At 51.9% G+C, this 281,548-nt stretch overlaps 4 protein-coding genes across 16 annotated transcripts; all 4 read left to right on the forward strand.

The window, feature by feature from the left end:
* The first annotated feature begins 1,349 nt into the window (after positions 1-1,349).
* AGPAT3 (1-acylglycerol-3-phosphate O-acyltransferase 3) lies at positions 1,350-89,449 on the forward strand. 3 transcript variants are annotated; one of them, XM_082626217.1, is made up of 10 exons: positions 1,350-1,447; positions 26,410-26,475; positions 66,341-66,567; positions 75,222-75,391; positions 75,982-76,143; positions 77,061-77,214; positions 77,681-77,783; positions 82,474-82,549; positions 88,355-88,553; positions 89,188-89,449. In XM_082626217.1, the coding sequence occupies exons 3-10, from the start codon at positions 66,390-66,392 to the stop codon at positions 89,274-89,276; spliced, it is 1,131 nt and encodes a 376-aa protein (XP_082482343.1). In that variant the 5' UTR covers positions 1,350-1,447; positions 26,410-26,475; positions 66,341-66,389; the 3' UTR covers positions 89,277-89,449. The 3 variants fall into 3 exon arrangements, with proteins under 3 accessions (XP_082482343.1, XP_082482345.1, XP_082482344.1); XM_082626218.1 differs by lacking the exon at positions 1,350-1,447 and adding an exon at positions 26,007-26,095; XM_082626219.1 differs by lacking the exon at positions 26,410-26,475.
* Positions 89,450-119,855: 30,406 nt separating this feature from the next.
* Positions 119,856-211,415, forward strand: TRAPPC10 (trafficking protein particle complex subunit 10). Of its 7 annotated transcripts, XM_082624497.1 has the most exons (24): positions 119,856-120,064; positions 149,719-149,800; positions 153,433-153,568; positions 161,741-161,937; positions 164,237-164,428; positions 166,093-166,288; positions 168,461-168,572; positions 171,035-171,282; positions 179,139-179,285; positions 179,882-179,996; positions 180,980-181,056; positions 181,832-181,923; positions 184,239-184,379; positions 184,679-184,791; positions 187,269-187,783; positions 188,610-188,751; positions 190,194-190,352; positions 191,171-191,400; positions 198,716-198,816; positions 200,240-200,366; positions 201,424-201,594; positions 205,120-205,297; positions 207,974-208,168; positions 208,464-211,415. In XM_082624497.1, exons 1-24 carry the CDS (start codon positions 119,998-120,000, stop codon positions 208,700-208,702), a joined length of 3,972 nt encoding a protein of 1,323 aa, XP_082480623.1. In that variant the 5' UTR covers positions 119,856-119,997; the 3' UTR covers positions 208,703-211,415. The 7 variants fall into 7 exon arrangements, with proteins under 7 accessions (XP_082480623.1, XP_082480617.1, XP_082480620.1 ...); XM_082624491.1 differs by lacking the exon at positions 164,237-164,428; XM_082624494.1 differs by lacking the exon at positions 164,237-164,428 and having other exon boundaries at positions 191,294-191,400.
* A 738-nt stretch (positions 211,416-212,153) lies between these two features.
* PWP2 (PWP2 small subunit processome component) lies at positions 212,154-227,909 on the forward strand. 2 transcript variants are annotated; one of them, XR_014294355.1, is made up of 22 exons: positions 212,154-212,492; positions 214,019-214,131; positions 215,230-215,324; positions 215,595-215,694; positions 216,528-216,671; positions 217,557-217,692; positions 217,877-218,094; positions 218,395-218,538; positions 219,142-219,212; positions 219,563-219,699; positions 220,046-220,194; positions 220,352-220,499; positions 220,747-220,897; positions 221,534-221,714; positions 222,746-222,893; positions 223,468-223,576; positions 224,118-224,183; positions 224,683-224,901; positions 225,055-225,205; positions 225,336-225,410; positions 225,572-226,226; positions 227,153-227,909. XR_014294355.1 is itself a non-coding variant. In XM_082624669.1 (21 exons), the coding sequence occupies exons 1-21, from the start codon at positions 212,187-212,189 to the stop codon at positions 225,747-225,749; spliced, it is 3,039 nt and encodes a 1,012-aa protein (XP_082480795.1). In that variant the 5' UTR covers positions 212,154-212,186; the 3' UTR covers positions 225,750-227,132. The 2 variants fall into 2 exon arrangements, 1 of the variants encoding a protein (XP_082480795.1); XM_082624669.1 differs by lacking the exon at positions 227,153-227,909 and having other exon boundaries at positions 225,572-227,132.
* A 1,740-nt stretch (positions 227,910-229,649) lies between these two features.
* Positions 229,650-239,796, forward strand: GATD3 (glutamine amidotransferase class 1 domain containing 3). Of its 4 annotated transcripts, none has more exons than XR_014294370.1 (7): positions 229,650-229,919; positions 230,130-230,182; positions 231,586-231,699; positions 232,609-232,728; positions 233,994-234,558; positions 234,666-234,814; positions 235,281-235,373. XR_014294370.1 is itself a non-coding variant. In XM_082625078.1 (7 exons), the coding sequence occupies exons 1-7, from the start codon at positions 229,746-229,748 to the stop codon at positions 239,400-239,402; spliced, it is 840 nt and encodes a 279-aa protein (XP_082481204.1). In that variant the 5' UTR covers positions 229,674-229,745; the 3' UTR covers positions 239,403-239,796. The 4 variants fall into 4 exon arrangements, 1 of the variants encoding a protein (XP_082481204.1); XM_082625078.1 differs by lacking the exons at positions 233,994-234,558; positions 234,666-234,814 and adding exons at positions 237,981-238,136; positions 239,273-239,796 and having other exon boundaries at positions 229,674-229,919; XR_014294369.1 differs by having other exon boundaries at positions 233,994-234,814.
* Positions 239,797-281,548: the final 41,752 nt, after the last annotated feature.

Below are 281,548 nucleotides of genomic sequence, written 5' to 3' on the forward strand. Positions count from 1 at the left end.
TTAAATTTGCATGAACATTGCCAACCATACTTTCTTTTTCAAGGATAAGGGGATTGTGAGTAGAACAGGTGCGGGTATGTTTATTTTAGTAGGGGTGTTTTCTGAAATAATTCGAGGTGGCTTAAAATAAGGCACAGCAGACGGCAACAGCACCTGGTATTGTAAATAGTTTTCGAAGGAAGCTCCTCCAAGCTCAGGAGGTCCACCTTGGACCTGAGGACCCGAACAGGGGGCAGGCCACACGGAAATACGGAGTAGGGAAGCAGACTGGAGGTGACCCTCTACCCTTGTGTACAGCCCAGCGCCGGACAGCCCTGCCTGGATGCTCCCTCAGGCCCGGTGCCTGGCAGGGGACACAGGCAGCCCTTCTTCCAGGAGAGGACAGCGTCAGGGACCGCGGGCGACGGGTGGGGCTAGCGAGGCCGGTTCAGGGCAACCGCCTCCCCCCACCCCAATTCGGGGAGGCTTCCTCCAGGGTCAAATACGGATACAACGTTGCCAGCCGAGGGCCAACTGTAAAGAAGTCAAAGGGCGCTTTACTTGGGTCTGAAACACGACCTCGTGCGGACCAGCGGCTCCCAGGACGTTCCCCACGGCGACCCCCCTCCCTGCCCCACGGCGGTAACCGTGGCCTGGGGGGAGTCTCGTGCCTGGAAACACCCCCAGTACGCGCAGCGGGGCCCCTAGGGAGATGGGGGCAGTCCACGAGGTCCGCACTGTCCGTGGTGCTGCCTGCCCCACCCCCACCCCCCCTCCACCGCCACGTATGCCGGCCCACCATATGCAGTTCCCCTATAGCCCTGGGTCCAGCCTCTAGGCGGTCTGTGCCCCCGACGGATCCCCTCCCTCCACCCCCAATCCGGCCCCCCACCGACCTCGCTGTCCCGCCCCCCAAGTGTCCCGCCGGCCCCAAGCCCGCCGGGTGCTCCAGCGGCGTCCGTTACTGGACACGGGCCCGTCCCTTCCCAGCCGGCGCCCCGCCAGGCCGCCCACCCCGGTGTCCCCTGTCTCCCCCCGTGTCCCGTGTTCCCCCCGCTGTCCCCCTGTACCTCCCTGTCCTCTTGGCTTATCCCCCCTTGTGTCCCCCCCTTGTGTCCCCCCCGACCCGTATTCCCTCCCCACTGTTCCCCTGTACTCCCGTGTCCCCGGCATGTCTCCCCGCTGTGTCCCCCCCGCACGTCCCGTGTCCCCTCCCCGCGTGTCCCCGCCGCCCCGCGCGCCGGCGGAACTGTGGGATCGCCGCGCACAGGAAGTGGCGGGGCGGCGCGGCCGAGGGCGGAGGGCGGCGGGCCGGGCGGGGCGGGATGGGGGCCGGGGGCGGCGGGCGCCGCACTAGCTGAGGCCCGACGCAGGGCCGGGCGCGCCCAGGGCCGGAGCGCAGCGGCCGGAACGGCCCGGAGGCGACGCCGGGGCCGAGCGCGCGACGAGCAGGTGGCGGCGGCTGCAGGTGAGCGGCGCTGCCCCCAGGTCGGCCCCCCGCCCGGCCCGCCGCCCGAGGTCGGGGCTGCCTCCACCGCCGCCCCAGGTCGCCCCCGACCCGGGCCCCGCGCCGCAGTGGGCCGGCAGCGCTCCGCCCGGCGCGGGGCCTGCGGGAGGACCGGGACTGGGGCCCGCGGGCCCCGGGTCCCCTCCCGGCCTCCCCGGGGCCTCGTCCGGCCAGGCCCAGGCCCCGTCCCCCTCCCCGTCCCTGCAGGCCCGCCTGCGGCGCTGCAGCCGGGCGCGCCGGTCCGGGCTGGCGCGCGGCCAGGGCCGGGGCACCCCAGGAGGGGAGGGCGAGCCGGCTGGGCGAGGGCACGACACCCCCGCCCCTCTCCCCGCGGGGTTTCTCGGGCCCCTCTGCTCCCCGCGGACGCGACGTGCCCCCCCTCCCCGCGGTTTCTGGGCGCTGGGGCCCCGGGCCCCGAGCGCTCCCCCGACCCTGCGCTCTATCTACGGCCAGGGGTTAGTTTCACTTTTTGCTCGGCCAGGAGGGAGGGCTGCAGGTGGGAATGCGCAGCAGTGGTGGGTGCTGAGTGTTCAGATTTGACTTTGGCGCTTGGACCAAAGGCCGACTGTGAATTTCCATGGTTCCAGTCAGGTGATGGGGTCGGTCAGTAATCCAGGAGCCATTTGGGAGGAAAACCACCGCCACCCCAGGGCCGCCCAGAGCACCCAGGTCGGTTGATCCTGCCCGAGGGTCTCAGGGAGGATGACTAGCAGTTGAGGCTACCTTGAAAATATTGTGCAGGTTCTCTCTTTCTTTCTTCCAACTTTTTTTTTTTTTTTTTTTGGCTGTGTTGGGTCTTCGTTGCAGTGCACGGCCTTCTCACTGCGGTGGCCTCTCTTGTTGCGGAGCACCGGCTCTAGGTGCGGGCTTCAGTAGTTGTGGCTCGTGGGCTCAGTAGTTGTGGCTCACGGGCTCTAGATCGCAGGCTCAGTAGTTGTGGCGCTCGGGCTTGGTTGCTCTGTGGCATGTGGGATCTTCCCGGACCAGGGCTCGAACCCATATCCCTTGAATTGGCGGGGGATTCTTAACCACTGCACCACCAGGGAACCCTCCCCCCCAGACTATATACAGTCTCCTCTAAGAGAATACTAGAGCAGTTAGGTTCCTTTTCATAGGAAATATGATCTCATGAGAAGGAAAAATGAGGTGGGCCGTTGGCCTTGAGATAGACTGGAATGAGAACTGCCACCCATATTAAAGGTGGAAACCACCCAGAGATCCCAAGGCCCGAGTGGTGTGTGGTGGCCTGGCGATGGCTGTGTGCTGAGGGGCCCAGTGATGTTGGACTAAGCCAGCGGGGATCCCCTACAGGTTCTAAATTACAGCTCTGCAGGCTGACTGTACTCATTTAGGGACTGCTAATCAACGTTTTCTCCGTTTAAAAGCTTCATAAGGGATCTCAGTGAGGTTCTGAACATTCTCTAATTTGATCGTTTCCTTACTGCTTTCCCTTCCCCTTTTCTGGATCATCCTGACTCCACCCTCCTCTCCCTCAAAGTTGCAGAGTTGGCCTGTTACAACTCACTTCTGTATCCCTTTCTCAGCCACTCTGAGGCAATCTTCGTGATTACATTGTTTACAAAAAGGTGCTACATGTGATTGACATTCACACACACACGTGATTGATATTCAGAATGCCCACACACGTGGCTGAGATTCAGGGCCTCCTCCTGGCCTTGCAAGGCTCAGGCCTTGATGTTCTGAGCCACACTTCATGGGCACGCAGACTAGCTGTGTTGGCCGGAGCATGCTGCTTGCCCCACCTGCGTGGGTCCTGCGGGGGCATGTCTGCCAAGAGGGCTGAGGCTGAGCAGTAGCCTGGAGAAGGTGCGGTAGCAGGGTTAAAGCCCCTGTCGTAGGAGGTGAAGGGAGGTGCAGGAGGGACACTTGCATTGCCAGGGTGTGGACTCTAGAAGCCGCCTCCTGGGGGGATGCTGCTACTCCTGGGCCGGCAGGCTGATGTTCCATGTGCCTGTCCCACGTCTAGGTGCCAGGGCCAGTGAAGCACACTGAAAGCAGTTGTTTATTTTGGAAGTTAGAAAAAGTGCATCCACCGAAGTGATCTGGGCTGTAAGTTTTTACTCCAGCGTCCCACATTAACTAGCGTGGGTCCTGATACACAGGGTTAGCCCTTTACATGTGACAACTCTGATGGCACTTCCACCTCGGAAAAGAGTGGTCTGAGAAAGCCCAGAGGTTTGGTTGCCCCATGAAGGTTGGGTCGCAAATCAGCATGGCCAGAATTTAAACTGAGATCCATGGACTCCCACCTTCTCAGCCCCATCTGTCTGCTAAAAGTCTGGAAACACTTTTATCTCTGGTCAAATCAGAGGTAGGAGGGAAATGTTGAAATCAATATAAACAAGGAAAATGAGAAACAGAAATTGTGTTTGAGAAGAGCCAATTTACTGGGTTTTCCGGGGCGGGGTGGAGGGGACGTGTGGTCAACGTGTCCAATTGCATTGGACCCCCAAAACACACATCTTCCCCTGGCTTTCAGCCTGACCTAGCGTGGGAGACACGAGAGGGGGCTTCAGTGGAGATCAGTGGCGGTCCCTCGCTGTTAGCAGTTAGCCCTTGACCCCATCAAAGTCCACCTGGGGCAAAAGCAGTGGCTTCTGCTTCCATCTTTTTCTTCCCTCTCTTGGGCCTCATCAGAAACTCTAATATTTTACTGTTACAAGTTGTGGCCGATTGATATTTATAGAGCAAAGCATTGGATACAATTGGCTACATTTGCCTGTTCCTTTCTTAATGATTTGCCTATATGACATAAGATGTTTAGTTACTCAGTCTTCTCATTGAGAAATGTATGTTACAGTCAGATTGGACTGAATTTTGTAAAACAATTGCTTGGAAATTTCATGGATTTTACTTTTGGTTAACCAAGGAATGCTTGAGGTTTTAAATGAGTTGATTCACATTGTAAAGCGAAATGACTCTGACTTAATCTGTTGTTTCTAAAACCAGTTCGTAATAATCTTTAATCCTAAATTACTAATTTCAAAATGCTGGATTTTAGGCAAACACATGAGTGGTTCAGCCTGGGACAGTCTCTCATTTAGTTATTTAGAAGAATTCACCGTGTCCTGATTATCTTTGTGGAGCAAAGTGCTAGAAACCGAAACATGGATCATCTGGGGGCGGCATCTGTGTTTCTCTTTGGAGGCGGAGGAGCAGATGCCCTGGGAAAGTTGGCCCAAGTTCCCGCTGCAGGGCTGGAGCCTTTGGCCCTGGACGCTGTGCTTTAATTCGCCGTGTCTTTCCGCAAGTGCAGCCAGAAGGTCACAGATAGGATACATTTTAAATATTAGTGTTGAAAGAAACTGTATCCTTCAGTATGTGACAGGCAGAAGTCTTCTTCAGGCAGGAGTGCTTCGCGTCACGCAGGACTAAAAACCGAAGCTGAAGCTGGGCGCTCCTGCCAGGAGCTGCCTGCCAGCAGCCGAGAGGCCTGTCCTCAGGTGGCCCCAGGAGGCCATGCATCATTGAGGTGGCTCTTCTCAGTTCCCTCTGAAAGTGGGTGGGGAATGAAGGCAGCGATAAGAAGGGTGGTACTGAGTTCTACCCTGAGCAGCCGTGAGAAGATGCAGCGAGGAACACCTTTACCCGATCTGCTCTCACGGGGCCTGTGAGCCCCGTGGGCTGCATCCCTGGGGGCGGGCGTGGGCTGGGGGACTGAATTCCACAGCTCCAGCAACGGGGGCTGTTTTTCTCCTCATCACTCACTTTGCTGACCTGAAAACTGACGTTCAGTGTGTCCCTGCTTTGCGTCTAGTCTGATGACAACAGCTCCAGTTATTACATCTCCATGAGGCATCTTATGGGCTCATTATGTTGTTTCTGTGAGGACAGGGTATTGCCCCATTACACAGTTGGAGGGACTGGGTGGGAGAGCTTGGCCACAGTCCCTCGGCTGGCAAGGGAAGCATCTAGATTTCCAACAAGGTCTCATTCAATCCAAACCAACGCAGTGCTCAGAAAACTCAGTCTATGAAAATCTGCATTTTTGAAGCAGAAACTCAGTGACTGGCTTCACAGAAGTATTCATTTAAAAAAAACCTTTTCGCTTGTAGGAGGCGAGACTTGGTGGACTGGGGCCCGGAAACCCCCATTGAAGATGATAGAAACAGGTACACGCTAGAAATGATGTTGCCTGGGGAAGAAAGAAATTCCATTTATGCAGATTCATCTGTGCTCAGCTTTTCATTTTCCACTCAGTAGCAGTTAAGTAAAGAGCTGCCTGTTGACTCTCAACGTAAAGAATGTGCTGGTGATTGGGTTATGCTTTTCATACATTGATTTCTAAGTAGACCATCGTCCCAGGCTAATTGCAATGACTAATTGAATGGATGAATGAAGATACACATCATCCTTATGTTCAGAGAGAAATTAATCAATTGGTGTACCTTCCAAAATATGGCTTTTTGCTAGGAGTGATTTTTGCCAAAATAAGACAAGTCAGATTGTTAGATGAAGCCGTCACCTGTTTGGGCTCCATGTGAGGAGGACGCCAGGATGGGACGTGCAGGAGGTTCGCGGGGGGAACGCTGTGGGGGCTGAAGGGAGGGGCTGGAGGGGGCGATCCGACCCCTGAGTGAGGGCACAGGGGGCGGGGAGGCCTGGGAGGATGTGGCTCTGAGAAAGTCAGCCTGGGGGCCTCGGGCCCCGTCCTTCGGGCAGCCAGGTACTGGCAGGCACCCCCAACCCCCGGCGGCAGGTTCTCTCCTGAGGGGAGTCTGAGTGTCAAAGCACCCTGACAGCCTCAGAGACAAAGTTTAGTGACTTGGAATCCACCAAAGTAGAAATAAATAATCGCAACAGTAAAAATAATCCCAAACCGTGAATAGTCCCTTGGCCCCCGGCAGTGTTTTGGTTTAGTTTTAGGCAAAGCCCTGCAGTCTGGCAGGTCCCCTTTGAGCTGTTATTTGGTCTCCTTTGCTATAACTAGTGGTGAGCTGGTACACAAAAGTGAGTGTCCAGCGATGAAAGGAAGCAGAGTGCTTCTAGACGGGTGATACAGGTCAGAGCACACGCGTGTTAGTGCACGACAGCTATTTTCAGCTTCCTAAATCGAGGCACTAACTACCGTAACTTCAGTTCTAGAACTTTTGTTAGAAAATGCTCTGGTGGCCTGTGGTCCACTTCTAGCTCCAAGCCAACAGGGTGTTTTCCTGGAGTCCCAACTGCTTTGTACCTGGTACTTCTTTAAATTTTAATGAGTTGTTGGGTATAAATGTTTCTACTATTTTGGTAAACAAAGCTATATGTGAAAGCTGTAGACACAGATCTAACAAGTGCCAGGCAGGGGTGGCTGTGCCGATGAGTGATGACTGTACGTCTCTTCTCTCGGATGTGCCTTGCCTGACCCCCAGCCTCTGACCCCTCGGACCCCCAGCCTCGGACCCCCAGCCACGGACCCCTAGCAGACATGCCAGGCAGGTACGGGACCAAAGTCACTAGCTCTTTGATCTGCTGAGACAAGACAAAAATCTAGATCTTTCTATGCAATTATTTATTTTTAACAAGCTGCAGGCAAACGAAAAAATGTTCCTGCCTGAATTTAGCCTCTGGGCCACTATTTTTACAACCTCTGGTCTACAATATTTGTTTAATTTTCAAAATAAAGTAAGTGAGCCAATTAAATGAGGGCTAAATGGGCACTTTCAAAATGCATGCAAGAGAAGCAAAACAAGAATAACAGAGGCCCAACACTTTATGTACAGATGAGAACCAAAAGATTTGTCTTTCTTATCTCAACCATGGCTGCTGGAAACAGGATGGGGTTACGTGATGCTGGGTAGAGGAAAAGAGAAGATGGTACCCAGAGAGGTGTCAGTCTGGGAACAGAGGAACTCCGTGTGTCTCCAAGTGCGTGCAGGAGGCCCTCCTGAGGTCCATGGAAAGATGAAGTAATGTTTACAAAACACATCGGGACTTTTACCAGAAGGCATTCCTCATCTTGCTCTGTTTTGATGGCATGTTCTGTGTCCACGCCTCTTGTTACACGTGTAGAATGGGACCACTGGGCGGGGAAGTCCAGGCAGGTTAAAATTTACACAGTGATGTTTACACTGGGCTGTTTCCCAGAGTGATGGGAAAGACTCAGACTAAGGGTGTAAGTGGACCCACATACTCCATAGCACGTGGTATTGTCATTAAGTTCTGCAAATAGATTGGATGCAAAATGTTCCTGTCTGATTGTGGCCTGATTTGTGTTTCCTGGTAGATGGAGTTGATACTCTCCTTGTATTTACTGGTAGACGTGTTTCCTCCCCTGTGAATTCCTTCACCCATTTTCCTGTTAGGTGATAACTTGTTCGTGCATATTCCTTACATATAATTCTATACGATATGTTTCCTTATGTATTCAGGATAGTGATCCTTTGTGTAATGTGTTCGTCAGGTACCTTTCCTAGCCGTGTCTTGTCTTTTTACTTTATTTTGATGAATAGAAATTCTTAATTTAATGTGGAGTTTATCCATCTTTTCTTTCGTGGCCTTTCGAGTGTTGCTGAGAAGTCTTTCCCAGCCCTGGGGTCACTCGTGTGTTCTCCTGTGTTTTCTCGTAGAAGTTGTAACGTTTGCTTTCCACGCCGAAGCCCTTAGTCCCTCGGGAGTGGACTCTGTGGTGGCGAGTAGGGAGCTCTGTCCCCACGTGGAGAACAGTTGTCCTGACACCAGCCTCAGCCGGTCGGTCCTCTTTCCCTGCTGACCTGTTGTGCCACTGCGGCCGTGTGTCCAGTCCCCTCGGTTGGCTTCTCTGTCCTGCCGGTCCGTGTGTCTGCGTGAGTGGCACCTGCCCCCGTTGCTGTCTAGACATCCTCCCCTCTACCGCCCCCCTGCCACCTGGGTTCTCTAGAGCGCCTGGCTATTCTTGCTCTTTGTTTTTCTGTGTTAAAATCAGCTTGTCAAGTTTCATGAAAAACTTTGTCAGGATTTAGATAGAAATTGCACCAATTCCATAGATCAGTTGAGGGGAATTTCTATTTTATAGTATTAAGACTTCCTGCTGTAAACGTGGTGTGTCTCAACTAATGTAGATCTTCTTAAATGGCTTTTAATAAGGCCCTGTATATACTATAAGTATACTCTCTTAGACTCTGTGGTTAAATTTATTCCCAGGTGTCCTTATTATTTTTGTCACTTTCATAAGTGGTTTTTTTTTTTTTTTTTTTTTTGCGGTACGCGGACCTCTCACTGCCGTGGCCTCTCCCGTTGCGGAGCACAGGCTCCGGACGCGCAGGCTCAGCGGCCATGGCTCACGGGCCCAGCCGCTCCGCGGCACGTGGGATCTTCCCGGACCAGGGCATGAACCTGTGTCCCCTACATCGGCAGGCGGACTCTCAACCACTGCGCCACCAGGGAAGCCCCATAAGTGGTATTTTTAAATTTTATTTTTTTATTTAAAATATTTCTAACTCTTGTTGGTGTTGAACAGAAATGCAATTGACTTTGGATATTGATTTTATATCCAGTCACCTCGCCAATCTCTATTTCTTATAATTTACCTGTAGATTTCGGGGATTTTCTGTGTAGACAGGGAATGGTGATGGCTTCCTTTCTTCCTTATGCCTTTACTATTTTTCCACCCTGTTTTACTGCCTGGGCCAGGGCCGTCAGGACCATTTTGAATGGAAGTGTGATGGGGCGTTTTTATCCTATTCCTGATTTTCAGGAAATGCTGCTCAGTTTGGTACAAACATGGAGGCTGCTTAGTTCAGAATCTTCCTATGGCTCCTCCTGGGAACAAAGGAGCAAACAGATGGAAGGAAATAAGAGAAGAGATTCAAGACTTACCTTCATGGGTCATCAGGGAGACGCAAAAATAAAAGCACAGTGAGATGCCGGCCTACCGCACCGGGGGAGCCAGAATGTAGAGTGCCTGAGCCAGGTGTGGGCACAGACGTGAGTCAACAGAGCGCAGGTGTGGGTGTGGACTGGTGGGCCGTGTCTGCACAGGGGGCTTTCACCTCTAGGTGCACCTGGCACATGGTCCCCGGGACGTCTGGGCGCCCCCAGTATGGGCAAGGTGTCCCCAGCAGCACTGCTTCCTAACGGCCCCGGGGACACTGCGGGGGGAGAGGCCGGGGTTAGGGCTAAGCGTAAGTCATGCGGGGGCGGTAAGAACGCCTTTTCAAATTTCTTGTATTGAAGTGACGACCTACTGGGAGGAGACTCAAGACTTCATATAAGGGGTGGGAGGGTGCAGCGGGGCGGGGCCACAGCGTGTTACTTATCTCCTTTGATTATGTTTATCTGTTTACAATAATGAAATTATTAAAAAAAAAAGAGAGAGAGAGAGAATGCTTATTTTTCTTTAGATGCCCCCTTTCCGGTTAAGAAAGTTGTCTTGTTTATACAAATATTTGACTGAAAATGTTTTATCAAAGACTTTTTCTGCATGTATTAAGCTGATTGTATAAGATTTTCTCCTTTGATAGGTTGATTTGGTGAAGTACATGAGTAGATTTTCTGGAAATGTCCCATCTCGGCCATGATATATTATTTTGTATTGCATTACCACCTTCGGTTTGTTAATATTTTGTTTAGAATGTGTTGCACCTTTGTTTAGAAGTGCGCATGGCTTGTAATTGTCCTTTATTATACAGTCCCCATCTTGTCTGGGTTTGGTGCTGGCTTATACTGGTCTCATCATATGAGTGGAGACAGTATTGCCTCCTTTTCTGTGGTATAAAAGAGCTTATGTGAGACTGAGGTTATGCGTTTCTTACGTAATTTCTTGGTCTGGGCCTGGCTTTCGTGCAGACAGATTTTTACATCCTGGTCGATTACTTTAATAGTACAGATCTGTTCAACTTTTCCAGCCTTTTAAAAATAAGATTTGGTATTATTTTCTAGGGAGTGATCTGCGTTAGCTATCTGTTGCTATATAACAAATGACCCCAACACTTAACTGGCTGTTGACAACACTTCCCATCTCACCGTTTCTGTGGTCCAGGAATCCAGGCTCAGCTTAGCTGGGTCCTCAGGCCCGGGGTCCCTCACAGGCGGTGACCAAGGTGTCACCTGGGGCTGCAGTCTTATCTGAAGGCGCCACGGGGCAAGGATCCCTCTTCAGGTTCATTCATGTTTCTGTCAGGATTCAGGTCCTTGCCAGTTGTTCTGAGGGCTCCCTGACCTGGCAACTTGTCCATCAGAGTGAGAATGAGAGGGGGAGAGGGAGGGAGAGAGCGCACCAGCTAGACTCAGTCTCAGTGTTGTAAGCCATATCTCGCATGCCACCTTCCACTCCTTTTCTTGTCCACTTTTTGTTGGAAGCCAGTCACTAGGTCCAGCCCACCCTCAAGGGTGCGGGTTACACAAGGGTGTGAACCATGGGGGTCATCTTAGACCTGTCTACCCCAGTATCCATGTCAGTTACGTTGTCAGTTTCTTGGTACAAAAGTCATAATCTTTTCTTAAGTTTTAAATCTGTACTGTATCTGACATTAAGCTCCCCCTTTCATTCCTAAAATGTTTTTGCTTTTCTTTTTTCTTGATTCATCTTAGCAGAGGCTTCTCTGTTTCATTGCCATTCGCAAAGAGCCGACTTTCAGTTTTATAGATCTCGTCCAACACATGTTTGGTTCCTGTGTCATTAATTTATCCTTTCATTGTAATCGTATCTTTGTACACTCCCTGGGTTTTTTTTTTTCTTTCCTGGTGTTCCATTTACAGGTTATTTAGTTGACAGCTTAACTTCTTTTTTTATTTTGTCTAAGCATAGTTTCTTAATTTTCACACTTTATTTCTATCATAAGCATTTAAGACTATAACCTTCCTTCCTGGTTCTGTGTTCTGTGTCCTGTATATTTTGGTGTGCAGTTAATGTCATTGCTCAGTATTTGAGTTTTTGAGCATTTAAAAATCCTTTATTATTCTTCTATGACCCATGAGTGATACAGAGGTACTTTTATTTTCTAAATGCACTGGGATTTTAGGTTATATATTTATTACTGACTTCACCTCAGAAGCCTTGTGGGCAGAGGACATGGTCTGTGTGGCACTGACTGGCATTCTCTGAGACGTGGCTTACACCCTGTCACCTCCTCCTGGCTCAGGGACCCGCTGTCAGTTCCGCTGTCCTTCCTGCATCAGTAATGTTTCCTCTCTGCTGTGTTTGTGGTCCCTTTTACATCCAGTATTCTTCAATTTTTTTTTTTTTTTTTTTTTTTTTTTGCCGTACGCGGGCCTCTCACTGTTGTGGCCTCTCCCGTTGCGGAGCACAGGCTCCGGACGCGCAGGCTCAGCGGCCATGGCTCATGGGCCCAGCCGCTCCGCGGCATGTGAGATCTTCCCAGACCGGGGCATGAACCCGTGTCCCCTGCATCAGCAAGCAGACTCTCAACCACTGCACCACCAGGGAAGCCCCAGTATTCTTCAATTTCATGGTGGCATCTCTGGAGTGGATTTCTTCTTATTTTCCTGCTTTGGAGTCAGTATGCTTCCTGAGGATAAAGTTTTGTGTCTCTCAGTAATTCTGGAAAAATTTCAGCCATTCTTTTGTTGAATTTTGTTTCTACCTTATGCTTGACTTTCTCACACCATCTTCCAAGCCTCTCCAACTCTTGTTCATGTCTGTCTTTTAGTCTTTTTTTTTTTTTTTTTTTTTTTGCCACATTCTGGGTAATTTCCTCAGCTTTCCTTTCCAGTTTTCCAGCTCCATCTTCATCTCTGTCTAATCTGCTGCTTAACCTGCTCATTAAACTGTTCATTTCGGTGATTATAGTTTTCATTCTCGAACGTTCTCTGTGGTTCTTTCCAAACCATGCCTCTTCTCTTGCATGGTGTTCTTTTCTTTGCACATATTTCAATTTCCTTTTTTATCTCTAAGCATATTATTCTATATGCTACAAAGAGTAATGCCAAAGTAATAATAGCGCCCCAAATAATACCGAAGTCTACATGTCTTGGGGGTTGAATTCCACTGTTTGTCATGCTGCCTGAAGCTAGTCAACTCCCTGAAGCTAGTTTCTCGTGTGCCTTGTAACTTGGACTGTGATCTTGTATTCAGGAGGACTTTGTCTGCGGATTCCCTGGAGCACATCTCCCTGGACAGGTTCTGCCTTCAGGAGTTCTGCCTGCTTCTGCCAGGAGCCCAGGAGTGGGACTGATCTGGAACCATTATAGGTTAATTTTCTGGACTCATAAAAGGGAACTTCTGAAGACATCATTGACAAAGAAGGAAAATGATCCCAAAACAAAACTCTGAGCTTGAAGAGATTGCTAAGGTGAATCGATACAAATCCTGATGAACAAACAATGATGAAAGTTAAGGAATGCCGTAGGTTCAAGTATACCTAAGTCACTAAGCTAACTTGGGGTAAATTTTATCCTGGCCTACAACTGCCTGGTGGAAGACAACTGTGGTGTCCGGGGAGCTTAAAGCCGGGGGTCCCTCCCTCCCAGTGCACATCTTTATCAAGCGCTTTAACCAGTTTGGGACACAACTGCAAAACCTGTCTCAGGTTTTGTCTTCAATGAACTTAACTTCCCGTCAACTTCTCTGTCATCTGTACAACTGAGGTGATGTCTGCTTTTTTAGAACTGGAGACTAAGCCACCTTCCAAACAGTTTTCTTCAAATGACGTTTTTGGTAGCTGGAAAACTACCATACATATGCAGTGTGCAGTATATGCCAGTAAAAGTGAAAGGGCGTGTTTTTTAAGATGGTTAATACATTTTAGCATGTCTGATTTCAAAACTGGAAAATAAATGTCGGGACTTCCCTGGTGGTCCAGTGGGTAAAACTCTGCGCTCCCAGTGCAGGGAGCCTGGGTTCGATCCCTGGTTGGGGAACTGATCCCCGCATGGAGGCCACAACCAAGGAGTCTGCACGCAGCAACTAAAGATCCCGTGTGCCGCAATGAAGATCCCGCGTGCCACAACTAAGACCCGGTGCAACCAAAATAAATAAAATAAATAAATAAATATTTTAAAAAAGGAAACTAAATGTGAAGGGAAAGACCATTAAGCATCTGGAATGGTGTTATTTGGGGGGTTCTGCCTGAGGTCGTGTCTGCCAGGGGCCTCCCGTTGCCCCTTGTTATTTTAATTACCTGTGAGGCCGTGACCCCAGCTCGCTGTCCTCTCAGCTCCGAGCCCTAAACCCCAGGCCCACAGGCTCCCCCGCAGGCTGTGTGTCCTCAGCCCAGGCGCCCGATCTCAGCAGGCCTCCCCTGTCCACCCGCAGATGTGAAACACCCCTACCCTCTCCCCGTCTCCTGCGGTGAGGTCACTGACTGCGCTGGGGTCCAAGCCAGGCCCCTGCCCCGCCGTGACCCCTTCCTCCGTGTCTCTCCCCCAAACCCCCACTGTCCCTCGTGGAACCTCACTGATTCCCCCCGAGACAGGCCACACACGGGCTGCTCCAGTGCCCCCAAAGGTCCCCAGGCCTCCAGTTCTGCTCCCACCAGATTCCCTCCCTAGGGCGCATCGAGGTTCTGTTTCAGTAGCCCCAGTACTGTCCCTGTCACTCCCTGGCTCCAGCCCCCGTGGTGACGCCCCACCGATGCTTCCTCCTCTTCCTGGTCCTCGATGTCCCCCAGCCTGGTCCCGGCTTCTCCCCCGAGGCGTGCTGCACCTTGGACCTCTCACTTCACCAGGAGGCCTTCCCCATCCCGAGTCTGAGTCGGAATGCACACGCACGCACGCCTGTGCTCACACGTGCACACACATATGCTCACGTATACCCACATGTGGACCACGTCGTACAGGCTGTCTTTGCGGCCCGCTTTCCTTGGTTCACGTCACACTGCTGAGCTTTGCCATCTGCCCCCGTCCCTGGGTGAAGACCGCGAGGGCCGTGCTCGGCTCCGTTGTGTGAATAGCAACGCCTGCAGCCAGCCCTGCTGGCGGCACCAAAGCTGTTTCTGTTTCCCTGTCGGAAGTCCAGTGGGCACCCTGCACGGCTCTTCCCTGGTCGGCTTCCTGAGGGCAAGACCTCCCGGGGATCGCTGAGCCAGGGTCCTCACGGCCAGAGCCTTCCGACCCCTGTGGCCGACTTACCCCCCAAGAGACCACGCCTGTTTCCACTCACACCAGTAATACTTGAAAGAATAACACCTTTCTAGGCGCCTAATAGTTTTCTCATTTCCACTTTATTTTCCAGTTTTGAAATCCAGCCTGCTCAGGCTTTGCCCCTGCGTTTCACTGTGCACTGCGGCCGTAGGCAGTAGCGTAACCGACGCTGCCCCCTGTGTGTTAAGGGCCGCAGTGCAAATACATGGCAGGTGACTGGCCTTCCCCCGTGGGAGCTGCGGGTTGGGCCCCGGCTCGAGTGGCTCCCGGGAGGTGACTTCATGCCTCTCGGTGGTGGCCCTCTGCACCTCATCGCTCCCCCAGGGGCTGGTGAGGATTAGAAAACATCACGTTTGCAGGTACTTTGTAGAGCGGTGTCACACACGAGGCGCCGCACGCGTGTCGGAGCAGCGATGCCGCGCGTGGGGGTGAGTGGCGGGTCCCGGCAGGGCTGCCCGGGGACAGCAGCACGTGGACAAGCGACCCGAGGCCGTGAGCGCCTCAGGGAGGGCAGGGATGGACGTGGCTGAGCTCTGCACAGGCTCGTTCCCCAAACGGCCACCGTGTCCTTAGGCAGCTGACAAGGGTCCCGGCTGCCTCTCGTCTGGTGCCCCTCAGGTGCAGAGCAAGAGAATGGTGGGTTTTGTCGGTCCGCGTTGCCCTCCGTTTTTGCAGAAGCATGTGGCAGAGGGCTTAGGCTGCGTCCTGCTGTGTCCGGCGCGTTTCTGGAACACGGGAGAGGCCGCTGTCCACCAGCCTGCGCCCAGACTGAGCGCTTGTCTAACATCGCAGAAGTGCTGGCTTTCTGTGCCAACTTGACATGTCCCTCGGTGCTGAATCACTTCATGGCTCAGCACATCTGAGTGGAGCTTCTCTTCCCTCTAAAGCATCCCTGAGGGTAGCAGGGACGCTGGCCGCCGAGCCTCGGGGGCCACCTGCCCTCTGTGTGGCAGGAGCGGGCAGGGCACCTCGTCCGTCTGTCTCTGTGTGGCTCTGAGGTTGCTCCTCGGGGGTGCGAGGCTGTGTTTGTGAATCACTGGGAGAAAATCAAGCCGGAACTTTGCATGGAGTCTTGATTGCTTAATGCTGCGCGTTCAGTTTCAGGCTTTTGGTGGAGTGGGCCTAAATGAGCCTGTCCCGCTTTGTCCTCAGGGACTCTGATGGGCTCAGAGAGGATAAGCTCCCTTTCTCAGCAGTTTTCTTGCCATTTGTGTGTGTGTGTGTGTGTGTGTGTGTGTCACATACACACCTGTGGCCCTTTGAAAATAAATGTCAAAATGTGCAATCACATGTATGGTAGCACAGTTGTATTTAAAGCAATGACTTTTGCCAGTTATTCTGTTTACTCACACTCACATACATCCACCAAAACCCGAAATAAGCACATAGGTAGAGGGCGGAACCCGACCCCGGTGCGCTGACATGCCGGGAGCAGGCGGTGGTGGCCTGGACGTTTCAGGTGAGCTTTATCAGGCATCGTGTCTAACTTGACACGTGTGACAAGTAGCAGTATGTTAGCTGTGCTCAACGAGAGAGATTTGTTCCAGGCTTGGGGTGTGTTTACAGGGTTGACCCTTCCAAACTGGGTGATGGGGGGATGGGGAGAGAGACACAGAGACAGGACAGAGACAAAGAGAGACAGGGAAGGGGAGAGGGAGAGAGAACATGAATAAGAGGCTTCTTGTAAATAAGACTTTTATAGGAAGAAAAGAAAATTGAAGAGGAAGTGAATTGCTAGGTGTTCGTGCTTTGTCAGGTATAGCGTATTTATTTCCAGAGAGGGATCGGTTTCTTCTTCTCCTTCCAAATTTTATAGAAGGAAAAGAAAATTGGAAATATTTAATAATTTTGTCATAATTGTTATTTGTAACTTGTTGATTATATTGTACTTCCAGGAATGGGTTAGCTTCTTTTTTTCAGATTAAGAAATGCTTTAGTATATGAAACACATAGAATACTGAAGCCCCTGTACCTACCGTCCAGTGGAGGAATTAACCATTGCAGATACATGGGAAGCCAAAGAGTTGGTGGAACTAAAAATTTCTAAAATTCTTAACATGTAAGCAGAAAAGGGAATGAGAGGCAAATAACAGCAAGTATGTTGTGTCTGAACCTGTGAGGCCATGAGCCACAGAGCCACACCTGAGATGTGGCTGGTCTGGAATGAGATGTGCTGTTAGGGAGGAATGCACGCTAGGTTCACAGACTTAGTGTGAAAAAAAAGTAAAATATCTCACTGATTCTTTTAGATTGAATAGACGTCAAAATGATAATATTTTGGATATATTGGGTTAAATAAATGTATTACTAAATTATTTTTGCCTATTTCTCTTTTTTATTGAAGTCTAGTTGATTTACATTATTGTGTTAGTTTCAGGTGTACAGCAAAGTGATTCCATTTTTTATGTGTATGTATACACACACATACACACACACATACACACACACACACGTATACTTTTTCTCAGATTCTTTTCCATTACAGGTAATTACAAGATATTGAGTATAGTCCCCTGTGCTGTACAGTGGGTCCTTGTTGGTTATCTATTTTATATATAGTGTGTGTATCTGTTAATCCCAAACTCCTAATTTATCTCTCCCCCTCTTTCCCCTTGGTAACCATAAGTTTGTTTTCTATGTCTGTGGGTCTATTTCTGTTTTGTATATGAGTTCAGTTGTATCACATTTTAGAGTCCACATGTAAGTGGTATCATATGATATTTGCCTTTCTCTGTCTGACTTACTTCACTTAGTATGATAATCTCTAGGTCCATCCATGTTGCTGCAAATGGCATTATTTCATTCTTTTTTATGGCTGAGTAATATTCCATTGTGTGTGTGTGTGTGTGTATGCATGTAGATTTCAATATATACATATATATATCAATACTATATATGTATTCTTTTTGTGTGTGTGTGTGTGTGTGTGTGGTACACGAGCCTCTCACCGTTGTGGCCTCTCCCGTTGCGGAGCACAGGCTCCGGATGCGCAGGCTCAGTGGTCATGGCTCACGGGCCCAGCTGCTCCGCGGCATGTGAGATCTTCCTGGACCGGGGCACGAACCCGTGTCCCCTGCATCGGCAGGCGGACTCTCAACCACTGCGCTACCAGGGAAGCCCTCTGTATGCTTTTTATTTCATCAATTTCTACTTCTAAGTTATTTCCTTCCTTCCTTTTGATTTACTCTCTGTTTTTCTAGCTTATATTTTAGGTCATTTGTTTTCAGCCTTCTGAAATTTTCTACCACACACTTAAGTATAACCTTTGATCCCTTTCAGAACTTTTAGCTGTAGCCTATAAGTTGTGATATGACACATTTTTGTTACTCTTCCATTCAATAGATTTTCTAGTATCTAATTTATTTTTTGATTGTTGATAACTGTTTTGAATTTCTAAGCATATGAGAATTTTTCCAAATATCTTTTTGTTGCCTTTTTTTTTGTTTTTTTTTGCATCAGCACATTTTGGTCAAAGAATATACTCTGATACTGATGCCTGTCTTATGAAATTTGTTAAGACTTGTTTTATGGCCCAGCATATGGTCAAATTTTGGAAATGCTCTGTGCATCTTTGAACAGACTGTATTCTGCGGTTGGTGAGATTAGTTTTGGTAGGTTTGTTATCATGCTGTTTAAGCTGTCTGTGTTAGGCCTCGGCAAACTGTAGCGCATGGGTCAAATCTGGCTCACCACTTGCTTCTAGAAATAAATTCTTATGAGATCACATCCACACCCATTAGTTTATGTATTGTCTGTGACTGTTTTGCACTGTGACTTGGTTGAGTAGTTTCAATAGAGACCGTTTGGCCTGAAAAATCTGAAATATTTACTATTTGGCCCCTTCCAGAAGACGTTCGCCAGCTCTTGTATCCTCGTTGACTTCTTGTATCTATCTGTTTTATCAAATACAGAGAGAGGTCCGTTAGACTCTCTAGTTATCACTGTGTATTTGCCTATTAATTATTGCATTTCTATCAATTTTAAACTGAATTTTAAAAATTAATTAATTTTCGGCTGCGTTGGGTCTTCATTGCGGTGCGCGGGCTTCTCTTTGTTGCTGAGCATGGGCTCCAGGCACACGGGCTTCAGTAGTCATGGCTCGCAGGCTCTAGAGTGCAGGCTCAGTTGTTGTGGCGCACACACTTAGTTGCTCCGCGGCATGTGGAATCCCACACCAGGGATCGAACCCGTGTGCCCTGCGTTGGCAGGCGGATTCTTAACTACTGCACCACCAAGGAAGTCCATCATTTCTATTAATTTTTACTTTATATGTTTGCGGCTGTGTTATATGAATGACACCAGTTTTAAAATTGTGGTATCTTTTTTATGAATGAAGTATCTGTCATATGAAGTGATTGTCCATCTCTTCTAGTGTTTTTTGCCTGTAAGTCTGCTTTGTCTGAAATTCATGTAGCTGAACCTTTGGGTAGTACTTGCCTTGTATACTCTTTCTATTCTTTTATTTTTAACCTTTTGTGTTTTTATGTCTTCGATGTACCTCATAAACAGCATATAATTAAAGTGGGTTTTTTTTAACTGAAGTTTGATAATCTCTTTAAAATATTCTGACAATTAAAATTTTTTTAAACTGGAGTCTTTATTTGGTTTACTTTAAATGTAATTACAGATAGATTTGAGTTTAAAGCTACCATCTTATATTTTACTGACTGTTTTATCTGTGCTATGTTTATTTTTTCTTTCCTTCTCCTTTCTTGCTTGTTTTTGAATTGATGATTGATCCTTTCTTTTTTTCTTTGTTTCTTTCTTTTTTTTTTTTTTTTGACCGCTACCACTAGGAAGTTATAGACTCTTTCTGTTCCTTTGATGGTTTTCCCAGAAATTACAACATTCTTACTTATTAAACGTCTACAATTAACAAGTACTTTACCTTTCAGGGGGGATCCAAGGACTGAGATCACCCCTACCTTTCCCTTCCAACTCATGTGTTATTGTGTATTGAATGTTTTTAACCTCACAGACCTTTGTTGCTCTATCCTTAGTATTATGTCTGTTTTTGATCCGTAGATATATCTGCCACTTTCTTTGCTCTTTATTCTTTTCTCATCTTTGACTTTCCATCTGAGATCACTTCTTCCTGCTTGAAGTGTACATGCATTAGAAATTCCTTTAGTTCGATTCTGACGGTGGCAAGCCTTCCCCACTTTTGTTTAGTTTTCCCTGCTCCTTCAGAGACGCATTTGCTGGTTGTAGAATCTGGGTTGCCAGTCGGGTCCTTTTATCACGTTGATGACAGCCTGTGCTGGCCATTGACGTCCTTCATATGCGAACAAATCATTGTCAGGGTGTCTCTCCTTTGCAGGTAATCCGCCTTTTTTCTCTGGCTTCTGAGATCAAAATTAAAAGCCTTTGTGCTTCAAGAAAGTGAAAAGACAACCCACAGGATGGGAGAAAATATTTGCAAATCACACATCTGACAAGGGGCTAGTACCAAAATGTAGAAAGAGTTCTGACAAGGCTGAGCGGTCAGTGCCTGAGTGCCAGGATGGAACGTCTCAGGAAGGGGCAACAGTGGGGAAGGCCCTGCCACCTGCCACTGGTTCTGAGCTGCGCCCTCCTGCCTTGTGCTGTTGCCCCCGCCCGGACCCCCTTCCATCTACCCACGTGCAGGAGAGTCGCTGGTCATCTTTCCAGACGTTGCAGGCATCTCCATTCTGTGCAGCTGCAGCTTCTGCTTCTGACGTGCTGATCAGCGCTTCTCAGCTAAGGTGCAGTGGTCACATCCGCTAGCACTGCCCACTATGGATGAGTGAGAAATGGAATGAAAATGCAAGATCCCAACATCCACATCTAGCCATGATGGGATGAAAGGGACCAGACCGCACATCCCACCTTAAACAAAGGAAAACAAACAAAAGTGTGTGAGGCTACCGACTTCACACATGCACAGCAGGAGCACCGGACAGTGACCCCACAAGAGGGTGTGAGTGGGGCACCCCTCTCCCAGCTTATCACGGGCAGCGGCCAGCTGAGCACAGGGAGGGCAGGTGGAGACAGAGGCTGGTGTTCAGGGACTCCGTGAAGGCTGGAATTTGTGGGGATACTGGAGAGGATAGGATTGCATGACTCAGGAGCTCTAGAGAGCTGAGAATGGTACTCCCCGACTCGTTCTTAGACTGTGGTGATCTGCGCATGTGGGTGGGATGCCACCAAGGTCGGGGGAGCCTGGAAAGGAGTAGATAGAACCGTTCCCTCAGTTCACACGGGCTGTGAATGAAGTTGCGTTCTCACCAGCTAGGTGGAAAGACCTCACAGCTCAGAGGATGTCAGGTAGGTACCTCAGAGGCCATCGCCTCCCCCACAGATGCAAGCTTACTCAGGACCCACAGAAACAAAGCTTGGGAAGGTCAAATAACTCTGAGAAAGTTAATGACACTCCCAAAGAAAGCCTGACAATATTTGAGGGACCACAACAAGCTCATCCCCCGACACACCATGTTCACAGTGTCCAGGAACCAAGCAAAAATTACTTGTCATGCAAACAGGTGGGAAAACATAACCCAGAAGTCGAGAAAAATCAACTAGAAACAGATCCAGGTGGATCCACAACTATCCATATGGTAGAATTAGCATAGAAGGATGCTAAAAATGTCTGTTATAAATGTGTTCCATGTGTCCAATGACACAGAGAAAATATGCACAGAATGAGGAGAAAATAGAAGATATAAAAAAGACCCAAATCTTCTAGAGAGGAAAATGCGCTGAGCGGGGTTCACAGTGGGTCAGACACTCAGACCCAATATTTATCTTCAGTATTCTTGAAGACATATCACTAGAAACTTTCTAAAATGAAACACAGGAAAAGGGCAGGGAAAAAAAACAACAGCATCAGTGGAACCATAAAAAGAGGGATAACAAACATGAAATTGAATTCAGAAAAGAGGTGTGTGTGATGGAAAATATTTGAAAAAAGTAATGGCCAAAATTTTGCAAATTTGATGAAAACTGATTTTTAAGAAGATCAATAAATCCCAGGCAGAAGAAACATGAAGAGAACTATACCCATGTACATCAGAATCAAATTTTTGGAAATCTTAAAGTCAGAAGATCTTAAAAGCAGCCAGAGGTAAAAACCTACACTGTACAGAGGAAACAGAGATGCAGTCACAGTGGACTTCTTGTCAGAAGTGGTGCAATTCAGAAGAGGATGGAAGGGCATCTTCAAGATACAGAAAGAAAAAAAGCTTCAGCCTACAATTCTGTAGCTAACAGAGTCTCTTTCCAAAGTGAAAGCCAAATAAAGACTTTTTTAGACATTTAAAAGCTGAAAAAAATTTATTACCAGCTCACTTGAACTCCAGAAAATATAGAGGAAGTCCCTCTGGGGACAAGGAAAGTGACACCAGACAGGAATTTGAATCTGAAGGAATAAAGAGCAGCAGAAATGCAGGAAAATGTAAAAGACGTTTGTCCTCTCATTTAAAAAAGTCCTTTAAAAGATACTTTACTGTTTAAAATAAAAGTACTAACAATGTGTTATAGAGTTTATAAGTAGAAGTAAGAGGTATGGCAGTAATATAGCCGAAAATCTGGAAGTGGGAAAATGGAAACTAGTAAAGTCCTTAAAATACATGTGAAGTCTTATAATATTGTTGGAAAGTAGACAGTGATACACTAAGGATATACATTGTAAATTCTAGGGCAACCATCAAAAAAACAGCGAAGAGGTATAGCTAATCAACTAATAATGGAAATAAAATGGAATCTTAAAAAAATCCCTAATCCAGAAGAAGACAGAAAAAAGGAGAAAATGAAACAAACAAATCCAGATAAGACAGATAGAACAATAACAGATTTAATCCCAACCATATCAATAATCACATCAAATATGGATGGCCTGAAAACTCCAAATAAAAGGCATTTTGTCAGAGTGTCAGAGCAGATGGAAAAGATTAGGTAAAAGTGCTTTCCACATTAAATATGAAGACAGAGATAGGTTAAAAGTAAAGGGTTGGAGAGATAGATACCATGCCAACATGAATCACAAGATAGCCCAAGTGGATATATTAAAATCAGACACGTTATATTTCAGGACAAGAAATATTGCCAGGGAAGAGAATGTCTCCTCATAGTGATAAAAGGGGTCGGTTCATCAAGAGAACATAAAATATTGAATATATGTGCACTTAACAAGAGCTTCAAAATACATACTGCAAAAACTGATAGAACTGAAAGGAGAATTAGACAAATCCACAATTACAGTTGGAGATTTCAACACTCCTCTTTCAATAACTGACAGAACAAATAGACAGAAAATCAGTAAAGATAGAGAAGACTTGAATAACACCATCAATCAGTTTGACTTGACTGGTGTTGATAGAACACCCATCCAACAACAGCAGGGCACATATTCTTTGCAAGTACACATGGAGCTTTCACCAAGGTAGACCAAATTCTGGCCCATGAAAAAAATCTCAGTAGTTGAAAAAGGACTGAAACCATACAAAGTATTTTCTGTGACCAACAAAGAATTAAACTAGAAGTCAGTAATTGAAAGATACCTGGAAAAATCCTCAAATATTTGAAAACTCAATAAAGACACTTTAAATAGCCCATGGTATGATAATATGATAATATGAACTGAGTGAAAGTTAAAACGTAAGGTATCAGAATTTGTGGAATGCAGGTAAAATAGTGCTTAGGTATCTATAGCATTAAATGATCGTATTAGAACATAAAGCAGCTCTCAAATCAATAATTTAAGCTTCAACCTTAAGAAAAAGTAAACAAAGGAAAGAAATAACAAAGAGCAAAAATCAAGGAGATAGAAAACAAACGGTAGAAAAGTATCAATGAAACCGAAAGTTGGTTCTTTGAAAGAATCATTAAAATTGGTAAACCTCTAGTTAGACTGATCAGAAAAAAAAGAGAGAAGAAAAACTACCAAAATCAGAACTGAGAGGGGAAGAGTCACTAGAGATCCTAAGGGAATATTCTGCAATGTTCCATGCCAGGAGATGTGACAACACAGATGAAAGGGACAAATTCCTGGAGCAAAAGAAATCACTAAAACGTATTCAAGTCAAAATAGCTAACCCAGGGCTTCCCTGGTGGCGCAGTGGTTGAGAGTCTGCCTGCCGATGCAGGGGACACGGGTTCGTGCCCCGGTCCGGGAAGATCCCACATGCCGCGGAGCGGCTGGGCCCATGAGCCATGGCTGCTGAGCCTGCGCGTCCAGAGCCTGTGCTCCGCAATGGGAGAGGCCGCGACAGTGAGAGGCTCGCGTACCGCAAAAAAAAAAAAAAACCCAAATAACCCTGAATCTATCAAAAAATTCAATTTGTGTATAAAAACCTTCTAACAAAGAAAACTTTTGGCCCAGATGACATCATTGATGAATTCTATCAAACATTTAAGGAGGAAATAGTACCAATTCGTAGCTCATTTTATGAGGCCAGCATCACCCTGGTACCAAAACCACACAGGCTATGGACCGATATCCATCATGAACAAAATCCTGTCTGAATTAGAAAATTTTAGCAAATCAAACCCAGCAATATGTAAAATGTCTACTGCACCATAACGAAGTGAGATTTACCCCAGGAATGCAAAGTTGGTTTAACATTCAAAATCAGTCATTATAATTCACTTTATTAACAGACAAAAAAGAAAACCATATGACTATCTCAGCAAAAAAAAAAAAAAGCATTTAATACTCATTTGTGGTAAAAAAAAAAAATCTCTCAGCAAACTGAAGTAGATGGCCTCAGTCTAATAAAGGGCATCTATGAAAAACCTACAGCTAACATCCTACATAATGGTGAAAGACTGAAGCTTTCCTTCTATATTGGGAGCAAGGCAAGGACATCTGCTCTTATTCACCACTCTTATTCAACATTATACTAGAAGAATAAGGCAAGAAAAAGAAAGAAAAGACATACAGAAGGGGAAAAAAGAAGTAAAAATATCTATACTCACAGATGCCATGATGGCCTATGTGGAAAATCCTAAGAAATGCACAAAGTTACTAGAACCAGTAGGTGAGCTTGGTGAATTTACAGGACACAAGGTCATTATAACAAAATTAATTTTATTTCTACATGCTAGCACCGACTAGTTAAAAGCTGTCACAAAACACCATTCACAGTAGCATCAAAAATATGAAATTCCTGGGCTTCCCTGGTGGCGCAGTGGTTGAGAGTCCGCCTGCCGATGCAGGGGACACGGGTTCGTGCCCCGGGCCGGGAAGATCCCACATGCCGCGGAGCGGCTAGGCCCGTGAGCCATGGCCGCTGAGCCTGCGCGTCCGGAGCCTGTGCTCCGCAACGGGAGAGGCCACAACAGTGAGAGGCCCGCGTACCGAAAAAAAAAAAAAAAAAAAAAAAGTGAAATTCTTAGGGATAAATATAACAAAATAGTGCCAAGAGAAATTAAAGCAGACCTAAATAAATGGGGAGCTATACTATGTTAATGGACCACAGGACCCAATGTTACTAAAATGTCAATTCTACCAAAACTGTTATATAGATTCAGTGCAATCACAATCAAAATCCTGGCAAGGCTTTTTGTAGAAATTTACAAGCTTATTCTAAAATTTACATTGGAAATGTAAGGACCTAGGAGAGCGCCAATAATTTTGAAGAGGCAAAGAAAAGAGTGCCTGGCTTTAAGACTTCCTCTACTTCTGTGGTAATCTAGATGTTGTGGAACGGCAAAAATGTATACATGCAAATCATTAGAACGGAGTAGATTCCAGAGACTCACCCACACATTTATAGTAAATTGATTTCCAACCAAAGTTTCAACATAATTCAATGGGAAAGTGATAGTATCTTCAACAGCTGGTGCCAGGACTATTGGACAGCTATGTGCAAAAACAGTGAACCTTCGCCCGACTTTGTCCCGTATTAAAAATTAACTCAGAATGGTCTGGTCGCCCAGACCTAAATACGAAAGCTAAAGCTATAAGGTTTATAGAAGAAAAAAAATGTTGTATTTGCATACAGTGTACTATTATTCAGCCTTAAAAGCAAAGTTATGACACATGCTATGACCTGAATGAACCTTGAGGACATTATGTTCAGTGAAATAAGCCAGACACAAAAGGACACATACTGTGTGACTCCATTTATATGAGGTCCTTAGAGTCATCAAGTTCATAGGGACAGACAGCAGGACGGTGGGGGACAGGGCCTGGGGAGGGGATGGGAGTGAGTGTTTCATGGGGACAGAGTTTCAGTTCGGGAAGATGGAAAGTTCTGTGGATGGACAGTGGTGATGGCTCCACATCAATGTGAATGGACTTAACCCCACGGAACTGTACACTGTAAAATGGTTTAAATGGTGATGTGTATGTGTATTTTACCACAATTCAAAACAAACAAACAGAAACAAGGACTAAAATTAGCCAGTGGGCCTGGGTTTGGCTTTATCAATGGCAGACTGGGCTGGCCTGGGGAGAGCCCCTCCCGCAGGGTTAGTGGGTTTGGGAGGGAGGAGAGTACAGGCGAGGTCGGCAGGGAGCCTCAGCGCCCAGAGGGGCCGGGAGGCCTGGAGGCTGTTCTGCTCCTTGTCCATCCATCCAGGAGGTGGCCTACCTTCAGCTGTTCCTGCGAGCCTGCAGGGGAGGTTGAAATTGCTTCGCTGTCCGTCCTGGGGTGTGGTCTCTGCATCTCTCCTGTTCATTTATGGGCCATCTGTTGGGCCTCCTTATCAGGCGGGGGAAAGTAACAGCACTTGGAAAGGCCTGATAGGCTGTGTCCCTGGTGTTTGCTTAAGTTAGTGGACCATTCAGGTCATCGGGACCTGAATCAAGTTCATTCATAACTGTCTGCTTCCCTGATGTGCAGTCTTTTTGATTTTAAAGTAACTGCGTGTAGTTTATTCACTGAGTATTTTTCCAGTCCTGCCTAAGTACATTTGTGTTTGTCTTTAACTCTCAGGCCTTCAAGTTGGAAACCTCTGAGGACGATTGCTCACCCCGCTGACCCTGCTGACCCTGGGCCGCGGTGAGTCAGGAGAGGGAGGCACCTGATGCTTGAGCTGCGTGCGTGTGTGCGTGTGTGTGCACATGTGTGTTTATTCCTGTTCCCTGGAGCAGCCCTGGAGTGGGTCCTGCCCCAGTGGTCTGGACCTGACTCTCTCGGCAGACACGGAAGTCTATCGCCTTGAGAGCCAGGCTCGCTGGTCCAGCTTCAGTGACATTGAAGGGACTGAGCAGGGCACAGCCGGGCCTTAACACATTGTTGGATTTTCTTAAAGGGGTATACACTTTAAAGTTTTCTTACAGCCAAAGGATATTTATTGTAATCAGAATACAAATGAAAAAGTCCCGGTACGGTTCCCCTTCTGTTCGTTCCTGGAGGGATGAGTGAAGGGGCCAAGCTAAAACTGCTGCTGGGTGGAGGGCATCTCGGGAAGTGAAGAATGGGCGGCCCCCTAGCAGAGCTGGACCCGGCTTTTGTTAGCAGACCTGGAAGTCCGTGAGTCTTTGGAGATGGACGTAGCTGTCCAGCTGAGTCGTCCAGGGCTGGACTGTGGCCTGGAGGTCAGGGAGCATGTTTACCATCAGGATGTTCTGCTCCTGTGGGTAGTTCCTCCGGGAAGCTCAGTGGTCGTCGGCAGCTGTGGCAGAGAGCACTGGTCAGGTGGCCTTGGTTCCTCTGGGGCTGAGGACAGAACCTGGCCGCAGAGTGACCGCCAGTGACCCGGCCCTCTCCCGTGCTCCCGTGTCCTGGCTTCGGGCCGTCCAGGTCCTGCCTTTCAGGCTCCACGCTGACCTCACCTTCTGCGCGCAGACGCGTTCTCAGGGATCTGCCGCGTTAGGTGACTGAGTGACAGGTTCCTTTTGTATTAATCCAGCCTTGACCAGAAGGCCTCCCCCTGCCATTTCTTCTTTGGACCCAGGAGACATCTGTCACTTAAAGTGCTTTCTGCAGAGAGCGAGTCCAGCCATTATGTTTGGAAGTTTACAAGTTTCACTGGGATCCCAGCTCCTGGTGGGCAGGCAGTTTCCCCTCGTGTGTAATAGTTACACGGTGTTCTGATAGCGACTAGCCTAGCCGGTTAGGAACAAGCTCTGGGGATGTGAACAGGTTGAACGCAAGCCGGTGTCAGTCGCATACTTTTTATATTTATCGTCATGACTTATTGAAAATAATGTTGCTTAAATGTATGAGTGGAGCACTGCAGTTAAAATTACTCTGTTTAGTGACTCTTTATAATTAAGTATTTTACTATGAGTGCTCATTGGATAGCTGGACATATAAATGTGACTACATGGCAGCTCTCAGCTACCCCGATCGCTGAGTAGGTAGCTCACCTCCCAACATTCTGAATCGACAAAAGTTTATTTGCTTTGTTTGCTCATTATTGATTGAGTACACAGCTTGTGGTTTTAGCTGTTAAATTGTTGCAAGCTTCTCTTCTGTGCAAAAGAAAATCAGACTACATTGTATCCTAAAGTTGAGCTCTCCATGTATTCCTTTCCTTTTGAATATCATCTGGCAGTGGGTGAACTATACTTGGGGCTAAAAGGATTCTCTCCCTCTAACTGCCACTGCCCAGGATGTGGCCTGCGATGGCCACGGGGGCTGTGGGTGGCACCAAGAGCCTTTTGATGTGTGAAGCATGTCACGTCCTACGCGGCAGGCATGTATCGTCAACACTGGTTTGTTTCTGGAGGACAGTGACCGGGGGGCCCTGGTCATCAACCAGACCTCTCCCAGAAAGATGGGGTTGGGGGAGGTTGGAGATGGAAATCAGTTTGCTCTCCCTCAAAGTTCTTTAGCAATTGAGGGCCGGGAAAAGGGACGGGGAGAAGAGTGGCAAGTGGAGACGTGCTTTTCAGCTCCGGGACAGTCAGACTTATAACCAAGCATCCAGCAAGATTAACTCAACATTTACAAAAAGAAATGACTTTTCAGTTACGCATGTACGACTTACCACTTTTTAGAGGCAGGAAAGATATAACCCCCGCCCCTGCCGCCCAAGCTAGTAATCATCAGTATTGAAATTTAAAGCAAATCATTCGTTTGTGACTTGAACTGGCACCTCTCAAAAGATGTCCAAATGTCTAATAAACATCTGAAAAGATGTGCAACTTAATTAGTCATCAGAGAAATGGAAGTTACAAACCCCAGTGTGGTTTGACGAGTGGAAGGATGAGGTGAGTGGACCAGGGTGGGGGGCAGCGGGGCTCATCCATCACGCTTTTTTTTTTTTAACATTTATTTTATTTTTAAAAATTTATTTATTTTACTTTTGGCTGCGTTGGGTCTTCATTGCTGCACGCGGGCTCTCTCTAGTTGTGGTGAGCGGGGGCTACTCTTTGTTGCAGTGCACGGGCTTCTCATTGTGGTGGCTTCTCTTGTTGGGAGCGCAGGCTCTAGGCGCACGGGCTTCAGTGGTTGTGGCGCGTGGGCTCCACAGTTGTGGCTCGTGGGCTCTAGAGCGCAGGCTCAGTAGTTGTGGCTTGCGGGCTTAGTTGTTCCGCGGCATGTGGGATCTTCCCGGACCAGGGCTCTAACCCGTGTCTCCTGCACTGGCAGGCGGATTCTTAACCACTGCGCCACCAGGGACGCCCCTCATCCATCACTCTTATCATTGCTATCACGCATGTCGGCTCTGAGCTGAGCACTTAAACATCCCTCACTGTTCAGTTCTCTTCCCATAGTGCGGAGCGAATGTTACTTGTGTTTTTCTGATGAGGACGCAGGCTCAGGATGAGTCCTTTGCCTGTGCTCACGAGTGGCCCCGTGGGGTTCAGAGCCCTGCCGTGCCCCGAGGGCAGGTGTATGTGGTCCTGTCCCTGGTGGCCCCTGGCGCCCTGGTGGACACTTGTGCTGGTCGTCAGGTCCTGCGCCAGCCGTGCAGGATGTGCGGTTGCTGCCCAGGAGGGAGAGGCTGGGGGAGAAGCCGGGAGAGCGCTAGGACCTCGGCTGTGCGGACCCTTGGGCTCTGGGACCTGAGAACGCCCGCCTCCAACGTGGTCCCAAGGCAGCATGCTTAGCGGCTGGCTCTGTGGCCCCCTCACTGATGAATGGTAGAACAAACAAAACATCTCTCCTACGTAGCTTATTGCAATTTTAGCTCCCACGAGTTTTCCATTAACTTTTCTTACAAGTTTTAAGATGACTGGAAGGTTTCCCTTAGTCTTTCTTAGGTACTGATGCTGAAACAGTGCCTTTCCCTCCCCCGCTGTGGCCCACGTGGACTGCAGACTCAGAACTCAGTCCAGGGGGTGGAGGGAGGGGGGCAGGGGGAGGGGCTGTGAGGGCGGCCGAGGTGGGAGGCCCCCCTGTGCAGCCCCCTGCATGGCCGTGTTTGAGGACGGGTTCTCTTTGCTCTAAAGGCGACACGAGGGGCTGAGCAAAGGGCTCAGACTTCGACGGGCCAAGTTGTGTCTGGAGGAGCCTGGTATCCTGCAGGATAAGCTTTTTCCCTTAAAAAACAGTCTTAACAGTGTTCAGCATAATTGTTTAGACTTCGTAACCGCTGGAGAGACAGAAGGTTGGAGGTTTATAAGCCAGCAGGTAATTTTTTGTTAATATTTAAATCTTAATTAAAGAAGCGATACGTGCTTATAAAAGTTAAACACAGAACCAAACCTAATAAGTAATCAAAATTCCATTCTTTACTCCCTCCCAAATCCCACCCTTCTTCCTGGAGGGAGCCACTGTAAATGGTTTGTGGTTTATCCTTTCAGAGCTTGTCAAAATACACGTAAGAACACACAGGCACAGAGTTTCTAAAAATGTGTTTATGTGTCATGATATCCATCTGTGCAACTTAATTTTAACTTGCTTGGGGGTCTTTTACTACACATAGATCTACCTCATTTAAAAAGAGTTAGCTTCCTCTTTTACGCATGTTCTAAAGGGCATGGCTGTATATACACATACGCACACACGTGCACACGCTTTATAAGGAGTCTGGGTGATGGTTTCAGAGCACAGTTACCTGGTTATCAGTTTCTTAGAGCCAGAGTGTGCTTTCAAGACTTGAGATGTGTTTGTGTGTCTCAGAAAGTGTCATAACTGGCACACTCATTCTTGTATTGAGGGGCTGGGGGGTGTTGGGTAAGCGCAGTGGGGACAGTCCTCTGGGAGGGTGGTGATGGGCCTCGAGGCTCTGCAGTGTCTGAGCGGCCCCGCCCGGCCCAGATGCCTGACCTGCTGGAAGGTGGACTTTGCCCCCTGCCCGTGTGGAGTCTCTGGCTGGTGATGTTTGTAAGTTGGAGGGGTGGGCGTGGGTAGGCTCTACATGGACAGTGGCCTGGGCCGGATTCCCTCTCCACTGAGGAGGGTCTGTTTTCTGGAACATTCCAGGCTGCGTTCCTGTCGTTGGTACACATATAAAGGGCTGTGCGCACACGTGGTTACACGCGCTTTATCGCCTGGTCACCAGCGTTCGGTAGCAAAGCCGGGTCCTTCAAGTATCTAAAGTGCAAGCACAGCAGAAGCAGAAATGGGCCGGGGCCTCCATCTGGCTCTGCTTGGCCACAAGGCCACCGCGTCCCACAGACGCCGTCTGCCTGGCTTCTCCTTATCTCTCGGTGAATAGAACTGAAAGTGGAAGAATCCTCTCAAGCCAAGCGCTGTGCCTGAGCACCAGGACGCTTGCCGCCGGCTGGCCTGGGCCTGGAACAGGACGAGCGGGGATGGGCGTCCGGGGAAGCGCCTTCTGGAACCGCGAGTTCCCGCAGCTGTCTCGCGCACTTGGCTCTGGCCTTGCCTGAAGTTGTTTCACACTGGCTTGTGTGTGAATTGAAATTAGGAAGCGTGTCCATGGAAACATAGAAACCCCAGGACCAAGGTAGGCGAGGGACAGTCCAGCTTGCACAGCCCAGCACAGATGCTGGAGAGAGGCCTGGCCCGTGAGTGCCTGTCGGGTGGCGCACGTGTGGCCCCTTCTCGGGGTTAGGACTGCTGTGCTGTCTTCCTGGTTCCCCCAGCGACGTGAGCTTCTCTCCGGGGAGCTGCTGGCTGGGAGCAGACCCAGGAGGAGGGAGGCCCTGCCCGGCTGCCCACATGCCGGAACCCTCGCTGCCCCCTTGCTATTGCCAATAACCTGTCTCAAGAACTTCCTGGATTTTCTGTGTAGACAGTCATATCACCTACAAGTGACGAAAGCTGGTTTCCTTCTTTTTAACCCTGATTTCTCTTATTTCTTTCCTTGTCTTATCACCGTGGCTGCAGTGAGCTTTCTGGGGAGTAGGGGCCTTGATGCCGGACGTCCTTAGACAGTTATGGGTGTTGCTGGGCATCGTCAGCTGCTTTTCCTGAATCTCATGAAATAATCGTGTTGGTTTTCTTCTTTTGTCTCTGTTGACAATCACTAGACTAATTGATTTTCTATGGTAGACCATTCCTGTGTCCTGGCATAAACCAAATTTGGTCATGATGTTTTGGGGTTTTTTTTTACTATGTGACTGGAATCAGTTTGCTAAGGTATATTTATTGAGAATGTCCAGTCTGTGTTCACGTATCTGATTGGCCTGTTAAGTAACAGGTGTCTTGTCTTTTTCCTGATGTTTGCTGGATGCCTCTTGTGTTTCTCCATCAAGTAAATGCTGATTTGGAGTCTTAGATGTTATCACCTCACGGAGAAGCATAGGGTGAGTCTATCATCTTAGGGGGAAGCATATAATGAGTGTATGTAATCATTTTAAATTGCTCCTACTTTATTGAGTGTTCTTGTCAGGGAGTGAGGTTAGATTTTGTTAAATTATCTGCCCAGAATTCTTTTTAAAGAAATATAATGGATTTTATTAATAGATTTCCTACTATCAAACCATCCTTGCATTCATGGAGCAGACCTCACTTGGTCATGATGCATTATCTTTTTAATGTGCTGTTAGATTCTGTTTGCTAATTTTAGAGGAATTTTTGTACTTATATTCGTAAGTAAAGAGCAGTGGGTCTCAAACTTTTGGTCTCTTTACACTCTTAAAAAATTACTGAGGACCCTAAAAAGCTTTTGTTTTTGTGAGTTACATCTACTGTGGTTCTCAGCTGGGGGTGATCCTTCCCCCACCCAAGGGGACATTTGGCAACATCAGAGATGCTTTTGGTTGACACACTGGCGTGGTGGGGCATCTCTACTGGCATCCAGTGGGTAGAAGTTAGGGATGCTGCCGAATGTCCTACAATGCACAGGACAGTCCCCTGACAGAAGAGTATCTGGTCCCAAATGTCAATAGTGCCGCAGCTGAGAAACCCTGCTCTTGATAGGTAATCGTTGAGAAATCAACACAGAACATTAAAAAATTTTATTTAATAATTCATTTAAAAGAGCAGCAATAAACCCATTACATGTTAACATAAATAGCATTTTTTAATGAAGAAGAACTGTATTTTCCAAAACTGAAAAGAAAATGTAATGAGGAGAGGGCCGTTATTTTATATTTCCACAATGTAATTAATCTCTCAGGCATCTGAGCTAATAGGAGACCCCTGAAATATCTGCTTCTGCATCCAGCCTGTTTTACCGTGTTGCTTGGTGGAGCTATGCGATGAAAATTCTGCTTCACCAAGTATGTGCTGGGAAAACAGACGACTCTCAGACTCCCCCCACCCCACCCCGGGGTCCTCACATCACACTTGAGAACTGTTGATTTAGACAAGTTCCCTTCTTTCTGCTTTCACTCTCACATTGTGGATTCAGCATCACACTTCCTTCATAAAAAGGCATTTGGAAATTTCCTTCCTTCTCTGTGTTCTGGAGAATGTTAAGTTGTGTCAAGATAATCTGTTCTTATAGGATTGGTAGATTTCTCCTCTGAGTCATCTGGGTTTGGTATCTTTCATTAGAGGTAACTCTGACAGACAACTCTTTTAATTCTATAAAACTAGGTCTGGGGCTTCCCTGGTGGCGTAGTGGTTGGGAGTCCGCCTGCCGATGCAGGGGACACAGGTTCATGCCCCAGTCTGGGAGGATCCCACATGCCGCGGAGCGGCTGGGCCTGTGGGCCATGGCCGCTGGGCCTGCGCATCCGGAGCCTGTGCTCCGCAACGGGAGAGGCCACGGCGGTGAGAGGCCCGAGTACCGCCAAAAACAAAAACAAAAACAAAAAAAACCTAGGTCTGTTCAGACTTTCTATCTTTTCTGTGGTCACTGTTTCTGTAAATTTTTTTCTCTTAGAAAATTATCCACGTCATCCAAGTTTTCAAGTTTATTTGCATAGAGATGTACAATTATTTCCGTGATTTTTTAAAAACTTTATTTTTTGATGGTTTTTCTCTCTTTTCTTATTTTATGTATTTTTATTGCTCTAGGGGGTGTATCTGTTTTATTAATTTAAAAAAATTATTTATTTATTTTTGGCTGTGTTGTGTCTTCGTTTCTGTGCCAGGGCTTTCTCTAGTTGTGGCCAGCGGGGGCCACTCTTCATTGCGGTGCGCGGGCCTCTCACTGTTGCAGCCTCTCCCGTTGCGGAGCACAGGCTCCAGATGCGCAGGCTCAGTAGTTGTGGCTCATGGGCTTAGCTGCTCTGCAGCACGTGGGATCTTCCCAGACCAGGGCTCGAACCCGTGTCCCTTGCATTGGCAGGCAGATTCCCAACCACTGCGCCACCAGGGAATTTTTTTGAAAACCAGTTTTTAAAGATTTAACTATTATAATGCTTTTTTTTCTAACTCACTTTTTGCTTTTACCTTATTAATTCCTTCAGTTACTTTTGTAATTCTAACTTTCTGAATTGGAGGCTTAACTCTCTTATTTTCATGCTCTCATTTCTAAAGATTTAAAGTATTTAATGTGATAAATTTTCCTCCAAGCACTGCTTTAGTTTTCATTATGTTTTCTAGAAATTCTGCAGTTTGGGTTTCTACTTCCCCTGGAGAGGAGCGTCTAAGAGGAAAATATTCATATTTGGGGCGGGCGGTGGGGTGGGAAAAAGGCCTTTTCTGTTTCCTGATTTCTAGGCAATATTGTTTGTGGTTTTTTTTTTTTTTTTTTTTTTTTGCAGTACGTGGGCCTCTCACTGCCGTGGCCTCTCCCGTTGCAGAGCACAGGCTCTGGACGCGCAGGCTCACGGGCCCAGCTGCTCCGCGGCATGTGGGATCCCCCCGGACTGGGGCACGAACCCAGGTCCCCTGCACCGGCAGGCGGACTCTCAACCACTGCGCCACCAGGGAAGCCCTGTTTGTGTTTTAATTACTGTTTGGGATTTGTTGAAAATTTCTTTGTTGCTTAATTTATGGGCACTGTTCATGAATGCTTCTATGAGCAATTGAGAGAAAGTGTGTCTTCTCTTATCAAGTGCAGGGTTGGCTACCTGTCCTAAAGATCCACTTCATATGTCTTGCTGCTGCGTCGTCTGTGGTCTCTCTTAGTTCTTGACCACTGTTCTTTCTTGGATTAAAAGAGATGCATAACATCTATTATTAGCATGCTTCGATTTGTTTCTATGGCATCCCTGTAATTTCTGCTTTATGAAAAGTAAAGCTGCATTATTTGGTACATAGATATTAAACATATCTTCCTTGAGAATTTCAGTTTCTAGAATTATAAATAGTCCTGTGTTGTCTCACTAATTTCACGTGCCTGATATTTTATTCTCTGATATCAAGATTTTGAACCCTATTTTTTGGGCATTTCCCAGTATATATTTATTCATTATTTTCGACCCTGATGAATTGTTTTGGTTGAGGTATTCTGTTACACCTAGCAGAGCTGAATTTTTTTTCACAAGCCAGTATGAAAATATATCCCTTTTTGTAGCTGATCTTAGCCCATTTGTATTGACTGATATGATCCATGTGTTTGGATTAGTGCTGTCCCTATTTTGTGTATTTCAAGGGTAAATACAGATAGAATGGTGCCCATACATAAACACACTCACTGATTCTCTATGTGGTGTCTGTTCGTAGCCTTTCTGGTGTTTCGTTTTGTGTTTGGTGGTGCTGACCCGATAGATGGGAAAATGCGTTTGGCCTTAGTGGTCACCTAACACGAGTAGCTTTATGTCAGATCCTGGGTCCCCTCCTTCTGGATAATGTCTATTGTTTCTCTACTAGGAGTGACAGTAAGATGCCCTGAGACCTCCCCTCCCCGCGGCGTTCCCCTGCCTGGCACCTGCTCCCGACGCCCCTGCACGCGGGCTCCCCGTCAGTGTACCTGCTTCTGCCCGCCTGCCCTGCTTGGTTGCCATCCTCTCGGGTCAGCCGTCCCCACCTGGTCTTCTCTCTCCCCTGGAACACTCCAGAGCTCCTTCCGGTGGCCAGGCGGTGTCCTCCAGCCGTGTGGTGGGCACCGGTTCAGAACCACTTGTCCCCGTGTGCCGGCCCCCTTCATGGCTTAGGGCCTCCCTGCTTCAAGTCTGCTTCTCCATCTTACTGTGCCACGCCAGCGTTCTGCCCATGGGTGTTTGTCTGCGTGTCTTTCCTTTGCCTTCAGTGTCTGTCTTTCTGTGACATCGCGTCTTAGCTTGTCTCCTGTACGTCTAGCAGACAGCTGGAATTTTAGACTGCTCTTTTTTTTTTTTTTTTTTTTTTTTGCGGTACGCGGGCCTCTCACTGTTGTGGCCTCTCCCGCTGCGGAGCACAGGCTCCGGATGCGCAGGCTCAGCGGCCATGGCTCACGGGCCCAGCCGCTCCGCGGCATGTGGGATCCTCCCGGACCGGGGCACAAACCCACGTCCCCTGCATCGGCAGGCGGACTCTCAACCACTGCGCCACCAGGGAAGCCCACGGCCTGCCTTTTTATCCTGTTCTTTCTCTATCCCAGACGCCCATACAGTTCTGATTGCAGCAGCCCAGCGGGTGCTGGAGTCCACAACCAGCTGTGACCACCACATTCACCCTCGCCTGCACCCCCAAGCGTGGGGACCCTTCCCAGGGCAGCTTCCCCCACCGGCTCATTCTTCTGTGGGCGTGTGTGTGTCCCCCTGTGGGAGGGTGGGGCTCAGGGCTGCCCGTCCCATCCTGGCTCTCTGATGCCAGGAACTTGGCTTTATCAGGGCTTATCACGGACTTCAGAGCAGCTCCGCTGTTTGGCAGCCACCGACAGCTTGTTTTCAGTTGATGGTTGTGCTTCTGTTAATCAGTAACCAGCCCCTGGCTGTTGGTTCTCTGAGGAGTCTCCAGGGGTCATGCTTGTGACCCCTGATCTCTGGAGTCTGGGGATGGGCCGGTGGGTGTCTGGGGAGGTGGGCGTGTGGTGGAGAACATTCCAGGAGCGCAGGGGGACGTCGCGGGAGACCAGCAGTAGGTCCGAGTGTCAGGATAGTCCTTTATGATTTCTCTGTATCTTGATGCTGTTTTTGTGAAGGTTTAACAAACACTTGATAGATTGTTGAGAGGATGCAGGCTTCTTTATTTGGGGTAAATGCTGTCTAGTGAAAACGATTTCCTCTTTAGTAAAAGAAAATCCTCACACCCCGGATCTGGGTGTGGGGAGCGAAAACTTGAGGAAGGAGGGAGTTTTAGTGGCTGGTGCCAGCAGAACGTGGGGGACGTGGGACATCCATTTGGGTGTTTTTTCTCTGCTCTAGGTACCTCGTGTTGGACGTGCTAGAAAAATATCTCAACCAGCGAGCAACACGTGTTGTCTTTCTCAGAAGCCATGCTGCTCACAAAGGACCTGCCGTTTAATGCTTTGCAGTAAAGACAGGCTCTGATCTGGGGTTTCCGGGGCGGCTGGGAGGGTCTGTTGCTCTTTGGGTTTGGAGGCCTTGGTGTCCACTGTGGTTTGTCAGTGAGGATAGGACCCGGTCACCATGACTGTGCACCTGCCCAGGCCCCTAGGCGGGCCACCCCTGCAGGAGGTCACGTGCCCAGGTGGGGGAGGGAGACGCAGCGCCAAGCCTGCGGCGCGTCCGTCACAGATCGCGTCCAGCAATCGCTAACCGTAGTGGAGGCCACGGGCCACGTGCCGCTTGGGGTCGGGGTGGGCGAACGCCTGCAGGCCTCGCTGCCTGTGGAGGTCCCGGGCCCCGGGGAGGCAGCACGGATCGACATGAGATGCGCGCGAAGCCCCACCTTCGGGCCATCCGTTCTTCGTCGATTTATAGGGCCCTTCTCGGTTCCCAGGGCGACGTTCCAGTGGGCGGTGGCACCGAGGTGGTGCAGACAGACAGACAGACACCAAAATGCCGGGTGACAGGTGCTGCAAGGAACCTAGCTGGGGGTGTGTCAGAGTGACGGTGGGGTGGACGCTGCGGGGGAACAGACAGCCCCTCCTGGGGGGAGGGGCAGGAGGTAAAGGGCCCCAGCAGGAGCGCGCTGGAGCGGGGACAGACGGGCTGAGGGACGGCAGGACGGACACAGCACAGCGGGTGGGGAGCAGTGGAGTACGGACAGCGGGCCCAGCAGCCAGGCTGGGGGTTTGCTCTCGGTTCAGTGGGGCCCCCGGCAGAGGCCCGGCACCGTCATGGTCTCACCGGACAGCGGGGGCCCCGGCTCGCTGCAGACGGCGAGGGGCACGCGTGAAGGTCGGGAGAGGGGCCGGAGGGCAGCCCGGCTTGCGGGGTGGGGTGCGTGCGTGGTGCACACGTGGGCGGGAGGGGTGCCTTGGCCGAGGGCGGGGCGGGGAGCAGGTGTGTGGAGCGTCGGCCCCCACCCCACGTGCGGTGTGGCCACGCCCGGGCGGAGCCAAGTGCCGCCGAGAGACGCTGCTTCTGCCCGTGCTCCGCGCTGGGCCCGCCTGGCAGGACGTCTGTCCAGTGTCTTCCGCCACTTCGCAGGGTAGCCGTTTTCCAGGAGCTGTGAGTATCCTTGACCTTTGGCCTGAATTTGGTGGAAAGCGGTTGGCTTTTCCCCGTTTCTCTGTGCCCCCTTCTCACTGCTGTCCATGCCTTGGCGGCTCTAGGCTGCCGACCTGTACTTGTTCTTTCAGTGTGGGGGGCTGGTCACACCCCAGTTTTCAGTCTCCGAAAAGAGTAAGGAGGAGACGACAGCCACGGTCTCTTCCCAGATGGCCCCCCGCCTCCTCGGGGGCGGGTCCAGCTGGCCGTGGGCAGCAGCTCCCTCTGTCCTGGGCCCTGCAGCGGCTGCCCCAGGCCGCGCTCCTGGCCGCTCCTACCTTCCTGGATCGTAGGGCACAGAGTTTGGGTCACTGGTGAAAAGCGCCCCTCCCTGGACCCAGGCAGGAAGCAGGATCCTCCCTCCCAGCCTCCTTGCAGCTCCTTCCTGGCCAACTGGGCGGGGCTGAGGGCAGGATAAAAGCCACCTCATGGGACTCCGGTGCATACCCTGCTCCCGAGGCACCGAGGCACGGTCCTGCAGGCTGGCGCCCAGAGCCCACAGGTAAGGGCGGGGCCCACAGGTAAGGGCGGGGCTGGTGAGCTGCTCGCCAGCAGAGCCTTCCTCCTTCCCTCTGGTGGGGAGAAAGGATGGGAGTTCAGGGCCGTGCATCTCAGGCCCGCGGTCTCCAAGTCTGCACTCTCTGTGGGCTCCCCTCTTCCTAAGCTCTGGCTGCAGAAGAGTGGGGTTGGGTTAGTTGTTTATCCAGGGACCCCTCCCCACCTTGGCTGGCCTCGAAATTTGAAAATTTGCTCCTTTTCAACGCATGGAAGGTACCGCAGTTTGTCTGTCCTAAGCCTGAGCTTCAGGAGACGGGCAAGGACCGGGGACATTAGAGTTCTTGTTCTGATACGTCGTGTGCCCGACTCCAGTGCTTCACACTCGATGCTGGAATCCGTCAGGCTGTCACAGCAGATTGATTTTTGGGTCTGTAGTGTCTCCCTGGTCATGGTGGTCAAGAGCTTTCTTCTGCCACAAATGTCATGTGAGTAACAGGAGCGACAGAGCCCGACGGTCCAACGTGGGACCCCGCGGCCCACACGCAGGTGCTGAGCCCTCGAAAGCCGAGGGGCCGTGAGAATTAAAAACATACACGGACTTCAAAGACCCAGACCAAGGGGTGATATACAACATCTCATTATTGCCTTTTTAATATTGACTGCATGTTAAAACGATGATATCTTGGCTATATTGGGTTAAATAAAAATACATCATTAAAGTGAATTTCACCTTTCACTTTTTAAACGTGGAACTAGAACATTTAAATTACACGTGGGGCTCACGGTGCCTTCCTTGGCCAGCCCGCTTTGCCTGCACCGGACGCTGAGTCTGCTGAGAGAGGAGGGGGGCCGATCGGCTGGCACTCCTGCTTCCGCCGGCCGAATGGCCATTTCTTCGGCCATTAATGCATCCATACGATGAAATACTCTGCAGCTGACTTTACAAGAATGAAATCGGTGATGCTGATGCTAACACTACTGGGCCCTGGACCGGTCCCTCATCCAGGTACTTTGCACAATTCGCTCATTTCACCTTGTCTTCCCCACTGTACAGATAAGGAAATGGAGGCTCAGAGAGGTGCGTAACTTCCTCAGGGTCACACAGCTCGTTGGTGGCGAGGCCAGGGTTCGAACCCAGGCAGTGCTCTCCGTAGTCTCCACTACTTTGGCAGAAGAGGAGAGGTTTGTACTGACCCGAAAGACTCTCCTGCTATAGTGCTTAGTCCACTCAGGCTGCTATATCACAGACTCCCATAGACTGGGGGCTGATGAGAACAGACCTTTACTTCTCACAGTTCTAGATGCTGGAAGTTCAAGGTCAAGGTGCTGGGACTTCCCTGGTGGCGCAGTGGTTAAGAATCCGCCTGCTCGTGCAGGGGGACACAGTTTCGATCCCTGGTCCGGAAAGATCCCACATGCCACAGCTACTGAGCGTGCGCTCTAGAGCCCGTAAGCCACAACCACTGAGCTCACGAGCCACAACTACTGAAGCCCGCGTGCCTAGAGCCCGTGCTTCGCAACAAGAGAAACCACTGCAGTGAGAAGCCCGCACCCCGCAACGAAGAGTAGCCTCCGCTCGCTGCAACTAGAGAAAGCCAGCGCGCAGCAATGAAGACCCAATAAATAAATAAATAAATAAATAAATAAATAAATAAATAAATAAAGACAGACATAATTTAAAAAAAAAAGATCAAGGTGCTGGCAGATTCAGTGTCTGGTGAGAACCCACTTCCTGGTTCACAGCCGGCCATCTTGGCACTGGGTCCTCCCATGGCAGAAGGGGCAGGGAGCTCTCTGGGGTCCCTTTTATAAGGGGCTCCACCCTCATGACCTAATCACCTCCCAAAGACCCCACCTCAAATGCCACCCCACTGGAAATGACTGGGATTTCAATGATGAATCTGGGGGGAGACGAAACCATTCAGTCCATAGCACAGAGCGTGGAGGGAAAAAGGCAAGTTACAGAGTCTACAGTATCACAAAGTGTGATCATCTGAAATCACCACATTTGAAAACTACAAGCGTCAGAAGAAGAGACACCAGACTCCACAGCTGTCGGCCTGGGGGTGGGACGGGGCCGCGGCAGACACTTCCCTTCTTACTGTGCACTTCTGCATGGTTTCACATTTTTACAGCCCCAAATTTATTACTCCCTGCTCATTTACAGAATCTTGTTAATTTGCAAAATCTTTTAAAAAACAGAGTTCAGAAGTTGGGGTGTTGTCTACTGGAAACATTTCGCTGGAGCTGGAGAGCTGGGCGGGCCGTTCTCCCCCAGGCTGAGAGGTGCAGCCTTGCGTGTCCCGCTGAGTGGAGGGTCCAAGGAGTTCCCCCCGCCCCTCAGTGAAACAAAGCTACTTCTCTAATCTTCCACCCCGCTGTCTTCTCTGCTCCCCGCAGAGACTAGCAGGTTTCTTTGCAGCTGTGAGGCTCAAATGTTCTCAGATCCAGGGGAAATCTGCCTTTCAGTGGATGTGGGGAAAATAGGCATTTCCCGAACGTTTTGGTTGGTTTTTGCTCCTTGCTGTTTAAGACGCGATTCCTACTTCTGGTTTTGCAGTTAGCTGGCGTGGCTCGGACTCCTGACTCTGCTGCATGTTCACTGGGTGACTCTGGGCAAGTTGCCTAACCTCTCTGAACTACAGTTCCCTCATCTGTAAATGAAGCTCCTAGGAGTGCCCGCCTCCCGAGAGAGCTGTGAAGACAGGACCGTGAACTCCAGCTGGTATTAGGGGTGTGGCCTGAAATTCTACAACTCAGGTTCCCCCTCCAGTGAGCTGGGAGGGTGGGGGTGCCCACACTGGCCTGCTGCTTGCGGCAGGGGCGGGCGGGTCTGCCAGTGCATCCAGCTGCCGTCCACTGGTTGGGCCGCTGAGCCACCTGTGGACGCAGCGGGCTCCCATGATAGCCACCCAGCCAGTGGGGGCAGCTGCCCCCGAGGGAGGAATGAAGCCTGTCTGCAGGTGAGGGGGCGCTTTGTGGTTCCATCCTTTCAACTCAGCAGCCTCGAAGGTCCTTCTCTTTGCCACTTCCTGGAGCTCAGAGCAAGTTGGTGGCTGTGCGTCCCATTTCTGGGAGCAGTGCGGGGACGGGGACGGGCACAGGGGAGGGGAGTCCCTCCCCACTGTTGGGGATGTGGGAGGTTGGGGTCCAGCCCAGCTCCCTCCTCCTCTTCCTGCGAGAGGCTGCCCAGCCCCCCACCCAGGGCGGGCATTCTGCCACTAAGAGCAGTACACTGCGGTGCTGTCGTGCGCTCGCTCTCATTCTCCCTGAATACATCCAGGGTTGGATAAACCCTCCCCAGGCTGCTTCAGGGCTTCTGTCTACACGTCATTTGAATGGATGCAAAGTATTAAGTCACTTGGGCACATCCTTGTTATAGACACCTGGCTCGTTTCTGTACCCTGACATCTGTAAGCATTGCGGGAAGAGCCTTGATGCTTGCAGCATTATGACATTGACAGCTTCCCGTGTTTGTTTTCTTGCACCGGGATAGCTTTCACCAGGAGGTTGTGAGGACCAGAGTGAGGGTTATGTACACTCCTGCCTGGGAACGGGGACCCACAGGCTGCGGTGGCCGTATGCCAGTCACTTAGCTGGAGGTTAGATAGAAATGTTAATAGTGATTTTTAGTTGCAATGGTTAGGAACAAAGCAAGCTGATTCATATGAATTTTAAGAATCATGATAATTGTTCAAAGAGATTTCATGACTGAAACTACGTTTTGTTTAAAAATTGCTTTCCCTGTAGGAGTTTTCTTTCTGGGATGAGTTTCAAACGGGTGGTACTAGTTCCTGGAAACTGTGAGTTTCACTAAGAAGGGTGTGCACGTGTGTGTAAACTCCATGCAGAATGCTGGGCTGTTCAACGTTATCTCACAATGAACTGAAATTGTCCGCATGCCAGTTCGCTGGCTTACTGTGCTGTCATTTTGCTTCTTTAAGGGCCACCAGGTAGTTCTTGCAGGTGCGTCCATGCTCCGTGCACGTCTTCCTCACCATCACCTACCACTGAACTGTAAGTGCCTTTGGAAGGCCTACCAACCAGTCCTGACAAAAATAAGTGTGTCCCCATTATCTGAACGCCCGAGGTGGCCGAGGGCCAGAGAGCCTGGTCCTTAGAAGGCTTTGCAGGCGGACCCCCTGACTCAGGGGGAGTTGCTCATCTAGCCCCGCTCCCCACGGAGCAGACTTTTCCCAGGACACCTACTGTGGTTGTCCCTCTGCCTTAGTTCACCCGACCGACCGGCCTGCACAGATGCTGCAGGGTCCCTGCCGCTGCGCGGACGGCGCTGGGGGAGTTCTGAGCTGCTCCGCCGCACTGGAGACCTGGCCTGGCTTTCCTGGGCTCACACCTCAGGCTGTTTACTCGTGTTTGGTTTGCATAGTAACCTGTGTTCTCCAGGGTCCCAGTTTGGTTTGGAAGGGTGTTGTATCAGTGGGTCCCTGAGAGCCCCGGCGGCATCCTTCCTGGGGCCTCTGCCACCACCGGCTTGTTTACCCCAGAGCTTTTCACGCGTGGGGTTTATCTTTGTTATTTACATATTTATTCGTGTATTTAAAACTGTGGGAGGGCAGATCGGGTTGAGTGAAATATAAAACCTCCAGGTGAGAGGGCAGGAGGTCGCCTCCTCCAGGTGCCACGGTGTGTGTGTGTGTGTGTGTGTGTGTGTCCGTCCCAGGCCGGGTCCCAGCAGAATGCATGGACGGGCCCTCCTCTAGGACGTGTGGACGGGCGTGGGTCGGAGCATCTTCTCTGGGAAGTGCTTGGGTTGCAGACGCCGCAGCTGCCTGCTTCCTCCGGGACCAGTGGAGAAAAACCGAGAAACTCACGCCCTTTCCAGTTTCGAGCTGCCTGCAGACACCAGGAGCTCAGTGTCCAAGCGGTCAGCGGGAGGGACGCCCTGGGCATGGGAACGAGGTGCGGGGGGGGGGGGGCGGGGGGGGGGAGGGTGGTGTCCTTGGTGGGAGGGAGCCCAGCAAGGCCTTCAGGGGCCCGGAAGTCATGAGTGAGTGCTTTTGGCAACGTGTCCCCTGGTTGAACGTGAGGGTCCTCCCCCAGCTCTGGTGCTCAGCTAACTGGATAAACAAGCGCTGAGCCGGCCCTCCCAGCCGGCTGGTGGCATCTCGGCAGGAGACGCCGGGAGCGAGAGGCCCGCCGCCTGGGACTGAGCAGAGGAGAATCCGAGCCCTTTCCTCCCCACACCCAAGCCTTGTCGCTGCCCGTCTGCGTGTGCGCGGCCCCATTGTCCTGAGCCAGGTGCCGGGACTGACACAGTGTCTTTGGGGAAACTGGGCCAGAGGGTGACTGACTGCCGTTTAACAAGCGTCTGAGGCGTGGAGACGTGGGGACCAACTCCAGGACACCCCAGCCCCTGGGGACTGCAGGAGACAGGATAAGCCCAGCTCGCTCGTTCCTGGGGCGTCTTGGGTTGGACCGGCTGGCAGGGGGCAGCGATGTGCTCACAGGCCACCTTGACCAAACTGGTTTCAAACCCTGGTAACCTTGGGCAGAATTCTATGTATGGGCAGCAGGACGGTGATCGTTCAGTGAGTAATCCGTGTACAGTACCCGTCAGCGTGACCTTGGTGTGGCCCCCGTGGCCTCCCACCCACGTGTCTCGGCATATGGTCTACTTTCCGCTTAACTCCTGGCTCCTTGTTTCTGGGTCAGGAGCTCGTGGCCTGCAGATACCAGGGAAGGGGTTTGCCTCTCGTTAGGGCTCTACCGCGCCTGCTGCCTTGCGGGCCCTGCTGGCCGGCCTGTGGTCCTTGGTGTCCGCCACCGTGGGCAGGCAGTGTGGGGTAGCCTGCTGGATGAGGGGGGTCAGCGGGGATGACAAAGAGGACTGCTGTTTGAAGCTACACAATAATAACTGCATATTCTTCATATGTGCCCGTGTGTGATGGGCATAGTGATTACTAATAGTTACGCAGGAATAATTAGTTAACACCTTGAGTTCTGCTGAGCTGCGTAAGAAAGGGAACGTGGAAATGTCATGAGAAGAGTCATCTAGTCAAAAGAAAGGTTTCACCAAGTTTTTAAAGCATTCCTTTTGTGTTGCTGCTGTGCAGAAACCGCCAGGAAATTCTAGCAACATTCTCCCTGGTCTTTTAATACTTTGTATAAATCAATAATTTTCAGGTCCAGGGAAATAGAGCCATTATATTCCTGTGTCATTTTCTTGTGTAGTATTTGTTCTCCTTAACTTTAAAGAAGAGACGTGGAGAACAAACCCGAGTAGTTATAGCGAGTGACGCTGGCCTGTGGGCCGCTCTCAGCAGAGGATGGAGAGGACCCTTCCCTCCGTGGGTCCCAGCCACGCACAGCCATGCAAGCACAGACGGGCCCCCCATGGGGAGCCTCCGTTCAGCAGAAACACTGCTTATAGGAGGAGGGTTTTGGCAAAATTCCTATGCCAACCTTTAATTCAAAATAAATAAAACCAAGTTACGGAACGTTCTAGGTTTGGCGTGTTTTACACAAATCACCTAAAGGGCATCATAAAAACCTGCTGCGGTCCCCATGTCCCACGTGGTCAGTACAGCCAAAACCAGGGTTGAGGTTTTGCTTCCCCCCTGCTTCTATCCTGGAGAGACACCTCGGGTATTTCTTTAATCTCTGCTCATCTGTTGCCTCCAAAGGAAACGATTTGGGGACAATGGGGATGTCGTCATAAGAGCTAACCGCTTTTGGCATTTGCCGTGTCAGGCCTTTCTCCGTGGGGACCTTGAGATAGTGGAGTGGCCACTCCCACGTTACAGTGGAGGAGACTGAGGCTCAGCCGGGAAGCGGGAGCGGGGTGCAGGGATCGGAACCCAGTGACATCATGTGTGTGCTGTGCACCTCTCCCTGGGGGCTCTTTCTAGGACGCACTGAGGACCCCAAAGGTCCACAGCCCAAAGGAGAGCAAGGGCCAGCGCCGCATCTGCCAGTGAGCCGCCTTCCCCAAGCCGGGACTTGTCAGGCATGGGACCAGTGGGCTCAGCCTGACTGTTCTGTTCTGTCCCCGACACGTGGCCAGAGAGTCTGGGCCCAAGGGACCATCTAAGGCCCGGGGCCAAGGGCAGGCCCGTCACTGCTCCCCAGGGTCCAGAGTCCAACACAGAACAGAGGAGAAGCAGACACAGCATAGCCCCCGGAGGAGCCCCTGGGGGTGCGGTCTGAGGACAAGGGCTCAGAGGAGTCTGCGTGGGGTGTGCAGGGACCCCACCCCACCCCGGTCACCCACACCGCCTGCCCTCTGAGCTTGGCTCCAGCCCTGAGAATGCAGCAGGAGGCTGGGGACAGGACAGGACTTGGGAGCGTCCCCAAGGCCTGGAATCGAAGGTGACCGTTGGGATGCTGGCAGTGGCAGCAGGGTGGGCCGTGGCCTGATTTCGCTTCAGACGAGCAGTTAGTTCTGGCTGCGCGTGGAGAAGGCCTGGAGAGCCTTTCAGGAGCAGGGCAGAGCCAAGCGGGGCTCAGGAAGCCCTCACAAATAGCTTTTTCTTTTTCTAAATTTATTTATTTATTTTTGGAGGTGTTGGGTCTTCGTTGCAGTGTGTGGGCTTCTCGTTGCGGTGGCTTCTCATGTTGCAGACTACGAGCTATAGGCGCGCGGGCTTCAGTAGTTGTGGCACACAGGCTCTGTAGTTGTGGCTCACGGGCTGTAGAGCACAGGCTCAGTAGTTGTGGTGCATGGGCTTAGTTGCTCCGCGGCATGTGGGATCTTCCTGGACCAGGGCTTGAACCCATGACCCCTGCATTGGCAGACGGATTCTTAACCACTGCACCACCAGGGAAGCCCCACAAATAGCTTTTCAAATGGTAACTGGCCTCAGGGGAAAGGTTGAATCCAGGTGCTGCCAGTCAAGGATCAAGTCAAGGGCGCCTGCCGCCTTCCCAGGAGACCCGAGAGGGACCTCCGCTCAGTGACAGGTCACAACCTCACGGGCAACCTCCTTGCCGCCCCACGAGCAGACGCACCCAAGGCCCCAGGGTCTCAAGGCTGCGTCTGCCCAACTTTGGGGCTTGTTCTGCGGACGTAGATCACTGGGCAGCTCTGGGGGAGGAGGGCTGTGTCATTACTCATTGGGAAGGCAGAGGCATGTCCTCTCCTGGGGCTCCGCGCGTCTTCCAAGAAGCTGGCCTCCCAGCTCAGCAGCTCCTCCATGGCTGTAGGGATTAAGGACTGGAAAGCCTTAGCCAGTGGGACCACGCTGGGCAGTGCTTGGAGCCCCGCCCGTGGGCTCAGTGGACGAGTGATGACTGCCTCCTCCCCTGGTAGCTTCTTGGGCCGGGAGCCAGAGGCTGGAATGGCAGAACTACGCGTCTAGAAGGAGCCTTACAGAGCCTGTCCAGAGGCCCCAGGTCAGCTGCCTCAGGTCACTCGGGGATGTTCACACCCCGCAGACTCACCGTGGATCTCGGGGCCGAAGCAGGCTTCTCCAGCTGTGGGTGCCCCCACCGTGCAGGGCGCAGGGCTGCGAGAGGGCCAGGCAGGCAGCAGCTGGGGCAGCTGCCAGTTTGGAAGACGGTGTTTTGTGCCGAGTGCCGCAAAGGTGGACAGCGTAACGACTGCCGTTCCATCCCCGTGCAGCGTGAAGAACCCTCAGAAAGCGTTCTGCCAGCCCCCACGCGTCTGTGCCCTGGGAATGGGTTTCGCGGGGGCCACCTCTGCCCCTGGGTCACCTCGTGTCACCTTGGCCCCTCGTTGCAGGTTCAGACACTGCAGGCTGGGGAGGCATCAGAGGACAGCAGCCCCCAGTTCGCTTGTTCCCTCATCCAGTTCACTCCACACCCTTTTCCCAAGGGTAAGAGGGGCAACTCCTCCCCACGGTTCTTTGCAGAGACGGTGCCGGAGCGGCCGTGCACCCAGCGCGCAGACTTGGAACTGGGCGGCGCGTGTGGCCTGGCGTCCGGGTAGGGGGCTGGGGAGCCTGTGAGCCTGGACCTAGCCCCGCATAGAGGACCTCTGCCTGTCACCTTTCCAGCCCGGGGGCTGAGCCAGGCCCACCCGTGTAGCTCACTGTGTGACCTGCCCGAGGCCGGGCGGGGTTGGGGGCGTCACACTGTCGGGGTTCCTTGTGTGTGCCCTCCATCCGCAGTCGGGTCGGGAGGTGGGGGGGCCCGCTGACCTGTCTCCTGGCCGAGCCCCGTGACGCCACCTGCTTACGACAGCTCCAGGCTGCAAGCCGCTTACTGGATTAGCGTGTGCCCGCAGAGCCCCCGCCGTGGCCGAGGAGAGGCCCGCATTTTCTGTGTGGCTCCAGAAGTTCCGTTTGCATCTGCACTGGCCGCTGAGACCCGCAGGTCGCTGCTGGGAAGGCGGGACTCAGAAGTGGTGTCCCCTCTCTGCAGGGCAGGTGGTCTGGGTGGCTGAGGCCCGACAGACCCAGGCAGTGTGGGCCTGGCCGTAACCCCTCTTCTCATCCTCGGCTGGAGGCTGACCTGCCCCCGCTGCCAGTCTCCTTTCACTGACTTTCAGAAGGATTCGAAGATGCTGGCCAGCTACTCGGCCTGCCTGTTCTCGGGGGTCTGCACCGCCCTGCTGGCCGTGGCTCTGGCCTATTACTTCTACTGGTGAGCGTGGCCGGCGCCCGGGCCGGGCTGTCCCAGGGGCAGGGGGCGGGCAGGGGAGAACATGCTTGCTTCTGCTTTTGCTGCGGCTCCGCCCCCTCTGCTCTCTGCACTGACAAAGTCCCTTCCGTCGGTGGGGGCCTGGCAGCAAACAAGGGAAGCAGGTCACCAGAGCTAGCTGCGTCTCCGCAAGGCGAGGCTGCCGCGGCTGCTAATATACATAGTGGTCTGTAAATTAAGTGGAAAACAGGTAGTTTCCATTAAAGAGGTGCCACTCGTTGTAGCCGTAAATGACGAGCTGGCTTATGGCGAATCACCCGGACCCTGTGCGCAGCCGTGATGGGAGTGCCCACCAGTTCTTGCCGTGAATGCAGGGAGGTGGCGAGTCAGAGACCTCACCCGCCCGGGCTCCCGATGCCCCTTTCCAGCCTGGCCCCTCGCGAGGCTGGGATCGTAAACGGGGCCTGTGAGCTCCGGGACCCCAGTTTCCGTCTGGAGAGCAAGTCACCGATGTCCTGTCTCTGCAGGTGACAACCTCGTGCAGGGGGCTGATGGTGATGCCGCTGAGTTCAGGGAGCGGCCCACACAGGGCGGCGCCCACCCGATAGTGGCAGCTAGCAGGGCGGCCGTGCGGAAACCCAGACCCCAGGTGCGGGGCTGACTTTATTAGCTAGAGCTTCCTGTGAGGAGACATCTGCTCTTTTGAAGGTTCTGTCCCGGGATTATTTTTGTTTCCTCCCTTTTTGTACTTGTCTGATTGGGAATTCAGTTCTCTGATCTGGAAGCTTTCTGTCCCGTAGATCCGATTAATGCTGGTTCTGTTTCTGATGACGAGGAGGGGCCAGGCCGGCAGGCGGGGGGGGGGGGCAGGGGGGCCCCCGGGCAGGCTTGTCCTTGGCCCCAGGCTCTGCAGCACCACCCCCAGGGTTAATACAATTTACAAATGAGGATTACACAGAACCAAAAGATAAACACATGAGTGTGGGGCGGAGTTAGCCCTAATTCCTAATTAGATTTGTGTCCCTTGTTAAATGGGTTTCTGGCCTCTTTTGAGGGTGAGTAGCAGCCGTTGTTGGCCAGGAGTGGCCCGCATAGGAGGAGTGACCAGTAACTTTACCACAGACTCCGGGACACTCCTGAGGGTGAAGGGCCACGGCACAGGTGTGCAGCACCACTGCCCACAGGTAGCCTCCGCGGGGGGCCGGCCTCGGGCCCCTGGTGTGGGCGGCGGGTGTGTCTGTCACCCCGTCGTCATGTGGATGGCGAGTCAAGGCAGGGACGGGGCAGTCTGTGCGCTCCTGCTGGGCGTGGGGCAGGGGAGGGGCGGCTGGTTTCTAGTCTGGTTGGTCCTCCCACGTTCCCTCCGCCGACGCTCGTCCCAGCCACTCAGTGGTCGCTTGATCCACAAACGGGTAGAGACCCAGCTCAAGGAACATTCTTGAAGCAGCCATGATCCAACCAGAGAGTCTGGCGGCCCCTGTCGGGTCCCCGAGGCTGAGAACTGAGAGGGGGTGGCGAGGTTGTCATTCTCTGGGTCTGCAGATCTGTCCTCCCAGCCAGGGCTGTACTCCAGCGCCGCCTGTTCGTGGCTGTTGTCCCCAGTGACCCCGCGCCCTGCTCCGGGCGGGCACTGGCTCAGTGCTGGCGGAAGGCCCCCTGCGGAGGGGCGACTGGGGGCTCGCAGCTCACTGGACAGACGCAGCCCAGCTCCTAGGCGGAGAGTGCGGGGAGGAGCGTCCTGCTCCACGAGAGGCCGGCGCACGTTCGTGGACGTGTGCACGCTTCAAGGACAGGGTGGCGGCCTCCGTGCTGCAGATCATGTAAATCTCGGCTCCCCCTACTGGGAGCAGCGCGGGAAGTCCAGCGGGAGGGACCTTCCCCTGGCGGGCACCGGGGTGGCTACAGTCACAGCTGCCCGGGACGTCCCAGCACCCAGGACAGAGGCCCACCTCCTCTGGTTCTCTCCGTGGGCAGGGACTCTGGCCAGAGCAGCTCTGTCTGCTGCTGGGTGTGAGCCCGTTGCTCACAAGGGCTCTGGACGCGGCCAGCACGGTCTGGGGGAGAAGGCGCCCTGCCCTGTGAGGGGGGCCCCTTTTGAGGCTTTATGTGGGGGAGTCTGGTCTGGCAGCCCTGCGGGGTCACGGAAGGTGCCACGCGGAACCTCTGACCGGGGGGTGAGGTGGGGGAGAGTCGCCTTGTCTGGGCTGCCGGGCCGGGATGGAGCCCTGCTCTTCTCAGGAAGCCTTGCTAAGTTTGATAAGTTTCCCTCCCTGTTGAATTGTGTTTATCACTCTGGGGTTTTAGGGTGTTTTGGGGGGAGAGAAAAAAAAACTAGTGCTGAAAACCTTGTTTGAAATTATAACCGTAGCTGTTTTTCATGGTAGTTATTTATAACCACGTCCAATAATCAGATTCCAACCACGCCCTTCGAAATGAAATGTGTAGAGAATAATTAAAACCTCGTTAATGTAGAGTGAGGAGGGAAAGTGAGTCTGAATTAGTGAAACTGGCAAACGAGAGACACTAAGAGCTTCACGAGCTCACAGTTTGGGAAGTAACTGCTCAGCCCGTCTCTTCCCTGCCAAGCGTCTCAGAGTGTGTATCCGTTATCTTCAGCATGGAGTGGGGCACCCAGGATTTCCCAAACTAATGTGGCAACAAGACCCTCTTGTATAAGCCGTTTCTTGGGGTTAGCAGCTGAATTATGCGGTTTTACAGACGCTCAAAATGATTCAGATATCCATAATTTGTAGGGAAAATAGCACCTTTGTTTGCTGACCTGGGAACTTGAATGCCCTTTAAAACTTGGCTTACAAAGGCTGTTTCAGACCTCAGCTGTTTATAAAGGAAGGACGGAGGGAGGCTTATTAACCCTTAGAGCCAGCCTGTGCTACTGCATGTAAAGGCTGCCTCACCCCCATCTTCAAACAGATACAGAAATTCAAAAGGATCATGTCACCTGCGGAGGCCACAGACACGGGACAAGAATGCAGTCCTAAGCCCCAGTGCCAACACACTCCCCCTTTTTGGTGGAGAAAACTGTGGCGGGCGGGCGGGACCCTGGGCACTGAGGGTGGACACTGACACGTTGACAGAATTCATCTTCAGAGTCGCCACTGAGAATGAGTGCTCGGGCTCGTTCCACAGAGTTTGCATGTGCCTCTCTCTCTTGACTTAAACTTTATCCAGTTCCCCGACAGATTTTTACTGAGTGTCCACCGTGTCCCAGGCACTGTTCTAGATTTTTGGTTGTCAGTGTGTAGGATGGACCAAACCCCCATCCTCATCAGAGGTACCTGTCCACTCCTCACGCTGAGTCATGAGGGATTTAGTCAACTTACAGGCCTCCCACCTTCTCTCCAATGCTGCCACTAACTTTTGTTACTTATACTATTGTTTTTAGTTATTTTACTGTTCCCTTAAAACTTTAATGTACTCAAATTTCCACTTTTTGTTGGATCAACTTAGACAAAAATCTCTAGACCCCCATTATGTAAAATAATTTGGGTTTATGATGTTCATATTCTGTTGTGTAATTATAATTAAATTCTCCATGCTTCTTTCGTAGGTTGATTGTAAATATTAAAAGTCCAGAAACAGCATTCACAACAAAATTTTAAAAAATTTGTTGCTGCAGACGCTGCAAAGGAAGAACTAGAAATCTAAGCCCTTAAGTCTTTGCTGCTTGAAGGAGGAAGTTTTAAGCACCTTATTAAACCCCCCTGTTAATTTGATTTACATTTGGGTCACAATTTCCTTGCATAGCATTTTTATTACTTGAAAAATCTTATTTGTTTTGTTTTTTATTTTTGAGAAAAGACACATATTCCTTCTTCAATACCAAAAACTTCCAGCTCCTTAGTTATATTCTTTGTTGAACAAATTCTATTTTCTTCTTGAAAGATTTCCTGTTTTAATTTGGACGAGTTTCTTTCCAGGCCATCTATAAAGTTGCTGTCCTGGCATTTCTTTTCATTGCAGAACTGCCTATTTCTTCTTCTTCTTAAATTCCATGTCTTCCTCTTCATTAGATTCCTTCTTGTTTTGCTGGACTACATCCTCAAATAATCTTTTCACAAAGGATGAGTGGAAGTTAAATTTTCTGAAACCTTGCCTATCATGAGGTTGCCATAATTTTTGTCTTCTTCTTTGTGTGAGTCAGCGTCCTGACAGAAAACAAATATGTGAAGGGAGGATTAGTAAAGGGGCTCTTTACAAAGGTGTAGGCAGAGATTAAGAAAGCAAGAAGAAGGTAAAAAAGAACTTGAGTTAACAAGTTCTTGCAGATAGTGTGACTTATTTCAGCACATTTTTTTGTGGGGAAGGAGAGTCCAGGGGAAAGTAGGAGGAGAATCATGGAATTAAATTTTACTGTTCTTGGTTCCAGGGTCCAAATTCTGTGAAATTTGTAAAGTGGCCACATTTTGGATTGTGCCCAAGCATCAAATCCTTGAGGAAAAACCTTCTGTGTTCCACTGCTATTGACCTAAATAAAAGTTTCAACCTGAAAGCACTTAGGAAGCAGATGCTACTGGTAGTGAGATAACCATTTCAATACATTTAATATGAAAATAAAGCGTTTGTAGTACGAATGTATTATTATTTCTTGGTTCAGTCAATAGACCCGTCACTGCTATGTATGTTACAAGTTAGAAAAATCCATAGAATGGGAGTGAGTGAGCTGTGCAGGAGAGAAGAAAGGGCAGCTCAGAGAGGGCGATCATTCCCGGTGCTTTTTCCAAAGGGTACTGGACAGAGTGCGTGACCATTCACGCAGGGGCAGGGGGCGGGGCGGCAAGCGCGCCAGCCGTGTTGGGACCTTCCGTCAGCAGCGCCAAATGTAGAGGACTTGGAGTTTCTATGCTGACTGGAAGGGATTAAAACTTCATAAGCAATTTAACATTTTAAATGTTGCAAAATCATTGCCACCATAACGGGGTATCATTTGGTAGATGAAATTAATCCTAGTGAATCTTTGCCGTTTCATGAATTTAATTTTCTTTTCTTCTGCTCCGTGCATTATTCTATCTTGATACTTGGTCTTTCTGTCAAGTAGAGCATCGCGTCCTGAACTTAGGTGGTGGTCTGTGCCATTATCTCTTAGGACGCAAAAACAGTGGCTGCCCACAGCAGGTGCTTCGTAAGTATTTATTGATAAAGGAGAAAAGTCCAGTGCTAGAAAGAGCTAGAAAGGTCGTCATCTGTCTTCTTGCTCAGGCTTCAGTATTAACTCTCTGTCACAGCTGGACAAGTCTGTAAAGGTCACCAGATTCCCTGGTAACTCTTTCCATGGCTCTATTAACATTAAACTCAGAAAATGTTTTATCTATTGTGCCTTTTAAATATTAACAAATTTTGTTATAACTCGTATCTTTGGAAGTAGATGTGTTACCTTACATAATGGGGCTATCAGTGGGAGATGTATGGCTGGTACGTTCACCTACAGGATTCGTCGTCGATTCCTGTGCTGTTTCTGTTGAGTGCTGGGCGCTGGGTGAGATCGGGGCAGAACGGCAGCCAGCCTGCTTGCTGCAGGTTTGCCCCGACGTTTAGGGAAGGACACTGTGGGGCTAGGTCTGCCCTGGAGGCAGCCGTCCTCCCGCAGCTGCTGACCTGTCCTCCCCGAGCAGGATCATCTGAAAGTGATCACAGCAAGAGGTTGGTTCCCCCCAAAAGAGCAAAAGCAAGGCCTGCTCCTCAGATACAGCCATGCTCTTTCTAGGGCGCCCTGCAGGCCTCTGATTGCGTCACGTCCAGTGGTCTCAGGTCTCCTCCCCGACCCCACCCCCGGATGCGCCCACGTTGCCCGCGACCCAGGCTTTATTTATTTATTTATTTATTCTGCGGTACGCGGGCCTCTCACCACTGTGGCCTCTCCCGTTGCGGAGCACAGGCTCTGGACGCGCAGGCTCAGCGGCCATGGCTCACGGGCCCAGCCACTCCGCGACATGTGGGATCTTCCCAGACTGGGGCACGAACCCGTGTCCCCTGCATCGGCAGGCGGACTCTCAACCACTGTGCCACCAGGGAAGCCCTGTTTATTTTTTATACAGCAGGTTCTTATTAGTTATCTATTTTATACATATTAGTGTATATATGTCAATCCCAACGTCCCAATCCTGCCTTTCTAAAACTCTTATCTTCTTAAGTGTGTGAAACATGATGCCTCTTTAATGACAAATGTGACAACATTTTTTATCTTTGTAAGTGGCCTTGTTCATCCTTTGAGATTTGTGTTCTGCTTTCTCAAAAAGCACTGTCAATTACCTCTAGATTCTAGGGTTTCTGTAGGAGAAGCTTTTCCCAGACTCTCTCGGGCATGCTGGTTGGGAGTCATGGAGAAAAAGCCTGCGGGAGGGGAGACTCCCTCCGCACTGGCAGCTCTGGGACCTCACACCCTCCCCAGCTGCGTGGCCTCCTGTGACTAGCTCCTCCTGGGTCTGTCCCCGGGAACCCAGGGCTCAGTCCCGCCCCCTGCAGGCGCCCACCTCACTCCACATTTTTTGTTAATTGCTTGTCCTGTGACCTCACATCTCTGATGGGGTCAAGAAAAGTCATGAACTTGCAGTTTGTCTGGCTTTATCTTGTTGCAGGCTGGGAGTGACAAGCTCTGTGCATTCCTAAGGGAACACCAGGACCCGATGTAACTTTTTAAATTGTGAAATATATCGTACATGTAGAAAAGTGCATTAACAACCAATTTACTGAATAATTATAAAGCAAACTCCCATCTGTTTCTCTAAGAGTAAAACGTCTTTATTATAAAGGGCAGATGATTGTCACAAAGTTACATCCAAGGCAACTTAGCTGTGCCTGTTTTATGTGTGCACGTGCACACGTGTGAGTGCGCGTGTGCGTACAGGCCAGGCGGCCACCTTGGTGTGAGGGGTGCCCGCTGTGTCCTCAGGCCTAGAGGCTTGTCACAGGCCTACTGTGCAGTCTTCAGGCCTGGGAGCTCTTCACGTTCCTCCCACCCTGCACCGCAAACCTCACCACTGCTCGGGCCAGTAAAACCTTCAGCACAACCTCAGAAAGACGGAGGATCCTGGAGCTCTGGTAGGTGGGGTGGGGGGGCCCGGAGGTCCCTCTCATGCCTTCTCACCGTGGCCGTCTGTCCCTGGGCTTCTGCTCCAGCCCCCCTCCTGGCCCAGCCGCCCCTCCCTTCTTGCGTGGGGCACCGTTTCCACAGTGGAAAGGCCCCTGGGGACATGACAACACTTCCCCACCCTTGTCCTCAGTCTGTAGTTCCCAGGCCCGTCTCCTAGCCTGGCGGGGAGCTTCGGCCTCCTTTAGAGGGGCCGGGGACCTGGGGACCCTTTGATCCATCAGGCTCCTCCAGCAGCCTGCACGCGGTCAGGGCGGTGCTGGCTGCGCGTGACCCCTGCCCTTCAGCCTGGGCAGCCAGCTATCTGTCCGGCCTTCGCTCGCTGCAGCAATGCCCCAGGTGTCTCCCATGGGAGCCGGAAATATGGGCGGTTTCCTTTGTCCTGAGTCTGGAGCCCTCCCCCGCCAGCCTGCACGGCCCCTCTGCAGCCAACGTCACTGGCCCGTCCAGAGTTGGACAGGGTTTCCAGAGTCTCAGATGAGACCGTCAGGTAACGTGCTACATCGGCTCTGCCGTAATGTTGGTCTTTCAGGAAACTTGTCGTTGAGGCAGCTCGTGATGACACGTGAAAGGCACGAGCTTCCGGAGTCACGCTGCTGGTGTCGCACGTGAACGCGGTAAACACGAGGCGTCCCTTTAGCCAGCTTTGCCGGAGCGTCGTGTGTTATGTGCGAGACCTGCGTGCATGATGGTGCCAGCAGCGGTGAGGGTGCGCGGGCGGGGGTCTGGGCCACAGGTAACAGAAGTGGTGGTTGAAATACCCGAGACCTGTGTCCCCTCTGCCTCTTGGCTGTGGCAGCTGCCGGCTGCTCGCCGATGCCACCACCCACAGCGTGGGTCCTTTCTCCCCTTGCTTGTCCCTTCGTGCTCCTGACGTGGCTGCCGTGGACGCCCCTTACTCACTCAAGGAGAGCCAAGAACAGAGGGGCAGCATGGTGTGGGGGGCGGGTGCTGTCTCTGGTCTAGGAAAGCAGACGCCTTCCTGGGAGCCCCTGAAGGCCCCACTGCCTGGAACTGGGCCATCCCTGGAGCAGCCGCTCCAACTGGGGACAGGGTTACCTTTATGGCTTAGATCTGGGGCTGGGGGTCCCCTCCCAGGGCCCAAGGAGGACCGCTGCTGCCTTGGCCGAGCTCTCTCACGAGGGGCGGTTGTCACGGAGGCCTGGAGGGGCCGTTTGGTACATCCTTTCATGATACCTTCCTTACCCCTTGGTTGAGAGATACGGAATGCCAAAAGAGTTTCATGAGCCCAGTGATGGTTTTAAGTTAATTGTATCCTATTTATTTATTTATTTATTTTTAAGATTTTTTTTTTGATGTGGACCATTTTTAACGTCTTTATTGAATTTGTTACAATATTGCTTCTGTTTTATGTTTTGTTTCGTTTTGCATTTTTTTTGTCCGTGTGGCACGTGGGATCTTAGCTCAACCGAACCCGCACCCCCTGCGTCGGAAGGGAAGTCTTAACCGCTGGACTGCCAGGGAAGTGCCAACTGTATCCTACTTATTTATCGTACATACAGTAGAAATGCAAGTCTGCCTAAAGGCAAGTGCGAAGGAAAGCCAGTCATGTGAGACGTGTCCTGTGCCGTCAGTTCAGCCTGCAGCAACACCCAGGCCACACGGCTTCCAAGTCTCCCACCAGCAGCTGCAGGCTTACTGCTCTAGGTGCCCAGGGACTCCAGGAGGCCAGGTCCACACTCTTAATAGCAGAGGCTTCCTTGTACGTGATCGTATCTTGCAGGCTGTTCCCTGGTTCTTTTTCATGATTTCTTGGTTTTCTTTCCTGTTTGTTTCTCCATGTGGACCGCAGAATCAGCATTTCTAGCTCCAGGGCTGAGGGGTGGAGGACCTGTTGGTATTTTAATTAGAGTTCAATTACATTTATAAATTAACTTAGAAAGAATGCCTTGTGTATTATTTATGTATTGCTATCTAAAAAACCACCTCAAAAGGTTGTGATTGAAAACAACCACTGTTTTCTTAGCTCCCAGCTGTGGGTCATCACTTTGGGCTGGGCTCAGCAGGGCAGCTTTCTGCTCATCTCACCTGGGGTCATTTGCAAGGCTGCAGTCAGTCTGCAGCCTGCCTGGGGCCGTGGGTCCATTTCTGCTCCATGTGGGCCCACCTTCCAGCTGGCTGGCCCGAGCTTCCTCCTCTGGTGCCCAGAGGGTGCCCTGGAAGCTGCAAGGGCTCTGAAGGCCCAGGCTCGGGAGTCAGTCATATGATTCAAGGCCCACCCCAGTCTATTTAGGGGTGAGCCCTGTAGCCAGCCTGCATTCTGGGACCGGGAAGCCGACCCCACATCTTGATGGGGAGAACAGTGCTGCTTTACCAGGGCGTGAGCGCAGGGGGCAGTGTTGCCCCTGCTGCACAGTGTTTTCCCATTCGTTTAGTTCTGCTTTTGTCTCTTTCTGGATATTCTAAGGTTTACCCATATAAACCTGTTTATTTCTTCTGAAGTTTGTGATTAGGTATTTTGTCTTTTTTATTGCAAATGTACACAGGGTCTTCTCCACTGTGTCTTCTGTTTTTGTGTGTTCACGTGGAGGTGTGCCCACTGGGCCACACTGTCTGGTGGCCTGGACATACAGCAGGGCTCTGTGTCCTCATCGTTCTGGTCACCAAGGGCTTGGATTGTGAGTTTGCACCCCTCTTGCTTTAGAGGAAATCCCTAGTCCTGGACTTGCCATTTTACCCCTTTGTACCTGCTAGAGAGGAACAATGGAGCAACCCAGGAAGCCACGCATTGAAGATGGCAGGGCTCCTGGCAGCCTGGGCCCCAGGTGACCACGGTGGGCGGAGCTGCTGGGCTGCATCTTCAGTGCATGGCTTCCTAGGTTGCTCCATTGTCCCAAATAACCATCTGGGGCCAGTGACCTGGATCTGTTATGTCAGAAAGAAATAAACGTCTCTATTGTCTCAGTGCCTCCTGATTACTTCAGGTAGACCTAGTTGTTGAACATTATTAGAATGTTGACTTCTGACATTGTACTAATTTCGTCCCTTTCAACATTACTGTAAGCCTTTACTGTTTGTAGTGGTACTTTGGTTACAGTGGACTCTTTTGGGTCTATACAGTACAAACCCACCAGCTGTAAGCAGGGATGACTTTACTCCTCCTTTTCAGTTTTTAGGCTTATGAGGTTGGACCAGCAACACATGATTATTAGCAAAGAAATGTCATATTTTGCAGCCTTATTGAAAGACAAGGTGGTCCCTGTAAGTGAATTTACCCAAGAACTGAAGCCAACCCCTTTAAACCTCAAAAACAGGATTGTGTTGGTCTGATCTAAGATTTTCGTTAGACTCGTTAGATGAAACTCCTTCTCTGCCCCTCGGCATCATCAGTGCCGCGGTGAGTGGCGCAGCCCCCCTGGCGGGGCGCGGTCAGGGCGGACAACAGTTGCTGCATTATGTTCTCATTTGTGATGTCATCATGGGGCCGCTGGGTCTGCGAGCTGCCCCAGCCCCGGATGCCCTCCAGGTGGTGCTGTGTCCGGTCGCGGGCTTGCCTCTGCCCTCGTGCTGCCGTCAGCAGGATGCCTGCCTCCAGCGCCTGCCGCCCCCTCTTTTCTCATCTGGCACTTCGGCTCGGCTGTGGGCCAGGAGACCACCCAGTCCCACAGGTCCCAGCTGTGTTGCCAGCAGGAGTGAGGAGGAGCCCTTCTAGGAGCTGAGGAGTCCCTGTGGGTGACGTGTCTGCGTCCCTGATACCCAGACTGGCTGCACAGAAAGCGATGGGGGTTTATTCCCATTCTTGGCTATGTTCTGAACAGCAGACGTTGCCGCCTAAATTATCTTAAGATACTTTAAAAATATTAGAGATAAGGTTCTCTCTCTACTGTCCTTTGTTTCCAATAGTCAGTCTTGTTCATAGACCTTTTCTCCGGTGTTTCCTGACTTGGAAACAACAGAGCTATTCACACGCAAAACAAAAACCTAGGGCTTGCCCGCAGTTTGCCCCCCCCCCCCCCACCGTGCAGCCAGCCAGCGTGGCCTTTCTGTTCTGCTGCTTCATAGCAGACCACATCTGCTCTGCTTACTGCACATATAGGCACTCAGATATGGGACAGATGGATGGGTGGGTGGGTGGATGGGTAGATGGATGGATGGGTGGGTGGATGGGTGGATGGATGGGTGGGTAGATGGATGGGTGGGTGGATGGATGGGTGGGTGGGTGGATGGGTGGGTGGGTGGGTGGATGGGTGGATGGATGGGTAGATGGATGGGTGGGTGGGTGGGTGGATGGGTGGGTGGGACAAAGGAAGGAAGAAGGGAAGGTAACAGCCTTGGTTCTCCTTCATTATAGACTTTGAATTTGGATCACATATAACTAAACTGTTCTTTTAATCCTATAATCCAGACTTCCTATCTAGAACATCAAAAACGAGGCACTTTTGGGCTTCCCTGGTGGTGCAGTGGTTGAGAGTCTGCCTGCCGATGCAGGGGACGTGGGTTCGTGCCCCGGTCCGGGAGGATCCCACATGCCGCGGAGCAGCTGGGCCCGTGAGCCATGGCCACTGAGCCTGCGTGTCCGGAGCCTGTGCTCTGCAACAGGAGAGGCCACAACAGTGAGAGGCCCACATACCGCAAAAAAAAAAAAAAAACAATGAGGCACTTTTGGCATGTTTAATGTTTTCTCCCTTCACCAGCCACTGTGCTCAAGGTCAGACCCGCTCAGGAGAGGCTGTCCCCATAGGGCAGGGTGAGGCTGCCAGGCTTTGACCTCAGCTCCAAGAGGTAGCTGGCCCAGAGTGGTTGTCAGTGGCGATGCCTTCTCCCTGGATCTCAGGAACAGGGCAGCAGGTCAGCTGAAGTGGCGTCCCCCAGAGCTGGCCAGCTTCTGCCCCAGTGGAGAGCCAGAGCCCTGGATGTTTCAGGCTGGGGGTGCAGTTTCCGATCGGGCGCTGCTCCCCCAGCTGTAAGATTAGACCGAGTTGGCAGAGGCTGGAGGGACGGACGTGGGCCCTGTGTGTAAATGGAATAGCGGTCTTCCACATTCAGAGAGAGCCGTTCACCTTCCCTGCGTGGAGCGAGGAAGCACCCTGACGGGCCCTCGACTACAGCTTTGGTTTCTGTGGAAAGGCTTCGTTGGAAAGGTGGGGGTGTGCCTGGTAAGGAGATCTGAAGACCATACCATCTGACGGGCTAGTTCTTGAGGAAGAGGGACAAAGGGACCAGTGCCGGTCCTATGGGCATCTGGGGGTGGGCCCTGAGGCAGGTGCAGGGGACGTGAGCAGGGTGAGGCTGGGCCAGGGTCCCCAGCAGACCCCGGGCCTCCTGGGCAGCAGGACGTGGGAAGGGGCCTGTGCACGCATAGAATTACAGGATCTGGGAACGAGGCCTGCATACTTCTAAGAGCTGTGTTCCTCTGCTCTGGGGCCCTGACACACACCGCAGGCTGCGGGCTTAAACAACAGACATCAATTCTCCCTGTCCTGGAGGCTGGAAGGCCGAGGCCAGGGTGTCGGAGGCTGTGAAGGAAGCAGCTGTGTGTAGAGACCGCCTCCACCCGTGTCCTCGCGTGGCCATCACTGTGCACGTCTGTGTCCTAATCTCTTCTTATAAGGCTGCCAGTCCGATTGGATTAGGGTGCACCCTAGTGCCCCCGTTTAACTTGATTTCCTTTGTTGAGACTGTATTTCCAAACACAGCCACACGCTGGGGTGCCGGCGGTAGGACCCCAACATACCCTTGTGAGGGGACACAATTCACTCGTAACAAGAGGTGCTGAGGTCGGGGCTGGCAGTGGCGGCGGCAGAGCCCAGCAGTGGGCTGGGCCCCTGGCGGGATAGTGGGGAGGTGGACCAGGCGCTCGTGGCTCCCAGGTCTCCCCTTCACCACCCTGAGCCCCGAGCAACGCGGCCACGGGAACTGGCTCGGAACTAGCAGCAAAAGCCCTGGAGGGACAGTGTCAGATCCACGAGGGTCCTGCTTCTGGGGCAGGGGGAGGGGACAGTGCTAGAGCTGGGAGGAGGGTCTGGTCTGGCTCCCGGCCCTTCCTGCCCCACCGGAGCTCTGGCAGCTCCCGAGAGGCCCCGGTCGGTGTCTCTCAGGGGACGCGTGTCGTGTTGCAGCTCTGGGAGCCTTACTCACCCACCCTGGAACTGTGGGCAGCGCGGTTCTACTGAGTGCCCGGCCCTTCCCCTTCCCCCGGCCGGCCTCTGTTCTGTGCCCCTTGTCCCCAAGTGGCAGTGCCACCCTCTGTCTCCCCTTTGAGGAGGGTGAGTGCACCTCATCCCCTGCCCCGAGAAGGTGGGGTCCTGGCAGCTTGTACGGGGCCACAATACCCTTAGGACCAGGCTGTGCAGGTGCCAGGCTTCTGGAACAACCTAAACTCTTACCTAACGATGGGACTTGGGCTCAGGTTTCCTGGCCAGTTAGTTCAGCAACAGCATCTGAGTATTAATGAAAAGGGGCCAATGTCTTTTATTTTAAAACAAAACTTTATGGGAAAATGGCGGTTACCTTGGGGGTGTCGGGGGATGGATGCATACCAATTATGCCTCATAATTTCTACCTTAGATGGGTTCTTTTATTCTAGGACGTATCACGTGTCTTCTAAAAGCTTACACCAATGTCAGTGGAAGAGCTGCATGTTGCTGCAGTTTTGAAGCATCTCATCTGTGTCGTGAGGTTAAGTGCCTCACACAGGCAGGGGTGGTCCCTACGGCACCCATTACAGGGCAGTGGTTACGGGTCAGAACAAGCTCTGCCCACTTAGCGCTCAGGATGTGAGAGTTAGGCGGGAGGGGGCCTTGACGGAAACTGGGGTCAGAGGCGGTTGGGGGTGGATATCAACTCAAACGTCTCCCATCAGATGGGGGGTGGTGAGCCCAGCAGGCTGAACTTTTGCCTTCAGACACCTAGGGGAGCTGCCTTCACCAAGCTGTGGCAGGAAGGGGACAAGGGGCAGTGCCCCTGGTGGGTGCAGCCGGGACCCTCCAGCGTCATCCTGAGCGTGAATTAGTCTCAATGACGCAGAGCCAGACTGCGGGGTATCTACAGGACAGCTGTCCCGGACTCTTCCAGTGGGTGGGAGCATGAGTGTGTTATAGGTCAGAGGAGAACAGGGGCGTGCGATCGAACGCCACACTGGCCCTCGACCGGGGCCTGGATGGAAAGAAGTGACACAGGCCATTTTGGGGACCACAGATAGGATATTCAGTAATATGCTCACGTCAGTGTTAAATTTCTCAGATGTGATCATGGCGTTGGGTCAACCAAATGCCCGGATTCTGAGGTGATATAGGCTGAACTGCTTAGGAGTGGATTTTCATCAAATATTCCAGAAGAAGTTTTTAAACTTAAATTTAGCCTATGCACAAGAAATGTAAACATTAAATATTCATACATATTTTTGTTACATAATGTTAGGTTAAGATGATTGGTAAAAGACTCTCCATCATAATAAATTGTATTACAATGAGATCCTGTAGAGGACGTACAATGGAAATACAAATTCAAAGAGAAAAGGGAATGAATTTCCTGACTTTTAAAGAAAAGCTTGCTTTCATGTATTTTGAAAATGGATGGTGATGTGGCTATCAAATCACTGTGGCATTTAGAGCCCATTTTCTACATTTAAAAGTATAAAGTCCCTGACTTATGATGATTCAAATTATGGTTTTTTGACTTTATGATACACATTCAGTGAAAACCATACTTCGAATTGTGAGGTTTTTTTTTTTTTTTTTTTTTTTTTTTGTGGTACGCGGGCCTCTCACTGCTGTGGCCTCTCCTGTTGCGGAGCACAGGCTCCAGACGCGCAGGCTCAGCGGCCATGGCTCACGGGCCCAGCCGCTCCACGGCATGTGGGATCCTCCCGGACCGGGGCACGAACCCGTGTCCCCTGCATCGGCAGGCGGACTCTCAACCACTGCGCCACCAGGGAAGCCCTCAAATTGTGCATTTTCACCTTCTCCCAGGCTGGCAACACGCAGTCCGATGCTCCCTCCGATGCTGGGCAGAGGTGGCTGCAGCCCTGCCAGCCCCGCCGTCACGCGGGTGAGCAACCGGTACACTGACGACCATGCGGGACGCAGAGAGCCGCTCTGGTTTTCACTGTCAGTACAGCATTCCGTCAGTTATGGGGATATGCACTTTACTATACAATAGGCTTTGTGTCAGATGATTTTGCCCAACTGTAGGATAATGTGCGTGTACACCGAGCACATTGAAGGTGGGCAAGGCTCAGCTTTGATGTTTGGGAAGTTAGGTGTATTAAATATATTTCAACTTAACAAGATATTTTCAACTTATGATGGGTTTATTGGGATGTAATCCCACTGTAAGTTAAGGAAGATCGGTATGTTTAGAAGTAAAAGTTCACAGTATGACAGAATTTATGCCCCTTGCATATTTAAACTTGGGTTTAAAAATGTGGAAATCAACTTAGAATTGTCTGATGATATGTATATATATATAATTTATGTATATATATATTTTAATGTTTTCAGGGGCTGCCGAGTCGATGCTTTCCTGCTTGCCAGTGTGCAGGCCTTGGGGGAGAGCCGGGGAGGGTGTGGGCTGAGTGGGGAGCAGGGTGTCTTCTGCGGGGTCAGCCCCCCGCACCGTCATTGAAGGTCCTCCAAGTTAGCATGTGTGACTGACGTGTTATCTAGACTGTCAGGCCCAGCTGGGTCAGAGGTGGTAGGCCGAGAGGCAGCGCTGTCCAAGCAGATGGTGGGCACTGGGTGCTCTCGTGGCGGGGGCAGGGGGGAGGGGCCAGGACTGCAGCTGCTGACGTGCCTTAGGACGGGGTCTGGCCCACAGGGAGCGAGGACACCAGACCCGCATCTGGGCATTGGGGACAGACTGACCACCAGGGAGGACAGCCGACTGCAGCCGGGAGCCCCGGCCGGGCTCACCTCCAGGCGGGCTGGGGGGCCGTTCCAGATGGGGGTGCAGCTCTCTGGGGCCTCTGGGGGTGGACTTCCTCAACCAGAGATTCAGGAGATGGACCAGGGACTGGCGCCTGTTAAACAGATTCCCGAGTGAAGGCCTGTGTCCGCACAGAGGCTCGCTGGGGAAAGTGCGGGGCCAGAGGCTGCACACCTGCTGCCGTCGGCAGGTGAACAGGTGAGCGGACAGACTGGAGACCGCCCTGTCACCTGAGGCTGGACCGCAGCCAGGCAGGGCCCGTGGGCAGATCCCATGCGGTCCTCTTTATGTGAACCTCTAGCAAAGGAAGATTGATCCAGTGTCAGAAAGCCCAGAGGGGCTGCCAGGGGCTGAGGGGGCGTGGACTGGGGGGGTGATGGAGCTGCTTTGTCTTGAATGGGCAGCAGTCTGACAGGTGCCCTCACACTGCGCATGTGTGAGTGATACCTCTGTGAAACTGATTCTCCAGCAGGTCTGGCACGGACCTGGGGAACCTGCTTTTAACAGCATCACAGCTGATGGGCCAATCTTTGAGCTGGCTTTTGGGGACCCTGGTTATTGTGGCCCACATGGTTATTGTGCCTGACCCAGGATGGCAGGGTGGGGAACAGCCTGGTCTCCTGGGGCCGGGGGTGCAGGGAGCCTGCCGGGTGGCAGGTGCGGGTCCAGATGCTGAGTGGCAGCGTCAGGTCTGGTCAAAGCCGTTATCCCTGGTCCCAGAAGGCAGCTGGCCTCAGGCCTGGCCTCACTGATGTGTGAGTCTGCGTTACAGAGGGGTCCCCGCCCACGGGGGCACAGACGCGGGTCTGCCTGCTGGGACTGGAGTCCGGCCCTCCTGCTTTGCTCTGCGTGGCCCTGAACAAGTCACAAAGCCTCTGCGCTTCCTTTGCTCTCCCGTCACGTAGGGGCAGTGACGGCGTCCCCCGGGGTTCGTGCGAGTTTAGGAGGCGGTGGCAGGAAGTGTGTGCAGCGCCGCACGTGTGTCCTCTCGGGGCCTCTCGGGGTCAAAGCTTTGGACACGAAGGCGGGGGGCTGGGGCCTCTCGGGGGCTGCAGGCATCAGAAGGCCTGCCCGGGCCTGGGGGGCCGGCTCCCCTGGGGACTCCCACACCTGGCGCCAGGCCTCGGCTCCTTCCCTGTCCTCCCAAGCATCCTTCCCACGTGGCTGCTGGCAGCCACTTGGGGGCCAAGGGCGGACGGAGGGCATCCTCTGGAGTCACGTGGCCTCATGTCTGGCACAGCAGCCAGGCCCTTGTGCCCCAGTGTGCCCAGCGGGGCCACCCTGGAGGCCTCTGGAGCCCACTCCACCCGCATCCCAGAGAGCGCGGGGCATGTCTCTGGAGGACCCAGCCGCGGTCGAGGCAGGCAGCCACCAGGCTGTGACGTGGCCGGCTCTGAAAGTGCCAGGGCTCCGTCACAGCCGTCTGCTTGTTTCTGTCCACACGAGATTCCAGGGCAGCTCGCGGAGCACTACAGCCATGAAATGCGAGCCTCTGGCTTCATCTTTGAAACCAGGAAACCAGTGTTGAAGGGAAGCGGGAGAAGCTGGCTGAGTCCCGGGGGGGTCACCGCTTCTGCGTTAGAGACCAAAACAAAAGCCTTTCAGCTAAAAAAGGGTACAGCAGCTTGGGAGTTAAAAGACAGTAGTTGAAATGTTTTTATAGAGATTGAGAGTGCAGTTTTGATCTTTTAAGTAAGATGCTAAAAAAAGAAAAGAAAAATTACCCATCATGCCTTTACCTAGAGATACTCACTATTAATATTTGTGTGCATTTCTTCTAGTCTTGTCTTTCTTCCTTTCTTTTATGCATGTGTGTATACGTTGTGTGGTGTGTATGTAATGTGTGTGTGTGTATGTGTGTGTATGTTGTGGGTGATGCCTGTGTGCATGATGTGTATCAGCTCCCCCGTCCACCCCGTACGTACGTAGCTCTCGGGAGGCAAGGTCCTGAGGACGCCGTGGTGGGTAGCTGCAGATCTGCGTTCTGGTGTGAGCACCGTGGACCCCTCCTCCGCCCGCAGCCCCTCACCCCTGGGGTCCCTGGTGCCCCACGTGACTGCCTGCCCCGTCTTTGCAGGACGGCCGTTCTCAGTGAAGGGCCCTGCACTCGCTACTGAGCTGTGGCCATGGGCCTGCTTGCCTTCCTGAAGACCCAGTTCGTCGTGCACCTCCTCATCGGCTTCGTCTTCGTGGTGAGCGGGCTGATCATCAACTCCATCCAGCTCTGCACACTAGTCCTCTGGCCCGTGAACAAGCAGCTGTACCGCCGGCTGAACTGCCGCCTTGCATACTCGCTCTGGAGCCGTGAGTACCACCCGCATGTGCACGGCGGGGATCGGGGGGCCACGGGCCGTCGGGACAGCGACCTTTCTGCTGGATGATCCCAGACAAACCAGTGCAGGGCCCCTGGGGGGGAACGCCTGTGGTGGTGAGACAGGACGCAGTGGGCTGGCTCTTGCTCCCCCGGTAGGAACTGGGGGCTGCTCCTGGCCAGTAGATGTGGGGGGGGGGCGGGGTTTGGCCCGAGCTCTTCACTGGGCTGAACCACATGATGTCCCAACCCCTGAGCCTCTGGACCCACAGAGGTGGCAGTTCCACGTGGTCTCACACGGTACTCTGGATATTTGAAAACGAGCAATGATAAAGTCAATTCACCATGACCAAGCCCTAACAGCTGCCGCCGATACGTGGCCAGTCTTGGGTCACCAGATCCCCAGTCACCCTAGCACCAGAGTACAGTGAAGCTACCCTCGGGGGGGCCTGTCATCACGTGTAAATGTTGCGGTATCTCTCTGCGAAAGGCAAGGACTCTCACCCGTCTCTTAATTAAATGTATGTGTTTAGGCATGTACAGGTGTTACCGATAACACGCTTGTGATGTGTGTGCATTTGTACGAACAGAATCTGTCTTCACCCATCAGCTGGACAGAGACTTAGAAGTTGCTGACGGGGTGTGGGGGGCTGCTTGCCCTGCAGGTTGGGGTCATGGGGCACATCTTTGGATGGCAGTTTGCCGGTAGCGATGGACAACTTAAACGGTTCTATTTTTTGACCTAAATAGTCCACCAAGTAAGAATGTAACCTAGAAAGATATCTGCAACAGTACATATGTGTGCAGATATCCTCATGTTACCACGTTTATAGTAACACAAGACTAATATAAAAATGAGCAGCCTAAATGCCCATTAATGGAAGCTAACTGTGGCGTGTCCACTGGATGGAACCCCACACGGCCACTGAGAACAATAGGGAGAATCTCTCTGTCCTGATAAAGAACCAAGTTCAAGAAACATTCTAAAGTGAAAACGGAAGCTATAAAACAAAGCACAGAGGGTGCTTTGCATTTATTTACTTTTAAAAGACACGTGTGTGACATGTCTGCACTTGTATGTGGCCACCCCTGCTTAGAGAAAGCTGAAGGGTGAACAGAAAACGTAACTACCCCCGGAGTGAAGGAAGGCGGGGACTCTTATGTTTATTTCATACTGTGTGCTGTTTACACTTCTTAGCATGAGAACACGTTTCTTCTACAATGAAGAGAAAATAATACACGTTACTTCCTATGGGAAGTGGTGAGTCTGTGTGCCTGTCCCTGTGACCCCTCTCAGTGCAGGAGCAGGAGGATGGCAGCGCTGCCGTGGGAGTGTCCACCCCCAGGTGTGTGCACCCCCCCGCAAGGCGCAGCAGCCCCGCCTGTGCTTCCAGCCATAAATAGTCTAAATTGCAATAAATAAATAGCATAAACTGCAATAGTTTCAGTTCCCAGGTGGTTTTTTCCTAAATAAAAGGCCACCTTTGTGTGTGTGTGAGAAGGAGAATTAGAAATCCTATCATATAGGACATACAGGTGAGTTATTTACGAGTATCGCTGTGGGAGATGAGTACATACCTAAAGGGCAAATGCCAACTAGATGAAAATCATAGACTCCACCTCCGGCAGTATTCTGAAGTTAAAACACTACAAAACAGCCAAACTCCGGATAAAGCCGGCTTTTTAATGCACTGCTGTGTTCATAGTAAGTAAAGGAAATCCCTCAGCCTCGCCCCCACCCCCTCACAGAAGAGGGCACTAAGATGGGGTGTCAGCACTGCTTACCAGGGGCCCTCGCCTTAGCAGCTGCAGGAGAGGGGCTGAGTCTAAACCAGGATCCTGAGGATTCGCTGAAGTGAGCAGGTTAGCAGTGCCCATGGGGTCAGCAGAGGCAAATGGAAATGTGCTCTCAGGGGAGTGTCTCTGATTCAGGCCTGAAGAATCACACAGATTGAGACAAATCATATATGAGCTCAGAGTCAAAGAACAACAAACACAAAACAACAGATTTAGACAAAAGACTACCCAAAGTCACCAGATTGGAAAAAAAAAACAAATAGAACTTCTATGAATAAAAATTGTAATTATAATATTTTTTAAAAGTAAAAGCTTAGTGAATGAATGTTACATCAGATTAGATACAGCTAATGAGAGAGTGAGTGAACTGGACATTACTATGAAGAAATCATCCTGATTGCAGTAGAAAGACAAGATGAAAAATATAAAATAGGAGTTAAAAGATGTAAGGGGAGAGTGAAAGTCTATGAAACAGGTCTTGGGCTCCTGCACCCGAGGAAAGAAGAAGCAGAAACACCACTGGAGGAAATGATGGCTGAGAATTTTCCCGAACGGATGAAAAACAAGATTCTGTAGCTCTAGGAAGCAAATGTATACGAAGCAGGGTATATAAGCAGAAGTTCACACTTAGACCCATCACAGAGAACTCACAAGCCACCAGAGACAAAAAGAAGATCTTAAAAACGCCCAGAAGGGGCTTCCCTGGTGGCGCAGTGGTTGAGAGTCCGCCTGCTGATGCAGGAGAAGATCCCACATGACGCGGAGCGGCTGGGCCCGTGAGCCATGGCCACTGAGCCTGTGCGTCCAGAGCCTGTGCTCCGCAACGGGAGAGGCCACAGCGGTGAGAGGCCCACGTACCACACACACACACAAAAAAACGCCCAGAAAAGAAATCTAGAACACCTACAAAGATTGACAGACTCCCAGCTGACTCGGCAGAACGTATGTAATCAGAGCCAGAGGCAGTGGGCTGTCTCCAGCCTCGGCCTAGAACTCTACCTCCAGCAAAGTGACCTTTGAGGAATGAGAATGAGATAAAACAGCCTGAGGGGAACAAAAAGTGAGTATATCGTCACCTGAAATTTTTTAAAGAATATTCTTCAGTAAGAACAAAAGCCATCAAAAAAAGTAGGGTCTGAGTTACCAGAAAGACGGGTGGACTGAGAAATTGGTAAGCAGGTAGATCTAAACAGTCCTATAAAATAATAACGATGCCCCAACCCACGTGGCTGAGAGCAGACAGGACCAGCGGCAGGAAGTCTGTCAGTCAGGAGTGGGGACCAAAGTTAGGGCTCCATCATTCCTGTATTTGTCAGGAAGGCAGCAGAGATCTTTCCTTAAGACTTTGTTAACTAAGTATAGGGTGGAAAACAGAAATCAAACATAACCTCTAAACTATTTGAAAAAGATGGATTAAAAAAGCAAAGACAAATTCATTTTTTAAGGCAAGAAAGTATAAAAAAGCATAAAAATAAGAAAACTTGAGGTAGAAGTTAAGATTTATGTAAAATCCCCCAATATTTGGAAGGAACACAGGTGCCCACTGAACCCACACGCTGTGAGAGTTTCCCCCAGGACCCGGTGAATTTGGGGAGGTTCTCCACTTGTTTGTTTCTTAAATACACGAGCAGGAGTCCTTCCCGGATTTGAGCTGGTGAAACCTTTCCCCGATTCCGTGGGCATGTGGGGTGAGCGAGAGTCACACAAATGTGTAGACCAGCGGTCCCCAACCTTTTTGGCACCAGAGACCGGTTTCGTGGACGACAGTTTTTCCGCGGACGGAGGGCGGTAATGCAAGCGATGGGGTTCGCTAGCGGGCCAGCCGCTCACCTCCTGCTGTGTGGCCTGGGTCCTAACAGGCCGAGGACCGGTACCAGTTTGCGGCCCAGGGGTTGGGGACCCCTGGTGTAGACGACCCTGAACCACTGCTTTATTTTCAACTCTGTGAGCATCCCTATGTTCGTTCTGTGATGCCAGGTGTCTTTTGCTGTCCCCCCGAGCCCAGGGTGACTCTGTCATCCTCAGCCCCGAAGAGCCTTCGTGCTGTGTGAAGGACACAGATGTGGAACCAGACAGCCTGGCTGGGGCCCTGGCTCCCTGCTGACCTCAGCCAAGGCTCTGACCCTTCTCGGTTGTGAAATAGAGACTTTGCCTCTCAGCTGGACCATCAAGATTAAATTGGCGCATAGAGTGTGCATACAACGCTGCTCCGTAAACGATCACCACTAGTAGAGGCAGGTTTGAAGTTTTCAAGCAGTCATTCGTCGGAATGTGCGGAGCACGGCTTGCTCATGTGTGTCAGGGCAAGCACGTGTCTGAATGAAGGAAATCACAAAACGAGTCCTCAGTCAAAGTATTCTCCAAATTGACCGCGAGCACAGTCACGGCGTCAGCCCTGGCCGCGTGTGCAGCAACCTACGATCTAGGATCTACGAGAGACCGATGTGACTGGAAATGGGCTGAGCAGCCCACCGGGCCGTGCTGGCAGCTGGTGGAACAGAGCTGCCTTGACACGCCGCTTTCCTGCAGGCAACCCTCTGCTGGGCCCACTCTCCGGACGGGGGGTAGGATGCCTGCAGGGGCTGCCTGTGTTGTCTTCAGTTCATTCCTGCTCACCAGCCCCACCTGGGCCAGACGTCGCGCGCTGGACCAGAAATGCTCAGGTCCCAAGTGCTGCCAGGGGAGGGTGTGCGGCCAGGGGAAGGCACCCCATGCGCACTTTCTCCTCTGCATCCTGGCTGCTGGCCGGAGCTCCCGCCCACAGAAGCCCGCCGTGTAGCGAGGAGGCCGTGTACCCGTGCAGGCCGCCCAGGGATGAGCGCACAGTCCCATGCAGTGGTCCTCGCGTGCCTGGACGGTGCCGCAGGGTCGCAGCTCTGAGCCGGCGCTGTGGTGTCCAGTGGCGTGATTCGCAGCTCATCCTGGGAGGCGGTCTTGGAAACAAGGGGCCTTTAGATGCGGCGTCAGTGCCCACGTGAGTGAGGCACGTGTTGTCAGGCCTAAGTGAAGAAATGACTTTGAAAGGTAGCTTTTTTAGAAAATTCCGTGTCTGGGGGGTCTTAGACTCGCACCCCTACTCGCTTCGTCCAGGGCTTCCTCCGTCACACACGGGGACGGCCGGGAGAGCCGGGTTCTCTGGGGTCCTGAGAACCCCCCGCGGGCACTGCATCCTCCCCAGAGGGCAGCTGAGGTCCCTGCTCCTTGGACGAGGGGCCCGCGGGTCGGAGCAGCTCATCCAGGCCGCCACCCTCCCTGCCGGGTGATTTTTACGTCAGTGGGTTGAGGCTGTATTGATTCCTCTCAGACTTGTGATGAGAAAGCATCGCAGGATTTCCCCATCAAAGAGTCGGCCACACCGCAGTGTTCACTGCAGCATCGTTCACAATAGCCAGGATGTGGAAACAACGTCAGTGTCCATCAGCGGACGAACGGATGGGCAAAATGTGGTCCATACGTACAAGAGAATATTACTCAGCCTTTAGAAAGGAAATCCTGCTATATGTGACAACATGGGTGAACTTGGAGGACAAGACGTGGAGGAGCCAGTCACAGAAGGACAGACTGCACTTGTCCTTCTTGTATGAGGGGCCTGACGTAATCGAGCTCAAGGAAGCAGAGGAGAGAACGGGGGCTGCCGGGGGCTGGGGGAGGGGAAGGGGTGAGCGCTGTCAGATGGGTGTGCAGCGTCAGTTACGCACAGTGAGTAGGTTCTAGAGCCCCACAGTTACCAGTACTGTACTGTCCACTCAGAATCTGTGAGGAGGGTAGGCCTCGAGTTAAATGTCCTCACTACAGGCTTCCCTGGTGGTGCAGTGGTTAGCAATCCGCCTGCCAACACAGGGGACATGGGTTCGAACCCTGGTCCGGGAAGATCCCACATGCCTCGGAGCAACTAAGCCCGTGCGTCACAACTACTGGGCCTGCGCTCTAGAGCCCGCGAGCCACAACTACTGAGCCCGTGAGCCACAACTACTGAAGCCCGTGCGCCTAGAGCCCGTGCTCCGCAACAAGAGAAGCCACAGCTCGCCTCAACTAGAGAAAGCCCGTGCACAGCAACGAAGACCCGATGCAGCCAAAAATAAATAAATAAAATAAATGTCCTCACTACAATAATGAATAAACCCTTCCTTGTTCCCAAGCAAATTGCTTCAGAAGCAACAGTCTCAGCCACAGGCTCTTACTTGACCAGCTGACACATGGAGGTTTGCCCAGGCCTCCGTCATCGAGAAAGGAGCAGGAACAGGCCTTCGCCAAGCTGCACGTGGGTCTGTCTCAACCCTGGTCCCCGCCGCCTGGGTGGGGTGTTCGGCAAGCCCCCAGCAGCTGCCTGTGCTTCCAGATGGACAGGTCAGCCTAACCTTGGGCCTCTTTATTTCTTTTTTCTTTTAATATTTATTTATCGGGCTGTGCCGGGTCTTAGGTGCGGCATGTGGGATCTAGTTCCCCGACCAGGGATCGAAGCTGGGCCCCCTGCATTGGGAGCGTGGAGTCTTAACCGCTGGAGCACCCGGAAAGTCCCTGTTTCCTTCTGCTTTGTGATTCTTAAACAGCTATCAGGGGGTGAAATTCACCCATTTAAAGCATGCAGTCCGGCGGTTTTAGTGTATTCATAGAGTCACGTGCCCATCAGCACAGTCTAATGGTAGAACATTTTCACCCCGTAAAGAAGTGGTCACCCCCCCCCATTCTGACCCCTCCGCAGCCCCTGGCAGTCACTATTCTACCTCCTGTCTCGGTGGCTTTGCCTCTTATGCACGTTTCATGCAAATGGAGCCATGCAGTGTGTGGTCGTGTCTGACTCCTTTCACTCAGAGCTCAGTGTTTCCAAGGTTCGTCCACACCGTAGTGCGTGTGAGGCCCACGTTCCCGCGTCACTGAAAGACGTCACCCTGTATGGATATGCACTGTCTGTTCATGCATCAGTTGACGCACATTTGGGTTGTTTCCCCTTTGTGGCTTTGTGAATAACGCTGCCATGAACATCCGGGTTCAAGTTTTGGCACAGACACCCGTCCTCATTTCTCTTGGGCATCTACCTAATGGTGGAATCGCTGGGTCCTCTGGTTACTCTGTCTGGAACATAGTTTTCCAATGCGGCTGCACCTTTTACATCCCCACCAGTGGCGTCAGGGGTCCTAGGCACCCTGTCCTCACCAGCACTTGCTATTTATTGTCTGTCTGTTGGATGACAGCGTCCTGGTGGGTGTGACGTGGTTGCCTCGCCGTGGCTTTGGCCTGCGCTTTCCCGAGCACCTACTCGTGTGCTTGCTGGCCGTCTGTAAATCACCTTTGGAGAATGTCTGTTCAGGGCCTCTTGTCTTTCCATTCCTTGGGTCTTTATTCCTGCCTTGAATGCTGGCTGGAAGTCACCAGGCTAACAGGTTCATCCCGGGGGGGGGGTAGTTTGCCTCTGTTGACCTGGCCTGTGTCCCCTGAGAGCCCTCTCTGCTCCCTTGATGAAGCTTATGGCGAGCATGTCCTGGAGCTGACCTCTTTATGACCCCTCCTCTGACTGCCCCGAGGGTAGGAGGGACCGAGGTTGGTGGTTCAAGAGTGTTCAGGTGTTACCTTGAGAGTCGGCCTTCCGTCCAGTCCCCACCTTGTGTAGAAAAGGAAGTTGAGATGTCAGCACGTGGGGTGGAGCCGTGTGTCCCCCCACTTCCACCGGGGCTGGTGGGGAAGGAGAAACTTAAGTGGAAGGAGAAGCCAGGCCCCATGCCGAGTCCCATCCAGTCCCCCAGAGCCCTGTGAGGAAGCCACTACTGTCCCCTGTCAATGGGGAAACCGAGGCCCAGGCAGTCAGGCTCACAGCCCACTGTCTAAGCGCTGGGCTGTCCTGCCCCATCAGCCTTCCCTGGCCTCCCTCCCCAAGGGCCGGTCTCCGGAAAACCGATGGCTTGGTGTCCAGCAAACAAAGGACAGGCTGTCTGGTGGGCGTCCTGAGCCTGGGAGCCGCGCTTCCTGGTCTGAGGCCACCGTCCTCGGGCGCCTGGCCGTGGTGGGTGTGGTGTTGGCCGGCTGTGGGCCTGCAGGTTCCCCTTCCTGCTCTTCTGGGGACGGAATGTGTGCCGTCCCGTCAGGGCACAGCACCTGTGAGAACTGCAGTCGGACGTGACGCTAAAGGCATCCACCTGAACTCTGTAAAGAGTAACGTGGGTAAAAGTAGCAGTGCTTCACGTACATAAACTGAGGACCCGAGTTTATTTGTCTATTTCTGTGTTTTTAAGCTTCCTCTGAAACTTTCCACAGAGCCCCGGGCTCAGTGCGTTGGGCTGAGATTGGAACTCCACCACTTTTTATCTGTGCTTTGGGAATAACAACAGCACTGACTCACGTCGCCTGAGACGTAGAGGACGTGACGTATGTCATTTACATAGCAGAGCACGTGGTACACTGTCGGTATTCAAAAACTTGTAGCTGTTGATAATAATAGCAATATAATGCTGATGGTGTATTCTCTTAATAAGCGAATGCTTTGCTCACCATGCCATCCTATGGGATATTTGATTTTTAAGAAAAGCGAAGGAAAAATATTTTAAATTAAGTCCTTTAGATATGTCGGTCAGAAACACATCCACCTAAAATGTGTTCCCTCCTCCATCTCTTCTGCTTTCATCTGACTTCTCCCCTGACTTCTGCTTAGAGAAGCGCAATTAGAATTTTAGAAAACTTAATTTTAAACATAAACATAAACCATCAAAACTCATTTCTAGCCGAAAATCCCAGTCGGGCTCATACCGTACAAGCCCTGCCCACGTCAGGGAGCAGGGAGCAGGGAGCAGGGAGGGAGGGCCCGGCCCGGAGTGCGGTTGTCTGCACCCCGCCGACGTCCCTGCCTGTGTGTCCTCAGAGCTGGTCATGCTTCTGGAGTGGTGGTCGTGCACGGAGTGCACCCTGTTCACCGACCAGGCCACAGTGGACCACTTCGGGAAGGAGCATGTGGTCATCATCCTCAACCACAACTTCGAAATCGACTTCCTCTGTGGGTGGACCATGTGTGAGCGCTTTGGCGTGCTGGGGGTGAGCGATGCGGGGATCCCGGGAGGGAGCGGGGTGCGAGACGCGGGGGTCGCAGGAGGGTGGGGCAAGTGACATGGGGTCCCAGGGAGGTGCTGGCATGGCTCCCTGGGGTCTGGCCTTCCCTCTGGTTTAGCCCCTGGTCCCTCCAAGCTAGGAGTCCAAGCATGGCTGAGCGCAGGGCACCTGGGACTGCAGGCTGCCCCCAGCTGCCCCAGGGCTTGCTCATGAGACCAGGTGTTACTGCGTTTCCTCTCAAATCCTTCCTCCCCCGGTTGGCTCAGCCGCCTCAGATGAGACAGGATGAGGGGTCCCCTGCGGTGGAAGCGCAGTGCATGGTGGCCCTGGCATCTTCCTCAGGGAGCCCCGGGCCTGGCGGCCAGCACAACCTCTATGTCCTTGGCTCTCGTCCTGCCCGCCTGCCCGCAGTTTCCCCGTCTGGTGGCGCCTGCACTCTGGGTCTGTGCTTATCTATAGCGTCACACTCAGAGGCAGGGTCTCCCGAGGACAGCCAGTCCTGGGGGCGGCCTGCGGGGGCGTGCCCTTGGGGACCTTGCGGTCCTGATGCGCCAGCTGCTCTGCCCTCCCCCCAGAGTTCCAAAGTCCTGGCTAAAAGGGAGCTGCTTTACGTGCCCCTCATCGGCTGGACGTGGTACTTCCTGGAGATCGTGTTCTGCAAACGGAAATGGGAGGAAGACCGGGATGCCGTCATCAAAGGGCTGAGGCGCCTGGCTGGCTACCCCGAATACGTGTGGGTGAGTGAGGGGTGGAGCCGTACGGACTGTGCTGTCTTGAGTCTCAGGGGCGCAGCCTGAGTTCTTAGCGGTGAGCCGGCAAGAGCCTCCGAGCACCAGGGAAGCTGTCTGAGGAGGGCCGGGGCCCCGCCCCTCTGAGCCTGCAGGCTCGGGAACCCCTCCTGGGCCACCTGCTTCCACCTGCCCCAGGTGGGACCCGCCACGCCAGGGGCACCGCCGCCCCTCACACCCGGCCCCACTCAGAGGAGAGCCTGCTCGGCTGAGCCGGGGCTCCCTGGAGACGTTAGCAGGCCGTCTGCCCAGCGCCCAGGCTGTTCTGCCGAGTCAGGGCTCAGGACAAGCCCTCGTGAGGTACAGTTCTGTGGGTCGACGTGGACTTCAGTTGCTAGAAGGTTTGCGCTGCACTTAAAACAGCCACCCTTCAAGGGCAGGGCAGGGCCCTGGGGTGGGGCTCTGGTGGTCCTTTCTGAGCCCCTGGATGGAGTTTGATGGACAGCCACCTGAAACGATCGGTATCGATCTGTTTGCATATCAGTTCCGGTCTCTGACGGCAGTCCTTTGAGAACTGGCTACTTACTTATTTGGTGTTTGTAACTCATCAAGGCAAAGGGATAGAAGACTTTGTTTTCCACTCGCCATCGAAAGGCTGCTGCCTAGGGATACCTTGTCTCACTCTCTCCGGGAAGTGTCTTTTCATTCCCTGAGAATAGGTGCAGGGCTGTCGCTGTCTGTGAAGGAGTTGTGTGCGGAGTGTGATTGCGGCATCTCTGGTCATGCCCCGCTCTGGTCGCTGGGGGGCATCATTTCCACAAGACTTTGCCGCCAGGCGGGGGCACGTACACGGGCGATGAGGAACCTGTCGGGCTCCAGTCCCGGTCGCCAGCACCGCACTGACCTCCGTCCCGTCTGTATCTTAGTTTCTCCTGTACTGTGAGGGCACGCGCTTCACGGAGAAGAAGCACCGGGTCAGCATGGAGGTGGCCGCCTCCAAGGGGCTGCCCGTCCTCAAGTACCACCTGCTGCCTCGGACCAAGGGCTTCACCACCGCGGTCCAGTGCCTCCGTGGGACAGGTAAGAGCCACCCGCTGGGACTGTCTCCAGCCCGGGCTCCGAGCAAAGCAAGACGTGAAATCAGTGATTTGCAAAAACCAGATCAGTGAGTTCCGTGTAAAATACAGGATGCCGGTGGCGTTAAAGGGAGAACTGAGTACTCGGATTTACACGTTGTAAGATTCTCGTATCATTTTTTGAGGTGATAAAATACTAGTTAATGGAAAACAACTAAAATGATAATAAAAAGGTATATAACTGAAAACCTTATAAAGGAAAAAAATATATATCCAGTTAATCCAAAAGGAAGGCAAGATGAAAGGGGCAAAGAACAGGATGGATAGGAAAAGTAGCTTTAAACACAAACGTGCCGGTAAGTACAGTAGATGTGAATCAACTAAAAGGAGCCATCCAGGTCAGGAGCCGCGGCGCGCCCTGCTGCAGGGTGTCAGCTGGCACCTGGCACCCTCTGCCCCTCTCCCTGCAGTCGCAGCTGTCTACGACGTCACACTGAACTTCCGAGGAAACAAGAACCCGTCTCTGCTGGGGATCCTCTACGGGAAGAAGTACGAGGCGGACATGTGTGTGAGGTGAGCAGACAGGGGCCCACATGGGGCGGGGCCGGCAGGTGGGTGGGACTGGGGCCGGCTCCTCCCACCTCCTGGCTGCCTCCCGGCGGCCCCCACGTGGAGGTGGCCGGCATTCCACCCTCCAGGGCGGGCACACGGTGGGGACAGTACAGAGCAAAGGAGTGGGTGCGACTTACAGGAGGAATGTTCCAGAAGCTCCAAGGGAGGCGTGACCCCTCCCACTGGGGGGAGCGAGGCTTTTTGGAGGAGGCTTCTGAGCTAAACCTTGGACAGTAAGTAGGACTTGCATAGACAGGAGAAGGACAAGCTGTCCCCGTCTGAATGGGAGGCACACGTGTCCCCCTTTTCATGGTGGACAGCCACGCAGACCACCTGGGAGAGGAGGTGGGGTCAGGGCCGCGTGCTGGGCTTCGGGCTCCTGGCTGCCTGGTCTGAGCTGGGAGGTTCCACCCAGCCAGCCTCCACCCCATTGGCTCAGAGGCAGCCCCGCCCGAACTGGTGAACGCAGGGCAGCTCTGGATGGCCGCCTTGGGACACCCGAGGATGCCCCAGAAGCGAAACTCAGCCCGAGGAGGGGCCCCATATGGCCCTTAAAACGTCCCCAGGTTATCAGAAACTCTTCCCGTTGGTCTGTGCAGTGAGCATTTATTGCGTGTCTGCTGTATGCACAGGAAGAGGGTAGAGGGATCAGAGAGAAGGGAGCTTCTGAAAGGACTCCCTGCTGCAGTGGCAGAAACGTGCTCGGTGGGCGGGGGAGCTCCCAGGGCCCATCCCAAGCCCTTCCCTGGGGCCGCGATGCAGAAACGTGCTCGGCGGGCGGGGCTCCAGGCGCCACTCTGGGAGCAGAGGAAGGGAAATGACAAAGTGACCGTCTTTTTCTCCAGTTTGTTGGGCCATGATGGGAGAGGCCACCTGCACCCGGTCCTCCCACCTCTGCAGAAGCCCTCGCGGCTGGCTCCGCTCCCTCCCCGCCCCCCCATGGTGCTGACCTTTCACCCCGATAGAAACCGGCCTCTCTCTGAGCTGACCAGTGCAGGGTCCCCCTCCCACGGGACCCTATGGCCTGACGCTGCACTGCCTATGCCGTGACTTTTTGCTGGCACTGGTGGCTTTTGGCCTAGAGGGGCAGGGATCTCAGGGCCAGAGGGGAACAGAATGCCTTTTGGGTTCCATCCCGAGTGACTCGTGGTCTTGGTGACATGTCCAGACGTCCAGGGCCACTGGCAGAGCCTGAGGCTCCACTGGGAGAGCGGGCTCCATGTCTGTAACACAAGATCAAGGTCAGGGACTAGGGCTGTGACCGGAGGTCGCTGTGTCTCTCCGCCACGCCACGCTCTGATGCTCCATGTTTTTCTGTTTTCTGTGAAGAGAACAGAATCCACCCAAAAGTCTTTTTACCTTAAAGCACAGCCTGGGGGCTGCTCTATTCATTAAGTGGTGTTCTGACCTGATTCCGGCTCCAGGCCTAATTCCAGGCAGACCTTCCAGGTCCATGTGTTGTTGTCTGGATCATCCTGTTTGAACTCACCAGTCTCCTGTTTCACTCACATGGGCCCAGAAAGGCAGGACGTTCCTGTGTGTATAAACCACTTAGCCCCGTCTCTGTGTCAGCCCCATGTCGGCCACTGACCACCACTGACTTGGTGTCCATCCTGGTCAGTCTGACCCAAGGAGGCTCTGACCGGCCCTCTTCTTGAGAGCTTGAGCCAGGACAAGTTAAAAAAAAATACCACTCAGTTCTCCTGCCCCAGTGTAGGAAGTTTCCAGGAATAATTTAGTGAAGATAAACAGGAAGCTGGGTGGCTCTTTCCCTCTGACATTCACAGAGGGCTAGCTCAAAGTCGCTGTAAGGTCTCTTATTCCATCCCGGGATCAAGGGAGAGCCCAGGACCCTTGCCCTTAGCTCTCTAGAACCCCTGGCCGGGGGCTGACCACTGGTGGCCAACAGGGGCCCTGGATGGTCCCGGTCATCTTCACGGGAGCCCTCAGAGGCAGATGGTGCTCTTGTCCTTGGGTAGGAGGGCTCTGGCAGCCTTAGCCGCCCGGGATCAGAGCTGGTAGGTGGCAGAGCTGGGGGAGCCCGCCTGGTCCAGCTGCAGGCCGATGCTCACACCACCCTCCAGGCTATACCGCCCCTCCACGTGGGCGCTCAGCTCCCGCTGGAGAGGAGTGGTGCTTTAATCTGCTCCTTTTCCCCTTTGTTGCAGAAAACGTGAGGCTATATTTCACCCAATCATATCTTAATAAATATATTCTTAGAATTTCTAAACGTTTTAACTTACTGTTTTGTATTACCAAACGGGTGTCTTGAGTAAAAGCAATATCCCAGTGGGTCCAAAACATGCCTGTAATCAAAGAAGACAAGGTTCCCGTGACCCAGTGGAGTTGTGCCTCATTTCCCCGGGGGCCTGAGACTGGGCATGGCCAGGGCCTTGGGGATGGTGGTTTGAGGCTCTCCTGTGTCCATGCTGGCAGTTGGGGCCAGCGTCCTCAAAGTGGAGTCAACTCCAGAGTTGTATTTATGTTTTATCTCATCATTTAAAATTCTTATTTTATATATTTTGTCCTGCATATAACAGACATACAACAGAACCTGAATGTGGTAATGTGGAATCAGGGGAGAACAGTCACGTGAGTTTGACACTTTTGGCCGTCATCCCTCTGTGGACAGACCCCTTCCAACTTCCTTTCCTTCCTGAGACGGCACCTGTGGCAAACCCTTCAAGCGCTACTTCTCACCGTGTACTCCTGGAGGTCCCCAGCACCTTTCGGGTCCACAGAGTTAAACCGTTTTGTTTAGTAGGGGGTTCTAAGTCTTCTTCTCTCCTCTGAGCATACAGCGGAGTCTCCCAGAGGCTGCATGACATGTGGCCCAGCATCGCTCGGATGTCTGGTTGCGTGTGTGGTTGTAAAACTGGGAAGTTTTACAAGATGGATGGTAAAGATGGATCCGTATAACCCACAAAAACCAAAGTTCTCAACTTTTAGAGACAAGAAGGTAGGGCTTTGGGCTTTTTCGTGGCGCAGTGGTTAAGAATCCGCCCGCCAATGCAGGGGACATGGGTTCGAGCCCTGGTCCGGGAAGATCCCACATGCAGCAGAGCAACTAAGCCCGTGCTCCACAACTACTGAGCCTGCGCTCTAGAGCCTGCGTGCCGCAACTACGGAGCCTGCGCTCTAGAGCCCGCGTGCCACAACTACTGAGCCCATGCGCCACAACTACTGAGCCTGCGCTCTAGAGCCCGCGAGCCACAACTACTGAGCCTGTGTGCCACAACTACTGAAGCCCACGCACCTAGAGCCCGTGCTCCACAACAAAAGAAGCCACCATAATGAGAAGCCTGTGCACCACAACTACGGAGCCTGCGTTCTAGAGCCCGCGAGCCACAACTACTGAGCCCGTGCACCACAACTACTGAGCCCGTGTGCCACAACTACTGAGCCTGCTCTCTAGAGCCCGCGTGCCACAACTACTGAACCCGTGCACCACAACTACTGAGCCTGCACTCTAGAGCCCGCGTGCCACAACTACTGAGCCCGTGCACCACAACTACTGAGCCTGCGCTCTAGAGCCCGCGTGCCACAACTACTGAGCCCGTGCACCACAACTACTGAGCCTGCGCTCTAGAGACCGCATGCCACAACTACTGAGTCCATGCAACACAACTCCTGAGCCTGCACTCTAGAGCCTGCGTGCCACAACTACTGAAGCCCGCGTGCCTAGAGCCCGTGCTCCGCAACAAGAGAAGCCGTCGCAATGAAAAGCACCACACTGAAGAGTAGCCCCCGCTCGCCGCAACTAGAGAAAACCCGTGCGCAGCCACGAAGACCCAACGCAGCCAAAACTAAATAAATAAAAATAAATTTATTTTAAAACCCAAAAAGGTGGAGATCCCTAAAAGCATGGAGATTTGCCTCTGGCCGTGGACTTTTCTCCTGGCTCTGCTGTCACCCTGGGCCCTCTGAGGTGGGCAGCCGGGCCCTCTGAGGTGGGCAGCCGGGCCCCGGAATGATCACGGTCCCTTGTTCAGTTACTGTTGCTCACACGTGCGCTCAGCGGCCCCTCCTGGCGATCCAGAGGTACTACAGTTGCCGTAGAAAGCGGTCCTTGCCCTGCTTGCGTTACCGGGTAGACACCTCCCCTGGTGGGGCTGGTAATTCAGCTGGTGATAGGGCTTGTACAGAAGTCAGCGTCATCGTTGAAGCCAGCCGTCTGTTAATTGAGATTAAAGTTTCGAAATCTCTACTGCTTTTCATATTTGAAGCAAACGGATTTCATTTGTGAAACACAAACTCTTCTTTGCCTCATAAAAGACACTCTCAGCCATGGTCACTCCCAAAGAACAAACTATTAAGAAAGACCAAAACTGCTTAATGAAGGGTCAGTTTTCCCAACGGAGCTGGGGGCGCTGTCTGCTCAGCTGACTGCTCCTGGGTGTCCCTGGGCAAGGCTTCCGCGCTCCCGGGCACATGAAGCACCTCCCGGCCCCTCCGTGGTTCCCTGCAGTCCCACCGGGCAGTGCCTGAGAAGTTACTTTGATGTGTGTGTGTGTTTAGAAATTGAAAGTCAGATTTGAATAGAAAAGGCAGGGCTGACAAGTAACCCGGATGCATAATGATTTATTTTTCCCCTTTTCAGTTTGATGTCATCTGGTAATTCACTTTGCTTTCAATCTTCTTAATAAAACAGGAGATTTCCTCTGGAAGAGATCCCGCTGGATGAAAAGGAAGCGGCTCAGTGGCTTCATAAGCTGTACCAGGAGAAGGTAAAGGCGCTTGGCTCTCCCCACACCCCCCCTCTTCTCGGGGTCTCACGAAGAGGTTTCAGAGGGGCAGCTAACGGGGCAGGCGGTAGCACATTGGCTTCCTCTGGGGACAGGAGTGCTGTCCACTCTCCAATTCTTCTTTCCAATCCTCTTCTTCGTCTTTCATTTTTCCTAACTTTTGAGGAATTAACAAACTAGAGAAAAGTGTAATGGATATCATAATGCTTGTATAGCCATTGGCAATAACATTTTATCACATTTGTTTCAATTTTTCATATAAAAGAAATTTGACCTATAACACGCATTATGTATGTGTATGTGTATATATATGATGTAATAGGTAAGGCACAATATAGCTGATGGGACAGGCTTCTTATGATGACCCCACCCGGTCCCTCCTCCATCCCCCAACATGCCTCACCCCCGCCTTTATACTGTGTGTATAAAGTTTTTGGGGTTTTTTGTGTGTGTGGTACGCGGCCCTCTCACTGTTGTGGCCTCTCCCGTTGCGGAGCACAGGCTCCGGATGTGCAGGCTCAGCGGCCATGGCTCACAGGCCTGGCAGCTCCACGGCATGTGGGATCTTCCCGGACCGGGGCACGAACCCTTGTCCCCTGCATCGGCAGGCGGACTCTCAACCACTGCGCCACCAGGGAAGCCCCTATAAAGTTTATTTTATACACACAAACAAACAGGACACTAGGTTATCATCTACAGCAATAGGGGAGGCTTGGATAATCAGAAAATCCTTCTAGTATAAAAACACATATCCTTTTAGATGCATTGACAAGTGCTGAAGAAAGTAAGGGAAATCTCTAGGGAGCAAAAGAGGAGGTGGGACTGAAATCCAGGTGGGAATGCTGTGAGCTGAAGCTCGAGAAGTTTGCTGGTCCACCCAACCTGAAGTCTTGAGTTTTAATGCCTACATGGAAGCAGAGAACAAAGATTTGACCTCACTCGGGGCTGGAAGTTGGAACTGAAGACCCTAATGAAGCTGGGACCCTCTGGGCGTTTTGCCCTCGAGTGGTTAAACTGGAAAATGTAACTGCCAGCATAGGAAGTGACTTTGAAGTTGCCTTTCCCCCTTGGTCTCTAAACGTCTCCCCGGTAATTCATAATCACAACGCTGTCCTCAAACAGGTGTGGGGATTGAAGTTATGCTAACAGCATAGCTCAAGAAGAACTGAGCCAAAATATCGCATAAAACGTGGTTCTAGGTGAATCTCTGTAGAGTCTCTGAGAAAAGCACATGTACAACTAGAAGAACACGACTCCAAACCTAAGCTGCCCGAGATTTCTTCAGAAAAGTTCTGCTGGAAATGCACTCGTCACCAACATCCATGGTGGGCAAGTACAACAGGCAAACAGAAACATTAAACCCTCCCGAGACTCCAGCTAATGGAACCACCAGGCAGACTTGCATCAGTATGTTTGAAATGACTAAGCAAAAAAGAAGGGATTGAAAACAAAAGAACAAGACCTATTAAAAAATGAGACAGATTTGAGAAAAAACCAAGTAAAATGTATAGGCATGAGAAATCTACTAACTGACAGCAAAATCTTAGTTAACAGATTAGATACAGCTGAAGAGATCATTAGCTGGCAGGTTTTGAGGACATTACTCAGAATGCAGCACAGAGGAAGTGAAAATGTAGAAAGGAAGTTTAAAAGATCCAGAGGATAAACAGAGGTCCAGAATGTAACAATTAGGAAGTCCAGATGAGAAGGTGGGAAGAATGGTGAAGAGCAGTTGTCAGAGATAAACCAGAAAACTTCTAGAACCGATGAACATGGGTTTCGCCAGCTTCAAGAAACCCAAGTCTGGGATAGGATAGATAAAAAGAATGTATATAATGTACATATATGTGTGTACACGTATGCACACATATACATTATACAAACATACACAAGATAGAGTAAACCCAGAGAGAGAACAAAGAAAATAAAAATAGCATCAATTATTTAAGCACAAAGCAAAGCTACAAAAGAGTGAATCTACTGCACCAAAAGCTTTTCTTTAAAAATATTAATAAAATTGAAAGCCTTGGGCGAGACTGACCAATTAAAAAAGAGTGCCAGCATTAATGGGAATAAAAAAGGTGACACAACCAAAGAGCAAGGAGTGGAAATAGTATGAGAGAATATGACAGCTTTATGCTCCTACATTTGAAAACTTGGATGAAATGTGTGATTTCCAAGAACAATAAAACTCTCCAGAAGAAAAAGAAACCTAAATAAAAAGGAATAGAGTGTGTGTGCTTCACATGGTGGATGGGCAGAAAGACGCTGTATGCACGAGGCTGCACAAGAGAATGCATCTCTGGATCAGGGTCAAGTTTTAAAAGTTTGAAGGGACTTCCCTGGTGGTCCAGTGGTTAAGAATCCACCTTCCATTTCAGGGGACGTGGGTTCGATCCCTGGTCGGGGAACTAAGATCCCACATACTGCAGGGCAACTAAGCCCGTGTGCTGCAACTACTGAGCCCACGGCGCTCCGGAGCACACGCGCCACAACTAGAGAGAAGCCTGCGCGCCACAACGAAAGATCCCGCGTGTCACAGCTAAGACCTGACACAGCCAAATAAATAAATAAATAAATATTTTTTAAAAAGTTTGAAACTCTTACAAAGAGTGACATTTGCAAGCGACAGTATTTGTTTAGCAGGAAATGAGAACCCAGAAGTGCATTATTAGGAAATAGATACATTATGTATGTGTATTCACTTAACTGTGATTCAGTTAAAATGAATGAACTGCACATTATCAATCTAAATGAATCTTGAGAAAGCAGGTGTAAAAAAAAAGCAGATGGCAATAGGCGTATAGTGTGATGCTATTCACAGAAAATCACCAAGCGCAGGCGCAGTACCGTGCATTATCGTAGAGGTACCCGAGCACAGGAGTGCAGGTGTAAGCCCTTCCTGGGGATGGAGACCGCCAGCTGAAGTGTGATGACTCCTGGCGGGGATGGGACCACAGGCCTTGTCTTCATCTCTAAGGGTTACTTTCTAAAACAACCTGATGCAACTACAGCAAGTGACAGGTTTTGACATAACTGATTTATTTGGGTATTTTCTATTATTTGCTATGTTTTTCCATAATATTGAAACATATACATTTTTTATCGCTTTTCATGTCACTTATATTGTAATTTGCATCAGGGACCACACTGTGTGTCACGTTCTCCCATTTATTCTGTTTTTAGTGACCATTGTTTGTTACATCTGTCAGCGTTGACATAGATTTAATTCACCCCTTTAGATGCTGTGCTCCAGCGTGTGTGTTTCCCATGTGATGACGCCCCGTTTTGGCTGGTCGTCTTCCTACCTGTGAACATTTATGAACTATTTATGAACTTTCTGCTGTTCCCCGTGTGGCAGGGCATGTGTGGGAGCGTTTCTGCCAGATGTTAACGCCGTGACTGGTGGTAGGAGGCTCTGGTCCCTTGTGAAATGTCTCTAAGTTGTGCTTCAGAGAGCCTGCCCGTTATGTCCCCAGCCGAGCACGAGAAGCCCTTTCTCCCCGTCTTGTGAGTTGGGGGTCTGCCCTGCCTTCGGCCCCATTGCCCCCTGCCAGGGAATACGCAGACCCTGAAGCAGCCAAACTGGGTGCTTTGGTCCTGCTGTAACACACGTGTTTCCAGAGACACTGACGCCTCTGGTCATTTACCAGTGAGCTCCGTTCGTAACGTGGAAACAGACCTCGGTGTCACCAAAGGGCCTTGAAGGGCATTCCAGACAGTTTCCCCATTTTGCAGATGTAGGAACTAAGGTCCTGAGAAGGAGGTGACTATCCTGTGGGTGGAACTGTCCCCAGGTCTCCCAGCCTCTGCCCCCCCCCCGCCATGCTTGCTGTGCTGACCAGGCGGGGTCGGTGAAGGAAAGGGGCCTGTAATGACCGACGGCCTGGAGCCCCCGAGGGATGGGGCGAGGGAGGCTGGAGACGCTGATGGTTTAGGTGGGGTCAGTTTCTCTAAAGTTCCACAATAAGCACATTCAACAGAGGTTAGAAAGGGGAAAGACGAGATGAGTCAAGCAAGGCGTCAGGGTTGGGAGAAAGGACGTGATGTCCGAGCGACACGAGCAGCAGTGCGTGGGGCAGGTCCCTCCCCAGGAGAGTGGGTGACCTTCCCGTGGTCTAACCCCACCTGCGCCTGCGAGCAGGACACGGACAAGGGGACTGTGCTCCTGGAGTTGAGTGCCTGGCTGGAGGTGGCCGGGTTGGCCTCTGGACCCTGCTCTGTGCCCTCCCAGAATGACGAGGCCTGGCAAGGGGGGGTCAGGGGCATCTGAAGAAACATCAGGAAGCAGGAGCAGGCCCGTCGGGGGCGCGGGGTGCTGTCTGCTGGTGGGAGGGACAGCGACGGGGGAAGCCTTTGGGTGTGTGTGGGATTACTGACAGGTCAGGACGGGACAGAGGCTACCACCACTGCCTGGAGGCCCACCCCACGGGGAGGACGGCCAGGCGTGGGTGCCGATGGCAGGCAGTGGGTGAGATTGTACATGAGCATCTGCGTTAGGGTCACGTGTGTGTGTGTGTGTTTTATTCAGGTGATCAAAAGGCCTGTCACAAACTTGGTGCAAATCTGTAAGCACAGTGGACTCTCCTGCGGGGCTAGGTCCTGCCTTCTTGTCTCTGGGTGGCCTCCGGGCCCGGTTGACCTGACCCGTGAGCTCGCCGAGAGCCCCAGGGCGCCCCTGCTTCCCCCCGACAGGTCCTCCGGGAGCAGAAGGAGGGCATGGCCCGTCTGTGTGGGGCAGGTGGTCAGAGCGGAGCTGGCCGAGCGAGCGGGCTTGAAGACGTTCTAGGGCTGCACAGGGGAGGGCCTTCTGGTGGGGGGCTCGTGTGGTCACCCGGAGGTGTACACATGGGCATAAGGGTCGCAGTGGCTCCTGACCGCACAGGACCTGTGGTGCCTGCCCCGTGCCCCGTCGACCAGCAGGGGCAGTTGGTACCTGACCACAAGCTGGAAGAGGCTGCGAGGCTGGGTGTTTGTTAATCCCCCTGCCCTGTTTTTATGTAACACACAACACAGCTGTAGAAAGCTAAATGCAGAAAATAAAATAGAAAAACAATGAGGACAGGTGAGATTTACTCCCCGGGGTAATTAAGATCGAGTGGGTGTGCATCTTTCCAGACTCTGTCCTAGACAAATATATAGGCGTACATATTTTTACTTAAGTGGAATTATGTGGCACTTAACTTCTTTCAGAAAACAAACTATCGTGAGTGTATCTCCTTGTTAGCATGTGACGTGTCGTGGCTGCAGAGAAATCTATGTCAGCATCGCAGTTTCTCGGGCAGCTGGTGCTCGGTGTTTAGCGTGTGTCCCGTTTCCCTGTTGAGGATGCTCTCATGTCCTCACCCGGGCCTCTGTCGTCCCATCATTAGCCACCAGGACACGGAGGAAGGAGAGGTTAAATAGCTTTCTGTGGGTGACATAGCCAGCGGGGGGTGACGCCAGGCCGCTGGACTCCCAGCAGGTGGTGGCCGCCACCCTCGCCCTGGAGATGTCCCAGGAGACAGCGAGGGGCCGGCCGACAGCGCAGTCCTGGGTGTTGAAGGTGCGTGTCGCACACCAGGCACCGGCTGATAATTTTCCTAGGAAAGTTGCCCTGTCGAAGGGTTTGTATTTTTCAAGCTTTTGGTACAGGCCACTGAGGTTCTCCACGAAGGTCATGCCAGCTGCATCTCCCACCCGCAGCCTGCATGATCCGTCCACTTTATTTATAGGTTGAGTCATTTTTCACGGTGGGGTTGTAACAACAGCACACGAAGAGGCCCCTTTTCTGGTTGACTGTTTCAGGATGCGCTGCAGGAGATGTATAACCAGAAGGGCGTGTTTCCGGGCGAGCAGTTCAAACCCGCCCGGCGGCCGTGGACACTCCTGAACTTCCTCTTCTGGGCCACACTTCTCCTGTCTCCTCTCTTCAGCTTTGTCTTAGGCGTCTTTGCCAGTGGATCTCCTCTCCTGATCCTGACGTTCCTGGGGTTTGTCGGGGCAGGTAATGAACGGGCATGATGGCGCGGCTTGAGGTTGGGAGTCTTCCGTGTGCCGGCTGCGGCGCCCAGGCCTGGAGATGGTCACCTGGGAGCCGGGATGCAACCTGAGCCTTGCCGGCCTCAGAGAGCTGCTCTGGCCACTGAGCCACAGGGCCGTGAAGACCATAGCCAGATTGCAGGGCCATCTGTCCAGAAAGCTGGCCGGCCATCCGCCCCCCTGGCATCTCGTTCTGAGAGCTGTGTGGGGAGGGCCTGGGCCACCGGTTTGCACTCGGGCAGTTAGGGGCGTGGGCTGGTGTGATGGGCTGAGGTTCCCAGGACGCTTTCGAGGCCCTGCAGCCCTGAGTGCACTGCTGGGCACCCGGTCTGTCGGGCACCTGGCTGGGCACTACGGCCCTCAGCCCTGGCTGAGAACTGCACCTCGCGGCGGGCACACACTCCTCTGGGCTGGTGGGGGAGCAAAGCCGGCCGCCGCCCGGGACAGGCTGAGCGGGCAGGGCAGGGAGGGGCGGAGGAGGGGAGGAGGCCGGCCTGCCCCGCCCGGGGAAGTCTGAGGCCGAAGGTCCGCCCGCCCCCGTGACGATTTTCCCAGCTTGCCAGCAATGGGTCTAACCTCACCTGTTTCCTATTTTAAAGCTTCCTTTGGAGTCCGCCGACTGATAGGAGTGACTGAAATAGAGAAAGGCTCCAGCTATGGAAACCAAGAATTTAAGAAAAAGGAATAATTAACGCCTGTGATTGAACACACATACACCTGACCGTGGTATCCAATTAACTCAATTAAAAACAGAACAACACACACAGAGCGGGGGGTGGGGAAAAAAGACACTTAGAAACTATTTTTCTTATTAACTGGTGACTAATATTGACCAATAAAACTTGAGCCAAGAGCAAAGCAGTCGGAAGGCCCGCAGATGGAGACAGACGCCAGCCTCGCACCTGCGCGTCCGCTGCCGGCAGAGAGGCCCGGGGGACCCGCTCCCGGGACAACGGGTCTCACCCCTGCCGTCTCTCTAGAGCTCTGCCTGACAGAGGGAGCCTTTGGATGCTTTCTCTTCTCACACTTAGATCCAGTTTTTGGTTTTTATCCGTTATCCCGGGAGTTTCCTCCTGCCCCTCGCCTCCTCCCCTGTTCTCCCTGCAAACTCTCTTCCCCCGTCCCCCCGGGGGACGGTGTGCGTGGGTCCCGGGGTCCCCAGAGCACCCGCTGGTCCCGACCTGCTGGCACCTCGATTCCAGGCGATGGGGGCGGGGCCTGGGGGCGTCCCCTCGGCGATAAGCACACTGGGCGGGGCTGGCGGCGGGACACGCCCCCTGGTCGTCTCCGGAGCGTCCCCGCGCTGCCCACCTAAGCCTGCCTGACACACCTTAAATCGGTTTTAAAGCGAGCGGAGCCCGAGAATGCGGTGAGATGTCGAGTCCTTCCCGTGCCTGGAGCTCAGCTCCTCTGTGCCACCCGGTCGCCCCGCCGGGTGCAGGGGTGCAGGGCGGCCCCCTCCCCAGCCGGCCGGAGCCGGAGGCGCTGTGTGCCGGGGAGACCTCCGCCCGCAGCCCGCAGGACTGTTGGATTTTTGAAAAGGCAGTGTCACCATCACCCTGTCTTCTAAAGGAGACTGTTAACACGCAGCTTTTAGAGGTTTCATTTGCACAGCTGATCTGTTGATGGCTCTCAACTTCCTGATGGAAACTAGAGGTGGCGAGCCTTCCCCTCCTCCGCCGCCCCCCTTCCGAGCAGATGCACTTGTCCTGGGGGAGGGCGACCGGAGTGCCCTGACCTCGTCCCCTCCAGCCTGCTGCCCTGGTGGGAGCCGTTTCTTCCTCAGAGGGAGGTATTTCGTGCGCGCTTGGCCGCTGGCCTGGCCGGGCTGGAAGTTGCGGGCTGCTGGGCAGAGTCGGGGGACTGGGACGGGAGCCCCGCACTCCGCCAGGCCATTCCACCGTCACCCTGCCTGCATCGGACTTTCGTCTTAAACGTTCAACTTGGTTTTTTTAAGTCACATTCCCCTCATCTTTTTCAGCAAGGGAAAGAAAAATAATGGGTGTTATCTCTGATAATACTGTAACCTGCGTTTAGAATAGAGGCAGGTTGAATTTTCTAGGGGAAAAAAATGGAAGAGAGGCAAGGAAAACATTCCAAACTAAACTGGAAAAATGCATTGGCCCTAAGTATGCATTCTGGGGAGACCTATGGAAACAGCATATACCCTTCATAATGACACTACTGAATTGTGCATGGTAACCTTGGTGAAGGGACCAAGGTCACAGGGAAGCGAATCACAGTTCTGGGCTTGCTCATGAGCGGTAGTGAATGCACACAAGTCCTCATGAGGTTGAAAGACAGCTTTGAAGTGCTTTCTCAGAAGAGAGCTTCCCTCTGCCACAGAGCTCGTCTCCTCTCTTCCCTTGGAGCCTAACCGAGCAGGGGCGCTGCTTCCACTGCGGTGAGTGGCTACCTTAGATCTTCTTTTTCTTCACACAGTAGGCCGCTCATCTGTCTCTGTGTGTTTATGTCATTTGCTAATTCACTAATCCCTAAAAATCTTAAAGGAAAAAGTTGAAGGGTACTACTGTGAAGATATATTACCTGGAAAATGCAAATTTAGATCTTTTACCATTTAATTAATAGTTCTTGCTTCTCAGCTAAGTTCCCTCCCCTTGAAATTAATACACAATGTGTAAATTCTATATTGAGTCAGTGATAAACTGTGAAGACTCCTAGATGAATGGAGATTGAGACTACGTGTAGGTTTTAAATCTCAGTGACTTCCTTCTGATTTAACAAAGATTAGCTTGTGCATTTGAATACCAAGCCGTCTGAGAGCAATAAAAACTACACCATGAATGTTTGGGTTTTTTTTTTTTTTTTTGGAGGGGTGGATTTTGCTTTTCATGCACTTCAGAAGGGAAGGGGGAGGCTCCTTTCATTTTTTAAATTAATAAATCTCAGAACAGTGTTTTTCCTATTTCTTTTCCTTTATCCCCTTTGTTTATGATGTTACCATTGTCCAAATTCAGGCTGAATGTTGGGACAGTTGTGCTTGTCATAGTCGGGGAGGGTGTTCTCTAGACTGAAGTCGTTGGCAGCCTACACGCTAGGCCCTGGGTTGGACGGGGCAAGGAATTTCTGTGGTGTTTGCTAACCTCTCTGCAGGGGCAGCTTTGTGGCCTGTGGCAGCCTCCAGGGCCAGCCCCCCTCCCACTGGAGATATACAAAGGGTGGGGTGCCAGGCCTTGGGCCCCTCCCACAAATGCCCGACAGGCTGAGTTCTGAGCCCGGGGGCTGCTGGCCGGAGTGTTTCTCAGCTCAGGTCCTGGTGCTGTGTCTTTTATCACCTGCACACATATCCTGGTGCAGCCTGGCGAGTAGAGTTTGGCTTCTGGGCCCTCCCCGTGTGTCCAGCAGTCCCCTCTGGGAAGTTCCAGGGGGCTTCTAGGGTGCCTGTGGCATTTCATGGTGACCTTGTGACGGCTACCAGCACCTGGGGACTTTCTGGCCCCTCTCGGGGTCTTTGTGACAGCACTGAGCAGAGATGGTCTCGCTCCTGCAGGTGAGCAGATGCTGGGGAAAGGCTTCCCTGCTCGGGGAGACCACTGACAAGAGTTTTAACCCCAAAGAAAGAAGTGATGTCGGTCATCCGGTCTTTGGTGACGGCGTACGGGATGCCTGGCCCTGTCTGTCCACAGCCCCTGCCTGAGAAACACAGAGTCAGGCTGAAGAGTGGTCTCTATACAAACCACTCAGTAATGACACAAATCAGCGACGTGAACAGAACTTTCTTGCAAAGACAATGCAGGCATGATCGCCGGTCAGTCTGGAATCTCCACCCCATTTGCCCCGTCGCCCCCGTGTGCACGTGGCACGCACTCTTTGTCACACTAGTTACTGAGCACCGAAATCGATCTGGGGAGAAAGCGGTGCGTGCAGTCACGTGCAGGTCAAGAGCTGTCTCCAAGCTGTCCACACCCATGGGACCCCCCCATTTGTGTCAGATTTGGGGTGAAGAATAAGTATTTCTCTGCATGTTGCTTTGTCTCTGCCCAAGACACCTATAGACAAGCCAAATAGAATCTTCTCAGCCCAACTGATTTTCAGCTGAATTGTCCGACCCTGTGTGTGAACTCGTGCTGCAAATTTCTCACCCACAGCTGCATGCAGCCCCGGCATGCAACACAGCGGGCAGTGGTGCCACGTGGCCTTCAACCCTCTGCAGTGTAACCGGGCTTAGGGTTAAAACCATGGGCCTGACGTGCCTACCTGCCTTCCGTCTGGAGACAGCATGTCCCCGGCCCACGTGTCTGCCCCTCTCCCTAGCAAGTTAGCTCCCAAAGCAAAGGCAAGCCTCTCCCCAGCACCTGGGCGTGGCCCGTGGCGCCGGCCACACCCCGGCCACAGCCCTGACTTGGTCCCACGAGGTGAGTGGTGCTGCGGGGGGTGTGCAGATGTTCATGCGGGTTCTGCATCCTTGCATATCAGGGCCAGGACACAAGAATGCAGGGACGTTTTTGGGGTAGGAGATGTCACACTGCACTCTGCTTGAGGGAAGGGGTGGACACACGTGAATTAAATTCACTGCAAGCATCAGCCACTAGCTAACTCAGTGGCAATGGTGGCGTTTCCCACAAAACGCTCTGGAAATAAGAGCACTTCAGGGAGCCCAGGGAATCACAGGGTGGCTGACACCAGTCAGCCTGGCAGCGGCCGCGTATTCTTTTCAAAGACAATTGAATCGCTTTAAAGTTTTAAGCTTTGTGATGAACAAGAAGTTCACTTGGAGTTTTCTTTTCCCATAAACTTTTCCGTTTCTTAACTTTTTGTTGCAAAAGTCTTTTGGACAGAAGTTGAACTGTGAATGAGATGCTGAAATGCACTAACTTGTATTAAACTGGAGTTACTTGATACCATGAAGAAATGCATCTGATCTACTTGTATTTATTGTCTCAGAGTTGTACGTGGTGACAATCAAATAATACTTGCCTAAAGGCCAGGAAATTCAACTGGCTTCTTAATCATAAGGGTCGTCAGCAAGTACTGTAGCTGTAAATGAAAATATCTCTCTTTGGAAAATCACACAAACCATCGACTCGAATGTGTGGGACAGACGTCGGGGTTCTTTTTCTATTGTCGATCCTCCGCCGTACCTGACCGTTGGCCAGCTTCAAAGGGTGATACATTGTATACAGGGTGCAAATGTATTATATGGATGCTTCCTTTTGTACACTTCATTTTTACAATTTTGCTACAGCTTTGTGTAGTTGAGGAGAGTGGTATTTTTGGTCTGTGGGAGCTTGTGGGGGGAGGGAGTGGGGGGAGCTATAACTTCGACTCTAAAAGCCTGTATCCCGAAAAAACTGGCTGCATTTGCCGTGCGCTTGCGAAGGTCACTTTGTACACAGGCGTGCTTGAGCCTGCCTGAGTGGCAGTATTTTCTAGATTAAATGCTGTGGGCATCATACTTGTTTATTAAAATTGCTGCTGTGACAGAGAGGGATAAACTATCCCCGCTACAAGAAAAAGTGACTGCCTGCCTCCTTCCATCCCTTTGCTTCTGGTCTGCGGAGGGTTTTCCCAGGGAAGGAAAGGCCCTCCAGGCACATCCTGGCCCGCGGGGTCCTCGCCTGAACAGACCCTGCCGAGGCAGGAACTGTTTCTCCGAGGCTGTCTTGCGAGGACACTTTCTGAGCCTTTCCATTTCATGTAAGTTGCTTTCGGAAAGGAAATCCAGAAGGAAGGGAAATCGAGAAGGAGAGCAATCGTCAGGCAAAAACAAGGGAGAAAAATCAGTTGGTGCATAAAGCATGCTAAGTGACCCTCTGCCTAAAAACGGGTCTTAAAAGCCATCCAGGACTAAAGGTTTCCAAAGTAGGCATGTACATATCAAAAACTATTTTTTTGTAAAAACAAATGCATTCTGTGGAGAAAACCCAGGAACGCTTTTTCTTCTTTATAAAGAAAAGAACTCTTGTCAGAACCAAGAGTTATTCCAGGGTCTGATTTGTCTGTCTTGTGAAAATAAATCGAGCTAAAAGAACCATGGTGTCACTTCTGCTCTGGGAACAGCCCCTGAGTATGTGCTTTTCTGCTCTGGGGCCGGTGCCGGCAGTGGGGATGGGCCCACGTCCGCCCTGAGACCTGGGAAAGCTGGGCGGGGACCGGTGCTCCTGACACGCACACGTCTACCCACGATTTAGCTTTAAAAATATATCCTGAAATCAGAGCATTCGAGTACCAGCACATGCCTACAGGCGCCCCCCCCACACACGTGTATTGGCACACACACACGTACACACACAGGGACACACACCCAGACAGCAAGGGGAGAGCTTGGGGTGGTCATACAGGAAGAGCCCCATTAGGAAATGGGGTGACACCCCAGGCCTGCACTGGGGGATCCCCCTCCCGTGTCTTCTCCCAGCGTGGAGCCTGAGAGCACAGCCTGGTCCAAGTGGCCGCACAGCAGTGGGTCTGAAAGTGCTCCCCAAAGGCTGAAACCTCAGTGGGGAGATGGAATTGTCCTGTGACAGCTCAGGAGGGGGGCGATGTTGCGTGCTCTGGGCTCCAGATCCACCAGCTGGTGGGGATGGTCCACCTACAGGAGCCCTGACGTCCTGCCAGGGGTCAGAGACGTGGAGGGAGTCCAGGTACTGTGCGGCTGGGAGCCGCAGGGCAAGGGTGTGCTGTCTGGGAAGGCGCTGCTCACCTGCCCCAGGGGTCCTCCGGCCCCCCCACCCCAAGCTCCTCAGTCACGGCTCAGGACCAGAAGACCTCTGGGACACAGTTCCCCTGCAGGCTGTGTTAAAACATCACCACTTACTGGTAAAGGATTCCACTGACATCTGATTAAACGGTCGGTCCCACCTGCCCAGGACTTTGTAAGAAAGCTGACCCACTGGGCCAGCCCAAGGCCGTGGATATGCCCTCCACCCTAGGAAAGGCAGGGCGGTGGCTGCCACCCTGGGACTGTGCCATCCGGACACAACACGGAGCTGTGCTCCTGGTCTCAGGATGGACCTTCAGTGCCCGAAGTCAGCCGGGCAGGTAGGCACTGTCGGCCACCCCTCCTGCTCAACCCCGTTTTCTGTGGCTCCAAACAGAAAATAGGGTTTGGGGCCAGCCTGCATCGGCTCCTTCTCCAGGGAAGGATTTGGTGCAGAAGGAGGTGGGCACTATGGGTCCTGGGGAGGCTCAGGGTTCGGGGGGGTGCGTCCAGCATGGGGCTGCCCCTGGGGTCACGCAGGACTCCAGGTTTGGAGAGGCACCCGCCCTTGGGTGTGGGAGATACGTAGTCCAGACACCCCCCCTCAGCCCCGCTGTTCCCCTGGGACAGCCCCGCAGATCGCCCGTGTCCTCGGCACCCCCATGGCGCTGAGTCAGGACAGGCATGAGGAGAAGCGTTTCTTCGTGGCAGCTCAGTTTGCTGCACACTCTACGGGACCCAATGACCCGCAGAGCTGCTGGGGGTGGAGGTGAAAGCACACACGTGCCGTCCCTGCCAGCCTGCACGGCAGGCGCGCCGCAGAGTCTAGCCCTGCGCAGGGCCATCCGGAGTTGGTCTGACCCTTCTGTTGTTCCCACGCCCTGTCCCCAAGGAGGGAAACTCATTTTACTGTCCTGAACGCTGTTCCCACTTAGACTTTTTATTTTGGCTGCACCGCATGGGATCTTAGTTCCCCGACCAGGGACTGAACCCACGCCCTCGGCAGCGGGAGCACAGAGTCCTAACCACTGGACCACCAGGGAAGTGCCCCCACTTAGACCTTTTGCAGTGCCTTTTCCAGTGTCCTTAGCGTGAGTGAATTCCACCCTCTGTCACAACCACGCGTTAACAGATCAGCGCATGGCATCTCACGGGAGACCTCCAGAAGGCTCCTCACGCTTGTAGGATGTAAGTGACCCACGCGGCATCGTTGGACATTCTTCCTGCTCGTCCCAGAAAGGGCTGCTACGCCACCCCAGGCGGGCGCTGGACTACAGTCTGGAGGTCCAAGGCCGCCCTCCCCCAGAACACGGCAGCAGCCAGCAGAGCGGACACCTCTCGGCCGTGACATCGAGGTCTCCAGGGCTGGGGGAAGCGGGGCCGGGAGACGGACCTTGGGTCTCAGCCAACACATGGCTCCCGGGTCCCTCAGGCCTGCAGCACCCAGAGAAGCAGGAGAGCTGGCCTCGTGCAGGGCATGCCTGGGCTCCGTCCCAGCAGGAGACAAACAGAGACCCGCCCGCCCAGTCAGGAGGGGTTAATAGGGGGGCCGCTCCCGGGACATGGTGGTAGCCGGTCATCAGTCAAAGGCGGGCAAGGCAGGTCTTCTTCCGCGACAGCTGCTGCGGGAGGGGGAGAGCCAGGGAGCCCTGAGCCCTGAGCCCTGCTCCCCATGCCAAGGCAGGAGGCTCCGGAAGGCTGGGCGCCCCAAAGGCAGGGCGCAGGGCAGGGCTGGGACTGTGAGGCCAGGCCACCCGGGCGAGCTAACTGGACGTGCCCGAGGCACCCTGCGGACCGGAGGCCATGGTGCACCTGGAGCGAGGGGCCCGGAGGGTAGGCCCTGATCTCCCCCAGGACGGGACGGGACGGGATGGGACGGGGAGAGCCTGGGGCGCGCTGAGCGTTTGCTCCCTGGTCCTCAGGGCAACGGCGCAGGGCGGGGAGGTTCACGTCTGAAGGTGAAGGGCGGAGGAGGATTTGTAATCACAAGCCGGCTAGAGAAACCACCCCGAGAGGGGCTCGGGGGGGGCCCCGCCTATCGCCAGGTGGGGCTGGAACAGGCAGGGGCTAGCAGAGCCGGGTCAGTCTCAGTGTGGGGTTTGGACAGAGCCCTTGGTCCCAGGGTCTTTGCAGTTCTCACCACCCTGCGGAAGTTGCTGGGGGACAAGGGCCGTCCTGCTAGCTGCCCCCTGGCGTGGCCCATAGGGGCACGGAGCCCCTGAAGCGGGGTCACCAGGGCTGGAGAGCAAAGGGAAGCCAACCTGCACAGAAGCTGCCAGAGGGAGCTTGGGAAGGTCATGGCAGAGTGGGAAGGTGGGGAATTTCCAAGGGGAATCGCTGCACTACAGGGCAGGTCCCCCGCAGCACGCGTGGCCCGCGCTCTCACTCTCCCAGGGCTGTGCTGTGTCGCCCTAAAGGCCTGGAGCTGGGGAGGGGGGTGTGTGGTTTGGAAAGGAAGCCCCAAGATGAACTTTGGGAAGGAAAAAGAGCTGAAGTGAAAACGAAGCCCCCCAGCAAAGCAACCGTGCAATCAAGCGTTTGAAACAGACAAGAAGGTGGAAAGAATAGTGAAAAGAATGCCCCCGTGCCCGTCCCTAAACCACGCAGCCTCGGGCGTCCTGCGCAGCCTAGCCGGAGGCCCATCCGTGGAGATGTCCGTGGGCCAGGCCGTGTTCTGGGCACTTCACATGTGGTAACTCAAATGTCACATCAAACCAGGAGGAAACACTGCCGCAGTAGGTGGCAGAGTTATTTGGGCCGGGCCTTGGTATCCCGGACCTGCAGCCCCTGCCTTCCACAGGGTGGCTCTCAGGACGTCATCCAGGTGAGCGGGATGGGGTCGCACGGAGGGGTCACCCTGCATTTTGCTGTCCTCATCCAGCGTTGCTGGGGAGACTCACACAGGAGCTGTTGTCCAGCTTTGCAGCCGTATCATGCTTCTTTGTGTGAACATGTCAGAGTCTATTTTCCCGTTGGACTTGCAGGTGCACCATTTTTCGCTGCAGTGAATCTTCCGTCCACGTTTCTCTGTGCTCTGGTTCTGGTGCGACAGCCTCGGGCGTATGTTTGGGGCTGGACCGGCTACATCGAGGAGGAAGGAGGCCCTGCTTTCCCAGATCTTCCCTTTGTTCCCAAACCCCAACCATGGGTGTGCGGTCACAGGTCCATGGCGAGTGCAGGTGCTGCCCCTCCAGGGGTGCAAGGGGTCCCGTGTGGTTCAGCCTACGCCTCCCTGACCGCTGGGGGGGGGTGTCCAGCCCCAGCACATGCGTGTTAGCTGTGGGAGCTTCCTCTGCAGAAGTGTTTTAACTTCCCTCCCTTTTCGAATTTGTTGCTGGCCTTTTGTTTATTGATTCCTGGACTTCCTTTACATAAGTTGGATGCACTCATTTTTTTGGCGGCATTATTCATTACCAAAGTCTTCTCATTTCTGCTTTGTTCTTTCCCTTTATTTTTGTGTCTTTTGATGCACAGAATTTTTTTCATTGAATGGAACTGAATGTATTCATCGTTTCCTTTGTGGTTTGGGACGCTGTGTGTCTTGCTAAGAAATCCGTTCCCTTCCTGAAGTCATAACTGATTCTCTCACACTCTATTTTGAAAATCATAATGCTTAGCTTTCATTTGGAACCGAAATCCACCTGGAACTGAATTTGGGGGATGGCACATAGAAGTAAGTATCCTATTTTATTTTATGTTTTCTGCCTGGGGAACAGGTCACCCCAGGACCATTTGAAGATCCTGCCCTTCCCCACTGATCAGCAGGGCCCCCAGGGTCACTGCAGGCCTCCTGACGTGACGTGCAGGGTCTGCTTCTGGGCCCTTATTTCATGCGGTTGGCCCACTGGCCCCGCGTTTCTGATGGCTGTGGCTTCACAAGAAGTCCAGGCATCTGGTAAGGCAAGCCCTTGTTTTTCATTCTTCAAATTTTTCTTGGTTATTCAACAACCTTTATTCTTCCACACAGATTTCAAAATCAGCTCCTAAGTTCTATTTAAAAACCAACAAAACATGTTGGAACTTGCACTGGCGTTGTGAGGCTGGATTAACTCGGGAGGACGGCCACTTCCAACATTGATCCTTCCTGTGTGTGGACATCCTATTCCTCCTCTCATATAATCCTCTTTCATGTCTTACAATAAAGTTTTATGATTTTTCCGTACAGATTATGCACACCTCTGGTTCATAAGTACTGGCCACCCATTCTGGACTGTAGAGTCTTATTTGTGTCCCTTAAATCAAGCTCGCTACTTTTATTTTTGCAATTTTCTATAGCCTTGCTCATTTCTACCTGCTAATCTATCACGAAGAGAAAGATATTAAAATTCCGCACGAAGTTGGCATTGTCCATTTCTCCTTGAAGTTCTATCAATTTTTGTTTTCTATTGCTTGGTGCCTATGAATTTACAATTGTTCCATTTTCTTGGTGAGCTGCTTTTTGCTCTAAATCTAATCTAATGTTAATATAGCTACATATTACTTTTCTTGCCTAGTGTATAATTTTTCCTTCCTTTTAACTTATCTGTGTCTTTATATATATATATATATATATATATATATATATTTTTTTTTTTTTTTTTTTTTTTTTTTTTTTTTTCTGTACGCGGGCCTCTCACTGTTGTGGCCTCTCCCGTTGCGGAGCACAGGCTCCGGACGCGCAGGTTCAGCGGCCATGGCTCACGGGCCCAGCTGCTCCGCGGCATGTGGGATCTTCCCGGACCGGGGCACGAACCCGTGTCCCCTGCATCGGCAGGCAGACTCTCAACCACTGCGCCACCAGGAAAGCCCTCTTTCTCATTTTTACCCCCAAAGTCACTGTTGCTCTTTCAGAGAGTTCCCGCTTGCCCGGATTTCCCCGCACCTGCAGCTTCTGGGGTCCTCGGCCCTCTTTCATCTTAGGACCCCACCCTGGGCTCATTCTCCTCAAAACAAACCTTTGGGAACTTCCTTGAGTGGGTCCGGTGGTACTAAACGTCTCAATTTTAGCTTTTCTGTAAATGTCTTTATCTCATCCTGGTTTTGAAATGGGAGTTTAGCTGTGTGATAATTACAAGGCATCATTGCTTTCTCTCAGTATTTTAAGACATTTTCCACTTTTCTTGCCGGGAGGTCGGCAGACGGGATCTTATCATCCCCCCGCCCCCCTCACCGGTTGCTAATCCGTCCTTTCTCTCTGTCTGATCTAAAATTCTCCCCGCTCTTTGTCTTCGCTGTCTGTAGCGGCACTAGAATATGTCTGAGCATGAATTTATTTTTATCTGGCTTGACTTGCAATTTGACTTGCCCCTTGCATCTGAGAATATAGTCTTCTATCAGTTCTAGAAATTTCTCAGCCATCATCGTGCTTCACATATTGCCTCTGTCCCGTTCCCTCTCGCTTTCTCTCTGCAGCTCCAGCCAGGTGTGCTATACCTGCCTTTCCATTCCCAGGTCTCAGACCCTCTTTCCCGTGCTCCACCTCTGTGTCTCTCTGCACTGCATTAGGGGCATTTCTGTCCATCTGTTGATTTGCACATTCTCTCAGCAGCCGCATCTAATCTGCTCTGTAAACTGTCCACCGAGTCTTAAAATTTACATTTTCATCACTATGTTTTTTTAAAAGAGAAAAAACACTTCTCTTTTTCATACAGTATCATGTTTCCGCCTTGTGCTTTTGCTGTTCTTTCAACACTTGAAACATTTTGTACCCACGAAACCACGAGTGGCTAAAAGCCCCAGAGTCCCTGAGTTCTGGAAATACCCATCCTCACCCAGCACACGCAGGGCCAGGCCACCCTCTGGGGAGGTACCGCCTTTCTTTGATTATGAGGCCACTGGCATAAGGAGTGCTAAGTGACCGGAGGTGGCCATAGCTTTGTTTCTGTGCAATACTTAGTGTATCCCCCACGGAGCATCCTCCACGTTTCCCCCAAACCGGAACCTCTAATCCAACAGGATCTAAGGTCGCAGGGATGAGAAGCACACATTTTGCAAGTGGGTTTCTGGGATCGATGGTGAGAGGACCCAACCCTACCCCCCACCATGGGTCCCCGATGGCGTATTACTGGGGAGTCTGGTTATGGGGAGACATTACTGAACATTCCGCTATTGGCTAAATACATAGACCGTGTCCTGGAGCTTAATGCCCTAGCCCCGCAGTCGCTGAGCTTTGGCTCTGCACGGCCGTTTTCTGAGGCTGGCTGCCCTGGGGGATGGGGAACCAGTGACAGAGCAGTGGTCTCTGTGGCCACAGCTCTTCTGCTGTGAAGTGAGTTCCCGGTCTGAGGCTGTGACGCATGAGGTCTCCTGACTGTGAGCTCGGCACTTCAGGAACCCCTGGATAGCGGTGCGGGCCCAGGCCCTGGGGGCGGGGAGCAAGCCCCTGGCCGGAGCCGATGTCACCTCTGGTGGCGATGACTCACTGCCCTCTCCAGTGTGGATAGAGGTCTCCTGTCACCAATCTACCGCCAACTGGCTGGTTGGGCTCCTTGGGAAAAAGACCACTGTCATGGGGTCAGCATCAGAGCCTTCTGCTGGCAGGTTGGACATTCGGCCACATCATCCCCGGAGAGCGGGCGCACGAGCTGTCTCGTGCAGTGGCCAGTGAGTGAGATGCTGACACCTGCCCGATGGCCTGATGAGCCATCTGTCCACCTGGGTTTTCTCTGCGATGGATGTTCTCTGTGGACGTTGGCGGGACACAAAGATCCACACGTTTTGTGCCACCCCCTTAGACCAATCCACTTTCCCTAAGGCATCCCATGGGTGCCTTTCCCCCAAACCTTCTGGATCTGGTTTTCTGATTTTGCTGCTTCCAGGCAACTGAGGAGTGAGCCAAGCCATTCATCGCTGCCCAGCAGTCCTCCCATGGCATCACCTCAAGCCACCTCTCCCTCTGTCCAAAGGCACGGCACAGTGATCTCTCTAATCTCTGCCCACTGGCCTTCGGGGCTACCTACGTGGGCTGGGGTGCAGTCGCTGTGCATATTCCTTTGGCGCCATCATACCAGGCTGAGCCACTCATGAATCAGACCTAGGATGCTCCCTGTAGTAGCGTCTTAGGACTTACAGGACACCCCCAAGGGGCAAGGTGTGGCCGAGAGGGAGGTGTCAGGGTGACAGAGGTGACACGAGGGGCGGGACCACGGTCTGTGTAACTTCTTTGTGCTCAGGCTTGATACCAAACATCCCATTTCCATCTTGGGACAGATGCTGCTGTTGCACCTGCCCATCCTATGACCCAGTGGTTTGAGAGCACCTAGCTTGGGAAGGACAGTTCCAATCACACCTGACATCCCATGCTGAGGCCATCAGGATGTACCAGGACCCAAGACCTGCTTTGCAAACAGTGTTTAGTTCCCTGATGCAGAAGGCATGGCATCACTCCAGAATCCTAGGGTCCTGGGCTGCGAAGTTCCTGTGAGGCTGTTCCCGCTGCCATCAGGGAGCTGAGTTTGGTGGAAGCATCCTCGACCACCATACTGGCCGTGGAGGGCGGCCACCTGAGCTTCTCCGCGATGGCAGTGCCCCACGCTACTGCATCCCCTCTGCCTCAGTGGAGTGGGGGGGACCTCTGGCCTTCCTCAGAGCACTAGTCAGATGGCAGGTTCTCCAACCGCACGTGTGAATCTGCTAGAACTCTCCACCTCCTGAGCCTCCAGGTCCCTCCTCCACACTCTGCCCAGGCAGTGCTGGCACCTCCACGTGCTGCAGGGCGTCACCATGGCCGTGCCCCAGGGCAGCCCGTCCACAGCACGTCAGGAGCACCCCAGTCACCCCACCCAGCATGCGAGTGATCCCGAGCTCTGGGGCAGAGCGCCCGGCTCCGCAGCCTCTTCCCTACCCGGCCTTACGCTCTGCACCCCCGCCCCTACCGTCCAGTCCCCTAAGGACCACTCCCACGCAGGAGCCAGACGCTGCACCGAAGCGCACAGAGCCCGCGTTCCCCTGCTCAGGCTAGGCTCAGGCCTGGCCCTCGTGGCTGTTCTGGAATCAAGGACTGGTGGCAGCTGGGGGACGCCTGACTCAGGGAAGGCCTCTGCAGGTCTCCAGGGAAGGGGGGATGCTCTCCCTCATACGGGAGAGGGAGGCTGCTTTGCCGGCCCAGAGCTCGGGGCAACTTGGAGTTCACGACTTGCAGGCAGGTCTGGTAAGTTTTTCCCTCCTGAGTCTCGGGGTCCCATTCCCACCCCATGCCTTGTCCTCAGCACAGGAGACCCGTCAGAGTCGCATGGCTAGATTGCCTTGAGGCTGTGCCTCTCTCGTGATTCAGGTGACCACAACCATCCCAGTGTTCCCGAGACTGTCCTGCTTCTAGCCCTGAGAGTCCCACATCCTCGGAAACAAACGCCTCGGTCACGGGCTGTTAGTCACCTGGGCCCGATTTTCAGGACAGGCCAATTACAAGTGGGGTGACTGACTGTCCAGGGACAGAACCCGAGAAGCCCGCTGAGGGCCCGGGCCAGTGCGCTGCCTGAAACCAGAACTGGCCGGAACCATCGTCATTTAAATCAGGGAAACATCTCATCACTAACACTATGTTCAAATAAGGGGAACCCGAGGACCCCAAGAGTAAGGAATAGGTGGTTTCATTGACTTTAAAAATGCCGAATTAAGAATTAACAAATGTACAGGGAGTGAGACTGGCTAGTTCAGGAACCGAGGTTAGATTCACCTGGGGGACTCGACTGTGTCCCGGGCGCAGAGGTCCTCTCTCTCACTCGTAACCTGGTTTGCCAGCAAAGACTGAGGAGTCGTCTGGGGACACGGATGGAGCGAGGACTAACACAGTGGCCTGTTTCTGGAGGGGGAGCCACGTCCTGCAGCCATCCAGGGCCTCCCTGGCACCCAGCGGGCGCGTCCGTGGCCGCACAACCCACTTAGGGGGTGGCCCAGACTAATGGCCACTTAACAATGCATGACCTCGGTTCCGGCCAGGTGCTGGGTGGTGCTGGGAGGATCGATCCCTGAGGACTCTCCAGAGGGCCCTGGAATCAGCGTCTACTCCACCTCCTGCCCGCCTTCCCTTCGCCGGCCCCCCCCACCCCCCCTCCTCGGGGCAAATGCTGCCGCCCTGAGCTTTGTCACCAGCTTCTCTCATCTCAGGGGTGTCTGCCGAGTGAGTGGGTTTTAGGGTCTGCACGGGCACACGGCCCCAGGACGGACCCCGGGCTGCCAGGGTTGAGGCTGCTGTTTGGCCCGTTTCCCATCCCCCGCCCCCACCCCCTGCGGCTCTCAGCGAGTCCCAGCCTCAGCTTAGGCTGCAGGGTCTGGCTCTGGCAATCCTGCAAGGCGCCCGGGTATGGGACACCGTGTGGCTGGGGGTCGCAGCTCCCAGGCCGGGGACGGAGGCTCCTCTCAGGTAGGAGATGTCTCTGTGTGTCTCGGCTTTCAGAGCGGCCCCTCCGGTCTGGGTCCAGCCTTCTCTTGCAGGACTTTGCCGTGACCAGCGCAGCCCAGAGCACCCTGCCGTCCCCTCGCGGCCCCAGCCAGCCACGCTCTGCACCCAAGCCCAGCAGGTGGCGCTTTGTCTGAGTACTCAGTCGTCACAGAGCAGAGCCCGCTCTCATGGCGTTCGCTGCGAGTGATAGGAACCCTGACAGTGGCCTAAACAAGGAGCGAGTCATTTGCCCACAGTGAGAACAGAGCCAGGTCCGGCCTGACCTGCTCTGCAGCTTGACAAGGTCGGGGCCAGCGCGTTGTCTGTGCAGCCGGCGCAGGCTGGAGGGTAGCTGGACACAGGCACGCTTGGCCTGGCAGCGTCCACGGCAGAGGTCGTGACAGGCTGTGGGGTGTCAGCCGACCATCTCCCCAACGTGCATGGCCTCCCAGCACCTGTGTTCTCAGGAGGGCTGCCTGGAGGGAGTCTTAAGAGCCCAAAGCCCCCTAGGCTGAACCTCCACTGGTGGAAGTGAGTCCTGAGCAAACTGGCTGGCGAGGAATTTGGGAAGTGAGGGGCCCGTGGGCCCAGGACCCCCCAGTGAGTGACAGCAGGAAGTGACAGCTGCCTGAGAAAGGCCGGCGCAGCGGTTGCCGTGGTTACCATACATCCTCTGCCAGGGACACGGGCCGCGCCTCTGAGAAAGGGGCCTGCCTGCTTTTAGAGACAGTCCTTAAGACATGGCTTTGTTATAAAGAACCTCAAACCCACCCAGTTTTATTGAGTGGGATGTCTGTCTGCGTGTAAAGTTCAGATGAGAAGAATCACTCCATTTCCAGGAGGGCTCTTAAATGAGAGGGAAGGTTAAATACAGTCGATCCAGTTTTTCTGAGCAGTTAATGCACTCGCCCTATAACCCAGCACGCATGGAGAGGTCCCAGTCTCCCAGGGCCTGTCTACCTGTGTCTCCTTCCCCTACTCCCCGTGGACAGGCAGGCCCGGCGGCCACACACCTCCTCTGAGCAGCTGGCGGTCTGATCCGATGGTGCTGAAGGCCCTGCCATTTTGATGGACACTGCCAGTCCACACCCACGGAAGTGGCTGCATTTACCCCTTCCACCAGCATTGCACGTGAGGCCAGTTTCCCACCCTGTCACCCAGTCAGTGTGTTGTCAGACTGGATTTTTGCCAGTTTGATGGGTGTGAGATAACAGAAAATGTATATTGGGCTCTGTCCTGGGTTCATGGAACAGAGCTCCTGAAACCCTTGTAAATTCCCAAGTGACAAGAGCAACAGGAGCATCTTTTGTCCCAATGAAGTGACTCTGGGTGGCTCCTGGATGGGGCAGATCATCAGAAAGACCAATCCAGGGTGAGAGCCTTGGAGCTTACAGCCCTACCTCCCGTCCTCTTAAGGAAGGAGGGGGCTGGAAATGGAGTTAATAATCGGTCACACCGATGTGACGAAGCCTCCTAAAATCCCACTGGTGTGGGTCTGGAGAGCTTCCAGTTTGGTGGACACATCCACATAATTGGAGAGTAATGCACCCCAACTCCCTGGGGATGGAAGCCCCTGCACTCAGAACCCTCCCAGACCTCGCCCTGTGTATCTCTTCATCTGGGTTTTCATCTGTGTCCTTTATCATATCCTTTAATAAACTGGTAAATGAAAATCAGTGTTTCCCTGAGTTCTGTGAGCCACTCTAGCAAATTATTTGGACCCAGGAGGGGGTCACGGAAACTTTCAGTTGGTGGCCAAGTTGGGCAAAAGCTATGGGTAACCTGAGGACCTACTTCTTACAAACTGGTGTGGGGGTGGTTCATGTCTTCACCTCTTTTTATTGGGTTATTCTTTTTCTTCTTGATTTGTAGGAGCTCTTTATATATTATATATTAGGAAGATTAGCCCTTTATGATATATGTTACCATTTTTTTTCCAGTTTGTCTTTTATCTTTTGACTTTGCTTATGGTATTTTTTCCCAGGCATATGTTTTTATTTTTACCCGAATTCATCAACCTTTTATTTTTTGGTCACTGGATTTTGATACATATTAGAAAGGCCTTCTTCACTCCAGGGTCATAAAGAAATTTGTTGTGTTTTCTTCTAATGATTTCGTGGTTTCACTTTCTACATGTACATTTTTAAAAATTCATTCATTCATTTTTGGCTGCATTGGTTCTTTGTTGCTGCACACAGGCTTTCTCTAGTTGTGGCGAGCGGGGGCTCCTCTTCGTTGCGGCGCATGGGCTTCTCATTGCAGTGGCTTCTCTTATTGTGGAGCACGGGCTCTAGGCAGGCAGGCTTCGGTAGTTGTGGCACATGGGCTCAGTAGTTGTGGCTCACGGGCTCTAGAGCACAGGCTCAGTAGTTGTGGCGCTCGGGCTTAGTTGCTCCACGGCATGTGGGATCTTCCCGGACCAGGGATCAAACGGAATCCCTGGCGGATTCTTAACCATTGCACCACCAGGGAAGTCCCTTCTACATGTAAATTTTTGATCTCCCTGAGGCGAGGATTTAATCTGATCTTTTTCTATTTGGGTACTTAGTTGTCCCAACATAATTTATTAAATGTCTGTCTGTTTGTTGACTCTTTTTCAAATATCTGATAAGCCTCCCAGAAGCTCTATAAGATTGGTATTGATTCTATTTGATAATAGATCCAAAATGATACAATGGAGATAAGAGCTATTTTGTCAGTGTCTGGGATTCAATTAGATACATGTATGTAAATCCCTTAGCACACAGTAACTGCTAATAGATGGTATTTTTAAAAATCACTGCACTCAATGAGAATCACTCTGAGACACAGAATCACAGGATCAGCCCGGGTGGTGTGGTGACCACAGGGCAGCAGGCAGATAAGTGAACAGGAAAGTCTTCTTGCTTGTAGTGTTGCACTAATTCAGCCCTGTTGCTGAAAATAGTTATAAAAAGAACAGAAGTACAACCTGTACTTCTGTATTCAGTGCCTCTCAGTCTCTCCTTATACCTACAAATGATTTTCATTAAGTCCATTTTTTTACCTTTTGATTTGAAATTCCAACTTTATCACATACTAAATCCCCATACGTATTTGGGTCTATTTCTGATTTTCTAATTTTGTTCCACTGCTCTGTGGGTAGCACATAGTCCCTCGCACTCGTTTTCGTTATTAAGGCTTCGTGGAACGCTTTACAAAGGTGCTTTAGGGTTTGCTCGTTACTCTTCTTTACAGGGTTTTCCTGGCTGTCCTCTTTGTTTAGTTTTCATATCATTTTTTTGAAATCAGCTTTTCTAGAAGCAGAGAAGCAAGCTTGTTGGTACTTTTAATTATAAGGCTTGCATTAAATTTAGAAGTCAATTTAGGGAGAATTGGCATATCCACGATGTTGAGTTGTCCTGGCCAAGAGCATGCAAGTCAACTTTGGGTCTTTGAAGGTTTTTCTCATACATATTTCGCACATTCCTTGTTACAGGTATTCACAGATACTTTATCTTTTTTGTTGTTGCTATTGTGAGGTTCTCTCTCCCATATCTTCTATACGGTACACACACACACACACACACACACACACACACAATCTACTGATCACTATAGACATATATGAAGTCTACTGTATATTAACACAATATTAATTAATTTTAATATATTATTAATTTTAATATATTTTAATTTATTTTGGGGGAGCTTTTTTTTTTAACTTGCTCCAGTTTATTTTATTCTTTTGTCTGCATTGGGTCTTCATTGCTGTGCGCGAGCTCTAGATGCACGGGCTTCAGTAGTTGTGGCACGTGGGCTCAGTAGTTGTGGCTCACAGGCTCTAGAGTGCAGGCTCAGTAGTTGTGGCACACAAGCTTAGCCATTCTGCGGCATGTGGGATTTTCCCGGACCCGGGCTCGAACTCATGTCCCCTGTATTGGCAGGTGGACTCTTAACCACTGCACCACCAGGGAAGCCCTTATTTTAATTTTAAAAGAAATTTGCTAAACTCTCTTATTATTCGTGCTCATTTAAAATGGATTGTTTATTGAATCTGATTTCCAAAATAGTGATCGTTTTTATGCCTCTAATTTCTTTCTCTTGCCTGATGGTGCTGATGATGGGGATCTAGTTCAGTGTTACACAGGGGTAATGGTATTGAGGATTCCTGTCCTGTTTCTGACTTTAATGGGAGTAAGTCCAGAGTCTCCTCATTACATACAGTGCTGAGTTTGGGGCTGGTATTTATATGAGTACAATGTTATACATGTTGCTAAGTTAAGGAAGAATCCATCAATTCCTATCGTATGAAGCATTTTTTTAAAAATTCAAGGGCTTCCCTGGTGGCGCAGTGGTTGAGAATCTGCCTGCTAATGCAGGGGACACGGGTTCGAGCCCTGGGCTGGGAGGATCCCACATGCCGCGGAGCACCTAGGCCCGTGAGCCACAACTACTGAGCCTGCGCGTCTGGAACCTGTGCTCTGCAACGAGAGGTCGCGATAGTGAAAGGCCCGCGCACTGCGATGAAGAGTGGCCCCCGCTTGCCACAGCTAGAGAAAGCCCTCGCACAGAAACGAAGACCCAACACAGCAAAAATAAATAAATTAATAAACTCCTACCCCCAACATCTTCTTTAAAAAAAAAAAAAAATTCAAGAATGACTGATGAATTTAGGAAATGTGTTTTCTGAATTAATAGAGATAATCATAAGGGTTTCATCCTTAAATCTATTAATATGATGGGTTATATGAATAGATTTTCTGATATTAACTTGCTTTTTCACTTTTGCTTCGAACTCTACTTGGTAATAGATTATTCTTTAAGAGTTGATGGATCGGACTTCCCTGGTGGCAGAGTGGTTATGAGTCTGCCTGCCAATGCAGGGGACATAGGTTCGAACCCTGGTCGGGGAGGATTGCACGTGCCGTGGAGCCACTAAGCCTGTGCGCCACAACTACTGAGCCTGCGCTCTAGAGCCAGCGAACCACAACTACTGAGCCCGTGTGCCACAACTACTGAAGCCCATGTGCCTAGAGCCCGTGCTCCGCAACAAGAGAAGCCACCGCAATGAGAAGCCTGCGCACCGCAACGGAGAGCAGCCTCTGCTCGCTGCAACTAGAGAAAGCCCGTGAATAGCAACGAAGACCCAACGCAGGCATAAATAATTTAAAAAAAGAGAGTTGATGGATCCTATTTGCTAATATTTTATTTAAGCATTGACATTTGTAAGTTACACTGATTTCTAGGTTTCTCTTTGTGTGCAGTCTTCATCAGGTTTTGGCATCAATAGTATACTACTTCAGTTAAACAAAGTTGTAAGTTTTCCTTCTTTGTCTATGTTATGGAGTAGTTTAAAGATGGGTAGACTTTCCCTGCGAAACTGTCTGATTGGGTGGGATTTTGGGGTGGGTCTTAAACTACTTTTTCTATTTCTTTTTTTGGTTTTTTGGGGTTTTTTTTTTTTCGGTACGCGGGCCTCCCACTGCTGTGGCCTCTCCCGTTGCGGAGCACAGGCTCCGGACACGCAGGCTCAGCGGCCATGGCTCACGGGCCCAGCCGCTCCGCGGCATGTGGGATCTTCCCGGACCGGGGCACGAACCCGTGTCCCCTGCATCGGCAGGCGGACTCTCAACCACTGCGCCACCAGGGAAGCCCACTTTTTCTATTTCTTATTTGGAAATTATCTGTTTGGTCTTCCTATGTTTATGAGTCAATTTTTTCCTAGAAAATTAAATTTCATCTTGGTTTAAATTTTATTTTAAACAAATATTGCTTAAATTAATTAGTACAAATTAGTCATTTAAATTAAAGACATTTTTTGTCCCTGTGGTTATTTCTCACCTTGTCATTTTTATTTTGTGTATTTGTACTTTCTCTCCCCTCTTCCTTCACCCAATTAGCTAGTCACTTACTTATTTTGTCCAAAGTGCCAGATTATTTCTTTCTACAGCTTTCTATTTTCTCACCTCTTTTGTCTTTATTAACTCCTTCCTTTTTTAAAAAAAAAAAACATCTTTATTGGAGTATAATTGCTTTACAATGTTGTGTTAGTTTCTGCTGTATAACAAAGTGAATCAGCTATATGTATACATATATCCCCACATCCCCTCCCTCTTGCGTCTCCCTCCCACCCTCCTTATCCCACCCCTCTAGATGGTCACAAACCACGGAGCTGATCTCCCCGTGCGATGCAACTGCTTCCCACTAGCTATCTGTTTTATATTTGGTAGTGTATATATGTCCGTGCCACTCTCTCGCTTTGTCACAGCTTACCCTTCCCCCTCCCCCTGTCCTCAAGTCCGTTCTCTACATCTGCATCTTTGTTCCCGTCCTGCCCCTAGGTTCATCAGTACCATTTTTTTTTTAGATTCCATATATATGTGTTAGCATACGGTATTTGTCTTTCTCTTTCTGACTTACTTCACTCTGTATGACAGACTCTAGGTCCATCCACCTCACTATAAATAACTCATTTTCATTATTTTCTATGGCTGAGTAATATTCCATTGTACATATGTGCCACATCTTCTTTACCCCATTCATCTGTTGATGGACACTTATGTTGCTTCCATGTCCTGGCTATTGTAAATAGAGCTGCAATGAACATTTTGGTACACGTCTCTTTTTGAATTATGGTGTTCTCAGTGTATATGCCCAGTAGTGGGATTGCTGGGTCGTATGGTAGTTCTATTTTTAGTTTTTTAATGAACCTCCATACTGTTCTCCATAGTGGCTGTACCAATTCACATTCCCACCAACAGTGCAAGAGGGTTCCATTTTCTCCACACCCTGTCCAGCATTTATTGTTTGTAGATTTTTTGACGATGGCCATTCTGACCAGTGTGAGGTGATACCTCATTGTAGTTTTGATTTGCATTTCTCTAATGATTAGTGATGTTGAGCATCCTTTCATCTGTTGGCAATCTGTGTATCTTCTTTGGTAACTCCTTCCTTCTCTCCTGTCAGTTATTTTCGTTTTCCATTTACTAATCTTTTAATTCAGTGATGAATTCATTTGTTTTCATTCTTCCTCTTTTAAAAATTGATGTATTTGAATTTCAGGCGATGTGTTTTCCATGAAGCACTGCTCACAGGTCCTAACATGTAGTGCTTTCATTATCTTTGATTTTTAGGCATTGTGCAGTTGGCTTTATATTTGCCCCTTGACCCAAGTTGTTTAGGAAAAAATTTGTAGATTTCCAAGTAGGATGCCTTTTCTGTTTCCTTATTTTGTTATCAATTTCTGGTATTATTGCATTATGGTCCTCAGAAAATCTTGTATTTTCCTACAGTTTGGAAAGTTATTGAGGTTTTCTCTGTGGCTAAGTATATGGTCGGCATTTGTGAATGTTCCAGGGCCACGTGGAGAGGGGGTGCCTGTCCCTGTAGCTATGCTGGAAATGCCTCCCTCACGTCCACCTTACCGATCATCTTGTTGGGCTGTGAATATGGTTGCATTTGCAGTGGTTCTGCCATGGACTAAGAGGTAGAGTCAACGCCCCTCTTGCCAACAGAGCCAGCCTTTCTCTGTGTCTCCTGACATGAGGATGTATCTTTTTGGGGGTATTTTTTGGCCATGCTGCGGCATGTGGGATCTTAGTTCCCTGACCAGGGATGGAACCTGTGCCCCCTGGAGTGGAAGCGTGGAGTCTTAACCACTGGGCCGCCAGGGCAGTCCCTGAGGCTGTATCTTAAACAACGGTCTACTCCTTTCCTCCATGCACTAGCCTTGAAGAAAGAACATGATCTGTCTGAGGTTTCTGGGAGGACAGCGTATCTTCCTTCCCCCTCCCCATCTTATCTGGCTGCCTGGGTCTGTAGAAATCTCTGCAAAGGAAGGGCAGGGGTGAGGAGGAGCCAGGGGTCAAAGGTGGCCACTGGGCCTGGGGAAGCAGCCCTGGGGCCCACATAGCAGCAAGGACCCCAGAGACAACAGCGAGCCCCTCACTCAGAAAACCTACCTGGGGCCTCTGTGCCAGCTGCGGCAAGAGCAGGGCAGACACTGGCGAGCTCACCACCGACACTGTGTGGGCCCAGCTCTGTCGCCTTCTGTCACCTTTGTTCTGGAGCTCCTGGCCTGTCCAGTCAGGGACAGCTGGCAGAGACATGAGGGCGGCCAGGCCATGCCAACTGCCAAGCCTCCTTCAGGGCCATGGTCCTCAAATATTGCTTCCACATTCATTAAAGGATTCAAGGGTAAAAAGGGTTTTCTATTTATTAAGTACTCTTGATGTTCAAAACAAAGCATTTGGGGACTTCCCTGGTGGTTCAGTGGTTAGAACTCCGTGCTTCCACTGCTGCGGGCATGGGTTCGATCTCTGGTCAGGGAACTAAGATCCCACAAGCTGCAAGGCCAGAAAAAAATTTTTTTAAATAAAAAAACAAAGCATTTATTATGCGTGATTTTTCTGAGCCAGCCAAGTTCCTGGTCAGCACACTAAACATGTAACATTTAGGTAGTCGACGAATCACTGCTTTTCAGTGACCAGGCCATGGATGCATCTATTTCAGACTTTAGAGAAGGATGCCTCCTTCATGACACGGATCAGGCTGAGTCTTAGGTCAGGTCGGGTGTGAACCAGACTTGGTGCAGGTGGGTTTTCTTTGTCGGTGGCCCCAGAAAGAGGAGGAAGAGCGTGGGGCGGGGGACAAGGACCAGGCGCGCGACGGTGACTGTCCTTGAGCTCACTGTCTCCGTGGGCTCAACCCGCCGTCAGGCCCGCTGGGGAGCCGTGCACCCCACACTGTGAGGTTTGCACATTGATCCCCCAACTCATTGACGGAGGGCCTGGTGGTGTCAGTTTCCCACCACTTCCTGCTCAGGCTGCTCTGGAGGCCCCAGCGGGTCCTGGAGGTGGGACCCTACCCGTGCCAGGGCCGCCTAGCTGCAGTTGAATCAGAGCGAGCTGCGGGCATGGGGCCTCGGGCACCCTACGTGTCTGCTGGAGTCTGAGTCACGCCGCAGGCCACTGTGACCGGACGATTACGGGGGAAGAGACACACCCGGAGATCTGGCTTAGCTGACCCCGCCCTTCCTGCTTATGCCCATGGAGCTTGGTGTCTTTGGAGGCTGGCATTCTGGGCGGCTTGGCCTTCCCGCCCACCACTCTCTTCTGCCCCCAGCCCCCGATATTAGGTGTGCCAGTAGCTGGCACAAGAACCACTAGCCCTGCCCCCACAGCTGACTTCTGCCACCGGGGAAGAGGGCGGCCCCCTGGGCTGGAGAACAGCCCAAGCAGGTGGAGGGAGGGCGTGTGGGGACCTCCTGCACGGTGGTCATTCCGGCCTCTGCCTCCTGTCCGCATCCGGCAGAGACCCAGGTGAGGGACAGGAGGTGTGGGCACGGAAAGGCCTCTTGGGGGATAACCTCAGCTTGAAAGGAGAGGGCGAGAATCCAGGCTGTCAGAAAGCCAAGAAAGAAGCAACTGAGCTAAAAATAGGAGCACTGAACAGAATGTCCGGAAATGGCATCCACAGTGCCAGGTTTGATTTCATTATTGCTAATTATTTAAGTCACATTATGCAGAATAAAACCTGGGAAGAGGATACTGTGTCTATACAAACAAACACGGAAAGTGATGCACAAAGCCAGTAACAGCGAACAGTGAACTGAGCCCATTATTGAGACTAAGAGGAGGGCAGGTGGGCTGGGGCTTCCGCCCGGCTTGTCCCCCAGCTCTGTCCTTCAACCCGCTGTGCCTCGGGTTCCTCCTGTGTAAAATGGGACGAGGTGAGGCACCACCACCCCGAGCTGTGGCTTCCGGGAGCTCCCGAGCGCCACTCACCGTGTTCCCCGAGAGGCCCAGCACCGGGGGCTGTTCTCTGAGCTGCCACCGGGCAAGCACTTCCTCTGTCTGTTCCTCCACTTCCCCATCTGTGAAATGGAGATAGGAATACCTGTCTCAAGGATTCTGAGGGAATTAATTGCATAGCACACGTTTTGGAGGGGAAAATTCTATCACAATTCCTGCTTTCAGCTGAGAAAATTGAGGCTCAGGAAAAGGGAAGAATGATTTGGAATCCAAGTATCCTGCTCAGAATCAGCTACCTAGCCAGCGGTGCAGTGCGGATCTGTTCTTTTTTGTACACGGTCGGGCTCCTTACAGACAAGTGGAAATGCAGATAAGGTGGAAAAAGGGCGAGGAAGTCACCGCCAGGGCAAGACAGTTTGATGCATTTCCGTCCAATCTCTTTTGAAATCGTTTTTCTTTTTCTTTTTTTACTTTTATGTAGTGGTGGTCATATCACACCTTCATGTTTGTTAAAGACTTTTTTTTTTAGCTTTTTAAAAGCCAATTTTTTTTGTTTGTTTGTTTGTTTTTTGTGGTACGCAGGTTGTTGTGGCCTCTCCTGTTGCGGAGCACAGGCTCCGGACGCGTAGGCTCAGCGGCCATGGCTCACAGGCCTAGCCGCTCCACGGCATGTGGGATCTTCCTGGACTGGGGCACAAACCCGTGTCCCCTGTCCCCTGCATCAGCAGGCGGACTCTCAACCACTGCGTCACCAGGGAAGCCGTAATGTTTATTCCTTTTAAAATGCTCCAGAGACTTTAAAAAGGTCCAAAGGCCTTAAAGATATCCAGGTTTCAGATAACAGGCAGGCGCTGACTGTTGGTTTCTCTGTTGCTAAACCCTCAGTTTCAACCTGTTCAGTTCTATCCCTCCACGATTCTTCCAGCTGGGGAGTGGTGGATTCCTCTGACTTTCAGCATACTTCATCAAAGGTACCACGCCAAGAAGGAGGGGAAAACCAGTGCTAGTGGCAATCATCGTCATGGCAAGGGAGAAAGTTTTATGATCCAGGAATCCACTTTAACAATTAACATTATACGATTTTCCAGACTATCATAAACACCTTCTAAACACTATTTTGATGGTGACATAATTGTTCATCAAATAAACACGGCATCATTTATGTAACATAGTCATTTTTATTTATTTTCATTGTTTTCCATTTTTGGCTACTGCCAACAATGCTGCCACATGTGTTTTTATCCATAAAGGTTTGGGAGAGGCTGTTTCCTTAAACAGATCTAGAAATGGAATTGTTGGGTCAGAGGATGAAAGGGTGCTACTGCTGTTTAAAAAGGTGGCATCTCAGAGAACCCACCGAGGCAGAGATCCCACTGTCCAGGTGTTAGGCTGCCTGCTTTCCCACACCCTCACCTTCCTCAGCCTCCCCCCACCCCCAACCAAGTTTTTATTAATTTAGTAGAAAAAAAGTTGATATGGCATTTCCTCTCTGACTCAAGAAGGAGAGTATTTCTCCACATAATTATTACTACTCCTATTTCCCTTTTGTGGACTATTTGCTCCCCTGAGGCTACCATGTAGGGAAGGCTGGGTGAAATGTAAGGAAGCACCTGCCCCAGAGGGTCAGGACCACTCTGCCTTGCGCTGCCAAGCGCTGCCCATGGCGATTTTCCTGAACATCTGGTGAACGAAGGAGGTGCAGTTAGAGGAGCTGGCATGCTGTGGAACGGTAAAAGCAATACACAGTTTACCTGGTGGATTCTTTGGAAACTCGTGTGTTACATCTTGAAAGTCAGTTGAGTTTATCAGACTTCTATTTTGAGACCATGTAGATTCATACGCAGTTGTATGTAGAGCTCCCATGCACCCTTTATGTAATAGGGAAAAACAAATCTGACTTCGTACTGGATCTTTCTTTTACTTTAATCTTTATGTTCTATTGCTTTTGCTACAAGTTAATCAATAAAGGGATGTTGCCTATAACTTAAGGTAAACATAATGGCCCATCTCCGGGAACCCTGCCTCCCATGGCTGAGCTCAAGCAAAAATACCTTTTCTTCAGTTCACCAGAAACACCCTGACCAGGCCCACCTGTAAATGGCTGCAGGAAAGCAGAAATTGACACATCCCCTCCGGGAGTCTGGCTGAAACCAGGAAATATTTGCAACAACTTAAGGCCTTTATAACTTTACCTCATCACCTCCCCCTCTTTGCTCTATAAAAGAAACTAGCATCCAAACCTGGGCAAGACACTTTGGGACACTAGTCCACCCTCTCCTCTGTCTGCTGGCTTTCCCAATAAAGTCGCTATTCCTGCCCCAACACCTCATCTCTCGATTTATTGGCCTGTGTGCGGCAAGCAGTACAAGCTTGGACTTGGTAACATTTACCCAGGTTCCCCCAGTGGCAGCATCTTGTAAAACTCTAGCGCAATATCACATCCGGATGCCGACACTGGTGCCGTCCAGACTCACAACATTCCATGCACACAAGGTCCCTCCTGCTGCCCTTTGACAGCCACATCCATTCCCTCGTTACCCCCACACACCCCTTACCCCTTGGCAACCAATAAACTGTTCTCCACATCTATAATTTTGTCATTTCAAGACTGTTCCATAAATGGAATCATATAATATATAACCTTTGGGGGTTAGAGTTTTTTCTTTTTTCTTCTTTTAAAAAAATTTTTGGCTGCGTTGGGTCTTCGTTGCTGTGCGCAGGCTTTCTCTAGTTGCGGTGAGCGGGGGCTACTCTTCATTGCGGTGCACGGGCTTCTCATTGCAGTGGCTTCTCTTGTTGCAGAGCACGGGCTCTACATGCGCGGGCTTCGTAGCTGCAGCACGCAGGCTCAGTAGTTGCAGCATGCGGGTAAGTAGTTGTGTCTCATGGGCTTAGTTGCTCCGCAGCATGTGGGATCTTCCCAGACCAGGGATCGAACCCATGTCCCCTGCATTGGCAGGCGGATTCTTAACCACTGCACCACTAGGGAAGTCCTAGAGTTTTTTCATTCAGCATAATTCTGTCAAGATCCATCCAGGCGGTTGTGTGTATCAACAGTTCAGTCTTTTTTGTTGCCACGTGGTCTTTCACAGTGCTGATGGACCACACATTGTTTAACCAGTCACCCGTCAAAGGACACCTGGGTGGTTTCCAGTTTCAGCTACCAGTAATAAACCTGCTGTGAACATGTGCTGGATCACCTTTGGTTTTAGCACAGCCCTCTGTGGAGAGGGCCTGAGCAGTGGAGCAGAGAAAGCCCAGGGGGGCGTCCCCTTAGACAAAGCATCTGCAATATCCCAATACATAATTGAACAGGCTCTCTGCAGCCTGAAGACAATGTAATGGGCTACCAGGAAAGACCATTTGGGCTCAAGTTCCAGCAGCCTTTAAAAAAACAAATGCTGTCTCAGCAGAAAAGGATCTGAAAGAGAGAAGAATGGACATCGATGAATAGAAATAGCATCATTTTCACCAATATTGAAAGGAATTGCTAAACCAGTATGTATGCTGAATTCAAGCATTTTCTAAATTCCCATGTGAAAAAAAAAAAATCTCTGATAGGTCTGCTGAGGGGAAAAATAGCCCAGGAGTCCCCTTACTGCCCTTGAGCCAGAGTGTTGCCTGGTATAGAGCGGAAGAGCTTTGACCTCCCCTTCCCTCCATCCAGAAAGAAAATTCTTCCAAACAAGAATTGGCCAGTGGGGCCAGGCCACAGCACTGCCGTGAAGGAAGAATTGTTAGCGTCTGTCTTCTCAGAGTCTCTCTGGACTTAGTTCTCTGTTAGAATAGACTAAAGACGTGGAGACCTGGCCTTGGAGTCTACATTTGGGATCTTCTGTTTCATATTTTATTTTTGTTATTTGAGTAGATGTGAAGAGCTATGTCGTGGTCACTTTAATTTGCGTTTCCTGGATACCTAATGGATGCTGAGCATCTTTTCATGTGATAACTGGCCATTCGTGGTGGTCCTCTCTCTCTTTTACCTTTTATTATTTTTTTTATTTTGGCCTCACCGCGTGGCATGCGGGATCTAGTTCCCTCACCAAGGAATGAACCCGTGCCCCCTGCATTGGGAGCGTGAAGTCTTAACCACTGGACCGTCAGGGAAGTCCCTCTTCATAGGTATTCTACTGAGGTTTTCCTGAGTCTCTCGATCTGTAAGAATTCAATGCTTTCCATCAAATTTGTGGATTTCTGCCCTCTTCTCACTGTCTTCCTGGTAAGCCCTGTGGAACCTCATCCAGTGAGTGCTGAGCACAGCTGAGGCTGAGCCTTACACTGAGCCCCACGCAGACTTCTGTCTCTCATCCTTACCTCCTGCTCTGCTGCCCTGCCTTACAGGCTCCAGCTGTCCTGGACCCTGACCTCTGCCTGCTCACCCAGCCTCAAAGCACAGCGCTGCACTGTGCACACATTTAGCAGCTGTGTTCACACTCAAACTGTTTCACATACATTTACCTTATTTCATTTGTAAAAGTTACCCCAAACCTACTTTCCTTGCATAAGAAATGTACATGCAGTTAAGATAAGGTTTTATTTTGTGGCATTCCCAGAAGGTGCCTACTCCGTGGAAGGCCCTGTGTGGCTGGGTATTGGGGGTGAGGACATAAGTAAAAGATAGCCCCTAGTTCAAGAATTTTACAGTGTCACGGAGACAGGAAACTAGTCTTGCGGCAATGCAGAGAAAGGTGGTTGCTTCCAACCGCGGGGCAGAGTTTGTGGGAGTCGGCCTCCCAGGTGCACCTTGAGGAGGACCGTGGTGCTGGAGAGTCTAGGTTGTACTGAGAAGGTATATAACCTTGTTCTACTTCACGGCAGCAATATTACTTCATAAAACCAATGTAACGAGAAACACAAGACCAAGAGTGTTGCAAGGGGTAACTGCCATTCGGCTCAGTGGTGGGAATTAACCCGGTGTCTTAATGATTCCCCGGAGGCATCAGGCCTCTGGTAGAAATAACAATGCTAGGCTATGGGCGTTAGTCCCACACAGGTGAGAAATGGACACGCTCGCGTCCACCTGCTGATGTCAGTGACTCCCGGGGTCCCTGTGTCGGTGTCAGCGACCCCCAGGTGGTCCCCCTGTCCGGATGTCTGAGACCCCAGGGTGGTCCCCGTGTCCGCACGCGGCTGTCAGCGACCCCCGGGTGGTTCCACGGGCCCCGGGTCAGCGACCGCCGGGGCCGTCCTCGACGTCGGGAACTCCTGCGGACGATACTTGTGGGCGCCCCGCGGCGAGTCCCGGCTGCCCTCCCCACGCCAGCCCTGTCCGCCCGAGGGCGCCGGCCTGGGGGGCGGCTCCCGGCCGTCCAGTCCCTACGGTAAGGGACCCACAGCGGCCCACGTCCGGCCCGCGTGGACTTCGGCCCCGAGGCGCGGAAGATACTTCCGCCGACACTCGCGCAGCCTGGACCGCCTTTCCGTCGGAGGAGCGCGTCCGCGCGGCGGAAAGGCCTCCCCTTTAAGGCGCGCGCCCCGGAAGCGGTACCACCACGCGCCGGCACCGGAAGCGGATGCGGCCGGCGGGCGGCGACGGCGGGCGGCCGGCTAGGGAACTACCTCGAGCGGCCGGGCGGGCGTCGCAGTCGCGGTTGCGGCGCCGCTTAGGCTCGGGCTGGCCCGGCGCGGCCTCGGGCTGCCCATGGGGCGCAGGAGGCCGGGCCGGTGACGCCGGACGCCCATGGACGCCTCTGAGGAGCCGGTGCCGCCGGTGATCTACACCATGGAGAACAAGCCCATCGTCACCTGTGAGTGCCCGGCGGCGCGGGAGGGGGCGGCAGCCGCGGCGTGCAGCCTGGCCCAGGTCGCCGGCCCCTCGGCCCCCGCGGCCCGGCCCCCGCGCTCCCGGCCGGGCCGCTTCCTGGAATGGAGGTGTGGCCGGGGCGGCGGCTGCGGCGGGGCTCTGACCCCGCGGGCGACCTCCGACCTCCCCGGGGCCGACCTCGTATCTCTCTCTCCTGGAGGCGACCTCTGACCTCCTCAGGGACGCTCTTCAGGTTGTCCGGCTGCAGTTGGACAGCGCCCGGGGCGGGCCCCGAGGGGGCTCTGCTGTGCGCCCCGTCCGGCTGCAGGCTCGGCAGCTCGCCCCGCGCGGGCCGGTCCTAACCGGCGGGGCCGGTCTCCTCCAGGCGCACTGTTTCCTCTGGTCGCGCAGAGCGTCTCCCGGCTCTCGGTTGCGAACGTGGACGAAGTTTGCGTGCGGTTGTCGTGTTTGTTAGGAGACGGGGGTTTGAACTCAGTAACGTGTTAAGTAGTGGAAGACGCAGGAGACCCGTCGGCCGTGCCCAGCTGCACTTGCCTGGGCACAGCGGCTCTGCCGGGCCGGGACCGCGACCCAGGGCTCTTCCCCGCAGGCCGCTCAGGCACTTCCGAGACGCTGGCACAGAGCAGAAACCCATTTCACAGATGAGGCTGCGAAGGTTCGGTGAGCTCATCCACGCTCTGGACCACGGGACTGGTGCCTCTTCATTTTGAGTGTCGGGTTTTGTTTTTTTTTTGGCGCCGCATGTACGCATCCACAAAGGAATTGTTTTTCTGTTACAGAAAATTTTCCTCTAATTTTTACAGCCATAACTTCGGAATTAAAACGTTCAGAAACACTGAGCTTATGGAAAGTGTTGAAATGTTGGCTGACATTTTGATGACTTGCAGACAGGTGTTTCAGACTATTAGGATTTTTGACCTCTGACAGTGTTCTTATGTTCAGTTAATTTTTTCAGATGGTCTTCCACACTTTGAAAGGTAGCACTCTTTCTACAGCAACATCTAGCCAGGCACTTAGGCCTTAGTAGGTGGTTCTGTAGGTCTTGAGCCCTCTCTTGTTTCTTTCTCTCTTTCTTTTTCTTTTCTTCTTCTTTTTTTTTTTTTTTTTTTTTTTGATTAATGGATACTCTCCTTGTATGCTTTCTCTTGTCAGATCCCTGAGAAATTGTATATTTAAAGTTGAAGTCTGTTGCTTTATCTTTAGCTGATAAACTTTCTCAGGGAAATGGACGGTGTCACATCTAAATTTGGACACTTGCATAGTTCGAAGCTGTTTTCTCTTTTCACCAGGACAGCTGCAAGTCTTGCTCAAGACTACACCTTTAGTCGAGAGAACAGGTGTGTGTAGAGCTGATCTGGAGGCCCTGCAGTTAATTCCCAGGTGCTTTCTGTACCCTCAGGGAAGAGGAGCCAGGCTCGGGGTGGTCTTCCTGTCAGGTTTCAGTGTCTTCCAGACGCTGGAGACTCCTCCCCACGTGCCCTGCACACTGAGCGCTGGATCAGTACTGCCTGGAGAAACATTAACAAGTCTAGTTATATCTCGTACCCCTTAGGTTACATCTCGTAGCAGTGTTTCTACGGGCGTTATGTGAATACATATCTGAAGAGAAGGTTCAACCTTGGGTTGGGTTCAACCTTGACTAAACAGGTAAATCGTTAGCCTAGTAGTGTTTGAGATATGGGTCTAGTGTTTAGTTTCATACCCACATGCCTGACAGACAGCTAAAGGATAGTTTCCTTTCCTACAGATTTATTGTACAAGCTATGTTGGTGGAGGTTTTTCCGGTGTTTAAAACTGTTGTCTGTACTGATGGTATCTCTGTTTTAAAAGGCACAACCATTCATTCATTGGAGTCTCAGAAAAGAAAGTGGCTTCAGTAAACTTTCAGAGAACGTTACCTTAAAAATTAAAAAAGATCCCTTTAAAAGTTAAAGATTTTTTAAGTTTTAGGAAGGCTGACTTCATTTTGGTGTGTCTGGGACTGAAGCTGCAGTAAAGCACTTGCTGTCCTGGTTTCACGTTATACTTTCTTTATCTTGTTCCATTCTTTCAGCTGCACACGTGTTGAAGGGAGCCGCTACTGTAAGCAATGTAGACAAAGGTAGTAGGAAAATTGCTTTAAAAAAATCCATCTGGAGGCTTTGCTGTTGTGTACATAGCTCCTTTAGTATGCAGCATTTTAGTTTTCAAAAGTCTGTTTAATACTTTTCCAGCCATTGCACCCTGAGGAGGTCTGTGTTTGTTCATTGTAAAGTGAGAGCAGAGTTTGTGCTCGCTTTCAATTGTTTTCATAGGATTTAGAACGTTTTACTTTGAGTGAAAGCGAATTGTGCATCAGCCTGTCTGAGAAGAATGTAGAATGTTACCAGTTCAGGTAAACTTAGGAACTGTTCATTTGTGGCCATGAGAAGAGTGGAAAGTCCCCAGAGATGAGGGGTAAACAGAATACATCATTCCTTGAAAACCTTGCTAAGTTATTTTAATAACATTCTGAAGGTACCTAAGAGCCTTTAGTCCGTAATTAAAATTTCCCGAAGCTGCTGCCTAACTGCCTCTGGTGCGGAGTGGCTACCTCTGCGGAGGATCTGCTTAGACGCCAGGCCTGGTGAAGCTTCTGAACACTGGAGTTTGGGTCTGACATGCACAGGGGCGTCCGCCGAGCAGCCTGCGGTACTAGTGGTATGATGACACTGGGCGATGAATCACCTGGTCATAGCAACGTGAGTGCCCGTAGTATAACTGACTAACCATGAAAGATGCACAGTGAGACTGAAACAAATCCAGCAGATCCATTTGATCTAAAGTTAAGTTAGAGCTTAGATTTTTTTTTTTTCAGCCACTGGAACAGTTCTCTGCTTTGGAATAAAGACTGAGGTTTCTGATCCAAGGGTATGTTAGGAAAGAGATGTTCCTTTTCCAGCTATCTCATTTAGCAGACGAAGCTATTGTAATTCCACTGATGTGTGGCTTTTCTTTATTGGCTGTTGGCATCCTATCTAAGATAGCACATAACTATCAACGTGGAATTGTGTAGTATCTGAAAAACAACAGTGTTCATTTGAATGATCCGTTCTCACCCACTCACATCAGATGGTGCTGCTTTAATTTTTCTCAATCTCTATATTTAGGGTTCCGGATCTGACATTATGAATTTTCAAAGGGGGGAAAAGGCAACAAAACTGAGCAGATCTGTAATGCTTTTTACCTGGTTGGGTTTTGTTTTTTACCCCCTGTAGGTTAAAGTTTTTAAATTTGTACATTGCAGTTTTCTATCAAACGTGAAAGTATGGTGCTTGTGATTTAACCACTCTCCGTTTCATTGCCAGAAAAGTAACTTAAAATGTCCTCTTTTTAAACTGATAAACATAAATGCAGGTCTTGGTCCATATTGAATCCTTAAGGCAGTAGGGAATCAGCTATTGAGAAGTGGCAGAAACATTTCTCCTTAGGAAACCCCAGTTCCATGGGGTGTACTTGGAGGGCAGGGACTGAGGCATTAGTACCTGTACTTCCCTTGATTTAGAAATCACTTCAGACTTCCCTGGTGGTCCAGTGGTTAAGAATCTGTCTGCCAGTTCAGGGGACACGGGTTGGATCCCTGGTCTGGGAAGATCCCACATGCCACAGAGCAACTAAGCCCGTGCACCACACCTACTGAGCCCGTGCTCTAGAGCCCAGGAGCCACAACTACTGAGCCCGCATGCCACAACTACTGAAGCCCACGTGCTTAGAGCCCATGCTCCACAGCAAGAGAAACCACCACAGTGAGAAGCCCGCGCACCGCAACAAAGAGTAGCCCCTGCTCGCTGAAACTAGAGGAAGCCTGCGTGTAGCAACGAAGACCCAACAGCCAAAATAAAAATAAATAAATAAATATTTTTTAAAAAAAGAAGAAGAAGAAATCGCTTCTACCTGTGCGTGGTTAGAAACAGGCAGGACTTACTGTGTGACTACTTCCTCATCTGTGAAATAGGGACGGGTGGTACCAGTCCCAGAGGGTTGATATGGGGATTGAATGAATATGTGTAAAGCATTCAGAAGAGTGATGAATGTGCAAAAAGAATGTTAGCTACTCAGGAGAGACTTCTCAGTTTTCTCTGTTCACGGTGGCCTTAGTGTCTTCAGTAATTTTTTCATGGCACCTCTAGGCTAAAAAGAATATTTAATAATTCCATTTATTAAGTAGTTAGGTTCAAATAATTTTATTAAGTATTATGTCCTAACAGTGGTTATTTGAAAAAAAATACACATAAATTGGAAGAAAATTTTTATTTCATTCTTAGATAACCACAGTAACATATTAGGGATGGTTGCACCTGTTGGGCACTGCACAACTTCTCTAACCTGGGAATCAGATTGGACGCTGCTGCTTTGTTTATTTGACAGCGGTGGTGGGGGTGATTCTTGGCCTTTTATTACAGCAGTTACCCTGTTTTGTGATGATAATGATGTCATTGAAAGAACTGTAGCACGATGTAGTATTGAAGCTGATTAACCCAGCTGGGGCCTGGGACATCTTCAGTATTGCTGTTTCCCCTCAAAAATTGGGAACATCCTTTGGGCCCTCTCTGGGTTTGCTGCGGCACCCTGAAGCACCTGGGCACACATTTGGGAACCCATGTTACTAGTATGTTAGCCCAACTCTAGGGTGGATTCAATTGAACCAGTAATTCAGAGGTGAAAATCTTCCTTTTCCACTTGAACGTCAGCTCATGTGCCTGATTTACAAGGGGTGTTTCTGAAGAGGTTCCAGTAAAGTTTGGTTTATGCACATGAGACGCAGGGGTCTGATTTTTTTTTTTAATTTAAGCACTGATGAATCTCTGAAGTAATCAAGCATGGCAGTCATAACACATGAGCCGGTCTTTCCCTAGACAGGAACTGACAGCATGTGGTTGGTCCACACAACAAGAGGTAGGGAAGGCCACCTTGGTTACCTTTTATTGGAAAGGCCAGTGACTTACTGAAGAATTTTTTGGTCTAAAAAAACGGTTTTGCCAGTTGACGGAGTGGAGTCTCTTCACATGGATTGCACAACTTGGTGCGTGGTCTCCCAGGGGTTCCCTGTTGATCTCCGGGCCCTCTGCTGTGGCCTGGGGCCTTCGGATCTAGATGACAGACCGCGGGCCGGGGACTGCGCAGCCTCCGATTCTCCCGATCACCCCTCTCTCTCACAGTCTCCCTGCTGGCGTTTGCCCGCAGCCTCCTGGGCTTTCTCTCCTCCCTTTGTATCACCTTTCCGTCTTTCCTCCCTTCTGCCCCCGCCTGCAATCAAGTCGTTCCTTTGGAGCTGCTCTGAACGTGAATTTTAAATGTATTCACAGTATTTTGCACTTAGAGAATATTTGGTTTTTAAATTTAAAATTGATGACCTTGTAGTCATTCCCAACTTTTTTTCTCTCACAACTGACATTCAGTCTACCAGCAAATAGCATTCTGTCTTTGAATTGATCTAGAATTCAGCCCCTTTTCCCCACCTTCACTGCTGTTCCCCCAAGCCCCGGCCCCCTTCATCTCTCCCTGGGACCCCAGCAGCCTCCCAGCTGGCCACGCCATTTCCATCCTGGCCCTTGAAGCTCGTTCTCTCTGGGGTTGAAGGCAGTCTCTCTAAGAGAGAAGTACAGCATGTAATTCCTCTGCTCAGGCCCCTCCAGGGGCCACCCACCTTCTCAGCGTAATATTCCAGACCTTCCCATGGGCTCTGAGACCCTCTGCGGCCTACCGCCCCCTGGCCCCAACACTGGCCTCCTGGCTGTGCCTTTAACCACTCGGTCCCTGCAGCCCCTGTTCCCGTGGTGCCCGCATTGCTTTCCTGACCCCCTGGGTGCTTCCCTCCCGCTCCCTGGGCTGCTCACGTGCCACTTCCCAGGCCTGCTTAGGGTTTGGCATCGCTTCGACTTTATTCAGTCTTATTGGCTCAGCACCCCCATGCTAGAACATTTGTTTTTTCATGGTTGATGGTTTCTCTTCACCCCTAACCCAGGCTGCCCGCACACTAGAATGTGAGGTTCAGAATTGCGGGAACTTTATCTTTTATGATCACTGCTGTGTTTCTGGTACCTGGACGATGCTGAGCATGTAGTTGGTGCTCAGTACATATTTGTGGAAGAAATCAAATCAATAAATGAGTAAACATTACTGTAAAGGGAAAACTGTGTTATATGTCATTGAATGCTTTCATAAGGTAGGCGCTTTTGATGGTGTAAAGTTATTTTCTTTAAATACACGTCTTCATCAAGATCATTTTGTAGAATTTGAATCCTGATCACTCAAACTTGTTTTTAGGTAAACTGCTATGCACTTAGTTTTTTTTTTTTGTTTTTTTGTTTTTCTTTTTGATAGTGGGACATTCTCTGTTTGGAGTTTTTGAATTGAGGAAATACATGTTAATCCAGTAAAAGAAAAGCTCAGTGGTATGGTAGGGACCATAATCTTTGAAATGGTCCTTCTGAGTTGTGTTCAGATATGTTTTCTTTACTATAAGTCAATAGAAATTTAACTATGACCAAAACAAAGCATTCTCGGGTCAATGGTTCAGCTTCTGCTGTGGAACATTTAGGATTGAGGGACTGTCAACCTGGCATTTGGATGAAGCCTTGAAAGAAGATATAGCTGTAACTTCGAAATGAAACTTTAACCTTAAATGTGTATAAATAAAAGCAGGAATACATTTTCATTATAAAGAATGGAATCTAGAAGTGTCATTGCTGGGTCAGAAGGGGGAGCAGTTTAAATTTTGAAACCTGCCCCTGAATCACCCTGTGAAAAAGCTATCCTCTGAGATATACTCTGCCCCACTGGGTGGGAGTCATCTTTTTAATTTCTGCCAGTCTGATGGATGGCTTTTTCTGAACAGCTTTATTGAGAGCTCTAATCTACATACTATAAAATTAATATCCATTGTACATGTACAATCCTCTGACTGTTAGTAAATATTCAGAGTTGTGCAGCCATCACCGTAATTCAGTTCTAGAACATTTCCATCACCCCAAGAACTTGTTAGCGGTCAATCTCTGCTCCTATCCCCAGGCATAGGCAGTCACTAATTTGCTTTCTGTCCCTATAAATTTGCGTTTTCTAGACATTTCAAAGAAGTGAATCACGTAATATGCTGTCTTCTGTCCGGCTTCTTTCACTCTGCAGTGTTTCTGAGGTTCATCCGTGTTGCACCAACTATAATTTGCTCCTTTTTTTTTTTTTATTGCTAACTAGTATTCCACTGTGTGGATGGACCACATCTGGTTTATCCATTCGCCAGTTGATGGACATTTGGATCATTTCCAACTTTTTGTCATGAGTAATGCTGCTCTGTACGTTTGCATGAGTTGTAAGGTTTCACTGTATTTTCTTGATACATGTCCTTTATCAGATAGATGATTTGCAAATATTTGGTCCTGACCTTTGGTTGTCTTTCAGTTAATGCATTTTGAAGTACAAACATTTTAAATTTCGATGAAATCCAGTTACCAATTTTTTTTTCTATGGATTGTACTTTGGATATCATACCTGAGACCTCTTTGCCCAGCCCAAGGCCATCAGAGTTGTTTTGGTGTTACATACCTGACAATTAATGAGGTTCTTTTTATGTGTTTACTCGTGCTTGGACCTCTTCTGAATTGCCTGTTCATCTGGCTTTACTTTGACATATGAGAAGTATGGCCAAAAACATACCTAAAAGATGAATTGATAAAGCACTAAGAAAGATGTACATTCTATTTTTGTATTTTATACCATATGTATTAGTTTTCTGGAGCTGCTGTAACAAATTACCAGAAACTGGATGGCTTGAAACAACAGAAATTTATTCTCTCACAGTTCTGGAGACCAGAAGTTGAAAATCAGAGTATCAGCAAGGCTGTACTCCCTCCCAAGGCTTTGTGGCGGGGGAGCGGGGTGGGAATCCTTTCTTGCCTCTTTCCAGCTCCCAGAAATCCTTGGCATTCCTTGGCTTGTAGCCACATCACTCCAGTCTCTGCCTTGTCTTCACAGGGCTCTCTCTCCCCCTGTGTTTTCCCTTCTGTCTCTTATCTGACCTGACAAGTGACCTCTTGTCATTGGATTTAGGTCCCATCCATATATGATCTGGAATGATCTTATTTGAGAGCCTGAGCTTAATCACATCTGTAAAGACCTTTTCCAAATAAGGTTCATTCTCAGGTTCTGGGACGTCAAGACGTGGACAGATCTTTTGGGCGCCCTATTCAGCTCCTTCATCACAGTGTCTGCATTGGCATTCAGGTGCACGTTGGCCGGCATCCATCGTGTGGCTTGTTTTACATCACTTCTCCTGTCCTTGGAGCCTTGTCCTCACTGTGCTCCTGATGAAGGAGCAATTCCCTGGTATCTGGAATTTGGGGCTTGAGACGTTGATACAAGGTGGGATGATCGCTTAGGAAAAGATGAACGTTTTCTGCAATCTCTCTTTCCCTCTTTTTTCCCCTGGGGAAATAAATGCTTTTGTCTTCCTGCACAAGTGTTACATGGTGTGTCATTCCTCAATATTATTTTAGGCCTTTGTTTGCAAAATTTTTTAAAAAGTGAGCAGAGAAATTATGAAGAAACTGACAGTAGGCTTAGACGTTGGTTTCACCACGGAGTGGGATATGTTTGGAAGTTTCCTTATTTTTAACAGATCTGTTTAGTGTTTGGAAGTTGTTGCCTAAGTTTCAGAGCTGAAATTTTAGGTAGAGCCTCGGAACTAACAATAACCCCTGTGGTAACAATTTTTACTACATCCGTAGCTCACCGTTTGTAGGCACTCTTAGTCTGGCTGGGTCGGCTCAAAAGTTTCTAGGCATTGAGGGGCACGGTGGGAAGGGCCGTCAGGTCATTTTGAGGTTGAAGACCCGAGGGCCAATTTCGCTGTGCCTGACCAGGACCACTCAGTGTGTTTGGGAGCGCGTTGAGGACCGGCAGCAAGGTGGCGCCTCCTTCTCCCCCACCACCTTACTTAGGGGTCGGGGTGTCAGACACTGCCCGCCCACACGGAAGGCGGGATTGTCCCTAAAATTACCCCTGAGAGAAAACCTTTGCCAGAGAGTTAAGTAAAATAAAAATATCCCTTCCTTTAGTTCAGCAGTCGAAGAACTGAGTAGGGCAGCCGTACTGGCAATTTTTAGTGTAATCTTACTCATTCTAAAATTAAACTCGTACTCTGAGCACTTGACAGCCAGCGCCGTCATTGCATCTGCTGTAGGGTATGCTGTCCTTTGGGGGCCCTGCATTGTCTAGTGTAGAACATGAGGGGGTTGGGCTAGATGTGCCATCAGCGAACGTGTACTCAGCATCTCTTCTGTGCCAGGCGCTGTTGCAGGTGCTTGGGTTACACCTGTGAGCAAAGACCCCACCCAGCCCTCTTAGAGCTTACGTTCCAGCAAGAGGAGGTAGACAGTGTACATACATAGTAAATTATGTCATGTAATAGGTGATACGTGCTAGGCCAAAAAGGAGAAAGAGAAGAGGGTAAGAGAAATGGCAGAACTGTTAACATTTCAAACTTTTTATTACAGAAACTTGCAAATATGTAAAAAGAAATAGAATTGTGTGAAGAAACCTTACAAACCTATCGCTCAACTTCAACAATTGAATGAATGTCAATCTTGCTTCTTTATACCCCCCATACCTTCCAATCCTATGTTATTTTGAAGCAAATCTCAGGCGTCACACATTTATCGGTAAATGTATGTGTTACGGACTGAGTATTTGTGTGCCCCGCCCAAATTCATATAGTAAAGCCCAAGCCCCTAATGTGGTGGTATTTGGAGATGCGACCTTCTGGGAGGTCATCAGGGTTGGCTTGGGTCATGAGGGTGGGTACCTTATGGTGGGGTCACTGACCTCATATGAAGAGGAGGAGAGGTTGAGAGGGCACTTGCGCTCTGCAAGTCAGGAAGGAGAGCCCTGCGTGGGAGCACAGTCAGGCGCCTTGCACTCCAGCCTCCAGAACGAGGAGGGAAACAATTGTGTTGTTTAAGCCACTCCATCTGGGGTGTTTTGTCATGGCAGCCTGAGCTAAGACAGTATGGATCTCTAAAAGACAAGGACTTCTAAAAAACATAACTGCAAAACTTTTTATTTTTATTTTTTTTGCGATACGCGGGCCTCTCACTGCTGTGGCCTCTCCCGTGGCGGAGCACAGGCTCCGGACGCGCAGGCTCAGCGGCCATGGCTCACGGGCCCAGCCGCTCCACGGCATGTGGGATCTTCGCGGACTGGGGCACAAACCTGCGTCCCCTGCATCGGCAGGCGGACTCTCAACCACTGCGCCACCAGGGAAGCCCCTGCAAAACTTGTACAGCATCTAAATAAAACAATTCCTTAGTATCAAATATTCAGCGTTTACGTGTCTGAAATGTCTTTTTTAAAAAATTCTTTGAATTCTTTAGTATCCAAATAAGGTTTTTAGATAAATGTCTTCAGTCTCTCTTGAAAGCTTGATTTCCCCCCATCCCTCTTTTGTTCCTTGTAGCTTCTTGAAGAGCCCAGTGGGAGTGTCTTGTCCCCTGCCTGGACTGTGTCAGCTGTGTCCTGTGGTGTCTTTGAACACCATCCTCTGTCCTGTGTTTCCTGTAGGGTGTCAGAGCCCGAGTCTGGGTCAGAATGCAGTTTGGCTTTTTCTGGCAAGACTTGCACAGGTGGTGGCGTGTTCTTCCGTCGGCAGGCGCAGTAATGTCCGGTGGTCTCTCTTTTTGTGATGTTAGCAGATATTTATTCTCACATCATTAATTCCCTGAGGGTTGCAAAGCCATGCTATTTGTTCTCATTTTACCGTTTCTTCATTTATTATCTGAAAGATTTCTGTAAAGAGTGTGTATTAGTATACACACACACACACAGTTTGTTTATGTTATTCGGTTACCCAGTGGTATAGTTTGTATAGGAAAGGCAGACCAAATGCTTGATTCTTCTCCTTTACGTAACTTCTCAAAATGAGTTAGTTCACTAGTATTCTTCATTGGTGATCAAGTAGCTTTTACTTATTTTTATTTTATTTTATTTTTGCAGTATCATTATGAACTTAAGGATTTAAACATACTTGGTTTGTTTCAGTCCATCGCACTTGTCATCCTTACTGATGGACAAGTTCCCTCTTTGCCAGTGGGCTTGTGAGTGTAGGAATCTTTGTTAGTTTCCGTGCTCTCTGGTATGACGCAATGTTCCAGACTCATTTTGTGCATCTCCTGTCCTGGACCTGGAATAGCCATTCTCCAGGGAGCCCTGATTCCTTCTAGTGGGAGATGGTATTTGGAGACCCCAGTCTGTGTGCTTGGGCTTCTAGTTGCTGCTGGGCTTTCTCAGGGGGCAGAGCTAGGAATTTAAAGGTGGAAGCACATCCTGAGCTCACTTGGATCTTTTCAGTTCAAATTCAGGACTTCAGGGTTTTATTTAACCGCTCTTTCCTCTGTATTTGCTTTCTTCCTGCTCTTTTATATTTGCTTTCTTCAGTTTTCAGGGATGCCTGGGGATGATAGTGTTAGCGCGAGGTTCTCAGACTGGATCAGAATCCAGTGGAGCCCTCGTTGGAACCTGAGGCCAGGCCCCACCCAGAGTTTCTGACTGAGCAGGTACGGGGTGGGGCCTGGGAACCAGCACTTGTGACAAACATCCAGACGATGTTGGTGCTGCAGCTCCAGGGAACTACTTACTCCACCTTCCACAGCCTCTGAATAACACTTTACCTCTGCCATCAACAATGTGACTAGTGAAGATAGACTTAAAACTTTTGTAGTAGTTCTTTGTGGCATTTGGATATGTTACCCCACTAGGAATGAATAGTCAAATTTCTACCAACTGCACATACATTTAATAACCTCATTTGCTTTATTTTTTCCTGATATTTTTAGGGAAAGCTTTTTTAAAATTTAATTTGTTTTATAATTATATAAAATACTTACATGCTTCCAAAGGCAAATCTACCAACACGATACATTTAAAACAATCTAGCGTATACCCCTGTCCTCTCTACCGTATCCCTGCCCTTACCTAAATAGTCTCCTTCTATAGGAGACATTCATACATATTTGTATTTCCCTTTCTTAGGTAAGAGATTATAAACTACACACACATTTTTCCCGCTTCGCTTTTTTCCCTCAACGTTTCCTGGTGGACGTAGCGTGTGGAGATCTTTCCCATTGCTTTTTATAGTCCCCTAGAACTCTGTCATGTCCATGTGCTGTGGTTTTTTCCACCGGTCTCCCATCAGTGGAATTTGAATGGTTTCATCTCTTGCTGTTGGACATAGTCTTGCATTGAATAGTCTTGCGTGTGCGTCTGTCTTCTCATTTTCCCTGCGTACCTGTCGGGGTAGAGCGCTGCAAGGATTGCGGGGACTGTGGTAAACACTTAGTCTTGCTAGATGTTTTCAAACCCCTGTCATAATGGCGCACCTTTTGAAAACTGCAGCTAGACCACATTGAGAAAGAGAGTGATCTTTGAACAGACCTCAAGGAGGTGAAGGGGAAATCCAGGAAAAGAGAGGTTTGGTAATCCTTATGTCCAAAGCCTCAGGTCAGGGACGTGCCTGGAGTGAGCAAGATCTCTTCCTGAACTTGCAAATGCTGTGATTCAAACTGCTACAACCTTACTATATTTCCTTTATTTTAAAAATATGTAAACCTTCAAAGGCTGATTCTTCAGTCGTCTCATATTTAGATGCATTTATCCGATCTTTCTTTTTCTGTTGGAACTCTTCAGTTTTAAGTCTAGTGTGGTGTCCGAGTGCTAGAGAAGCTGACTGCTGTCCCCCTGGTGAGAAGTGTGTACTCATACCTCCTTAACACTTGGCATGTGTGTTAACTTGTCTTTCATGTCCAAAAAGAAAGACTTGGGGACTTTCTATCTTGTGAGGGGTCTCTGTGTGTTGGTTGTCGTTCCTTTTCTACAAACTCCCACGGTATGAAACTTGATTGACACTCACACATTGTACTTTGTCCCTTTGGTCACACCTGCGGGGTGGTGACTGTTGCATAGACTGGGTACCAGGAGTGAGGGACACAGGGTGGGGGAGGGGAGCACGTGTGTCTGTCACAGTCAAGCTTGGGGGAAAGCTGGATGGAACAGCCTAACATGAAAGCTAGTGATGACATGGCAGGGTGCGCTGAGTTGTGATTTAAAATCACCGTCATTTTGGAAGGCCTGACGCAGGGGATCTGTGACAACTGACGACCAAGTGTAGGCGATTCCCATCATGTTGACTGGAGGAATTACTTTTCTTTAAACTTGGCCTCTGCGGCGCAGAGCTGTGGAGGGTTCATTTGCTTTTCTTCTCAGTATCCACCTTCCAGTAAAGGGAGCACAGTGTTTATGTGTAGAAATGGGCCATCAGTTGCCTGGTCATTTTCGGGCACAGGCTAAACCTTAATTTCTATTAATACTTGCAGAATCTGGATACCAACTGGGTCTTTTTTGTTCTTTCTCATTAGCCTTCACTCCTGCCCCCAACCCCAAATGTGAAAGCCTTTTATGTACAGATACTCTGGGAAGACCCCCTGGGGAGGGCTTCCGTATTCCAGGAGTACACATTTGATATTAGTTTTCCCCATGAAAGAGCTACCAATTTGAGGCATTAATTCAATTTTATTACTACATCGACACTACACATAAATTATGGCAAATACGTTTTACATATTATTGAATAGGCTGCAATGACTTCCCAGTTTGTGACTTTGGACTTTTTTTTTTGTCCATTTGAAGGTCTGTTGTACTAGAAGCTGTTGAGGAGAAATTAAGGAATGTACGGTCTGAGGGTGAGCGCATGTGTGCTTAGGGTTAAAGACAGTGCCCTCCTTAACACTTCCTGTTTTCAAATAGGAGTCAGCTGCCTAACAGTGAAGCGTAGCTTTATTTTGTTAACAGCACGCTTAAAGAATGGCTGTTTTTGTAAACTTCTATATAAAGCAAATGTTAGATAAATTATATATTTCCTTTGACTTTTTTTGAAGTAAAATCATAGCATCTCTTGCTTGGAAGGGCCTGAGGTAGGTTACCTAGTCCTAGTCCAGCCACCCCACAGTGGCCTGGTCTCCAGAGACCCAGCTAGGAGATGGTCAGGTGTGGGTGAGCCAAAGGCAGATTCCTCTGTCTACACCACACGCTTCTTCATGTGGAGCCACAATCCACCCGCTAGTGCTGTGGAGCCTGTGGAGCCATAAAGGATAAATCTGACCTTTGTTTTTAAGTTAAGACGTTGCCCACTGAATAGTTGAAGACAGCCGTCTTATTAACAGACTAAGTCATCTGGATGCCTTCAACAATTGAAGGTAAAACGCGAGATGCATTTTATTAGAAAAGTACTCTTTCCTTTGACTGAGATTACACTAAAGAATTTGAAGAAGAATTGTACTGTATGAGAGTACCAACAAATACTTAAAATCTTTCTTTCTTTCTTTCTTTCGTTCGTTCTTTCTTTCGTTCTTTCTTTCGTTTTGCGGTACATCGGCCTCTCATTGTTGTGGCCTCTCCCATTGCGGAGCACAGGCTCCGGACGCGCAGGCTCAGCGGCCATGGCTCACGGGCCCAGCCGTTCCACGGCATGTGGGATCTCGGACCGGGGCACGAACCCGTGTCCCCTGCATCGGCAGGCGGACTCTCAACCACTGCGCCACCAGGGAAGCCCCTAAAATCTTTATTTAAGACCTTTTATCCAACATAAATCTCCAAATAAAGTTACTGATATTGAAAATACATGGTAGCAGGTGTTCAGGAAAGCTGTACCTCAGCGGCAGATTGGCTGGACATTGGGTTTTTATTTGCCACTTTCTCATGGTTGTAATTTCCTGATCCTCTCATGCTTTTGTGTTCGGACCTTCACAGTTTGTATGTTTAAGTATTGGTAACAGTGGAATGCCAGTGACAGAAAGGTGCACTCTTGTTGGTGGAAGGTCTTCTGGAACCTGTGTTTTCAGCCAAGCTGTGTCAACACAGCCACTGCAGATTCCTTAGGAAACAATAAAATGAGGAAACAGAGAAGCAGCTCGGAGCAGCAGCCAAGAACGTTGAGTTCAGAGTGGGCTGCCCGGTGCGGCTCGGCCCAGCTCTGGTGCTTGGGAGCCGCTTGACTCAGCTGGGTGGGCAGGTGCTGGGTGCCTGGGCCTCCCCGTGTGGGGTGGCCCTCGGTCCCGGGGCTGCTGGGAGGGCTCAGGGCGCCTGTGCAGAGCGCTGTCTGAAAATGCACGGTAAACAGATGGGCCCTCTTTTGACATTTGTTAGCTAGTTCTTACCTGGGGCCAGACCCTCTATAGTTTAGCACATCCTCCTGGATCATCAGATCAGATTACATAGTTTTTTGGGGGGTGGGGGCGGGGGGGCGGCAGTGCAAATCAAATGCTTTTATTTTTTCTAATTAAGTCTGTCATACACTTTTCATAGTTGTGTCAGTTTTTTTGTGGCTGCTGTAACAAATTACGTAGACTTTGTGCCTTAAAGTAACACAGAGATATTCTCTCAGAGCTCTGGAGACCAGAAGTCTGACGTGGGTCTCCTTAGGTTAAAATCAAGATGTGGGCAGGGCTGATCCTTCCTGAGGCTCCAGGGGAGAATCTGTTTCCTGCCTTTTCTGGCTTCTAGAGGTGCCCGCGTCCTTGGCTCTCTGGGCCCCTCTGCCTTCAAAGCCAGTGACACCAGTTCAGTCTTTCTCGTGATGCCATCTCTTTGGCTGTGGCTATTCCGCCTCCCTCTTCCCTACTTAAGGACCCTTGTGAGTACAATGGGCCCGTCCAGATAATCCAGGATCATCTCTTTAAGGTCAGCTGACTAGCAGCCTTAATCCACCTGCAGCCTTAATTCTCCCTCGCCATGTAATGTAACATGTTCCCAGGCCCCAGGGAGTAGGCCAGTTACGTAGATTTCCGACTGCCCGTAATGTGTCTGGGAGAGAACCATTGGAAGTAATGATTCTATAAGTATGAAAACCCTGTGTCCTTCCCAAATGAGAGGTGACTTTTTTCAGTTTCCCCCGAGGCATAATTGGTAGCTCTGGAGCATTCAAACCACATTTGGTAACTTACGCTACTTTTTCTACAGACTGTTTAGTGCCAAATTCAATCTTATGTCATAACCGAGTGCTAAAATCTTTTAAAAATTATTACATAAACATTACAGGAACATTAGCAACAACGAATGTATGGCTTTTTGAACATAGATACAAACATTTTTCTTCTAGACTAAGAGAATATGTGCCTTTATTTTAGTCTAGTTTAGACATCCCACATTCCTGAGATGCAGACTGTGAGCCCCTCTGTAATCTCCTCCCGCTAATGGAACCACTTTGCACGGTTTGGTTTGGATGTAGATTTTCAGGAGGATGAAGCATTCACTGCCTGTTTATCTGCGGGAGGCATTTTCACACAGAGCAGGGCTGTGGACTCAGTTCTCTGCTCTTTAAGTATCAATGTAAGACTGATTCTGTTCTGGTTGCAATTGCCTGTTAAGATTGAAAATCTGAATTTTAAAAATGCTTTGACACTAAGTAACTTTGTGGATTTGCAGTTCTAGTGGACCCTAAAATAAAAGTTTTGTGCGTAAAATGATTGAAAGTTTTCATTGTTCTTTAGGATGGTGAAGGGTGCAACAGATGATGTGTGACTGGCCCTGGCCATGGCCGGCCGAGGTGGGTCTGCTGCATCCTCATGGGTCTGTCTGGGCCTGTTACTCAGCTTTGCTTAGACTCTCATCTTAGTGATAGCATCTTGGGTCTAAAAGACTGTCTAGCCTACACATTTCTATTTTTAGTTATAATCGACTTCTTTGAAAACTAGAGTTGTTTCAAAAATAGCCAGCTTTTTACTGTTTTAGCGTTGGTCATCTAAAATCCAAATGAGGGAATTCTCTGGTGGTCCAGTGGTTAGGACTCGGCGCTTTCACTGCTGTGGCCTGGGTTCAGTCCCTGGTCGGGGAACTAAGACTCCACAAGCCGCACAGCGTGGCCAAAAATAAACAAACAAATAAATAAAATCTGAATGATACATCTTTATCTGTAGTTATTTATGTTTTGTTGGACATGTGTTAGTGTCTTTTTACTCTGGTAAAAGTTAACTACTTTATAATTGTCCTTCTGTTTTAAAATTTTTAAGAAAATGTTAAGCTGAGTTTGTTGAAATATGATCCATTTATGCTTAAGTCACTGAAATCATCTTTCTGAATTCTTCCCCCCGCCCCGTGTTTAATTAGTTCTTATCTGCTTTTAACAAAGAAAGTTTAAAATTACATGATTAATACATGAATATATGCTTCTAAAAATCTCAGAGCATGCAGTCATAATTCAGGAAATAGCGAAGGTCTGCATCAGTCATCTGACTGCGTGGAACAGCAAATCTAATCACAACTGGCGTAAATAAGACAACAGGTTCAGATAATCAGAAACCCAGGGCTCTGCCCCCCTTTCTCGTGGAGCGTCAGATCTGGGCTCTCCTCAGCCTTTGGGCTTAGACCCAGCCTGGGGTCAGGTGCCAGCGAGCCTGGGCACCATCCAGACGGAGTGCCTGCATCCCTCTGCAGAGCAAGGCCACTGTCCCCTGATGTTTCCCTTTACGTTTGAGGGGCCCCTCTGCCTGTCGTCAGTCATTGCTCCGGCCTGGGTGCTGCCACGCGCCGATGCTGATGGTCCGCAGACGCCCCTGGAGCTGCCTGTGGGTGCCCTAACTGGCCCCATCCTCATATCCACGTGTCCCCAAGTGAGTGACGAGACACACACACACACAGGGAGAGAGAGGTTTATATTGGGTTGGCTGAAAGGTTCGTTCCGTTTTTTCCGTAAGATGGCTCTGGTAGCGCTTAGTTGTCTTTAACTTCATTTGAAACAATTTTGTTAGATTGTATTGTGACAGCTGTCATATCAGCGTGCGTTTAAAAAAAAACTTAGCAAAATTGGTGAATTTTTGTGTAGCCATTTTAATATTGAAGGTGGAAGAAAAACAACATTTTCGGCATATTATGCTAGATTATTTCAAGAAAGGTAAAAACGCAACTGAAAACACAAAAAAAGATTTGTGCAGTGTATGGAGAAGGTGCTGTGACTGATCGAACGTGCCAAAAGTGGTTTGCGAAGTTTCGTGCTGGAGATTTCTCACTGGATGATGCTCCACGGTCGGGTAGACCAGTTGAAGTTGATAGTGACCAAATCGAAACAATAATTGAGAAACAATCAATGTTATACCATGCAGGAGATAGCCGACATACTCAAGATATCCAAATAAGCATTGAAAATCATTTGCACCAGCTTGGTTATGTGAATTGCTTTGGTGTTTGGGTTCCACATAGGCGAAAAAAGCCTTGACCATATTTCTGCATGCAATTCTCTACCGAAACATAATGAAAACGTTCCATTTTTAAAACAAGTTGTGATGGGCTATGAAAAGTAGACACTGTACAATAATGTGGAAAGGAAGAGATCGTGGGACAAGCGAAATGAACCACCACCAACCACACCAAAGGCCGGTCTTCATCCAAAGAAGGTGATGTTGTGTATATGGTGGGGTTGGAAGGGAGTCCTCTATTATGAGATCCTTCTGGAAAACCAAACGATTAAGTCCAACAAGTACTGCTCCCAATTACACCAACTGAAAGCAGCACTCGACGAAAAGCGTCCAGAATTAGTCAACAGAAAACACATAATCTTCCATCAGGATAACACAAAACCGCATGTTTCTTTGATGACCAGGCAAAAACGGTTACAGCTTGGCTGGGAAGTTCTGATTCATCCGTCATATTCACCACGTTGCACCTTCAGATTTCCATTTATTTCGGTCTTTACAAAATTCTCTTAACGGAAAAAGTTTCCATTCCCTGGAAGACTGTAAAAGGCACCTGGAACAGTTCTTTGCTCAAAAAGATAAAAAGTTTTGGAAAGATGGAATTATGAAGTTGCCTGAAAAATGGCAGAGGTAGTGGGACAAAACAGTGAATACATTGTTCAGTAAGTTCTTGGTGAAAATGAAAAATGTCTTTTATTTTTACTTAAAAACTGAAGGAACTTCTTGGCCAACCCAATATTAATGGGATTGTGCTTTGAATTACCTTTACAAATTATTTTGATGTCTCCCCCCTCTCACCAAAAAAAAAAAAAGAAAGAAAGAAAGAAAGAAATCTTAGTTGTTGAAATAAATAGTCTGAGTTGACGCTTTTAATAGGCCTCTTGAGTAAGAAAAATAAACACAGCAGTTTTCTGAACAGGGTTCTCTGAACACATCCATCTTAAGCCTCATTTTTGCTTCTAGTAGCTGTTTTCTAACAACTGAATCCTTACTGGGTTTTCTCATGCTCCTGTTGCCCATGGGATCAAAACGAAGTGGCTCTTACAATTCAGACCTCAGAACTCGAATGGCTTTTCTGCTAAGTGGTTGGGCTATTTTGGGGAGCTACAAAGTATACACTGTTAATTTAATTACCTATCACATAAGCCTAGATTTAATTCTTTCGGGGTTTTACACCTAAGCTCTTTCCTGTCCCTCTCTTTTAGAGCTCTGGCTCTCTATAGCTCATTTTCAAAGAAATCTCTATTTTTCATAATACTCAATATAAAGACTTAGGAGTATTATCATTAATAATAGCTATATATTCTGAGAAAATCATGGAGGCTTTTCTTCATGTTCAATCAATGTAGAATTTCAATGGGTGAGAAGAATTTGACCTTCAAATGTAAATCAGGGGCGCTGTATCAGTTGGCTAGGGCTGCCATAACAAAATACCACAGACTGGGTGGCTTAAACAACAGAAACTTGTTTTCTCACAATTCTGGTGGCTGAAGTCCAGATCCAAGTGTCGACAGGGTTGGCTTCTGAGACCTCCCTCCTTGGCTTGGAGGTGGCCAGCCTTCTTCTTGCTGTGTCCTCATGCGGTCTTTTCCCACCCCAGAGTCTGTGTATCCACACTTTCTCTTATAAGGATGCCAGTCAGATTGGATCAGGGCCCATTCTAAAGCCCCCATTCTAACTTAATCATCTTTTCAAGACCTTATCTGCAAATACAGGCACATTCAGAGGTACTGGGGGTTAGGATTTCAACATATGAATTTTTCAGGGACACAGTTTAGCTCCTAACAGGCGCTGAGATCAAATGGTCACTTGTTAAGTCCCCAGTTATTGTCAGATGACGTCTTTGCCCTTGACAGATGTGCTAATTGACCTATAATCTTTTAAAATTAAATTTAGGACACAGATTAAAGATTTATGTTATGATTGAATATAAGAAAAATTGTTACTTTATAGTCTCCACTTAGACAAGTTTTATATTGTATAACAGGATTTCCTGTGGGGGACACTTGGGAGGGGGCGTGTAAGAGGCACTTTATTTGTTTACTCTGTACATAGGTTTTTCTTTTCTTTTTTCCCTTAACATCTTTATCGGAGTATAATTGCTTTACAACGTTGTGTTACTTTCTGCTGTATAAAGAAGTGAATCAGCTATACGTGTACGTATATCCCCACATCCCCTCCCTCTTGCGTCTCCCTCCCACCCTCCCTATCCCACCCCTCTAGGTGATCACAAAGCACCGAGCTGAGCTGCTTCCCACTAGCTGTCTGTTTTACGTTTGATAGTGTATATATGTCCATGCCTCTCTCTCACTTTGTCACAGCTTACCCTTCCCCCTCCCCATATCCTCAAGTCCATTCTCTAGTAGGTCTGTGTCTTTATTCCTGTCTTAACCCTAGGTTCTTCATAACATTTTTTTCTTAAATTCCACATATATGTGTCAGCATACGGTATTTGTCTCTCTCTTTCTGACTTACTTCACTCTGTATGACAGACTTTAGGTCTATCCACCTCATTACAAATAGCTCAGTTTCGTTTCTTTTTATGGCTGAGTAATATTCCATTGTATATATGTGCCACGTCTTCTTTATCCATTCATCCGATGATGGACACTTAGGTTGTTTCCAGCTCCGGGCTATTGTAAATAGAGATGCAATGAACATTGTGGTACATGACTCTTTTTGAATTATGGTTTTCTCAGGGCATATGCCCAGTAGTGGGATTGCTGGGTCATATGGTAGTTCTATTTGTAGTTTTTTAAGGAACCTCCATACCGTTCTCCATAGTGGCTGTATCAATTTACATTCCCACCAACAGTGCAATGAGGGTTCCCTTTTCTCCACACCCTCTCCAGCATTTATCGTTTCTAGATTTTTTGACGATGGCCATTCTGACTGTTGTAAAGTGATGCCTCATTGTAGTTTTTTTTTTGCAGTACGCGGGCCTCTCACTGTTGTGGCCTCTCCTGTTCCGGAGCACAGGCTCTGGACACGCAGGCTCAGCGGCCATGGCTCACGGGCCCAGCCACTCCGCAGCATGTGGGATCTTCCCGGACCGGAGCATGAACCCGTGTCCCCTGCATTGGCAGGCAGACCCTCAACCACTGCGCTACGAGGGAAGCCCCTCATTGTAGTTTTGATTTGCATTTCTCTAATGATTAGTGATGCTGAGCATCCTTTCATGTGTTTGTTGGCAATCTATATATCTTCTTTGGAGAAATGTCTATTTAGGTCTTCTGCCCATTTTTGGATTGGGTTGTTTGTTTTTTGGATGTTGAGCTGCATGAACTGCTTGTATATTTTGGAGATTAATCCTTTGTCAGTTGCTTTTCTTGCAAATATTTTCTCCCATTCTGAGGGTTGTCTTTTCGTCTGGTTTATGGTTTCCCTTGCTGTGCAAAAGCTTTTAAGTTTCATTAGGTCCCATTTGTTTATTTTTGTTTTGATTTCCATTTCTCTCGGCGGTGGGTCAAAAAGGATCTTGCTGTGATTTATGTCATAGAGTGTTCTGCCTATGTTTTCCTCTAACAGTTTTATAGTGTCTGGCCTTACATTTAGGTCTTTAATCCATTTTGAGTTTATTTTTGTGTACGGTGTTTGGAAGTGTTCTAATTTTATTCTTTTACATGTAGCTGTCCAGTTTTCCCAGTACCACTTATTGAAGAGGCTGTCTTTTCTCCATTGTATATTCTTGCCTCCTTTGTCATAAATTAGGTGCCCATATGTGTGTGTGGTTTTATCTCTGGGCTTTCTATCCTTTTCCATTGATCACTATTTCTGTTTTTGTGCCAGTACCATGCTGTCTTGATTACTGTAGCTTTGTAGTATAGTCTGAAGTACGGGGGCCTGATTCCTCCAGCTCCATTTTTCTTTCTCGAGATTGCTTTGGCTATTCGGGGTCTTTTGTGTTTCCATACAAGTTGTGAAATTTTTTCCTCTAGTTCTGTGAAAAATGCCATTGGTAGTTTGATAGGGATTGCATTGAATCTGTAGATTGCTTTGGGTAGTAGAGTCATTTTCACAATGTTGATTCTTCCAATCCAAGAACATGGTATACCTCTCCATCTGTTTGTATCATCTTTAATTGCTTTCATCAGTGTCTTATAGTTTCCTGCATACAGGTCTTTTGTCTCCTTAGGTAGGTTTATTCCTAGGTATTTTATTCTTTTTGTTGCAGTGGTAAATGGGAGTGTTTCCTTAATTTCTCTTTCAGATTTTTCATCATTAGTGTATAGGAATGCGAGATTTCTGTGCATTAATGTTGTATCCTGCTGCTTTACCAAATTCATTGATTAGTTCTAGTAGTTTTCTGGTAGCATCTTTAGGATTCTCTGTGTATAGTATCACATCATCTGCAAACAGTGACAGCTTTACTTTTTCTTTTCCGATTTGGATTCCCTTTATTTCTTTTCTTCTCTGATTTCTGTGGCTAAAACTTCCAAAACTATGTTGAATAATAGTGGTGAGAGTGGACAACCTTGTCTTGTTCCTGAGACTAGAGGAAATGGTTTCAGTTTTTCACCATTGAGAACGATGTTGGCTGTGGGTTTGTCATATATGGCCTTTATTATGTTGAGGTAAGTTCCCTCTATCCCTACTTTCTGGAGAGTTTTTATGATAAATGGGGGTTGAATTTTGTCAGAAGCTTTTTCTGCATCTATTGAGATTTTCATATGACTTTTTATCCTTCAATTTGTTAATATGGTGTATCACATGGATTGGTTTCTATATATTGAAGAATCCTTACATTCCTGGGGTAAACCTCACTTGATCATGGCGTATGATCCTTTTAATGTGCTGTTGGATTCTGTTTGCTAGTATTTTGTTGGGGATTTTTGCATCTGTGTTCATCAGAGATATCTTTTTTTGTGACATCTCTGTCTGCTTTTGGTATCAGGGTGATGGTGGCCTCATAGAGTGAGCTTAGGAGTGTTCCTCCCTGTGCTGTATTTTGGAAGAGTTTGAGAAGGATAGGTGTTAGCTCTTTTGTAAATGTTTGATAAAATTCGCCTGTGAAGCCATCTGGTCCTGGCCTTTTGTTTCTTGGAAGATTTTTAATCAGAGATTAAATTTCAGTGTTTGTGATTGGTCTGTTTATATTTTCTGTTTCTTCCGGGTTCAGTCTTGGAAGGTTGTGCTTTTCTAAGAATTTGTCCAGTTCTTCCAGGTTGTGCATTTTATTGACATACAGTTGCTTGTAGTAATCTCTCATGATCCTTTGTATTTCTGCAGTGTCAGTTGTTACTTCTTTTTCATTTCTAATTCTGTTGATTTGAGTCTTCTACCTTTTTTTCTTGATGCGTCTGGCTAATGGTTTATCAATTTTGTTTATCTTCTCAAAGAACCAGCTTTTAGTTTTATTTATCTTTGCTATTGTTTCCTTTATTTCTTTTTCATTTATTTCTGATCTGATCTTTATGATTTCTTTCCTTCTGCTAACTTTGGGTGTTTTTTTGTTCTCCTTTCTCTAATTGCTTTAGGTATATGGTTAGGTTGCTTATTTGAGATTTTTCTTGTTTCTTGAGGTAGGATTGTATTGCTATAAACTTCCCTCTTAGAACTGCTTTTGCCGCATCCCATAGGTTTTGGGTCATTGTGTTTTTTTATTGTCATTTGTTTCTAGGTTTTTTTTTTTTGCTGTACGCGGGCCTCTCACTGCTGTGGCCTCTCCCGTTGCGGAGCACAGGCTCCGGACACACAGGCTCCGCGGCCATGGCTCGCGGGCCCAGCCGCTCTGCGGCATGTGGGATCTTCCGGGATCTGGGCACGAACCCGTGTCCCCTGCATCGGCAGGCGGACTCCCAACCACTGCGCCACCAGGGAAGCCCCTCTAGGTATTTTTTGATTTCTTCAGTGATCTCTTGGTTATTTAGTAACGTATTGTTTAGCCTCCATGTGTTTGTATTTTTTACAGTTTTTTTTCCTGTAATTGGTGGCTAGTCTCATAGCGTTGTGGTCGGAAAAGATACTTGATACGATTTCAATTTTCTTAAATTTACCAGGGCTTGATTTGTGACCCAAGATATCTATCAAGATATCTATCCTGGAGAATGTTCCATGAGCACTTGAGAAGAAAGTGTATTCTGTTGTTTCTTGATGCAATGACCTATAAATATCAATTAAGTCCATCTTGTTTAATGTGTCATTTAAAGTTTGTGTTTCCTTATTTATTTTCATTTTGCATGATGTGTTCATTTGTGAAAGTAGGGTGTTAAAGTCCACTACCATGATTGTGTTACTGTCGATTTCCCCTTTTATGGCTGTTAGCATTTGCCTTATGTATTGAGGTGCTCTTGTGTTGGGTGCATAAATATTTTAAATTGTTATATCTTCTTCTTGGATTGATCCCTTGATCATTATGTAGTGTCCTTCTTTGTCTCTTGTAATAGTCTTTATTTTAAAGTCTATTTTGTCTGATATGAGAATTGCTACTCCAGCTTTCCTTTGACATCCATTTGCATGGAATATGTTTTTCCATCTCCTCACTTTCAGTCTGTATGTGTCTCTAGGTCTGAAGTGGGTCTCCAGTAGACAGCATATATACGGGTCTTGTTTTTGTATCCATTCAGCCAGTCTATGTCTTTTTGTTGGAGCATTTAATCCATTTACATTTAAGGTAATTATCGATATGTTTTCTGTTTTGTTTTTTTTTTTTTTTTTGCGGTACGCGGGCCTCTCATTGTTGTGGCCTCTCCTGTTGCGGAGCACAGGCTCCGGACGCGCAGGCTCAGTGGCCATGGCTCGTGGGCCCAGCCGCTCCGCAACATGTGGGATCTTCCTGGACCGGGGCATGAACCCACATCTTCTGCATCGGCAGGCAGACTCTCAACCACTGCACCACCAGGGAAGCCCAATATGTATGTTTCTATTACCATTTCCTTAGTTGTTTTGGGTTTGTTTTTGTGGGTCTTTTCCTTCTCTTGTGTTTCCTGCCTAGAGAAGTTTCTTTAGCATTTGTTGTAAAGCTGGTTTGGTGGTGCTGAATTCCGTTATCTTTTCCTTGTCTCTAAAGGTTTTAATTTCTACATCGAATCTGAATGAGATCCTTGCTGGGTAGAGTAATCTTGGTTGTAGGTTTTTCCCTTTTATCACTTTAGTTAAATATGTCCTGCCACTCTTTTCTGGCTTGCAGAGTTTCTTCTGAAAGATCAGCTGTTAAGCTTATAGGGATTCCCTTGTATGTTATTTGTTGCTTTTCCCTTGCTGCTTTTAATATTTTTTCTTTGTATTTTATTTTTGATAGTTTGATTAATATGTGTCTTGGTGTGTTTCTCTTTGGGTTTATCCTGTATGGTACTCTCTGCGCTTCCTGGACTTGATTGACTATTTCCTTTCCCATGTTAGGGAAGTTTTTGACTATAATCTCTTCAAATATTTTCTCAGACCCTTTCTTTTTCTCTTCTTCTTCTGGGACCCCTATAATTTGAATGTTGGTGCGTTTAATGTTGTCCCAGAGGTCTCTGAGACTGTCCTCAGTTCCTCTCATTCTTTTTTCTTTATTCTGCTCCCTGGCAGTTATTTCCACCATTTTATCTTCCAGCTTACTTAGCCATTCTTCCACCTCAGTTATTCTGTTATTGATTCCTTCTAGAGTATTTTTAATTTCAGTAATTGTGTTGTTCATCACTGTTTGCTCTAGTTCTTCTAGGTCCTTGTTAAATGTTTGTTGTATTTTCTCCATTCTGTTTCCGAAATTTTGGATCATCTTTACTGTTATTACTCTGAATTTGTTTTTTAGGTAGGTTGCCTGTTTCGTCTTCATTTATTTGGCCTTGTAGCTTTTTACCTTGGTCCTTCATCTGTAACATTTTTTTGTTGTTTCTTTTTTTTTTTTTTTTTTTTTGATGGGTGGTGCTGTGTTCCTGTCTTACTGGTTGTTTGGACTGAGACGTCAAGCACTGGAGTTTGTAGGCGGTTGGATAGAGCTGGGTCTTGGTGCTGAGATGAGGACCTCCGGGAGGCCTCACTCCAATTAATATTCCCTGGGGTCTGAAGTTCTCTGTTAGTTCAGTGGTTTGGACTCGGAGCTCCCACCACAGGAGCTCGGGCCTGACCTCTGGCCTGGGAACCAAGATCTTGCAAGCTTTGTGGCACGGTAAAAAAAAAAAAAAAAGGAAGAAAGAAAGAAAAGTGCAGTACAATATCAAAGAATAAAAAAATAAAATTGGAAAGATAAAAGGTATATTAGGAAAAATAAAACTATAATTGAAACAACTGCAACAATGTGAAATAAAACCACAACAGAAAAAAGAAAAAAAAAAGAAGAAAAGGGGGGGCGAACAAACCAAAAAGAGAGATCACTAACAAAGTATAAAGAATAAAATAAAATTAGAAAAAGAAAAGATTTATTCGGAAAAATAAAATTCTAAAAGAATCAACAACAATGAATCAACAAGGTGAAACAGAACCCCAATCTAAAAGAGGTAAAAACAACAACAACATAAAGAAGCCTTGGCTATGAGGGTGGAGTTCAGGTGGGGGTGGAACTTAGGCAGGGGTAGGGTTTAGGGTGGGGCGGGACCTAGGCGGGTGGGGGGGTGACGTTTGAGCGTGGTGCGGGGCCTCTGCTTAGGGCGGAAGGGGAGAGGCAGCACGTGGAAAGGAGGGCCTCTGCAGTGTGGAGCTCGGAGTCTGGAGGTAGGGCCCTGAGTGGGGGGGTGTGGGTGGGGTTTAGGCCCAGCGCATTGGAGCGGGTCTCCAAGTGTAGGGGCGGGGCTTGGGCTCTGCGCAGCAGGAGGGAGGCTGGGAGGGCAGAGGATTAGGCCTGGGAGCCCAACAGGCTCCCTGGTGCCTAAGTGGACAGGGAAAGTGCTGGCCCCGTTCCCTTCCGTTCCTTCACACTCCTCCCCACCATCTCCCCCAGGATCTCCCTTGTGGCTGCTGGACCCCTAACTGTGCGTGGGTGGGTCCCGCTGGGTGTAGGAACTCCTCCCCTCCCCCAGCCGCCCCTCAGGGGTGCTGGTCCCGGAGGTCCGGCCTTTACTTTTGCTCCCCCTTCCCTCCCTCCCATTCCCTTGGGACCCTCGCAGCTGAAGGGGGCCTCGGTGGGCACAGGATCAGGCCCAGGATCTCAGTAGGCTCCTGGGCAGGGGAAACCTGGCCACGCTCCCTTTGGACCCTCTGCCCTCCCAGTGGTCCCCCAATTCCCCCCTTCAGGTGTGGGATCCCTTCCCCTCCCCCAGCCACCCCTCAGGGGTACCAGTCCCCTCCCGCCTCCACTTCTCCTCCCTCCTCACTCCCCCCACATCCTACCCAGTTGTTGGGGGTTCCTCCTGTCCCTTTAGGTGTCTGTGGTCCCCCACTGGTTCCTGGTAGGTGCCCAAGTTGTGAGGAGACGCGAATTCTGCGTCCTCCTAGTACACCATCTTGACTCCGCCCCCGTACCTTTATGTGAGACTTTATTGCAAGGACTATATATATATATATATATATATATATAAAACCAAGTGAAAGAGGAGAAGGCTTCTGTGTGTTTGCCCTAATTTCTATTTAGCAAGGTTTAGTGGTCTTTTTTTTTTTTTTTTGCGGTACGCGGGCCTCTCACTGCTGTGGCCTCTCCCGTTGCGTAGCACAGGCTCCAGACACGCAGGCTCAGTGGCCATGGCTCACGGGCCCAGCCGCTTCACGGCATGTGGGATCCTCCCGGACCGGGGCACGAACCCGTGTCCCCTGCATCAGCAGGCAGACTCTCAACCACTGCGCCACCAGGGAAGCCCATAGTGATTTTTATATGTTAATCTTAGAACCTTTAAAAGAGACAGCAGGAGTTGGCACTCAAGGATAAGAAATCTGAAGCTAACTGAAGGTTTTCTTACTTTGATTTCTAAGACAACTACCAAGTAAATGAACACGATGAAAAATGATGAGTTAAAACATAAAAGTTGGCTTCCCTGGTGGCACAGTGGTTGAGAGTCCGCCTGCTGATGCAGGGGACACGGGTTCGTGCCCCAGTCCGGGAAGATCCCACATGCCGCGGAGCAACTGGGCCCGTGAGCCATGGCCGCTGAGCCTGCGCGTCTGGAGCCTGTGCTCCGCAACGGGAGAGGCCACAGCAGCGAGAGGCCCGCATACCGCAAAAAAAACAAACAAACAAAACAAAAAAAACATAAAAGTTGTTTTTATGTCAACAATAAATTATTAATAGTAACCCTTATTAAGGATTTACTTTGTGTCAGGCCTTGTTCACGGTTATTTGTGTTGACTCACTTAGTCTCACCATAGCCCTGTTGGGAGCTATTCTTACTTTCCCATTCCCATTTCACAGATGGTCCCCGAGGCACAGAAAGGCTCGGTGGTCTCCCCATGCTTACTCAGCTGGTAGGTGGTGGACCTCAGGTTGGAACCAGGCCATCAGCCTTTCAGCATCTGTGTCCAGTCACTGTGCCCCACTGCCTCTCTGATAAGCAACTCAGCTGCCCAGAAACACCTTCCTCTCAGCAGTCACCTGACAGTGTTATGTGGTTTGGGGAAGGTTTTGTTTTGGTTTTTTTGGAGGGCTCATGATAGCAAAATAAGCAAATGTGTTAATGGCCCACATCAATTCCCAATGATTTCTTTAAGGTCAATAGAAAAGCAAATGGAAAATGGTTTTGCTTAAAGTTAGAGGATCCTCTGAGTATAAGAATTTGAGTCATCTACCGAAAGGTTCTTTTTAAGCCTAAGTACGATATGGTTATGCTGTCATCTTATGAGAGCTAAGTGGATTTTTCAGTTCCGTCAAAGCTAGGATGAAAGAGCTGAATTAACAGCTTAGCATGCGGAGTCAGACACTCCTGGGTTCCTCACTGGTCTCCGCAGCCAGCCAGCTTTGTGCTCCCCCTCTTCAGCCGTGAGGTCGGGTCTGCCTCCAGGACTTCCCGTGTGGACTGGACGAGAGCAGGCATGTCCGGTGTCCTGGGTGGCGTGGGCACAGAGAGCGTATTGTGCGTCTCGGCTCCTAGTGGCATTTGGACGCATATCGAGCTTATTTTGGTGAAGAAACTCTGTTCACTTGTCCGGGTTTCCTGTTCTGCCTAGAGTTTCATGGCTGTTTTGTCCAAGTTGAAGAGAGCAGCAGCTGTATGAGCTGACGCAGGGGTGAGGCTGGGTGGAGCTGGGCCAGCTCCGCCTCTCCTTAGCTTTCAGAGCCCAGGCAGGTGACTCCACTTTCCTGATCCTCCTCCTCCTCGTGGGGGAGAATCATACCCACCTCAGAGAGGCCAGGCGAGGGTTAGTTAGATCACGTGTCAAGTGCTGGCTTTTCTTGAGACCCCTTATTTAAAGATATGAAGAAATCTTGTTTTGTGATGTCATTCTGCTAAATTATTAAGTTGCCTAAAAATACCAATTAATAAATTTTAGAGCCCATTTTTCCTATATTTACCTAAAAATGCCATTTTTATTCCTGTTGTAGGTGCTGGAGATCAGAATTTATTTACCTCTGTTTATCCGACGCTCTCCCAGCAGCTTCCAAGAGAACCGATGGAATGGAGAAGGTACGGCGCCTCTGGTTTTCGCTGCATCTCCCTCCTCGTTTTGTAGGCATTTGTGTGAGCACGTGAAGTAGTAAGAGTTAAAGGCTGAGTTCTCAGGAAACTGAGTGGAGCCACGTAGTTGTGGGCCTTCTTCTCTAAGGAATGTGTTGATTTTCTTGACAAGACATAAGACGGTAGAAATGGGACACTTCTTCTGAGCTGAAGGCCCACTTTTATAGGAATGGCTTCTGATTCCTCATGGCATTTTGGAAAGCAGACGCACACTCCGATTCCACATTAGAGCAGGTGCCTCTGTCTGCTGTCTTATGAGGCCTTCTCTCTGCCCTGAGCTCCTGGCTCTTCTCTTAAGGATGAGAAAGTGTACAGAAAGATGTTACTTAAAAATTATGAAGGAGAGGCTTCCTTGGTGGCACAGTGGTTAAGAATCCGCCTGCCAATGTAGGGGACACGGGCTCGAGCCCCGGGCCCAGGAAGATCCCACGTGCCACGGAGCAGCTAAGCCTGTGTGCCACAACTACTGAGCCTGCGCTCTAGAGCTCGCATGCCACAACTACTGAGCCCGCGTGCCACAACTACTGAAGTCTGCACACCTAGAGCCCGTGCTCCGCAACAAGAGAAGCCACTGCAATGAGAAGCCCGTGCACTGCAGCGAAGAGTAGTTCCCGCTCACCGCAACTAGAGAAAGCCCGCGTGCAGCAGCGAAGACCCAACACAGCCAAAAAAAAAAAATTAAATAAATGTATAAAAAAATTAGGAGGGAAACCAAATCAATCCTCCCGTTTGCCCTATTGTTTGTAATTGTTCCTCTAATGACTTGTTCTGAGGAAATAATTGACTTTGAATTATCTTACTGGAAGACTAATTTCTGGTAAGATTAGATATTATTTGTAGAAAATGTTTGGATTGTGACTTGTTAATACCAGTAATCTGATTTTAACCAAGGTTTATGAAGAATTTCCTGTTGTTACTCATGTTCATGTAATTCTGATTCTTGCCATGTTATTCCTTTCTGATCACCAGTTTGTAATCTGCTAACGTGAAGAGTTAACATTCTAGATGACTTATCCAGGCTCTCTATTGAATCTAGTCTAATTTTTGTGCCCGATTATAGTGTTACAAGGAATGTATTTAATTACCTACATGTAATAGGAAGAGTGTACAGAATGTGGGAGAATTCTCTTACAGAAAAATTATTCACCATCTCAAGAGGCCCAGTGCTGTGAATGAGAGAAAATAGTCCAGCAAACGGAAGAGTTTAATACCTGAAGAAATGGAGTAATCTGTAAAGGGTTTCCAATAGTATACATTATTTAAACATTCAGAAAGATAGAAGAAACAGGAAAGGGGGTTATGAGGAAAAAAATGAAATAGAGACACTGCATAGATTTAACACGTATTTTCATCTCTTCACCTTCTTGAAAACTAAATGAGAAAAGAGAACGAGAAATGTTCAAGGACAGAGGAGGGCAGAAGTGGCGGCAGCAGAGACGTGGACGCCTCTTTGGGAGAAGGAGGATGGACAGAGGAATAGGAGGGAAAGCTGAGCCCGTGTGTCTGCAGAGGTGGCTCCCTGAGAAGCAGGCGAGCCCTGACAGGTGACAGGGCCAGGGGCCCAGGACCTTGGTAGGCGAGGGGTAGAAAGGGGTGACAGAAGGCCCGGGCAGGGTTCCCTCTGCTGCACGCGCGCGTGCGCGCGCGCCTGTGTGTGTGTGTGTGTGTGTGTAAAGCTCTTTAGTACTACTTGACATGTTAAAGTGTATATATATTAGTTTGATAAAATTTTAAATTAATTGATTAGATCTTGGGAAAAATTGAAGCAGAAACTTTACTTGATGCAGTGAACTGCTGTGTAGCTGAAAAGCAAAGTAGTGAGTTGGGAGATTGTGCTTGGAAACTCCAGAGTTGAATGCTGAGAGCTGGAGTTGGAGGCGTGAAAGGAAAGCTGAGCCGTGAAGGCCAAGTCCAGAAGTTTCAATGTCCCTGTAGAAGATGTTTCAGAAGGAGAGTATAGAGAGGGTGGAGGACAGGTGATACTTGAAGAACTGGCGTCAAGATTTTCCCAGCAGTGAGTTCGGAGATTGTAGGGGCCGCTGAATGTCAAGCAGAATGAAAACAAAACAAAGCAAACAAAAAGCCATGCCAAGCAACAGGGAGAAAAGAAAAACCGAATTTGCAGTCTCTAACAGCATTTAAAATGTAGCATAAAATACAGCATTTAAGAAGAGTCTTGAGGGCAAGTACCTCTGAATCTAGAGTTCTGTATTATTCTTACTCATACAAGCGGGAAGACTGCCTCAGCCTCCCCCGGGCCTTGGGAGAGACAGGATGCCAGCTGGGCCCAGGATGGCCGGGGGCCCTGATCTGCCACTCTGGCCGCACGGCACCACACGTGTTCTCTCCAGAGTGCTGTTCACATCTTATATTTGCTGCTTGCCACCGGATGGAGATCGTTGGGAAACATTTTCAGACATGTATGATCAGAAACTCTACTACTCTCTGTGAAATAATTAAGGAATGTATCTCAAGAAAAAGGAAAATGAACCATGAATTCACAGGATAAAGGAAGCAGCTGCCAGCAAGCAAGTCATAAATACTATGCTATATTATGGTGTCGGTGCTTTTAAGAATTAAAAAATCTAAAATTTCAGATTGTGGAGGAAAGCAGGGAGAAGACAGTGTACTATCTTTGTCTTGTTCACGGAGAGGTAGACATTTACTGTAGTCTTTGAGAGGGAAATTTAAGTTTATGCATATTAAAAATTAAAATGTAACCAGCAGCAGAAAAGAAATAGATGGTTAAACTTTCAAACTAACAGAGAAGAAGGATGGAAAAAGAAAATTTGATTAATCTCTCAAAGGACAGAAAAAAATAGAGAGGCTGAAATAGAAAATCCACAAGTTCAAGCATAATCACATTAAATTTGGTTGGTTTTAGCTTATTAATCACCGAGACTCCTTAGATTGGATAAAAAGTACAAAATCCAGCTATAGATATTTAAAAGAGATACAACTACTAGAGGTGGAAAATAGAGGTATGGAAAAAAGATGTATGTAGCATAATTTATTTTTACAAGTATAATAAAACAGCATCCATACCCTCTGATAGCCATAGGTTAGATGAGTGCAGCTTGTGGGATTTCTCTCTGTGTCCTTTGTTCTTGGGTTGAGAAAAAATGGAGGAGGCTGGTTACCACTATTTTATTTATGCTATGTGAACGAAACCTGTTCTTTTTCACCAGACAGTTCTCTTTTTTGGATAATACCGGTTGTCACAAAAGTATTAGAGCAGTTTAAAGCTTTGATAGCTTCACACAGCACTTTTGACAATTGGGAAACCCTTTTCTTCTTTTATAGTGACTGTAGGTTAACATCCGTTTTTCTCAGAAGTCTGTGTTGCAAGCAAAGTAAAGCCGACAGATTTATGGAGAGCCTTGACATGTCCATGTGGGCTGTGTTTAAACTAAGTTACAGCGTCTTTTTGGATAGCATATGTAATCGCTACAGTTCAGGCTTGGTGCCCTATGTGTACTTCTGAACTCATAGATGTGATTAAATTGTTGTTGTTGTTTTCTCCTTTTCTTTCTGCTAAACATTCTTATTTTCTTCAGTGACTTGTTAAAAATTGTTTATAGGTCCTATGGCCGAGCTCCAAAGATGATTCACCTAGAATCTAACTTTGTTCAATTCAAAGAGGAGCTGCTGCCCAAAGAAGGAAACAAAGCTCTGCTCACGTTCCCCTTTCTTCATATTTATTGGACGGAATGCTGTGTAAGTATTCATTTAAAGGGAGAAGTTACAAGAACATGTCTTGGAATGGGGTTAAGATTCAGAGGTCTGGGTTTTGCTAAGACAGCTATACTTTTTGAAATTTACTTTTTAATTTTAATTTTTTGGTAGTCTTCTCTTTTCTCCATCCTTCCGCCAAGCGTGTGGCTTTGCCGTGGCCTATCTTCTGCTCTGGCCCAGCGCGGGGCACTCGTGCTGATCACCAAATATAGTCTTACTTGTGTTTCCAGTTCTTGTGAGCCATCTCACTGTGGCCTAGTGGGCACTAGGTCTTTTTAATATTTACTTTCAGCTTTGTTTTCATAACACCCTGTACTCACCATCATGACAATTACTGTACTTGCGAATCCTTGTTTGTCTTTGGTTCTGGTTTGTGGGCTCTCTGGGGGCAGGGGACTGTGTCTCCTAACTCACGATCTGTGTCTGGTGCAGGAGGCGCTCTGGGACGCCCATCAAGTGAGGGGATGCTGCAGCTGCGGGCACTGCGGCCTTTACTCGTACTTGGCAGTTCTGTGTTCGTGAACCCATTCTTTTTTTTTTTTTTTTTTTGCTGTACGCGGGCCTCTCACTGCTGTGGCCTCTCCCGTTGCGGAGCACAGGCTCCGGACACACAGGCTCCGCGGCCATGGCTCGCGGGCCCAGCCGCTCCGCGGCATGTGGGATCTTCCGGGATCGGGGCACGAACCCGTGTCCCCTGCATCGGCAGGCGGACTCTCAACCACTGCGCCACCAGGGAAGCCCCGTGAACCCATTCTTGACGGAATTATTCTTTCATGAACGAATAGAAAATTCTGTGGGTCATTTCTTCCTATCTGTTTGACTCTAATAAAACAAGCATTTAGCAGTATACAAAATATATAAATCGTTACATACTGTGACATTTTAACCTGAAACTGAGGATGCAGAAGTAGTTTTTGTAGTTTTAATGAGAAAGGACTCGAAGCTCACGCCTGTTCTCCCCTTCACCCCGTGCACCTTTTGCCTTTGCTGACTTCACTTTGTAGCCTTTCCCAGTGGAGTCACGTGGGATGTGCTTCCTCCCGAGAACAAGTGTGATAGCACGTGTGAGATGCTGTCCACCAGGGGAGCTCGTTGGAGACTCGGCACCCAGGGTTTTTATTGGGCCAGGCACGTAGGCAGCCTCCGCCTGGCACACGGCAAAACTCCAAGGGTGGCTAGACTCCCGGGGGAATACAGATGTTCAGCATAAGCCATGTTGTTTGCACAGTTTATGCCCAGGGAGGCACCCCTGTCACACAGTGACGGGAACCCCTCCAAAATCCAGACCAGATTTAGCCCCGAGTGATGATTCTTCCTGCACCAGTCATTACCAAGGCTTGCATGTACCACTTCCCCAAATTTATCAGTCAGCACTCTACTCTAGGGAAGAGCCTGTGTGGGCTTCTGTTTTATTTAGTGCTTTATAGTCAATTATCCTTACTTATTTTGATGTTCCAAGTTGTCCCAGATTTGGCCAGTGAGAGTCACTTCAAGCTGGCTCCTGTGTCCTTTTGAGCACTTTCTAATTTTCTGGCACAACAAGGTATTCTGGGTTCTTGTCCCTTTGCTACCCTTGTGCTGGAATCAGCCATTTTTTCCACAGAGCCCTGGTTCCCCTGGCACTGTGGGAGGGTCCCCGCTTCTATGCCTTTTGACTACACGGGGCTAGGGAAGCATGTGTCTTAGAAATCGTGAGTTGATACTGATGCCTCTGATTTTAGCCTAACCCCACAGGGCTTTCTTGCCTTACCCTGTTCCATGTTTATATCTACCCTGGCTCTGCCGCATCAACACATTCACTCACCCGCTCAGTCCTGCAGTACGCATAGAATAGTTTCAGAATTGCTACACCTGTACTACAGCCAGAAACAAACCTGCTTTGAAGAGTTCAGAGTTTGTTTGCAGTTCGTGCTTTCCCTAGACTGACAGTCCACGTTCATACCTGGTCGGGCTGGTCCTCTCTCAGGGGTCATTCTCTTCAGTGTTTGCCTAGTTGCTCTGGCATGTTTATTTTTCCACATGGATTTTAGTTTCAAATTACTTTTCTAAGTATTTTACTTTTTAGTTGCTATTGTCAACGGGGTTTTCTCTCCCATTATATCTTCTAGTTGGTTATTTTTTTTGTATATGAAGACATTGATTTTTTTTCATGTTAACCTTGCTGAATTCTTTTATTGTTTGAGTTAGTTTTATCATTGGTTCTCTAGGCCCCAAAGTCTAGGGTTTTCCAGATATCCTATCCTGTCACCTGCAGAGAGTCTTATTTCTTCCTTTTCACTTCTTATGCCTCAAATTGCTTTTCCTGTTGTAAGACATTGTCTAGTAGCAGTGGAGACAGTGGGTATCTTTTCCTTGTTCCTGACTTAAGTGGGAATGCCTGTGGTGTCTCCCCACAGTAGGGCGCTGACTATGGACATAAGGTAAATTTGAGTGAGTGTATGAAGGAACTTCCATCCGTTCCTGTTTTCTCGAGGGTTTTTATTAGGAAAACACTGTTGAATTCTGTTAAAGGCTTTCTCATACCTGGTGGAGATAATCATATGATTTTTCCCACTTACATCTACTACTTTGTTGAATTACATTAATGGGTTTCTTCTTATTGAACCATACTTGCGTTCCCGGCATAGTCCACTTGGTCAGAGTGTTATTTTCTTACTGTGGTGTTGGTGTCTGTCCGCAGTATTTAGGATTTCTTGCATGTATCAATGTATTCACCAGTGCTTGACCTGTACCTTTTTTCCCTACTGCGTTTATCAGGTCTCGGTACCCGTGGTGATACCTGATCCATACCCGTAACTTGGAAGTTTCTCGTTTCCGTGTCTGAAACAACGTACGCAGTACTAGTACTGTCTGGTCTCTAGGGTTTCATGGAGTTCTCCTGAGAAACCATCTGCACCTGGTACTGTCTTGTGGGATAGTTCCGTGATCACGTTCTGTATCCCTTCCACGGAAATTGATCTGTTTCAGCCATTTGTCAATCTTGATAAACTATATTTTTCTTAGAAATTATACATTTCAGTTTAAAAATTTCTTTCCATTGAGGTGTATGAAGTGGTCTTATTTCAACTTTTAAAATATGCTCTGGGGCTTCCCTGGTGGCGCAGTGGTTGAGAGTCCACCTGCCGATGCAGGGGACACGGGTTCGTGCCCCGGTCCGGGAAGATCCCATATGCCGCGGAGCGGCTGGGCCCGTGAGCCATGGCCGCTGGGCCTGCGCATCCGGAGCCTGTGCTCCGCAACGGGAGAGGCCACAACAGTGAGAGGCCCGCATACCGCAAAAAGAAAAAAAAAAACAAAAAAAAAAACCAAACAAAAAAAAACATGGTTTCTGAGTAGTGTTTCATGTTTAGGAAGGCCTTGTCTATCTGAAGATAATAACTGATTTTCTCCTATGTTTTCTTTTAATATTTTTATAATTTGTGTTTTATATTTGGATCTGTATAGCTTCAAGTTATTTTTGTATATGGTAGGAGCAATGTGGGTTCAGTGTCTAATTTGTTGTCTAAATGGGGAGCAACTTGACCTAATATCATTCATAATAGTCTACCTTTTCCCCACTTACCGAAAATGTCAACTTTATTTTATTTATTTATTTATTTATTCATATTTTTTGGCTGCATTGGGTCTTCGTTGCTGCACGCAGGCTTTCTCTAGTTGGGGCGAGCAGGGGCTACTCTTCGTTGCGTTGCACTGGCTTCTCACTGTGGTGGCTTCTCTTGTTGCAGAGCATGGACTCTAGGCACGCTGGCTCGGTAGTTGTGGCACACGGGCTTAATTGCTCCGCTGATGTGAGATCTTCCCGGACCAGGGATCAAACCCATGTCCCTTGCATTGGCAGGCAGATTCTTAACCACTGCCCCACCAGGGAAGTCCCGTTACCTTTATTTTAAAGCAGTATCTTTTATGCACAATATTCTGGACACATCAGTTCTGTTGATCATTGTCTGTTCTATGCCTGGACCAGACTTTTAATTACATTTAATTACATTTTTATAATATGTACTGATATCTGTTCTTTTAAAATAAATCTCTTGGCTAGCATGCATTTTCTCTTTCATATGAATTTTAGAATCCGATTGTTAGGTGTACAGATTTTATTTTCCAAAAATGTCTGTACCAGTATCTCCCATCCCACGTGTTCTTCTCTGCATGGCAGTGACATTCCTGCCATGAGAGCCTGGGTCTGTGTCTCCTCCAATTGAATCTGGGTGGGTCTGACTGGCAGAAGGGAAGCTATGACTCTTGAGACTGTCCTAAAAGGGAATATATCTTTTGCTGCGTCCTCTTGGGATGCTTGCTGTCAGATCCCAGCCACCATTCTCAGAGGAAGTCAGTGCCCCTGTGGGAAGGCCATCTGGAGGTGTGCACTCCCAGCCCCAGCAGATGCTGTCAGCAAGCTAGCGTCCATCAGCAGACATGTCATTGCCATCTCGCTCCCAGCCTTCCAGTGCCACAGCTGACACCATGTGGGGCAGGCGAGCTGTCCACCAAATCTCCAGGGTGCAGGTGTGTGAGCAGATCTTCTGGACCACTGCGTATTGTAGGGGTTTGGTACAAAGCCATAGGTAACTGGAACAGTGACTGAAAAGGAAAAAAACAAAAGACGGAGGTGTTTTTTGTTTTTTTTTTTTGCCGTACGCGGGCCTCTCACTGCTGTGGCCTCTCCCGTTGCGGAGCACAGGCTCCGGATGCGCAGGCCCAGCGGCCATGGCTCACGGGCCCAGCCGCTCCGCGGCATATGGGATCCTCCCAGACCGGGGCACGAACCCGTATCCCCTGCATTGGCAGACGGACTCTCAACCACTGCGCCACCAGGGAGGCCCGAGACGGAGGTGTTTTGATTGGGATTGTCTTGAAAAAGTTACACGTTCATCTGAGAAGAATGTTAATGATCATGAATCTTCTCCTCTGGGAACCTGGTTTGTTTCTCCATTCTTTATGGCTTTTTTATGTTTTCGTAACGTGTCATAGTGTTTTTCATAAAAGTCTTGCATTTTTTTGCTAGGTGTAGTTTTTGTGGGCGTTATGGATGATGGTGTTTTGTTTTCCTTAAACTTGTTTTCTAGTAGGGAGCCTGTGGGGTTTTTTTGTTTTGTTTTAGTTTTTTTTGTTTTGTTTTGTTTTGGTTTTGGTTTTTTTGTGGTACGCGGGCCTCTCACTGCTGTGGCCTCTCCCGTTGTGGAGCACAGGCTCCGGACGCACAGGCTCAGCGGCCATGGCTCACGGGCCCAGCTGCTCCGCAGCATGTGGGATCCTCCCGGACTGGGGCACGAACCCGTGTCCCCTGCATCGGCAGGTGGACTCTCAACCACTGCGCCACCAGGGAAGCCCTTTTGTTTTATTGATAGTTTTTTTTAAATTTTAATTTTAATTACTTACTTAATTAATTTTTTTGGCCGGGTTGGGTATTTGTTGCTGTGCGCGAACTTTCTCTAGTTGTGGGAGTGGGGGCTACTCTTCATTGCGGTGCGCGGGCTTCAGTAGTTGTGGCACACGGGCTCAGTAGTTGTGGCACGAGAGCTCTAGAGCGCAGGCTCAGTAGTTGTGGTGCATGGGCTTAGTTGCTCCATGGCATGCGGGATCTTCCCGGACCAGGGCTCAAACCTGTGTCCCCTTCATTGGCAGGCAGACTCTCAACCACTGCGCCACCAGGGAAGCCCTATTGATAGTTTTGATTACCATCTGTTAAGAAAATTTTTTGGAGCAAGTTGACAATGTTTAGGAGTTTAGATTTAAAAGTAAAACTCTTTGTTATGTTACTCCACTAGTTGCTTTATGGTTTATAGCAGCGCTCCCCCACCTTTTTGGCACCAGGGACTGGTTTTGTTGAAGACAGTTTTTCCAAGGACGGGGGGTGGAGTGGGGGGATAGTTCAGGCGGTGATGTGAGTGATGGGAAGCCATGGAGAGCGGCAGACGAAGCTTCGCTCGCTCGCCTACCGCTCACCTCCTGCTGTGTGGCCCGGTTCTTAATAGGCGTGGACCGGTACCAGTCCTTGGCCCGGGGGGTTGGGGGACTCTGGTTTATAGTATACACTGTAAGTTACACCTCTTTCCTTCAAGTCATATTATACTACTTGAGACATAGTTCCTTCCCTTTCCATACTTGTAACTCCCTTCTCCGGCTTGGAGAAGCCGGGCACTCATTCTCTTCCATAGGTTTGCTTATTGGAATCATCACTGCCTGTGAACCTTCTCCTGTCACTGCTGTCCTGCTGCCCTGTGGCGTGGGTGCCCCCCCCCCCCGCTCTGGGCTGACGCTCTGATGGATCACCCCCTCCCCACCTCATGTGACCCATGACCCCCCTCGGAGGCCCTCTTTGCCCTACTTGTCCTGGGACACCCCAAGCCAGCCCCCACTCCTTTGTCATCTGCGCTGTGATGCCCTCCTCGCCCGGCTTGGCTCTGGCGCCGAGGCGGCTGGTCCGCACTAGGACCCCCTCGTCCCCCTCCCTTCCCTGTGATGGCGTCTTCCTCTCTTTGCTGCGGTTTCCTGAGAGACCCTTAACCTCAGTGGCTCAGCTTGGGTTCCTCTTCTGCAGAGTCAGCGAGTCTTTTTAGGAATGTTTGCTGTTTGCTCACCATCGTGAGTGATGTACTGGGTTCTGTCCTCCCGATTCCGCCAGAACTTTGGGGGACTCTGTCCAGCCGGCTGCTCAGCGAGGCCTCTTCCCGAGAGTCCCCGCAAGCTGCCCCAGAATGTCACCAGGAGAGGGGCTGGTGTCCCCTTGGGGTGCGGCCACCTCTCCTTAGCGTGGATTCTGGTGAAGGGCGCCCTGAACTGGCCCCGGGACGGCCTTGGAGCTTGTCAGGGCTCCTCACCGCCCCTTGTCCGCCCTGTGATTTGTGTCTGCGCCTTGATTTTAAAGCTGCCGGGGTCTGTGGCTGCAGCCCCCTGGCCTTCTGGTTTCACTTTCCAGGCGTCATGCATCTGGGTTTCGACAGAGGACCAGCATTGTAAAATCTAAGCTTCCAGTCCTAAGCACGGCCGTTGTATGGAAAATACGCAGTATGCGTGTATGGTACTGTTGGATATTAGTTCACAGAAATGAGAGTTTTGCAGGATGGTTTTCCTTTTAATTTTTAACCAAAAGATCTTTTTCAGATTGTACTTATTTCAAATTTAAACTGAGGACATAGCAGTTTTTTAAATTTTTTAAGTACTGCCTTTTGGAACTTTTCACTTATTAATTAAACGAAAGGAGGGACTTGATACAGAATTTGAGATTTAACTCATTCATGGATCAATCACGTGAGTGTTACTCGAGAGAGACTAGAACATCTAGAGAAAATACAAGCAGGGTAGTAAGGAATCTTTCTGTTAAAAGAGGGGAAAGCATATATTTAGACAGTAGCTATGAGTTATAGTTTCCAAAGGTTTTTAAGTGCCTCATATTGAAATGAGTTAAGCATCTTGTTTTTTTCACTCTGAATCCACTTAGTGGATTTACGGAGCATAACGTCAGATGTAAACAGAGTTACAAAGCAAGGGAGACTTCTGTTTCCCTGCTTCTCCCTGGAGGAGAGCCAAGGCTCGCCTCGTTGGTGTTCGCGCAGGCTGCTGTGTGGTGCCCTGAGTCCGGAGCAGCTTTGGTTCTCAGGCCCAGGCCGGCTCCCCTGTCGATGCATGGGAACGAGGACCACTTACAAAAGCCCTAGCGTGTCCTCTTTACTCGGGTTCGCCTCTGAAGCTGCCTTGCCCCCGGCGTGGCCTGCATGTGGCACTGAGGTTAGAGTGGTTCTGGGGGCTCCACAGCCACTCGCCTCCCATCAGGGCGGGGCTGTGGCCGTGTTGGGACCCTCTTGTGCTTGGGCCTGTGGCCTGTGGCCCTGCAGACCTGGGTTTTAAAGTCCCGACTTAGTTAGCAGACTGTGTTGCTGTGGGCAGCTTGCTCGGCCCTTTGCCTCTCCGCCTCTGCCTCTGTGACGCTGGAAGCCCTCCCCTTGGCCTCCCTGGTCTTGGGGACAGTGCACACCTGGGGTGTGGTGCTGAGCCTGCCCAGAGTGCCAGCCGCCGGGACCAGCGCCGGGCTCTCTGTGCAGTGTCCCCATCCCGGAGCAGGAAAGCACGCTGTCTTCCGTTATTGGACACATTTGCCGTATGAACTAAAGGATATTAACTAACCTGCTTTCACAGTGAATTATTTATTTTCAGGATACTGAGGTGTATAAAGCTACAGTAAAAGACGACCTCACCAAGTGGCAGAATGTTCTGAAAGCTCACAGCTCCGTGGACTGGTTAATAGTGGTAGTTGAAAATGATGCCAAGAAAAAAAACAAAACCAACATCCTTCCCCGAACTTCCATTGTGGACAAAATAAGAAACGATTTTTGTAATAAACAGAGTGACAGGTAAGTGCATGTTTCTTTTGACCTCTTTGGGCGGATGTCTGGATGATACAGTTTACTGGCTTCCAGGTAGTAGTGAATATTTGCTGTGTGAGCACCTGTCCGATGCCTGACACTGAGCATGTGATGGGTGCTGAAGAGCAGACTAGGTCCCTCTCCTCGTGGAGTTCCTGGCTGGCTGGCGAGAAACTCTGAACAGTCATCTGCGACGGGTTGCCTGGCAGGGGAGGCCCCGAGGCTTGGTGACCGTGGGAGAGACCACAGTGGGTCCCCTTGGAAGGCCGGTGATGGGTGTTAGCACAGGAAGGGCTCTGAGAAGTCTGCAGCCTGTGTACAGCAGGGCTCCTTGGGCGTTTCTTGGTGCTGGGACCCTGTGTTTTGTTTACCTTAACACCTAGTAAGAGTTCCTTAAGACAGAAGTTATAAAATGCCGCTTTAATCTTCTTCAGAAACTTTAAAAGGGAACCTGAGACTTTGGTGGCTCCTTCAGCGCCTGGACTTACTTTCCCCTCTTGCTCAAGCCACGTCTGGGCCCTGTTCTCTCCTGCCCGTAGCCCACTCCCTGTCTCTTCAGTGGGTCCATGCCTAGCTGTGCCGGCCAGTGCATCCCAACACCTGGCCGGTTTTAGTCTGTACCTGGCAGTTGAGCACGTGAGGTGCTGGGGATGCCGTGGTGAGCCTCGTCCCTGCTCTGGTACTGCGTCGTCTAGTGGCGGAGGCGGGCATTAGTTCACACCCAAGTCATCACACTTGTGGTCACCACAGTGGCAGATGCTCAGACAGAAGTTTCCAGAGTGCGGCAGCTGGCCTGCTCTGGGGGCTAAGAAATGAAGGACGTGCGAGGAGTTAAGGGAAGAGATCCTGGGTGTGTGCGGCCAGGAGTCCCAAGCAGACCCTGCCACGTGGCTGCCACTTGACCGCATCCTGTGTCAGGTCCACCTGATGAGCTGACAGTTCTTCGGGGAGGGAGCCATGTGTGGGCTTCCTTTCTGTGTTCCACACAATACTGGGTACACGGTAATGTTCAGACCTGCTTTATTTAAAGTTGGAATTAGATGGTTGCGCTTACACTTCACCTTAGGGAAACCGCACTCAGTCTGGACTTCCGGGGATTTTTTTCTGAGGTCTGTTATTCATGCATTAGTTACCTCAGAGGAGTCACTTTAACATTCTGCTAGATGCTCCATTACTGAGGGTCCTTTTCCTCTCTAGGCGTACTAACATTTTTGCTCTGGAAGAAGAGTGGACGGCCGTAAGGCCTGTAGGGAAGAGAGCAGCTTTACCATCTGAGGGGAAGTGGGCCGCAGGGGATGCTGAGACGGGGGGAGCCCAAAGTCAAACCCGAATGGCCTCTGAGTGGTGCTTTTTTGTTTTGTTTTGTTTTATTTTTTAATTAATTAACTTATTTGTTTTTTGGCTGCATTGGGTCTTCGTAGCTGCACGCGGGCTTCCTCTAGTTGTGGCGAGCAGGGGCTACTCTTTGTTGCGGTGTGCGGGCTTCTCATTGCGGTGGCTTCTCTTGTTGCGGAGCACGGGCTTCTAGGTGCGCGGGCTCAGTAGTTGTGGCGCAGGGGCTTAGTTGCTCCGTGGCATGTGGGATCTTCCCAGACCATGGCTCGAACCCGTGTCCCCCGCATTGGCAGGAGGATTCTTAAGCACTGCACCACCAGGGAAGTCCTTGAGTGGTTTTTAATATAACAAAAGAAATCGTATTTATTTGGGATTTTGTTAAGTAAATAAATTGGTACTAATGGGGTGTGTTAGTCTAAACTTATGAAAAGTTCAAATTGTGTAATGATTTTTTTGAAGTGCTTATTTATTATTTTTGTCTACGTTATAATTTTATCTAATTTCCAAAGGTATGTGTCTGCTAGGCCCATTTAAGACTAACTTGCTTTTAATGACTATTCTTTATACGAAAAATTTAACTTCCTAAAATTTTTAACATTTCATCTTCAATATTTAGAGATGCCTTCTAACAGTTTGATTTTCATGAATTTGCAAAGCCACCTTTGACAAATCTGTACTTAAAAGTATAGATTTCACTTAATACAGAATGTTTTCTTTGAACAGTAAATGTATTTCTACACTATTATTGTTAGTTACTATATAGTAGTCCATAGTATTAATGCACTATAAGTTATTTATACAGTCCTCTGCTGGACTTACAAGTTACTGCTTACCTATTATTATAAAATTATAAACATCATTCTAGCTCAGATGTTATCTACATCCTTAATTATTTCCTTAGGATAACTCCCTAAAAGGAAAATTGCTTGGTGAAAGTTCTGTGCGTTTTCAGGCTTTTGGTAAGTGTTGCTGAAGCAGAGGGTCGTGTGTTAATTGTCTGTGCCAGCAGCGTCCCCGTGAGTGGCGGAGACCCCGGCCGGGAGCTCCTTGCCGTGCAGCCGCGTGCCGTGTGGACGCTGCTCGACTCCGGATCAGACTCCACCGGGCCTGACTGGAGGAGCTGTTTTGGGTTCTCCCTTTCTCAGTTAACTACGCTCGATGTGACTTTCTGAAGCGTAGTTTGTTGTATTAATTAATAAGAGAAGAAGAGGATGTAGTAGACACAGTACATGTTGAAGGGCATAAGGGGTAGAGAGCGTAATGAATACATTGTCTGATTGGTACGCACCAGGTCACTGAAGGAAAATGCCGTTTTGGTGACTGGTGTTCGTGTCAGTTTCCTGTTTCATCTACCCCTTGTAGGTATAGAGAACTCTGTGTCTGGTCGGGAATAAACATGGATTATAATCCTTGAGAATGCCTTAAGGAGAAACTGCTGAGCTGGTAGACCCTCGCAGCTCATATAGTGAATGAACACATGTTAGTCCTTTGAGGGAGGCGGCTTAGGAGTGAGCTGACTGGACCCCTTTATCTTTCAGGGGAAGAAACAGAATCTAGTGGGGATGGAATGACTGGATTAAAGCCGGCCACCGACTTAAAAATTTTCTTCTTGGTACTGATTGCTCACCTGGTGGACCACCTAGACTATGGCTGTTTCACCCTTTGTCCACTGATTTATAATCCATAGCTTTAGTCCTCCCTCCAAGAGGTATGATGGAGCCCAGAGAAAATGAAACTTAGAATCTGTTCATTTTGCTCCTTGCTGGTAGTTCAGGTAAAATATTTACAGAGGAGGAATGTTGAAACTCATAGCATCAATATTTAAAAGTTATTTCTGAGTTCAGACTTATTCATCTTTCTGAAGTATTGTTCTCAAGGATGAAGAAAGTTACCTTTTCCAGTCTCGCGGATGAATGTGCTGCCTTTTCCAAATCCACTGGGAACGCTTGTAATTTTATGCCTTTGATATTTTTACACCATGCATACAAAGTCTTTTTGTCGTGAACTTGTATTATACCTACAAGTTAAGCAATATCTCTCTAAGCCTTTATTTATCAAGTATTTATTGACGCTGCTCTCGAGGCGCTCACAGTCTGGTGAGAGAAACAGACCGGCAAAGAGAGGAGGCGTTTCCAGGGCGCACCGGCTGCTGTGGTCGGCTGCTGTGGTCCTGGAATCCTGGAATCGCAGTGGGGCCAAGGGCAGAGCAGCGGGGGTGGGGCTGGGGGAGAGGCTCAGTGAGGGTGTGTCAGCTGAGCAGGGCTGTGCGGGGAAGGTGCTGGGTAAAAAGACGGGAGAGCGTGAGGAGCTGCGTGGGCTTGAGCTGGAGATGGTAGGAACCCAAGCTGGCCAGCCGGGTTGGTCCGCGTTGTCCTGGGCCTCGTGTGCCGCGTTAAAACATCTACGTTTTAGTCTCTGTCAGTTACAAGGAGCCAAAAGGTTTTGGAAGAGGGCAGGGCAAATGGGGTTTGGGAACTGAGTGAGGTACGATCGCCTTATTTTACAGAGAGCCCTGGAGACGGGATCTAAGACTCAAGACTCACCATAAATCCCTCTCCCCCTTTCCAGTCCGTTCTACAGCAGCACTCTTGGGAACAGCACTGACTGTTCACGTGGCATTAGATCAGTTCACGATGAAGCCTTTTCCTAATCTGATTTCTCACCACCTGCCTAATGTTTTTTACCCGTTAAAGAAGGAAGAAGGAAGGGGAGGGAGGAAGTCAACCTGCGCCCCAGGAAAGTGGTAGCCGTGGGGCAGCGGTTCTGTGCTTGCGGTGGTGTCTCCACAGTCCGTTCATCTCTCCACAGGTGTGTCGTGCTCTCCGACCCCTTGAAGGACTCCTCCCGAACTCAGGAATCCTGGAATGCTTTCCTGACCAAACTCAGGACACTGCTTCTTATGTCTTTTACCAAAAACCTAGGCAAGTTTGAGGATGACATGAGGACCTTGAGGGAGAAGAGGACCGAGCCAGGCTGGAGCTTCTGTGACTATTTCATGGTGCAGGTACGTGGCTGATCACACAGAACTAGGCTGTTTCCTTCTCCTCTCGTTCCCTCTTTCATTCTGTATGAATAAGGCAGCTCTCTTTTGGGAATTCATAGTGACAGTTTTTAAAACCAAAAGACAATACAGTAGGTAACAAATGATGCTTCGTTCTCTTGGCTTCTTAAGCAGAGGATCAGGGATGGTCTCTGCTGAGTAATCATTCCGTCCGCTGCCCTGCTGCTTCAGAGCTTGGCATCTAGCCTTTTATGAGATGGCCTTGTCCTCAGAGTAGTTCTGGTTTTGTTAGTGTCTCGGGCCTCCTGGGGTGTCTACCGTGGACAAGGCTTAGGCACAGGAGTCCCAGCAGTGGTGATGATCCTGATGATAAAGACACCCACTCCCTGCCTGGCGCTGTGATTAAATTATGACTTCCCAAGAACGTTTCTTCTGTAGTTTTGTTTTATAACCTTGGGTTCCAATAAAAGATTGTCTTAAGCTGGTTTCTTTACTCTAGTTTACAAAAGTATGGTCTGTAATCAAGTCTTTCTTTTTTTAAAAAAATTTATTTATTTATTTATTATTATTATTATTATTGGCTGCGTTGGGTGTTCGTTGGTGTGCGTGGGCTTTCTCTAGTTGTGTCGAGCAGGGGCTGTTCTTAGTTGTGGTGCACGGGCTTCTCATTGCGGTGGCTTCTCTTGTTGCGGAGCGTGGGCCCTAGGTGCGCGGGCTTCAGTAGTTGTGGCTCGTGGGCTCAGTAGTTGTGGCTCGCGGGCTCTAGGGCACAGGCTCAGTAGTTGTGGCGCACGGGTTTAGTTGCTCTGCAGCATGTGGGATCTTCCCAGACCAGAGATCGAACCCGTGTCCCCTGCATTGGCAGGCGGGTTCTTAACCACTGTGCCACCAGGGAAGTCCCAACTCTTTCTCTTTTAAGAAGAAAAGTCTTAAGAGAACAAAGGGATGTGTAATAGAGTAGTTTGGGGAAGGACACCTTCTTAACACTGCAGAGTGATAATAATGTTGCTCTTAGGATTCCTTGTTCTTGTTCACCATGTTTTGACTGAAAAAGTGTAATTTTATATTTAAACATCACTTGTATATTAATCACTGAAGAAATAACGCACTTTGAATAAATAAAGACCAATTCTCATTAGAAATTTTGAAGTTTATCTCTGATGCTTCTGTCTTAGTGGTATTTGGATGATTTTGGTCACATAAGGGAATTTGAATGTGTTCATAATTCCCTGTATGATTGACCAATGACAGATCTTTCAGATTTCCCTGTCTCTTTACCCTTCTAGCTTATTAAACTTATTTTTTAAGAGTAACAAACCAGGAAAGAGGGAGTCTAAATGAACCCAGTGGTGCTGGTTTAGAATCAGTGTGAACCCATGGTTGGATGGCTGCTGGCTAGATAGAGTCACAAATACAGAGGTATGTGTACGTGAGGCTTAATACATGTACGTATATTTCCTTGCTCTCTCCTCTGATGGGGCCTAGAAAGAAATGACACCTCAGTAGCAATGAACACACTCAGTGCCAAGATCTTGGTTTCTAAACTGCATTCTCCAATCAGAGGTGCCAGGGCTCCTGTGGAAGTGGTTGATTCCAGGGCTGGTGTAGGGAAAATACAGTATCGTGTAGAACCAGAAAGTTAAGAGGTGCACAAGAAAGGTGGAGCTCTGTCAGAAGAAGACACGCACCACCTCCATGAGCCCCCTCAGTGGCCAAAGCGGGAGCAGTTTGTGCAACAGGATAACTACTAAGAGACTTGGGTCTCAACCCGTGGGGTAAAATTCATATCCATGAGTCTATACAGGTATAAATAAACAGGTAAATGGAGGAGAAGCTTCTGCTCTTCCATGTAGTGGAATTCTAATGAAAAAGTGTGTGTCTGGGGGCCAGGGACATACCGAGGACGAGAGGCTGACCAGTCAGGCCCAGTCTGCTGGTAAGTCACGCAGAGACTCCGGGGATCACGTTGGCCGTTCCCTGCTTCTTTCTGGTCTTCTCTCTCTGTGTGCATAAACGTTGACATGTGTGGTCATTAAATTGATCTTTTCTTGGTATAGCACAAGCGTTATTCATTATGCTGCATGCTTTTCTCTGTTGTAATCTTTCATAGCTACTTGTTTTAAAACACTGATTTATATTTTTGCTTTTTTTTTTTAACTTGTTTTGGGTAAATAGGAGGAACTTGCCTTTGTGTTTGAGATGCTACAGCAGTTTGAAGATGCCCTGGTGCAGTACGATGAACTGGACGCTCTGTTTTCTCAGTATGTTGTCAACTTTGGTGCTGGGGGTGAGTAATGAAGTTTTAGGAACAAATTCTTTTCTCAGCATAGCTTTCCCCACTTTTGAATAGTATGGAAGCTGCTGTTTATTTACCTAATGATTAAATCATCTTTTGTTGTTGTTTTTTGAAAAACAGTATGTACAATATATTCCCATGGTTCCTATAGGAAATGAAGTGAGAATTAAGAATTAGTCAGTGACACTTGTAGAAGAATCGTGAGTCATGAAAGTGTTTAAGGAGTCGTTTTTTAGATATGAAGTGTCATTTCTACAACCGACAGCTGGCTCGTGATGCTTCTGATTCTGTGCCTCCTTGCTAGCATAAGAGTGGGAATCTTTTTCTTCTGTTGAGAGGTTGTCTTTGTAATACTCGAGGGTTCATTACAGTGAGTCCCACATGACACCATTGTAAAGGGTGTTCATCTTGCTTTTAAACTTTTAAACGGTGTCTTAAAGTCTTCTAAACATACAAAAGTAGCACAGTGACCCACATACAAAGAAAGCGTTCATAATTGTGCTCACTGTTCCTTGCTTGATATTTACTTTGAAGGAAATGGCATCATGTTATCATGACCTTTGTCTGTGGCTTGTTGTTCTCACTAACAGTCCATCACAGGCACCTCTTCAAGCTAACAGATGGGGTTCTGAGCTCTTTCTGGTAAGGGCTGCAGAGCGCTTCACGCTGTGGGTTCCTGAGACTCCGCCCAGCCCACTGGTGCTGGACATCGGGGTTGTCTCCGCTCTTGCTACCACAAGCAGCGCTGTGATACACATCTCCGTTGGGGCTTCTTGTGAGAACCCTTGTCACAGTGTCTGAAGAAAGGCATGATTCCAAGGAGCCACCGTAGTGTCTGCTGGGAGACCCGTAGGGAGTGCGGTGCTGGGACAGTCAGCGTGGGCTGTGGACACCGCCCTTGTCCTGGGAGTGATGAAACGTCTCCCACTGAGTCCCACTCCACAGTAGTTTTTATGCAGTTCAGGTTTGGATCTCCTTACTTTGCTGAGATACAAACGTAAGCATATAACCAAAGCAAAATCTTCACCGATTAAGTTTTAAAAATTTAGAAGAGGCAAAATTCCATTTCTTATATCTTACATATCCATATTATACATATATATCTCAGATAGCTCACATGTTTCTTACATTATATTTTACATAATTTCTTTGTTCTCTCAGTTTTAAAATAAACCTGGGGCAATTTAAAATCCAAAAGTAAGCCTGGACCAACTTTAGCAGCTAAATAATATTGCTCATTTTTGTTCATTCATACAACAGATACTTCCTGAGAGCCCACTCTGTGCCAGGCCCTGTTCTAAATGCAGTAGGGAACAAAACAAAACTCCTTCTTTTATGGAGTTTACGTGAAGGGGAAACAGAAACAGAAAAACAAAAGTGTGACTTAAAGTCAGGTAGTGAGACCAGTAAGTGTGGCCTGTGGAAGAGGACACAGGTGCAGCGGTAGGTGACGGTAGGTGCTGTTTAGTGTTAGACAGGTGGCCTGGGAGGCTCTCCGAGGAGAAGCCTGACTGAAGTGTGGGGGAAGCCAGGAGAGCGCTGGGGGTGGGGGCCCCGGCAGAGGGACCTGCTGGGGAGGGGGCCCAGATGGGTGGGGGACACCTCACTTAGTGGGCACTGGATCAGCCGAGTCTAAGTTCAGATCAGTAAAGGATGCTCTGCTGCATTGGGCACTTCAGACACATAGTAACGTCAGCGTGCCAGTGTCGAGTCACTTCCGGAAGAGAACGTAGAATTAGACGGCGTGACACCTCTCCTTTGGAGTGAGAAGCGTAGATTAAAAATTTTCTCATAAAGGTCGAGTGACTTGTTATTGTAGATTCGTATATTTATTTTAAGACCACATTTGAGTCTTAGGGCTGTAAGTTAACATCGAGGAGTCTTACTGGAAATGTTTGACAGAGAATCTTTCCCCTCCGCTTCCTGCTACCACGTCTGCCCTGTGCCTGCCGTCCCTTCCTCTAGGAGCGCGGCTCGGGTATTGACGTGGTTGAGTTGAGACAGGCGTGGGGCTTAAATAGGTCAGGAAAAGTTGCGGAGATGAAGGAGGATGAGCCGCACAGCACGCTCAGCATGCTCCCGCCCGGGCCTCGCCCCTCCTCCTGGGACCGGCTGACCGCAGAGCCTGAGGTGTCCCTGACCCTCGGCCTGGCCGTCTCTGATTGCATCCTGACCTGCTTAGGACCTTCTGGGCCTGGTACGGCGTTGTGCCCCGTGGCCGGCGTCCTGTCCCTTAGTGCTCATCACCAGGTGCCAGGTACCCAGTGGGTGTCCTTGGCGGTCACCACCCTGTCCCGCATCCCTAGACGGGGTCCCCGCAGACAGAGGGGTGGGCCGGCGCTTCTGGCCTATCCAGTAGCTGAGCCGCCTGTCGGTCCACGAGGGCTCACGGTCCTGTGCAGTGAGGTGGAGGGATCTGCAGTCAGCGCCTTTCACGATGTGTGTTTGTTTAGATGGTGCCAACTGGCTGACTTTTTTCTGCCAGCCGGTGAAGAGCTGGAATGGATTGATCCTCCGAAAGCCCATAGATATGGAGAAGCGCGGATTGATACAGAGGCAAGAAGCCACCCTGTTAGATCTGCGCAGTTACCTGTTCTCTCGCCAGTGCACCCTGCTCCTCTTCCTGCAGAGGCCGTGGGAGGTGGCTCAGCGCGCCCTAGAGCTGCTGCACAGCTGTGTGCAGGAGCTGAAGCTCTTGGAAGTGAGTGGTCTCTTTTCCCCATTTACCCGCTTCCTGACTGTTGGCGTAGAAAACGCGGAACCTTCGATCCCAGGCATTGAACTGTATGTGCTTAGGAAAGAGTTTTCCTCTTGTGAATGTCCTTAATTTTTACCATATTATTTGCATACTTACTCTTTACACTGATGAATTAATTGCTCGAAAATGTAATTTCTGCTCTCAACCCGGTGGAGCTCACTCACGTTGTCCCAAAGCGAGCCTGTTAGATCACTTTCTTTTTGAGGTAACTCTGGCTTATTCTGTGGGAGCTGGTCTTCACCGATAAAGATTAATTACCTGGTGGACACACAGAATGAGGTTTTGTAGGTAGACGTTTGTTTTATTTCAGAACTGTCTTTTCAGATAAATGATTTTGCACATGAACATGCCGGTAACAATGTGAGTGATGCACAGCAAGCTGTGCCATGTTAATTGGTAGCACGAGGTTTAATGGAGGTACCTTATGAATACGCGTGCGCATGTGTGTATGAAAGAAACCCAGTTAGCGAGGCTTTAAGTTGTTTATTTATAGTGAAATATTTGTCTTTATAGACTAATATCCCTCAGGGCTACTGAACTCTTTTCTTGCCCATAGCATCACAAACATTTTAGTGAGGTAAGGGAACTTTAATGACTGTCCAGTCTGAGGGTTCTCACCTTTTTTGTTTCAGTGACCTCTTTACACGGAAAAATGCACATACAGAATGTTACATATAATTTCAGAGGATTCATAGGCACCCCCATTCCCTGGTTAAGAACTAAGTGGATGGTCTAATTCCATTGTATAAATGAGGAAAGTGGGTCTGGAAGTGGTTAGATGACTTATAAGTAACATAGCTAGGCACAGAATCAAATCCTCCAAGCCAGGCTACTGTCCTTTCTGTCGTGCTCCACACCAGGGCTCGCAGGGGCACAGTTACAGAAGACCCGGGGTAACTGGTGGTAGGGATAGTTTTCAGGTTATAGTAATTTCTGTTTTGTGTTCCCTAGAAAACTAAATAACAGGCTCAACACTTAGTTTGAAATGACCTTAAGAGATCTACACATTTTTTTTTTAAAACCCAAATGAAGAGAAACTGTTTTAGTTAATTTCTAAAGAAGAGATGCCTAGCCTAGCTGAGTCACAAACTTGAGAATTTAAGACTTTTTATCAAATTGTTTTTTTTCCTTGGACATCTGATCAATGATTATGAGGAAAAATAACATTTTCAACCTTGAGATGATATTCTTGTGGCTGCCTGTCACCGACTAGATTTCGATAATCTGCTTTGGCTACTCCTATGTAGCTGTACAGACTGGGGTGAGCGGGGGCTTTGCTTCATTAATGGGGCAGGGCCGCCTGTGTTCATGGGTGCCTAGAGAGTTTACTGACTTAGAGATTTTGTCTTGTTACTGGATTGGGGAAAAACATGGGATGTGTATTAGAGTCCAGGCAGTTCAGCCGTGGCGCTTTCAAATTGGGGTCACCCCAGGAGGGACTTTTAGGACGTGCACAGATGGGGGGCAGGTGTGGGAAACCACGGATGGTGGTCGGAGCCAGCCTCTTCAGTGCTGGGCCCAGCCGGTCACAAACTCTCTTTTTCAAATTCTTTTTCTTGCCTTAGATGGTTGACTAGTCAGTCAACTGCCAGGCTGCAGAGAGGAGAGGGAGCACCAGGGGGTCTCTGGCCCTGCAGGAAGGAGCAGGGTGCCGCCCACACTTCTTTCTCCTCCCCCGGGGGACGGGGTACACTCAGCTCCCAGGCAGGTGGCCGGGACAGCCAGTGTGGATTGGATGCCACTAGGATCTTTGCCCGCCGTGTGTGGGGACAGTGTCCTACTCATTTGCCGTGCAGTGGGTCACCTGGCTTGGCCTGTGTCCCGAGTTCTGTAGAAGTCGCTGGAATGGGTCAGTTTTTACCCTCTTGGCTGGAAGGGGAACCGAGTGAGTGGTGGCGGGTGGCGTGAGCGGGGAGGGGTGAGCGGGGCGGGGGCAGCGGCCGGGACGCCTGTCCTCCAGGGCCGGCTGCCCGGTGTTCCCTGCAGATCCCGTCCCGGCTGGCGCTCTTCCCTTTCCTCGCTTCCTGCGTGAAGGTGCTCCCCACATCTTGGCGCTTGTCTGCTTCTGCTGCAGAGCGAGCAGGGTGCTGAAGTTGGGGAGGGAGCCACACTGTGGTCCCCTCCTCCCCGAGGGAAGCCGTTCCCTGTCCCCCTCGTGCTGTGTGACCGTGCCCCGCTTGGTGTCCCCTGGTGTCAGGGCAGCATACGGGGCAGCCGGGCCCATTGAGGTGCCTCCTCAGCCACCGTTGCTGATCCCGGCGGGCGCCTGGCACGCCCTGGGCATGGCGCTCCTGTGGGGCCGCCTGTCCTGTGTGCTGTGCTTCAGAGGTGCCTTCCGCTCTCGCCCCAAGCTTGGCTCCTGTCCCGAGTCAGGCACCCTTTGTGAGGGGCAAGCTGCAGGGTGACAGTGCAGCTCGGAGGCCAGCAGTACGGGCCCCGAGCAGCCCGCTTGCACGGGACGCCCCCCACCTTCCTGCTCGGCCCTGCAGATGTGCGCCCAGCAGTTGGCTGCCTGTGGGTCGGGGACCCACGAGGTGACGCGAGTTCAGGGCGGTCAGCCCGTTGTCATCCTTCAGGCAAGTGAGGACACTCCTTACTGGCGTCTTCTTGGCTCTTTCTTTCAAAAGATGACACTGCAGAGGGCACGCAGGGCTTCACACACAGAATTCTTCTCTCAACTTTCTCAACTGAAATTCTTTCTCTAGGTAGTTTGGGGGCAGGGGGTTGTTAACATCTTAAGCTTTGCAGTTGGCAGTTAACCCGAGAAGTTTATTCTTAGAGTTTCTTTAAATTTTTACGGAAACAATGAAAATTCAAGACTCAGAATTGTTTACTTTTTCTGTACATTTGATTGTACCCTCAAAACTAGACTCATTTCCTATGTCTGGCTAGCTTTCTGCTGATTGTTCACAGTCACGTCCACGGCCAGAGGCCGGCATGGAACCTTGGGTTCTGCTGCACAGGGCCGGGCGGAGCTGCGCGGGCACATAGGCCAGGGCGTCAGGCATTGCGCAGGCTGAGCCAGTACGTGGTTCTTCTAGGGTTAGGCTACGCTTGTTCATCCTTTTAAAGCCAAAAGCCTAAGTATTGCAGCCGTCTTGTGTGTTTCTCATTGTAACATTTCTTCTGCAGAAAATGCTGTGTGTGTTTGCTCTTGTGGCTTGTAAAGCATGCCCTGGTAACTTCCTGGTTGGCTTATCAGTTGATTTAAAGTATCTTCTCTGAGTAGGAGGCACTGTGGTGGCCAGATGCCAGCTCTGGGGTGGGGCCTGGAGTCACACCGCAGGGGTGCTACCTAAGGCTTGGGGCCAGCTCCCCAATTGCAAATGTGTGAACATGGAAATTGTACCTACCCGGTACAGCTGCTGGGGTCAAGGAGTAACACCTGGAAAGTTATGTCAGTTCTGTGTGAGCTCCAGTGACTCCATTACAGAGTATTTCTTTCTGTCTACAACATTTAAAAGATCCCCCCCCCCCGCTTTACCAAAAGTTGAGTATATTCTCTGTATAAATTTGGAAAATACAGACAGATATACAGAAGAAAATGTCATTGCTTATTCTAAAGCAAGAGGTTCCCTTTTTGGTCTGTGGCCTTTCTGTCTGGAGAAGAGCTGCTGTTTATCTAATTGGTCCTGTTTCGGACATTTGGATTGTTCAGCAGTGTCTGCAGTTGCAGGAGTGTGTATCCCGTACACATCTTTGTGCAGCGCATTCATACAAGTAGAACGGCCAGTTCAAGGACGCCTGTGGCTTTAACGCTTTTAGTGTGCATCGCCAAATTGCCTTCCAGAAAGATCTTCCCATTTTTAGTCACATTAGCAGTGCTCTTTTCCTGCATCTGTGGTAAGAAAGAAAGAAATTTCTGTGTATATTTTAATCTTTACCCGATTGGTAAACGAGAACAATATAAGGAAGATATTTTCTAGAAGGCCGTTTTATTTCTGTTACAATGACTGCCCAAAGGATTTCTGTTTTAATGTGTTCGCCTCAGTACTGACTTGTCTTTTATCAGCTTAGGTTCTGATTATGTTCACAGACAGGGCAGGCCAAGAGGGATCAGGACTCTTCAGGATCTAGAGACAGGCCAGTGCCGTGTATGAGAGGCCACTGCCCCAGCTGGCTGTGTGAGCGGGGCCGTGTGGAGTAGACACTCCAGGCTGACCCGGAGGGATAAGGCTCGCCACCCAGGCCTGCCAGCTGGCATTGCTATTCCAAGGTTCAGGCCCCGCAGAGGACAAAAGCAGAGGTGTAGCCCAGGGGCGTACCTCGGGGTCGTCGAGTACTTGCTGTGTACCAGACACTCTGCTGGGCTCCTCCCCACATGGATAGGTGGGGTCCTTGTGGGACCTGGAGCCCTGAGGACCTGAACCGGGAGAGCAGTGGGAGCCGACAGGAGGAGGTAGCGGCACGAGGTGTCAGCACCGGTGAGAGCCAGTGGTTCGCAGGAAAGGGGAAGGCGTTCGAGGAGGAACTGCCCAGCACCATTCAAGAAACAGTTGCTTACCTGCTGGGCACTGTGGTAAACACAGTGGTGGGGGAGAGGGCCTGCAAATGCGGAAGAAATGGGTCCCACCCACCCTCAAGAAACCCACAGCGGGGCGCGTGGGGCCAGCAGGTGAGCAGGCTGTCAGCGCACGGGGCCTGCAGACGTGGTCTCGTGTGAGCTAGGCTTTCAAAGGTTCATTCATTCAGCAGTTGTTCGCTGAGCACCTGTTTTGTGCCAAGCAAGCATTTATTCTAGGCGCCGTGTTTTTAGCAGAGAGCAAGACAGACCACCCCCTGCCCTGTGGAGGAGCTTTGGTTTTCACGGGCTGAGTCAGGATCCACCAGGTGGACGTGGCTTGGGCGGCAGGTGCAGAGAGAGTAGAGTGTATTTCGGGCAGAGAAAATTCACTGTTACTTAAAGAACTCCGAAGGAGCTTAGTCTTGCTGGGACTTAAGGGGTGAGGCAGGGCGTGGAGGTGAGGCTCCAGAGGTACTGGAAGCCAGGTTTTGAACGCGTACGTCATCTGGAGGGTTGGATTTTATTCTGTAGCTATTGGGAAGCCGTTGTTGGGTTTGAAGCCGGGGTGCATGCCAGGTGTTAGGAGCTGGAGGTGGAGGCGGAGAGAAGCGAAGGGCTAGGAGGAGGCGTGGGCAAGAGTCCGAGGAGAAGCCGAGGCCTGAGCCCAGGCGCTGGGGTAGAGCCTGGGTACGTGAGGTGCAACTCACTCGGTGAATACACGGTTCCGAGTCAGCTGAGTCTCACACCGGCCACGAGTGATTATTATTCTATGAAAGATAAAACAGCAAAGCTTCTGCAAGATAATATGGGAGAGCATCCTTACGTCCTTGAGGTTACCAGGTGTTTCTGAAACAGGCCAGAAAGGCACTGGCCATAAAGGAAGTGCATGGCAATCAGAGCTTCTCTTCATCCGTCAGCACCACGGAGGGGGTGACGGGGCAGCCACGGCGGGGGTGACGGGGCCGCAAGCTGTGCGGTCAGGAAGGGCTCTTGCTCAGGATATGGGAAGAGCTCCTGCAGATCAGCTTAAAAGACTGACGAGTAGAAAATAGGCAAATGAAGCTATCCAGATGGCCAGTAGGCATATTGAAAGGTGCCCCATCTCATTCATTACAGTGAAATGCAAACTGCCACCCCAGTGAAGCCCCCCCTCCCCACCCCAGTGGCTGAAGTGGAAAGACCTGACAAGTGTCAGTGACGGGGGAGGAGCCGGAGCTCCCTCCTTGGTGAGGAGAGTGGGAGTTGGCGCCACGACTTTGGAAAACGGTTCGGCGGTGTCTGCTGGAGCCAGACCTGCGCGTGCCCTGTGCGCCGGCAGTCTCCCCCCAGGTCTGCACGGAGGGTGTTCGCAGGTGTCCAGGAGACAGTGCCGGCATGCTCGTGGTGGCGTCATTTGTGACTGCTAGAACCGGAAATAACCCAAATGTCCATCACGTACGAGGGAGACGGTGACTGCCGTCTGTTCAGGCAGCAGACTGGCGTCTGGCAGTGGGAACGAATGAACCCGGAGTCTCATGAGCGTAAAGATGAGCTGGAGCGGTCAGACACCGAAGAATACCTACCTGTTGATTTCGTGTACAGGTGCAAGAGGAAGCACAGATGTTGTGTCGGGAAGCATGTGGCGGCCGCGGCCCTCCAGCGGGGCGGCCCCGTCAGGGTTCACGTTAGGACGCTGGGTTTTTCAGTATTCGGGTTATATTTTAAGAAGTAGTTTTAGCAAAAGAGAATGAAAAGAATGCCTTTAATCGTATGCTTGGAAAATGGTGAAGCGGCTCTTGCCGTGACCAGTAACACCGACAGCAGAAGAAGAGAGAGGCTCGGAGGAAACTAAAGGGCGCCATAAGGAATCAGGTTCAAAAAGTCTGCTGTTCACGGAGGAGGAAAGGCGCCCGCGCCCCTCCCGTTAGGGTGTGCGAGCTGTGAGACGCCCAGCGCGCCGCACGGTGCCGGCCGGGGCTTGGCCCTCGCGCGGGGGCAGGGTTGGCTCTTTGCCAGGTGCAGGCAGCCTGGGTGCTGGGGTGGGCGGCCTTCCCAGGGACGCGGGCTGCCGCTATCTGTAGACGTGTGGCTCCTGGGTGAGAACCTTGTGGGCCGTTGGCATCCTTGTGTGTTTGTTGGAGTGCGTGCGCCCACCTCGGCTGCGCGCCCTGCGGAGCTCACCTAGTTCAATTGCGGGGGGGCACGTGCTCTGTCCAGGGTCCCCGAGCTGCATCCTCCCGACCAGCTGTCTGTGCGTCCCTTTGAGGGTGCTCCGCTCTGGGCAAGAGAGTCAGTTGTACCCCTTGATGAAAGTTGCTTCTGGTCATGTAATTTTTTTTCTATACTGCTTTTTTTCAAAGGATCTAAGCAGTTTGTCTCATTTTTCAAAGACTGGGCAGTTTAGCGTTTATAGGAACATTAATAGCATTCTCTGTTCTCTCCAGTTGGTGCCACGTCCTTTTGTCTGTGCTCAGGGTGTGTTGAAAGAGTCTTCTGACATAAGTCAGTCTCATCAGCTTATGCGGCTCTTCCCTTGTCACCTGATGTAGCAGTACCTCTTACTTTCCCACATTGAGCAGGACTAATCAGCGTGTCTCACCAAAGCTAGGACACCAGTTGTGAGATACCTCATGATATTAGTGCCACCAAGAAGACAGTCTGCTCTGAGTGTTAAGATGCTCTTAAGAGGACTGTGAGGCGTTCCTATGTCAAAAACACTGAAACGTAGAAAGAAAGTCCATTTTAGAATCAGTCACATGCAGTAGATGCTTTTGAATTTCTGATAACATTTTATTGTATCTCTAAAGCAACAGGTGCTCTTTTTTACAAACATGATTACACTTAAATAATTAATAGCAGTTCCTAAATGTCATCTAATATTTACTTAATATTTAGATGCCTAGCGTTGAACATGATCTTCTGACATGTGACCAAGTAGTCATCTGAGGTCTTACTAGCTTCCCACCGTCACCTTCTATGCTCTTTAAACGGAGAGGTGACCAGTGTTCAGAAGTAGACTAAGTGATGACAGTCGGCCTTTTTGTAGAGGCTGCTTTTGTTAATACGCTTTTAAAGTACTTGATTGCAAGTTACATCCCTGCCGAGTCACTCAGCATCATCAGAAATATGGCACCAAATAGTGTACTTGGACACAGATCGCTGCTTTCCTCCCGTAGGTGGACTGCTGTACAGGTCCCGTTTCTCTTTCCTGTAGTTTTGCAGAGACTGGGTAGCTGCTTGGAGGGGCAGAGGAGGGTGAGCGGGCGCAAGTGCTTCCCCCAGCGCTCTCCTCACACGCCCGCGCCTGTGCCCCCAGGTCTCCGTGCCACCCGGTGCCCTGGATTGCTGGGTGTTCCTGAGCTGCTTGGAAGTGCTGCAGAGGATAGAAGGGTGTTGCGACCGGGCACAGATAGACTCAAACATCGCCCACACCGTGGGTCTGTGGAGCTACGCCACAGAGAAGGTAACTGCCCCAGTGCAGGTGTGAGCCTCGGCCGGGGCTCTGCCTGCGGGGCTGGGGGACGGAGTTAGCTGTTTGGAGAAGTGCTGCTCACTTAGTCCCTGCACAGGCAGCTCTGGCTACTTCAGGGTGCGTCTAGGAGCAGCATGGATGCAGTCGTTCCCTGCCGGTATCACTGTATCTGGCAGACATCAGGCGCTCGCTGCGCTCGTGCTGAAGGAGGGCTTCTGCTCCAGGAATGGGTGGGGGGACAAAGCAGGGTGAGCGTGCAGCCGTGTGCAGAAGTGCAGAGAATGACCCGCGCGCAGCAGGAAGGCCTGCCGGGGGAGGGGCTGAGGTGGGGCAAGCTTGGGAGAGCATGGGCGAACAGCACCGGCTGGGAGTGGCCAGCGTCAGAGCCGCTCTGAGGATTATTACGTAGAAGGTTTGAGTTTGAAATGATCCCAGTAAGATATATTTTCACATCCAGATGAGAATCATTTGGATAGGAAAGCTAAATTTCTCCTAGTATTTAGATGGTTTTAACTTTATATTTAAATTTGTAAATTCTCTGCTGACTCTTATGGCAAATTAATTGAAATTTGGGGTTATCTCAACAGCTAAAGTCCTTGGGCTATCTGTGTGGACTTGTATCAGAACAGGGACCTAACTCAGAAGACCTCAACAGGACGGTTGATCTTTTGGCGGGCTTGGGAGCTGAACGGCCTGAAACAGGTACTTTTTGAGATGTCCCTGTACACGTGGTGGAAAGCAATGAGAATGTAGGCTGTAAGTGGCACATATAATTTGGGTCCCGCGATATAATTACTCACCATTTGGGAAATTACACTCATTATTAGCTGACCAGATTAATACATAGGATATTTTACCTTTTAATAGCATAAAGAAATGTCAGAAATAGTTTAAGAAATTGTGGGACTTGCCTGGCGGTCTGGTGGTTAGGACTTCGCGCTTCCACTGCTGGGGGCGTGGGTTCCATCCGTGGTCAGGGAACTGAGATCCCTCATGCCCATGCGGTGTGGCCAAAGGAAAAAAAAAGAAAGAAATTGTAACGATTCTTAAAAATGTGTCTGAGTTTCTTGTAGGCTTAAATGAGCTGATCGTGCCTTTTTACAGCCCACGTGAAGTTTAAATGCACCAATCTTCCTCTGAAATACAGATGATTATTTTTCTAATGATATGGCCAGACAAATCCTTTTATTGAGTAAATTACCCCTAGGTAATAAAGCACTTTGAAAGGAACGTTAGTAATTCTTTTAGGTAGGAACACCGTGATGAGTATGATTTAGCAAAACTGTTGCGGAAGTAGAGCGTACCTAATGGCCTGAGAGGCCTCTTGCTGGATTGAATCAGTTTGTCAGGGAAAATGCCTTATGTGTATATTACACTGTTTCCACCTGAGACCACATCAGATCATTTTGGAAGTAATTTAATTCATTGTAGGATTTGTAACACATACTTAAAAAATTCTAGTCTCAATTAAAGATAAAAGTATTACTTGAAGGGTTTAGACTATTTCATGAGTAAATTAATTAGACAAGAATGTAAGTAATAACGTAGTTTCAGTTGGCATGGGTTGTTTGTGATTTCCATAGACATCAGACAAAGTCCTTTACCTGTGACATTTGAGGCACAATGTAAACTCATATGACTGGACATGATGAAGATGAATAAGGACTCATTTCTTTCTGTTTAAGCCAATACTGCTCAGAGTCCGTATAAGAAACTCAAAGAAGCGTTATCATCAGTAGAAGCTTTTGAAAAGCACTACTTAGTAAGTATTACAAATCTTCGCTGTACCCACGGCAGAAAGCCCCTCTCTACTAGACTTTGCTACTTTGTGACCTTTTGAGTTGGGAATGAGCTGGTATTTGGAACCTCCTTCTTGTTGGCCTTTGAAGTTTCTTTGGTACTCTAGGGCGTTGTGCATGAAACCTGGAATCGTTGGTTTATTAGTATCCATGGTGCCATAATTAGGCATAAAAGCATCTTTGGATATTTATAATTTTGTTCACAATGGTATTGCTCATTCATTAGAACAGAAATTGTGAGAAAGGATAGTGAATGGTTTTCTGTGTACAGAGGAACAATTTGAACCTGAACAGAGCTATTGTACTTGATTTTAAAGGACTTAAATTTGGACAATCTTAGAAAGCAGTGCAGTAGAAGCTCGGTGGACTGTCTGCCTTCCCGAGTCACGGTTAATTCAACAGCATTTGACAGTAGTTTGTAATACTGTCTCTGTCATCCAAAATGTGAGAAAAATATTTAAAATGTTACCCACAGATGGAAAATACTTTGAAAAAAATTATTCTGTGCCTGCTGAGTTCACGTTTCTTTTATTATTATGATTTATAGTTTATGTACAAGTTAATGACTTTGTATAAATCACTCTTACATAAAAACTCAACACAAAAAGAGATACAAAGTAAAAAATTATGTTATATTAATAAGGAAGTCTTTTGCTTCAGCCTTGGGTAAATAAATGTAGGATTTGTCTAGCATTAAATTTAAAGTACAGAATTATTTGGTTCTTTGCTTTTCCGCAGGACTTGTCCCATGCTACCATTGAAATGTATACAAGTATTGGGAGAATTCGATCCGCTAAGTTCGTTGGAAAGGATCTGGCAGAGTTTTACATGTAATTGATTTTGAACTTTTCTTTGAATTTCAGACATATCACATGTGTAGTAAGAGGTTTGTTATGTAGGAGTTAATATGAAGTGTACATAACTTTGTAGAACAAAAAATGTGAACTGTTAACCAATCATCATTTCTTAAGCAAATTTCTTTGAAAACCAGAGTGAGTTCAGCTTATTACCCTTAATAATTGTTACTGATCTTTGTGTTTCTTTCATTTAATTAATTTAATGAACTTATATGTAAATATTATATACATGTGGATAATATATGCTGTTATATGCGATACGTAGTATGTGTTCTATAGCATTTTCTCTAGTTGCTGTTAAACGCCTCCTCAGAGGATTGAAAGCCTCGAGGTCAGTGACGTGAAGCACGTGATGTGTCAGGTCCGTGAGAGAGGGCTGAGCCGTGCGTGCTTGTGAGCTGGGGTGTGCAAGCACTGTGCGCATTTCTCGTCTGGCTCCGGCTTTGGAATGGATTCCAGAGAAAAGACTAGAAGCGTGGCATATTTCTCACGTGTTTGGTAAAGAGCCCCTGCTGGCAGTGTAACTGCCAGTTCAGAGCACTGGGAAGAGATACAGATGATGAGGGAAAAGACGTTCACATTTCCTCAAAAGAAATGTGTGTTTGAAATGGTATCTTGAAATCTATAGTTAGTCATTTCATTAGATGAAACAAGAAAGAATAATTTACTTTAACTGATTGCAGGGCTCCGAGGGGATTTGTAGATCATCTAAGTGAACTTCCTGGTGTCTCAGGTGTGGTTGGAGCAGGCAGTCAGCTGCACCGCTGAGTAATGCTGGGGCTGGAGGTCGGCTCTCCTGAGCCTCCAGCTAGTGTATCTGATGACTAAATCAGTAGCCATGTCCTCAGGTGCTGAGAGCTGAGGCTTGGAGCTGCAGTGGGGTGATGCTGCCCTGCTAACTGGAGACTTGGGTCCTGGTTCTGGCTTGACCATGGACTAGCCGGGTGACCCTTGGCCTGGGTCTACGGGGACTGGATGACAAATGGCCTCCCTTCCAGCTCTACAGTGTAAGAATCTTTGGCTGGAGATAGTAACTGAAGAAGTATATAGAAGGTTCTGACCCCTTTAAAAAATGGGGGAGGACTTCCCTGGGGCACAGTGGTTAAGAATCCGTCTGCCAATGCAGGGGACACGGGTTCGAGCCCTGGTCTGGGAAGATCCCACATGCCGCGGAGCAACTAAGCCCGTGTGCCACAACTACTGAGCCTGCACTCTAGAGCCCGTGAGCCACAACTACTGAAGCCCATGCACCTAGAGCCCGTGCTCCACAACAAGAGAAGCCACTGCAATGAGAAGCCCGTGCACCGCAACGAAGAACAGCCCCCGCTCGCCGCAGCTAGAGAAAGCTCACGCACAGCAACGAAGACCCAACGCGGCCAAAAATAAATAAATTTATTTTTAAAATTAAATAAATAAAATATAAAATAAAAAATGGGGGAGAGGACCATAAAAGTCTAGAGAAACTGACACATGTAATTGATAGGTTTAAAATTTATTTGAGAATTTGGGAACTCTCACTGCTTCAGAAGTCAGCCTGGGATGTTGTCCCAGGGTGCTTAGAGAGCGAGTGCTTGTTTGGTATTGGCCTTCGTCCCGTGAAGTCAGTAGCCCCAGCCCTCTGGGAAAGGCCAGGGCATCCATGTTGTCACCGAAGCTTTGGCAAGCTCTCATTAATTGGGTTTTAAACTTTGTTATATTCTGATCGTCTTGAGGGTTTAAATTTGGGTGATAAGTGTTGATATTTAAATTCCTCATAGTTCTCTGTAAATCTTTGAAACCTGCTCAGCACTTCTGCCTGAGTTTCCAACTTGAGTCAACTCCCCTGTCGGCTGGCCTGTGTAGACCACTCTGTGTTGGCCTGTCTTCAGCAGTTAGTGTGGCCCCGAGCCCAGGTTTCAAAGCTTCCTCCATAACTAGTTGTGTACCTGTGGACAAAGCCTTCCGCTTTCTTCACGCTTGGTGTTCTTATGTCAGCTTGCAATCGTGAGTGATGCCCTCACGTTCTTATCCGGAGATTCAACTCTGAAGGCTCTTTGGCTAGTGTAGGATGCTGGGCAAACAGCGTGTGTGGGATTCTCAGCCGGAGCGCATTTCTCAGGTCCAGTTAGGCGTTCCTGATTTCTTGTTGTTTCTCATATGGGGGGATGGTCAGAGATTGACTGTCTGCAGATGGCACCAGTTTCCTGGTGTGGGGTTGTCAGGGGCGGAGAGCAGGCTGTGAAAGGTTATGTCTGAGTTTGTTGATGATCACGACCCATAACGAAAGCTTCTGTTTGTTCATTTGCAAGGAGGAAGAAGTCTCCCCAGAAGGCAGAAATCTATCTTCAGGGAGCCTTGAAGAATTACCTGGCTGAGGGCTGGGCACTGCCTATCACACACACAAGGAAGCAACTAGCTGAATGTCAGAAACACCTTGGACAGATTGGAAAGTATCCTTTAAGTTGAATACGTTCATGAAGTAGGAGGCTTCTTTCTCTTTGTACAGCAGCAACGCCCACCACCGAGGGTTTAATGAGTACCTGATAACTAGGGGAGAAAAGCCTGCCTTGACACGCGTACTGTGTTGGGTAGAAGCTGCTGCATCGTCAGCGTATCTGACCTCTGCTTGAGTTCTAACACCCTAGAGAAAGGGGAACACCTGTCAGGATGCACCCTCTGGGGACTGGAGGGGCTCTGTGCGCAGTGCCCCAGCGTGTGGTCCTCTCAGGCCCCTTGACTCTGCACTCAGCTACCTTCAGACCAGCAGCCTCCTGGCCAGCGACCAGCACCTGACTGAGAACGAGCGGGAGTACTTCTGCAGAGAGATTCTCAGCTTCGCCAACCGGCAGGCAGACAGCCCAGGTGAGGCTTGTTTTCAAACATTACTATGAAAAATTTCAAATGTCATAGAAGAGCAAAAACGATGATACAGCGTGTGTACTCTATACTGACCACCTAGATTCAGCAGTTGTTAACATTTTGCCGGGTAGCAGACGTGTGTCTATCTCTTTCTTTTTTCTTTTTGCCAAACTTCAGAGCAGCTCCAGACCCTGGAACAGTGTAGCGTCTTGTGAAAACAAAGGTGATCCCCTAACCACCCTGCCCACAGACGGACAAGGGTCTAAGTCGGGCTACCCAGTTAGCCCCTCTTCAGATCTCCCCCATTGTCTTGAAAAGTGTTTTTACACATGATTTTATATTCAGAATAATTGGACTCTACTAGTCCAGTCAGGGGTCACACGCTGCATTTGATGGTTGTATCAGTTCTCCTTTAACTTAGAACAGTCTTTGCATCTCATTTTCTTCCTCTTTTCCAGACACTGACCTTTTAAAATACAGCAGCTTTATTGAGATAGGATTCACAGCGTGTGGTATAGGACTCTGTGGCTTTTGGTGTCATCACAGACATGTGCATCCGCCCCACAATCAGTGTCAGAGCATTTTCATCACCCGAAAGAAACCCCACGCTTATTTCCTCCCAACCTCCTCCTACCACCCCCCATCCCCCCACGTCCCCGGGAACCACTAATCCACTTTCTGTCTCTGAAGATACGTGTTCTGGATATTTCACGTAAATGGAATCATACAATATGTGTTGTGTTGCGACCGGCTTATTTCACTCAGCACAGTGTTTTCAGGATTCAACTATGTTGTAGCGTGTGTCAGCATTTCATTCCTTTTTGTGACTGAATAACATCACGTGGTACGGATGGACCACACTGTGTTCACCCCTTCAGCGGTTGTTTGACCACAGGGTTGTAAGGCACTGACTTTTTAAAGACATCAAGCCACTTGTCTCCTAGGCTGTCTCACCGTCTGAAGTTTCTTGAGAATGTCCGACAGCAAGGTAGATCTCAAAGCCTTAGGTTCAGGCTAAATGTTTTGGCAGGTATACTTTAAGAATTGCCGTGTAGTAAGATTAACTTTATTGTAATATTTAGCTTCTCACGTTCAGTTTATCAGGAAGAGTATTTATTTAAAATAGCCACTGTCTTAGTCAGCTCGAGCTGCCATAACAAAATGCCGCAGACTGGACGCTTCAACAGCAGGTGTTTATTTTCTCACAGTTCTGGAGGCTGACATCTGAGGTCAGGATGCCAGCAGGGTGGGTTTCTGATGAGGCCCCTCTTCCTGGCTTGTCCCTTCAAGGCAAGGGGTGGGGTGGAAGGGAGGTGGAGAGAGAGACTCAGAGAGAGGGAGGGAGCGGGAAGGGAGGTGCGAGGAGAGATGGGGGAGAAATGGAGAGACTCAGAGAGAGGGAGGGAGGAAGGGAGGGGGAAGGGAGGTGGGGGGAGAGATGGCAGGGCTGTGTGGTGCGTCCTCCTACAAGGGCGTGCATCCCTCGTGACCTCATCAAACCCTGACTCTCTCCCAGAGGGCCCACTGCGGGGTACGGCTTCCACTTAAGAATTTTGGCGGGACCGCATTCAGTCCATAGCGCTTGCTAACTGCTTGAAAGCCAGTGTTTCCAGAGGTTTTGGCTTTGGGTTGCTGTGGTCGTTGCCTGCTGGGGTGCGTGTCACGCACATCGAGCCATCTGCATGGGTTTCTCAGGGGCAGCGTGGCACTGATTTGTGTTTTAGAGCCTTTAATGTGCCCAGACTGGTCACTGTAGAGCTGTGTGCCGAATCTGCTGTGTGTGGCACGTGCGTGAGACTGTGCAGTTAAGCTTCTCCTGCCAGCTTTCTGTGGCGTCTCTGTGAAGAAAATACTCCACGATTGTCCCTGTTTTCTTGTGATTTTATGGCATCAGTCTCGGCACCGCCTCACCTACCGGTCAGTCCAGTGGCCTTGTGGGTGTTCTAGACACACCAGTGCTTGTGGAAAGGAAGTTGGAGGATGCAGTGGGTTCTCCCCTGATGGTGCCTCTGGGGCTGGGGACCTGCTGCCCTCCTGGCTCCTCCCTTCGCTGGCTGGCCTCACAGGGTGGCACACACCTGGGTTCATTCCAGTTCATTCTCTACTGGAGAATCTTTCTGTGCGTGGGGAGGTGGTGGAATCCCCTGGAACAGCTCTAGGAATTGGACTTTACAAACCTTGTTTTGAACTTGAGGAGTTAGTTGACCTGTGTTTCTCTTGGGTTTGCCAAAACAGGAGTTAGAAACCTTAATTCTTCAGGTTTTATGATTTCCAGGAGTTATCTAGGCGTGTGTTTCTGTTCTCTTTTTGACAAAATAACTCTTTTTGGTGTGTGAAGATGGCGCAAGGTTGGGAGGGTCTGAACCATCTCTTTTGCACGTTATTGCTTCCTGCAGGCCCAATGGTGGCCCAGCCCTGCAGTCTCTGCAGCATCTGGCAGTGTGACTTAGGAAGTAGAACATGGCACTGTGTATTTACAGGTCACAAAATAGTACTCCCTATGCATTCTTTTGCACAACTGCGAGATCTCCGTTTCACACCTCCCAATGCTGTGGTCCACGTGGGTGGCGTCTTGTCCGTGGAGGTGACCGTGTGCAGTCAGATGCCCGTGCCTGTCCTCGCGGAGCAGATCGCCGTCAGCGTCCACTTCAGCGTCGAGAAAGACAGCTACCGGAAGACTGCCGAGTGGCTCACCAAGCACAAGACGGCCAACGGGGTTGTCAGCTTCCCGGCAGAGACCTCGCCTTTCCCCACGTCTCAGAACAGCCTGCCCGCGCTGGAGCTGTGCGAGGTGTTTGAGAGAAGTCCTTCCGACAGTTCCTTGCACACAACGGGGATTATCTGCAAAAATGTCCACATGCTGCTAAGGAAGCAGGAGAGTGGCGCGTCCCTGGAAGCGCCCTCGGGTGCCGCTCTGGAGGCTGGGGCCCACATGCTGAAGCGCACCGCTGTGACCCTGGAGCCGGGGCCCAACGCAATCACGTTCAGGACTCAGGTGTGTGTCGGGCGGGGGGTTTCTTCAGGGGAGGGCGGGAGCGGGTGGCACGTGCAGGAACCCTCTGAAGGAGCTGGGAATCCAGTAGACATCTCTGTCGTGTTAACCTGACTTTGATTTTTATCCTTAAAGAAAAACAGACTGATGTTTTGAAAAAACCTTTTGTACTTAAATATTTAATTATAAGGCAGTTGATAAATTTTGAATGAAGTTCTTGACATGGGTAATTATTTGTGTTCTCACTGGATTTAGTTAGACTTTTTCCCTTTGTATTAGAATACACCCTCATTTGCTAAAATGAGGAAGTTTCAGAGAAGATGGTACTTTCATGTGAAACTCTCTTCTCCTTTTGTGGCTGCATGGATGGATGTCCAAACAGTTGTTTCTGCCTCGCTCCGATACAGATCTTCCTCCAGTGCAGCGGCTGCTGCTAGTTCCACTGACCCAAGAGGCCAGTGGAAAGTACAGCTCTTTGCCACGTGTGTTTTCAGTCTGGTCTCAGAGCAGGTCTTAAATTCCATGCCCACCTGTCTCCATTAAATACCTTTTCCAGAAGAGAAAGCCACAGATAAAGCTTATTAAATTGAGAATGCATTATTAGGCGTAAAGTCAAACTTAAGCATCCGTTACTCAGAAAATCCTCGATTGAGAGATGCCGAGGGATCTTCTGAACAGCCCGCGCGCGTGTAGACGTGTTAGCACAGAGCGGCAGGATGAAGAGGGTGCGGAAAACGGTCACTTCAGAGATTGTGGCTCAGCCTCCCCTTGAGAAGCTCGTCACTGCAGGAACGGGGACGGCTGTTCGAATGCTCGGTTTTGCCCCCAGGCCAAGGAGCCGGGAACCTACACGCTGCGGCAGCTGTGCGCCTCGGTGGGCCCTGTGTGGTTCGTCCTTCCTCACATCTACCCGCTGGTGCAGTATGACGTGTACTCGCAGGAGCCGCAGCTGCACGTGGAGCCGCTGGCCGGTGAGTGGGCCGCGGGGGCTGTGCGGGGGCTCTGCGCTGCACTTGGCTCCTTTACTCTAAGGGAGCACGTGGCAGGAGGGCTCTCTGCAGCGTCACGCTTGCGGCCCTCTGTAGCTGTGTCCCTCTGTAAGACACACTTTGGGGAGCATCGTGGTGATTTTGCCTGCGAACTGACTCTGGCTCTTTTGTTCATCTCAATATTTGCTTTTCTGTAATTGCTACTTTCATGTTTTCTAAACATTAGCTGAGAAAAATGAGCTAAATCTCAGCTGATGTCTACTGCAGAGAATTTAATAAGTAAATACAATTTCCTGCTTAGAGTTCCATTTCAGAGGCTGAATGCTAGCTTAGTTATGGTCTGTGCTCTGATCAAAAGTCTCTTCCTTTGAAAGTGTGGATTAACCTTGGCCCCCGGGCATGGCATTTGAGAAATCCAGTGCTGCCTTCCTTTTTGTTAAGTCCTACAATTAGGAGGAGTCGGTGTAAACAAATTATTGAAGACCACATGGCACTTCAGCAAAACATGAATGAGTGAGTGTCTCTGTGGTTTAGGCTAGAAACAATGTATTTATTTGCTTGCTTCTTCCATTTGGGAAAAAAGAATCAAGGAAAACGTTTTTTTCTATTTAATCTCTCTAACTACCTATTTTTATGCTTTTAAACTTCTCCCCTGGCTACCTGGAAAGGCCCTCAGGTGCGGAGCACAGCAGTCTCTCAGTGGTTCTTCCCTCAGAGAACCTTTTGTGAGAAAGGCTGAGCCCTGCGGCTTGGTGAGCCTGGGAGGTGCTGGCTCATGCCTCCGCCCTGCCCTGGCCCGCCCCGACCCGCACTCCCTTTCTCACCTCCCGCCTCTCCTCCCTCTCTCTCTCTTCTCTGTTATTCCTCCTCCTTGTGTCTTGTCTTTTGCCTTCTTCCTTCTGCCTTCCCTGGAACCGATTCTTAGAAAACCTCAGCCCATTCCCGCCCTCCATTTCCATCCAGGAGAAAGTGTACCGCATCTTCTATCGAGCTGCTCTGAACCAGAGATCTGGAAGAGGCCTAACCTGGAAAGGCCAGAGGAAAATCTGAATAGCAGCAGCACATGCGGTTTCATTAGTTTTTTCTTTAATGTCGTTATCTGAGTTTCTGTCAATAACTGGCTAGCGGGTCAGTTTTGAGACCCTCGTAGACACGGTTGCCACCACAATCCCTAACTCTCTCAACTAAAGTGGTGATAAGGTCCCTGAGGCTCCCAGATTCTCTTGTGCCTGGCGAGGACCCCTCAGTGCTGCAGACCACGAAACTGAGGTGAGCAGCGAGGGTGGACACTGAGCCACTTTACGGAGTGTGTCCAGTGAACAGGTCTTCTTCAGTAGAAGAAACAGGCTCTTCTCACTCACGCTAGGCCTTCCACCGGCGCCCTTGGTTGGTAGTGGTGCTCACTGCTTTCTTTTTCCCTTTAGATAGCCTTTTGGCTGGCATTCCTCAGAAGGTCAAGTTCACTGTCACCACTGGCCATTATACAGTAAAAAACGGGGACAGCCTTCAGCTCAGCAATGTAGAAGCCATGCTTATCCTGTGTCATGAAGAGAACAGAGCAGTGATCTATTCCAACATGAGAGGTAAGGCAGCGGTCACCTGGGGAAGGTGGACTCTTAGCATTGTCACGCACCAGGAGGATGTAAGGCACCTGTCATCCCTGCTGTCCTCAGGTGGCGTCTGAGGACCGCTTCTCCTCGCAGCTCTTTCATGGCCACGTTCCACCCATAGGTGGACTGTAGCCCTTCCCCTAGGTGGGGCGTTACATTGGAGGGGAATAGACTTAGAGCTGTGCACGTGCTCAGTGGCCAGGTGGTGCTGACCTTGCTGGGGTCTCGTGAGGCAGCGTTACCGCCTGGGCTCAACCTCCGCGGTGATGCCCTGCTGGCCTCCAGCCTCCTTCCACCCTCCTTGACTTTCCTCAGCAGAAAGAAAACGCAAATCAGCCTTTTAAGACACTGGTTGGAAGCCCTAAAAAAGTCCCATCTCCCACAGTCCCCAGCCACGAGGTCTGGAGAGGGGAGGATGCAGCTCCCTTTCTCAGTGGGAGTTGGTCTGGTGGTGGGCTGGAGAGGGAGCATGTCCTGTGGGGACACATGCGGTCTCGGGCGGGCTGTGCGAAGAGCGTCTCTTTTCTGTCTTCAGACTGAGCACAGTGACAGTTCTCTGAGCCGAGCTCAGCTGCACAGCTTTCGTGCAGTGCTGCTCTTGTCTTCGGGGGTTTTGCTCCTGATTTTCCTGTCTCCCTCCCTCTTCGATCCTTCCCAGTTACACTCTTGCGTGTGTGTAGGAGCAGCAGGAGCTGGGCTAGAACTTCACTGCTGGGCCCGTCGCCCGCTGGAGGGGAGGGAGCAAGGACACAGGGGACTGTGTCACAGACGGCTTTTCCTGTCTTCCCTAGAAAAGGCTTCTGACGCTGTGCTCCGGGTTCAGTCGTCCGACAAGGTCACGAGCATCGGCCTGCCGGCTGCGCCTGCATACCACATGATCGAATTTGAACTGGAAGTTCTCTCTTTACCTTCAGCTCCAGCAACTGGAGGGGAGAGCACCATGCTGGGGATGACAGAGCCCCATGGGAAGCATAAGGACACACAAAAAGCTGGCCACTGCATGGCTACCATGGACCACAAAGTAAGGAGGGGCTGGGACGGTGCAGCCCTGGGGGCAGCCTCTGCGTGTCCCACTTGCTTTGAAAGACAGTACATACAAGATGACTTCTTTTGGGGCGGCAGGTTTCCAGTCCCTGTACCACAAGCTCGGGTTGGGTTTAGCATTTATGGCTATGAATCACCCCTTCTTAGATGAGGGGTGCATCTTGCAAAGACAAAGACAGACAGACTCTTAACTTTTCTGTCCCAACTCGAGGAAGGACAGTTTATTGTAGGAGATACAGTTTTTGCTTAGAGGGCAGTGACTTTGCCTCTGTGGTCCATTTGTCCTGGTGATTAGGCTAGAGGGAGTTCTGTGTCTTGGTGTGCTTTACTTTTTGTTCCCTGAAACATCACATCATACTTAGCAAGGAAGAAGTGCTAAGATTTTATGCTTTGGTGCTGGTATTTATTGACAGTTATTTGAGGGATCCATGACTTTGATCCTAAATCCACAGTCCGTCAGCTCACAGAACCAGTCACTAGCATCGTGCTTTTTCTGAGTTTGTCCATGTCTTACAATACAGATATCAGTTCCGAGGGCTTTTGAACAACCCAAGGGTAGAAGTGTGTGCTTGTGGTCCCATGGGACTGTATTTTTTGCATACTGTTAAAAGCTGCTGCCTGAGGGTCTGGCTTCCAAACAGCCTGAAGGTAATTGCTGAGACCCTCCCCTTTGGGACACAGGTCTTGGCACACCCTCAACTCCTGGGAGCCACTAGAAATACCATAGGCTGCTTGGACAAGCACAAAGGTTTGAGAGACAGCCAAGAGCTGGGGCAGAGTTGAACAACAAGGTTTATCTCCTACACGAGGCCACTCCTTCAAGACTGGGAGAGGTGGTGGTTTCATCTACTGTACAGAAAGCGACACAGACAAGCAAAGTGCAGAAACAGAGGAGTATGTTCCAAACTGAAAGAACAAGATAAAACCTCAGGAAATAACCTTAATGAAACAGATGAATAATCTACCTGGTAAAGAGTTCAGAGTAACGTTCACAAAGATGCTCATCGAACTGGGGAGAAAGATGGAAGAAAACAGGGAGAACTTCAGCACAGAGATAGAAACTTACAGGAAAGTGCCAAATAGAAGTCTCAGAGCTGAAGAGCACACTAACCGAACTGAAAGATAAACTAGAGGGGTTCAACAGCAGACTAGATGAAGCAAAGAAAGGACCAGTCCACTCGAAGACAAAGCAGGGGGGTTTGTCCAGTCAGAGCGGAGAAAAGATTGGAAACAGTGGAAGATGGCTTAAGGGACTTACGGGACAACATCAAACAGACAAACATTCACATCATAGGGGTCCCAGAAGGAGAAGAGAGAGAGTGAAAGGGGAAGAAATTTTATTTGAGGAAATAATGGCTAAAAACGTCCCTACCCTGGGGAAGGAAAGAGACATTCAGATCCAGGAAGCCAGAGAGTTTCAAACAAGAGGAACCCAAAGAGACTCACACAAAGACACAGTATAGGTAAAATGTCAAAAGTTAAAGACAAGAGAACCCCATAAAACTATCAGCAGATTTTCAGCAGAAACTTTGCAGGCCAGAAGGGAGTGGCACAATATATTAAACTTGCTGGGGGAGGGGGTGGGGGACAAACAACTTCCAACCAAGAATACTCTGTGTGGCAAAGTTATCCTTCAGAATTGAAGGAAAGATAAAGAGTTTTCCAGACAAGTAAAAACTAAAGTTTATCACCATTAAGCCAGCCCTACAAGAAATGTTAGAGACTTCTTTAAGACGAAAAGAAACTGTGCTAATTAGTAACAAACACATGAAAGAATAAATCTCATTGGAAAGGTAACTGTTTGATAAATGTAGTGGATTAATCACTTATAAAGCTGGTACGAAGGTGAAAAAAAACAGTAAAAATAGCTATGATTACAGTTATTAGTTAAGGGATGCACAAGATAAAGATGTAAAATGTGACATCTCAAAAACAAAATGTTGGAGGGGGGAGTTACAATGCTGAGTTTTAGAATGGGATCAAACTTAAGTTGTTATCAACTTAAAATAGGCTGTTACAGATGTAAGTTACTACATATAAGCCTCATGGTAACCACAAAGCAAAACCTATAGTAAATAGACAAAAGATAAAGGAATGTAAGCATACCACTAAAGACAGTCATCAAACCACAAGGAAGAGAGCAAGAGAAGGAGATAGGAACAGAGAGGAACTTTAAAAACAGCCAGAAAACAATTAAGAAAATGACAATAAGCACACACCTATCAATAATTACTTTAAATGTAAATGGCTAAATTCTCCACTCAAAAGACCAAGTGACCGAATGGATAAAAAAATCAAGACCCATCTATAAGCTGCCTACAAGAGACTCACTTGAGCTGTAAGGACACACAAACCGAAAGTAAAGGGATGGAAAAAGATATTCCATGCAAATGGAAATGGAAAAAAGCTGGAGTAGCTACACTTATATCAGACAAAATAGACTTTAAATCAGAGACTGTAGTAAGAGACAAAGATGGGTGTTACGTAATGATAAAGGGGTCAATCCAATAAGAAAATATAATGTTCATAAGTATCTATGCACCCAACATAGGAGCACCTAAAATACAAAGCAAATATTAACATATCTAAAGGGAGAATAGCAGTGTAATAATAGTACGGGCTTTAAGACTCCACTTACATAAATGGATAGAACCTCCAGACAGAAAATGAATAAGGACACATCGGCCTCAAATATGTTAAACTAGATGGCTTTAACAGACATTTACAGAATATACCGTCCAAAAACAACAATACAGATTCTTCTCAAGTACACATGGAATATTTTTCAAGATAGATCATATGTTAGGCTGCAAAACAAGTCTTAATAAACTTAAGAGGATTGAAATCATATCAAGCATCTTTTCCAACCACAAAGGTATGAAACTAGAAATTAATTACATGAAGAAAACTGCAAACTGCACAAATATGTGGAGATTAAACATGTTGTTGAAGAACCAGTGGGTCAAAGAAGAAACCAAAAGAAATAAAAATCTACCTTGAAACAAATGAACATGGAAATGTAACAGATCAAAATTTATGGGATGCAGTGAAAGCAGTTCTCAGAGGGAAGTTCATAGCAATAAATGCCTTCCTCAAGAAACAAGAAATGTCTCAAATAAACAACCTAATTTTATACCTCAAGGAACTAGAAAAAGAACAAAGCTCAAAGTTAGTGGAAGGAAGGAAATAACATGATCAGAGGAGAAACAAATGAAATAGAGACTAAAAAGATAATAGAAAAGATCAGTGAAACTAAGAGCTGGTTCTTTGAAAAGATAAAATTGACAAACCTTTAGCTAGACTCACCAAGAAAAAAAGAGGACTCAAAATCAGAAATGAAAGAGATGTTACAAGTGACACCACAGAAATACAAAGTGTCATAAGAGACTGGTACTATGAACAATTATATGCCAATAAATTGGATGACCTAGAAGAAATGGATAAATTCCTAGAAACATACAACCTACCAAGACTGAGTCATGATGAAATAGAAAATCTGAACAGACTGATTACTAGTAAGGACATTGAATCAGTTTTCAAAAAACCTCCCAGCTAACAAAAGTCCAGGACCAGATGGCTTCACTGGTGATTCTACTAAACATTCAGAGAATTAATACCAGTCCTTCTCAACCTCTTCCAAAAAATAGAAGAGGAAGGAACTCTCCCAAACTTGTTTTACAGGCCTGCATTACCCAGGTACCAAAACCAGACAAGGATGCCACAAGAAAAGAAAACTACAGGCCAGTGTCTCTGATAACCATAGGTACAAAAATCCTCAACAAAATATTAGCAAACCAAATTCAACAAAACATGAAAAGGATTATACACCATGATCAAGTGGGATTTACTCCAGGATTGCAAGGATGGTTCAATATCCACAAATTACTGTGATACACTACATTAACAGAATGAAGGATTAAAAATCATGTGATCTTGTCAATAGGTGCAAAGCATTTGACAAAATTCAACATCCATTTATGATAAAAATTCTCAACAAAGCCAGAATAGAGGGAACGTTCCTCAACATAATAAAGTGCATATATGGCAAGCCCACAGCCAACATTATGATCAATGGTGAAAAGCTGAAAGCTTTTCTTCTGAGATCAGGAATAAGACAAGGATGCCCACCACTTTTATTTAATATAGTATTGGAAGTCTTAGAGCAATTAGGCAATAAAAATAAATAAAAGTCATCCAAACTGGAAAGGAAGAAGTAAAACTGACACTATTTGAAGATTATATGATATTATATAGATAAAAATCTGAAGACTCCAACACAAAAAACTGTTAGGACTCATAAGCAAATTCAGTAAAGTTACAGGATACAAAACCAGTACACAAAAATCTGTTGCATTTCTTTACACTAACAATGAACTGTCAGAGAAATTAGGAAAACAATTCCATTTTCAATTGCATCAAAAAATAAAATACCTAGGAATAAATTTAACCCTGAAGGTAAAAGACTTGTTTATTGAAACCCAGAAGACATTAACGAAAGAAATAGAAGAAGACAAAAATAAATGGAAAGATAGTCTGTGCTCATGGGTTGGAAGAATTAATATTGTAAAATGTCCATACTACCCAAGGCAGTCTGCAGATTCAGTGCAATCCCTATCAAAATTCCAATGGGAATTTTCACAGAAATAGAAGAAACAATCCTAAAGTTTGTGTGGAACCACAGAAGATCCCAAATAGCCAGAGCAATCTTTTTTTTTTTTTTTTTTTTTTTTTTGACTGCGTTGGGTCTTTGTTGCTGCCCGCGGGCTTCCTCTAGTTGCAGTGAGCGGGGGCTACTCTTTGTTGCAGTGAATGGGCTTCTCATTGCAGCGGCTTCTCTCGTTGTGGAGCACAGGCTCAGTTGTTGTGGCACGCGGGCCCTAGAGCACGTGGGCTTCAGTAGTGGTGGCGCGCAGGCTCTAGGGCGTGTGGGCTTCAGTAGTTGTGGTGTGCGGGCTCTGGAGCTCAGGCTCAGTAGTTGTGGCACACAGGCTTAGTTGCTCCGCGGTATGTGGGATCTTCCCAGACCAGGGATTGAACCTGTGTCCCCTGCATTGGCAGGTGGATTCTTAACCACTGAGCCACCAGGGAAGTCCCCAAAGCAATCTTGACAAGTACAAAGCCGGAGGTATTATGCTCCCTGATTTCAAACTATTAATATATTACAAACCTATAGTAATTAAACCAGTGTGGTAATGGCATAAAAACAGACACATAGATAGATGGAACAGAATAGAGAGCCCAGAAATAAATCTACCCATATATGGTCAATCAATTTATGATGAAGGATCCAAGAATGTATAATGAGGAAAGGACATTCAGTAAAAGGTGTTGGGAAAACTGGAGAGTCACATACAAAGGAATGAAACTGGACTTTACACTGTACACATAAATGAACTAAAAATGGATTAAAGACTTGAAAGTAAGACCTGAAACCATAAAACTCCTAGAAGAAAATACAGGTAGTAAGTTCTTGACATGGGCCTTGATGTTGATTTTTTCAATCTGACACCAAAAGCAAAGCAATAAAAGCAAAAATAAACATATGGGACTCCGTCAAACTAAAAAGCTTCTACACAGCAAAGAAACTATTGACAAGATGAAAAGGCAACCTACTGAATGGAAGAAATATTTCCAAATCATATGTCTGATAAGTGGCTAATAAACAAAATGTATAAAGAACTCATACAACTCAATAGTAAAAAAAAAAACAAGCAATCCAATTTAAAAATGGGCAGAAGATCTGAACAGACATTTTTCCAAAGAAGATATACAGAAGGCCAACAGGTACATGAAAAGATGCTCAACATCACTTAATCGTCAGGGAAATGTAATCAAAACCACAATGAGATAGTCATCTCACACCTGTCAGAATGGCTATTATCAAAAAGACAATAAGTGTCGGCAGAAAGGGAACCCTCATGTGTTATTGGTGGGGATGTAAAGTGGTGTAGCCACTGTAGAAAACAGTGTGGAGGTTCCTCAAAAAATTAAATATAGAACTGTCGTACAATTTAGCAATTCCACTTCTGGGTATTTTTCTGAAGAAAACAAAAACACTAACTCAAAAAGATATCTGCACCCCCGTGTTTATTGCAGCATTATGTATAATAGCCAAGATATAGAAGCAACCTAAGCATCCACTATGGAAGAATGAATAAAGATGAGTGTGCGTGCGCGCACACACACACACACACACACACACACGAATATTATTCAGCCATAAAGAAGAATAAGTCTTGTCATTTGCGACAACATGGATGGATCTAGAGGGCATTATGCTAAGTGAAAGAAGACACAGATACCATGTGATCTAACTTATATGTGGAATCTAAAAAGTAAAAAAGACCAAGCTCATAGATAAGGAGGACATATTGGTGGCTGCCTGAGGCGTGGAGTAGGGATTGAGAGAAATGGATGAATTGTTTTTTTGTTATTTTGTTTTTGTTTTTTAGTTTAAATAAATTGAATAATTTTTAAAAAAAGAAGTGAATGCACAAAAGCAGTAGGATAAAAGGCTAATAGAAGCAGTCATTTCAAAGGGATTGTGGCATAGAATACCAGGCAAGGCAGGATCTCAAAAATAATGTCTTACTTTTCAGTCCTTGAAATTTCTTCCCTCCTTATCTGATACAGAGTTCAGGAGGCAAAGATGATACTAATAACAATAAGCACACGTTCTCTACTCAGTATATTCCTTTGTTCCGTGGGGGGAAATAAAATACAAGTTTGGGAACTGGTTTCTGCCCTTAAGGAAGTTAATAGCTTATTGGTCCACACAACAGCCCCAAATTGGTTTTCAGTTATGTATTCAGTGTCTTGTGGATTAAGAGTTTGGGTATGTGCTCCGCAATGGGAGAGGCCACAACAGTGAGAGGCCTGCGTACCGCAAAAAAAAAAAAAAAAAAAAGAGTTTGGGTAATTCACTTGATTTGTAACAGTTAATGATTGATTAGTATCATCTGCACATGAGTGACTAAAAGCACTTTGTCATAACCTCCTGCACATTAAAAACGCGTTTGGCGTTGTGGCCACACGCCCATGAGAATAGCAGGGTCGGGTCTGTGCTGCGGGCTGCGGCGTCTGCTCGGAGCCGTTGATACCGTGTTGATGGCTCAGTTTTCTCTCCTTTGTTTGTGTGTATGTTTAATGGGGTTTATCCCTCTGGATAAGAAATGGTAAAGACATCAAATGTCTAGGAAATGGGCAGCCACCACAGATCTGGATGGATGGTGGTGGCGGTGCCTGTCCCGTGTGATGAGGGGTCTGAACACCTGTCCCCCGTCTCTCCTCAGGTGTCCATCGATTGCCCGTGGTCCATCTACTCCACTGTCATCTCGCTGACGTTCAGCATGCCCTTCAGGACCACGCACTCCCTGCTGTCATCCGGAACACGGTGAAGGACCCCAGGCCCCTTTCCCAGGCTCCCCTGCCTGCAGGCCCTACTGTCCAGAGCTTGGCTTTGGTGACACTGAGCATGTTTTCTCATAGCCATGATGCCACTGTCCACCTGTTAAAATCTGCAGTAATTCCCTGGGTCCTATAGCGCCCAGCCCATACTCAGGCTTGGTTTGTAGGATGTGGGGTTCAAACACAGTCCCCTCTGTTTCTGAGATCCCTTCTTATCCCTCCTCCCCCTGTTTTCAAGCCATTGGCCCATTGCCAGACTTGGGTCAGTTGTCATTCTGGATTCCCCTGGTCATGTCTTCGTGGGTTTGTCTAAGTAGCTCCCTGTCAGCTGCTGTGTGTCACCTCTAGAGGGGGGCTTGCAGTCTCAGCACTCCCGACGCTCGGTCAGATCCCTGCGTTGTGGCTGTTTGGCAGCACCCCTGCCTCCCCCCCACCCCCGCTTTCTGCCAGGGGCAATCCTCGCCCTCCGTGCCCTTAGTGTGAGCCACAGATGTCTCCAGACATTGTCCCCAGGTGAGATCTGCTGCTTTAGAGGCTTGACTAGGTTCAGATTCAGTTTTTGGACAAGGAAGTCTGCAGGTGTCGTCCTGTGCTTCACCTGTCCCCGCATCAGGAGACTCAGTGTGTGGTGGTTAAAAACACCAACATCTCTACAGAGAATCTGGGTTGCTTTATTTGAGCCTGGCTTTTCAAAACTCCTCTTTACGTGTAACAGAAATTCAAGTGAATTCTGTACTGACCTTGTTTCTCAGTGAGTAATTGTTACTTCTATAGATGAAGAGTAATTGTTACTCTTTCTTCCAAGACTCACTGCAAGCTATTGTATGTTTAGGAAAATCAGTTACAGTCGTGTAATAATATATCCAAAATAGAATATTCTTTGACCCATTTTTCCTAAGAGATAGCTTGCTTAGAAAGATTTGGTTTTTTCTGACACTTTTACATGTGAAATTAAAAGTAGAAATACATGTTAACAAATGGTTCTTATTTTCCTTTGTCACTTTTTTGATTCCTTACAGAACGTCTTCTTAATACAGCCAAAATATATTTAATAAAGTTCTTTTTTTTTTTTAATTTTATTTATTTATTTATTTATTTATTTATGGCTGTGTTGGCTCTTCGTTTCTGTGTGAGGGCTTTCTCTAGTTGCGGCAAGTGGGGGCCACTCCTCATCGCGGTGCGCGGGCCTCTCACTCTCGCGGCCTCTCGTTGCGGAGCACAGGCTCCAGACGCGCAGGCTCAGTATTTGTGGCTCACGGGCCTAGCTGCTCAGCGGCATGTGGGATCTTAGACCAGGGCTCGAACCCCTGTCCCCTGCATTGGCAGGCAGATTCTCAACCACTGCGCCACCAGGGAAGCCCCTAATAAAGTTCTTAAATGGCAAAATCTTATTCGTTTTTCTCCTTTAGGAAATATGTTCAAGTGTGTGTCCAGAATTTGTCAGAACTCGACTTTCAGCTGTCGGATAGTCATCTTGTGGATACTGGTGATAGTACCGACCTGCGACTAATACCGCTGAACATGGAATCCGAACAGGTAACCGTTTCCTAGAACCGAGCACAAACCTCTCAGCAGAACACAGAGGAGAGCAAGAGTGTAGTGATGTTGATGGAAGTGACCGTGTGCTTCCGCTGAGCTCTTCCGTGTAGGGAACGGCCTTGCTGGTCGTCAGCGGGAAGCACGCCCTGACATGCAGCTGTGTTGCTGCGATGTGCATGTTTGCGGTTCGCTGTGGGCCGAGTGGCACAGCACATGGAGTAAGAAATAGGTTGATATTTGTATTTTTAGAAAAATTAAATCTTACATTTGTCAGACTCCACACACAGATTTATTCCAAGCTTGTCCTGATCAGTCTCATGCTGATTGCGTGGACGCCATCACCCCCAGAAACAGTGGCTGCTCGTACGTGCCTGCGTTGCCCAGCGACGGGCTCTCAGGTGCCGGGGTAGCTTTGTAAAGGAGTCACGTTCGTGTTCACACTGCCTGGCTGAACCCTGGCCCTGTTTTTTCTATTCATTGGTTGCGTGTGTTTTTAGACAGTCAGTGCCGAGTGTTCAGAAGATCAAAGGTTTTCTTAATGGATATCTGACCTTTAGCATTTTCAAAGGATTTTTCCCAACATTTGACCCATTTCAAATGCTTCCCGGGTCTGTTACTGTGCTTATAGGTATGGACTTGTTGCCTGAGGTGGTGCCAGTTCCCTTCCTCACTTCACTTAGTGGCAAATACAGAGCAGCTGGCGTGGGTGTAAGGATGTCCCTGTAACTGTTTGATGACATTTCCCACTTTGGGAATGTATGGGATACTGAATACTAGTAATTGCTCTTTATGCTTTTAAAAATAATCCCCTGTGTAGAGCTTATGGAATCACAAAGGCTGAGACGCTTTTGACCAGCTCGGGGCAGTCTTCCTCGAGGGCAGCTGGGGGCCGTGCTGGGGAGGCGGGTGCGGCAGTGCGGGCGGCGTGTGGGGAAGCGGGCCCTGGGGGACCGCCTCCCCCCGACCCTCTCGCCCCCCTGGCGGGAGGCGCCCCCTGGGACTGAGCGCCTGTATTGCGTGCGTGCGCGCGCAGTGACGACCGACTCTCTTTCAGCGCATCCACAGCAAGCAGGCGGTGTTCTTTGTCTGGGAGCTGAAGTGGACGCGGGAGCCTCCCCCCTCCTTGCACTGCCGGTTCTCCGTAGGATTCTCCCCGGCTTCTGAGGAGCGGCTGTCTGTCCCCTTAAAGCCCTATACTTATGAATTTCAAGTGGACAATTTTTTGGTATGTATTGCCTTATTTTCTGGTGGCGCTCTGTGGTGGCAAGCTGGAAGAAGGCATCACATTCTTCACCTTCTGTGAACCAGACAAAAGCTTTCAATATAATGAAGCAACCAGTCGCCGAAAAGAGCCAGCACTTGGGGCGTGGAGGCCCTGACTGGCTAGTTAGAGCCCGAGGTCCGGTCAGGGGGCGGGTCTGACACTCGTGCCCTCCTGTGCGGCTCCCGCTGGGCGCCATCGTCTCCAGAGACAGGACCCCCGCCTCTCCTCCCTCTTCTCTGCCTTACGCTGACTCAGTCGAGTCCTGCACCCGTTTCTTAGAGTCCTTTTATCTTGAGCATTAGCTGCTATGTCTCTAGTTTTTTAGAAGAAAAACTGACAGTATTATGGAAACTTACTTAAAGCAGATTTTCTTTAACCTGCACATTAGGTGTGGAGCTAAAAACAGCCTAGACCGAGGTGAGTAAAGGCAGTAGTTGTGTTTTGTTTCTGTAGTGAGATGGTTGGGTTTGGTGTTAGGTAAATCAAAATATGGATACACAGCTTTGGGGTGTTCCCTTTGCTTCTCTTTACGACTGAGATCGTCAGACACTATTTGAGAAGGTGTTTGTATAGCTCTTGATGTTAGCAATTTTTTCAACACCTCCTTCCAACCAAAAGACTATTTGTTTCGACCCCCCTGCTCTCCTTATTAGCCTTAGAGTTAAATGTAATCACTAGCGTAGCTCCTCTTTTTGTTGGACAAACAGGTGCCTTTTTGATGTGTCAGTAGCAGCTGAACATTAAATTCTTCACATGGTAAAGAGTCTGCATAAATTTAATCTGGTTTCCTTACTGCGGATGACGATTAACACTAGTTAGCAGTTTCCACTATTTTCTGTCTTTCTTGCTTCCTTTTCAAAATGAGCATAGGAAAAATTTTCCTTTCGAACTGTACAAGCTTAGTTAAAGGCCAGAGAAAAATACCTGGTGGATTGCTCTCTTCAAAACCAGTATTCTGAGGATGAGAAATACAGATACCACTTTTCTTTTTTGGCTGCGTTGGGTCTTCGTTGCTGTACATGCGCTTTCTCTAGTTGCGGCGAGTGGGGGCTACTCTTCGTTGCTGCTCACGGGCTTCTCATTGCAGTGGCTTCTCTTGCTGCGGAGCAAGGGCTCTAGGCACGTGGGCTCAGCAGTTGCGGCTCGCGGGCTCTAGAGCGCAGGCTCAGTAGGGGCACATGAGCTTAGTTGCTCCGCGGCATGTGGGATCTTCCCAGACCAGGGCTCAAAACCGTGTCTCTTGCATTGGCAGGCGGATTCTGAACCACTGCGCCACCAGGGAAGTCCCCAGATACCACGTTTTTTAAAAAGCTTCATTGAGATTTGATTTCTATACCATGAAGTTCACCCGTTTGGAGTGTGCACGTCAGTGGAGTTAGTGCGTTGACAGAGCTGTGCTACGAGCACCGTGATCGTGTTTTAGCGCACTTTTCATCCTCCCAAGAAGAAGCCTATGCCCCATTCACACTCACCCCCTCTCCTTCCTCTTCTCACCCTGGGCCACCCCTGACCCAGAGGCAAGTGTGCCTGTGCTTTGCCTGTTCAGGTGCAATCGTGTTACGTGCGGTCCTCTCAAGACTGGCTGCTTTCACGTGACAGGGTGTTTCCAGAGCTCATTCCTTTCACAGCATGTTCAGGACTCCATGCTTTGTTGTGGGTGAATAATATTCCATTGTGTGGATAGGCCACATTTTGTTTTCCATTTACCTGTGGCTGGACATCTGGGTTGTTTCCACCTTGGGACTATAATAATAGTGCTGTGAAAATCCTTGTGGAAGTTTTTATGTGTACGTATGCGTTCCATCCTCTTGGGTAAATTCCTCGGTGGAGTTGCTGGGTCATATGGTAGCTCTGTGTTTCACTTTTTGAGAAGCTGTTAAACTGTTTTTTAAAGAAACATCACTTTATATCCTCTCGGGTGACCTGTGAGGGTTCCAGTTGCCACATTCACACCAGCACCTGTCTTGCTGCCCCTTGATCATAGGCATCCCAGTGGGCGTGAGCTGGTCTCTCACAGTGGCCCACGATGGTCAGTATCTTTCCTGTGCTTTTTGGCCATTTGTGTGTCTTCTTGGAGAGATGTCTATTCATATCCTTTTCCCATTTTTTAGTAGGGTTGTCTTTTTATTGAGTTGTAAGTGTTTCTCTGTATGTTCAGTCCTTTATCATACATATGATTTGCAGATATTTTCTCCCATTCTCTGGTTGTATTTTCACTTTCTTGATGGTTTCCTCTGAAGCACAAAAGTTTTTAATTTTGGTGAAGTCCAACCTTAGTCTCTTATTTCTTGTACTTTTGGTGTAGGATCTAAGAAATCATTGTTTATCCCAAGTTCAAAAAGATTTCCTCCCATGTTTTCTTCTAAGAGTTTTATAGTTTTAGCTTTTACATTTCAGTCTATGATCTACTTTGAGGTAACTTTATGTATGGTGACAGGTGGCAGTCCAGATTCATTCTTTCCATGTGGTGCCCCTGTACCGTTTGTTGAAAAGACCCTTCTTTCCCCGTTGGATGGTCCTGGCACCCTTGTTGAAAATCTGCCGAGTTGATTTCTGGGGAGCTTACTTCTAGGCACTGTACCCGCAGCCTCCGCGGCTGCTGTCAGCGGGCCCCTTGCTGCTGACTTAGGCTCAGCCGCCCCTCCTTCCCGAGAGCAGCCAGGAAGCTGTGTGTGAGGACACACACTTAGGAGCGCAGCCGCCTCGTCACTCTGTCGCTTGGAGCTGCCTCTCCAGCTCTCAGTACAGTCGCGCTCGTCTGGCTGCCCTCGCGGACCGTGCGGGCTCCGGCCGTGAGCATCTCGAGCCAGGGCCTCTTCCATCGGCCCCTTTGGTGTTGCTGTTCTCTCCTTCAGAAGGGGGGCAGCCACGTGTGGGGGGCCCGGGCTGTGCTCCCTTGTACGGGCTTGGGGCCTTTGTCCCGGGTGGTGGGCAAGTGTGAACACGTGTGACTACCAGACAGGTCACGGAGAAAGAAGCATTATGGAGAAGGTTCATTATGGACCTTTCCAAGGAACTCCTGTTAATTTTGCTAGTTGTGATAACAACATTGTGTTTTGTTAAGAAAACGTCCATACTGTTTAGTAACACATCCTGAAGTATATATGGATGAAGTGACAGGTCTGGAATCTGCTTTAAAGTAGCCTGGGCAGATAAATCAATGTGGATCGATGGATAGCGGAGGCTCATGAAGCAGGATCTGACCCTGACTGTGGGTGACAGGCCCATGCAGAGTCACGGGCCATCCTTCCTCCTCCTGAGATGCTTGGACGCGTTCTCGTTAGGAAGAGAGTTTAAGGCTCTTGAGGTGGGGCTTCCCGAGGGCATCATCTCTGCAGGGAGCCAGCGGTTGGGGGAGCGAACGCACAGCTCCTCCTCTGGCCCGTTCTCTCTCGAGTCTGCGGGGGGCACCGTGGCGGCCCCAAACAACATTTCTTCAGATGGTTTATGTGTCTCCTTTGCCCTTCTCTCTCCTTTCTTGCCCAGACCTTGTACACTGTGCGAGCGGAGATCTCGCCCCCTCCAGGGACGGAGCTCTGTAAGACGGGCTCACTTTGCTCCTTGGAGGTGTCCGTCACGCGGCTCTCGGACCTCTCGGAGGTGGACAAGGACGAGGCACTGACGGAATGTGATGACTATTTTTCAACGAAGCTTATGTATGAAGGTGGGTCTAGAGGCTTCTTTCCACTGGCGGTTGTGCTCATCCCTGCCATTCACAAAGTGTAGTGTTCCTCGTCTGAAGAGAGAACATTCTAGAATTGAAAGAGCACGTTTGAATGTTCCAGTGTATGATATGGTCCTGGGCCCACAGGATGCTGAGCCTGGTTACTGTGGAGTCGTTCTCCTAACAGGCATGCGAACAGCCTTGGGGCTCAGGGCTGAGCACACAGCGGTGCCTAGAGCTGCCCTGTCCTCTCTACCTGTGAGTCAGGCCCATCCCCCCGAAGCAGAGCCCAGACCCCATCGCTGAGCAGGCCAGGCGTCCTGTAGTCATGCTCCTGCCCTTTCCCTCCAGGCTCCTTTCACTCCCTTTCCCCTCACCCCCGGCCTGGACCCCGACCCTGACATGCCCGGGCCCTCCACCCTCGCCAGTCTCTGCCAGACACCCCTGTGCAGCCCCCCTCCTCCTGGGCCTGGGCCTCTTCAGTAGTGGTTCTTAGGTTTGGGCGTCAGGCCATTAATGCTCTAAAAGTAATTAAGGAGGCAAATATTTATTTACTTATTTTAAAATAATAGGGAAGCCATTACCTGATAATACTCTTGAAAAAGAACTATTTTCCAGAACAGTAAATAGAGCGAGAAGAATGGCGTTTTGCAGCCTTTCAAATCTCCTTAATGTCTGGCTCATGGCAGGTACTGAACTTTCCCGTCTGCTGCATTCAATCTGGTGATGTCCCGTACTGGTTAAGGTAGATGAAGAAACTCCAGTCTTGCACAGATTTGTAATTGGTAAAGGGAGCATTCTCTCAACAGCCTTCAGATAACTGTGGATGTTCTCTGATACGCCACCAAAACTCAACAAGCGGTAGTTTTTGACAGGCTGGTTACAACGTGGAATCTGAAATCACATGAGTGAGCGTTTCGTGCCGTTTCATTCAGTCCTTTCATCTGCCTTGCATTTTGGAAGGATCTTTTACCCGGGCACATTTTGTAGTCCCGCGCCTCCGTCATTTGCGAAACACGGTTCCTGAATTGTGCAGCCCCTTTCCGTTGTTCAGGGCCACAAACTCGTGCTGGTCTCAGGCTCATGCTGGGCCCATCACAAGAGTCTCGGAGTGCCAGGACCCTGCCAAGCTCACAGTGGCAAAGGCAGGTTTTCCAAAATGCTAACTTTTGATCAGAGTTTTGAACTGTATCATGGGCAGCTTCTCTGAAGTGCCAGGCTTATGCCATTCATCTATAAGCAGGCGTCTGCCGGATGCCTGAGGCTGACGAGCTCGCTGGTGAAACCCCAGCAAGCTCAGTGGCCTGGAGACCTGTGCTGTGCCCAGGCCCGCTTCCCATGTTATGGGAAGCAGGGTGACGGGTGCACGGACCTCTCTCTACTATTCTGCAAGTTCTTGTGAGTCTCTAATCATCTCAAAATTAAAGTTAAAAAAAGAAGGCTTCCCTGGTGGCGCAGCGGTTGAGAGTCTGCCTGCTGATGCAGGGGACACGGGTTCATGCCCTGGTCCGGGAAGATCCCACATGCCGCGGAGCGGCTGGGCCCGTGAGCCATGGCCACTGAGCCTGCGCGTCCGGAGCCTGTGCTCCGCAACGGGAGAGGCCACAACAGTGAGAGGCCCGCGTACCGCAAAAAAAAAAAAAAAAATTGTGTATGAAAGGGTTGAATTAATAAAATTAAATTGATTTTGACTGCTTCATGAGGGCATGCTTAACTAAAACTGGCGGTCTTTTCCTGCAAGTTTGTGGTGGCGAAGAACACAATGCCTTGACTCTGAGTGCACGTGGGGCCTCGGCTCACACTCAGGCCCTCGCGTTTCCCCCCAGAGGGCGTGTGAACACTGAGGAAGGCAGGACTGTGCCCTCACGGGTGCCCTGAGGACCAGCTCTGAGAACCACTGCTCTGGTGCGCCCCTCCGCGGTGCTGCTTGGCCTCTGCCCGTCCTCGAAGGCCCCCCGGCCCCACCTGTGGGGAGTCCGCCCTCTGCCACCCCTTCTGTGCTCGTGGAGCGTCTAGTCACGTGCTCCTGGGCTCTTGCTTTGTGTCCCATGGCAGGGATGCTCTGACCTCTGTGCAAGGTCACCTGCTGCTCGAGGACAAGCAGCACCTGTCTTACCTAACTTCTGAACGACTGGTCCGTTAGGTGTTTGAATCGCACTGACTTACATCCCAGTTGTGGTTTAAGCTAGTGTTCGTAACAGCACCTGCCATAGAGTAAAGCCTCTCCGAGGTGCGCGTAGAGGAGCTAAGTGCTTGACCTGCATCTTTCCTTCCCATCCCAGCAGAGGCTTCTTTGAGTGGCAGAGTTGGGGTCAGACCCGCCCCCAGAGGAGCCAGCTTCCCTGCCCCGCCCCCAGTCTGCAGCCGGAGTGACCGCGCTCTTGAAGCATCACACGGCGCTTTCAAGGGGATTTGAATGCAGGATTGACTCACTGCTCATTTATTAACTTGGGGAGGAAAAAGTGGTTTTTCCCTGTGCCCCCAACCTGTATCTTCCTTATTAAATCAGAGGTGTTTTACTTTGAGGTGCAGTTACAAGGCATCGAGATACAGAGTATACGCTCCGGTTCTGGACTTCACATTGTGGAGTGTGAGACTGTTGATGTTTCTTATTTTGGCGTGAACACTGAAGGTCCTTTTTTGGGGTGAAAACGGTGCTTTCCCTCTTTGTTTCAGTTGTCGACAACAGCAGCAATTGGGCAGTGTGCGGGAAGAGTTCCGGGGTCATCTCCATGCCTGTGGCTGCTCGGGCCACTCACAGAGTCCACATGGAGGTGATGCCCCTCTTTGCGGGTTACCTGCCCCTCCCCGACGTCAGGCTGTTTAAATACCTGCCCCATCACTCTGCGCACTCGTCACAACTGGATGCTGGTAAGGACTCTGCAGTGAAGGCGCCGTCCATGCGGAGCGGCCACAGACTAGCATGGGGACAGGCTTGCTGCTTAACAGCCCGTGTCCAGGGCCAAACACTAGTCAGGGTTACACGTGTTGGGCCCTGGTCTGGAGAGCAATCCGCCCAGGACCCAGGCGCTAGATTCTCTTCAAAGGCGAGGCCGCCTTTGACATCCTTGTGCCCTGAAGGGCGACTTGGGAGTCTCGCGGCTCCCCGGGGTGGGGAGAGGTCGGCGCGGGGCGGCCTCCATCTCACTTCCTATGTGCTTTGCAGATAGCTGGATAGAAAACGACAGCCTCTCGGTGGACAAGCACGTGGACGACCAGTTGGACAGCGGCAGCGTCCAGAGCAGGGGCAGCACACGCTCGGTGGCCAGCAGCGAGCACAAGGGCTTGCCCATGCCCCGGCTCCGGGCACTGCCCCCCGGCCAGGCCTTCAACGCCAGCGCGGGCACACAGGTCCTGGTCATCCCCAGCCAAGACGACCATGTTCTCGAAGTCAGCGTCACGTGACCACGCCCAGGGCTCACACAGTCCCCAGACCGGCCGTGCGCGCGTGCGTGCATGCGCACGCTTGAAGGGATCCCGACTCGATTGTAACTTTCTCGCTCTAACCAGACTTCTGGTGATTCTGCGTGGCCGTGGGCGCATCAGAGAATTTCAGTGTACAGCTGGTCAGCTGAGTTGCATCGTTACTTGCGTGCTGTCCGGGGTGTACGATGCCCCGTTGTTTTCTCATCTCCCCGCCCCTGTGCTGTTGTCCTCCCGTGTCTGCCCGGAGCCCCGCCTTTTCCCTCACCCTCTGCTCGGGAAAGAGCTTCTGGTGCTCTCACCTGAGCAGTGTGTCATCTGCTGAGTCTCTGTGGAAGCCCAGGGGTCTCTCAGGTAGACTCACAGCAGGCCTTGCAGGCTTGTTAGTGACACGTGTGTGCCTTTCTGGTCACACGGCTGCCCGATTTCTGGACCAGGTGGATTTGTATGTCTCCTAAGGGGTAAAACACAGTCCTTTACCCCCAGATCCTCTAGTTGTGCTTTTCTAGAATAACACCCTTTCTGGGCAGGGGGATGGCGCTGGGGGTGGGGGTGGGGAAAGAACAAAACCCCTTCTGTGCCTTGGGCTGTCAAACTGGGTGACCTGGAGCGTTCATCAGCTGGAGCCATTTTAGAGGTACTTTAAGACTAGACCAGGGCATGAGAAAGAACTCGGTATTGAAATGACTTGGAAGTAAATGTTTCTGGAACCCTTTCTCCCTTCTCCCTCGATGTGGATTAGGTATCATATGCACATGGAATTAAATATATATTTATTTTAATTGTCATCGTGTCTGTGGGGGTTAGTACGTTGTTTTTCTCTCACCTTTAAACTTAGTCTTTACGTGTAACTGTAACTGTGTAATGAATGTTTTTCTTCTGCACCTTAAGTCTCAGAAATTAAGAGGTTCCATTTCAATGACGATTGGGGGGTCTTCTCAGTGTACTCCTAGTCTGGTTGCAGGAAGGACGGAAGTCTTGGACTGTTACTCTCTGCTGTCCACTACATTGCGGTCATACCATGCACGTGGGTTAATTTGCTCTAGGTTGTAAATTTAATTGTACATATGGTCGATTTATTATTTTTAAAAGTACAAACTAACTGATGTAATGTTTAAGTTGCACCAAAAATCAAGGACAAAATAAACGTGTGTTAGTTTTTATTGGTGTGAAAGTCACAGCTTGTAAATAAGTGTTGTATGTATTAAACCTTTTCCAGCTCTCCAAAGCGATGTATTTTTGTACATAAGAAATAGAGAACTCTTAATTCACTGGGAAAGTGTGGTTGGAATTGAACTTGAGCAGATTAATGCGAGTGTAGCCGGTCCAGCAGAGGGTGGGGCCTCATGAATAACCTCAAAGTGTGAGCGGCAGGGAAGAAAGGGCCTTCTGCAGCAGCTGCCACTGTCCTGGCATGCCGCTTGCTGGAGGTGCGGGGCAAGCGGGCACAGGGCAAAGTGAGCATAGAGCGGAGCAGTTGCTCTCTGTGTGCGGTCTTCAGCTTGCTTAACAAATGAAGGTGGTGATCCCCGCCCCCCTCCATGGTTTTCATTTGTAGAAATTGGAGAAGTGTACAAAGATAAATGCTTGTATGTTTAATTAAACTTCTCAGAAATTTACCTTTCTTACCTGCAGTTTAAAACTAATAAACTAGGCAAATTAGTTCAGAATCTAATGATAGTTTAGGGTTTCTAATGTTAAGTTTGTTTTATTGTAAAAATTGATGATTGCCCTACAGATCCACCAAGCCTTGTGAATGAAGAGATCTTTGATATTTGATTCTGTCAGAAAAGCCTCATCCACGTGGTGAGCCTCGGAGCCCAGGGAAGGCGCCCTTGCTTCGTGTGTAATGTAGCGTTCCCTCTCACCTTCTGGAGGGGGAATGCGAGTCAGTGCTTCCCTGATTTTTGGTTGACTTGTGCTGGGTTCTGATCCCAGGATGAAATTCTCTAACTACTTACATATTTAGAGGAGAAAAAAATGGAGGGGAAATCCAAAATGTTTATGGTGGTTTCTTATGTCTGGAAATGGAATGAAGTCAAATTTATCGCAGGTTTGTTTTTTACCCCCTAATTACCCAAAAGATCTTTTGCAAAGTAAGTTACATGGGTGCCTCTGTTGTTGTTTTTAACAGAAATGGAGAATGTCACCTAAAACTTCGTCTTTTTTTTTTAACTAAAAGGCTGTAATTGGATTTTTGTTTTGTTTAAAATAAGGCTTATGTGTTTGAGACACGCTACGCTGGTTTTGTTGGTAAAGGTGTAGCAGCTGTTAAACAATTGTGAAGCCAGGTACTGAATGTGCATCTAAGAAGCAGAATATGCAGCCATTTTACAAATATCTGTGGAAGATGTAAATACTAGCAAATGAAAAAGAAAATAAGTTATAATTTTGGTGAATTTCATAGGGTCTCCTATGATTGGAAAAATTATAACTCTTCTGATTGTAATGTGGAAATTGTATTTAATCTGAAAATGACTTCTACCTACAGTTCCATTGTCAGCCCAGCCTGTAGTGGGTCGGGTTCCCATGTTCGTCTTAGTTGATGGGGCTGGGTATCCCATACAGGGTTAGTGGAGAAAAGACACACAGGCTTCTAGTCAATTTTTCTTTAGTGTTTAAAATAAAATTGAGTTATAAAATGAAATTAAACACTCCAGGTGTGTACATAAAATGAAAACTTATACAACTTTTTTATAAAAGAACAAACTAGGCTGATCAAAGTGTTTTGTCAACTGTGATCTTTAAAAGAAATCTCCTATGTGATTTTAAAATTCGATTTTTCATGAAAATGCCCCTTTCTCTAAATTATTCATCCTGTGCGTCAGGCTGTAAGACCCAAAAGCATTGTTGATATGGTTTGCTGGGATTCTGTGGCTGGAAAAGGTGACAAGTTGGTGACTTTGATACTGCAGGTATTAACTCCATTTTCATGGTTTACTATGAAAGTCATTTTTCACATTATTCTGTAATATATTTAGACTAAAGCCATTGTATTAAGACTGTTTAAAATGTAAGCATTATAATTCTGAAAATACACATTTTAAGAAGAAACTTGCTGTGAACTTCATTCTTTTGCTGTGGAGTGTGAAAATTGAGTGTTTAAAGTTAAAGAACTTTCTTGTTTTCTTTCCCTAATCCTTGTTCTTGACTCTTAAGCATAGATTATTTACTTTGGGGGGAGCATTAGGGATTTTTTTTACAACTTATTACCCAATAGCTCACTAGAAGTAAGACATTTCAGTGTTCAGAGTTCTCGAGTTTTTTGTAGACCTATTTGCCAGCCTGAAGTTTGACAAGGTAAAACTGCCTCTGTCATGTTTGGTAGCATCGCTAATACAATTTATTTTCTTTGGAAAAGGTTTTCAGTTTATTCAGTCTCGTTGTTTTGGTCCCCACTTCATAATCGAGATCTTTCCAACGGATAAGCGTGGGGTTGGACCTTCTCACCCTCCTTGGTGCCCGAATGGCTCGTCAAGGCCCGGCCCAAGCCCGTGAAGATCCAAGCCTGGACTGCGGTGGGCGGTGCGGGCGGGCAGAAACCCACGCCTCGGGGGTAGGGGGGCGGCGGGGCCACGCCTCGGGGGCGGGGCCGGCGGGCTGGGGCCCAGCCTCCGGCGGCGCAGCTCTTCCGGGCCCCGTGGGGGCGCTGTGGTGCGTTGGTGCGGGACCGCTCTCCTGCCCCGGAAGTGCTTTACTGCGGGCCGGGAGGCGGGGCGCAGAGGCTGCAAGCAACGCACGTGTGGCGGCCGCGATGAAGTTCGCGTACCGGGTGAGCGCGGGCCGGGGATGGTGTGGGGTCCTTAGCCCGGGGTCCCGGTGGGGCCGCTGCTCGAGACTGCTCCTTCGGGGCCAGGGAGCCGGGCCTGGGCGGGCTGGGTCCGGCAGCACCGGTCGGTCCCTCACCGTGCAGCCTGAGACAGGCCGGGCGAGGGGCCGCAGCGCCCTGGACTGGGACCGAGCGGCGGACGTGGGCGGGAGGAGCAGGAGCGCTGCGGGAGGGTCCGGCTGAGCTCCGAGAGGGCAGCGAAAACCAGCCCGGACGGAAGTCCTGGTTCCCAGAGCCCGCAGCGCGCGACGTGGGGAGGACGCGGGGACACAGGGAGGGGGGACAGGCGCCGAGCCCCCTGGAGCGCTTCTGCATCCTCCCCACGTCTCGGGACCCTTGGCACAGCGGGCCACCCGCTGGTTTGGAACTCTGGGCGTTTGCGCGGCCCCGCTCGCTGCTGCCACTCCCCTGAAGGCTGTTCCTCCGCAGGGCCGCCGCCTCCGGCCTTTCCCCCCTCCGTCGGGTCCCAGCTCCTTACAGCCTTGGTCTGGCCCTGGCCACAGCGCGGGCCTCCAGCAGCTGCACCCCACACCCACGCTGCCCCCCACCCAACCTGGTCTTCCCGCTCAGGCTGCTTCCCCACTGTGACCCAAACCTCCTGCTGACCAGCTCCTCTCGGGCCTGATTTCATCCACGCTCTCTATTCCTTGGGTCATCTCCCCAGTTCCGACACCATTGCCTTCTGTGCGGAATGGCACCAAAGGCTCACCGACTCCCTGCATCTCCTCTGGCTCCCCGGGTCACTTAGCGTCACCTTCGAAAAAGGGGATCGATCATGGTTCACCTCTGCTTAAAACATGGGCTGACCGGGCTCTCCTTGTGGCCTCCTTGGGGTTCCCAGGGCCCTGCCCGCCTGCAGCTGCAGATGCTCCTTGTCATCTGGGTTCCAGCTCAGGTGGCCCCTCTGAGGGTCCTTCCCTGACCACCCTCTGAAGTTCCTCTTCCGCCGACGGTGTTGGCTGTCTGGGCAGCACGGCGCCCTTGCAGGCACAGCTCTCTCTCCATCACCCGCCTGCCCGACGTGGAACCTGAGGGCGGCTGATGGTTGAATGAATGATTGAATGGATGGGCTGCAGCAGATTACCCTGTTCAGGAAGCCTTGAACCCAGGATGCACTTGGGACGCTGTTCCATTGTCACAGCTGTTCTCTTCCTGCAACGTGGGTCCTGTCCTGTCCTCCACCCGGCAGACACCCTGTCTGGACGCTTCCCCGCGCTCACCGTGCCCCTTACCCACCCCAGCGGGAGCTCAGGGCCCCTGGGGACTGGGCTCACTTCTTCCTCTCTCTTGCTCAGGGCCTCCTGGCCTTGTAGGTGCCCAGGAAGTGTCCCGGGGGGTGGGGGGTGGCTAGCGGGACCCCAGGAATGATCAGGGAGCCTGCGGGGGTCTCTGCGCCATCGGAGGCCTCGCTTAGCCCTTTCCCGGAGTTGTGTTTTCTTTGTGTTAAGACAGCTTTGTTTTCTTTTCAGTTTTCAAATTTGCTGGGGACAGTCTATCGGTGTGGAAACTTGAATTTTACGTGTGATGGAAATTCAGTTATCAGTCCCGTGGGAAACAGAGTCACTGTGTTTGACCTAAAAAAGTAAGTTCACTGAAATGACGTTAACAGCTGTGATCACTGTAGTTGGCAGGTAAAAACAGTGTTTTCCTCAACCTCTCTTTTTAATAGCACACCTGTTACTGTTAAACAGGCGATGGAGACAGCCCCCTGGTAGGGGGCTACGGGATTTACATAGTGCCGACGGGTCAGCAGTGGGACTGGCAGTAGGGATCCTGGTTTCTTCCTTCTCGTCCCTCAGCTGAACCCCATGTAATGAGGTTGTTGATGTTCCCTTCAGCGTAGTAGCTGCGTGTCGCTTGGCTGAAACGTTTGGGAGGGGGCGCCTGGGGCGTGGGAGCCGCCCTGGACTGCCGTCCGGCCGGGACCAGCTCTGTGTGCTCAGGTTCACTCTGTCTCCTGCTGAGCAAGCACGTGGCTCCATTTCTGTCTTCTCGGGGGGAGGCTGTCACCCCTTTGCAGACATGTGTGGCCTGGGCGAGACCCTCCTGTTGCACAGGCTGCCTGGGTCTCTGCAGGCCTCCGTTTCCGAGTCTGTAAGATGGGGCCGTAGTACTTGCCTTGCCTGTGAGTTGTTTCCTGAAGTGCAGGGCGCACCCAGGGCCAGCTGCTGGCGGGGTCATCACTGGTGTCGATAGTGACGGTGCTGTCTAGAGGAATGACCACAGGGTGGCACTATATAATAACAAAATTAGAATGTAATCCGGTGGTTGTTTGTTTTTACTTAGCTTTCCATTTTTCTGTGTTTTTGCATTTCTGCAAAAAGCTTTACCGGGCATGCTGTCCCTGAGCTCACCCTCCCGTTGGACAGCTGGCTTGTTTCTGGTTTCCTGACTATATGTTTCCAGGGTCCTCTCAGGATGAGGTCCTGGAAGCAAAATTGACACGCTCGAAACCCACTTTTAAGGTTTTTACATGCTTAGCGAAATTTCCTCCAGGATGTTGTCTTATTTCTTCTCCCTCTCAAGGGAGGGGCGGTTGAGGAGTCCGGGGCTCTGGCAGGCCTGGAGGGGCGGGGAGACAGGTGCAGGGTGGGTGCTGCTGGTCCAGGCTGGCCCGGTCCCCCACCCCCGCCTGGTGACCCAAGAGCAGCAGCTCAGCTCTGTTTTTTTTGTCTCCCAGCAACAAGTCCGACACTCTGCCTCTGGCCACTCGGTACAACATCAAGTGTGTGGGGCTGTCCCCGGACGGCCGCCTTGCCATCATTGTCGATGAAGGTAACCGCCCTCGGCCGAGAGGTGGCAATGGCATGGGGTGGTGACTGCCGGGCGGGCGTCCAGCTGACCCGAGGCTGACACTAAGACCCCTGGGGGTCCAGGCCCGCATGGTCCCCTTGGCTGCTTCCGTGTCTGCGGCCCTGGTGGGCCTCGGGCGGGCACGCGGGGTGTCCTCCCTGGCCGTGTGCCGCCGGCCCCGCGGGGCTGGGCCTCACGACCTGACGCCTGCGTGTGGCGTGCGGGGCCTCCCTCTGCTCTCCCTTCCCGCAGGGGGCGACGCGCTGCTCGCCAGCCTGGTCTGCAGGGCCGTGCTGCACCGCTTCCACTTCAAGGGCGCTGTGCACAGCGTCTCCTTCTCCCCCGATGGCAGGTACGCCCCTGCGGGCGGGGCGGGAGCTGTGGAGCTGCAGGCTCCCTCGCGCCTGGTGGGCTCAGACATCACCGCGGCGGCCACAGGCAGTCCCCGAGCCCGTGCCCCTCTGGGTCCCCCTCTGGATCCCGGCTGCACAGGCCCCTCCTCTCCTCCCCCGGGGCTGGTGCTCACACCTCGAGTGGCAGGTCCTGCAGGTTCCTGTCCAAAACTGTCTCCAGGGAAGCTGTGCCCCCAGACAGCGGGTCATGGAGGAGCCCCTGTGCTGAGCGGCACCGACCCGCGGCCTTGACCCCGCTGGGAGGAGCACGTGGCGAGTCCTGGGCCTGCTCTGGGCTCCAGGGCTGTGGGAAGGGGGGCTGTTCCCGGCTGCTCACGCCCACGCTGGCTGGCTGTGCCATGAAAGGGGCGGCTACAGCAGTCAGTGGTGAGCCCCGCCCCACGTCCACCCTCAGAGACCCCGGAGAAGCCGTCCTGGGCAGGGGCCGCGCCCGGGTCCTGTCACAGGGCCTGTCTGTGTCTTGCGTTCGGTTCCACCCGGGGCTGTCTGAGCTTGGTCTGGCCTTGGTGACCACCCCCTGGGCCGGCGGGAGAACCTGAAGGGTCTCTGCTCCGGGGCAGAGGTGTGGCAGGGCCTGGGGTCTGTCCACTTCTTCCTGACTGTCCGCCCAGAGAAGGGGGGACTCAGGGCCCGTGAGAGGCAGGGTTAGGGCTCCAGGTTTGCCGCCTGTAGGGCTGGCCTCGGAGCAGGAGATCGGCCCTCTCCGGAGCTCTGAGCTGGGCTTGGGGCCCTCACTGGCGTTGGATGTTGATGGCACCCGTTTCTGCGGCAGGAAATTTGTTGTCACCAAAGGCAACCTTGCTCAGATGTACCACGCCCCTGGGAGGAAGCGGGAATTCAACGCGTTTGTTCTGGACAAAACCTACTTCGGGCCGTACGATGAGACCACGTGCATTGACTGGACAGACGACTCCCGGTGAGGCCTGGTTGGGGTGGGGCTGGGCATAGGAGGGGCCCGAGGGGAACCTGTAAACAGCACCTTGTTGGGGAACTCGGGGTGACTTGTCGCATCCCCGTCTTGTTTTCAAATGGTCTCTCACGAGCCTCGTGTGGCACAGGGCGCAGGCCTGGCTCCTGGGTCTGAGTCAGGTTTGTCTGGCCCTTGTCACCGGAAACCAGAGCAGAGCGCAGCCCTGGATGAGGACCGCGATAAGCCAGCGTGCGGTGGCCCAGCTTCCGGGGCAGCTGTGGGCAGGAGGAGAGCTGGTGGGCGTCACCCAGCCTGGCTGCCGGGCCCGTGCTCTGGCCCAGCTGTCCCTGAGAGGGGCTGGATGTGTCTCCGCTGCCCTGGGTTCTGTGCGCCGGGAGGGGGAGGGAAGGCTGCTGGTGGCTGCCACTTCATGCACCAGGTGGGCTGTTCTCACGTGGTTGGCCACAGTGCGGGTCACGCAGCCCCCAGGCGTGCAGTGCGTCCGCGGGAGATGCAGGTGGGCTCCTCGGGGGTGGGTCTGCGGGGAGGACCGGGCGCCCCATAGCGAAGCCTTCCTGTCCTTCCGCAGGTCCTGGGATCGAGGGCGGGTCAGGGAGGCATGAAGAGCTGGGTCCCCAGGCAGCCCCCCACGGGCTCAGTGGTCGGTTCTCAGGCTCCCCTGGGCTGCCCCCTGCCGGGAGACTCCTTTGTTCGGAGGGACAGTGATACACGTGCAGTGAGGCTCCTGGTCCCGGGAGAAGCACAGGTGGATGCAGCAGACCAGAGGTGTCCCCGCCTGGAGCCTTGGGCGTCTCCCCTGTGCCCGGGGACCCCACGGGGAGGCTGACACCTGCAAGCCCGAGGCTGAGCTGCGACTCCCCTGTCCCCCAGGTGCTTTGCGGTCGGGAGCAAAGACATGTCCACGTGGGTGTTTGGGGCCGAGCGGTGGGACAACCTCATCTACTACGCGCTGGGGGGACACAAGGATGCCATCGTGGGCTGCTTCTTCGAGTCCAGCAGCCTGGACGTACGTCCCCGGTCACAGCCTCGAGCGGGCGCTGGGCCCTCCCCTGAGGCTGCTCCCAGTTCCCTGGGGAGGCTGGGGATGCTGGGGCCGCGGTAGCCGGGGCAGGCTTGGGCGGTGTCTGTGCAGCCTGGGCACCGTGGGCTGGGGGTCAGGGTGACCCAGGCTCTCGCGTCTCCCTCCGCAGCTGTACACGCTTAGCCAGGATGGCGCCCTGTGCGTGTGGCAGTGTGACACCCTCCCTGAGGGCCTGAGGCTGAAAGCCCCCACGGGCTGGAAGGCGGACCTGCTGCAGAGGGAGGACGGGGCGGAGGACGAGGCGGAGAGGGAGACCACCGTCCACGGGAAGGCCGCGCCGGCCGCCGAGGAGCAGCAGGGGAAAGTGAAGTACTCGCGGGCGGCCAAGTAGGTCTCCCGCCTGCGCTGGGTGGCCTTGCGCCCTCTGGGGCCACGTTGTGATTCCTGCCCCGGGGCCCCAGGCGGGGGTGGGCGATGAGGAGTCGGGGGGTACCTGGGGAAGTACGGTCCCAGGCAGACCAGGGTCAGGAGCTGGGTGCGCAGAGCTGCGAGTGTGAGGACGGAGGAGTAGGTGGTCCTCAGGAGGAGGGGCGGCGCCCTCTGCATGCCCGGGGGTCGGGGTGGGGCTGTGAGGCCAGCCGCGCTCTCTGGTCCTCTTCCCACAGTCCTTGTGTCCCTGCCTGCTAGGTACTTCTTCAATAAAGAAGGAGATTTCAACCATCTGACAGCTGCAGCGTATCACAAGAAGGTCCACCTCTTGGTCACTGGTTTTGCTTCCGGAATCTTCCACCTTCACGAGCTCCCCGAGTTCAACCTCATCCACTCCCTGAGGTCAGCGACTCTGCTCTGTGTGGTCACGTGTGTGCATGCGTGTGTGTGTGTGTGCATGTGCACGCACTCTCAGTCCACAGGCGGGCAGCGGGGGAAGGTGGAAGCCGTGCTGTGCCCGTCTGGACCAAGGGCCGTGGAGTGGCCAAGAGGCCCGGCCAGCCGCACGGATGGCTTCCCAGGACACTTGCGCCTTCCTCTCTCCTGGATTAGAGAGACTGGGGGCGCTGCTGCCCTGCCCCCATCTCAGACGTGCAGTCCCCTCGGCCGCATCCACCCCCAGTCAGAGGGAGCTTTGGTTCCACGTGTAGATCACACTGTTTTTACTTCCTGTTCTCATTTTTCTTCTGCATCTTTGGAACGTTGAGAAAACTAAAAGCACTGGTTTCCCGAGGTCACGCAGCTTCGAGGTTTTGAACGCGGGGCAGGAAAACTCTGGGTTTCCTGATGCGCTCAGTGAAGTGAATTGTCTATGTCTAGTAAACGGGTGGGGAGGAAGTGGGTGCTGCTAGTGGGGAGACCTGGCCCTGTCCTCACTCGCACAGCCACCCCGGGGAAGGGATGGGGGCCCTTGCTGTGCTGACCGCGCCCCGTGTTTCTCCGCAGTGTCTCGGATCAGAGGGTCTCGTCCATCGCCATCAACGGCTCTGGGGACTGGATCGCCTTCGGGTGCTCAGGTTGGTACCTGGGTCTGTGAGGACAGGAGTGGGACTCTTCCTCCGGGAAGCCTGCCGGCCACACCGCCTCCCCCCAGGGCGCCGCGCCAGGCCAGCAGCCAGGTGCCTCCCTAGGAAGGAGCAGCCGCCGAAGCTTCCTGCACAAAGGCTCCTCTGAGCCCTGAGTCCTGTTGCCGCCTGAATTCTGGCCTCCCTCGGCAGCACCCGGCCTGTCGCCTTGGCCTCTGGCGGGCGACGCGGGAGGCTGGCGTCTCCGTGCTGGGGCCCCTCGTTCAGGCGGAGGCTGACGGCACCTGCCTCGGGCCGAGACGGGCGAGCGGTGTCACGAGCAGTCCCCGTGTGCCCTGCAGGCCTGGGCCAGCTGCTGGTGTGGGAGTGGCAGAGCGAATCCTACGTGCTCAAGCAGCAGGGCCACTTCAACAGCATGGTGTCCCTGGCCTACTCCCCTGACGGGCAGTACCTTGTGACCGGCGGGGACGACAGCAAGGTGGGCCGCACGGGGCGCCAGGGGGAGCCGGCGGGGTCCTGCCCCCGTCCTGCTGGCCTGGCTGAGGCGGGTGCGGCACCGTGGCCAGGCCCTGACTTGGGGCTCAGCCTGGAGCTCCAGAGCCCACCCCGCCTCGTCTGGCTTCCTGAGAAGCCGTTTGCAGACTTGCCCGGTCTGAGTGGAGAGGCCTTGGGTGTCTGTTTCCCCCTTTTTGGCTCGGTTTTCTGGGCACGCCTGAGGGGTCCATGGTGCCAGCAGCCGCTCTCAGATGTGGGAGGCTGCCCCCCTGTCCTTGCTCGCGGGGCACCCCGTGGGGTGTCCTGAGCCGGGGTGCTACCCGCCACAGGTCAAGGTGTGGAACACCCTCAGCGGCTTCTGCTTCATCACTTTCACGGAGCACTCGAGTGGGGTCACCGGCGTGACCTTCACCACCACTGGCTATGTCATCGTGACCTCTTCCATGGACGGGACCGTGCGTGCCTTTGACCTTCACAGGTGAGCTTCCTGCGGGGAGGCCTGCCCCACAGCCTCTCCCCGTGTGCCGGGCTGTGAGAACGAGGCTGAGGGTTTTGGGCTCGTCGGTCAGACACGGGGTGAGGCCCACGAAGGCTCGTGGCCCTGGGACCGTCCCGACCGGGCTGTCCTCCTGCAGGTACCGCAACTTCCGCACCTTCACGTCGCCGCGCCCCACCCAGTTCTCCTGTGTGGCTGTGAACTCGAGCGGGGACATCGTCTCTGCTGGGGCCCAGGACTCTTTTGAGATCCTCATCTGGTCCATGCAGACGGGCAGGCTCCTCGACGTAAGGGACACGAGTCCAGGAGCCGCACTTTTGGCCAGGGGCTGGGGTGTGGGGAGGGGGCCTGGCTGACCCGAGAGGAGCGGGGGGCAGAGTCGCATCCCGGGCACGGGGAGCACTGTTCACACGCGTCTCCTGGGCGGGCTCCTCTTCCGGGCCCACACCGCAGCCCAGCGGCCACGGCCTCTGCACGCCGGGGCAGCCCGCTGGGTGTCTCTCGTCCTCAGAGCTCTTTACTGAACGGCCGTAGGTTTTGTCCGGCCACGAGGGGCCCATCAGTGGTCTGTGTTTTAACCCAATGAAGTCGGTCTTGGCCAGCGCCTCCTGGGACAGGACGGTGCGTCTCTGGGACATGGCAGACAGCTGGAGGACCACAGAGACGCTGGCCCTCACCTCTGACGGTAAGCGGCTGCCGGGCACCGGGGGGAAGGCCCGGTCTCGGTCGCATGGTTGGATAAACCCAGGGCTCCGAGCGCCGTGGGCTGTTAGGGTTGGCGGCCTGGTTTTGTCACTTGGCATCGGGCTCCCCAAGGGGAGCAAGCCGGGGGCCCTGCTGTAGCAGCTTCCTGGGCCTGAGGCCCTGTCCTGGAGCCCCACTGCCTGCGCTCAGGGGCAAAGCGTCCTGGTGCGCAGCCGGCCAAGCTGCAGAGCTGATGGGTCACAGCGAAGACTGTGCTGCCCGTGTCTGGCCCTCATGGAACCCGGTCGTTGGCCCCAGGGCTCGTGGTCTCTGTGGTGGTCTCTGCTTCCTGCCACCCAACCTGGCTCTGATTCAGGCTTTTAGCCACTGGCCCCCTGCGTCTCCTGGGGGCCTCTGTACCACCCCCGCCTCCAGCTAGTCCGTCTCTAGCCCCGCCGTGACCTCCACGTGACGCCTCCCGCTCAGAGCCCTCCACTGGGCCGCCCCTGCTCGGTTATGCCTTGTGCGCGTCCTGCGGCCCCCAGGCCCTCAAGGTGCCGGGATGAGGGCAGCTCAGTGTGGCCCATCGGCCGGAGCCCAGGGTCTTCCTCGGCCCTAATTCCGCGCCTCTTCTCAGCTCTGGCCGTGACCTTTCGCCCTGACGGTGCTGAGCTGGCTGTGGCCACGCTGAACTCGCAGATCACCTTTTGGGACCCCGAAAACGCGGTGCAGACTGGCTCCATCGAGGGCAGGCACGACCTCAAGACGGGCAGGAAGGAGCTGGACAAGATCACTGCCAAGCACTCGGCCAAGGGGAAGTGAGTGCTCGGTGGGGCTGTCCCGGAGCCCAGGAGCTCCTCAGCGGGGGCCCCTCCCAGAGGGAGCAGGGTGTTGGCGGGGTCCGTGTGGATGGACAGGTTTCTGCATCCTCCCACCCCGAGGACCAGAATCTGGGGGCCCATTTTCAGTTCTCGGGTGCATCCCTGCCAGTGTCATTGCCGGGCCCCCTGGTGACTCTGTTTCACCTTTTGAGGACACCCCCCCCCCCCGACTGTTTTGCAAGGAGCCTGCACAGTTTACATCCCCCCAGGGCAGGGGCTTCCGCTGTCCCCACATCATTGGCAATGCTCCTTCCTGCCTGTTTTTAAAAATCCCAGCTGTTCTGGTGGGTGTGAGCTGGCGCCTCATAGTTTTGGTTTCCATTTCCCTGAGCAGTGATGTTCTTAGCGTCTTTTCACGTCCGATGGACCATTTGTGTGTGGGCTTTGGAGAACGTTTTCTGCAGAGCATCTGCCTGTTCTAACGGGCCGTCTGTATTGCTGAGTTTTTAGAGCTCTTTGTGTACTTGAGACATGAGACCCTCATCAGATACACACTTGGCCAGTATCTTCTTCCTCCTGTGGCTCATCTCCACTTTCTTGAAGGTGTTGTTTGAAGCACGTTTTTAATTGTGACAAAGGCCCACTTGTGTATTTTTTCCTTGGTCACTTGTGCTCTCGGTGTTGTCTCTAAGAATCCTCTGCCCAGTCCAAGGCCACCGTCTTGAGTCCTGTGAGCCAGCGGGGCAGTGAACGCCAGGTCTCTGGTCCTGCGGGCCCGAGCAGACGCCCCTGTGAGTGCTGCCGTGAGCGGGGCGGGCGGGCGCCTCCCCGCGGCCCTTCTGGGAGCCGTCCTGACTCTCGGAAGCTGCGGCGTTGCCCCTCGTCCAGGGGCCGTGCTGCCCAGAAGGAGCCTGGTGACTGGGCCAAGGTTCTGACCCTGCAGGGTTTAGGCCAGAGCCCTGGAGGATGCTGGGGAGGGTGCTGTTTGCCTTCTGGGTGGCATCTGAGTCGGCGTCCACTCTGTGCAGGGCCTTCACCACTCTGTGCTACTCTGCAGACGGCCAGAGTATCCTGGCGGGAGGGATGTCCAGGTTTGTGTGCATCTATCACGTCAAGGAGCAGATTCTCAGGAAGAAGTTCGAGATCTCCTGCAACCTCTCTCTGGACGCCATGGAGGTGAGCGAACGCTGCAAGGCCGCAGAGCAGGGCCCGGGGCTGCACGGGACCCCTGTGTGGTCCCTGCTGCAAACGCCCGGGGCTGCCTGGCCTCACCCATGGCCCTGCTCACGCGCCGGCTCCACGGGGACCTGGGGGGGTGCCTCTGGACAGGTGCGCCTGCCCGGGTTCACCTGCTCTGGCTCCCCTGCCGGGCGAGGGGCTTCTGCGTGCGGCTGTGGGCCCGCCCCTCCTGGGTGTTCCGGGGTGGGCTGTCCTCGTCACGTCCCCGGGGACGTGCAGCAGGACGGGCTGTGGCCGCTGGCAGCAGGCGGCACCCACGTGCGGCTCCCTCGCAGGGTCACGCGCGCCCTTCGTTCGGCTGTCGGATTAGAGAATCCGCCCACCACGGGGCTGGCTGCGGGAGCCCAGGGGAGGCGCTGCCCTGTCCCGTCTCAGGCTCCGTGTGCCCCGTGGGGTTCCAGGCAGGGCCGGCCGCCCCCCAGCCTGTGTTGGTGGCACAGGAGGGAGGGGGGCAGACGAGTGCGCCCTCCCTGCACCTCCTGCGGTGAGATGTCCGGGTTTCGCCCTTTAGGAATTTTTGAACCGAAGGAAAATGACAGAGTTTGGCAACCTGGCGCTCATTGACCAAGACGCCATGGAGGAGGGCGGGGTCACGATCCCGTTGCCGGGCGTAAAGAAGGGTGAGCAGTGGGTCCTCTTGTGTCCCCCTGGCCAGGGCACAGCAGGCCGCCCTGCTCACCACCTGCTTGTCCTGGGGGATGGCGGGCGGTGTTGCTCTCGTCGGGGCCGCAGCGATTGACGTCCAGGAACTCTGGCGCTGGTGGCCAGGGCGCGGGGTCCTCCCTGCAAGTGGCTGGGCATCTGGCCGGTGCCCAGCCCTGTGCCTTGCGCCTGCCCCCATGTGGGCTTCAGGGCAAGCCCAGTGTCGGGCTGGCAGCCTCCCCGGCCTGAGGGCCCTGAGGGGCTGGAACCACCTGCCTCGCAGCCTGGGCCGGGCAGGGCTTTTCTCCGGAATGGACAAGCCGGCTGCTGGCTAGGCTGGAGCCCAGAGACCGTCCGCCCTGAGGGCTCGTCCGCGGAGGCCCGCAGGGCCCACGAAGCAGCACCTGAGGCCCCAACACGGGGCTGCTGCTCCTGCTGGCTCTGCAGGGCGGGCCTCCCTCTGTGGGGCGAGTGGTGAGGGATGTGCTGCCCTGTGACGGGCGGTGCCTCTGTTCCCAGGTGACATGAGCTCCCGGCACTTCAAACCTGAGATCAGGGTGACTTCGCTCCGCTTCTCTCCCACCGGTGCGCCTGGGCATCAGGTCATTGATGTGGGAGGGGTGGGCTTGGTCCCGATGGGCTTCCGGGCCTGCGGTGTGCACAGTGGGCCTGTCAGCCCCCTCCCGGGGCGAGGGCGGCATGGAGCCTCTGGCCGGCTCTGGGCACCACCGACCCCTGGGGGTGAGACGTGGCCATCTTTGTCCCCACTGGTGGACGGCCATGGAAGCTATGGCTTCAGACACGCCCAGCTTCCAAGCAGGGAGGTGGGCACCTGCCCTGAGCGCCCTGCCATGTGCCTGTCGGGCCGCCCCAGGAGTGTCCGGCAGGGGAGGGAGCAGGACGGGGCTGCGGCAGGCTGACCCTCATGGGGCGCTGCTTCCCAAGGGGCCGGCGTCCCCCAGGCTCCCTCCCGCTTGTCGCACTCAGGACCCCGGGGACATGTTCAGTACCTGTTCTTCAAAAAATGGGGAAAAGTGGAAATAAACATTCAGGAAGCCTTTGTTAAGTCTGCTTAATTTCCCAGGGCGCTGCTGGGCGGCCACCACCACCGAGGGGCTCCTTATCTACTCCCTGGACGCCCGGATGCTCTTTGACCCGTTCGAGCTGGACACCAGCGTCACGCCTGCGCAGATCCGGGCGGCGCTGTGCCAGCGGGACTTCACCAGGGCCATCCTCATGGCCTTCCGGCTCAACGAGAGGAAGCTGATGCAGGAGGCCCTGGAGTCGGTTCCCTGGGACGAGAGTGAGCCCAGGCCAGGGCTGGGGAGGCCCGCGGGGCCGAGGGGGCCCTGTGGCCACACGCGGCGGCCGGGTCTCTGCACGTGCAGAGCTGTGAGTGCGTCTCTCCTGACAGGTTCTTTGTGGGCTGACTGGGACTTTCCTCCTTCTCTTCCAGTTGAGGTCGTCAGCTCCTCCTTGCCTGACTTGTATGTGGAGAAGGTGCTGGAATTTTTAGCTTCATCCTTCGAAGAGTCTCGCCATCTAGAATTCTACCTCATATGGACTCAGAAACTGCTTATGGTCCACGGACAGAAGCTCAAGTCCAGGTACGACCCGCCCGCTCCCTGAATCAGCTGTCTGTGTGGACGCACAGACCAGGGGAGGCTTTTACAAGCGTGGAGCAGGTCCGGGTGGCCTCGTGGTGGCCGCCCATGCTGAGGGACGTTTCCTTTCCAGAGTGGGGACGCTGCTGCCGGCAGTTCAGTTCCTTCAGAAGAGCATCCAGCGCCACTGGGACGACGTCTCCAAACTGTACGTATCTCGGGAGTGGCTGATGGGCAGGGCGGGGCTTTCACTGTCCCCAGCAGGTTCCAGTTGGTTCCACGCCAGGGCCGCTCTCTGTGTTGTCTGATCTGGGGACAGAAGGGCCCAGCGTCGGTCTTACTAACGTGAGTCCCGTGTGCCCTCGGCAGCTGTGACTGGAACCGCTACAATATGCAGTACGCTCTGGCCGTCTCTAAGCAGCGGGGCCTGAAGCGGCCCTCTGAACCACCGGGCAGCGAGGAGGAAGCAGACGCACCTGAGGACGACGACAGCAGTCTGCACCTGCTCAGGAGCGGACCTGGGGCTGGAGACGGGCCGCTGGCGTAGAGCTGGCCGCCTGCAGCCCTGCTGGCTTCGGTGGGGATGTTGGGCAAGGTGGGCCCTCCACCGCGGGGGTCAGCCGGGACGCAAGGGCACTGTCGCCAGGACTCGCTCTTCTGCAGGAACCAAACGCGACCATGGGGTCGGTGCCTGAGCTGACGGGTCCCTGGTCCCTCCCAAGTGCCGGGAGCTCATGTCACCTGGGAACAGAGGCACCGCCCATCACGGGCTTGGCACCCAGGGCCCAGGAGTGTCTGCCGTTGAAAGCACCTTGCGGAGAGGTGAATGGGCTCACGTGTATAGACTCAAACTTTGTATGAGTTTTTATGTTTTTAATATAAAGCTTTGATAACGTGTATCTCTACAATGTAGGTATGAAGTCTGACCTCTGAATTTTAAATGTTTGTATTGTATCCTGGGTGTGATTGTCGTGCTGGGGGATCAGGGCCACCTGCCTGCTGGCACCTCTGTGCCAAGGAACAGGTGAGCAGGGCAGGTGGTTCGCCCTCACGGCCCCAGCCTAGGCTGCCAGCCCCATCATCCCTGCACAGGGTCCGGCAGGGGATATCTGCTTGACTCTGACCTTGGAGAGGGCCTGGGCCTGGGCCTGGACAGGCTTTCCAGGGAGACCCATCAGACCTGCTGGCCAGCTCTGAGAGGAAGACTCCATCCTGCAATGCCCCTCGGGAAGGGTCACTGTGAGGGCAACCTAGAGCACAGCCAGGCCCCCGGTCCCTTGGTAGCTACAGCTTCCAGGGCCAGGACACAGGCCCCAGCCTGCAGGTCACCAGAGGTGCGGCCACGAGTCACTGGACCACTATTAGGATGGATGGCGGGCAGGTTCTTGCTAGTCTGGTGGGGCTGTGTGCTGTTCTGTCTGCTTATGAAACTCACGTGCTATCTTGGGATGGAGTCATTTACTTTGTAAATATGATAATGTCTATCAGAGCCTCTTCTATTCTTGGGTATTAAGGTAGAAAATAAATACGTTGATAGTTGTGTATTTTCAGATGCAAATAAGTCACCTGTAAACTACCCCCGTGGTCCTGAAAGGAACTGGGATGGACCCTGTTTTCCTCCTCCTCCCATCTTCCTGCCAGGGGTTGCCACACACTGAGCTTGGGACACAGACACTCTGACTCACCTCTCAAAAGCCACTGCAGCAGGGGGTGAAAGGCAGTGTTGGGTCTGTCATCCTAACCCCCAGCTGGGGAAAGATACACTCAGCCCTGCCAGCCCTCTCCCAGGCTCCCCCACTAATGATTACAGGAGGACTAAATAACATAACCTTGACCTTCCTCTAGAGGCTGCCCTAATGCCCACTCCCGAAGCAAAATTCTCCTGTAATTTGACCTCCCCTTGTACCCTCTACAGTTCACTTAACGATGTACTCAAATGCCTCCCTACAGAGCTCGGACCACCGTTCATCCACAAGCCAGGACACCCTAGCAAGTGGGAGCCACTGAAAACTATAACCTTCCAACTTGTAACTAGTCAGCAGAGGAACTGACCCAAACCAGAGATGGTCTAGCCTTCCAAGGATACTCCCAACTTGCCTGGAGGGCCTTAGAACACACTGGCTACCAAGGGCCCATCAAATGGCAAAAATGGGTCCAAGCACACCAAAAGAAGAGTTGGTGTGATAGGCCCCCAAACAAAGAGGCCTGCAGCTCACCAGACCCTACAAGCTGGCCCCATTCTCACGTCACTCACGTGCCACTAACTCATCTTCGGCCCCAGCCCGTTGGCCTCTGCAGAAACACGCATGGATGACGATGTGGACACCAGGAGGATGTGTTCCTCTGTGGGGCCCAGAGAGCCCCAACCTAAAGGAAATGTCCCCAGCAAAGCCCACTGGGGTCCCCGGAAAAATAAGATGGAATCCAGGTGATAACGGTCCAACCTCTTTTGTGTTTATTCTAGTTTTACTTGCCTGTAGGGGGCCGTGTGCAGAGGCTTCCCACCTAACATGTTGGATTAGTGTTCCCAGTGCAAACCGGCTCTGCCTGACAGCCAGACTGGGTGAGCCGTGTGCAGAAGTGCTGCACCCGCCTGACCCACAATGACTCCACCCCTCCCTTTGCCAGAACCCTATAAAGCAGCACCGCCCCTGGGCCTTTCAGGGGAGACACTGTGCTACAGAGCAAGCTCCCATCTCTCCGTTCTTCGATCAAAGAATAAAGCTTTCCTTTGCTTCTCAGCTGAACTTGGTCTCTGTCTACTGGCGCGAGCGACACTGAGGAGAAGGACGCTTATTGGTGCCCAACTCAAAAGGGTCGGTAATGTCCACCCCAGGAGAGCAGACAAAAGGAAGGCGGCCTCAGACTTCATCATCACGGGCACAGGCTTAGCACCAGGATGAGCAGCCCCACGGGGAGGGGGTGCCTATCACAAGGTCACCCTTCAAAATCGACCTGCCTCAGTGGAGGAACTGGCCAAAACGCCAGCCTCTAGTTAGACGGACCAAAGATCATGGTGAGTTCCATAGCCACTGTAGTAATGGATAACAGAACAGCCTTCGGTTACCCCCTGGCAGAACAAGGCGGCGCCTGTGTGGTTGTAACACCTGCTGGTGCATGTGGACAAATACCACATACCACCCAGTGTAAAGGAAATACCACCAACAGGCCAGCTGGTGACCCAGCACTGGTAATCGCGCCGGAGGCATGGAATTCTGTAAAGGGCTTTCTCCCCGTAAGTCGGCCGTTTACTCCAGCCACCGACAATTCCTTTAGTCTCAGCGCTACTGATTCTTCTGTTGGGCCTATAATTCTTAACTTTCATGTCAAGTTTGTCTCTCAAAGACTGCAGGCCACCAGATTATTCCTCTGTCGTGTCAACCCTCAATTGGGGGCATACCGACCTCCAGCAGTCCAGTTTGAATACCCTAGAATGTGTACAGCTAGACGTCAAGCTGTTTCATTCCTCAAGCCCCTGCTGGGCCTTCGCCCTTAGCAGCAGAAAGCGGCCAGAGTGGTGGTCACCCCTCATCCCTCAAGATTGAGGAATGATCCAAAGACAGGCATGGACTGAAATCACCACCTGTGAGTTACAAGGCCCACGAGGTAGAAACAAAATGACATAGAGAACACCAAGCTCCTTCTGCAGAGGACCAGGGAAACAAACTTGCTGACAGCCCCGCCGACTGAGCATTGCGCAGGCACACTAAAGGACTAGAACGAAGGACTACAATAGTGACCTTTAGACGTCACGGGCCAAAACCCCACTGCATGTTACACCCCGCACCGCCAATTTGCACCTGCGACTGGTCAGAGGCTTAACTAGGAGCCCCAGCGCCTGCGCAGGAGAGCTCTTGATACTTACGCTGAAACTTACACTTACTTTCCACCAATCATATCCGAGCCCCCTCCCCTTCTTGCTCCCTACTTCCTGGTAAATATCCCCTCAGCAGCCCCCAGGGACAAAAATCTGAGCTCCGCTTCGCACCGCACCCCTACGCCCGTTCTTGCTTGGCCCCCCTGTGATAAACCTCTTTCGCTGCAAAGACCTGGCCTCACATCTGGCCTTCCCTCTGCACAACCAGCTGGGTTAAAAAAGGACCCACGTCAATAGAAAGGCGAAGAGCAGCAGGGGGAGGGGCGCCGGGCCGCCGCAGCGGGAGGGCCTCACTCACTCCGGCCTGGACTCAGCGGCCGGGAAAGGGGGGCGCAGATGAGAACCGGACACTTGGGCACCGGCCACTCGGTGTCACGGAGTCACGTTGAGGCCTCATGACGACACAAGTTAACTCCCAAGCCCGTATCTCAGCGTAGCGCTTCTCGGCAGCCGCGACCCTGCGCGCCTCCCTGCAACGCCGCCGCGGGGCGGGACGGGGGCGGTGCCCGAAGCCGCGTGGACCCGCTGCGGAGCCACGAGCCCTTGCCGGGCTGAGCGCGAGCCACGGGCGACTGCGCGGGCGCGGCCCCGCCCACCGGCGCGCTCCCGGGCAGGGCGGCGGCAGTACGCAGGCGCGTCCCCGCTCACCGTGACCCTGCGACCCCGATGTCCTCGCGCAGGATGGCGGCCATCCGGGCTCTGGTGGCGTCCAGGCTGGCGGTGACCCCCGCCTTCGCGCCGCGCCCCGGCCTGCGTGCGCTGCCGTTCGGCGGACCGGCGCCGTCCCCGCGCGCGGCCCTCCACGCCTCCGCGCCGCGCCCCGTGGCCAGGGTCGCAGTGGTGAGCGGACTGGCGGGGCGTGGGGACGAGGGGCGGGGTGCCGAGGTCGGCCTTTCCACCCTCCCCGTGCCCGCGGGCGGCCCCTCCGCCCCCCACCGCCTCCCTCGCGCTGACCTCCCTCTCCTCCAGGTCGGCCCCTCCCCCCGCTGGAGGCGGTCGGCCCGCCCGGTGGACCGCGGGACCCCCGTGACCGGCCCTCCATCCCCGCAGGTGCTGTCCGGATGCGGGGTCTACGACGGGACTGAGCTCCACGAGGCCTCATCGTAAGCCCCTGGGCGGCTCGCCCTCGGGAGGGGCGGTCCCCCTTTTCCTGAACCGTTCGGAGAAGCCTTCGTGCTGGTTAGGAAGGCAGAGAGGACTGCTGGACCAGACTCAGGGAGGCGCGAAGGACGGCGTTTAAACTCAATGCGTGTAACGTACAGGGAGACACAAAATGAGCTTTTTAGCATCCCCTGTGATGTTATCACACAGTGGTAATCACTTACATCTACTCTGCTCTTTTCCCACACCCACGTGTTGTAAACATTGGGATCACACGGTCCTGCGTGTTGGAAATCAGAGCTCCTTTCCGTCTTTACAGCATGATTTTTAAGGGCTGTGCAGTGACTTCGCTGTAGGCCGATGTCATTGGGGTAGACTGTCAGCAGTTGCCGAGTAGTTTGTCCTTTGATTGATTGATTTAAAAAGTCCCTGTGAGCAGGACTGTAGGGGCTGTCAGGTTCAGAGTTAGTTGAAGGGGAGAGTTAGGTAGTGGTTGGGGAGCACACGCCTCCCAAGCGCGGGGCCCCCGGAGGAGCCTGAGGCTGGTGGCTGGGGGTGGCCGCTGGGCGTGGCCAGCGTGTGCTGGCGGTGGCCAGACAGTGAACTTTAGAGCATGCTGGGCTGGTGGGTGGAGAGGGCCAGGAGTTTCCTGATGGGGGCTGAGCGGGGTGGGGCAGGAGAGAGGAGGCAGCGAGGAACAGCCAGCAGCTTGAAACCTCCCGGGCAGAGCAAGGAGTTGTAGGTCGAGTGCCCGCGAGGTTCCGAGGAGCTGAACCCCAGTCCAGGGGTCCCACCCCTGCCAGGGGACGGCTGTGATCTTTCTTGGGGTCTCGTGTTTCCTCCCTCTCTAGAAGTGGGTAGTGACAGCACTGCCAGGGACAGATTTCGTGCCAGTGTTTGGACTCGGACCTGCCGCAGAGCAACCCTTGGTAGATGCTGGCGTCGTCAGCAGCCCCCAGGGTCGCCTGCGTGTCTCCCACCCGCCATGAGGGAAAGGTTGGGGAGACCAGGAACTGAACTTACTTTGGAGACTAAAAGCCCTCCTCAACCCCTCGAGGCCATTGTCAATTGGCCCATGGGAGGAAGAACACCCAGAAGGAGCCTGGGAATGCAGACATCCAGGCTGTGACAGTTGCCGGGTCACCCGTCCCTACAGCCTGGTTTGTAAAGGGAGCTTGCGGGGGTTAGCTGGTCTCCACAGGCCAGTTCAGTGACAGCGAACTCAAATAGAGGGCATTTGGGTCGTTAGCAAGCCAATTGTGGCTCTTTGCAAAGCGAGGAGGTTGTTAACCTCTGTGAGAAGTGTATACCTGTCGGTCACCTGAAACCCTGTTTTTAAACACCCGGTGGCAGGTAAAGCCGGGCCAGGCACGTGTCAGAGTCTGGTCTGATTCCCCCTGTGCAGGGTGCTGGTTCACCTGAGCCGCGCGGGGGCCGAGGTCCAGATCTTCGCTCCGGACATCCCCCAGATGCACGTGATCGACCACACCAAGGGGCAGCCTTCTGAGGGCGAAACCAGGTACGGGCCCCTCGTCCTTGTCCTTGAACGTGCACGGGTTGAAACTCCCCGAGAACCTGCGCGCGGTTGCTTCGTCTTAGCTGGGAGCCGAGGCCACGTTTAGGGGGACCGGACAGCAGTGGTCCTGAGGCTGTGCTGGACCCCAGGCCGTCCCTCGCCATCCAGCATTGTTGGAGCAGTGGAGGAAGGTTCCTTCCTGAGTGACCTCCTCACGCCTTTATTCTCACCGAAGGCACGTGCGTTCATTTGGTCTCAAACCTCGTCCACCCGTTTAGACCCACGTATCTGTGAGCAGCTCCCACCAGCATTTCTGTTCCTGAGGGGAGTGCGGCCCTGGCCTCGCGTCCGCTGAGACCCACCTCCCCGCTCCGGCCTGGCCCAGACTGCAGGGCGATGGCCCCTGGGGAGTGTGGTTCCCAGGTGCCCTCCAGCGGGTGCAGACAGTGAGAGACGGGGCGGTGGGAAGGAGCCGCGGTGCCGTCTCCTGGGGCTGCGGCCCAGCCAGGACCCTGGCCCTGGGCCGCGCAGCCGGGGCTGGGAGGCGCGCCCTCGGGGGCCGGTCCGGGGCTGCCTCACTCGTCGCTCGAAGTTGCTTCTTAACGCTGCCCCTGCGGTTCCATCACCATCCATTCCCAGCGCCAAATGCTGCCTGGTGGCCCTGCCTGACACAGGAGTCTGGGTGACTAGGCGTGGTGGTTCGGAAGCACCCATCTGAGAGGGCTCCAGAGGACATTTCGAGCACAGACTCGCTGTGGTCACTGTCACTGTGTCGCCTTTTCTAGGGAGTGACCCGCGCTGCCTGTGAGCCGGGAGGACAGGCCCTCTCGTCTCGCGGAGGCTCCTTCCTGCCCCTTCCTCCCATCTGTCCACACGCTGAACCTTCCGGGGCCTCTCTCTGCTTTTCCCCAGGAACGTTCTGACCGAGTCCGCGAGGATCGCCCGCGGCAAGATCACCGACTTGGCCAGACTCAGCGCTACTGACCACGACGCGGCCGTCTTCCCCGGGGGCTTTGGAGCCGCCAAAAACCTGTACGTGTTTCGGCTCGGGGCTCTCCTGCTTTTCCCCTGGACTGTTAGATGGGGACGCGGTGGTGATGGGAGCAGCTGCTGGGGGGTCTGGCCCAGCGACGACGCAGCTGCCCCATGACAGGGAACCCCGGTGGGAGGAGGCTCCTGGGACCTGGCCATCCAGGTGTGGTGCTAGGGGCCTTGTCACATCAGAACCCATCCGTGTACGTGTTCCCCGCAGACACCTGCTCTCCTGTGGACCTTGCAGCGCAGAAAAGTACCTTTCTGGTTGGGCCGTTTGGAGGATGGTCCTGACCAGAGGAAGGGAGATGTTTTTTTTTTGCTGTTTGGGTTGTTGGCACGGTAACTGGACCTCAAGCCTAGGAGGCTGTCACACCGCAGCTGTGATGTACTTTGGGTTTCAGGTTCTCTTTTTGTTCTCTCGTTCCTTTCTTCTCCGCGTTTCATGGAAATTCTCTTGCGCTGGCCTTGCTGGCCCAGCACATCCCTTCCGACGTGGCGCGAGGCTGCTGCTCCCGTCACGGAGGGGGCTCGAGGGCTGCGGGAAAGCACCCAGCAGCTGCGCCCCGCGGCTTTGGGGCTTTAAACACGGTGCAGCATGCGTCACAGCCTGGACTACATGCGTTTTGGTTAGTTGACCGCTTGGTCATTGAGGTTCCCGCAGCAGTGCGGGGGCTTCCCAGCTGGCGCTCTGCACCCAGGAGCGGGGGCAGAGGCGGTTACATTCCCTGAGGTCCACCTCAGCGCTCGGTCCTTCCACATCCTGACATCTTGAGGCTCCTTTCTGCTTGCGGGCGTCACCAGAGCACCTCTTTTCTCCACGTTCCCACCGGTTTTCCCACAGTCCTTCATCCCGCCTGGACCCCTGCCCCGCCTCGTATCCACTCCCTCTCCCAGAGCCAGCCTGGGAGTGCTTTCCCTGCATCGCCATCCTCCTGAGCCCCCTGGCGGGAGATGGCGGATCACAGTCTGCGCTGCGCTTGTCCTTATGGGACCAGGTTTCTTTCTCTGAAAGATGAGCTGGATTCACAGACCCTGTGTCTTCCCAAAGCCCTTAGACCTCGCTTGGCGTGAGGGTAGCTTGAGGGTTCATTGGGGTTATGTCCCTGGCGTGGCTGACAACCTGCCTCCTGTGACTTAGTGGTGGTGCGTCTCGGTGTACAAGGAAGCGGGCCTTGGGTCAGCATCCATGTCTGTGACCTCCCAGACCCCTGGGGGAAGCTGTGATTTCTGGCCACTGATCCCAGTCTTTCTGACGTTTCCAGAGGAAAGGCCGGCTCCTCATCAGCGGTCTGCGGTGCACAGGGGGCAGCGGGCGAGGTCTGTATGACATATTCACTGTGGAAACCCAGTTCTTCCTGCTTGGGACCCCAGGATCACCTCTGGCAATGCTGCCAGCTTTTCATTTTCCGAGAGATTCACGTACATGTCTGCGTTAAAAATCCAACCAGGGCTTCCCTGGTGGCGCAGTCGTTGAGAGTCCTCCTGCCGATGCAGGGGACACGGGTTCGTGCCCCGGTCCGGGAAGATCCCACATACCGTGGAGCGGCTGGGCCCATGAGCCATGGCCGCTGGGCCTGCGCGTCCGGAGCCTGTGCTCCGCAACGGGAGAGGCCACAACAGTGAGAGGCCCGCGTACCGCAAAAAAAAAAAAAAAAAATCCAACCAGATGGTAGCCTCTCGTTCTGCACTTTGTGTCTTTCACTTAACGCTGAGGCTTGTCCCTTAAACGTCTGACAGCCGCACACACAGATCCTGTTGTGTAGGCGACCCAGTGCTGATGGGACTCCAGGACTTCCTGTTTTCTCTTTTCTCTTACACCTTTTGGAGGTACGACTGATGTACATGTATTTAAAGTATATAATCTGACCTGTTTTGAGACGCTTACGCACCCTGAGAAACCACTTCAGGGTAGCCAGCATCCCTCACACCCACAGGTTGTCCCGTCGTGCGCGCGACGCACCGGGTGCCCGGGGCAGAGGCATCAACCACGTGAACAAGGTGGAGGAAGCCCAGGATGGGGCTCCTGGCAGAGAGGCGTGGCCTTTGAAATGTGATGGGTCTGAGTTTGCCTTCCAAAGAGATGGTACTGGTGTGAGCCCACCGACCGGGAGGGAGACCATTCCAGACACCCCAGCGGTCTTGCTGTGGTGAAAAGACGGGGTCTTGTCTGATTTGGGTTTCTTTTCCTTGTTAGTGAAGTGCAGGATCTGTCACTGGTTTTGGGCCACTGGCACGTCCTGCTGGTCCTGGGTGGGCCGAGCTCACGGCCCGAGTGCCTGCGTGTCAGCGCCCCCTTCACCTCTGCTGGCCTCCCTGCCTGTACCCTCCCGTGCTGCTTTATGTTTCAAAAAATAGAAAAGAATACACACGTGTACGTGTAATTACATGAAAGGCCGTGCACACGTACTTGCGCACACGTGTCACTTTCTGCAGTTGCTGAGAAGTCCGTGGAGCACGCAGGGTCCCGGGCGGTGGGGAGTGGGGCTGGGGGCTCCCCAGGCAGGCAGGTGTTGAGCCCTGCGGTCTAAGGAAGCCTCTTCTCATGGCAGGAGCACGTTCGCCGTAGACGGGGGCGACTGCAAGGTGAATAAAGACGTGGAGCGCGTCCTGAAGGAGTTCCACCAGGCCGGGAAGCCCATCGGGTACGTGCGGCCCAGCGGGCCGGCAGTGGTGGAGGGAGGGCAGTGGCGGAGCCCGTGGCCGAGGCCGTGGCTCACACAGCCAGGAGCTGGCGCCTGGAGCTGTGTGGTCTGGGAGCCTCTCAGCCCCTTTCCTTGTTATAACTGAGGGAGTTTCGTGTGATCTCACAGGTGCCTTCCAGCGCTGAAAATTCTGTGGTCGTGTGGTTATGTTAATTTCTCCTGGTGACTTAGGAGGGGAGGGGATGGTCCTCTCAGGGTCTAGAAGGCTCCCACGTCCTTCCGTGGCCCCCAGCCTTTGCCGGTCCTCTCCCCAGGCCTGGCCTCCGCCTTCCCGTCCTGGCTTGGAGCAGCCCCTCGGCTAGCTGGCCCCTGTCCCTCCTCGTGCCACGGCTGCCGTGAGCACCATTCCCGACCCCTGGCGCTCTCAGCTGCTCTTCCTTGGGGACCGGATCCTGCGGTGGCCACACGCTGGGCCCACACTCACGGGCCCAGCCACTGCTCACAGCCCGGCCCAGGGTCCTCGGCCTAGCAGACGGGCGAGGCCAGGCGTAACCCACACCAGGAGGCGCTTGCGGACGAGTGCCAGCGACCCCATCGTCAGACCTGCTTGTCAGGCTACGCTTCCCACGCGCGTCCTGGGAGAGGGCTTCTCGGTGCTGCTTTCCCACGGGCGTTGGCGCATGACGCCAGTGCTGGAGCGTGTGGGATGCACGCTTCGGAGTCATCCCTGGCTGGGGAAGTCCTCCCAGGAGCACAGCGGTGCACAGATGCGCTAAAAACAAAATCCGCCAGGCTCTCCATCACATGGCTCTCGCTGCCTCCCGTTGGAAACTGGAGAAGGATGAGGATATTAGAGCATTGGGTCTGAACGGGGCACAGAGGCTGCAGAGGACAGTCCACCAGGGGCAGCGTCCTTCCCAGACCTGCGGCCACTCACTGGAGGCCCTGCCCGCTCAGCGTCCTGGGCACCCCCCATCAGCGGCCGTAGCCCAGGAGCATGCCTGCCCTTGCAGCGCCCAGCCGATCACCTCCCGGGGGCCCCTCTGGGGCAGCACTGGTGTGTGGGGGCGAGCACCCAGGGCGGGGACCCAGCTCCCTTTCTCTAAAAAGTCAGCACGACAAACGGGACGGAAGCCCAGCAGATTGGCCACCTCACGGCGGGCACCCTGTCCACTCGAGTGAACAGATGCCTGTCAGCTGAGCTGGAGAAGAACCCGGGTCACCCTGGGGTGGAGGGTGCGGGACGGTGACATGGTCCTGTACCGGCTGCCGTGTCGCTGTGGGCAGCTCCGTTCAGCCCCTCGTGCGGCAGGCTACGTGTCTGTCTCTAGAAGCAGCAGCGTTGTCTGGCCACGTGCAAAACGCCCTTTCCGGGTCAGGGCACCTCGCACCTCCTTCCGGGCCGCCTCGTCACTCCTTGACCTGCTCGTCAGGAGCACAGACAGAGCGAGGGGTCCAGCCGGCTCTGCTGCCAGGCCCGTGCTTCCCCCCCAACAGTGCGGAGCCCCCAGCCAAGGATGGGCAGGCAGCCCAGCCTTCGTCTCGGGCGTCGCCCACAGAGTCAGGTGCCTGGGGACCTGGTGACGTGACAGATTCCCGAGATGGCCCTTCCGATGACGCTCACCTGCTCGGGGCTGAGGGGGTTTGTCTCGTGGTCCCTGAACAGGAGTTGTGGCAGTTGTCTCGGCATTGAACGAGCGTGTAGGTGTGTTCTCACCACGTTATGTTGCGGTCAGTTCAGAGGACCAGTTGAGCAGACGGGGTGGCGGGGCACAGCCCAGAGGGGTGTGGACCCCCGGGGAGGGGGTGCCAGCCCGGCTGGAGCAGCTGTGGCAGGTGTCATGCGTGTTCTCGCCGGGGGCAGGGCACTGGTGAGGCCCTGGCTGCTGGAGGCCTCCGTGTTGGCTGATCCAGGGGCTCAGGAGCTGCTGGTTGGGGGGCCCCCCAGTGAAGAGCAGGACCTCGGAGGAACCCCGAGGGCCGGCGTCCAGCGTGAACCTGCAGGGCTCGGACGTCTCCGGGGACAGCCTGCTCACGGGGGGTCGGGGGAGGGTTTGGCACGCTGCTAGGATAGGGCCCTTGGCTCCACACTGACAGGTCAGGCAAGGCTGCTGCTTGGACCATGTCCCCCGGCCTCCTGCGCCCCCTCCAGAGAAGGGGACCGGGTCTCAGCCGGTCAGTACAGCTGGGCTTCTCTGTTGCTGTGCGACAGACCACCCTAAAGCTTGGGCCAAAGATAGCGCCGCCGTCTGTGGTCGTCTCTCCGGGTGGACCTTTGCACCCTGGGCACCATGTCAGGTGCCTGGTGCGTGTCTGGCAGCCGGGGCTCAGCTGGCTGCCCTCCGCCGCTCTCCAGCCTGGCGCCGGGTGCCTGGAGGCCCCCCTATGCTCCACCGGTCACAACTGCCACGGGCAGCCCAGGGGCAGAGGCAGGCTCCAGCCCACGGAGCTGGCAGAGGCTCTGGCACTGGGTCCTCCGTCCCCACGGCACTGGTGTCTGTGTCCCTTTCTGAGGCTGACCGCGTTCTCTAAGCATGACTTGCTGGGCCCCCGGCCTGGCGGCCACATGCACAGCCCTGAGCTGACCCTCCCTTCCTCGCCTTTCAGCTTGTGCTGCATCGCTCCCGTCCTCGCGGCCAAAGTGCTCAGAGGTGTCGAGGTCACCGTGGGCCACGAGCAGGAGGAAGGCGGCAAGTGGCCCCACGCCGGGGCCGCGCAGGTCATCAAAGCCCTGGGTGCCAAGCACTGTGTGACGGGAGTGACCATATCCTTCCAGCAGTGGGGGCGACGTGGGAAACGGTGCTCTGGTCCCTCGGGGCTGCCCTGGGGTGCTGCACAGCCAGGGCGCCCAGGGCATGTGCGTGGAGGGGCGTAGCGCCCGAGGCTGTGACCCCTCCGCCGTCCAGTGGCCACGTTCCCAAGTCCCCGCAGTGACGCTGGCTGAGCTCAGCACACCCCAGGCCCAGGGCTCGGTGGGTCCGGTGAGGAGGCGGCCGTGGGCTTGCGGGGGGTGGGGTAGGGCGCTGCCTGTGACGGAGGGAGAGTGAGTACCCGGTGCCGGGCCAGAGGCTGGGGTGGGAGGCGCGAGAGCTGCTTGTCTTTATCTGGTGGCAGCGTCCTGGGTGGCACAGGCGGAGAGCCACCCCCGGCAGCCTCGTCGCCCCCATTCCTCCCGCAAGCGGGTCCTCTGTGTCCTGAGGTCACCAGGGTGCACTGCGGGTGTAGAGAGCCTCAGGCCACAGGCTACCGGCCTTCCAGCTCTGCGCCTGGACCCGAGGGTCTCCGTGGGGGCCGGAGTCAGCAGCAGAGGCGCGGGGCCCCAGGAGGCGCAGGAGACCAGCCCGTTGCCCTCCGGGCGTCTGTGCTGGCCGTGGCGCGCGCTCCTCGGCGTCCCTACTTGCAGGCGGGTTCAGGTGTGAATGTCCCTCCCTGTCCAGCACAGAGCGGCCACCCCGGGCCTGGGGCTTGGTCTTGGCCCAGGAAGCAGGTCTCAGGGAGGAGGTGAGGCGCCTCTGTGCGGAGGCTGGGGCCCGGGTCCGGTTGCCTCGTGCTCACAGCGGGCATTCGGACGAGCCTCTAACGCAGTCTCTTGACGCGCAGGATGGCAACGCTGCCGCTGCCCTCACAGTGGCCCCGGGGTCCCGGCTGGTGCTCGGGCGTCCGGCCCGCCTCTGCAGTCGTGGGTCCCATGAGGCCCGCTGCTGGGACGTGTGTTAGGAAGCGGCCTGTGGGGTCAGGTTCCAGGGTCTTCAGTTAAAGTAGTGCAGGGGGTGCAGAAAGCCCCTTCCAGGTGACGTTGGGGTGGGGGTGGGATGCGCGTCTGGGAGGGGGTGGGCGGTGCTTGACGCCGCGTGCTCTCTTGTCCCGGCCGTGCAGTGTTCTTCCATAACCTGTGTGCACGAGGCTCACGTGGACCAGAAGAACAAGGTGGTCACGACCCCAGCCTTCATGTGTGACACGGCCTTCCACCACGTTCACGACGGGGTCGGGGCCATGGTGAGGAAGGTGCTGGAACTCGCCAGCAAGTGAGGCCCTCGGTGCCGGGGCTGCTCGCCTGTCAGCTTGGAACCGGGCAGGAACTGATTTCTTTGCTTAAACCTGCAGGCATTCTCTTTGTAAGGAGGACGCTCGCGATACGCTCGGGGTCAGGGGTAGACTCCCTCTCAAGGAGTGAGGCCAGGGCGGCAGGGCCCACCCTCTGAGAGGGGCGCTGGCACCTGGACTCGTGTGCAGCTTCAAGCTTGAGATCAAGTCTGCTTTTCTGCGCCAGCAGAAGGGAGAGAGAGGACGGCAGTCCCAGCTCGGGCTCGCATCAGAGCACCTTACTTAGTATTTGGAAGGAAACATTCTTTAAGTTTGCAAATCTAATAATCAGGAAACCAGAATACCATCTCATCGACAATTAAAGCTTCTGTAATCTGGAGTGTGCACGTATTAATTAGAACGGTCAGCGGCTTTCTAGAGCAGGCAGGCCCTCTGGGGAGAGGAAACTTCTTCCCGAAACAGACGTGGGCAGTTCCGTCCCAGGCCCCCTGAGACCAGCAGGTGAGGGGCACACACGAGGCTCCGTACCTTAGGCTCAGGTCTCCTTGTTTCAGGAAGGGAGGGTGCAGGTGCTCAGCCTGTGTGGACCTGCAGGTGGGCCCAGGCCCCGGGAGGGAGCGATGACGTGTGAGCCAGCAGGCTGGCTGGCGCCTTTCTGTGGGCGTGTGGCTTCTGTCCTGGGACGGTTCACTGGGGGCTTCGCCTGTCACGGCACAGCCCCGCTGGCCTGTCCTCCATGACCCGGGACAGCGCCCCGGGTGCCCGGTGCCACCACGTGCTCATCTGGGCCTGAGAAAGCTGCCGGCGCCGACGCAGCGGGCTGTTTAGTTGGGTCCAGTCCACGCTGAGCTGTGTCCTGGTGGCCTGGGGGTGGAGTGTGCCGCCCCTCACCCCGCTCCACCGACGGACGCGCGCCTCTAGCAGTTTTCCAGGGTCTGAGGGAGCTCGGGGAGGGCCGGGCCTGTGGGAGGAGCCGTAGAGCCTGAGAGCACGCCCACCTGATCCACGTAGCTCCCTTGGTATCTCACGTCAGGCAGTCTTCCCTGCACGGGAACTCTGTTCTCTGGTGGCCTGTCCTTCTCCCACGATGCTGGGTCCCATGGGACACAAGCCCCCAAGGCACACCTGCGGGCACCAGCCACACTGGCCAGCATTATCCTTGCTCAAGAGAGCCTTGCAGGGCCCGTCGGAGGTCAGGGACCTGAGGTTAACAGCTCATCCTGAGAAACTTGTTCAGTGAAACATTTTTTACAGGTTTGTGTGTGTGTGTGTGTGTGTGTACATGCACGTGCACGTAGAAGAATGCAAAATCACAGGTGTGCACCTCGGTGAGTTTTCATGGAATGACCTGCAGCCTGGATCCAAAGACCACAGCATCACCAGCCCGGGTCCGCTTAGCTCCAGAGGGATGCCCAGGAGATGATGTGTGTCCTGGCTGCGTGACTTTCTTTTACAGGAACGTTTCTGGAGGGTTCTCCACTGGCCATCCATGTCCCATGAGCGTGGCCTCTTGGGAGCGTGCCGAGGGTGTGGCCCCTGGGCTCCGGGTGTGGTGTGTGGGGCTCCTGTGTCCCTCGCCCCAGGATACGGGCATCTGGCCCTGGGGTCTGTTGGACCTTCTTTTTTCATTCCTACCACCTCGGTGGCTGTGGAAGGTGTTCCCGTGGTTTTCTCTGGCCTCTCCCTGATGTCCGCTGAGGCCCATCTCCTCTGTTTATTTCCTGCCCCTTTGGGGACCCTCTTTGGCAAAGTGTCTGTTGGAGTTTCGGGCCATTTCGCTATCAGTTGTCTGTCCGTGTTTGGTGATTGGAGCTATTTTGTGCTCTGATTACAGGTCTTCTGTCCGTTAAATGGATCGCACGTGTTTTCTCCCACTTGGTCTTTTCGTTCCACGTGGTCTTGATGAGCAGATCCTCCTGATCTAACGTTGGCCTGTTGATCACCCTTTACTGTTTGTGTTTTTCTGTCTTTCTGTGGGAGAAAACTCCTTGCCCCAGGGATGAAGGCATTTTCCTGTGTTATCCTCTGAAATCTGTGTTAACGGTTGTTTCACCTCCATGTTTAGATCAGCGGTTCCTCTAGAATTGGTGTTTATGAGTCATTCTGCTCTGCATTTGATTCATCGCTTCTGGAAATGCCAGGGGATGTGCCCACAGAGCAGAGTGGGCTGCAGTGGCCCAAGAGGTGTCACCGTGAGGCCACCTGGAGCCCCACTTGCTTGAGTTTATCTCACAGGAGCGGGGCGGGGGCGGTCTCGGGGGCAGTGGGGCATCAGTGCCCGAGGGGTGGAGACCCACAGGGAGCAGCCTGCCTGGATTCCACCTCCTCTGCTGCCACCTGCTGTGACCCGGCCAGAGGGCAGGCGACCAGAGAGGGAAGGGCAAACTCACAAGGAAGTCCCCAGGAAATGTTTGTGTGGTCACTCGGGGTCACCTCACAGCTCCCTGTTGTCCACCCTGGACTTTTCCACACAAAATGCCCGGTCGCCCGGTCCAGGATGGCCACCGCGGGGTTGAAGTCCGGTGACAGCCAACACGCTGTCCTGTCGGCATTGCATCTGCCCGCTTAACCCTGGCGCCAGTCCTGGGAGGAGGTCCCCGAAGGGGGGGCCCAGGTCAGGCAGAAGGACCGGCAGAGATGAAACGTTCCAGAGCCCGAGAGGGGCCCCAGCAGCCCAGAGCCAGAGGGAGTCCAGGCACGAATTCGCTTGACGAGGATTGAGCGCCTGCTTCGTGCCAGACAGCGTCGCAGAGCTGGGGGGGGGGTGGGGGGGACGGGGACACGACCCTGCACTCCCGGGGCCCGGGCTGGGGGATGGCGGGTCCGCGAGCAGCTGAGCCAGGGGCCTGAGGGTATCGGGGGACCCGCCGGGCAGGAGGGTGGTCAGGGGAGGGACAGGCACCATCTCAGGACCAGAGGCAGAGTGAGCAGGTGGCTGTGTGTGCAGAGCCGTCCCAGCGGGCGGGCCGGGGGCTCAAGGACAGCCAGGGCGTGTGGGTGCCTGGAGGCTCCTTGGCGGGGACCAGGCCGCCGGGGGCGCTGCAGAGCCATCCTTGGGTCTGGTGCAGGCTCCCAGGGTTGACCAGGCCTGGCTGGGTGGCCTCCTCCTGCGGGCACCGCGGGGACAGGGCTGGTCATCTGCCTGTGGCCCTCCTGGACCCCCTGTCCCTGCCCTTTGCCCTGTCTGTTTGGGCCCCTTCATGGGCACCTCTTCACCACCCCTGCAGGCCCTTCCACCTGGAAAGCCTGGCCCCCGTCTGTATCGCCGGCCCCCTCGGCCCTCATCTCCTTGCCCCAGGGCCCCTCTGCAGAGGGCTTGCCACAGCTCACGGTCTGGCCTGTGTGTGCGCACGCTCACGTGTGCATGCGTGTGAGGCTCGCTGAGCAGCGTGGGGTGTACTCGGAGGCCCCGTGCTGCCCTCAGCCCAGCTCCAGGCTGGACGACACCTGCCCTGCCACAGCTTCCTTTTCCTGCAAGACTTCTTTGATAACACATTTTTTGGTTTGTTTTAGATAAACTTTACTCTAGAGCTGTCTTGGGTTCACAGAAGAGTTGACTGGAAAGTACAGAGAGTTCCCATACCCTCCCCCGCCCGCCCCGCACACAGCCTCCCCCGTTGTCAGCATCCCCACCCGATGGTGCGTCTGTTACAGTCGATGAGCCTGCACGGATGCGTCGTCATCACCCTGAGTCCACAGGTTACATGGGGCTCACTCTTGGTGTTGTGCGTCCCATGGGTTTAGACAAACGTGTGATGACGCTTACCCACCACTGTAGTATCGTGCAGACTGGTTTGCTCTAAAAATCTGCGCCCCACCTGTGCATCCCACCCCTGGCAGCCACTGGTCTTTTTACTCTCTCCATAGTTGTGCCTTTTCCAGAATGTCATATGGTTGGAATCATATAGTATGAAGCCTTTCAGATTGGCTTCTTTCACTTAGGAATATGCATTCAAGTTTCCTGCATGTCTTTTCTTGACTTGGTAGCTCATTTCTTTCTAATGTTGAAATGATGCGCCGTTGTCTGGATGGACCACAGTTTATCCACGTGCCTACTGAGTAATGTCTCGGTTGCTTCCAAGTTTTGGCAATTATGAAAAAAGCTGATGTAAACACATGTGTGCAGGTTTTTGTGTGGACGTAAGTTTTTAGCTCCTTTGGGTGAATACCCAGGAGCACAGCTGCTGAATTGCATGGTGAGAGCGTGTTTAGTTTGGAAGAGACCACCAGTCAGTCTTCCCCAGTGGCTGCACCATTTTGCATTCCCACCAGCAAAGAATGAGGACTTCACGTCCTCCCCAGCATTGGGTGTTGTCAGGGTGTGGGGTTTTGGCCATACTAATAGGTGCTGAGTGGTAGCTTATTTGATTTTCCCTCTCCTAATGATGTTATGACATGGAGCATCTTTTCATATACTTGTTTGCCATCTGTATATCTTCTTTGATGAAGTGTCTTTCCAGATCTTTTGCCTGTTTAAAACTCTGTTGTACATTTTCTTTTTGTTACGTTTTGAGAATTGTTTGTATGTTTTGGGTAACAGCCTTTTCTCAGATATCTCTTCTGCAATTGTTTTTCTCAGTCCGTGGCTTGTCTTCTCATTCTCTTGACTGTGTCTTTGTAGAGCAGAAGTGTTTGAGTTTTTTTTGCTTTTGGCCACACCGTGTGGCTTGAGGGATCTTAGTTCCCCGACCAGGAATTGAACCTGGGCCCTCGGCAGTGAAAGCGCAGAGTCCTAACAACTGGACCGCCAGGGAATTCCCGGAAATGTTCAGTTTTAATGAAGTCCAGCTTATCAGTTCTTTCTTTCATGGATCATGCCTTTGGTGTTACATCTAAAAAGGCATCACCATGTCCAGGCTCACCTAGGTTTTCTCTAATGTTCTAGAAGTTTTATGGTTTTGCATTTTATGTTTATGCCTGTGATCCATTTTGAGTTAATTTCTGTGAGGAGTGTAAAGTCTCTGTCCAGATTCATTGTTTTGCATGTGGCATCCAGTTGTTCCAACACCTTTCGTTATCTTTGCTCCATTACGTTGCCTTTGCTGTTTTGTCAAAGATCAATTGATTTATGTGGGTCTATTTACGTGGGTCTATTTCTGGCCTCTGTTCTGTGCATTGATCTAGTTCTCTGTTCTGTTACCCATCCTACACTGTCTTGATTAGTGTAGCTTTGTAGTAAGTCTTGAAGTCAAGTTGTTCTCCTTCCGTGTTGTGTTGTACATTAACCTTGTGTCCTGCAACCTTGCTGTAATTGCTTCTTTGTTCCCAGGAGGCTTTTTGTTGATTCTTGTCACCTGTGAATAAAGACACTTTTATGTCTTCCTTCTCCATCTGAATAACTTTTATTTCCTTTTCTTTTTTTTTTTTTTTCCGGTACGGGCGGGCCTCTCACTGTTGTGGCCTCTCCCATTGCAGAGCGCAGGCTCTGGCAGGCTCAGCAGCCATGGCTCACGGGCCCAGCCGCTCCACGGCATGTGGGATCTTCCCAGACTGGGGCACAAACCCGTGTCCCCTGCATCGGCAGGCGGACTCTCAACCACTGCGCCGCCAGGGAAGCCTTCTTGGTCTGGTTTTGATGTTAGTGACACTGGGCCTCATAGAATGAGTTAGCAAGTATTCCTTCTGCTTCTGTCTTCTGGAAGAGATTGTAGAGAATTGGTATAATTTTTTCTCTAAATGTTTGGTAGAATTCACCACTGAACCTATCTGGGCTTGGTACTTTCTGTTTTGGAAGATTATTTAGTGATTGATTCAATTCCTTTAATAGGTAAAGGTCTATTCAGATTGTCTATTTCTTCTTACATAGTTTTGGCGGATGTGTCTTTCAAGGAATTGGTCAATTTTATCAAGGTTAATTTGTGAGTATAGATTGTTCATAGTATTCCTTTATTATCTTTTTAATGTTTATGGGATCTGTAGTGATGTTTCCTCTTTCGTTTCTCATATTAGGAATTTGCATCTTTTTTTTCTTTTTAGTTAGCTTGGCTAGAGGCTTATTAATATTACTGATTTTTCCAAAGAAGAACCAGCTTTTGGTCTCATTGGTTTTTCTCTATTAACTGTTTTCAGTTTCATTGATTTCTGCTCTAATTTTCATTCTTTCTTTTCTCCTGCTTGCTTTGGATTTATAATTTGCTTTTCTTTTTTTAGTTTCCTAAGGTAGAAGCTTAGATTATTAATTTTAGATTTTTCTTCTTTTCTAATATATGCATTCAATGCTATAAATTTCCCTCTAAGCGCTGCTTTAGCTACATCCCACAAATTTTAAGTTGTATTCTCATTTTCACTTAGTTCAAAATATTTTTAAATTTCTCTTGAGATTTCTTCTTTGATCCATGTATTATTTAGAAGTGTGTTGTTTAATCTCCAAGTATTTAGGGCTTTTCCAGCTGTCTTTGCAGTTTAATTTCACTGTGGTCTTAAGTGTATGATTTTTATTCTTTTAGATTTGTAAGATGTGTCTTATAGCCCAGAGTGTGGTCTGTCTTTGTGAATGTTCCATGTGAGCGTGAGAAGAATGTGTGTCCTGCTACTGTTGATTGAAGTAGTCTACAAATGACAATTATATCCTGATGATTGATGGCGTTGGTTAGCTCAGCTATGCCCTTACTGGTCCTCTGCCTGCTGGATATGACCATTTCTGAGACACGGGTGTAAAGTCTTCAACTGTATTTTTCCTTGCTGTGTTATCACTTTTTGCCTTATGTTGTCTGATGCTCTGTTGTAAGGTGCATACATGTTCAGGATCATCAAGTCCTCTTGGAGAGCTGACCCTTTATCGCTGTGGAGTGCCCCTCACTGTCCCTGATGACTTTCCTTGCTTTGAAGTCTGCTCTGTCTGAAATTAATACAGCTAATCCTGCTTTCTTTTGATTAGTATTCACATGGTAAATCTCCATCCATTAATTTTAATCTATATGTGTCTTTATATTTACAGTGGGGTTTTTGCAGGCTGCATGTAGTTGGGTCTGACCATCTCTGTGTTGTAATTGCTGTGTTTTGGCCGTTATATCTGCCACACTTGCTACTGTTTTCTGCTCATGGCCTTTGGTCTTTGTTCCTATTTTAGTCTTGTACTCTTTTTCTGCCTTTTAGGGTTTTAACTGAGCATTTTACATGATTCCAGTTTCCCTCTTTCCATAGCATATCAGTTGTACTTCTTTTTTACTTGTTTCGGTAACTGCTTTAGAGTTTGCAGTAGGTTTCCATCTCTTCCACGTCTACTTTCAGAGAACCCTGTGCCCTTTCATGGGTCGTGTGAGTACCTCAGAGCATTCCCCACTCCTGCCCCCGCCCTGCATCAGTGCTGTCCTTCACTTCACTTGTCCGTGAGCCACAATCATTGGTCACATTGTTGCTGTGATTCTTTTGAACGAACTGCCATCTGTTAGATCTACGGAGAATAAGGAAACTAAAATTTCACGGTTTCACAGGGTATAGGATTCTAGGTGGGTTTTTCTCTCAACACTTAAATATTTCACTCGACTCTGTCCTTGCTCACGTGGTTTCTGAGGAGACGTCAACTGTAATTCTTATCTTTGTTCCTCTGTAGGTAGGTGAGGTGTTCTGTTCTCTGGCTTCTTCCTGGATTTTTTCTTTATCTTGATTTTCTGCAGTTTGACTGTGATGTGCCTGGTTCTAGGTTCTTGGCATGATGTCACCTTTAACCTGTGCTGCGATAGGGGTGAGATTTAGCCCCTGGGCCCCGCACCCAAGTCAGGTGGACAGTTCTGGAATTGGCCCTGGCCTTGGGCCAGCGTTGCTGCATGCTGGGTACCTTTGCAGGAGGCGGGGTGCAGCGTTGGAAGCTCTGTCTGTTCTGTTGTTTTTTTAAATATGTATTTATTTACTTAGTTGCATCGGGTCTTAGTTGCAGCAGGCAGGCTCCTTAGTTGCGGCACGCGGGCTCTTTAGTTGTGGCACACGGACTCTTTGTTGCAGCGTGCATGTGGGATCTAGTTCCCTGACCAGGAATTGAACCCGGGCCCCCTGCCTTGGGAGTGCAGAGGCTTACCCACTGTGCCACCAGGGAAGTCCCGCTTTGTCTATTCCTGACAGACCTGGAAACACTCCTGTGAGAAGGGAGTGGGTGGGTGCTGGGGGAGGGGCATGCTGGCTTTGGAGAGCTGCCACGGCTGCCTTGGTGAGGGGCGGGTGGCAGGCGGGTACTGTGTGTGCCAAGTCCTTCAGCCCCGCCCGGGCCCAGAGCTGGGCCTTGGAGATGAGGAGCATGAACCCCTGTGGTCCCGCTCTCGGCGGCGGGCTGGGGTGTCTGCACTGCATGTCTTTGTAACTGCAGAGTCTGGCAGCTGCACGGACAGTGGCTGTAGGCGTGAGCGGCCCTGGGGGAGACCAGCCCGCAGTGCCCGCTTGCAGAGCCATGAGCAGTGAAAGGATGGTTGTCTTAAGCCACTAGATTTTTGCGGCGGTTTGTTACACAGCAGGAGATAACTGGTACACACATGCCACAGGCTGGGCTAGCGGCCCGTCCAGCAGGCTGCCCACGCTCAACTCCCCTGACGTGAGGTCTGTCCCCTGGCCCGTCTCCCCACGGACGGGGCTGCTGCTCACACGGAGTCCGGGCCCCCGGCACAGGGCCTGGGTCAGGAATGCGCTGAGCCCGGGTCTGCGGCGTGAGCGCGTGGCTTGGGTACCCCAGGGCTCCCACAGCTGCCCCACAGGCGCCTTCCCCGACCTGGCGAGGCGGCACGGGTGGGATCTGGAACGGTCTGTGCCAGCTGTCAGCAGGTCCCCGGACACCTGTGCATCGGGTGGGTGGGCAAAGGGAGGGCTGGGGCACGGCCCGTCTGTGGCTGGGGTGCAGCAGAGGCCGCGCACCTCCGTGGTCCACAAAGGGACAGCTCGTCTGTGACTTCGGTGAGCACCACACCTGCCCAGGTGGGGCTCGGGCCCATCCTACCTGCGTGGTTGGCCCTGCTCACCAGAGACTGCCCCCCCCGCCCCGCCCCGCTGGCTGTGCCATATGCGTGCCCTCCAGGCGGGGCTCTGAGGGTCAGGAGGAGGGGCCTCGGGGCAGAGGGCCCTGCAGCCAGGCTGCTGGGTGAGTCCCCAGTGAAGGGAGTGGTGAGGGACTTCGGAGGGTCACAGATGTGGTGAAAATGCAAAGCCACTGTCCATCCAAGAGACAAGTAGAGCGGTTTCACTCTGGAAGGAAGGAAGAGGTGCTTTGTGTGCTTGGGGCTCATCCACATGTGGACAGGAGCTGCCAGAGGTGGGTGCCAGGTGTTTCTAGAACAGGTGTCCCCAGCGAGGCAGACCCAGCTCCCCGGATGCCCATCCAGGTGGCCACAGGCTCTGCAGTCTGGTCCGGCGGCTCCATGCGAGTCCTCTGGGGACTGAGGTCAGGTGTTTGGATGTCCGGGAGGGGGACGGGTTGCCCAGTACACATTTGGCACAGGCTCGAGTGGTGGAGGACGCCGGGCGCTCCGTGACCCACTGGGGCCGCCGGACGGAGACCCGCGCCATGAGCACACGGCCCCGTGGCCGCCAGCACCAGGGCGCTGCTGGGCAAAGCCTGGATCCTGATGCCTCCTCCCGCGTGACCTCAGGCAGGTCGCGTGACTGCTGAGGCCACAGAGAGATGGAGGTGAAACTGCCTGCTCATGGGGGCTTGAGAGGGCTCGGTGTGTGTGCGTGTGTGTGTGTGTAGGCGTGTGTGTGTGTAGGCGTGGGGGTGTGGTTGGTATGTAGGTGTACGTGTGTGGGAGTGTGTGTATGTGCACGTGTATGCACGTGTGTATAGGTGCGTATGTCCGTGTGGGACATGTATGTGTAGGTGTGTGTGGATGTTGGCACATGTATGCATGTAGGTGAGTGTGCACACGTGTTACGCGTGGGCACGGATGTGTGCACATATGTCAGCGTCTAGGGTAAAGTCAGGGAGATGCCAGCCTGTAGGCATTGCAGAAACGGTAGTTACTTTTTATTTTGCAGCATGAGTTACCTTCTTAGGAAACCACTACAGCCACAAGAAACACAATCACCGTCCAGTCTTTCCAGCCCCTGGACTTGGCGGCCAGGTGCAGCAGAGCCTTGTGTGGGGAGCAGGGTGGGGGAGGGGTGTCACTTCTGACCTCAGGACCCCGCGTTCCCTGCTGCTGTGACAACAGCGGTCCAGAGCCCCACCCCTGCCTCTCCCCTGCTCCGAAGGGCTTTCGCGGCTCCGGGGGGCCTGGCTAGGCCGGTCCCCACCTCTCTGCCTGGAGGGGAGGGGGACTCGGGGGGCTGGCTGTGCTGAAACAGGAAGCCAGAAGCGTCCTGACCCCCCAAGGGGTGGGGGCTGCTTTTAAAGGTGAGAATCAGTGATCTCCTCCGTGGGGGGGCCTGGCCCAGCCCCCAGGGGCCCTTGAAGATGCGGGCCCAGCCTCCTGCCTCTGCCTCCAGACTGTGGGCCACGGGGCCTCGAGGTACCCGGTTTGGAGCTCCGGCTCTGATCCCCGCCCATCGTTGCCCACGCGGGGACAGCAGTCCGCCCTGGCCTTTCTGGTCTGCGCTCCAGCCGCTTGGATCTTGTGTCTCCGCTGCCCACCCCTCCCACAATGTGCAGCCTTACTTCTCGGCTCCAGAGGGTGTTCCCGCTGGGGGCCGAGGCCCAGGGACACAGTGGGGAACTTGGGAAGAATTTATGGAATTCAAATATCATAACCTGTGGCTTCTTTTAAAAAATGTTCTCTTTAATATTTTTTGTCTCATTTTCATGCTTCCCTGCACTTCCTGGTTTGGGCTGAGGTCAAATAGCAGAAGTACTAAAATATTTCTCACCAAGTGTCTCTTGGTGCTCGGATCCGGCCTCGAACAGGAAGTTCTGTGAGACTTCTCGCCGGAAGGCTCCGCATCCACCGTGGGCTCTGTGCGCGTGACCTGGGGTCCTACAGGGACACTGGGATCTCAGCCCAAGGGGCCCATCCCTGGCTTGGGGACGACACCAGTACCTTACAGGAATCAGAGGGGAAGTTAGGAAGCCACTCATCTCCGGCCGTTGTAACAGACATCACGGATGGGGCGGCTTACACAACAGAAGTTCATTCACACAGTTGAGGCTGGAGGTCTGAGATCAGGTCGTCAACAGGGTCCCTCTGTGGCCTCCCTCCTGGGCACGCCGTGGCCGTCCCCTCCCTGCTTCCCCATGTGGTCGTCCCTCTGTGCATCTGTGTCCCGACCTTCCCTTTTCATAAGGACACCAGTCAGGTTGAATTGCACCCACCCCAGTGACCTCACTGTAACTTAGTCACCTCTTTAAAGGCATAACCTCCAAAAGCAGTCACATTCTGAGGTGCTGGGGGCCACGCTCCAACAAGTGGATTTAGGGTACACAGGTCAGCCCATAAGACCATCTTTATTTGTTTATTTATTTATTTTTGGCTACGTTGGGTCTTTGTTGCGTGCGGGCTTTCTCTAGTTGCGGCGAGCGGGGGCTACTCTTTGTTGTGGTGCGCGGGCTTCTCACGGCAGTGGCTTCTCTTGCTGCGGAGCACGGGCTCTAGGCGTGCGGGCTTCAGTAGTTGTGGCTCATGGGCTCAGTAGTTGTAGCTCGTAGGCTCTAGAGCTCAGGCCCAGTAGTTGTGGCGCACGGGCTCAGTAGTTGTGGAGCACGGGCTCTAGAGCGCAGTCTTAGTAGTTGTCACGCATGGGCTTAGTTGCTCCGCGGCATGTGGGATCTTCCAGGACCAGGGATTGAACCCGTGTCCCCTGCATTGGCAGGCGGATTCTTAACCACTGTGCCACCAGGGAAGCCCCCAGACCGTCTTTTTTTAAAAGTCAATCCAGGGCTGAATGTGCAGCTGTTGAGCACCTCAGGTCAGGCAGTGCCCCTCCAACAGCAGAGCTCGTTCTGGATCGGTCTCTGAATGAGGCTGCCATTTGGGACCCTCCTGACAGGCTCATGGGGCCCCTGCCTGAAGCCGGCCCCGCCACTGCCCAGGGCGCAGGGCACAAAGGCTCCGGCTCCCCTGGCCCCCGGGCTTTCGTGGGGAGAAATCCCTTTACAGGGATTGTTGTTGTTTATGATTGTTACCACTTTAGCTGTTTTGAAACATACGGTTCGGTGGTGACAAGGACAGTCCCAGTGCTGTGCGGCCCCCAGAGTCAGTTCCGGGCCCCCAGACGCCACCCGGCAGCCGCCTGCCCACCCGCCCGCCCGCCTGGAGGACTCGTCCACTCCGGGTGGACGTGGGTTTTGGATCTTGGAACACCGTCCTGAGCAGGTGCTCAGAGAAGAAATTAAGAAAGAGGCCGCCTGGGTGTCGGGTCCCAGCTCTGCCCGGCCGGTGGGGCCTCAGCCTCCGGAGCGCGTTCTGCCTCTCCCCGCTGGTCCGAGAGCACGGCAGCGGGGCCCCGGCTCGGAGCGGTGCTGCCTGATGCCCGCCTTATCCCCAGAGCCCACTCTCTCGTGGCCACCCCCCCAGGGCTGGGACATGACCCCGCGGTGCCCACAGGGGTTTCCTCTTCTCAGCCGGGGCTCCCACTGGCTGCCCTAGGCCACCTCCAGAAGCCACCTGAGACACGGCGGCCGAGGGATTTCTGGAGGAGGGGCACACAGGTGGGCAGACGGGTGGGGAGGCCATCATGGTAGGTCTGAGGTGATCACTGGTCCCCCGGGCCCTGGAGGGGCCTCGAACCCCAGCTGACAAGGTGGGCGGGGCTTCCTTACCCCCGCCCCGTCCATGAGGGACACTGGTTCCCAGATGCCTCCGCCCAGACAGGAACCCAGGTGGGTGGGTGTCTGGGGGCACGAAAGGACGGAGGAGCCGGGAGGGGGTCTGGGAGAGCGCCGCCCCTCCAGCGGCCCTGGGCCCGTGCCGTCCCTGGGTGGGACCTACCTGGTCCTCTCACCCGCCTGGCTGCTCCTGCAGGGCGGGGCCAGCACTGAGTCTGGAGCTGTGGCAGCTGACAGCCAGCATCACGGCCCCGGCTTGGTCTGGAGGAGGAAGTTGGTCTCGGGAGCCCGTTGGGGATTTTGAAGGGGGATTTCCATCCAGGCGCCAGTTTTTATGGAGGTGCTAGATGGCTCTGGAAGGTCAGCCCCCCCCCTTTTTTTTTATTTAGCTGCACCTGCTCTTAGTTGCAGCACGTGAGATCTTCACTGCCACGTGTAGGATCCTTAGTTGTGGCCTGCGGCATCTAATTCCCTGACCAGGGCTCAAACCCAGGCTCCCTGCGTTGGTAGCATGGAATCCTAGCCGCTAGGCCGCGAGGGAAGTCCCCAGGTCAGTCCCTTAACCAAGTGAGTCACCTTAGAGCTTAGAGTCACGGCTGCGGCATCTCAGGTCCCGTGCTGTGCCGGTGGTGGTGGGGGGGGCTCAGCCAGGCTCCCGAAGGAGGACAGAAGGCAAGGCCCCCCCGGCCCAGCTCCCCGGCCCCTCCAGCAGGCTGATGCCCGTCTGTTGTGGTTCATTTTATGTGTCAACTACGCCTTGGGGTGCCCAGGTTAAATAGGGTTTCTGGGTACGTCGGAGGGGGCGTTCAGTGGGCTTTCTGCCCTCTTCCTCAGTGATCACAGCTAAGCCAGACAACAGGAAACCAAAGCAGACACGAGGACCCCGTGGAGCCTCCAGCCTGGACTCAGGCGACCCCTCGCTGGCCAAGTCCCAGGACGCCAGGGCTCACGGCACTGTCCCGATGAGGGGCTTGCCCGACGCCCCACGGTCACAGTGGGCGGCTGCTGTCCCCCTCAGGCCTCCCGGGAGGCTGAGCCGGGTGAAGGGGGTCTTCGCGCTGTGAGGGTGGGCGGTGGGGAGCACTGCCCCTCACCGAGGTGGGTGCCTGTCCAGAGGTGGTGGCCGTGCCGCCCTTTGCCCAGATGGACACGGAGGCGATCCTCACTGTGGACAGGCCCTTAATTAACCTGGTCCCGATAGGGAAGAGCCCAGTCACGACACCAGCATGGGAGGCCGAGGGAGGGCCGTCCGGGGGCTCTGCGACAGCCGAGCCGCCCACACCGTCTGCGTTCAACCACGTTGTCGCCGTCGGGGGCGCTCGAAGCAGCCTCGTCGTGTTCAGTGTCTTTCGTGCGTGTAGACTTGTGTGTGCGACGCGGCCTGGTTGATGAGCCCTGTGCTCTCATGGCCTTTCTGACATTCCTGCCGGGACGTGGGCACTTCTGGACGGCCCCGTGGTGTTTTTTCAAGGGGCGTTGACATAAAACTCCCTCCCCCGCCCCATTATTATAACTGACATTGGGGTTGTTTACAATTTTCCTGATTAAAATGATGTTGGGAAGGACGTTTGGCCTCTAAGGCTTTCTCCTCAGCGTGTTTTCTCGGAACCGGGGTTGCGGGATCGTGGGTATGAACGTATCACAGGCGAGCTGCAGGGTGGAGAGATTCCCACGTGAGGGCTGCTCATCAGAGGACGTTTCCAATGTGATGGGCCAGGACCGGGCCTGCCGGGGTCCTGGAGTCCTGGGGGGCTGGGCATCCTCAGACTGGGCAGGAGGCCCCCCAGGCCTTCCCTGGGGCTTCTGCAGAGGTGCCCTTCTCCTGGGAGCCCCATGCCGCTGTGTCGTGGCCATGGCCGGTGGCTTGCACTGGGAGTCCCCGTGGCATGTCTCCTCTCCAGTCCCACAGCCTAGGTGGGTGTCGCACGGGGGTCGCTGCCTCTCAGGTGGGGCCCCTTTCTTTGTACTAGTCTAAGAGGAGCCAGGTTGTGAACATGCCAACTCGACATTGTCTGCACGTGTGGGCGGGTGGTGGGCCAGTAAGTGAAGGCGATACTTCCAGGCAGGAGCCGAGGGCAGGCGGGGCTGCTCGGGACCCCGGCCAGGGCCCGCCTCCCGGCCCTCCAACCCCGTCACTGCATTTCTCATGGCCCACCATCACCCCCAGCTTCAGGCAGGCCAGAGCAGGCTCGGGGCTCTGTGCCCTGGGGGCCCGGGTGGCCGCCCCAGGCCCCGGCCCTCAGGGTCCCCTCCTCCTGTGAGCCTTTCTCCTGGAAGCTTCGGCCAATCGTGGTGCCTCCCCACCGCCCATCCCCCTGCACTGCGTCTCCCAGCCCCACCCGCTCTCCTCTCCTGGGTGCCCTTGCCTCGTGCCCGCCCCCATCCAGCCTCAGCCTCTGTCCGGGGACAGATGTGTTCCTTCCTCTTCACACTGTGACCAAGAGCCTGGAGCTGGACAAACCAGCCAGGCTCCTCTGTGCCCCACACTGGGACCCCCCCACCTTGTGCTTCCGAGTCCATCCCTGCCCAGTCCAGCCATAGCAGGAACCCTGCAGGGTCCGTTTGGCATCTGGGGAGAACCCCGCCCTCTGTAGGTGGCGCATCTCCCCTCCCCCACCGTCCCCCAAGGCATCCTGTCTGCTCCGGGATCTCTGAGCAACGAACCCCCTCTGTCTCCACGGTACTCGGGCTGAGCCGTGGTCCTGAGTGGCTTCCTTCCCATGTTAAGCGTCGGAAGGTTTTCTCCCTCTGCAAGCTCCTTCCAGACTCGGCTGGGGGATCTGGGTCATAAATTACAACCGGCCCCCGACCCCGAGTCCTTTTCCGGGCGTCTGTCCCGAGCCCAGCAGCTGGCACTGTGAGCTGGTTTGGTTCCCATGTCACATCTGAGGACTTCCTGGAGCCCCGGGCTGGGGTGAGGACAAGGGAGGGCCTGGCTGGAGGGCACGCAGCGAGGGGAAGCCCCCAGGATGCTGGGCCAGCCCAGGAGGGCCAGGTCCACAGTGCACCCCCTTTGGGGGGTGGTGTGTGGTGTCCAGCACGCATCCTGGCAGGTGTCCCTTCCTATGCAGGAAAATGCAGGTTAAACGGAGCTGAGCAGGTGTCTTTATTGGAGAATGTCTCAGGCCCTACGCGTGCTTCCCAGGGACGCGCCTCGCAGGGTCGTGGACCCCGCTGACCCCACCGACCCTTTTCTTTGCCCATATCTTGCTCCAGTCGTGTTCATGGAGCCCTGCCCCGGGGAACTCTGTCCTGGGAACTGAACTAAAGGTGTTGGCATCCGGAACGGCCGGCCCCCCCACCCCTCGGCTGTGGTCTCGCTGGGGGGCGCTCTCCGACCCTCAGTCCCCCGAAGGTGCTGGGCCTGCAGAGTACAGCCCATGCTTGACCAGCAGACACGTCTGCCCCACAGCTGGGCGCAGTCCAGACGCGGCTGCTTTTCTGTGGAAGGAGTATATTCATCCCAGATCCTGTAGAGGGTTGAATTGTGGCCCCCCTCCAAAAGATACGTCCACCTGGACCCCATTTTGGAAGTAAGGTCTTTGCAAAGGTGATTAAATTAAGGACCTTGTGATGAGATGGTCCTGGTTACTGGGGTCAGCCCTAAATCCAGTGACAGGTGTCCCTATAAGAAGTGCATGGGGAGAGGAGGAGGCTGTGTAATGACAGAGGCTGGACTGGAGTGATGTGGCCACAAGCCAAGGACGCCTGGGGCCACCGGGAGCCAGAGGAGAGGCTGGAGCAGATTCTCCCTGAGTCTCCAGAGGGAACCAACCCTGCAGACACCTTGGTTTTGGACTTCCGACCTCCTGAATGTGAGGGGATGAATTTCTGTTGCCTTAAGCCACCAAGTGTGTGGTAATTGGTTACAGCACCTCTAGGGAACTGATAGGACACTGAATGGAGACCCAAACCCCCAGGGGTGTGGGCTGCCCGCTCAGATTAGACGTGGCCACTTGTTCACGGTGATGCCCAAGTTCTCACTAAGCAGCGGACCCCAAATGCTGTTGAGCACAGGGTCCCTGGAATCCTCCTGAAAAGTGGACTGACTCGGTGACTGGGTGGCCAAGACTGGGTTTCCCACTGGTACCGGTGTCTCTGTGCTGGTGGGCTCTGGCCCACGAGTGGCCGGGAAGGAAACCATTTGTTACAGAACCTCTGACACAACTGGGAGCTTTCCAGAGTGCCCTGGGGGACCCGCCCTCACCGCCCTGCTTGGATTGGCCAGGGCGTGGGCTGGGCAGCAGGGTGTTCAAAGCTCCCCGGGGCCCGCTGTGTACAGCCAGGCTGGGAACCCCGTTCACAGCAGCCCCATTCCTGATGCTGAGGATGGCGGGTGCCTGCCTGCACCTGGAGGCCAGTGTCCCCACAGGAGCTGCCTGCATTCACCGGGGGCGGGGGGGGCTCCTGACACGTTCTAGAACCAGCCAAAGGGATGTGACTCAGCAGAACACAGCCAGGTCACAGGAAGGTCAGGGAAGCCAGCGACGCAGGTCAGAGAGGGAGCTGGGTGCCCACGGGCAGCTCCCTGGTCGGCTTCGTCTCCCGGAGTCCACAGGGTCCACCAGGTCCTAGGACAGGCGAGGCCTGAGGCGGGGCGGGGCCGCCGCATGGGGGCCTGTCACCATCAGTCCGGGCTTGAAGTGGGATCGTTGCCGAGTGTGGGGACGGGTGGATGGACTCTCCTGTGGCCCGGGGCCTCAGCCTCGTGTGTGCAGTCGCCCAGGGAGGGATCCACTCCCCTACCAGAAGGTTCCTCTCAGTGACGTCAGCACAAGACTTCCTGTCTGCCGCGGCTGTTGAACCTGGACCGCAGGCCGTCTTCTGTTGCGAAACAAAGGCCTTCATTGCTGCCTGACCGGGTGCCCTCAACCCTCCAGGACCAGACCCGCAGGGAGCCTGGCTCCTGAGAGGAGTGACCTGAGGGCCACTCCCTCCGTGACCTGACCCTGACCCTCGGTGCATCCACCAGGGAACTTCAAATGTGGATTCCGAATGTCTGCATCCGCCGAAGTCACCACCACGGAGGGATGGGAGGGATGGGAGGGATGGGATGCTCTGTGCCGATAGGCTGCACCAAGCCCCTGCTGTCCCCCCGCCCCAGGGCTCAGAGCCAGTGGCCTCAGGCGCCCGGCGCCAGCAGAGGGTGGCCGCTGCTTCCATCTCTCCACTTGCCCGCGGTGACCTGAGGCAGGGGCAGAGGAGATGCCTCCCGTTCTGAAGGGTTTCAGACCCTGGGGATCACACCAAGGCCATCCTTGTGGTGTGACCAGCGTGACCGAGGACAGCCTGTCCTCAAAGCCATGCAGTGACTCACTAGGAAGCACCGGGCTTGGGGCCGCCCCCTCCCGGGACCCCTGCCCTCCCCGCAGTGGGGTCCACCTGGCTCAGAGTGGCATCCCCACGAGCCCGGGGAGGGGACCCCCAGTTCCTGGGTCCAGTGCTGTGTCGGCCTCTTCCAACACCTCCCTCCCCTGCACCCTGCTGCCCTGGGTCCCCATGTGTCCGGGCGCCCCTCTGACCCCCTACCCCTCGTGTCCAGCCAGCACCAGCTCAGCCACAGCCTGACTGCACTCAGTCCACCTCCACCCCCGGGAGTGGCGAGCTGCCGGTCACCTCCAGAGAGGAGAGGATGTCCCTCCAGGGAGGGGATGAGGCCTGCGGTGGTGAGGCTACAGGGGCAGGCGGGTGGAGTGGTGGGGAACCCTCGGTGGGCTGCTTCATGGAACCCCTTCTCCCTGTCCTCAGGAGAGCAGCCCTGTGGGAGGCCTGGCTGGAGGCTAGGCGGCCGTGATGCTGAGCGGAGCGCCCGCCCTGTGGACCCCCGCACAGCCCCCAGGTGCCCGGGGGTGACTGCAGCCGCAAGCCAGGCCCTGGCCCCGTGACGGCCACCTGCCTGGCCCCACGTTCCCCTCCGGGTTTGGACGAGCGAGGGATGGAGAGCACGGGCCGCAGGACTCGGGGTGGACGAGGCAGTTGCCCCTGGAGGGAAGTGGAGAGAAGCCCCGGGGCTCCGAGCCGTGGGTGGCTGGCTGTGCGTGTTCCGGCCACAGGGCCTGCCGCCCTCAGAGCTGGGCATCGGGCCGTGGTCTCGGAATACTGGGGACGTGCTGGGAGGCTGCTGGGTGGTGGGGCCCGAACTTCAGGACCCCTGAGCGGGCAGCTTTCAGACTCAGGAGGGCAGAGGGGAAGTCCCCCCAGCCCTGCGGTGGCCCAGCGCCGGGAGCAGCCGGGGCTCCGTTCCCCTTTCCCCTGAGCCCCGGACAGGGGCTCACAGGCCGCAGCCACATGAGCAGGGCTGACGTGCCTGGGACTTCTCTCCAGAAAGGGCCCTGGAGTCTGAGAGAGGAGTCAGCTTGAAGTTTTCTCCAGTGCTTTGTTGTGAAAACTTTTTTTGGAACCAATATTTCCTTTTTTAAAATTGTGGGGAAATACACATAATGTGAAACTTACTGTCTTCGCCATTTTACAGTGTCCAGCTCAGTGGCATTCAGTACATTCACGTTGCTGTGTAACGATCACCACCGTCCGCCTCCAGAACTTCCATCTTCCCAAACTGAAACTCCGCCCCCATGAAACACTCCCTCCCATCCCCTCCCCCAGCCCCTGGCCCCCACCGTCCTGCTGTCTGTCCGCATGAATCTGGCTCCTCCAGGGACCTCATGTAAGTGGATCAGATAGTATTTCTCCTTCTGTGTCTGGCTTATGTCACTGAGCGTAACGCCCTCGAGGTTCATCCATGTTGTAGCAGGTGTCGGAATGTCCTTCCTTTTTAAGGCTGAACACGATTCTGTTGTGTGGATGGACCACATTTCCTTTATCCATCCATGTGCCCGTGGACACTTGAGTTGCTTCCACCCCTTGGCTTTTGTGAGTAATGCTGCTATGAACACAGGTGTATAAACACCTGTTTGAGACCCTGCTTTCAATTCTTTTGGGTCTATGCCTAGAAGTGGGATATGGAAATTCTATCTTTAATTTTTTGAGGAACCACCATCCTGTTTTCTACAGCGGCTGCACCATTTTACAGCCTCACCAACAATTCGAATTTTTCCACATCCTCACGAACACTTGCGTTTCTGTTTCTGTCTTTGTTTTTATGTCATAAGCTTCCTATGGGGATGTGTTGTGAAAACTGCCACGTGTCTAGAAAGTTCGAAGACCAGGAGGCTGAGTGTCCATATCCTTCATCCCCAGAAAACAGTTACCAAGTTCACTTGACCTCTTCCGATACCAACATACATGTTGTTTTTGGATGGACCATTTTAAAAGCAAGTTGTAGACATTTGGCCACCAGGTCCCGCAGCAGACTTCTGGGATATGGAGGACGACGCCATAGGGACCTCGACGCCCTCAGGACACCCGTGGCAGCAGCTGTCCTCCATCCCCACAGACGCCCGCCGGCCTGCGCACGGGGGTCACAGCCAGCCTCGGGCTACACTCTCTTCTTGATGACGTTCCCTTGGCTGTGGACAGTGTCCACGCTCTGGATCTGTCTCGCTGCCCCCCTGCAGTTTCCAGCTTGCCTGCTCTCTCCTGCCTGGTTCCCGTAACCCTGAGGTTGGCTCTAGAGTGGCCATCCTTAATCTTCACTTTACCCCCAGGAGATATTTGCCAACACCCAAGAGACGTTTGTGGCCATCACACCAGAGGGGGTGCTGTTCAACGCCCTGCAACGTGTAGGGAAGCCCCCCAAAGGTCAGCTGCGCCGCGGGTGAGAGCCCCTGGTCTGGAGGCTGCCGAGCTCCAGGTCAGATGCCTCTGGCCAGGTCTTTGCAGTGAGTGCAAGAGGGCAGCCGAGAAGGAGCGCCTGTGACCCCTCCCCTGGGGCAAGTGCTCCACCCTGCTGACTCCTAAGTCACCTGGGGCCCTGCTTCAGCCCCGAGAGATACCTGGTCCCCAGGACCCCTTCACCTGGTGGCTTCCGCCGCCGCCTCTGTCCCAGGAGGGGTGGGTGGGTGGTCACACTGGGGCCGCAGGTAGAGATGCCCGTCACTTCATCAGCGCCTCTGCGTTTATTGGCCGACGTTCCTCTGTAAAGAAGGGCCTCCTTTGTTTCCCTTCCTCCAGTCTCTTTTGCTTTTTTGGTTGAGATTTAGCCTTAGAGTTTTTAAAATATCTCTCTGGATTTATGGATTTTTATTCATTCGAGGTGTCACAGTGAATCACCGCCATTATTCTGTTTGGTGCTCAGTGCCCACAGTGTGGCCTCCGGGCTTGCCCCCCTCACCCCGGTCCCAGGGGCCAGCACCTTCCTCCCCGCCACACCTGTGCTCCCCCCTTGGGCTCGGGTCCGCCACCCGCCTGCTTCCTTTCAGGAGGGAAAGGATTTTGAAATCGAGGCCCAGGCAAGATCAGATGCCTCTGGTGTCATTGTTTCTAGACTGTTCCATCGAACCAGCCTAGAATATGGAGCACAGTGTAAACACACACCCAGGTGAACACGTGCACGGCGGCCTTGGCACTTAAGCGTAACGTCAGCAGGGCCCTCGACTGCGTTGGCCGCCTGGCCGTGTTACCTTTTTCTTGCACTGAAACTCGCGGTTTCTAAGAACTTCACGATATTACTCAGTTGCTTCATCTCACAGGCCTGGCTTCCACGATATCAGCCTCAGTCTCCGGCATGGAGGCAGGTCTGGATTTCCTCGTGGTTCTTTGTGCTCAGCGCGGGCCCCACCGAAGAGCAGCGGCCAGAAGCACATGCTCAGAACTGCCTGCAGGGACTCTTCCCCAGGCTGGGGTGTTAGCAGTGTGAAGAGTGTTTGACGTCCAGCCGTGTTTCCTCAAAATACCAAACGCAATGCTTTGCACACAGATGTCTTTCCGCTCTTGAAAATGTTTTGACATTTGAAGTGTCCTAGGATGTCGTGGGGAGCTGGCCCGTGTTGGGCTTTCTCCTGCCAAGCTGCACACTTCCCTCGAGGGGGGTGCTTCCCGCTGGTCGGCCGGTCAGGCCCCGCAGTACTGAGGTGGGGGCCGGGCAGGGCCCCCTCTCTGAACGAACTCCATTTTCTGCGCTGTGTGGCCTGGGGCAAGCCGCCCACCTCTCTGGGCCTCGACTTCTTCACTTGTGAAATGGGGAAAATAAGGAAGCTGCTTCCTGAGGCGCTTGGGGGGTTTGGGGGAATCAGGTCGCTGCTGCAGGCAAGGGGCATGGGTGCCTCCGGCCGTGGGCCCTGGCACGTGAGGATTGGCCAGGCCACCAGGGAGTGGACTCTACCGCCACTGCCTGCAAGAAGACGCCAGCCCCGTGCCAGGGTGCGCCCACCGGGGTGCAGACGGAAGGGGCACCGGCCGGAGGGACAACGGCGGGGAGAGCCACGTGGGGCGGGGTGGGGGGGCTGCGTTCAGGCGGCAGCGTCAGAAGGTCACCCTGGAGTCAGCAGGGAGGGACGGCGGGAAGTGGCATCTAGAGGGTCGCCCAGCTGCCGTGGAGGGGGCCTGGGGAGGCCAAGCGGGGCGTGTAGAGTGGACCAGCGGTGGTCAGCGGGGCCAAGAAGACCAGCAGCGGAAGTCAGGGCTCGAGGGGCGCTGGCTCTGGGGTGACGGGGGCTGGGTTCTCACCCCAGGTGACATCAGGGCGGAGGGAGCCCTGCAGCCTGTCCACAGGTTGGACACGGGTTTGGAGACTTCCCTGGGGGAGGAGCGGCAGGAGAGGGCTGGCTGCCACAGGGGAGCGGCTGGCCCCCCGCAGGTGGAGGCCCCAGGGCAGAGGGCTCAGATGGGACCCCAACTGTCCCGGGGCCCAGGAGGAGCGGCTGTTGAGACTACGGTGGTGGAGCGAGGTCCGTCACTGAGCAGACGCTGGTTAGTGGGGTCACGTCAGGAGAACCCGAGCGTGTTCCACGTGGGCCTCACACTCCGAGGGGACCCTGGTCCCAAGGGCAGGGTCAGAGCGGGAGGGGTGAGGAAGGAGCTGGGAAGGGCGCCGGCCAGCAGGGACCCGGCCAGCGGGCAGCGCGGGGGCACACGCTGACCACGGCCTCTAGGGGCGATGGTGAGGCCGGGGCTTCCTCCCTCGGTGAGGGGGGATCCCCTCCTCTCTTCCTTCAGAACTGTGGCCTCCACGCACCGCCTGGTCCACAGGAACCCCACGGGCGAGTGCATGGGGACTCCGGAGCTCCAGCCGTGCCGGCTGCCCCGTGCTCTCCGGAGCTGGTGGGCAGCCTGGGCCCAGGACACCCGCCGTGCCTCGGCGTTGACGCGTGGCTCCCACGATGCCCCTTTATTGCAGCCCTGCACCCCGCCTTGCAGCCTGGCTTGTGATCACAGCACAGCCACCATCTGTGTGCTGACCTCCGGCCTCCGGGGCTGCACCGGGTGGGGCAGGGCCTCCCGGGGTGAGAGCACCTGCCACTTGTCACTCTGCCAGGTGCGCCCGCAGGCCCCTCCCCGTCATACCCCTCCAGATGCCCCAGGTCCCCCTCCAGCACGCCACCCGCTGAACTAGGAGCCCTCGTTCCGCAGCTGCCCAGCCCCCGTGCCTTTGAAACCCACCTCGGCCACCCGAGGTTAGGGACGTGCTCCGCGCCTCAGCCTTCGGCCGCCCCGCACTCCCCAGCGTTGGGGTCACCCCCCAGAGGGCGACCCACTCTTGGGCCCTCAGGTCCATCGGCCACGCCCACGTCTGGACTGAGGGCAGCGCCAGGCACTGGGGTGAGGCCCGGTGGAGGCCGCCTCCTGGGACCTCCGGCGTCACAAGGGCTGGCGGCCGTGCGGTCCCTCGCCCTCTGCCCTCGGGGGAGTTGTAGCCCTGCACTCAGGAGTCCTGCAGGGCTCAGCTGGCCTGGCTTGCCCAACCTGGCCTGGAGCCCACTTTCCTTCGTTGACTGTGGTCTGGGACTTTCCTGGTCAGGCTCCTTTGCCACAGAGACACTCCCGGGGAAACCCCGTGTGAAAGTGGGGTCACCAGGTCAGCCGGCGGCACGGGAGAGTGCTGGCCTTTCAGCGTCCTGGGATACCCTGCCTGGGCCAGAGCCCCCAGAGCGCCCGTCCCTGGGGCGTGATGCAAGCTGCTCAGGGGAAACACATTGTGCTCGAGCATTTAGTGCCCCCAGTCCTGGGGGTGCACTGGGCGCTGGCCTGGGGTGTCCTGTCCCCCAGTCCTGGGGCACGCTGGGTGCTGGCCTGGGAGATGGCCCCTCTCCTCCTCTGTGGGTGCAGCCTTGTCGGCCCACCTCTGGAAGCTCCGGGCTCCGTGGCTGGCTGCAGCAGGATCTGGTGACAGGCAGCAGGGCGAGGTGAGGACACGTGATGGGCACGGCACTGCCCGTCAGACTCCTCAGATGCATGAGGAAGAAATCCCCTTTCCTACTTGGGCTGAAATAAGCCCTTGAAAATGTCGGAGGGAGTGGGACTTTGTCGGGACTTTCCTGGGAAGCGGCCTGGGGACTTGCCCTGACTTTTTGTTTCTCCACGTGGGAGCCGCCCCGACACAGGAGGAAGCAAGGAAGCGAGCTGCTCTCGCTGAGCCCCTGGCCGGCCCGGTGCCGGGCAGGGTGGACGCTGTGGCCGAGTGCGTGCCCGCGCGCTGCCCGCCTCTGCTCGCGGCGGCCAGGGCCGCGTGTGCTGAGTGCCACGTCCCTGCAGAGGCGGGCCCTGAACTGCTGGTCAGTGAGGTTGGCGGCAGTCGTCACAGGGACACGTGCTCAGAACCAGACCAGCAGCCTGGGCTTCAGCCCTCCTGGCTGTGGGAGCGGGCGGGTCCCCGCCGGGCCTCCCCCCGGCCGGGCCTCAGTTTCCTCCAGTAGAACCTGCAGCCTCTGGTCGCTGTGGTGGGGACAGGTTCGGGTGCCCAGCAGGCCCCTGAGGGCTCCATCCACTCCGGCCCAGAGCCCCCAGCACTTGCCTGCGGCTCCCCACCCAGCCAGCAGCAGAGCGCCCAGTGTACACATGGCCTCCTGGCACCTGGGGATGGGAAGGGTAGGTAGGTTCGCAGGTAGGAGAGTGGGTATCGCGTCCCTGGCTGTGGGCAGCCAGGCACAGTGCCATACCAGCCTCAAGCCTCAGGCGAGGGACGTTTGGGTCCAGTGGGCAGCAGGCATGACTTCTTGGGGACAAGCAGCCTCCTCCCAGGCAGCGTTCCTCGGGACCAGGACCAGGGCCTGTTGTCGTTAGGGCAGCATTTGCCTGATTTCTCTAAAGGAACCGACTTCCAGGAGAATTTGGACAGACGACATTCTTTTAAACCTGGGGCGATCGGGGAGACCCCCGTGTGCCCCGAGGGTGGCTCAGACGAGCCTGCTGGAGGTCGGGTACTCGCCTGGGTCCCCCTGCCCAGCCCTGGACCCCGCAGCGCCTCGGGCCCATCTCTCTTCAGGTGGTTCGGTCCTGGGACTTGTGTCGCGCACCTTTATTGATTTATACGTATTACATATGCATCATTGAGAAACGTCGGGTACAGCATTGACCTCCCTCCTCTGCAGCATCCGTGGACTCAGGACGGGTCTTTCCTTTGCAGGCGACAGGCCACAGGCCACAGTGGTTCTGCAGGTGGGAGTTCGCATCTGGCTGCCCTGTGAGCCGGAGCTGGTGCCAAGGGTCCGTGCCCGGTGTGCTCCACGGGCTGCTCTCTGGGCCCGAAGACCGCCACCCTGCTTTCTGCCCAGCAGGGCACCCGAGGCACGCGCAGCATCGCCCTCAGCACTTGGAGACAGAACTCAGACACGATGAAACCCGGACAGGTGACTTCTCAGTGTGACATTAGTGACCAAGGATGGTGTGCTGGCCCTGCAGCTGTGACAGGAAGTTAGATGTCACCCGCGTTTTAGTGCAGGTTCGCTCCCAGACCAAGCGCTTTGCGGTGTGTTAAAAATGTTACCCCTGGGCTTCCCTGGTGGCGCAGTGGTTGAGGGTCCGCCTGCCGATGCAGGGGACGTGGGTTCGTGCCCCGGTCCGGGAAGATCCCACATGCCGCGGAGCGGCTGGGCCCGTGAGCCATGACCGCTGAGCCTGCGCGTCCGGAGCCTGTGCTCCGCAACGGGAGAGGCCACAGCAGTGAGAGGCCCGTGTACCACAAAAAAAAAAAAAAAAAAAATTGTTACCCCTTACAAAAATACGAGTTCTTACAGAAGTGACATAAATGATGTATGTTGCTCGTTGAGTGGAGGCTGACATTGGCCCTTTTTTTTTTTTTTTTTTTTGGCGGTACACCGGCCTCTCACTGCTGTGGCCTCTCCCGTTGTGGAGCGCAGGCTCTGGACGCACAGCCTCAGCGGCCATGGTTCACGGGCCCAGCCGCTCCGCAGCATATGGGATCTTCCCGGACCGGGGCACGAACCCGTGTCCCCTGCATCGGCAGGCGGACCCTCAACCACTGCGCCACCAGGGAAGCCCTGGCCTTTTTTATATTTAGTTTAAATTTTATTAAATAAAGCTGTCCTGAGATGCAGATAGGAAATTAACTCTTTTTTTTTTAGCCTAAACTCATGTCTTCATTGAAAACAGCAAAATGGTAAAGGGGTTTGTGAGCCAGAAAGGCTGGGGGACAGGGCTGGATGCCAGGGCTCCTGGGGCTGCTCGTGGGTCCTGGAGCGTGAGGGCGGCATGAAGGCAAGCGCAGCCCTGGGGTCACAGCCTGGCGGAGAGAGCTGCTGGCTGCAGGCTGGGGAGGCCGAGGGTCCCAACTGGGGGCCGAGCCCCTTCCCCTGGTCTCCATCCTGAAGGCCTCCTCGTCCCTGCCCCAGGGGCAGTCAGGGAGGGGACATGCCCCTAGGGGACTGGTGCGCTGTCCACCCGAGGGTCCTGAAGGTCCATCCTGGGGTCTGGGAAACTGTTCCTGGGGCAGCAGAACCCTGGAGTGAGGACGGGGGAGGGCCAGGACTTTGGGGGGTGGGGAACCTCCACATAGACCAGGCAGCTGAACTGCCAGCTGCCACCCCCAGCCTGCCCCCACCTTCAGCCGCAGACAGAGCCATGGAACCGCCAGCCGCTACCCCTCGCCTGTCCCCGCCCCCCGGGACCCTCGGCCCGCCCTGCTCCTCGGTCAGGGCCTCCAGCCCTGCCTGCTCTGTCCCCGGCTTGCGCCGCTGCTGGAGGGCGGGGGGCGGAAATGAGCGCCGATTCCCCGTCGTATTGAACAGGCTTCCTGTCCTCACTGTCACAGTGAGCATCTCTGTCACGTCATTTAATACGACCGACCCTGGGTTAATTGAAACAGCTCTGCAGTCTGGGCAGGAGCACTAACAGCTGGCGGTGGCTGGCCACAAACTGGGTGATTTTTGGGTTCTTCTCGGTGCTCTTTTAGACTTTCCAAATTCCCCACAAAATGCATCAGAACGAATATCATGCATCCCAACAGCCGTGGAAAGGTGGGTCTTGAAGCCGCACACGTCCGCGTTTGTGGTGTGACCTCACAGGAGCAGACGCGTCTCTGAACACAGGCCAGGTTCCCGTGCCCAGCGCTCACGTCCAGTGTGTGTGCCACGCCGGGAACGCGGGCCCCTCGGCAGGCGTGCGGCAGCAGGCGGTTTCCCGAGCCCTGGCGGAATGGCCGGGTGTCCGTCCGCCCACAGGGTCCTCTCTAGACCCTCCCAGAGCTGGTGCCACTGCGCCCCATGCAGAGCCAGGAGCCCGCACTCAGCCAGGTCCGTCCCGCCTTTATGCGGGCTTCCCGCAAAAAGGAGAACTTTTAGATAAGAAAGCTGAGGCTGGGGGACTGGAAGGGGGAGTTGATCACATTTCCAGTTACTTCGATGGGCAGGAAGAAGACTCCAGGACGAGCGTCTCGGTGTGGTCAACAGAGGAGCCGAAACGCCCCTTCCCATGCCCCGCCCGTCTGGTCCTGGGGAGGAAGGCAGTGCCCCCGTGGTGTGGCGGCCGCGCTCTCCCGGCCCTGGACTTCTGAGGCCCGCGTGCATTTACATGCAGGCGCATGTGCCCTTGTGTTCGTGTGTGTGTGTGTGTGTGTGCGTGTGTGTGTGTGTGTGGATTCATCTACTCAGAAACTCCGCTCAGGAGGGAGGCATCTTTATTTGGAGGCTGTCATGGGCCCAGCAGACCAGAGGTAACCAAGGTATAACAGGTGCTGGAGAAGGTTGGAGAATAGCAGCCTTCCCACAGGTTTCTTGCCCTGAACCAGCAATGCTTGCCCAGAGGGGCTGCCTGGGGGGCCCTCGGCAACGCCCCCCGCCACTGCCAAGACAAGTCAACTGCAAATCAGCCCCCTCCTGCCACTCCCCTGGAGAAACCCGGGGGCTGCAGGTGCCAGCCAGGGTGCCAGGAAGGCCTGGAGAAGGAGGCCCGCTGGCCCTGGCGCCCAAGGTCAAGAGCGGGCAGACGCCTTCCTCTTTCCCACCAGGCAGGTAGCGCCTGCGCGGGGACCTCCAGGTCCGGAGGAGGGCTTGCTCACTTCCTTGCTGAGCCCGTGCTTGCGGGGGTGGAATGTTCTCCTGGAAGCTAGTCTCCATGTGCTGGGTGTGGAGTTTCCCAGGCGGCAGGCTCAGAGAAAGTAAACACAGCGGGACTTGCCCGGAGGAAACGAACTGCCCCAGTGGCCTGGTCGGGGTTTCCCGTGGCTCCTATGACTTCTGGCCAAGACCCATACTTTCTCCAAGCGCTTCCTCAAAGACCTGAATTTGGGGTCCGTCCACCCAGCACGTCTGGGGAGACGACAGCTCTGGAGCGGAGGCGATGGTTGCCCAGTTCTGTGGGTTACTTGGTGCCACTGAATAGTTAAAATGGTAAATTCACGTGGTGTGCATTTTACCACAATAAAAATAAATGAGTAAATGGGAGAACCCGCAGGCATTTATCAGCTCACTCTGTAGGTGGCAAGTCCAGCCCAGCGTGGCTGGGTCCTGCACGAAGTCGCCGGCGAGGCCTGTGCTGGCCGGGCTGCGTCCTCGGCTGGAGCTCGGGGCCCCTTCCACGCTCACTGCCGTCGCTGGCAGAGCTCAGGTCCTTGCGGTCACGGGACCGAGAGCCCCGCTTTCTTGCTGGCTGCTGGGCAGGAGCTGCTCTCTGACCTGGACGTCGTCCTATGTCCTTTCCTGGTGACCCTCCGTCCCGCAGCCAGCAGCAGCCCGTCGACTCCCACGGGGAGAACTCTCTGCTCTCAAAGGGCTTGTGTCCCGAGGCCCCCCGATCCTCTCCCTAATGAAGCTCCACGGGGTTGTAACGGAATCACGGGCTCGGATCTCTTGGCCAAGTGTCCACGGTCACCGGGGCAGCATGGGCCCGAGAACCCCCAGTCCCCTTGCTGACGGAGCGCCGGGGTCGGCTTGCTCTCCCTTCAGCCTGAGACCCTCCAGGCCTTCTCAGGAGGGACCGCGCCTGAGTCACAGGAGCCCATGAGACACAGGTGCAGCTCGGGGGTCTGGGGTTACCCTCCCACGGTGCCCAGGCTGCCGTCCACATCCCTGAGCAGTGCGTCCAGAGCTCACACCTGTGTCAGCCCCTCCCCCTGACCGACCGCACCCCTGACCCGGGGCCAGTGAGCACCCCCTGCCCTCCCAGGCTGAGCTTAATGCGACCCTGGTCGGAATATGGCTCCGCTCACCAGCTGCCATGCTCAGGAGGCAGTGTGTGTGTGTCTGTGAGTGTGTGTGTGATGTCTGCTTGTATCTCTGTGTGTGTGTTGTGTGTGCATCTGTGTGTGTGTCTGCTTGTATCTGTGTGTGTCTGTGTGTCTGCTTGTATCTGTGAGTGTGTGCATCTCTATGTATGTGTGTGTCTGCTTGTATCTGTGAGTGTGTGTGTGTATCTGCTTGTATCTGTGTCTCTGTGTGTGTCTGCTTGTATCTGTGAGTGTCTGTGTGTGTGTCTCTGCTTGTATCTGTGAGTGTCTGTGTGTGTGTCTCTGCTTGTATCTGTGAGTGTTGTCTGCTCATATCTGTGTGTGTGTCTGCTTGTATCTGTGTGTGTCTGCTTGTATCTGTGTGTGTCTGCTTGTATCTGTGTGTGTCTCTCTGCTTGTATCTGTGAGTGTCTGTGTATCTGCTTGTATCTGTGAGTGTGTGTGTGTGTATCTGCTTGTATCTGTGTCTCTGTGTGTGTCTGCTTGTATCTGTGAGTGTGTGTGTGTGTATCTGCTTGTATCTGTGTCTCTGTGTGTGTCTGCTTGTATCTGTGTGTGTGTGTGCTTGTATCTGTGTGTTATGTGTGCATCTGTGTGTGTGTCTGTGTCTGCTTGTATCTGTGAGTGTGTGCATGTGTGTGCATGTGTACAGGTGTGTGCTGCAGCCCATGCAGACCCCGGGGTGGCAGAATAGTACTGGTGGCATGTTCCGGCCCCGATGACACCGCTGGGCAGGGCAGAGCAGGAATTAGCTGGTAATTAGCCCACATGGACCCCACGATCCCCGAGATCTGCCCCCTCCCCTTTGGGGAGAGCAGGACCCAAGCGGCTTCCAGGAGCCTGGGCTGCACACAGGGTGGACCCGTGCAGGCCTGCAGGCCGAGGCCCGTGGGTGGGGTGGTCCTGGGGGAGCGGGAGGCCCCCAGCTTCCGCTCTGTCACTGCTCCTGGCTCGGTGCCTCTGTGCCACCGCGTCTCTGCAGCAGAGTCTGGTTGCGTGAGCGTCTTTCTGACTTTTTGCCCCTTTTTAACCACATCTGCTGTACCACTCAGGGTTCACTTCCCCCCCTGTTTTATTGAGGAGCAATTGACACCCGTCAGGGCTCTCGGCTGCAGGTAGCGGAGGCTCACTCGGCCTCACAGGGCTCTGGGGCCAGCAGGGAGGCAGGAGGGGCCCGGGCCTGGGCCGCCCACCAAGCGCTGCCCAGATGGCCTGCTTCTGGAGCACATGCCCCAGACCCCAGGTTGGGCACAGGGGTGTCCAGTGGCCAAACTCAGGCCCCAGGCGGGGCACACTGGGCCTTTCCGTGGCCCTTGAGCCTGCGTTTGCAGGATGCCAGCGGTTTAGCTGTGGGCAGCAGCCTGTCTGTCTGTACAACCGCACGTCCCAGTTACATGGTGCGGTTGGCGTGGCCCGTGCAATGTGGACAGAAAGATGGCCCCGTGGACTCTGTGCCAGCTGTGGCGCCCGCCCCACTTCCTGGTGCAGGAGAAAAAGTAACCCCCTGCCCCAGTCTGAGCAGCCCTGGTCTTACCTTGGTGTCTCCTGGGCGAACCCTGCAGCTTGCACTCCATCTCCACGGGTTTGAGCTTAGCCTGCAGGGGATCCCAGCCCTAGCCCTGCTCGGAGTCACCCACTGATGCCCATGGAGAAGGGGCGGGCTGGCCGTGTGGAGACCTGCCATGTTCCACCCACCAGGCTAAACAGACAGCTGCCGTTGTGGCAGCCACTGGGTTTGGGGGTGTCTGTTGCAGAGCAGTGGATAAACAGAGCACAGCCAACAATCATATTTGTGAAGATGGGAGGTTGACTTCAGGGGCCATGTGCCGACGTCTCTTTGGATCTGGTCTCTGCTTTCATCCTGCCAGGTCTTCTGGGGCCCCGGCCCCCCACATGCTGGCCAGACCTGGCCCTCACCCCACCCCTGCCCTCTGGAGTATTTACACCGTAGAAAGAGGCAGATGCTAAAACTCAGGGCTTTTCTCCCAGGAGAGGCAGTGTGGTCCCTGAGCAGCAGAGCCTGGCGGTCCTCGCTGGCCCCCCACCGGGGACACGGGTGGCTTTCTGTCCACCTCTCCCCGTAGGCTGGTGCTTGCGGATGTGCTGTGCTGGCCTCAGGGGCTGAGTTTGGAGCTGCTGCTCTGTGACCCAGGGTGGGACGGGTGCAGTCGTGTGAAGGGAGCCGTTTGGGGAAAGCGAGAGGCTTGAGCAGCCCTTGGAGAAACGGTGTGTTGGTGGCAGGTCCGCCGTCCCTGCTCGGTCGTTTCTGAAACATGATTCAATGAAGGAAGCTTTTATTGGGCCCACACCGCCTCGGGGTGTGGGAGTGGGGGACCCGTGAGGTGCTGGGGGCCTCAGTGGAGTTCATCAGCTAAAGTGGCCCCTGGCCAGGGTCCCACCCCGTCCGGCCATTGTGCTGCTCACCCGGGCGGGGACTGAGGCCCAGCGGCCGCAGAGCCATGCAGGAGTCAGGCCAGCCACTCGGAGCTGCGAGGCCACAACGACGGAGCCAGCAACAGGGAGGGTGGCGGCAGGGCCCCCAGCTTCGCGCGCACCTGCGCTGCCGGTGTGTTGCTGCCCCGTGGACTCTTCACCAGTGGCCGCTAGTGGTCTTTGGACAGGCGGCAGGTGGGCCAGGGGCTGTCACTGTCGCGTGCGGTAAGCTGGCATCACCAGCTGAAGCTCGACTCTGAAGTCGGCCGTCAACCCACGAGGTGACGACTGGATTTCGTGTCTCTTACTGTGGTACAAGTCCACAAATATCAGCTATGGGACACTCCTGCCAAAACTATTTAACTTGAGTCTAACAGGCCTTCAGAGCGAACTTGCAGCTGCAGGAATGACAAGGAACAGGACAACCCGTGACCAGGCAAACCCAGACAGGCAGCTTCTCCCAGACACCGGCGCTGGCTCCGCACATCAGTGTCATGGAAATGGCATGTGGTCTGGGAACACCATGCCCGGGGCCGTCACAATCCATGTGCGGTCTGGATCAAGTCCTCTTCAAGAGAGACCAGCTGTGGAAGATATTCTTGGGCCGTTTGGGAAATCAGGACAGGAACTGGGGATTAGACATTATGAAAGAATTTGTCCTGATTTTGTTAAGGTGATGATATTCTTTGTTTATGGGAGAAATATTTGTATTATTTTAGAGATGCAAACAGAAGTATTTCAGGGAGGAATGGCATGATGTCTGTGGTGTGCTGTCAAATTCTTCAGCATTAATTAAGTAGAAAGAAAATATGCCAGTATTTAGGGTGAGATTAATGCCTTTGGGGGGGTCCCCTTACCCCTGCTCCAACTATGTAATTCAGAATGAAACTTTATTTTTTTGAAATGTAATAATAAACATACACATAAATGGTAGAAATAACTCACGTTATGTGAGATAAGATTAGGCGATTCACGCTTCAGAAAAGAGGATATTTGCCTCTCCTTATAATTTCTTCAACAACGTAATTTTTAAAGGGTTGATAAGGCATGATGGTTAATTTTATGTGTCAATTTGGCTGGGCCACGGTACTCAGATAGTTGGCCAAACACATCTGGATCTTGCCATGAAGATTTTTTTTAGATGAGATTAACATTAAATCAGTACTTTGAGTGGAGCAGATTGCCCTCCAAAATGTGGGTGGGCCTCATCTAATCAGTTGAAGGCCATAAGAGAAAACACACTGAGGTCCCCTGAGGAGGAAGGAGCTCTGCCTCCAGATGGCCTTCAGACTCGAGCTGCAGCACCAACTCTTCCTGGGGCTCTGGCCACCCTGAAGATTTTGGACTTGCCAGCCTCCACAAGCACATGAGCCGATTCCTTAAAATAAATCCCTCTCTTCCTCTCTCTGCATAGCTATATACCAATATAGATATAGAGATGGATAGGGACATAGACATGGACATATCCCTTATTGGTTCTGTTTCTCTGCAGAACCCTGTCTCATACACAAGAGAAATGGGTAGACTGAATGTTACAAGAAGCTGCAAATCCGCAAGAAAGTATGGAGGGACCTGGCAGGAGGGAGGTGGCTGAGCTAAGGGTGCAGGTCATGGGAGTGGGATGAGGACCGGTGTTCCTTCTTATATGACCTGTGTCAAAGGACCCTGGGGTGGGCAGGGGACCCTGAGACTCTGGTGCTAGCTGTGACCATGACAGCATCCCCACCACTCCCGGGTTCTACCTACCAGATTGTGCCTGTCTGCTGGGACGTGAGACCCCCAGGAGCTGTCGTTCCTTGAAAGGTGAAGGTTTTCGCTTTAGCAATAGTTCTTTTGTAAGTTTTGGATTTTATTCACAAATTCTACTTGAACTTCACTCTAGCTTCAATCACCTTGATTCCCCCATTCACCATTTCCTGCTTGCCCTTACCTGTTTGTGGGTATTTGAGTCACCTCTTGTTTGCCTGGGTAATTTTTTGAGTTGGTTTTTCAGGAAGGGAATGTTCTTAGCACAATTTCTGAGCCCCTGGTGCCTGAGAACCGTTTTTTCTGTTGCCTGCACATGTGCAGAAGGTCACCCCACAGTGACCTGGCTGGGTACAGAAGTTGGGGCTTGCAGCCATGGTGCCGTGGCCATCCTCTGTTGTCTCCTGGTATTTGTGCAGAACTCTCTTGGGCCACTCTGAGTTTCTTTGTGTGTGCTTGCCTGATGTTTTATACTTGAGATCTTCACCAGACTGTCATTAATTTTTCTTGGTACCCAATGAGACTTTTTGTTAAATGGATTGAGATTGGTCTTCATTTCAAGAAAATTTCTTCTACTGTATCTTTGATTACTGTCTCTGTTCTTTTTGTTCATGTTTCTTCCTCTGGAAAAGCAATTCTATACCAGGCGAGTGTCTAGCTTTTGTCTTCAGATGTCCTTTCAACTCATGACTGTCTTTATTCCACACTATTTCCCTAGTTCATCTGCTCTCCTCTCAATGGACATCTGTCTGTCCACCAACTTGCGCTCAATTTCAGTCTATTTCATCTGCATCTCAGCCCTTATTTCCTACATTAAAGGATTTCTTAAATTTTTTTGACTGAAAATAACAGCCTGGATGTATTATTCTTCCTTCAGAATTTTTTTTCACGAGTAAGTGCTGTGTTTTCCTGGGTTTATGAAACAGAATAATGAATGGTTCCATGCTGGTTTTATGTTTCTTTGTACTGCTCCCTGGACAATCAGGCTCGTACAGAGGCTGGTGTTTCCCCGACACAGGGGGAGCGGGTCTTCCCGACTCTCCTCCGTTTGCATTTGGTGGCCACGTTCCTGGTTCCTGCTGTCACGTCGTGGACAGTGTTTGCAGCTGCTCCGGGGGCGGGGTGGAGGAGGGGCCCTGGGAAATTCCATGGTTCTCTGTCCTGTGGACTGAAGCCCAGTGTGGGCCGGGTCCACTGCAGGCTGGGTCCACCCTCCACCCTCCACTTGGGCCAGAAACTCCTCTGTACCGCCTGAGCCCTGCTCCATCAGGGAGCTTATACCCAGACTTCCAGCCGAACAGGCACAGACCCAGCTCTGACAGGCGCTGTCACTGGTGGGTCGGGGAAGCACTTTGCTGCTCGGCCCCGCCATGAGCTTCCTGCTCAGCCACCTGTACCCAAGGTGCTGAGGTCCCCTGCCTGGGCCCTGGCTGCCCTCATAGCTCAGCCTCCACGCCAGGGGCTGGCACCAGCGTCCAGGAGGCCCTGGGTGAGGCCTCCGCTCACAGGCCCACCACTCCTGGGCTTCAGTCAATGGTGTGCTCGGGGTGCCCTGACTCCACAGGCCGTGTGGTCTGTCTGCACTTTGGGGAGCTTTCCACCCAACCAGGTGAGCCTGGGTGGAACAGGAGCAGGGCCCTTGTTGCTGTCAGTGGTCCCCCAAGTGTCCCTAAACTACTGGCACAAGTTTGCTCCCGTGTACAGCCAGCCACTTGTCCCAGAACTTTGGGACCTAGAGACTTAGGAGGGGTGGGCAGCCTGTAGGCACAAGCCCTTGCACACCCAGCTCTGGGACCCAGCATCCCCGTCCCCTCCTCCATGCCCCATGGGCCCAGGAGAGCCCGGCTCACACAGTTGCACAGGTGAAGGTGTGTCAGTGAGCCTGGGCCCAGGGACAGGGGTGCTTCTCCCCAAATGCACTGTGCTGTCCTTACCTGTCACACTTAAGCAGGCAGGTGAGAGGTCAGGAGCCCAAAGGGGAGCCTGGTCACCTGGGTGGCTAGTTGTCTGGCCGTGGGCGAGTTCTCTAACCATTCCCTGCCTTGATTTCCCCATCTGTAACTTAGAGGCAGTCATCGTGCCCCTCCAGCAGGCAAGCGGGAAGGGTAAAAAAGCTATTTTGCTTATTTTTACTATTATCGTGACCACCAAATAAAGATGCAAACCACTGCACCTCCTTTGAGGCCCCAGCATAACCTTGGCTGATGTGCTCTTAGCCCAGCTTGCCTGGCATGCCATTTGCTGGCCTCCTCGGAGGGGCCGGGAGGGGATGTGGGTACGGGGGAGAGAGGTGGTCTCTGACCTGCCCGTCCTCTGCCTAAACTCCTGTCCATGGACAGCCTGGCCCTGACCTCTAACCAGGGTGGGCACAGGGCCCAGAGGCCCATCAGACCCCTTCCTCAGGAACGTGGAGCTGCGGCTACAGCCGCCCACCCACGACGCCTGGACTGAGGGTGAAACATTCTCAGATTGGGGGTGGCCCAAGTTCTCACCCTGCAGACTAGAGCAGGAGAGGGTGATGGGAGGGGGTGTCCTGCCCCAGAAAGGAGCAGAGAGAAGGGCTGAGACCAGAGTCCACGTGTTGGGCATGCCTGCCATCTGCTGCTTCCGGCCAGGGCTGGGACACCCCAGTCACCCTTCTCATGTATTCCCTGTCTGCATCTGCAAGACTGAGCTGTGTTCCGTGACCTGCAGCCAAACTTTCACAACCAAGAGCAAACCCTTCTCCTATCCTTCGGTCCCTCCAACGACACGATGTTCTCCATCTCCCAGAAGTTTCCCAGCCCATCTGGACACAGGACTGATTTTCCACCTTGCCGTGCCTTCACTGAGCCCCCTGGTAAGGCCCTTGGTGGAGGTCCTGTGCTCCTGTCACTCACCCACCTTGTTCACCCCTGGCTCAGGCCACAGACACTTTCTGTATTCCCTCAGGCCTCCCAGGGGGCTTTTGTTCTCTGATGCTTAGCCTGGGTTCTCTGCATGTTCTTCCATCACTAATTTTTCTTCTTAATGATGACAGTTTTCCTGCTCTTGAACGGTCCTTGCATTGCTAACATAAGCCCTTCTTGGTGATCGTGTATGATGATTGGATACTTTGGCACAATGGTTAATACATTGGTAGAGTCTTTTGGCAACTATTTGATCTAGAGTGCTTGCATCAATAGACATAAGTGAAATAGCATCATTTTCACATGCTGCCTTTATGAAAGTTATGTTTTCACAAATTAAAGGAGGCTTTCCATCTTTTTTCTGTGGCCTAGAAAAGTTTACACAGGTTGGAAATATCTGTTTAAAAAGTAAATAAAATTTAGTTGAATTTGAAATTCAGGACTGGAATTTGTCCAAAGATAGATCTTTAGTCACCTTTCTAATTTCTTCTGTGGAAGCTGGACTTTATAAATGTCCCAGTTCTTCTAGGATTGATTTTGGTAATTTCTGTTTTGCTAGGAGAGCAACCATTTCCTCCATATTTTCATGGGGTTGGGCTTGACTCCCTCTTTGTCCAGCCCCGCTTCCCTGCCCACCTCTCTACCACAACTCTGGGCAGGGGTTGGGCAGGGGCCATGGGTCCAGCTTGGGTCCGAGGTCTCCCTTTGGATTATGTCAGACTGTCACATGGCTGTGCTTACTGACAGGACACTCTCACTTTGGAAGAAAACAATGGGGTGTGTTTTCAGGGCGGTACAATAACACATTTTTAGGGACAGGTGAGAAGGGCATTATCTTTAGCATCTAAATCAGCAAATGCCATTGCCACCCCACCCCTTTGGAATAGTCTTCACTAGATATTATCTTATTATTTGAAAACTGGTTAATCAAGTTCAGGGCCAGCAAGCTTGGGTAATTTCCAGCCTTCCTAATGCACAGTTCATGTCTTTGAAACACTGATTGTTATTCATCAGCTTTTTATTAAGGTTAAATTCCCTTTAATGTCTTAAGTTCTATTATAATTTAATATATTCTTTTTTCTTTTTAAGCATTTCAAACACCCGACAAGAAGCATTTACACCACAAACACACCAAACCTCTCAAACACTTAAATTACTCTTATTTGTGTCATAAATTAAGCTTATATTAAGTTCACATGCACATTCTAATACTGTTTTACACACTTAGATCATTTAACATCTCTCAGCTTAAAATCACAACTCTAATAGAAATAATAGGTCATTCCTAAACTTAATTTTAAAGAGAACTAATACAAGAACATTGATAGAGTGCATTATTTCTACTAAATTTTTTGTTGTTTCGCTCCATTATAGCTTAATGTTAACTTTGATACGTCTATAAAGAACTTGCTCTGTAAAGCTTAACATTCTATTATAAAATATATATGTAGTTAAGTTTAGCCTCTTTATTTTTTTAAATTGTGGTAGAATGTATACCACGTGAAACTGACCATGTCAGCCATTTTGAACGTACAGTCCAGTGGCATTAAGTACATTCACTTTGTTGTGCAGCCAGCATGGTTGTCCATCTCCAGGACTTTTTCATGTTGCAAAACTGAAACGCTACACCTGTTGAGCAATTCCCGTACCCCAGCCCCTGGCAACCACTGTTCTGGCTCCGTGAATCTGGCTCCTTCAGGGACCTCAAGTAAGTGGATCGCACACGATTTGTCCTTTTGTGTCTGGCTTATGTCACTGAGCCTAACGCCCTCAAGGTTCACCCATATTGTAGCAGGTGTCAGAGTGTCCTTCCTTTTTAAGGCTGAATAAGATTCCACTGTGTGGAAGGACCACATTTTGTTTATCTGTCATCGCTGATGGGTGTGTGGGTTGTTTACACTCCATCTTTTGTGACTACACTGCTATGAACATGGGTGTGCAAATATCCATTGAAGTCTCGGCTTTCATTCCTTTGGAGTACACACCCGGAGTGGAATTGCTGGGTGATACGGTAACTCTGTGTTTCATGTTTTGAGGAGTCACGACACTATTTCCCATGGCAGCTGCACCAGTTTACATTCTCGCCGGTAGTGCACAAGGGTTCCACTTTCTTGACATCTTCGCCCACACTTTGTGTTTGTTTTGTTTTGTTTCTTATTTTTGTTGTTTTAATAAGAGCCATGCTGTTGGATATGAAGTGATAGTTCCTGTGTGGTTTTGATTTGCATTTCCCCAGTGATTTGTGATACTGAGCATCTTTTCATGTGCTTAGTGTCAACTTTTATATCTTCTTTGGAGAAATTCCTACTCAAGTCCTTTGCCCATTTTTAAGTCAGCATTCCTTGTGTTTCTTTGTTGTTGTTTTAGAAGTTCTTTGTCTATTTTGTATCTTAGCCCCTTATCAGACACATGATTTGTAAATATTTCCCTCATTCTGTGGTTTGCCTTTTCACTCTGTTGATCGTGTCCTTTGTTTTTTTGTTTGTTTGTTTTGTTTTTTTCTTGCGGTACGCGGGCCTCTCACTGTTGTGGCCTCTCCTGTTGCGGAGCACAGGCTCCAGACGCGCAGGCTCAGCGGCCATGGCTCATGGGTCCAGCCACTCTGCGGCATGTGGGATCTTCCCGGACCGGGGCACGAACCCGTGTCCCCTGCATCAGCAGGAGGACTCTCAAACACTGTGCCACCGGGGAAGCCCTGATCATGTCCTTTGATGCACAATAGATTTTAATTTTGATGTAATCTAATTTCTCTAGTTTTTTTCTTTTGTTGGTTTGTGCTTCTGGTGTCAGATCCAAGAAACCATTGCCCAATCCAATGTCATGAAGCCTTTCCTCTGTTTTCATTTAAGAGTTTTACAGTTTTAGTCCTACATTTAGGTCTTTGGTCTGGTTTGAGAAAAGTTTTGTATGTGCCATGCGTGAGGTGAGGGCCCAGCTTCATTCTTTTGCTCGTGAACACGTTGGTGGGCTTCTTCAGGAAGAGTTAACTGTGCTTTTTTCACTGGATATTTTCCTGCGTTCTAGTTTTGCTTGCCTCCAGCTGTGCTTCTGGCACCATGTGGGCCTGGGACAGAGTGAATGTTTGATTAAGACCATTTGTTTAATCTTGGCTTGGATGCAAGTGAACACAGAGACAGTCCTAGGCATCCTAAACCACTTGATGAGTCTCAGCTAAAAACAATAAAATCCACATACAGATGGAAATCTGACAACGTCCTGCCCCTGTACCAGTTCCTTGCTTGCTCACTGGCAGTGGGCAGGCTGGCTGAGGGCGTGGGTTCTGGCTTGTTCACACTGTGATACCCCCGGTCCCCACTATCCTGAGGCTGCCCCATGGCCCCCTCCCACCTGGCCTCCTCCCAAGCTAGCAGCAGACAGGCAAGGGAAATGGGATGCTGAGAAAGGCTGAGAGCTGCACGCAGCTCACTGGCCAGGTACGATGGCCGAGGTCTGGCGAGCCAGAGAGCCCAACAGTGGCTCCTGAATGATGTTTCTTGTTCCTCTTCCTCTGCAAGGACTTGGGTTCCCTTCACCACGAGACACACCAGCCAGTGCCCTGGACCTGCTGGCCCTCCCCTCCTCGCTTGGCCTTAGGCCTGGGCTGGTCCCTGCTGGGCTGCCCAGTCTGGTCACTGATCTTGCCCTTGGCGGCAGGTCATTCTTGGTCTCGTTTGTCACCCAGAACGGCTGCATGATGCACGGCTCGCATCTCTGGGCCTGTGTGCTCTGGGCTTGGGCGCTATCTGGGGTCTCTGGGGAGGCGGCACCTTCTGTGGTCTGGGGACTGGGGAGGGGCCAGGGAGGGAGCCTGTGTAGAGGGAGAAGCCCCTCCCTCCCTGGACGCAGGGCTGGAAAAGCATCTCCCTCATCCATTGCTGTGATGTCACATGAATGGATGCAGAGCAGGGGCCCCGGGCACCAGGCGGCTGTGAGTGGGCCTGGGAGGGGGACCCCAGGTCACCCGGTGGGTGGCTGCAGTGGGGCACCGACCCCGGCTGGCTGTGCTTTGACCCTGTGTGCATGGCACCATGGTGACACCACACTGACCTCCCGGGGCACCTGTCGTATGCTCATTTTTTAGAGGAAGAACACGGAAGCAGAGAGGGAAGTGGCAGGGCCTCCGCGTCCTCACCCTCACCCTTACCAGGCCCGTCTCACACCAGCCTCATGGCCAAGAGACCATGGCACCCTTTCTGGGCTCCCGCATATGCAGGTGTCCCAGCTCCGGTTCCACAGCTCAAAGGTTCCAGCCAAGATGGGTGCCCTCTTGGGGGTCAGGCCTGGGGACTGGACTTCCCTGGGGCAAGGGGTCCATCTCCTCCCCCATGGGAGGGGCTTGTTTCCCTCCTCTGTGTCCCAGGGGCTTGGCAACACAGCCGGACAGGTGGCCTGCTCCACACAAGGGGGGCCGTGTGGACTCACTCCTCTGACCACGGGGCAGGCCCAGTTGTACATCTGCAGCCGGGTCCCTCCAGGTGTGGTCCTCTTCCGCCCCTGTTCAGTTCAATCCCACGGCACGTGGTGGTGACCAGATACAGGGCCACACCTAGGAAAGTGACAAGTGCTTCCTCACAGCCTCAGAAAACCCAGGCTCTGCCCCCGCTGCCTGGATGGGGCTGCCTGGCGCACCGCCCTCCGCCCACCCAGCTTCCGTCTCGGAACCGTCCAGCTGCTGCAGGCGTGGAAGTGGCTCCCACGGGTCTCCCCAGATGCACAAGCTCAGACATCACAAGCCAGTGCCCAGGGGTCGCCAGGCTTGGTGTCCAGAAAGGCCTTCTGCTGAGAGTTCCTGAAGCAGCAGAGAGGCTTTCTTTTCTGTCCCCACAGAGTCCCAGGAAACCCAAGAGGAAGGGCGCCACCCCAGATGGACCTGCGAGCAGCCCCGGACTGATTCTTGGCCTCCCTCCCTCCCCCAGCACCCAGCACCCGGGATTGATGTCTTAGGGGACCCCTTGGGCCTGCAGGAGAACGTCCCACCCCAGGCACATCAGATCTGAGGACCTGACCACCTTGGGAGGCAGCTCTTCTCAGGGTCCCGCCGGGAGAGACTGACCAGGTCGGTGATGACAGAAGCTGTTGGCTGTCCTGGCTCGGGGCCTCCCCTCCCCTCCCCTGCCCCTTCCTGCTCAGTCCTGCTCCCTGGCCCGATTCCATGCATCGCATTTATGCTTTTCTGCTGGGGAGCGGGCAGGGAGGAGTGACCAACACCCTAATCCACCCCCTGCTGTGGGAGACATGGATGTGGCTTGAAGGAAGATGGATGGGGGAGTGTGGCCAGTGCACTGCTCACCCACAGAGGTCAGTGTCTCCCTGACCCCACAGGCATTGAGCTTGACCACACGACTTGCTTTGGCCAGTGGAATTAGGCATGTCTGAGCCAAAATAGTCCACATGTTCAGTTCTTCCCCTCTTGCTCTCTCATCCATGGTGACAACAGAGGTCCCAGGAGATCCTGGAACAAGCAGTCACTTGGAGCCAACCAAGCCCTCTGCTACAGTGGACTCAGTCCTCACATAATGTAATGTAAGCCTCTGAGATGCTGGGGATGTTTGTTACTGCAGCAAACGCTGACTACTACAACAACACAAAGGAAAGAATAGCTAACAGTAGAATTTGAGATGCCAGATTTATTTTGAGAGAGGATACCAATGTGTCGCATGACAGAGGCCATGAAATAAATGAGGAGGACACAGTACTTAGTGGCATGGCAGGGCGTGGTGAGCAGGGAGGACCCAGAATCCAAACCCAAGTGACCAGTGAAAACACACGAGAGGTGGTTCTGGGGATGACATGTCATCTGATCCTGGCCAGGAGGGAGTTCCAAGGGGCAGGGGTGGAGACGGAGAAATGTCCTCTGTCTCGCCGTGACCCT

The sequence above is a fragment of the Mesoplodon mirus genome (genome assembly GCF_964341445.2).
Source record: "Mesoplodon mirus genome assembly, chromosome: 6".
Classification (NCBI taxonomy): domain Eukaryota; kingdom Metazoa; phylum Chordata; class Mammalia; order Artiodactyla; family Ziphiidae; genus Mesoplodon; species Mesoplodon mirus.

Bases quoted from the DNA above. Each gene is read 5' to 3' on its own strand.
- AGPAT3 (XM_082626217.1), top strand. From the start codon at position 66,390: ATGGGCCTGCTTGCCTTCCTGAAGACCCAGTTCGTCGTGCACCTCCTC. The intron at 75,392-75,981 runs GTGAGCGATGCG...CCCTCCCCCCAG, and splicing joins AGCGCTTTGGCGTGCTGGGG to AGTTCCAAAGTCCTGGCTAA. The intron at 82,550-88,354 runs GTAAAGGCGCTT...TGACTGTTTCAG, and splicing joins ATAAGCTGTACCAGGAGAAG to GATGCGCTGCAGGAGATGTA.
- TRAPPC10 (XM_082624497.1), top strand. From the start codon at position 119,998: ATGGACGCCTCTGAGGAGCCGGTGCCGCCGGTGATCTACACCATGGAG. The intron at 200,367-201,423 runs GTAACCGTTTCC...ACTCTCTTTCAG, and splicing joins TGAACATGGAATCCGAACAG to CGCATCCACAGCAAGCAGGC. The intron at 205,298-207,973 runs GTGGGTCTAGAG...TCTTTGTTTCAG, and splicing joins AACGAAGCTTATGTATGAAG to TTGTCGACAACAGCAGCAAT.
- PWP2 (XM_082624669.1), top strand. From the start codon at position 212,187: ATGGCTCGTCAAGGCCCGGCCCAAGCCCGTGAAGATCCAAGCCTGGAC. The intron at 219,213-219,562 runs GTTGGTACCTGG...TGTGCCCTGCAG, and splicing joins GATCGCCTTCGGGTGCTCAG to GCCTGGGCCAGCTGCTGGTG. The intron at 224,902-225,054 runs GTGAGCCCAGGC...CTTCTCTTCCAG, and splicing joins GTCGGTTCCCTGGGACGAGA to TTGAGGTCGTCAGCTCCTCC.
- GATD3 (XM_082625078.1), top strand. From the start codon at position 229,746: ATGTCCTCGCGCAGGATGGCGGCCATCCGGGCTCTGGTGGCGTCCAGG. The intron at 232,729-235,280 runs GTACGTGTTTCG...TTCTCATGGCAG, and splicing joins TTTGGAGCCGCCAAAAACCT to GAGCACGTTCGCCGTAGACG. The intron at 238,137-239,272 runs CATATCCTTCCA...AACCTGTGTGCA, and splicing joins CACTGTGTGACGGGAGTGAC to CGAGGCTCACGTGGACCAGA.